This window comes from Canis lupus, chromosome 20 (assembly GCF_003254725.2).
Source record: "Canis lupus dingo isolate Sandy chromosome 20, ASM325472v2, whole genome shotgun sequence".
Taxonomy (NCBI): domain Eukaryota; kingdom Metazoa; phylum Chordata; class Mammalia; order Carnivora; family Canidae; genus Canis; species Canis lupus.
Window position 1 is genome coordinate 56,368,535 of NC_064262.1, and position 244,182 is coordinate 56,612,716.

Below are 244,182 nucleotides of genomic sequence, written 5' to 3' on the forward strand. Positions count from 1 at the left end.
CCTGTGCATCTGGAAGCATTTGGAGCCCACCAGGCCGATTCTCTGATTTGCTTCCAGCTGGGGCATTGGCGGCGGGGGAGGTGGGGGGGGTGGGGGATGGGGGGGTGAGAGGGAACCTGGTCACAATGCGCATCGCGGCAGGGGTCCCGCCAGCTGGGACATTACAGAAGAAGCAGGGGGTGGGAGCAGAGGGTCGGGGTAGGAGGCTTCCAGCAGGTCACCGGGCCCTCCGTCTCCCAGGCCCGGCCAGGCTGTAGCTGGCTGTCACCTCCCTCTGTACGGATGGACACACTATGGACGCGTGGGTGGCTTCTGCGTCCTGGCCGTTCTGAATCCTGCTGCCGGGAACATGGGTGTGCAGGTACCTGTTCGAGTCCCTGCACCCAGCTCTGTGGGGCCCACACCCCGAAGATGGACCAGCGGGTCAGACAGGCACCCATCTTTCACGCTCTGAGGAGCTGCCGACTGACTTCCACGGCGGCCGCCCTCTCTCACGTCCCCCCACCCGTGCACGACGCCAGCTCCGACCTCCACATCCTCGCCGACACCTGTCATTCTGTCCTTTCCTTTTTTTTTTTTAAGTAGTAACCACCTTGGTGCTGGTGAGGTGCATTGGTACTATTACATGACATTTTTCCCTTGTTATCAATCAGCTTTTTTTTAAAGATTTTATTTGAGAGAGAGAGAGGCCTCACCTCTGAGTGGGGGCAGGACAGAGGGAGAGGGAGAGAAAGAATTTAAAGCAGACTCTGCGCTGAGCGTGGAGCCTGATGAGGGCCTCGAGCTCACGACCCCAAGATCACGACCTGAGCCGAAATCAAGAGCTGGATGCTCAACCGACTGAGCCACCCAGGCGCTCCTCAGTCAGTTCTTTAAAAACAAAACAAACTTAAATAAATTGATTTTAACGGCAAATCTACATTGCTGCCTTAAAAAGGAATGCGGTTTGGGGACGCCTGGGGGGCCCAGCAGTTGAGCCTCTGCCTTCGGCTCAGGTCATGATCCTGGGGTCCCGGGATCGAGTCCCACACTATGCTCCCCGTAGGGAGCCTGCTTCTCCCTCTGCCCGTGTCTCTGCTTCTCTCTTTGTGTCTCTCGTGAATAAATAAAATTTTTTTAAAAGTGTGTGTAGGGCGAATCCCTGGATGGCTCAGTGGTTGAGCGTCTGCCTTTGGCCCAGGGGGTGATCCTGGAATCCCGGGATCGAGTCCCACATCGGGCTCCCTGCATGGAGCCTGCATCTCCCTCTGCCTGTGTCTCTGCCTCTCTCTCTTTCTCTCTGTCTCTGAATAAATAAGTAAAATCTAAAAAAAAAAAAAAAAAAAGGACTGTGGTTTATTAGATAGGTGACGAAAATCGTATTTGTTAGGAGGTTTAAACCAGACGCTGACGCTCTCTTGGGTTCAAAAGGGCGATTAGCAAACATTAGAGGCGTTAGAGACCCGTTAGCACTGGAGAGGCTTTCTCCCCGTGAAACTGCACGCCAGCTGGAAAGGGTGGGCCCTCCATCAACAACCCCCCTGCCCCCGAAAATCACAGTGGGCCCCCCACCCTCTGGGGAAACCCTATTTAGGGGATGGGGCTCTAACCCTAACAAAAGGTGGTGAGCGCTGTGTGGCCTCGGCGCCAGAGCTCTCTGGGCCCCAGCTCCACCGTCCATGAGATATGGGGAGGGGCAGGGGCTGCTCCGTGCAGTGGAGCTGGGAGGCTCACGTGGTGCGGCCCATGGGGAGTGGGGTGAGCCCCAGCCCCGAAATAACGGTGGCCAACAGACACGGAGCTTCCACACCCTCTACAAATTCACTTAAATCCTGAATCTTGCCCTCATTCCCACCCCTGGCTGAGCGGAAGCCCCCGGGGACTGACACTCCTGTGTCAAAGCCTCTTGCTCCCAAGCGTGCAGGAAGCGGCCCTGAGTGGCACCGCTGGCCCCCGCGTGTGCCCCGAGATCTCCCCCACCTCCGATGCAGGACCCTTCCCTACAGCAGCTGGAAGGAGGCACTTTGCAAACTGTAAGGAGACATCTCGGGGGAGCCGGAAGCCACCTCGGCCACAGTAGTGACCTTCTGGGGGGAGCAGCGCAGAGTCCGGAGACTGACGCTGAGGCCGAGTGAGGAGCCCCCGGCTGCCGTGGCATCAGCTAGCTACCGCCGCGGAACAGCTCACCGCACACTCGGCCCCGATCGCCGTCACCGCCCCGTGGTTTCCCCGGCCCCGTACCTCGAGCGCAGGGAGTCCCTGGGTTCTCTTCCGAGCCTCACCAAGCTGCCATCGAGGGGTTGGCCGGCGGCATTCAGGACGCAAGGTCCCCTTCCAAGCTCGCGTGGCAGCTGTCCCCATTGCCTCGCTCGGCTCCAGACGCTGCCCACCGCGACCCCCCCAGGCACACCCCCCCCCCCCCCCCCCCCCCCGCTCCGGGCAGCTCACCCAGGGCAGGGCTGTCTGCCTCGGGGCCAGCAGGAGACGCACCTGCTCCAGCCCGCTGAGAAGGGGTCTGGTCCCAGAAGGCGCACGCGCCCCTCCAGGCAGCCTGTCCAACATGCGGATCCCAATCCCGCTGGGCTCACGGGGGCGGGAGGGGGGTGCGGGGTGCTGGGACTCTGCATTCCCATCCAGCCTCCAGGTGAGGGGCAGCGGGGCTGCGGAGGTGTCGGCGGTGATCCCGACCAACCGGGCTTTCCACAGCAAAAGGCTCTGATTTCACGGGACGTGGGCATGCAGGGGGCTGAGCCCCAGGAGGACGAGTCAGAAACGGCTCCTTGACCTTCCTGGGTCCCTGACCACCCCTGCTTCCCCGCTGTCAACTTGCTGCTGGTGGGGGGATGCGGGTGGTGGTCAGCCTCACCCTGCCCCTTGGGCCCTGACGCCCCCAGGCCTCTCGCGGCTCTTCTAGCACATTCCAGAGAGCTGAGCCCACCCACCCCCCATGAGGGCCTAGTGGTTGGCGATGTGTCCCCAGCCATCCCAAACGCCTCCCGATGTACAGCTGACCCACCTCACCTGCCCTCCCTCTGCCAGGCAAAGAGCTTCACACTTGCCTTCCCGAGGGAACCCCGACCTTTCCTGGAAATTGTCCCAGGTCCCCGATCCTGCCATTTGACCCCAGGAACGGAAAATGATTCCTCACGGGGCCGAGCTCTCCACGCTCCCTCTCAAGAAACTCCCGCGGCCCAAGCAAGCCTGGGAAGAGGGGCCTCCCCTCCCCTCCCCTCCCCTGGGGGGCCTCAGCCCCAGGGACCCCGGTATGGACACCTGCCCTGTAGGGCCAGCGAACTCTCCCGCCACCAACCCCTGGGGGTGTTTGAGGCTGAGAACAAGGGGAGTCCCCTACGGGCCGAGTGCTCCATGCTGGACCTGGGAGTCGCCAACAGGTTGTGGGTTTTTTTTTGTTTGTTTTGTTTTTGTCTTTTCCCCAACTAAGAATGAAAGAGACGGATAATTGTCTTTTCAGAATTCCTGCCACTCGCCATCAGAGCCACGTGGCTTACGTACCGCAGGATCCTGTGTGCGTGAAGTGTCCGGGTCAGCAAATCCACAGAAAGTGGATCCCGGTGGCCACTAGGGACCGGAGAAAGGTGTGGGGGGGATGGGTGGGGCGTGACCGTCTGTCTCTTGGGGTGATGGAATATTCTGGAATGAGGGGTGATGGACGTACCACAAACCGCTGAAACGTGCGCTTTAAAAGGGCGGATTTTATGGTAAGCGAAGATCTCAACGAAGCTGTTTCGTTTTAAATTAAAAAAACAAACCCCTAAATGCCAGCTCTGTCTCCTGTTTGCCGCTCGACCTCAAGGCAAGACAGTTGAATTTCCCTTCTGTCCTCTGAGAACTAGAACCACGCGTGGACGTACAATCCCAGCAGGTCCAGGAAGCAGGGAGGGGTGGGAAGCGCCCGATCCCAGGTGGGCAGACGGAGGGGCCCCTCCCACCACTGCCTAGTCTCGAGGGGGACACGGCGGGGGGGTGACCCCAGATGCCACCTGGTCCATGTCACCGGGCTCCACGCCCTGGAAGGACACGGCATCTGGGCTTTCACTTGGTTCTGAGGTAGCCCTGCCCCCGCCCCCCCGGATGCACCAGGGTGCCCAGGCTGGGGCCAGTCTACAGGAGCCTGCCCAGGACCCCGAAACGCGTCCAGGTCCTAAGAGGCCAAGACGGGGGCCATTCCAGGGTCAAGGAGGCTCAAGAGACAGGACCCCAGGGGGCTGCAGGCGTGACCTGGAACATTCCTTCCTACATCCAACTCTGGTCTGTAACTTGCCACGAATCGGCGTCCGCTTCTGGAGCCGGGGAGTGTTCTGTGAGGGGGGCCGGCGGCGCCAAGCATTTTAGGAAACGCACTCGGACGGGTTTAGGGGTGAAGGGGGCAGGGACAGGCAGGGAGACGGAGAAGGGAACGAAGCAGGTGCGCAACGTGCGCGTCCCCAGAGCGCGCGAAGGGTTTAGCGGGTGCTTGCTGTCCATATTCCCGAAATCATGTCCCAGTAAAAAGTTAGGACACAGAAAGCAAATGTTTGTTGAAGCGCCGGGCGGAGACCCCGTCCGTCCCTGGAGACCCGCCCGGGGCTGCGAGCCTCTCTCCCGGCCTCCCTGAGGACACTGGTCCTGGGCAGGTGCCCGGCGTGGACCGAGGGCCACCGGGGAACACATTTCTGCAGCCCCCTGGGGGCCACGTGTCCTCTAGCGCCCCCACCACCCTCTTGGGGTGGCCAAACTCCAGAGCGTCTCTCAGAGGCCAGGGCTGTGCCTTCTTGCCCAACGACCAGGGTCCACTCTGTCGCTGGCGGTGGCCAGTTCCTCCCTGGTGAGAGGAAAACCAGACGTTGGCGGGGGCTCGCGGGCTGTTCCTGGACGGAGCTGCGTGGGCTTGGGAGGGCACAGGGTCCCTACTGCTCTGTCCTGGCAGGTGATACATAACCAGGTGGGGGGGCTTGTGCCAATAAAACTTTATTTACAAGCACAGGCAGCGGGCTGGGCCAGGCCAGGGGCCGCCGGCGTGCTGACCTCCGGGTAAACGCGCTCCCCCTGGGGCCGGGGTGTGCGATGCTGGAAGTTGGGCAGAGCCGTGTGCCGTCGGCAGAGCACGCTCCAGGATGGGGGGCGGAAGGGCGCGTGCACGGGCAAGGACTGTGAAAGGAAGCTGACGCGGGACAAGGACAGCACGATGCTGTCTACGGAAGACGCTCATGCCAGACACAAAAGTCCTGAACGCCGTCCGCATCTTCCTAGGGATGTGTGTAAAAATGCTTTTATTTTTTAAATGTATTTTAAGTCATCTCTACACCCGACATGGGACTCAAACCCACAACCCCGAGATTAAGACTGAGCTCCTCCGACTGAGCCAGCCAGGCACCCCATTTTTTTTAAATTTTTTTATTTATGATAGTCACACACAGAGAGAGAGAGAGAGAGAGAGGCAGAGACACAGGCAGAGGGAGAAGCAGGCTCCATGCACCGGGAGCCCGATGCGGGATTCGATCCCAGATCTCCAGGATCGCGCCCTGGGCCAAAGGCAGGCGCTAAACCACTGTGCCACCCAGGGATCCCCCATTTCTTTTTTAAAGATTTTACTTATTTATTCATGAGAGACACAGAGAGAGAGAGACAGACAGACACAGGCAGAGGGAGAAGCAGGCTCCGCACAGGGAGCTTGAGGCAGGACTTGATCCCAGGACCCCGGGGTCACGGCCTGCGTGGAAGGCAGATGCTCAGCCACCGAGTCAGGTGCCGCTAAAAATGTATTTTAAAGAATAAAAAAAGGGGCGTTTGAGGAGCTCAGTTGGTTAGGCCTCTGAGTCTTGATCTCAGCTCAGGTCTTGATCTCAGGGTCATGGGTTCAAGCCCCATGTTGGAACCTACTGAAAAAAAAAAAAAAAAGAACAAAGGATAGAGACAGGGAACAAATGTCTCCGGGGAGAGGAGAAGGTGGATTGGAAGGAGACTCACTCGTGCTTTGTTGCCCCGAAGCACAGACCCCTGGGCGGAGGTCCAAGCACAACCCTGGGGGTCCAGGCTCCAGGGCCTCTGGCCTTCGCCCAGATGTCTGCTGCCGCTGCCCAGGGCTAAGGACACTAAAGATGAAGCTCACCGGCGCCCGGGAAGCACACGGAGCCAAACCATCTTCCTAACTGACCTCCAGGAGCTAGTGACCTTTCCAAATGCCACGTCAGGCCACACCCTGTCCTTGGTTCCCCATCACGTTGAGAGTCAGATGCAGACGTCCTGCCCATTCCCCAGGGGCCCCTTCTCCTGCTCCCCCCACGGCTCGCCCGCTCCTCACACTAGGCACAATCCTGCCCCGGGGCCTTTGCACGCGCCGTGCTCAATGCCTGCACCACCATCCCTAACTTCCACACAGCTGAATCCTCATCCCAATTTCACTCAAAAGCCCCCTTTAGGGAGTCTCACGGTCCATTCTCCATCTGTTGTCATTCCCTGTCTTCCCCTGCTGAAAATGAGCCCCAGGATGGCCGGGACAGTGGACCCCCCCACCATGTGTCCCCAGGCCCAGCCCGGCACCCGGTGCCCACCCTTGCCCCATTCCCCACCCCGGTGCAGGGTTGGCCTCACAGGTGTGCACAGGACGCTGCACACTTCACACACCAGCTGCTTGCGGCTTGCCTGCCACACCAGCAAAGAGCTGTTTTTTTTGTTTTTTTTTTTAAGGTTTTATTTATTTATGCATGAGAGACGCAGAGACACAGGCAGAGGAAGAAGCAGGCTCTCCATGGGGAGCCTGATGCGGGACTCGATCCCGGGACTCCAGGATCATGCCCTGAGCCAAAGGCAGATGCTCAACCACTGGGCCACCCGGGCGCCCCAAAGAGCTGTTTAGAGGGAATCCCCGGGCGGCTCAGCGGTCTAGTGCCTGCCTTCAGCTCAGGGCGTGACCCCGGGGTCCCGGGATTGAATCCCCTATCGGGCTCCCCGCAGGGAGCCTGCTTCTCCCTCTGTGTCTCTGTCTCTCTCTCTGTGTATCTCGTGAATAAATAAATAAAATCTTTTAAAAAAAAAAAAAAGCCATTTAGAGAGAAAGGCAGCCGACCCTCGAACGCAGGTTTGAACCGCGGGGCCCACTTGCACGCAGACCTTTTACAGGGCAGCCCTGTGATCTATTTTCTGTCTCCGACTGTAATTTTAGCAACTGGTTCTCTCGCTTTACTTCAGGAACACGGCACGAAATACACAGAACGTGGTAACACGGCCCGTCGACTCTCGTGTCACCGCCCTGGCTTCTGGGCAGCAGTGGGCTCTGGGAAGTCGAAAGATCCACGAGGGTTTCCCCCGGGGGGGGAGAACACATGCACCTACATGCACCCGTACGGTAAGGCTCAACCGTACCAAGACTTACACCCAAACCCTATCCTCAAGACGAGCGGCCGCAAACGCCCACGGGCGCTGAGACACGGGATGAAAGACCCCAGCTGTGGCTCCTGGTGGCTCGTTTTCCTGGTTTCAGGCTACAGAACTTTCTGCGTAAAAAGGAAGCTTCTGCATGTTAATCCGAGCTGTCAGGCTGGAGTCCCCACCCACCCCCTGAAACATGGGGAGTTCTCACCTGGTCGGGGCAGGGGCTGCCTTCTAGCCCTGGGGGTGAGAGGGCAGCATGGAAGGGGCCGGCCTGAGAAGAGGTGGCTGCGACCCTGGGACACCCGAGCTGTGGCCGCTGCAGGCCCAGCCCACGCACCTCTCTAGGCCCCAGCTCTGGGTCCAGCCCATCCCTCCACCCGGACCCCTCCCACCCTCTCCTCCCGGCAGCGGCCACTGGGGGCGCCTGTGAGCACCCCAGCAGGTGGACGATCTTTCCAAACCGCAGGCACCCCGAGACCACGTGCGGTCACCCCCCCACACTGTACCCAGAACACAAGCTCCTGAGGACAGACCTTCCCTTTGTTCTCACTGAACGTCACAGAGCAGGGCACACGGCCGCTGTTCGCAGACGGGCGGAGCTGGGTGGACGGAGGGCCACGCCCCAGACCGGGCTCCCTGGATCCACCTGCTGCACCCCCATCCTGGGTGGAATGTGCCCCCCCTCAAATCCACATCCCCCGGGACCTCAGCATGTGACCCGATCTGGATGGAGGGTCCATGCAGATGTGATGGGTCAAGATGACATTGTAGGGCACGCAGGGGACAGGGGGGCCCCCCACCCCACATGGGGTCCTCAAACAGCAGGAGATGCAGAGAGAACCCGTCATGTCACGGGAACAGGGATGCAGAGGCTGGAGCCCGACGTCTATGAGCCGCGAGAGCCCGGGGAGGAACCCCATGGCCACCGGCCGCCCACGCCCTGACCCTTGGACTCCTGGCCTCGGAGCTGCCTGAAGGCGCCCAGCGTGTGGCGCATCTGCCCCGGGAAACGCACGCCCCACGGTCCCCCCCTCCCCGATGAGGAGCTGGCTTGCACCCCACCTGGCAGCTGGGGAGCAAGAGGGCGAGACCACGGGGCACGGCGGGGGCACGAAGGCCAGCCCCCCGAGGAGTGGGTACGCTCAAATCCTGAGCCCCAGCGCCCCCCGACAGGACACGCGACGCTCATCATTCAATATGGCTTTATTTTCTGATCGTCCAAGTGCGTCCCACAACCAGCCTGAGCCCTGAACAGTCGGCAGTCCTGACATCCTGCCCCCGGGAAGAGGACACCCACTCGGCGCCTGGGCCAACGCCGGTGCCCGCGTCCTGGCCCCCACAGGTGGCCGGGCTGGCTGGGCTTCGGTAAACAGTCTCTGGGGGAAGACTGGCTGCGGGGGGGGGGGGGGGTGAGGGGGACAGGAGAGCCTGTGGCCCCCATGCCTGCCCCGCCCTGGGAGGCTGGAACCGCAGCCCTGCGGAGGGGGGTGGGGGTCGGAAGGCAGGAGGCCCGAGGCGGAGTTAGAGACGCGGCCCCCAGGAGCCCATCCCCGTCCCCGCAGCAAGTGGCGAGCTGGCTTCTGAGGGGGGCTGGCTGGGGGCACACGGAAGGAGCTGGGGTCCCCCACACCTTATTAAGGCCTCCCTGGAAGCTGAGGCGGGCACCCAGAGCCCTCTCCCTCATGACGACCCTGCCCTTAGCACAGAACACCTAATTGATTATATTGCTAATGAATCTGTACGCCTGGGTCTCCCTGAGATCAATCTCAGCAGCGCTAGACGCGTCCTCCGCACCCCCTCCCCTACAAGAGCCTCATCTTTGGGGTTCGGGCCTGGCCCGTCCTCCCCACGTCCCAGGTCCCTGGGAGGGCAGCCCCATGGGGGCCGCGGCCACGTCCTCTCCAGCAAATGCTCTCCCTGGACCCCCAGCCTGGACACCCTCCTAGGACACGGGGTCACCAGCTGCCCCAGCACACACCTCCTTTCTACAGATGAGGAAACCGAGGCCCAGAGAGCCTGAGGTCAGGGAAGGGGTGGGGGCGGAGTAGGGACCTCCTCTCTCCTCCACGGCTGCCTCCTGCCCCTGGGGCTCCGAAGGCACCCAGGTTCCTGGGGGGCAGGCCCAAGCTCCCCGGGGCACGTGGGTGGGGGCAGACGGTAAGAAACACACATGAAGGTCAATGGCACAGGGAGCTGGGCCGGGAGGCCGCCGGGTCTTCAGGGCACCAGTGTCCACGGGGGCTCAAGGGAGACGCATTCCAAGGCCCCACCCTGAGGCAGCTCCCTGCAGCCCGGGCCAGGGTGGGGGACACAGGGAGGGGTCGGGACCTGGGGACCTAGAGGCCAGTGCTGCCCTTCTTCAGACCAGAGGGGGAGCATCTGAGTCACCCGAGAGTGGTCTGGCCGGTGTGGTGGGAGGACCCAGGGCTGGCAAAGGAGGCCCCTTGCCCCTTGGGCTGCAGTTCATCGGTCTGTCGGTCGGTCGGTCGGTCGGTCGTGGGCCAGAGGAGGGACGCTGAGGCGGTGCTGGGCACGTCTCCTCTGTTGTCCACAGCGGGCGAGCCCTGAGGGCTGCGGGGCCACCTCTGGGGCTGGGGGCTCCTCTGCAGACGCGTCCCCAAGTCTGTGGCCTGGCCCCTGGGGACCTCCACCAAACGCTCCTCCGAGGGAGTTCAAAGGACAAAACAGAGAAAGAATCCCCCAAGTCCTCAAGAGCAACACAGAAAAGCTCTGTAATTCAGGGTTTCGGCCTCTGAGCCGGGGGCGGAGCCCTGCCCTCCTGCGTGGAGGAGTGGGGAGTGGCGGCAGGCAGGGGCTCGCGGCGTGGGCGAGGGGCCCCCTCACTGCGTCTTGGCCTTCACGAGCAGTCTCTGAACTGTTTTGTACAGGAGGTCGAAGTGCTGCAGGCAGCGGGAGGGCTCGAGTGAGGCCGCGGGCAAAGCCACCCCGAGGAAGGCCGGGCCCGCTGTGGGGCCACCGCTCCCAGGCAGCGAGCGTGGGGGCCGAGGGCTCACCTGGCCAGGTCGCCCCTCCCACAGGGGGGCCTGGCCTCCCACCCGCACCTCCCTCCCCCCTGCTCACCTGGACTGCCGTATAGGCCATCCCGAGGTAGGCGCCGATGCACACGGCCAGAAGCAGGTCGAAGATGGCAGGCTTGACCCTGAGGGCGGTAGGCAGGGTCAGGGCACGGCGTGGCCACCAGCCCGCCTCACCTCACCACCCCCAGATGTCCCCAGATGACACGGGACCATGCGCCCCGGGCCGTGACCCAGGGGCGCCATGGCTGCCGGTCCAGGGTGGCTCACCTGTAGGCGTTCATCACCTGCTTCAGCTGGTCATAGAAGACAAACTCGGGGTCCCTGGGGAGAGAGCGCTTTCACCCACAGCCCGGCCGCCTCCCACGGCCCCCGCACACCAGCCCACCCGGAGGCCCCGCCAGCCCAGGAGGGGGAGGGCGTGCGAGCACGAGGCTGCCAATGACCCTCCTGGGGAAGGACTAGCCTCTATTCTGGGGTCTCTGCTGCTTTTCTGGGTGTCAATCATATTCTTGAAAAACAAAGGGGGGGGGCGCTCGGGTGGCTCAGTGGTTTAGGGCCGCCTTCAGCCCAGGGCGTGATCCTGGAAACTTGGGATCGAGTCCCACATCGGGCTCCCTGCATGGAGCCTGCTTCTCCCTCTGCCTGTGTCTCTGCCTCTTTCTCTCTCATGAATAAGTAAAAATCTAAAAAATAAAAAAAAAGAACGAGGGAGCAGCACCTGTGGCTGTCGGTTGGGTGTCTGACTCTTGGTTTTGGCTCAGGTCATGATCTCGGTGGTGAGACAGCCCTGCGCTGAGCCCAGCTGGAGTCGGCCTGAGAGTCGCCCTCCCCTCCCCCACTGCACCGAGCTCTCTCTCGCTCTCAAATAGGATTTTATGTACTTACTGAGAAAGTGAGACTGTGTGAGCACAAGGTCGGGGGGGGGGGGCAGAGGGAGAAGCAGATTCCCCACTGAGCAGGGAGCCTGACATGGGACCATGACCTGAGCCGCGGATAGACGCCTCACGACAGAGCCCCCAGGGGCCCCGATAAATACGATCTTTAAATAAAAACAAAGTAGGGTGACTCTGTGGAGAGTCTCTCGGTCTGGAGAGCACAGAGGGAAGGCGATCATGGTCTGGGAACCGGAGGCCCGGAGAGCACAGAGGGAAGGCGATCATGGTCTGGGAACCGGAAGCCCTGGCTCCACAGCCTTGGGTCCACTCTGGGCCTCAGTTACCTCTTCTGTCCAAGAGCCCGGACTCTTGCACACACCGTGAGTGGGCAAAGGCCGAGAGCCAGCGAGGGGCACCATGCGGTGTGGGGGCATCTCCTACCGGGGGACAGTGGCAGGTGCCCTTCCTCGCAAGGCCAAGTGGGGAGCCCTGAAGCACGGAATGGAAAAAAGACAAAACCCAGGTGGCCCATGGTGGGGAGGAGCATCCTGAGGGCAGGTGGGGGACCCCGGGCACAAGCCGCCTGACACCCAGAGCACGAAAGAACCAGAAGGCGGGTGGGGGAATAGGGCTGCACAATAAAACATAGAACATCGGTTATGTGCGATTTTCAGACAAAAAAGAAATGGCTTCTGGTATAAGTATGTCCCAAACGTCCTGTGAGATATACTTACACCAAAAAAAAAAAAAAAAAAAAAAACCCATTTATGTGAAATTCACGTTTAACAGAATCCCTGTACTTTCTATCGATTGTTTTATTTCTGGTCCACTGCTTTACGTGCTCAACCTCGCACCCAGGGTGGGAGGCTCCAGACGAGCCCGCTCAGCGGCGAGCCACGGGCGACGGGTGCAGGCGAGGCGGCTCACCGTTTGTCGGCCTTGATGTGGTGCTGCTTCACCTCCTTCAGGTAGCGGCTCAGGTAGTGCTCCAGCGTGCTGAGCAGCGTGCCGTCCTTGTCCACCAGCTGGGCGGCCCGCGGCTGGTTGGTGAGCCAGTCCATCACTGAGTCCAGCTGCTCCTGCTGGATCTGCTGCGGGGGCGCGGCTATGGTCAGGGGACACCCCCCGCCAGTGCCCCCCCCCCGCCCCTCTGCCCCCGCCGTTACCATCTGCTCCGTGAAGACCGGCATGTCCGGGGGGGTTCCCTGCGGAGAGAGGAGGGACGCACCCTGAGTCTGACCCGCGGGCGGGGGGTGCCGGGGGCCAGCGGGCGTGGCGGGGGCCTCACCTTCTCGGTCAGGTTGTAGATGACCCGGGTCAGGGCCTCCGCGATGAGCCTGGTGTTGCGGGTCAGAGTTTTAGAGTCAACCCGGGACCTTAGGGCAGGAGTTGAAGAAAACATACTCAGGTGTCTGGAACGGGCGTCCGTTTAAATCACCCGAAAAAGCCCAAGCGTATTTCCCACAATAATGAAAACCAGCAAAGCCACAGCGGCCTCAGGGCCTCAGGGCGGGCGCCTGCCCAGCGCCTGCCGGAAGGGCTGCACAGCTCTGGGCCCACTCATCGCCAGGGACGTGGGCGTGGTGGAGCCAAGGTGGTGCCCAGTGGGTGAATGGCGCTCCCCACGGTCGCTCCCGCCTGGAACCTGGGAACGGGCCTGGTTTGGAGGCAGGGCCTCCACGGAAGAGGCGGGTACAGGTGAGGTCGCGCTGGAGGAGCACAGCCCTTCGTCTGACGCCCCCACAGGAAGGGGAGACGTGCACACGCACAGGGGGACGATCCGGCCCCAGGGGCAAAGACCGGGGGACTGCAGGCCAAGGGACCCCAAGTACTGCCAGTGACACAGACCCGTGAAAGGAGCGCAGTGCAAACCAGCGCCGACGACTGCTGACTGGGCGGCTGTGTGGTGCCGGGCCTCCCGGGAGGGCGGAGGGAGTGCACTCCTTGCTCCAGCTCCCTAGGCCCTAGAACACCCTTCTCCTGGCTCATACCCCTTGGCTCTGGCACCACCTCCTCCAGGAAGCTTCCCTGATGTCCCAGGAACGGTCAACACCTCTGCCCGCACCTGCTCATAAAACCCCGGCCCCATGCAGGGCTGACCCACCACTGGGAGACACAGACGGGAAGCAAAGTCCTATAGTGGCAGAAACCAGAGGTGCCCAGGGTCTTGACGAGAGATAATGTGAGGAAGGAAGGTAGGGAAGGCTCCCTGAGGAGGTACGAGACAGGACACCACTGTCCAGGCCTCCGCACAGCCGTGCAAAGGCCCCGGGGGAGGAGCGGCGGCATCTGAGCCACAGGGCAGACCGAGGTGCCCCGCATCTGGGGGGGCACATGTGGGGTCTGGACCTCACACCGGGAGGCCAAGGGCCCCCAAGCCACTCACTCAACCCTCACGTAGGGGGGTCTCTGTAATCCGACCCCAGCTCCCCCCTCACCAGGTTCAGGCTGGCCACCCTCCTCCGTCCCATTCCTCGAGTCGCCATCACCCGCACCTGAGGTCCACTCCCCCCGGCGTCTGCGTCTACGCCCGGGCCCGAAGGCTTGCACAGGGCAGCTGTGGGTGGAGGGGAGGCCCCGGGGCCGCGGCTGTGCCCACCTCACATCCATGATGCTGCTGCGCTGGCCGTCGCGATGGCTCTCCAGGTGGGACAGGGTGAAAGCAGGCAGCCGGCGGATGGCGAAGCGTTCGTGCTCCCAGGCCAGGATGTCCTCCGCCAGGTTGATCTTCTTGTGCACCATGGAGAACCGCACCTCCGGGAACTGGTGGGCGGCCACCTGCGAGCAGTGGCGCCATCAGGGTGGTGCTCCTGCCCTTGGTCCTGGCCATTTCCGTCCACGGATATCCACAGGGGGTCTTGACAGCTGGGAGGATCCCAGGTCCCTGCCCGAACCTCCCTTGCCCTGAGGGGCCCCACTCCCTGGCCCCGGGTCAGGAGAGCACCTACCGCCTCCAGCTCCCGCAGGAAGGCGTGCTGCAGTGTCCCCTCGCGGGGTGGCTTGGACACATGCAGGTGCAGGCTGTCCCCCCGGCCCACGGTGTCCAGGCACAGGACGAAGGCCACGTTGTCCTGGAGCAGGCTGGAATCTGCGGGGCGGCCGAGCTGGTTGGGAGGGGCAGGAAGGGCCGCGGCCCCAGCCCCAGGTCACACAGGGCCACTCACCTGTGTGGTCCAAGTTGTCTTCCAGCCAGCGCTTGGTGCCCTGGTAGTTGAACTTACCTCCTCCAGAGGCAAAGAAGAGAAGGTTGTACCTGGTGTGGGGGAAGTGGGGTATGAGTGCTGCAGGTGAGTGACCAGGACCCCGACAAGGAGGTGGTCTCCCCATAAGTACTGAACCCTGAGCAGCCTTCCGAGCAGGGTCTCCCTGTCCTGGCAAAGCAGACTCCCTGGGGGTGTCCAGGGCGCTGTGGGGGGCTGAGCAGCATCCCTGGCTCCAGGACACCCCCAGCTGTGATGACAGCAGACATCCCCAGAAAGGATGCCGGAAAAAAAATAAAAAAAAATAAAAAAAAAAAAAAAAAGAAAGGATGCCGGGCCCTGGGGTGCAGGATCTGGGTGGGGCTCAGCTGGTACACCCACACCCTGGTACACAGGGGGTACAGGCCTGGTACACAGGGGGCCCTCGATTCAGACGCGGTCATTCCTGGGGTGCATGAGCCCCTGTACCCAGCGGCTCCACCCTCCCAGCAGCCCCTCCCGCCCGGCTGTCGCGTACGCAGCGTGGGTGCGCTTGTAGGTGTAGAGCCTGGAGAAGAGGCGGGCGAGCTCCAGCAGCACGGAGATGCCGCTCCCGTTCGAGTCCGCACCGTGCGACAACCACTGTGGGCAGGAGGGAGACAAGGCCAGCGATCAGCCCCAGGTCCCACAGTGGACCTCGCTGCCCCTACCGCGGGGCCTGCGGCTGCTAACAGCCCCCACCTGCCTGCGGACACCGCTCTGCTCTAACCCCAGAATGATGGCGCTCCGGGTTTGCAGGGCCGAGCCCCCGGGACACGGAGCCCAGCACACTCTCCTTGCTCCCCAACACTCTGCCCCGTGCCCGCGGGAGCCTCCGTGCAGAATGCAGAGCCCAGAGCCCTGGGCGGCCGCCTTGGTATGGTCCCCAGGATCGCTGCCCGCCCATGCTGCTGGGAGTGGGGTCGGCACAGGTTCCCTCCGGCTGTGAAAGCCCCCAACTCCTCTGGATCCTATCATCTAAAGCGACATCCCGGGATCCCTGGGTGGCGCAGCGGTTTAGCGCCTGCCTTTGACCCAGGGCGTGATCCTGGAGACCTGGGATCGAGTCCCATGTCGGGCTCCCGCTGCGTGGAGCCTGCTTCTCCCTCTGCCTGTGTCTCTGCCTCTCTCTCTCTCTCTCTCTGTGCCTATCATAAATAAATGAAAATTAAAAAAAAAATAAAAAGAAAAAAAAATAAAGCGACATCCCCGATAGCATGATGGGATCTTGGGAAGTAAAAAAAAAAACTGAATTCTATGATGGGGCTTGGGACCCTCCCACGGTCACAATCCACACACTGACATGTCATGTATTGACATTTAGAATTCAGGGAGAGGGCAGCCCAGGTGGCCCAGCGGTTTAGCGCCACCTTCGGCCCAGGGTGTGATCCTGGAGACCCGGGATCGAGTCCCAGGTGGGGCTCTCTGCAGGGAGCCTGCTTCTCCCTCTGCCTCTCTCTCTCTCTGTCTCTCATGAATAAATAAAATAAAATCTTTCAAGAAACTTTTTTAAAAAATAAAACAATTCAGAGAGAGATGGCCCCACGATGCTCAGGGAGGGAACCGGACACAGGAGGCCACGCAGTGAGTCCACATGTGTGACACGTCCAGGACAAGCTTGTCCACAGACGGGGAGGGGGCTCAGGGAGGTGACTGCTGACAGGGACACGGCTTCTGAGATGGAATGTTCTGGAAGTAGATGACCACGGTGGCACAACTCTGTGGATGTCCTACAACGCACTAAAATACACGCTCTAGGAAAACAACTCAAATGTTATGTCAATTCCATCTTAAAAATAAATAAAAATGGATAAAAGCTCCACAGCAGGGGTTGGAGATTAGGAGGATCCCAAGAGGCTCCTGGTTAGCTGAAGGGGCAGACTGATGAGCAGGCCGGGCACTCCGAGGTGACCACTGAGGCCCTGCCTGCTAGGCCGGGTGGGGCCTGGAACAGCTGCCCGCCATCGGTCGCACAGGACCTCCAACCAGGCTGCCACTGGCCACCTCTCTGGTTCAGCTGATTCGTCTTTCAAAGCAAAACATGCCTGATGAAGACACGGGCACTGTTCACGTACTGGCGTGAGCCCTGACTTCACTGTGCCAGGGGCTCTGAGAGCACGGCCCTGGGGAGGCCTGGGGCCCAGCAAACACTCCTGGCCCTCCTCGGCGTCTGAACTGGACTCTGGGCTCCTGCCTCCCTCGTGGGTGGAGGACTTGGGTCCCTGAACCATCTGTGCAGACAAGGGGTTCGTGCTGAGCACCTGCTGCCCTCCTGAGCCTGGGGTCCCGGCCGAGCCGGGCAGAGGGCCCCACGAGACCGACCCCCGCGGAGAAGCTGGGCGCGGGTCTCTCCTAGGCCCCGAGACCACACCTGTGTGCATACTCACGGCTCGTGTTGGGGGAACTGAGCATGTCCTGTGGGTCACCCGGGAGAGGACCCTGGTGTCCCCGCCCCACCCCTGCACCTGGGGACCCTGACACAGACCTAATCCTGATCCCTGGCCCGGGCACCTGTCAGCCGTGGGGGCTAGGCCACAAGACCCGCCTCAGGTTAGCCCATTTCTGCTTCGTGACGACACCCACCCCCTAAGGTCCTCCTGGGCCCTGAGAGGGTGGGTGCTGCTGCTCTGACCCCCGCCCCGAGCTAGCCCGGAGCAGAGCGGGGGTGGGGGGTGCCCGTGCCCCTCCCCCAAAGAGCACGCATACATACGGGGGCTACTCCGAAGGCATCGTAGTGGGCCACAATGACAATGGTCGGGAGGTCTTCTCCACCCAGCCCCGTCAGCCGCCCCTGCAGAGAGACGGTCTGTGAAGCGCACACTGGCTGGACCCCAGCGGCCAGAAACAGCCCCGGCCTCCCCCACGCGGCGGGGCAGCATTTCCGGCTCGGCCGCCTCGTCACAGACAACATGTGAATGAGAGCCTGTGGCCACGTGCCAATAAAACTTTATTTACAGAAGAAAGTCAAGGGGGCCACGGCGCGCCGACCCCCCCACCCCGAGACCCAGCCCATCCTCGACGGCGGAGCCCCCAGCCCTGGCGGGCCGGCGGGAGAGCTCTGCTGACGAGGACAAGCAGCCGGTACCGACCGCGGCCACGGGCCAGGTCCCGGCGCCCACACCCGGGCTGCCACCTTGGCCACGTGAACTGGCCCTCGCTGAAGTCACATGGGTGACAGACGAGAACGGCCCTCCGTCAGCAAATGCCTCAGCGTCCACTCCTGCCGTCCGAGTGCCAGTCCCGAGGTGCACCGGGGTCAGACGGCACGGCGCGGGGCCCCTGCCAGCTCACGGCCGGGCCCGTCTTCCTGATTCTCCCGAGCAGAGGGCGAGCCCCGGGAAGGCCTCGGCCGTGTCGGAGTGAAGCTCTCCGCCGTGTCGGAGTGAAGCTCTCCTGGCGGCCGCCCACGGCAAGCCACCCGAGACCCAGGGCCACAGCCCGGGTGGGACTCCTGGCCCGAGACCGTGGGCATGCTGCCGACCCTAGAGGCCCAGGCCTCCTTCCCCGACCGACAGGCCAATGCTGGCACCACAGGGTCGGGAGAGCGGGGGGAGGGGGCACCCCGTGTCCACACAGACAACGGGTGGCAGAGGGCTCGAGGCAGGGTGGAGGATTCTGGGAGCAAAGGCCAGGGCAGCCAGGCTGAAACAGACCTCCTGGTGCTGGGAGGGACCCCCCGACCCCAGCTGCTCCTCACCCACAGCAAACCCGACCAGCAGCTGCTCAGCCCGACCTTCGGGAGCCTGACGAAGGCTCTGGCTCCTGGGAGCTTTCTCTGCCCAAACGGCCACGATCCTCCACAGTTTTAAGGAAACTCCTTGATCTGTAACCTCCCTGATCACTCAGACAAGGCAGGGGCCTCCCCACATCCTGAATCGGCCCGTCCAGCCCTGCTGACGTCACCGGCCCGTCCAGTCCCGCTGGCTACCCCGCCGGCCCATCCGGCCCCGCTGACCACGTCGCTGGCCCGTCCAGTCCCATTGGCCACCCTGCTGGGCCACCCAGCACCCCCTGCCCTGCGTCCTCCACCCAGAGCCCCTCCCCGCTGTGTCCACCTGCCTGTTTGCTGCCCTCATGCCTCTCCCCAACCCTAAGTGAGTTCCTCAAGGAAGGAAATGCATCTCGCTTGCTGCTCCCTAACAGCGGGGCTCCGGACGGGTGGACTCACTCAGTTCTGGAGTGTCGCTCCACCCGAGTCCCACCCGTGCCCAAGGGCCGACACCACGGGCTGGCCAGTAGCCCTGCCCCGTCTGGTGGAAGCCATGGGGACCTGGGGGGACCAGCAGGCTCAGGGACGAGTGCTCGCTAGGTGCCCACTGGGCACTGGGCTCCTGCCTGGCTCTGGGGACCTCACAGGAGGCGCAACAAACACGGTCTCAGTGCCTCTGACACTCAGGATGATGGGAAAGGACCCGAGGACACGCGGCTCCTAAATGAGTCAGGTGGGACGATTGCTCAAGAGAAAGTGCAGCCCGGACGGGTCTGGTGTGGCAGCGCGGGGCTGCAGCTCCTGGTAAAACCAATCTGTGGCTTTTCAGGCCCGAAACCGGATGCGTCCAAGGCCTTGCCTGGAGGGCACCCCCCGCACTAATTTGGGGCACACCAGGCGCTGCTGGCTGGCTGGGCTGCCACCAAGCACTTAGCCCCTGGCCGGGGCCTCTGTGAGGGTCTCAGGGCGAACTCTTCACTGGGGCGGGGGACACGACACCAGAGAAGACACTCCCGGCCCCGTGTCCACACAAGTGCTGGGGCCTTTTGTCCAAGCCCCACACGTCTGCCGGGGTGGGGGGGGGCTGACCCTCGACCAGGGGGAGGAGGGCAGCAGAGCCGGGGTCTCCTCTGGCCCAGACCCCTGCCTTCACCACCACCGTAGGTGATGACAGGCTGAACTCTCTCGCGTTTGGCTTGTTGTTTTAATCGGCTACTTCCACGTCCAGAGCTTGACGCCCTCCCATTTCAGCTAAGCTCTGAAAACAGGGGGTGTGTGGCCCCAAAAAGTTCTGAGGACTTCTAGGAATGCAGCACTAGAAGGACTATTATATGATGAAGAGGAGCACCCACTGTGGGAGAGAGAGCTCTCTGTGAGGCAAGGACAGCCAGTGCAAAGGCCCTGAGGCAGGATGAGGAGGCTCCATGTGCGGCCAGGGATGGTGACAGAAAGTGGGAGATCTGACTCGATTTCCCTATCAGAAGGTCCCTCCAGGGGGGAGTGGGTGGGGGGAGCTCAGGGAGCCCGAGTGCCCCCTGTCCCGAGTCTCAGTGTGGCACACAGGGCCGGGCACTCACCTCCACACTGGTGATGAGCCAGTCGCTCACGGCCTTGCTCTGGACCCCGCTGGTGACCATCTGGAAGCCGTTGGCAGTGGCGGTGTGGAGCAGCACTGAGAACGGGTAGGGCAGGGTCAGCCCAAGCCCTGGGGACTCCTGGACCCAGGCCGGCATCCCCGTGGCTCCAAGGCCCCAGAAGGCAGGGGTCCGGGCTAAGCCAAGCCGTATGCAGAAGCGCCCCGTGAGCTCCAGCATGATGTGGTGACGGCGCAGGAAAGAGCCTGGGTCCAGAGCGGGCTGCTGACCCCACTGCCCGGCAGGGGTGACACGCGCCCCCGTGCCAGCTCCAAGCGCCGGCTTCCCGTTACACCCGCCACTTCCACGGGGGAGAACGGAAGGCCAGGCGGGTCCGTTCTGTGGCGTTCCTTCGACTACTTTAGCTAGCTCACTCTCCACAGCCCCCGGCCCTGCCCCAAGCTCATGGACGGGACGTCCCTGGCCTGTCCCTGGCCCACGGTGCAGAAGAAACGTGTCCTCCTGCCCCAACGACGCCGCTGCCCTGCCCCGATGGGCCCAAGCGCGATGCTGACACTGAGAGTGTCGTCAGCAGGTGAACAGACGCCCCCGTTTTCCTTAAACCATCCAGAGGCACCTGGGAAATCCCTCCCTCCAAATTAGCAGCTCTCGAGCTTCTGTTTTCACAGGAGTCAGCGGTGGGGTGGGGGCTGCAAAATGCAGAGTCCTGGCCTCCAGCCCCGAGGCTGCAGCACAGCAGGTGTGAGACAGGGCCCTGGAAAGGGCTGGGTGAGGCCACAGCCTCAACGGGAAGGACCCCACGAGCCTACCTTCGGCAGCAGAGGCAGAGCCCTGGGCGGCGGACGCGGCCTGCGTCTGCTCATAGATGGAGAGCAGGGCCTCGTCCTCCACGGCGAAGTACACGGGGACGACGGTCTCCATGGCCAGCATCTCGGGCTCGGTCTCCATGAATTGCTGCAAAGAAACACACACTGAGGGGGCTTCCAGGGTGGGGTGGGGGCCCAGAGGCTGTCCCGGGAACGCAGGCACGCCAACTCTGGGGCTGGCTAACAAGGCTAGACTCACGCCAGAAAAAAGGATGGGGCGGGGGCCAGGGTACAACAGGATGAGGACGGAGGAATGGGTGAGGGTGGCAATGCCCACGGGGCCCCCAGGGGTACCCATCGGGGGGAAAGCAGGTTGGGAGAACGGGCGAGGGAGCCGGTCAGGTCTGGGGTCACCGGGGACTGGTCCCAGCCCCACTGGCCATCACGCCCTCAGCTGCGAGTGGGCGACAGATGCTGGCACCCTAGGCTGATGGCAGGCACCCACCCACGGGTACCAGGTGCCCGGCACCGAGCACTCGCCTCCACCACCCCCCCACCTGCTCCCCGTCTGCAGATGCATCTTCATCCGAGGGGTCTCACGGGATCCTACCAAGCTGGTTCATCCAAGCAGAGCCCCCTCTCCACACTGAGTACGTGGGGCAGGTCACTCTAAGCAGCATCCCCAGCCCCCCCTGCTGGCGGCCAGGAGCTCCCCAGTCCTCCTGAGCACAGCTGAGCCCAGACACGGCCCAGAGTCCCTCGGGGAGGGAGGAGGCGACAATGAAGCAAACATCCCGCCTTCTGAAGGGCAGAGGGCACACGGGCGTGAAGCAACGTGCCCCAGGTCACCTAGCTGACTCCAAACCCAGTGCTCTTTCTTCTGTGGAAGCTCCTGGACCCGGGTCTGTGCGGAAGAAGGAGGCTGGACACTCACCCGGATGACATCCTGGGGCACGGCGGCCATGGCCCGCGGCAGGATGATGACCACGGCGCCGGCCGACTGCCGCAAGGCCTTCTGGTACTGCTCGTAGGAGAAGTCCAGTAGCCGCATGAGCACGCAGCGCCGGCTCAGCACGTCAGCATCGATGGTGCGGGCCTCTGTGTTGAGCACTGCGTTCCGGGTGCCTGCAGGGGGCAGGGAGGGCGTCCCTCAGTCGGGCGCCGGGACCCCCCACCTGGAGACCACCGACTCGGGAGCCCTCAGGGTCCTGTCACTGGGCCACGGGCATCATGGACGCAGTGCCCGCTCCAACCCGCGGAGTCACAATCCCCACCCCGGGCGCCGTGGGGGGACTGAGTGGCGTTCCCGGCCCCCACCCGCTCCGTGCCGCCAGGAGCTGGACGGTCTCCCACCGTGACAACCACAGACGTCCCAGACGTGGCCCAGTGTCTCCCGGGACAGGATCGCCGGGGGGGGGGGGGGGAGGGCGGGAGGAGCCCCTGCTCTAAACCCAAGGGCCACCTCCCACCTCTTCTGAGAGCTGAAAAAAGCTCCAGAAAATCAGGGAGAGCGCTAGAGCCGGAGTTTCCAGGAAACTGAACCTGCCCCCTCCCCAAGGAGAAGGAGTGGCTCAGAACCAGGGCGCGCACACAGCTTTTCTAAGGCCGGGGCGGGCGGGGGGGGGTCTCCCCCAGACAGAGCACCCGTGCACTGATGCCCGGAGAGCACTGCCGGAGAAAACCCGCCACAAGAAGCCACGCGGACGTCAAACGCAGGAACGTGGAGGAGCGCGGACATCCTGGGACTTCGCACAGGCCCTCAGCACGTGCAGACCCCCCCCCCCCCCGTCTGTGCCCCGTGCGCTGCGGGAACGGACTCAGGCAGCTCCCACGGTCGCGGCACTCGACGGGGATGCTGCCAGAAATCCCAACTTTTACACCAAATCACCCAAACGGCAAAGGTAAGCGACGATTCCAGAACCTTTCAAAAGCCGCAGGCCAACCCAGGATGCGCTAAATAAGCAAACCACGTTGTGTGTCGGGACTGGACGTGGCCCCCGGGGCTTCTAGTTTGGGACACAGCGACCGTGACTCAGAAGAGGACACACAGACGTGGGCCGGCTTCCCTCTGTCCTGGAGGTCAAGGTCGCAGGGGGACACGACGGCCGTCCAGGCGCAGGGGGACCGCCACCAGGCCACGGGGCCAGCCCAGCCCCCAGGGACGTGGTCTGGGAAAGCAGGCAGGTGGGAGAGGGCTTGCTTCCAGGGGAGCGCTCCGTGGGGCTGGTCAGGGAGGCGGACGGCGTCCCAGCTGCGACGGGGAAGACCATCTCGGGAGCGGGGGCCTGTGACCACGGAGCAAGGGTGGGCCACGTGCCCAGGCCTGGAGGGGGTGCCCCCCGCCTCCACCCCAACCCTCCAGGGGCCTTTTCTCTGGTTCAGGCCCTGCTGTGGGAGCCCCCGGACAGCCAAGCGGGGAGAGGGCAGCAGGACCTTCAGCGCGTCCTTGAAGCTCTCCAGGGCCGGGGAGGCCCCTCCCCCTGCCCCACCTGTCCTGTGCTCAGCCTCCCAGAGGCCCTCAGATTCAGCTGCGTGTGGAGACACAGGGCCACCCGTGGAACCTACTGTGTGCGTCTTCTGGCCTGGAGCCCCTGCAGGGCAGGACTCAGAGGGAGGAAGCCAGAGAAAGGGAGGCGGAGAGCAGAGCTGGGTGGACGCGGGCCCCCCACCAGCTCCCCCAGGCCCTGAGGGTCCCAAGGGCAAAGGCCCCCTCTTTGCTGAGCTGGCGCGGCTGCCCTCACCCCTCAGTCTAGGCAGGAAGAGGTCAGGCCTGGCAGGTGCCACGAAGGTGGGCGCAGGACACCTGGACAGAAGTCACGGCTTCTGGAAACAGACCCAGACCTGAGCAGGGCTCGCCAATGGCTCTGTCGGGGGCCAAAAGGTCACCCCTCTCGCCCTGCTGGCCGCACCAGTTCTGTCTCAACTGCTCAGCTCCGTCCCAGGCAGGCACGCCAACCAGAGGGAGTGGCTGCGCGCCAGTAAACTTTATCCACAACACTGGGTGGAGGAGATGGCACGGACGCTGGGGTGCCGACGCCCCCACCTCCTAGGGGCTCGGGTCAGCCCAGGGCATGCGGGGAGCGAGCGCGGTGGAGGCCAGCCGTGCCCTCGGGAGGGCCAGAGTCTGCCTGGCAGGGGGGTGAGGTCACACCCCGCGGCCTTGTACCTGGTGGATCACCCTGACAGCAAGAGCACACGCCTTTCCTTCCCAGCAGCCAGCCCGCGTTTCTCAAGAGGAGCGAACAGGAAGTTAGGAAAGAAGAGAAACCCAGAGCAAGGGTTGCCGCAGGAGGCGGGGAGCCTGCGGGCTCGGAGGGGGTGCTTGAGACACTGGGGAGGGCGCCATGGGCGGTGAGCCAGCAGGGCAGCTCTCAAGGACCCGGGGTCCCTCCAGGGTCCCTCCGCCAGGGGCCGCACCTCCCAGCACCGCGCAGACGTCCCCCCACCAGCACTGCGCGCCCTCCAGCTTCCCCGCCGCTGAACGTGGCCTGCTGGGCCTGGCACGGGGGCCAGGAGGCGAGTGAGCCGCACAGGGGGGCCTCATGCGGGCACCTGGAGCCGGGCCTCCGCCTCCTCCTGCCGCACACAAGCAGCACTTGGCTGGGGCAGGCGGCGCCCCCCCCAGGCCCCCGAGCTCACCCCCGGAGCCCAAGGTCTTCCCGGACGCCCGGCGTGAGGCACAGAGCATCTGGGCTTCTTGCTGGGAGCGGCAGAGACGGGGGGGCGGGGCATGGAGACCCAGACTGGGGGGAACCCAGGCCTTCGGGGCGATGCGCTCTGGGAAGGGAGGGGAGTGGAAAAGGCAGCACAGAAACCCACTCGGATCTGGAGAAGCAGCTTATCTCACATTCGGGGCCCCAGGCCTCCGGGAGTCAGATTCCACCAGGAAACCAACAGAAGCTCTGGGCTGGGGCTCGGTTCGGTACATGGACAAACCCTCGAAATTCCCTTCCTGCCTTGCCCGAGCCCCGTCTCGAGCCGTCTCGGGGGCGCAGGGGCCACCTGTGGCTGCGGCTCCCATCCTGGCACACGGCACACACCCTCGTCCCAGACCGGCCCAGACCGTGTGGGTAAGGACCCCTCCCCAGCAGAGTGTGAAGCACGCCACAGAGAACGTGCCACGGCCTGGGGGCTCCCGGTCCTCCCTCCCTGCACCCCCCACCCAGAGCCTGGGGCCTTGGGTTGAAGAGCATCGCTCAGCCCACCTGCCCCGGGTGTGCCCCCTGGCACCGTGGACATGCAGGGCCAGTGCTACTCTGTGCGGGGCTGCCTGGCACCCCCGCCCACCCCCTACTCGATGCCAGGACCTCTGTACCTGTGACAACCATGAAGTCATCACCCAACGACCCCGGGTTGACAACCACTAAACAGCATCCGCCTAACTCTGGGATGAGAAGGGATGCGAAGGGGAGTCTGGACAGGACTCCATGGAGGCTGGGACCGCCCCCCGCCCCCCCCCCAGGGCTGGGGATCCATGGGGTCAGGCTGGGCCTGAGGTGTTCAGACAGGAGGGGCCGGTCCACGAGCAGGTGGGCTCAGAGCCGAGAAGAACCAGGACTGCGGAGGGAGCCCCGCTCTGGAGAGGACAGACTTTGACCCGTAGGGACCTAAGGCAGCGAGCTGAGAGAAAAACCAGAGCCTGGAAGGTTCTGGAAGGCCAGAGACAGCTGTAATGAGGCAGAGACGAGGGAATCTAGGCTTGGGGCTGGGGTCAGGACCCCGGGAGGAGAAGGAGCAGGACGGGGGAGCGAGAGCTGAGCGGGGTGCAGGCCCAGCAGGTCAGGGAGGGCACTGAGCGGGGTCAGAGACATCCAGGACTCCTGGACGGAGGGCGCGAGTGGGGCGGGGAGGCCGAGCCCCGCGCAGGGGTGTGCACCAGAGGGAGGGACCACGCTCCCGGGCAAGGGACCCCAGGAGCCCCCGGCACCGGGACTGAAGCCGCGGGGCCCGTGCTCAGAGCTCCTGAGCCCCGAGGGGAGCAGGACCCCGGCTCCGGGGCGCCCCCGAGGTCAGGACCGGCTGGAACTGCCCCTGGGGGGGGGGGCTCTGGGCGCGGGGGCGGGGGGCGCGGCCCGGGGAGGATGGGCACCGCGGGGGCGGCCGGGGACGCGCCGGGAAGCGGGCGGAGGGGAGCGGGCGGCCGCGGGTTCCGGGCCGGCCGGGCTCGGGGCTCGGGGGCCGGGGCCGGGCGACGCACCGTAGGGCTGGCCCTGCAGGTCGTACTGCTGCATGCGGTACACGGTGAACTCGTGCGCCGCGTCGGCGGCGGGCAGCGGCGGCGCCACGAGCAGCAGCACGGCGGGCAGGAAGACGATGAAGCCGAGCGGCAGGCACGACGCCTTCAGCATGTTCTCCAGCACCTCGCCCGCTTCCTCCAGCATCCTGGCCGGCGGCGGGGCCGCGCGGGGCGGCGGCGGGGACGGGACGGCGGCGGCGGCGGCTCCCGCGGACTCACCTCGGCATGGGTAGCCGCCGGGGTCCTGCGGGCGCCGCGCCGGGCAGCCCGCGCCCGCTCCGGGGTCCTGCGGGCACCGCCGCGGGCCGCCCCGCTCGCCGCGCAGCCTCCGGGGAGTTGTAGTCCTCCTGGCGCGCGCGCGGAGCCTCCTGGGAGTGGTAGGCCGGCTCCGTTACATCGCAATACGGGACGCTGTGATGGACTGTTCGGCTAGGCCTGCTGATGAGGCGTCACCTGACACGCGAGTCAGAAACATACGGAGACTCGAAAGCAACTAATTGCAGCGGAACTTTCTCAAACGCTATCTGTGTGGCGGGAGGAGGCGGGGAGGCGAGAGGCGGGGGCAGGACGTGACCTTGCGACCCGGAAGGAAGTTGGGATGAGAGCCGAGAAGGCGGGGGAAGCGGGGGGGCAGCGAGATTGCAGCGGCGCGCAATCTCCTGGGAATTGTAGTCCTCCTACGCGGGCACAAGGTCTCATGGGAGTTGTAGTCTTCGTGGACGGAGTCTGAAAAAAAATCACTTAAAACTGCCAAGGGTCGTAGATGTTAAACTCCGCGAGGGAAAAGACTTCTGCCTGCTTCGTGCGTTGATGTATCCCCAGAACCTAGTGCGAGGCTTGGCGCACGGTGGGTGGGTTATACCATTTTTGAATGAATGAAAGAATAATAAAGAAATGATAGAAGTTTCTTAAAGGGATGGCGCAATGGGTTGTGGGACTTGTAGTCTGGAGCCTGGAGTTCGTGAAGGGGGTGGTGATGCGGAATAAATATATACTTAAGGCTTATTCGTATTTGGGGCATACTCATAGTTTGAAACAATTTTTTATTTTTCGTTGTTCATCAAAAATGCAAATTTAACTGGGTGTCCCAAGGTTGTATTTTAGAATGTGGCGACCCTAAGAAGGCACTGTGTCCCAGCCAGGGGTCATACCCACTCCTACAGATGGGAAGGCTGAGGCCAGGGGTGCAGAGCAGGAAAGCTACCCCCCCGCCCCCCGAGCTGACGTCCAGGCTCCCATAGGGCCGCCTCCCTTCTGTCCCAGGTGCGAGGTGGCGCAGACTCACAGCATTTTGGATTCAAGTCCCAGCGCCTCCCCTTCCTGGCTGGGTGACCTTGGGCAGACTGCTTCACCTCTGGGAGCCTCAGTTTTCTCAGCTGCCCGATATGATGGTAATAATCCAACACCCTTTCCCCACCCCCCAGGGGTAAGAATCCAATAGAATGATCCCCGTGAACCGGCTCAGAAAGAGCCAGGCCCACATTCAGTGCTCAGGGCCTGTGGGTAGGGAGAGAACGCACCCAGCTCTGCTGCATCTGCTCCCCCTTCCCCCTCCAGGGGTAACATCGTCCTGAGATACCGTGTGGTGGTCTGTCTCCCCCACAGAGCAGGACCTCTACGGGGGCTGGCAGCGGGTTGCTTAGGGGTGCAAGCCCTGTGCCCAGAAGAGAGCCCGACACTCGGTGGTTCAGTGAATGAATGAGTGAGATGCATGAGAAGCGAGCCCCCAGTGCCCCCACCCCCACCCCGCCAGGTCCTGTCCGCCGCCGCTGCCAGGGAGCCGCCGGGCCTGAGGATCAGGGCTGGCCTAGCAGGGCAGGGGAGAGGACCAGAGCTCATCCTGGCCCTGGTGCTCTTCATCCCCAATTCCTCCGTCTGTCCCCGTTCTTCCAGGTCGGGCTGTGAACGCACGAGAGTCACACACGCTCACCCAGAGACAGCCCGAGAGCGCGGCCAGAACTTGGCTCAGGTAACAAGGTGAGGACCCCAGAGCTGCCCGAGCCGCCTCCTCCCCTGAGCCAGGGTTTCCGTCTGGAGAGTGGAGAGATTCAGCTGAGCCCCACCCGGCGGGGGCCAAGCAGCCACCTGCATGCCCCTGAGCCCAGGAAGCCCGGCTCTGCCCCTTCCCAGCTGCGGGACCTGACCTCTCTGGTCCTCAATGTCCCCGTCTGTAAAAGGGAGTTAACGGTGGGACCTTCCTCCCAGAGGATTTCTGAGGAATCGATACGTTAATAGAAAGGTGGGGATAGCAGGGCCAGGCACCGAGGACCATATAAGGTTTTGTTGCTGTTGTTATTCACTTAAGAACGTATGCATGTGGTTCGGGAGGCTCTGGCCCCCCCCCCCCCCCCCCCCCCCCCGTCCACACGCCGGGGGCCGGGCTGTCCATACCCTGCTTTTACAGACGAGGAAGCCCGTGGTGTGCGGCACAGCTGCAAGGGTGGCGGGTTCCAGACGCTCCCCCATCCAAGCGCCTAAGTCAGGGTTGCTGGGACAGCTGCGCTGCTGTCAGGGAGGAGGGCTGGCGGCGGGTGGGTGGTTAGAAAAAGGTTCCGGAGGCTCCGAGGAAGGCACGCTGTTGCGTCCACTCCTCCCAGAGCTCCAGTCACTGTAGTGACCCGGACACTGCCCCAGCCCCCTCCCTCATGGAGCTCACGGCCCAGGCAAGAGACGCATGAGCATCCAGAAGTGGTCACAGCTGCCATCCATGTGGGACACGCAGGCGGCAGGACACGAGGGGAAACTGAAGGGAGGAGAAGAAATCAGGGGAGACGCCCTGGAGGAGGTGGTGCCAGAGCCGAGACCTGAATGATGGGCAGAGAGAAGGCAGGTGAGGACTGGGCGTGGGCACGGGCCAGAGGCAGAGAAGAGGCCACTATGGTGCAAGCTCAATCGCGTCCCCCAAAGGTCACATGTCGAAGTCCCCAGATGGGACAAGATTTGGAGGCAGGGTCTTTACAGAGGTGATCGAGCTGAAAACGAGGTGTTTAGGGTGGGCCTGGCATCCTTCTAGAAAGGGGTGGCTTGGGCCCGGAGACCCCGGAGAGCAGAGAGCGGGACACTCGCACAGGCCGAGGGGCGCCCCTGCCGGAATCCAGGAGAGCGCGGGGTCAGGCTCTGCCCCTGTCGGCTCCACGGATGTGCGGCCTCCAGAACCACCAGAGAGCAGAGAGCGGATTCCTGCGAAGCTGCCCCCGACGCAGCCCGGCAGCACACCAAGGCACCGGGAGGGCGACTTTTAAGATTTCATTTCATTTTCATTAATTGTAAGCAGCCGCGCATGGCCAGCGGCCACAGGACCGGGCAGCGCGGCTTCCCGTCGCGGCGGCGCCCCTGGTCGTGCACACAGCTGTCCCGTGCCCAAGCGGCGGCCAGGGTGCTGCCCCCCCACCCTGCAGCCTCAGAACTTGGCGAGACGGTGGCAGGAAGCCCGGCCGGCACTGTCATGCCTGGAAGGAGGGAGAGGACTTTCTCCCAGCTGGACGTGGGCACGCGTGGAGGGCGCGTCACCCCTGGGCCGTCCAGCACGGGTGCCACAAGGGCCACGGAGGACGGTTTCAACGCAAACCAACTCCAAGTTCACTTCTAGGATCTCACCGGCCACATGTCAAGTGCGCCACCGCCGCCGGGGCTCCCAAAACAGGTGGCAGGTTCCCACGGTCGCCAGGAGTTTCGTCAGACGCGTTGGACACCACGTGCCGCGGTGAGCGCAGGCTGTGCGCCCACGGCCCCGGGGTGCGGGTCCGTCCCTCATTGGCCCATTTTACAGGAGGCGAGGGCAAGGCACTTGGTGCTAGAGGGGCCGGGAGGGGAGCGGGCCGGATTCCCTGTAGCCGGGAGGCCGAGGCAGCTGCGCCCCGCTGGCCCCCAGGCGGGACCCCGAGGGGCACAGAGGCCCGAGGCGGGGAAGAGGCCGCGAGGCGGCCAAGACGAGAGATGGGGTAGGGAAAGGGGAAGTGAGCGAGGGGGCGGGGGCCAGCAGGCAGCCCCTCCGGCCCTCACCCCCGTGTGCACACACGCGCACCCTCGCTCTGCCGCTGCCCCTCACCCCGCGCCCCCGTCCACACAGACCCGCCGCCCTCCCCGGCCGGGGCGCACGTGCCCGCCGCCGCCAGCGACCCGCGGCCCCGTCGCCCCGGTGCTCACAGGTGAATAAGAGCGACGCTGGGACAAACTGTCGTTAACTTCCGTGTTGCCAGGGTGTCAACCCCCACCGCCGCCCGCCCCTCGCAGCCTGGCGGCCCCCCCCGCCGGAATTCAGGGAGGAGCTGGGGGTCCCCAGCATCGTGCAGGAGCTGGGGGTCTACACAGCAAGCCCGCTCACCCCCACTCCAGGCCCCTCCCCGTTCCAGTGAGCAACCGCCGCCTCCAGGGAGACCGCGGGACACCTGCTTGGCACCGGCGGGCCCAGGCGCTGTGAGGAGGACCCTGGGGCCGCGGGACACACGCCCAGCTCGCCGCCGGCTCCCCGCCTCTCCCTCAGAGCCCCACGCTCCCCGCGCGCTCCCGGCTCCCGCGGCCCGAGGCCTGCACGGCGGGGGGCGAGGGGGGACAGGACAGCCGGGTCGGCCCCCGCAGTGGCTCAGACGCTCCGCACGCTGGAGATGCTGGTCAGGGGCTCTCGCATCCGGAAGCTGAGCGACCGGGAGCCCCGAAAGCTGTCCCTCGGCCTCAGCGAGCTGTCCGTGGTGGAGGACTGGGCCTCGGTGACCTGGGCCAGGCAGTCCCGGGGCCCCCGCAGCCCCAGCCGCAGACACCCGCAGCAGAGGAAGCCCAGCACGGCCTGGCACACCTCGCGGCTGCGGAAGGAGTAGATGAGGGGGTTCACGGCCGAGTTGAGCACGGCCAGCGCCAGGATCCAGTCCATGCCGCGCAGGTACTCCTGCGCCCAGTCCGTGGAGCTGAACACGTCGGCCAGCAGCAGGCCGAAGAGCGGGCCCCAGCACACGACGAAGGCCAGCAGGATCATGAGCACCGTCTTGAGCAGCCGGCGGGCCTTGCGGCGGGCGGGGGCCCGGGGGGCCTTCTGGCCGTTGGCGCGCACCACGCGGAAGATGGCCCCGTAGAGCGCCATGATGGCGGCCAGGATGCAGGCGAAGACCCCCACGCAGAAGAGGATGTAGGCCTTGGAGTAGAGCGGCAGCAGGCTGGAGCAGCGCGGGAAGGCGCACACGCAGTTCCAGCCGAGCAGCGGCAGCAGGCCCAGCAGCGCCGCCAGCAGCCAGCACAGCCCGATGAAGCCGTACACCCGGCCGCGCTTGCTCGCCCCGCTCTCGGCCACCGGCCGCACCATGGTGGCGAAGCGCTCGCCGGCGGTGAAGAGCAGGCTGAAGGTGGAGGCGGCCAGCGCCATGAAGAGCAGGCCCTCGCGCAGGAACCACTGGGCGGGCGCCAGGTGGAAGGTGCGCGCGCCCGACAGCAGCACGTTGGCCAGGTAGGCCACGCCGGTGAGCAGGTCGCTCAGCGTGATGTTGACCAGGCAGTAGTACACCCAGCGCCGCGAGCGCATGCGGGTCGCGATGGCCACCAGCACCAGCAGGTTCTCCAGCACCACCAGGCAGCTGGCGGCCACGAAGACGCCGCGCAGCACCCCCAGGCTCCCCTCGTCGGGCCCGGCGCGCCCCGCCAGCCGGCCCGAGTGGTTGTAGTGCAGCACGATGAGGCGGCTGTGCCCGCTGGCCGCCAGCTGCTGGCAGGACTCGGGGGCCGCCGCCGGGGGCCCCGTGCCGTTCATGGCGGTCCCCTGGGGCAGACTGAGGCCCGGGGTGGCTCGCCCGGGGCAGGGTGGAGCCGCCCGCCGGCCGGCCTCGGTTTCCTGTTGTTTCAAATTTCCTGTTATGTTCAAGGTACCCCCAAGCCGGGGGTGAGGCCGGGGACGGGGAGGGGCATCCCAACGGTCGGCCCCCACCCAGGCTCCCGAGGGCCCTGCGGTCGCCCCCTGCGGCCAGACCCGGTCTCCGTCCCCTCGTGGTCCTAGAAAGCCCGGGGAGGCGGGAGGCGTGGGGGCCCAGGGAGGAGGGGAACCGGGCCTCTCCGCGCCGCTCCCCGTGCTTCCCCGGGCCCCCACGGGCCACCCGCTCCGGACCCGGCTGTTCTCTCAGAGGCTCCGAGCCTGCCCAGCACACAGTAGGTGCTTAATAAGCGTGCCTAGTGACGGCACACACGTGAGCGCCCCCAGATACCCCAGTGAAGGCGTAGATGCAACCCATCTTATTCCCACGGCGCACCTGCAGCACGCCCGTGCACAGAAGGGGAGGTTGAGGCCCGGAGACGGGGTCCGGCTGCCTCCAGTGGGAGGGCAACACCCACTCGAGGACCCATGCAGGTCCCCTTCCTGGGGTTGCCCAACCTGCCCCCGAGCTGGCCCTGCCAGGAGCCTCCCGGACGGCCCCCGAGGCAGCCTCTCACCCCTGGAGGGAGAGGGGCTCATGGGAAAAGTGGGAACTCACCCCCCCATGCCCATCCTGGCCCACTCAGGTCTACACAGCCTGGGGTGCAGGTGGGGGAGGGGTGTGAGTAGAGCCCGTCCTGGGGAGTCTGGCTGCAGGAGGCACGGGTTCCCCTGAAGGGATCCAGCAGCCCTGTAAGGGCCGGGCCAGTCGGGAGACGGGGGCCACCAGGCAGCACCCCTCCCTTTGTTCACCGTTCAGCCCTGGGAGCCGCGTGGTCACAGGGAGCCACAGATAGAGGTGCTGCCGGCGGAGGCTGTAGCCTCTTGTCCCTGGAGGTGACCGAGCACAAGCAGCCCCAACAGCAAGTTCTGGGAACAAGTGCTGCCCAGGCAGTGGGGGTGTGACAGGCAGGGGCCGAGCAGCCCGGTCTTCCTCAGGGACCATCCTCCACAGCTGAGAACTGAGCTTCGGTCAGCAACCATCCCACTTAGACACATTCACAGAGGACACACTGTGTGTCCTGAGGCTGAGCCTGGACCCTAAAATGGTACTTGAGTCCAGACTGAGCCCTGATCCCAAGCTGAGCTCTGATCTTGGCTCTGACCCCAGGCTGAGCCCTGATCCCAGACTGAGTTCTGATCCTAGAATGAGCCCTGCTCCTGGACTGAGCCTTGATCCCAGACTGAGCCCTGATCCTAGACTGAGCCCTGATCCCAGACTGAACTCTGATCCTAGACTGAGCCCCAATCCCAGACTGAGCTCCGATCCTAGGCTGAGCTCCAATCCTGGACTGAGCCCTGATCCCAGACTGAGCCCTGATCCTGGACTGAGCCCTGATCCCAAACTGAGCTCTGATCCTGGACTGAGCCCTGATCTCAGACTGAGCTCTGATCCCAGACTGAGCCCTGATCCCAGACTGAGCTCTGATCCCAGACTGAGCTCTGATCCTAGACTGAGCTCTGATCTTGGCTCTGATCCCAGGTTGAGCCCTGACCCTGGACTGAGCCCTGATCCCAGGCTTAGCCCTGATCCCAAGCTAAATTCTGATCCCAGACTGAGCCCTAATCCTGGCCCTGATGCTAGACTGATCCCTGATCCTTGCTGAACCTTGACCTCGGCTGAGTATGTGATTATAGGTTGGCCACAACCCTGACCTTGACCCTGGCTGAGACCTGGCCCTGGACTGGACCCTGACCCCAAGCTGAGCCCCAATTCTAGTTGAGCCCAACCCCTGCCTAATCCCCAGTCCAGTTGCATCCCTGACTCTAGGCTCAGAGAGCAAATTCAGGACTAAAGTAAATGTAATGAGAGCACAGGTTGGACTAGCAAGGCCCAGCCATCCAACAATGACCTCCTGCCATGAATTACCTGCTGCCTGGTGGAAGGCCCTATGTTCATTATACTTCATTTAATCTCACGATTATCCCCATGCTACAAAAGAGCAATCTCCCTTCTGGAAACCTGCCCAAAGACACAGCTCTGACCGTGTGCAAGTATGAATGCAAAAGGTTATTCATTGTTGTTTGTAAACGCAAAATATCAGAAGCAGCCCAAATGTCTGCACACAGGGGAGGAGCCATGCCAGGAGCATCGTAGCATGGAGTGCCACATGGCCATGAGCAAGAGTGGACTGGAGCCACCTCCAGGTTGTATTGCTTAAGTGGGGAAAAAATACAAAAGTGTATAGATAGTAGGCTACTTTCTGCAAAACAAGGAAGGAGGAATAAAACATACACATAGATGCTTGTTTTTGCAAAATATTTTGTTTTTGCAAAATATTTTGTTTTTGCAAAATAAACCAGGAACCAGTGAGATTGGTTCCCTCCGGGGGGTGGGTAGAGTTGGAATGGAAGGAGGCAGGAGGGGATGACAACCTCTGAACATTTCTGTTTGTGTAGTTTTTAAACTCTATGATTTCTATTCTGCAATAAAATTAAATCAACAAGTGCGCGGAGCAGAAAGCTTGAGAATGGATCGTGAACTGAAAAAGGATGAACCAGACTGTATTTCAGATGGAAATCATAACCACCTGAGAAATAGAGGAAAACGAGCCCATGCAACTTTTGGACATGCACTTGTTCTAAAGACAAAAGGAACTACCAAAAAAAAAAAAATGTGAACCTGTTTAGTAGATTTGTTTTCAGGAGTGGAGGAGGTGTAGTGATTCTGAAAGTCTCATGTGTGTTACGGGACTGAGCAAAGTAGCAAGTGTACTGATGTTACTAAGAGCCAGGTCTTCACCGGGGAGGAAATACGATGTCAATATGGAATGGGAGGACATACCCCTCAACCCCATGGGGATGGAATAGGATGGAAAGTGTCAGGGTGGACCCATGATTATTTGTTTGTTTGTTTGTTTGTTGTTTGTTTATGAGAGATACACAGAGAGGCAGAGACACAGGCAGAGGGAGAGGCAGGCTCCCTGTGGGGAGCCTGATGCTGGACTTGATCCCAGGACCTGAGCCGAAGGCAGATGCTCAACTGATGAGCAACCCAGGTGTCCTTGGGCCCATGATTTAAACAAAAACCTATTTGTAACTCCGTCTGCTGAGACAAGCCAGGAGCCACAAGTGCATCTATCTAACACCCAGATCTCGGCTCCTAAATCCCACCTTCAGGGCTCGTGGGAGAAACGGCTGATCCAGGAATGAGGCACGGAGAGTGTCTGATGGGCCGGGAACATCTGATGTGCCAAAAAGTAAGGAAGGGCCCCGAGAAGGACAGGGGCCAGCCTGACGGGGCAGCTGTTGGCCAAGCCTGGGGCAGGGTGAGCAGCAATACTGAGTGACCTTAAAATTGGACAGACGGGGGGGGGGCACCAGGAGGGCTCAGCAGTTGAGTGTCTGCCTTCAGCTCAGGGCGTGACCCCTGGGTCCTGGGATCGAGTCTCGCATCAGGCCCCCCACAGGGAGCCTGCTTCTCCCTCAGCCTGTGTCTCTGCTTCTCTCTCTGTGTCTCTCAAGAATAAATAAAATCTTTAAAATATATTATTCTACCAATGTTAGCTTTCCTGAATTTGACCATCGTCTGTTGCTTATGTTGCTACCAGAAGGTGTTTATTTCTAGGAAACGCATGCTGTTTTAGAATAAAGGTTCATGATGTCTCCAAGTCACTCTCAAAATATTTAGAAAAATTAAGAAAAGGGGGAAGAATATTTTCTATGATATATATTATGTACTTCTAGATTATGTTTATAGGCAGATACAAAGCAAAAGGTCAGCCATGGGCAGATCCAGCTCTGGAATCTAGATCTTTTCTGCAAAGGGCCAAATGGTAAATATTTTCAGCTCTGCGGGCCAGTCTCTGTGACAATTACTCAACTCTGCTGTTTCAGCGGGAGCTGCCTGGGCCAATATGTACATGATTGGTGGCGAGCCCAGAAAACTTCCTTTGCAAAACACGGGCTTAGCGCAGGTAGTTTGTTGACCTCTGACCTAGATGAAGGTACACGGGAGTTCACTGTAGTCGTTTTGCAACTTCTTTCCTAACTCTGTGGTCGGACTGTGGTCCCTAAATGTCACAAAAGCAGCAGGGCTCCTGGGAGGAATGACGGCGTCGGGGTCCGGGGCTGGGAGCGGGCCGGAGGAGCCCACAGCGTCCCTCTGTCTGTGCCAGGCCCTGAAGTCCTGAGGCCGGTGGGGCGTGTCAGGAGGCCTGAGGAGCCTGCCTGCAGAGGCCCGGCCACGTGGGCACAACAAGAGAGTAACGCCTGCTACAGAAACACGTCGACGAGTATTTCTTAACATCCACTAGTTCTCGGAGACACGAAAGTAATGAGTGTTTGGTTCTCTTTTGCGGATGATGGGGAACTGAGTCATTGTTCCGAAAACTGCGAAACCAGAGGCACGGAGCAGAGGAGCAGGCCTGTACCCTGTCTCTCCGGCACGGCCTCTATGTCTAGGTAACCAATAATTGGAGGGGGAGAGGGTTTTTGTTTGGTTTTTTTATCATGCTAAGCTTTTAAAAATTATTTTTAATTGTGGTAAAATCATAGAGCATAATATTCACCATCTTAACCGTCTCTAAGTGCACAGCTCAGGGCGTGGTGCATACTCACCCCGCCACACACAGCCCCCCACCCCGCCACCGTCTCCAGAACCTTCCATCTCCCCACATGGAGACCCCGTCCCCAGGAAGCACTGACCCCCCGCCCCCTACCCCACCCCTGGCTCCCGCCACCTCCTATCTCTGTGGATGGGCCTCCTCTGGGGACCTCCTGGGAGTGGGGTCCTGTGGGAGGTGTCCTTCTGGGTTTGGGTCTCCTCCCTGAGCCCAGTGTCCTCAGGGTCCACCCACACGGGGACAGGTGGTGGGGTTCCTTTCCAGAGGGGCTCTGGAGCAGAAAGAGGGCATTAAGGGAACACTGGACAATGTGGAACGAAGTCTCCCGGCTAGTTCATACGGGCATAGCGGACACCCAACTCCTGGCTTCGCTAACCTGGCCTGTAGCAGTCACCTGAGATGTGACATCGGGCAAGCCGGCCGGCCGCTGTCTAGAAACTCTGCACTTACTTCCGCAGCTTTTCTGTAAATCTGAAATTACTATTAAAAAAACAGTTTATAGGGGTGCCTGGGTGGCTCAGGTCATGATCCCCGGGTCCTGGGATCAAGTCCTGAATCAGGCTCCCCGCAGGGAGCCTACTTCTCCCTCTGCCTGTGTCTCTGCTTCTCTCTCTGTATCTCTCATGAATAAATAAAATCTTTAAATAGTTTTCAGGGGATCCTGGGTGGCTTGGCGGTTTAGCACCTGCCTTTGGCCCAGAGCGCGATCCTGGAGTCCTGGGATCGAGTCCCACGTCGGGCTCCCGGTGTGGAGCCTGCTTCTCCCTCCTCCTGTGTCTCTGCCTCTCTCTCTATGTCTATCATAAATAAATAAATAAATAAATAAATAAATAAATAAATAAATAAATAAATAAATCTTTAAAAAAATAGTTTTCAAAAGAGTTGGGTGACTCTTTAGCAGGTGACCGAGGCCCACAGTGGTGGCAGGTTGACTGTGTGTGCTCTTGATATGATGAGGTGGAAATGGCCCTTTGCCTCTGTGGCCCTCTGCCCTAAAACCTGTAACTGGAGCCTAAGCATGAGGAACACCCTAGGCAAACCTCACCAAGGGACTTTCCACAAAACACCTGTAAGGAGATATGGATGGGAAAGTCCTCACCCCTGGTCTGTGCGAATGTGATCTTCTTTGGAAACAGGGTGTTCGCAGATGTGATCAAGCAAAGATGAGGCCATTAGGGTGGGTCCCCATGCAGTATGACTGGTGCCCCCATAAGGGAGGGGAATGTGGACACAGACACAGACACACATAAGAAGGGGTCATGTGGAGATGGGGCCGAGGGGCACCCGGAGCCCCCGAAGCTCGAGAGGCAGGAAGGACCCTGCGCTGGAGCCTCCAGAGGGAGCATGCCCTGCCACACCTTGACTCCCACCCCCCAGAACTGAGACAGAGTCACCCGGTGTGTGGTACTTTGTTTTAGCAGCTGGGGGAAATGAATGCAATCCCTGCCCGACTGCTTCAAACTGCCGGGATCATCGGGGACACCTGGGGGGCTCAGCCGTTGAGCGCCTGCCTTAGGCTCAGGTCGTGATCCCAGTCCTGGGATTGAGTCCTGCATCCGGTGCTTGCAAGGAGCCTACTTCTCCCTCTGCCTGTGTCTGCCTCTCTGTCTGTGTCTCTCATGAATAAATAAATAAAATCTTAAAAAAAAACTGTCAGGATCATCAAAAAAACAAGGGAAGTCAGGAGCTTCTATCTATCCACTAGATTGGATGCTCCCCAATTCATGAATTGCTGGGGGGGGGGGGGGAGAAGCCAGTAAATTCTTTAAAATTCCAAATGTGAGGAAAGTCTGAGAAACTGCCACAGCCCAGCAGCACCTAAGGTGACATGACGGCCTAATGTCCTGTGGTGTCCTGACTGATGTCCTGGACAGGAAAAGGCCACTAGGGAAAAATAGAGGAAATCTGGATAAAGAACAGACTTCCGTTCATCACGGAACATGTCAGTCTTCGTCCATCAATTATCCACAAAAAAAGAAAAAAAAAGGACTATCTTAATGGAAGATGTTAATAGTAGGGAAACTGGGTACGGTTTCATACGGCAACTCTGTACTAGCGTCACAATTTTTCTGTAAATAGGACCATTCTGGAAAATAAAGCGTATATTTTTAAAAGTAAAATAAAACAAAAAGTGTTGAAGGGATCAGTGTCTTGGCTCTGCCCTCCCGCAGCCGGGGCCGCGGTCACACGCCTGCGTTCCCCTGCACCTGTTCCCTCACCTGAAGACCGAGGCGGGCTGGCTTGAGGGCCGTGGAGCCATCGCCATCTGCAGCTCCACCTTCACCCCCGGTGAGGGGTGGCTCCTGGAATTTGGGGTGAATAGCATGGGCCTCACACGGCTCTGAGGACACGCCCTGCACAGGTGAGCGGACAACACGAATGTCCCCCCTCCTTCTCTGTTCTGCTACAGCGACCTGGGACCGGTGACCTGAGAAGAGGCTGCGCAGTGAGACACGGGACGCCCCTCAGATCACAGGGCTCCAGACCGTCATGTCTTTAATGTTCTGCAAGGGGCCCCACAGACGGGGAGGGAATAAATACAGAAGGGTTGTAAGATGCAGTGCGCCCGGCCCCCAGCCTGGGAAGCGGGGGAAATGCCTGTGGGCCTCAGTTTCCCTCGTCTGTAAACAGGTGAGAACACGCAGGGTTTTGCAGGTCTCTCTTCCCGCCCGGGCTTCCCCGACCTCAGGCTGGCGGTGGCGCCTCCGGCCCGCTAGGGGGCGCCAGAGTCCGGTCCCTCGGGCTGCAGGACCACGCCCCCCGCCCCGGGGCGGCGCACCCCGACCGCGGGGTGGGATGGGGGGAGGTCACGGCCTCTGCCCCGGAGAGCACCCAGCACTGCCCAGGGCGGGCCGAGTCCCCTCCCCTCTCCTCACCCCTCCACCCCGCCGTCCGCAGTGGCCCTGGTGCTCCCCTTCTGAGGAGGTCAACGGGGTCAAGGGAGGGCGAGCCCAGGGGCTGTCCCGGGGCGCGCACTACGGAGGGGGCGGCGTCCGGCCTCCAAGCCCCGACTCCCTCGGCCCTTCCGCCGCCTGGACGTGTGGCTGAGCGCAAGGGGCGGCGGGGCTCCCCGGGCCCGTCCGCCCGCAGGTCCCACTGCCACAAGCGGGTCTGAGCCCCGGGGGCAGCGCGGCCTGGGTCACAGCAGGTTGATCTCGTCCAGGTAGCGGGCCAGGACCGAGTCCCGCACGTCCTTGAAGACCTTGCGGATGTTCTGCGTGTCCGTGGCGCACGTGTAGTGGCTGAAGAGGCGCCGGGAGCGCGGGCCCTTCCTGCCCCCGTCAGCACCGTCCACGCAGCTGGCGTACATGCCCGTGTACATGTCCAGGATGAACCTCTTGGCTGCCTCCGCGTCCTGCCTCGGGCCTGGGGGGACAGGGGGGGACGGTCAGGGCACGCGGCCCGTGGGGCAGGCGGAGACTCTCCCTCCTGGGCCAGGAGGGGCCTTGGAGCCCCTGCTCCAGACGTGGCCACCCCCGGGGCTGCAGCGGCCGCAGGGATCACGCACCGCGGTGCCGGGGGCGCCATCTTGGGCCTTCCTAGAGGGCCACGTGACCGCCAGGTCCAGCCAATGGGAGCCTCAAGAAAGAGCTCTGCTGGTCACGTGACCTGGACTGGACCAATAAGACTTGGCTCTGAGACTTTGGGCAGAACTACGTCAAAGAAAGAAACTCTCTTGGCTGGGCTTCCAACTGACGGGATGGGGACTTGGAGCTGCAGAGAAAGATCTCGCTGAGAGGTGCAGATGGGTAAACTGAGGCCAAGGGAAGGGGAGGGATGGCCACCCTGGTGAGGCAGTGGACACGCTCAGTCTCTATTTCTGTGTCGGTATCTCCGTCCCTCTGTCTGTCTCTGGAGCCCAAGACCCGACTCTGCTGCTACTGGCGGGGTTGCCTTATGATGTCCATGTAACTGCCATGAGCCTCAGTTTGCTCATTTGCAAAAAGGGGATCCTGACAGCCCCAAGCCTCCCAGAGTTGTGAGGACTCGGTGCAATCATGTAGAGGGCTCTGGGCTCAATAATCAGAATGTTATTATCATTCTTCCAGAAAGGCAGGGTACTCAGTAGGTAAGGCTGGTGGTGGCTCCTGATCCAGGCAGCCTGGGTTTGAAGCCTGCCTCTGCCACTCACTGGCAGTGTGGCCTTTGACAAGTGATTGCACCTCCCCGTGCCTCGGTTTCCCCATCTATAGTGGTGAGAAAAAAGAATTCTACTCCACAGGACTTTTTAGTGAGGATTAGACTAGTCCATACACTAGGGTGCCTCCAACGGTGTTAGATGCGTGAGCTGTCGTTATAATCACAGATATTATTTAGTATAGAAGAGGAAAGGACCAAGAGCCAGAAGTTGGCAGAGTACTCTAGCCTGTGGCTGGGAGAAAAAGATGAGTCACGAAGGCCCTTTGATGTGAAGGAAAACAGTCCCTCAAAACTGCCCACTTTATCCCCATCCCCAAATCTCCAGGCCATGCCCCCATCCCCAAGGCTGCTCAGCTGGGGAGGGAGTCAGGGCTGTCCCCCATGATGGAACAAGTTCACATCTGTCTCCCAGGCCCCCAAGTCTTCTGGATCAGATTGGCTGAGATGGCTTCACATGGGCTCTGAGACCTGACAGGGCCAAGGGTCATGCTCATGGTGATGTCACCAAGCTACCGTGGTTGTTGTGTATGGGAGTGAATAGCTCCCCCCCAAATTTATGTCCACCCAGAACCTCAGAGTATGACCTTATTTGGAAATAGGGTCTTTGCAGATGTAATTAGTTGGCTTGAATTGAGGTCATACTGGACTCGGGTGGGCCCGGTAGCCAACGACTGGAGTCCTTATAAGAAGAGGAAAGACACAAACACACACACAGAAGGCCATGTGACAACTGAGGCAGGTCGGAGAGATGTATCTATAAGCCAAGGGACCCCAACCAGAGGCTAGGGGAGATGCTAGGAGTCAGAGCCTCCAGAAGGACCAATCCTGCCAACATCTTGATTTCGGATTTCTGGCTTCCTTAATTGAGGGGAACACCCTTTGCTTGTTTTCTGCCCCCTTGTTTATGGCCCCAGGAAATAAAGTCAGCTGTCTCCAGGAGGGCTGCCATCACCCCCTCGCTGTAGTTGGGAGGCATTTGGCCATGAAGAGGGGAGTCTGCTTGCCTCCTCCTGACTGAGCTGCCCTGAGCAACCTGCCTGACCAGTAGAGTGAGGCATCTGTAACCACCCGCAACTTCTGAGGCTCCCCCCATCCCAGGGGTGAAGTCTGGCTACCCCAAAACAGCCATGAGGTGAGGAAGCCCAAGCCTCGTGAAGGGGCCGTGGATTAGGAGACACCAGATGGAGCCAGGGAGGGGTGCAGGGGGAGAGTAGGAGGGAGTGAGGAGCAGGAGAGAGGGAGGAGGGGGAGGCGGGAGGGAGAGGGAGAGAGGTGCAGAGGGATCAGACCCACAGTGGAAGAAGCCACCTTGGAGGTGCATCTCCATCCGGCCACCTTAGCTGATGCCACACACATGGAACATGAACTTACCCGCCTCCACCCTTCCCAAGTTCCTGCCCCACAAAAACGTGAGCAAAGTCGAATGGAGGCCTCAAGCCCAAGCGTCAGGGGCAGTGTGTCGCTCAGCTGGGATACGTGCACCAGCCCCTCCCAGTGGCCCTCCAGGGAAGTGCGAGCCAGTACACCCCTTCCTGGGACCCACCAGACCCCCACCTCCCCTCTCCATCTTGACCCCGTGTCCTGCTGTCCAGACGGCCAGGCCCTGTGCCCCTCGGGCTGCTGGTGCTGAGGGCTCGCTCCCAAACCTGCTCCTGCCACTGTGCACCTGCCCAGACACGATGCAAACCTATTGCTACAACCCACTGCATGAAAGGAGGTCACCGTGTCTAGGAAAACAGAGCTGCGTGCCTTGGAAGGACTTGTCCAAAGGTCAGGCACTGGTTTCCTTTCTAATCTGCTATCTTAGATATAGATAAGGTGACTGCGAAAGAGTCGAAAAAGAAGTCTCAAAAATCTAGGAAGATTCTGGAAATAGCTGTTGACGCCTTCCAAGTGTGGCTGATGACAATGAACCCTACAGCGGACCCACATGCAACAGATCTACACCTGCCTGTCCAGGGCCCCCTGCTCGCAGCCACGGCATCGGGAATGATGGCGCCTGTACCTTCCCCCCACGCTGCAGAGGGGGACACGGAGACTCGCAGCTTGGGTCTGGAACTCGGGTCTGTCCCATCCCATCTGAAACTCCACTGGCTCTGGCTGGGCTAGGGTCCAGGCCAGCATCTCTCTTGGGAGGTGCTTTTGGGAGGTGAAGGCTACAGAAAGTTCTAGAACCACTCACCCTGGAAACTGGGGAAGTAGGTAGCCAGGTGGGAAGTGGGGATCTTCTCCTCCAGGATGTCAGTTTTGTTGAGGAAGAGGATGACAGACGTGCTTTTGAACCAGGGCAGTTCCAGGATGGTGCCAAATAGGGCCAGGCTCTCCTTCATTCGGTTCTAGGTCGAGGGGAACGGGCAGGTCATTGATCCAACAGCCAGCTTGGCCCAGACAGGAGCCCTCCCCCACGTCTCCACATTGGGCTGTCAGCCTAACGTCCAGGGGCTCGGGGCCCCCGATTCCCAGCCGGGTCAGAGGGGGTGCGCCCGTGCTTTGGCGCAGCCTGTACTGGTTTGACTAGTGCCCCCCACAAATTCATGTCCCTCTGGAACTTCAGAATGGAACCTTATCTGGAGATAGGGTCTTTGAAGATGTAAAGAGGTAAGAAGAGGTCATGCTAGATAGATTGCCACCTCCACTGCCAGGGGTCCCTTCCAAAGAGGGGACATTTGGTGGGAATCTCTGGGTGGCCCAGCAGTGTAGCGCCGCCTTTGGCCCAGGGCGTGATCCTGGAGACCCAGGATCGAGTCCCACGTCGGGCTCCCTACATGGAGCCTGCTTCTCCCTCTGCCTGTGTTTCTGCCTCTCTTTCTGTGTGTGTCTCTCATGAATAAATAAAATCTTTAAAAAAAAAAAAAGAGGGGACATTTGGACACAGATACACGGGGGTAAGGCCAGGTGACCACAGAGGCAGAGATGGAGCGACGAGTGTACAGGCCAAGGGGCCCCGAAGCAAGGGGAGCTGGGGACAGAGTCTCCCTCACGACTCGGGAGGAAGGAGCCTGGCTGATCCGGGGCGCGTGGCCTCCAGCGCTGGGAGAGGGGGTGTCTCTGTGGCTCCTGCCCCCAGGCTGTCGTCCTTTATCACGACAGCCCCCAGCAAACTAGGACATCGCATGCGGCTGCATTCGAGCAACATCTGTGGCGGCATGACCTCAAACTCATTGTTTCATTTGGTCTGAAAGTCAAAATCATAGCATCTGACCCCTGGACCCTCAGACTGTGCGTGTAAAGCTTCACACCCTAAAAGTGCAAAGGCCTGAAGTGATCTGGGTCTTAATCGGGAGAAGAGTTCACAAAAGAGCGATGTGCGGCCTTTCCGAATAAAAGCAGGCCACTGTCCCCGGGGCATGACCCATTTTCCCGGGCCAGCTGCACTGTGCTTCCTGGGGGCCCTGTCTTGGGGGCTTGAGTGTCCCTTAGAGAGAGAGTCCAGGGTCCTGGCCACACACTGCTCGTGGATCTGGGTCTGGGGACTCAGTGCTCTGGCCACGGAAGGGTGAGAGTGGAGCTGAAAGCCACGCCAGACACACACGGGCCCGCTCAACAGTGGCAGTGGGTTCCCTGCTCAGCCGCGGCCCAGGCCAGGAGGAGGCGGCGCCCCTGTCCCCGCGGTGGCCCTCACCTCCTGGTTATTCTCCTCCAGACACTGGTCGTATTCACTCAGCGAGGCCAGGTAGATGAGGGCAATCACGTTCTCGAAGCAGTGGATCCACTTCTTGCGTTCTGACTTCTGGCCCCCGACGTCCACGATCCTGCCAATTCGGGAATCACCCCGTCAGACCTAGCCAGGGCCCCTGGCCATGGCACCCCAGACCCCGGGCACTCTGGGGCATGTCGAGATCAATATATAATCAATGCCAGCCTCTGGGCCAATGCCTCTGCTGTGTTACCGCATTTCACCCCTTGAGGCAGGTGTTACTGTTCGGCCCATGAAGAAACTGAGGCACGGGAGGGGAGACCTTGGCAAGCCTCTGGACTGGGCTGCCTGATTTGCACCCCGCGGAGGACAGCAGGTCAGACACACCTGGGGCCTGCCTGGTTCTGGCCCAGTGACCTGGGGCAAACTGCAGAACATGTCCAGAACTCAGTTTCCCCACCTGCGGCAACATGCGCATTGTTCTGACCAGCCGACACCATCCCCTCTGTGTGTGGCCCAGGGCGAGGGCCCAGCCTCCACCACACACCGCAACAAAAGCCCGAGCCCTCACGTCTTCCTGTTCTCTCTAAGAAATGTGGGTCAGTGATAACAAGGCTTGCATCATCTCCCCGGGGATGGGACTGCTACCCAGGCAGCCTGACAGGAAATGCCAGGAGCCCCAGAGCAAGAAGAGACTTGCCCCTTTGTACGGATGGGAAACCAAGGCTGGTGCCCTGTGGCTCCCGATCCCTGAGCCCCACCCCGCTGGTGCCTCTTCAGACTCCCTGAAACCCCAGAGCAGAACGGGGTGGGCAGTAGCTGACAGCGGGGCTCTGGAGACTGAGACAGATGTGGGGAGGCTCCTTGCCAGCCTCCCTTCTCCTAGTCCCAGCTTCCTCTGAGCCCTCGCTCCCTGGATTAGGCCTAAGAACACACTCAAGGCTCCCACCTGAAAATCAGTGCCTTAGCCCAGCCTTTCCTGTGAGCTTCTCCAACCTCTACCTTCATTCCTAAACTTTGATCAATTCATCCATCTATCTGCCCATCCACCCTTCCATCCACCACCCACCCACCTATCCATTCATCACACATGTATCCATCCGTCCATCCACCCACCCATCCATCTACCTGCCCATCTACTCACCCATCCACCCATCTCTCTGTCCATCCATCTACCCACCCACCTACCCCCCCATGCATCCATCCATTCACCGGCCCGTCCACACACCCTCCATACATACACCCATCCCTCCATCCATTTGTTCATCCTTCCGTCTACCCAGTCATCCTCTCACATTCACCAACTTCCCCTCTGATCTTGAGCTGATCATCACTGGGAAAGCAGGAGAATCAAACTCACCCCCTAGCCTTGGGGGGCTCTCCATCAGGGGAGACTGATGGCAAACAGAAAATTATGAACCATCCTCATCAGGAAAAGGCCAGAGGAGCATGTTTGGGGGGTCAATCCAGTGAAGCATGGGACACAGTAGGGTGAAGTGAACACACCCGTGTTGCACCCTGCACCCTCCACAGCTCCCTGCCATCAGCTCACAGACACAGAGCTCGCGGAGGTCACCGATGACCCTCTCATCACCAACCCCAGAAGTCACTGCTCTCAGTGAACTCTTCCCGACCTCGCCTTAGCCTTTGACGCTGGCCCTAATTCTGCATGGACGACCCCTCACTGCGCTGGCCACTCACACCTCTGCCTTCCAGCTCAGGCCTCTGTGTGTCCAGCTACCTCTGAGATGCCCCGGACCCCAAAGACTGCAGTGCCCCAAACGACTTCATTGTCTAATCAAATACCTCCACGCTGCCGCCGCCACTGTGGCCCAACGTGTACCCCGTCCCCTTGATTCTCAGATCCTTACACGCATCTAGTCTTGCCCATTCTACACCAAAACGATTTTTGCACCATCCCCATGACCACTGCCATGGCCCCTACCCTTCCTGCCTGGATCGTGACTCTTGCCTCCTCCTGAGTCTCCTGACCCCCAGCCTCACGCCCTCAAGGGGGTCACCCTCTGAGCTTCCCCAGCCCTGAGCCCATCCCTCTGGACTATCACTGACCACACAGTCTCTGTCTCCTGCCCAGCAGCCCTTCGAGAGTCCTCCTAGTGAACGTCTACTCATCCTTCAATGCCCTAATATCGATGTCCTCTCTATAGACCTGCACCCCTGGAGCTCTGATTGCCCCCCTTCGAGGGGACTGAAGGTGCCTAGATCTAGCTCTGCCCCCTGTGGCCTGGAAGCCCCTTGAGGACTGTGACTAGGAAACTCCTACTCACCCTTCAGGGCCTCAGGGCCTTTGCCCCTCCTATAGGAAGCTTCCCCCCCGCCCTGCCCCCCAGGCTGTGAGCTCACCGCAGGTTGGTCTTCTGCACGGAGAAGCAGTACTCATTGATGCCAGTGGTAGGCATGCGGCTCCGGAGCACGTCCTGTGCTGTGGGCACATAGCCCTCCTCGGTGATACGCTCCAGGTGGGACAGGTAGCTGTGGAGTGAGGAGCCCTGAGGCCCGGTCTTACAGCCTTAGTTTGTTTCTCAGACCCCACCCCAAAGCCCAATGAGGTGCCTGCTTGGGGAAGGGAGCTCCCGGGGAGGGCCCAGGATCTGTGGGTCTGCAGGTGGCCCGGAAACATCACCCTGAGGCTGTGGGAGCATCGAGGAGAAGCGGTTTCACCCTCGGAGCAGTGTGACCTCAAGGACAGTGTCGCTGGGGAGGGGTGTCACCTTCAGGGAGCTGTCACCCCAGGGGTGGTGCTGTCCCAAGAAAAGTGATGGCCTGGGAGTAGGCTCCCAGCTGCCAAATCAGCCTAGATGCGCAGCATCGTACTCAGGACGGCGTCACTGTGTGATGACGACCAGCATCACCCCCGGAATGATGTCACTGTTGGAATAGCGTCGCCCCAAGAGCTGCGTCCCCGCAGGAATGACATCATCACCCTGGAGCAAGACCATCTACAGCCAGCCCACCCCACAGCGTGTCCCACCGTGGCAGCCAACCAGCCTGGGCACCATCCTCCTGGGAGTTCATCCCTGGGGGCGTCTCCGCTGTGCCCCGCACCCCGCACCCGCTGCCCGCGGACCCCAGACTCACTACACGGCCGAGTCAAGCAGGTGGAACTCCCGGCGGCGCTCGTAGCAGGCCCGGATGCCGGCGTCCCTCCACAGCCACTGCATGGCCACGGCATAGCGCTTCTCGAAAGTGGTCACCTTATAGGGGTCCTGGCTCATGACCAGACTGGCGTGGTGCTGGGGAGGGACGGACGGGTGAGTCAGGGCAGCCTGTGGAGTGGGCACCCTGCGCACAGCCCTGCGAGCCGCCGCCTGTCTCCGCGCCCGCCGCCCGCTGCCCTTCCTGCTCCCGCCCTCTGCTCTGCTCCTTCCTTCACCGACGTGATTGTCCACAGATGGAGGGCAGAAGGGCAGCAGAGGACACATGTGCAGGGACGACAGTTCTGGTTCTTTGATGCATACGGGGCAGGTCGCCGCAGGTGTCCCCATTAGAGACTTAGTGCCATGACCCAGGTGGCCGGGTCTCTCGGGGAGGTAGAGGCACGTGCGGCTTCAGCCGCCCACCCAGTGGCCCCTCCTGTGTCCTCTTCCTCGCAGCAACCTCTGCTCCTCTGTCCTCCTTTCTTTCCAGCAGGAACACCTCACTGCTGCTCAGACTCCTGGGTTGGCCTGTGCACAGGCACGTGTGTGCACCGCTGTGTGCGTGCATGCGGGTATGTGTGCAGGTGGGCTTGCATACGCCTGTGAATCTGTGCGTGTATGTGCGTGCGCACATCTGGGCACATGCATGTGTGCTTATGTGGACTTGTGTGTCCCTCCGAGGCTGGGAGTGTGACGAAGATGTCCCAGAGCTCTAATTCACGCTGCATTGAGGTCCTCCCCGGTGCCATACAACAGGGAGAGGGAACGAAAGGTGTCAGGTTTGGAAACGAATACATTACACTGTTATTCACAGGTAACACGACTACATGTAGAAGATCCAAAATCGTCTAGAGATGAGCTATCAGAAGAACATATAACTTAGCAAGGTCCCCGCATGCAAGATCCATAAATAAAAATCAAACGGGTGGCCATATATTCACCACTGACCATGCAAATTTTTAAAAATTTAAATCCCATTTATGGTAGCACCAAAATATATCAAATACCTAGGGATAAAAGAAAAATACCTAGGGATAAATCCAGCAACAGACGTGAAAGCTCTCTACACTGAAATGTAGAAAACATCACTAAGGAAAGATTTTAAGGATCTAAATAATTGGAGGGCTATGCCATGTTCATGGATTGAAAGAGCATCTTTTTCCGCTGCCCATTCTGCCCAAAGCAATCCACAGATTCCACGCAATTCTACCAAAACCCCAGAAAGGTGTGAAGGTGTGTGTGTGTGTGTGTAAACACTGACAAGATAATTCTAAACTATGTAGAAATGCACAAGGGCCCAGAGTAGCCAAGACAATTCTGGAGAAGAATAAAGTGGCAGGATTTCCACTGGCAGGCTCGAAGCCTAGATACCAGGAAGCTACACTCATCACCATGAAGCGATATTCACTCAAAGACGGATAAATTGGTCAATGGAACAGAACAGGGAGGATTAGCGGATCCAGGCACATTTGAACACCCGATTTATCACCAAGACGAGACCTTGATACTGTGAGAAAAGCGTAAGTGGCGCTGGTACAACTGAATATCTGCCCACAGGATGCGGGTGGGGAAGGAAAGAGAAACATAATCCCTGCCTCACACCGTACACAAAAATCAATTCCGGGTGGAATGTAAGTCTAAATACGAAACAATAAAAGACAGCGATGGGGGCACCTGAGGGGCTTAGTGGTTGAGCGTCTGCCTTCGGCTCAGGGTGTGACCCCGGGGTCCTGGGATCAAGTCCCACATCAGGCTCCCTGCGTGGGGCCTGCTTCTCCCTCTGCCTGTGTCTCTGCCTCTCTCTGTGTCTCTCAGGAATAGGTAAATAAAATCTTAATAAATAAATAAATAAATAAAAGATGGCAGCAGAGAGTTTCATCATGACTTTGAGGTGGAAAACCATCTCTTGGGCAGCCCCGGTGGCTCAGCGGTTTAGTGCTGCCTTCAGCCTAGGGCATGATCCTGAAGACCTGGGATCGAGTCCCATGTCAGGCTCCTTGCATGGAGCCTGCTTCTCCCTCTGCCTGTGTCTCTGCCCCTCTCTCTCTGTGTCTCTCATGAATGAATAAATAAATAAAATTTATTATGCCACAGATCTGTAAGAAGAAGAAGAAACAAAAAGGGAAGTACTTCTTTTTTGATGGGCAAAGGCCAAAACCAAAAACAAAAATGGGCAGAAGATGTGAACAGTCACCTCGCCAAATGGAACATCCGAGTTCCCAACAAACATATGGAAAGGTGTGCAACCTCCCCATTAATCAGGGCGGTGCGAATCACAACCACAGTAAAAACACTACCAAGAACCCTCCAGAACGGCTACACCAAGGTGACGGCGCCATGTGCAGGTGAGGACGTGCGGCAGGTGGAAGTCTTCGCGCGTGCGTGTGCGCTGCTGGCGGGAGCGTGGACTGGTACAACTGCTCGGAGACAGTTTGGTGTCTCCCCCTAATCTTTTTTTTTAAGATTTATTTTTATTTATTTATGATAGAGAGAGAGAGCGGCAGAGACACAGGCAGAGGGAGAAGCAGGCTCCATGCCGGGAGCCTGACGCGGGACTTGATCCCGGGACTCCAGGATCGCGCCCTGGGCCAAAGGCAGGCGCAAAACCGCTGAGCCACCCAGGGATCCCATCTCCCCCTAACCTAATCCACTTTATGATCCGCATCCACCTCTACGCGAACACCCAACGGAAATGCAAAGGCTTTCACAAACGGCTCATGGCGGAGACGAACGAACCGCCACTTCGCCTCCAAACACGGAAGGGCCACAGATCAACCATGCAGTGCCACAGGCCACACGTGGCAGAAAATTCCGTGTCATTCCATGTAGGGGAAGTTCAAAAACTAGGCAACGTGCTGATGGGAGATGGGCTAGTGGTTAGGCCTGGGCCGGAGGGTGGTAGTGATTTCGGGAAGGGGCCTCATGTTCTGCTTCTTGTCTCCAGGCAGTGGTTACCCACGTGTTTGCTCTGTGATGATTCACCGAGCCCGCCGCCTGGCTTCTTTGGCTCGCGTGTTATGTCCCAACAAAAAAAAAACAAAAAAACAAAAAAACTACGTTACTTTGTAAGGAAAGGCGGTGTAACGGAAGGTGGTGACAGGGCCAGCAGGTGCTTATCTTGAGTCTTCCACTTGGGGACTGTGAATATCAAGCTAAGTGTCCCCTCTCCTCTTGCTTCTCGTCTGGGAGGTGGGAATGACGGCCCCCAGCCGGAGGGGTTTCCTGGGGGTTAAAGTCATCCCATCCACTGATGCTCACCGCCCCCTACCCCCATCAGGCCCCTGCCAAGAGCTTTCGGCTCCTTTAATTTATCGCGTTCTCACCACAAGCCCCGTGAGGATCTCCTGAAGCCCGGGACCGGCCCAGATTCAAACTCAGAAGCCTCCTGATCTGAGAAAGGTGATGTTAGCTGACGCCTGTCACAACGGCTATTATAAAACCCAAAGAAAAGACGAGCGGTGTGGACAAACTGGAACGCCTGCGCCCCGGCGGCCGTGGGAAACAGCCCGGAGCTTCCTCCAAAACCCTGAAACCCGTCTGCCCTGGGGTCCAGCGAGTGCTTCTGGGGGTCTGACCCGCAGGCCAGAGATGAGGATCTTGGAGAGGTCCTGGCGGCCCGCGGCCCTGCGCGTCGCCGGACGGATGGCGCGAGCACAAGTCGTGGAAGAGGACGGGATTCTGCTCGGTAACGGCGCGCGTGGCCCCGCAGACGTCGTGGTAACAAATAAGCGAGGCACGGACGGTCCCGCTTCCACGCGACATCGAGAAAAGGCAAACCCACAGCCGCGGAGAGCAGAGTGGGGCTGGCGGAGGGGACTCGGGGGCCGCCGGCAGGGCATGATGTCGTAGTTACGCAGGATGAGCGCGTTGCACAGGCCACCGGACCGGCCACCGAGACGGTTACAGAGGCAGATGGCCAGAGCGTTCCCGAGTAAACTTCCCTGGAAGGTGATGTGCCGGCCGCCGCATGGCTGCCCCCCCACCCCAGGGCAGGACTGTGTCAGAGTCGGCAGTGTGGATGTTTCCACAGCCAAACGGGGTGGCTCAAGACTCCCCCCCGGGAGCTGGGGCCCAGGGAGAGGTGACGGAGCCCACAGGTCCACGGGGACACATGGAGGGACACCAAGCTGCCTGGACGCACAGAACACCCCCAGGAAACTCCTGGGCTGTACAAACAAGCCCTGGGGACCCCAAATACGGCCCGGCCCCAGGTGCTGCCTGCAGGGTCTGAGGGGACATGGTCCTGACCTGGGAGGATCTGAGGGGGCAAGTGCTGGACTTTGGGGTCTGAGGACGCACATCCTGCCCCTGGGGGCCCTAGTGGACACAGCCGGGGTTTGGGGTCCGAAGGGACACGTCCCACCCTGAAGCCCAAGGCCCCACCCAGCTTGGAGCCCAGGAGGGGAGGCCCCAGGATGCTCACGCTGCTCTCAGGCCTGCTGAAGGGGATCTGCAGCCGCTCCATGGCCTCGATCATGGCCCGCATGGAGACGAAGATGTTCTGGTAGACGAGGGGCCGGAAGCCTTTGCGGTCCTCCTCCGAGTAGCCCGCCCCGTGGATGATCCGCATCTGCTTGATGAACGTGCTCTTGCCGCTCTCGCCAGGCCCTGGAGAGGCACACCACCAGCTCAGCCCCGGGGTCCCCCCCCAACCCCCAGGGCTCAAACCCTGGCTCGGCCAGGGCCGCACTCTGCAACCCTGGGCGAGTGCCTTCACCTTCTGGGCCTCAGTTTCCCCAGCTGTAAGATGTGGTTCGCAACAGACCCTGCCCGCTGGCTCTACCTGATGGTAAAGGAGTTCACTGTCAGGTGCTCCCAGGAGGGGTCAGCAAACCATGGCCCAAGGGGCCATCCAGCTGGTCACCTGTTCCTGCACGGCCAGCAAGTTTACAGTTTGTAGGATGGCTTTTATGTCTCTAAGACTGGTGGTTTTTTACATTTTATTTATTTATTCATGAGACACAGAGAGAGGCAGAGACACAGGCAGAGGAAGAAGCAGGCTCCCTGGGGGGAGCCCGATGCGAGACTTGATCCTGGGACCCCGGGGTCACACCCTGAGCCAAAGGCAGATGCTCAACCACTGAGCCACCCAGTCACCCCGCGTCTCTAACACTTTTTATGGTTGTGGTTTTCACATTTTCAAACGATTGAAAGGAATAAAAAAAAACTATTTTGTCACATGTTGAAATGATACAAAATTCATATTTCGGTGTCTATAAATAAAGTTTTATTGGCACACAGTCACCTCCACATGTGTACGAATTGTCTACGGCTGTTTCCTCACCACAACAGCAGAGTCGAGCAGCCAGACAGAGACCATCTGGGCCCCAGGGCTGAAAATATTTACTATCTGCTTGTACAGGAAGAGTTACAGCATGCCTGCAGCGCTCGCGCTCTCGTCAGGAGTAGTAGCATTGACTGTAGTTAGAACTGCTGTTATTATTATTTGCTCTAATACTTTCAAGTAGAGAAACTTTTACAAAGGAGAGACGATAGGATAAATAGTGTTTAGCTGAATGTCAGGGGCGGCTTCTCCGTGGAGGTGACTTGTGGAGTTGAGATCCAAAGGCTGGGAAGGTTGGAGGAAGGGCACATCATGCAGAGGGCACAGCCCGTGCAAGGGTCCTGGGGCAGAAGCAGGCCTGGCGTGTTGGAGGAGCAGCGAGGAGGCCTGTATGGCTGGAGCAGAGTGGGTGAGGGAGAGAGAGGGAGGACAGGGAGGACAGGGAGGGGACGGGGCAGGTGCGTAGGGCCTCGGGGAGCGCGGAGAGGACTTGGACTTTTATTCCCGAGAGGAAGGAGCCCTGGAGAGTGGGAGGGGGGGAGTGGAACACCTGCCCCGCGTCCTCATAGGTGTCCTCGGGTAGCTGCTGTAGTGAAGACAGACTGTGGTGCGCGTGGGCCGGAGCACGAGGGCCGGGGTGGAGGTCTAGCTCAGTGGGGGCTGGACCCAGGTGGAGAGAAAGGGCCATTCGAGAGAATCTGGGAGGCGACTCCACAAGTGGGGACCAGTGGACACGATTTATGGGGCTAAGTACAAGACGAGGCCCTCCTGAGCCCGGGGCGCTGCGGGCCTGCCCAGGTCCCCCTCCCTGCCCCAGAAGCTGCCCCTGGACTTGCCTCAGTCACACCTGGATTTTCGACACTGGGTGTTCCGGCCTTGGGGCTGGAAGCCCAAAGCCGAGGCTGAGCCCCGCAGCCTCCCTCTCTGGTGCCTCCGTCTTCCCTCCTGGCTCCTCCAGCACCTCCCCGCCCCGCGCTGCCGGGCTCCTCCTGGGGGCCCTGGCATGGGGTCCTTCCAGGGAGAGGCTGGCGGGCTGGGAGGAGGAACAGGGAAGCAGCAGCAAAGGAAGGGGTGGCCTGGCTGGAGCCCAGAAAGAGGAAACGGGGCAGAGGGGGCAGAGGGAGGTGGAGGGTGGGGAGTGTGGGCAGCGGGGAGACGAGCAGGTGCCGTCTTGCATCACCCCCCACCCCGGGCTCCCTGGCCCTACACATCCGAGGGCAACAAGGGCAGGCCGGGGGGACACCGGGTCTTCGTTAGGTCCGCTAGACCTCGAGCTCTAGCCCCGAGGGACATTAGGGGGAAACGGGGCGAGCGTTCGGGCTGCGGGTCAGGGGTGCGAGCCAGGAACTCCTCACCTGCTCTCGGCTCCGTCCTGGGGCGCCCCGCTTCGTGGTGGGCTCAAACCCACCAAGTATTTAGGGGCAAAAGGTGTCAGGTCTGCAACGTACTTGCAAACCGTTCAGGGAAACGACGAGAATGTGTGTGTTAACTATAGGACTACAGAGCGCGCAAGTTGTAGCTGTCGTTACGCACCGTGTCACCGTGTCAATTGTGAATATAGACACCTGCTCGTCTGGCGGGGCGGGGGGCGGAGGAAGAGTGGAGAAGGGGGAGAAACCTCCCGGCGTCAGGTGCGCGTGAGACGCGGAGTGGGATCCGGAGCAGAGAAAGGGCCGCGTAAACCAGCCCCACCCGGGGCCCGAGCGGTGTCCGCGTGCATCTCTCAGCGGTGACAAACGTGTGCGTTACTCGAGATGCAAACGCGAGGGGAGACCGTTCAGGAGCAGCGGCCACCTTTGCCACTTTCCTGTCCTTCTAGAATCGTTCCAACATAACAAGTTGCTCCAGGACGCCCCACGCCACGGGTCCACAGCCTGAAACTCTGCAATGTGAAGCCGCGTGTGCCCCACATTGCGGAATGTCTCAGGTTACGGGAGGGACGCCTCCGGCCCAGCGAATGTCCCCGCCGCGATCACGTGAACATCAGGTGTCGAGGCACAGCTCTCCGGCCCCCGGGGCTCCCCCGAGCCCAACACGCACCGTCTTCCAGAGCCTCACCTGACGGACCGACGGCTCCTGGCTCACTCTTCATGTGGGGAAACTGAGTCCCAGACTGGCTGATGGGATCGCCGTGGGCCGTGCAGCTGGCAAGCGGCCGAGCTGGGACTCAGACCTCGTTCTGCCTGAGGCCAGAACTCGTGGGTGTTAAGGACGACACCAGAAAGTTCCCCATAACAGTAATCCCGACGAGCATGACTTAACTCTTGGCGTCCGCCGGGCCCGGGGCCACGATACTCCGCGCCTGTCCTCGGTCAGTCCGCACAGACATGCCCTCTGGTTCACCAGGAGACACCGAGGACCAGAGAGGTGAGGCGGTTTTCCCAGGGGCACACAGCTAGCGGGGAAGCAGGAGCCCCCCCCGCCGGTGGGGCGTCACCAGGGCATCAGACAACGTCCGTCTGCGGACACTCGGAAGCCGGGCAGCTGCCGGGGGGCTGCCGGGGGTGGGGGTGCACTCAGGCCAGCCCCGGGGACCGCACCCTCTGACCTCCGGGCCTCGGGGCTCCCCCGGGAGTGTGAAGGGCAGTCAGAGGCCTCACAGGGCAACAGTTCCCCTGATTTTCTTCTCTTCTTTTTCGTGAAAGGGTAAAAAAAAATCCCAGTCCCGGGGTGCCTGGGTCACTCAGTGGGTTGAGCATCATGATCCCGGGGTCCTGGGATCGAGCCCCGCGTCAGGCACCCTGCTCAGGGGGGAGTCTGCTTCTCCCTCCCCCCCCCACTTGTGTTCTCTCTCTCTCTCTCAAATAAATAAAATAAAAATAAATCCCAGTCACCCCCACAATATGGATTGTGTGCCTCACGCATGGGTCACAACCTGATGTCTGAGGGTGGACCCCGCCCCCCCCCCGCCTGAGGCCACCAAGGGCTGTGGACCGTCTCCAGCCCCAGGCTCTGGGTCCCCTGCGGGAACGTGACCCGCCCCCCCGGGGCTGGGGGCTGCGGGGAGAGCTCTTCCCACCGGCCGGGGCCAGAAGGGAAGTGACTGCTTCCTTCTGGGGATGGATGAGGAACTGGAACCTCACAGATGCCAGGAGGGGCCGTGCCAACCCCGAGCATCACGAGACACCCGTGCGGCTCCTTCCCTGGAGGATGCAGCCCAGGCACCTCGGACACTCCAAGAACTCAGCCTCGGGGGGCACAGGTTGCTGGCCCGAGGGGCTGGGGGGGCAGGCGGCTCAGCTTCATGCCAGCTGTGGGGTCGGACAGGCTGGCGACCCCAGACCAATCCCATGGTCCATCCCCTCCCTGGATCTCAGTTTCCCCATCTGTCCTTGGGGAGCCGGGGCTTTCCTCTCTGGGGGCACACGCACACAGAGGTCAAATACACGGACTCTCGAGCCAGAATCCCGGGTTCTGATCCTGGCCGTGCGACCCTGGGCCGATGGCCTCGCCTCACTGGGCCACGGTGTCCCCATCAGGGGACGGGCGCTAGTGGACAGAGCTGGCTCCTTTAACGGCTTCCCTCAGATGCTCCTCGCTCCCCAACACACCAAGGGCTTCCTGTTGGGGACAGATGCCGGCCCGACCCTGCTTCCTCAAAAAGATCAGCCACCTCCAGGAAAAAATAACTTTTGGATTCAATTCCTGTTTTCGAGAGGGGAGAGTGGTGTGGAGGCCGCCCTCAGGGCTGGGGGGCTGGGGGAGGCTGTCAAGACCACAGTCCACGGCGCCGTCCACGGGGCCGGTCAGTGCTTGGGGCCGTGGACAAACCCCCCCACCACAGCAGGAGAAGGGGGCTCCCGATGGGGGCCTGGCCGGGGTGCAGGGGACCGAGTGGGTGGGCCAGGGGACGCGGAGCGGCTCCAGGGGAGGGCACCCCCGAAACAGGATGCTCATCCATTGCCTTGTTGGTGTATAAGTTTGCTCTGGGCCTCTGCTCTGTGTCACGCCCCCGCACTCCCGGGCCGATGCTCTGGACCCAGCAACCAGGGAGAGAGACACGGTCCCCACCTTTGTGCTGTTTGCTGTGCAGCTGGAGACACAGAAAATGAAGAACAAATAAACAAATCTGAGAGGGTGTCGGTGAGTGAGTGCACTGAAGAAAGATCAAGGGCATCAAGTGGAGGAACGAGGACTGGCTGCCCTCGTAGCCAGCGAGGCCGGGAAGACTCCTCCGAGGGGGCGACACACGAGCCTATGCTGTCTCGAGGGACGCTGACAGCTCCCAGCAGGAGAACAGCAAGTGCAAAGGCCCTGCGGTTTGGACATATGTACTTGAGGTGTGCAAGGGAAGATCGCCAACATTGATAACCCCTGAGCCTGATGGATGGGGAAAAAGCTAGCAGACGGAATGGAATGAGGGGTGCAGGGGGCGGGGGACACCACTCCAAATGCTCCAGGCCTGAAAAAGATGACGGCACGGGGGCTGCGGTGTACAACTGCATGCCCAGCCCTCTGACAGCTTCGAAAAATGGGCGCGTTCTTTGAAAGGCACCAACAGCCAAAACTCATTCAAGAAGAAATAACCCGGGACGCCTGGGTGGCTCAGCGGTGACCATCTGCCTCCGGCTCAGGGCGTGACCCCGGGGCCCGGGCTCCCCGCATGGAGCCTGCTTCTCCCTCTGCCTGTGTCTCTGCCTCTCTCTGTGTGTCTCTCATGAATAAATAAATAGAAATCTTAAAAAAAAAAAGCCCAACTAGCCCTCATTAACAGTATTATTAAAAAGCAGCCAATAAAACATCGTATATCATACGTATTATTAACCTAATAGCCTAACGAGTCTGAAGAAATCAGACACACCTATTAAAGTCATTAAATTCTTAATTAAAACCTTCCCGGCTCTGACAGCCTTCATTGATGACTTCACCACCGTCTAAGGAAAACAAAATACTCCCCGAAAAGCAGAGAAGCCAGGTGGCCACTGAAGGACTGTGGGGAAGCAGCAGGAGTCGGGGTGTGAGAGGCCGCGTGCCGGGGTCTGGGCCCCCCTGGGCCCCCCTGGGCCCCCCGGGCTGGCTTCCTTGGAAAACTAAATCACATAAACCTGAATTACATAAAAGGCTCGAGTCAGAAGGGCTCAGACGTGACCCTGGGGTTCCGGGCTCCCCCCGCCTCCTGCCGGGTCCTCAGCCCCCCTCAAACCAGGAAAAACGAGGCCACCACACAGACGGCCGGCCTCCTGGCCCGGGGCCCGCAGACGCACCTCGGGGACACCGGGCCGCTTCCCCAGTGACCCCCGCCCGGGGTTCAGGACATCCCACGTCCCACGCAGAGTGAGGCGGCGGCGGATGGGGGGGGGCGGGGGGGGGACACACGTGCGGGACGCGGCCTGCAGCTTCCGAGGCCACGGCCTCGAGCCCCACAGTCTGCCGGCCCCGCCGCTCCTCCCTCCCGCCCTGTTTTCTTCTCTTGCTTGCTTTTCTTGCTTCAGGAAATTATTTTATCTGCTCTTTGGTTTATGGGCTAACGTCTGAGCATCGCGGCACGACGTGGTCCCCGGGGGCCCGGACACTGCCCGTGTCCTTGGCCGCTGGGCCCCAGGAGTTACCCAATACATCGTGGGTATGAATGGATGAATGGAGCCGTCAGTCAGTCAATCAACTGGCCGGTCGGCCCGAGCCCACTGGCAACGCCCTGCCCCGGGACGAGCGGGCTCGAGCCCTCCCCGCGGCGGGGCCCTTGCGGCGGGCAGGGGAGAGGGCGGGAGGGCACCCCGCACCCACAGTCCCGGCGAGGCCCGGGAGCCGCAGCCCGGAGCCGGAGCCGGTAGGGCGGGCTGGGCCTGCCGCCCCCGGGGCCACCTCCGCTGGCACATGCCCCGCGAGGCGGCTGGTCGGCCCGGGCCGCGGGCCACCCCTTGGGACCAGACCTGGGGCTCTCTGCGCCTTAGTCTTCTCGCCCAGAAGTGGGTCTCCAGCTCTCCCGGCCCCGCCAGGGGTGAGCACCCCCACCCCCGTCCTGGCCCGGGCCCCGGTGCCCCGCCGCCCTGCCCGCCCCACTCACCCAGCAGCAACAGTTTCAGCTCCCCGCGATCCCGCTTCTTCTGCTCCAGGAGGATCCTGTTGATCTCCTGGTCGATCCGGGCCGCCGCCTTCTCATCGTCCGTCAGGCAGCAGGGGCAGCAGCGCCGGGTCAGCGAGCGGGCCATGGTGGGGGCCTCAGCGGGCACGAGGCGGCATGGCCCCGGCCCCGGGAGGGCACCCCGGCCGGCCCTGGGGAGGGCTCCTGGCGCCGGCGCGCAGGGGCTGGCCGGGGGGTGCTTTCCTTGGGGGGTCACCCCAGGGACCCCTGACGTCCCAGCCTCGGGCACCGGGGGCCCAGCTCTACGAGGCCTGAGTGCCCGGCTCAGGAGGGTGGGGGGCAGAGGAGGAGCCTGAGAAGGTGTGGAGGCTCAGGGCTCCCCGCCCATCTGCAGACCTGCCCGGCCCTGCCAAACTGGTTGAGGGTGGGTGCCCCCGGGGAGGGCGGGCTGCCGGCGAGGAAAGGCCCCGACCACAGTCAGCGTCCGTCCCCGTCCCCGTCCCCGCAGCGCCCGCTGGGCCCTCCTTCCTCATTCTGGAGAAGGGGTGGACTCCATCCTCCCGGCCTCTGACGCCGCCTCCAGGGTGGCCCCAGGCCCACCCCTTCTTCCCCTCCCCGGAACCAGTTAGGAGAGGTGATCAGAATGCCAATCTTTGATCTTTCTCAAAAAAACCCTGAAGGCTGGGGGGCGGGGCGTGGGAATGGGGGGGCTCCCGTGTATGGGAGTTCTTCTTACCCCCCAGCTGCAGATGAGCAAACTGAGGCCGAGAGCCAGGAAATGACGTGCCCGGGCGGCCCCAGATGAGTGTTTGGCGGAAGGGCAGGATGGGCTGGGGAGCCCGCAGGCCCGGGCTCTAGGCGCTGACCAGGCCGCCTGGGAGCGGCCGTCCTTCTCCGCAGACGTTTACTGGGGGCCTACTGTGTGCCAGACCCGGTTCTAGCACGAGAGGGAGCAAAACGACAAAATCCCTGGCCTCCCCGCCCAACACTCTAGATAGAGGGACAGATAAATACGTTTTGTTTTTTTTTTTCAGTGTTTAAAGCACCTTTAATCGCAAGATAAATACGTTTTTAAAAAATAGTGAAGCCTGTCGGATGGTGATACATTCTGAGTCCAATAATAATAATAATAATAATAATAATAATAATAATAAAATAGAGCAGGAGGTAGGAGGTGCTGGGGTGCTCGAGTTGGGGGCGTTACACAGGGGGTCAAGAAGGTCACGCTGACCAGATGACGTGAGGCACCAAGAGGAGGAGGGGGGCAGGCAGCCTGGGCACAGGGGTCCCAGGGAGAGCTCAGGGTCTCTCCCGACAGCCTGCGGGGCCACCTGAGCCTGCGCCCTGTACCCCCAGGCCCTAGAAGTAGGACCGTGACACGGGAGGTGAGTACACGGCCGCTTCCTGGATGGACACTCACAGCAAAAGGGGAGGTCTTGGGTGGCCTCCAGTCCAGCAGATCTTTGCCCTTTGAGAGGTTCTAGAACACTCTGGAAAGTTCTAGAAACCCTACCCCCACGCCCACCCAGCCCCGGAACTACACATAACTCGGGAGGTCCGGATACCTCTCAGATGGCAGCGGGGCGAGGCTCAGGGAGGGTGAGTGAGGAGCCCGGGATCACACAGCAGCGCGGGCAGCCCTCCCCGCCCACCCCCTGCGCGGCCGGAGGTTGCGCGGTTGTCTTGGCCGTTGATTCATAACGCTCGGCAGATGGGAAGTTCCAGAGAGGCCCCCGCTGGGTCCCCGGGGCCTGGTAGGGGCCGCCCCGCTCTCCTGCCCCCCGGCCCCCCGCCCCCCTGGCCTCCCGCCCCTGCATGGCCATGGCCCAGAGGAGAGGTGCTCCCCGAGGCCGCGGCCCGGCCACTTCCCGGTCTTGGGGCAAAGGACCAAAGGCAGAAATAGGTCTGAGGCGGGGCGGGCGGGGGGGCGGGTAGGGGGGCGGCGGGGGGGCGGGCTGCAGAACAGAAACAACCAGCTTGGCAAAACCGGGAGGCCCAGCTGAGTCACAGACGCCGATGCCAGTGCCGAGCGCAGGACACGGAGGAGGGGACACCGCAGCGGGACCGGTGGGGGCCACGGCCTAACGTCCTCCGTGGCTCCCACTGGCCTCAGGGCAAAGCCCCGGCTGCTCCCTCGGCCCCCCCAGCGGCGGCCTCGGGCACCCTGAGCGTCCCCAGCTTCAAAATAAATCTTCCTTCCGGTCCCTTAACCGGCGAGCTGCTTCCTTCCCCGTGCCAGGCGCCGTTCGGGACATCTGTCACGTTTTAGTGCACGGGGAATACCAGGGCGAGCTTGTGCGCGTGTTTTTAAGACACGCGCACACACACAACACATAAAACATGAATATATAACCTAATAAATTCTTGTGAAACCCACGGCCACGTGATCCGCATCCAGGAGAAGCCGAAGCACGTCGTCAGCCCCGGGAGGGGACCCAGATGCGCCTCGCTTCTGCCCCACGGTCCCCGCTGCTGCGACCCCGCCGTCTTCCTGTGCCCGCGGGTAGTTTTTGGTCGGAAGATTGATCTCATCCTTCATTTCTCAGGTTTACGCGGTGCTGTATTCATCATCGGGGCCCTAGGAGCTGGGGCTTTTTAAAGATTTTATTTATTTATTCATGAGAGACCCAGAGAGAGGCAGAGACACAGGCGCAGGGAGAAGCAGGCTCCCCGCGGGGAGCCCGATGCGGGACTCGATCCCGGGGCCCCCGGGTCATGCTCTGAGCCCAAGGCAGACGCTCAACCGCGGAGCCACCCGAGTGCCCCAGTTCTACGAGTTTGGACAAAAGTGCAGAGTCATGGAAATTACCACCCGTGCAGTTGCCAGAAAAACTCCCGCCAGGTACTCCTGGGTCGTCAGGTCCTCGTCCCGTACCCAGTCCCTGGAAACCGCCAATCTTCGTCGCGATGATTTTTCCCACGTTTCTCAGGAGGTCATGTCAACGGCTTCCTACCATTACGTAGCTTCTCGGGTGGGCCTCTTCCACTTAGCAGCAGAGCTCCGTGCCCGCAAGCGGGGTGTTCTGGGCGCGGAGCACCGCCCAGCGGGGTTCACGATCACCCACAGACATCCGCGGCTGTTCCCCGCGCAGGGTGCTCGAGAAGAGGGCTGCTGCGAACGCGCGTGGGCATCTCCCCGGGACAAATCCCTAAGCGCTGGGGTTGCAGGGCCAGGGTCTGTAAGACACCGCTAACCGGGTCACCAAGCAGCTGCACCATTTGGCAGGCCCAGCGGCGACGGATGAGACACCCAGGTGCGCGGCGTCCCCTTCGACGCTTGCCGTTGCCCGTGTTTTTCGTTTCAGCCGATCTAAGCTCGTGCGTGGTGACATCCCATCATGGACCTAATGTGCGTCCCCTGGGAAGGAGCTGGTCACCGAATCTGCCATCGCGTTTAGTGCCTTGTGTCCTGTGTTCTCTTTCCTGCGTTTGGAAAATCCTCGGACAGTCGGGATACAAGTCCTTTATGGGGTGCGGGTTCGCGGATAGTCCCTCCCAGGCCAGATGGTGGCTTTTCATCCCTTCACCGGGCCTTTTGAGGAGCACACGTTTTAAATTTCGATGATGTTCGGGACGCCTGGGTGGCTCAGCAGTGGAGCGTCTGCCTTGGGCTCAGGGCGTGACCCCGGGGTCATGGGATCGAGTCCTGCTCCCTGCATCCCCACGGGGAGCCTGCTTCTCCCTCTGCCCTTGTCTCTGCCTCTCTCTGTGTCTCTCAGGAATTCATAAATAAAATCTTTTTTAAAAAATTTCAAAGACGGGGATCCCTGGGTGGCGCAGTGGTTAGCGCCTGCCTTTGGCCCAGGGCGCGATCCTGGAGACCTGGGATCGAATCCCACGTCAGGCTCCCGGTGCATGGAGCCTGCTTCTCCCTCTGCCTGTGTCTCTGCCTCTCTCTCTCTCTCTCTCTGTGACTATCATAAATAAATAAAAATTAAAAAAAAAATTAAAAAAAAAAATTTCAAAGACGTTCAATGTACCCATGTTGTTTTTTAACTCCGAGGACCGTGCCTTCCGCGTCCTATCACAGCTCTTCGCCCAACCCGAGGCCGTCAGGATGCTCCCTGGGCTTCTCTTCTGCGACTTTTACCGCTTTGCACGTCACGCTTAGATCTGTGGTCCACGTGCTGGCTTTGTGTGGAGCAAGGAGCTCTTCCTCTTCTCCTCCCTCCCTGTCCTCCCCATCCTCCCCTTCCCCTTCGTCTCCTCCTCCCTCTTCTGCACACCGATGCCGACTTGTTCTGGCACCAAAGCTCCTGTCCCCGGATTTCTGCGAGTCTGGGGTCGATGGTCCGGTTCAGATGTGTCCCCGAGGCTACTCCACTTGCTCGCCAGGCGGATCATTGAGTGGGGCGGGCTGACGGCCGGTGGCGGCGGCCACATGGACGCGCCCCCTCCCACCCCCCCACCCCCCTTCCCGGCCCTTGGCTCTGTGCATTTCCTGCTCGTGAGAACCGTCGCGTCCTTGGCTGAGTCGTCGACGCTCTCCCGGGAAGTCGCCCCTCGCTGCAACTCGCTGCTCGGCTTTTCTTTACAGGCTCGCAACGGAATCGGGCAAACCTCCACGTCTCGGTTCATTTTAGCCACTTCTGAACCTGACATAGAATTGCTCAAGGTGACCTCTGGTGGCGAGTCTGGTTTCCACCTATTGCGCTGCAATTGGTTTGGGACACACGTGGTGCTGCAGCCCGCGGCGGGAAGTCGTTAGTCCTCGCTGCTGCTTCGGCCGAATATCCCACCGTCTGTTCGCCCATTCTTTGGTTTTTCTGATCAGTATTTCATATTTATTATTATTATTTTTAAAGATTTTACTTATTTATTCATGAGAGACACACAGAGAGAGAGGCGGAGACACAGGCAGTGGGAGACGCAGGCTCCATGCAGGGAGCCCAATGCGGGACTCGATCCCGGGACTCCAGGATCATGCTCTGGGCCGCCCCCCCGCTAAACTGCTGAGCCACCCAGGGATCCCCAACTTATTATTTTTTAATTTTTTTTTAAATTTTTATTTATTTGTGATAGTCACAGAGAGAGAGAGAGAGAATGAGGCAGAGACACAGGCAGAGGGAGAAGCAGGCTCCATGCACCGGGAGCCCGACGTGGGATTCGATCCCGGGTCTCCAGGATCGCGCCCTGGGCCAAAGGCAGGCGCCAAACCGCTGCGCCACCCAGGGATCCCCCAACTTATTATTTTTAATTGACATATAATTTTGCATTCATTTCAGGTGTCCGACATAAGGCCCCGATATTTGGGTATCTTGTGAAATGATCCCCACAGCGGGTCCACTTACCATCCGCAGCCACACGTAGTCACGCCGCGTCTTCCTGCGATGAAAACTCCTACGATCTGCGCTCAGCGGCTTTCAGGTGGGCTGACTGCCCCGTTGCGTGGGCATCTGGTTAAATCGCATCTCGGGGCTGCCCGATACCCGGCACACGCCGCCCGGTGACCCCCTGGACCACTGTCTGTGGACAAATGCCTGAGTGTGGAAGTGCTAGGGAGACGGTGCTTCCCAGACACGACCTTCTGCCCAAGCGCAAGCGCCCGATTACGCTCCGTCGAGCTCCGGCGAGTTTTCAGGGGCACTACTCCCTCCCGGTCGCCTTTATTCCTAAACAACCTCGTGCTCCTTGCTGCTCCTCTGGTATTAAAAACGCCCTTTCTGGGCAGCCCGGGTTGAGCGTCTGCCTTCGGCCCAGGGCGTGACCCCAGGGTCCCGGGATCCAGTCCCACGTCGGGCTCCCTGCGTGGAGCCTGCTTCTCCCTCTGCCTGTGTCTCTGCCTCTGTCTGTGTCTCTCGTGAGTAAATAAACAAAATCTTTTTAAAAACAAAAACGCCCTTTCTTCTCGGGGAGCCTGGGTGGCTCAGTTGGTTGGGCGCCCGACTGTTGGTTTCGGCTCAGGTCGTGACCTCGGGGTCCTAGGGTTGAGCCCCACGTCAGACTCTGCACTCGGAGGGGTCTGCTTGGGTTTCTCTCTCTCTCCCTCGGACCCGCCCTCCACTCAAGCTCTCTCTCTGTCTCTCAAATAAATACATCTTTTTTTTTTTTCAAATAAGTACATCTTTTTAAACGTGCTCTGCGGCCCAGCGCACTGCGCTCAGCAGCCAAGGGCTGTCCGTGCACAGGTCAGCAGGGCGGGCTGCGGGTCTCGGACCCCGCTCTGCGGCTGTTCCGCCCTGAAATCCTCCTGCTGTTAACAAAAGCCCTGTGTTCCCCTCAGTCCCCACCTGCGTCTAGCTGCGCTGCGGTCAGGGCAGGGGACTGGCCACTCTGTGCCTCGGTTTCCCTATTAGAGCGAAATGAGGGGCCCTCCCCCCCCTGCAAGAGGCAGGTTAGAGCTGTGGGGGGGACGGGGGGCAGGCCCAAGGGCGCAGGAGCGGCACCTGCCCACCTGCTGGACAGACAGACGCCGGGCCAGGACGTCCAGGGGTCGGGCAGCCTGGCTGGGCCTCCTGCCCCCTCCCGTCCTCCCTGCAGCGGCCCCCAGAGGGCGCCCATGAGCACCCGAGCCGGGTGGGCCACCTGTGCCCACTGCCCTCCTGGCCTCCTGTGCCCCGCAGTCCTCTGGGCCCTGTCCCCTCCCGCGCCCCCACCCCCCGCTCCACCCGTCGCTCACTCGGCTCCAGCCACACCGGCCCCCTTGGCTGTTCCCCGCAGGACCTTTGCACAGGCGGTGACCTCTGCCTGGAATGCCCTCCCCTCATGTCCCTCTCATGACCCGTCCTGCCTTCCTGCTCTACTTTTCTTCAGAGATTAAGTCCTGGTGGTAACCGGCCGCCTCCGCTGCCATGTCCACAGCACCTGGCACCACGGGCCTTCGGGGAATATCCTGCTGATGAGTGAATAGAACCAGAGGATGTGCACACGGAAACCCTGTGCACGGCTGGTGGGGTGTGAAATGTGGACGTCGTGGTTCTTCATGAAGTTAAGTACAGGGCACCTGGGGGGCTCAGCGGTTGAGCGTCTGCCTTTGGCTCGGGTCATGACCCCGGGGTCCAGGGATCGAGTCCCAGATCGGGCTCCCCCCGGGGGCCTGCTTCCCCCTCTGCCTTTTGTCTGCCTCTCTATTTCTCGTGAATAAATAACAAAACAAAATCTTAAAAAGTCAAATCAGAACTGCCCCATGATCCAGGAAGGCAGGGCCTCAGATATTTGCACACCCATGCTCACTTCAGCATGACTCGCGCTAGCGAAGAGGTAGAAACGACGCCAGTGCCCACTGAGGCATGAACAATACAGCAAAAAGTGGTTCATCCGTAAACTGATTATTCAGCCCTAGGAAGGGGCCTGACACCTGCCCCCCGCAGACGTACCCCGAGGACACCGTGCTGGGAGGGGACCCAGACCCGGAAGGACACCTCCCGCAGGACCCCACTCCCAGGAGGTCCCCAGAGGAGGCCCGTCCACAGAGACAGGAGGTGGTGGGAGCTGGGGGGGCGGTGGTCAGTGCTTCCTGGGGACAGGGTCTCCCTGTGGGGAGATGGAAGGTTCTGGAGACGGTGGGGGGGTGCGGGGCGGGGTGAGCGTGCTCCACACCCTGAGCTGTGCGCCTGCAGGGGGTTATGATGGTGAATTCTATGTTATGTGTGCTTACCATTTTTTAAAACGGAAAAAAAAGCCGAAGAAGACTGCAGCGACAGCCAACCTCCCCAGTTTACAGAAATAAATACAGAAATGTCCAGAAGCTGGGCTCCTCCATCCCCGCCCCCACGTGGGAGGCTCTGCTCGCTGCTCCAGCCCCGCGGTGCAGACTCCAGGACCTGAGGTCGGGGCCAGGAAGAGCCCAGCACAGGGCAGGGGCCCGGGTCAGAGCCGGGCGGGGGGACAGGGGGCCCCCCCGGGGCAACTCAGACCCCAGGGCGGCCCCGGGCGAGCCCCGCGGGTGGTGGGCGCCCCCGCACCGCCCACCCCCACCCACCGCGCCCAGCAGGAGGAAATAAGCCAGAGGGGGCCACAGCGTTTAGGAACAAAATTTATTCCAATTTAAAACAGAATTCATTTCAGGAGAAAGATATGAAAAGTCCGCTTCCGTCAGCTACCTCTGGATTAAGGGGTCAGGGCCCCGCCACGCTGAGCGAAGCCTGCCGCCCGCCCGCCGAACCGCGGCCTCGGCCCGGGAGCTGGGCGCCGAGCTGGCGCCTGTCCCCCAGCGCGCACAACAATACATGCATCTCAAATGACAAAAGGTTTAAAAACAGTATTTTTATATAATATTCTTCTTTAAAATAGGTTAAGGTTTCAACCGTCTGAAATCAGGACTGTGTAATGTACAAGTATCACCAGAGGCCGAGGCGGAGGCCGAGGCCGGCGCCCCCCGCACCGCCGCTCGGGCGCTGGTTCGGGACCTCTGGGGGGCCGGGGGCCCCGGCGGCGGCTCTGCCTCTGCTGGGGGCCTGACACAGTGGGAGGGGGACAGAGATCCCCAGGGAGGACGAGAGAAACCAACCTCACACAACGGGCGAGGGGCCCCGGCCCCCCAGGCTCCCGGCACTGGCACAGGACGGGTCTCGGGCCCCCTGGGGCGCACACCACCGTCCCCGCCCTCGGGTCCGGGGCCCTTGGGGTCCCAGATGTTGGGGGGGCGGTGGCGCTCCAGCCAGGCTTTGGCTGTGAGGTGCTTGGCACACTTCTCCCTCTGGAAAGAATACTTCAGGCGCCCAGGCCCGCATGCTCCTGTCACCGCCCCCCAGGCCCAAAGACATGGAGATGCCCACCTGCGAGGACCCCAAGTTCCCTGGGCAGGCCCGCCGCCAGCAGCACCATCTGCTCTGGCACGGAGGGTGCGCCCGGAGGCTGCGGCACATGCCCTCTCGTGTAGACACTTGGCACAAGGGCCCTTTGGGTAGAGACCCCAAGGGGAAACTGGCACAGAAAGCTGCCCCCCCCACCATTCTGCCCCCACAGAGGGCTGATGGCCAGGAATGTAGCCGCCCCACCCCAGAGAGGCTCCCTGTGGTGGCCACAAAACCCCTCCCGGCTCGGGCCCCCCTCAGCAGCAGGGCCTGTGCGTCAGGAGAGCGGAGGGAGGCGGCCGGACACACGGGACCGGCATCCGGGTGGATCCCGACTTGTTTCCACTGTGTTGCCGGCCCAAACACGCAGCGGCCGACGGCGACCACGCAGCGTCCAGATGTGGTGGGCGGGTCCAAGGCATCACTGGCAGTTCATTCCCGCTACGTTGTGCAAATCAAAACAAAACAAAACAAACCCACAGAAAAACACTGTAGTGCTCAGTCCACATCAGATGAAAACGCCACTGCCCCCAATAAGCAGCCCCCGCTTGTTCCCACCCCCACAGCCCCTCAGAAGGAGGGGTCCAGGCAAGGCCCGTGGCTCTGGCTCAGTGCGCGGCCGTGGCCGTGGCCAGGCCTGGAAGCCACCCGGGGACGCGGTGCCCGCTCCCGCCGGCCCTCCGTGGCTCTGGGCAAAGTGCGCTTCGTGCTGCGTGCTCACCTCCCAGGGCGGGGAGGGGGGGACACAACAGGGAGTTTGGGGGCAGAAGGGATAGGAGTGGGAGTGAGGCCTTGCGCCTGGGGCCATGCCTGGTACCACCACAGCGGGCGACTCCCCTCTCCGCCTCTCGGGGACACACCTGAGAATATTCTGAAAACGTCCCCACCCCACTCCCACAATTTTCAAATTGGTTTCCAAACAGAACAAATTAAAAGCGACTCCCAATCCCAGAGGCCCTGCTCGTGGCTCCCCGGGTGTAGCAGGCACCCTCGGCCCCTCGGGGGTGTCTGGGCAGCAGCCTGCGGGAGGCAGGGGAGCCCCCAGGCCCAGGGAGCCCACACACTGTGTTTTGTTTCCTCACCAAAAAAAAAGAAAAAAAAAAGGTTAGGCACTTCCCAGGGCGGGCAGCGGGGGGCGCCACCCACCCCCACTTCTTGGAGTCCGGGACATCAATAACTTAGGGAGCGAGCGGGAGGAGAGGTCACAGTCCCCAGCCTCGGCCAGGAGCGCAGGAGGGGGCCGGCGGGTGGCTCTGTCCCCGCTGAGCGCCGGGGGGGGGGGGCCGCCGGCCCGGGCACGGGGCCTGCAGTGGGGGCGCGGTGCGCTCATGTGTCTCGTCTCTGCTGCTCTTGTTTCCTTCTTTTCCTTCTTTTTCTTTTTTTCCTTTTTTTTTTTTTAATAGAAAAAAGCGAGCCACAAGTCAAGGCCAGGAAAAGGCGGCCTCGCCGCTGACACAGGTGAGAAGGTGCACGAGGTGTATAGAAAGAAAGACGTACGTCCCCTGATAACTGTGAAATAAAAACCATTTGTTAAAAATATGAAAACAAAATCAACTCGTCTGCGGGCAGAGCCGGGCGGGTGGGGCGGGCAGAGCCGCGGCGGGCTCGGCACCGGAGGCAGGCCCCCGCCCGGCGGCGGTCCCTGTTCCTGGGCGCGGCGGCGGCGGCCGGGTCAGACCAGGTTGTACTCCTTCAGGTTGAGCTGCAGGATGGTGTCCTTGACGGCCGCGAACACGAAGCGGATGTTCTCCGTGTCGGTGGCGCACGTGAAGTGCGAGTAGATGATCTTGTCGCTGTCGGGGTTCAGGTCCACAAACATCTTCAGGATGAACTCCCGGGCGGCCTGGGCGTCCCGCTGCGGCCCTGGGGAGGCGGAGGCAGCGGCGGGTGAGCAAGGCCGGCCTGCACCTGCCGAGCAAGCGCACCCCCGAGCATGGACACACGCCCCCCCCCACCCCCAGTGTGCACAGACACCTGCCGTGCACACACTGACACTCGCCAGGTGCAGACGACGTCCACGGAGGGTGGGCCCGGTGCTGGCCAAGCAGAGGCAGCTCCTCCTGCCGCCCCCCGAGCAAGCCCCAGGCTGACACCACCGGCCTGGAGGTGAGCTGGGGGTCTCCCGAGGCGGCAGCTCGGCCGGCATCAGGCAGCCTCCACCCTGGGCCCTGTTCCCCTTGTGGCCCCTCTGCCTCTCTGCCAGTTGCAGCCCACATCAGACACCCCCACCACCTCCAAACTGCGCCGACCTTCCTGCCCGGCCCCATCTCATCCCATTGTGTTACCACATCCCCCCAAACACCACCACTGAATGTACACAGGTGCCCACACGCACGTGCACACAGCCTTATGCTCCCCTGTGCACACCACACATGGGCACAGCTGCTGTCTCCCGGGGCCTCAGCCAGGTCCTCGATGCTCCTCTACCAGCTGGCACCGAGCTGCCAGGGAGGCAGTGGCCAGGCCCAGACTGCCCCAGGGTCCTGTGTCCCGAGAGACAGCAGCTCTGGCTGGTGCTCACATGGGAGGGGGGCCAGAAAGGAGGTGAGGATGGTCAGCGCTCAGCCTTCTGTAGAGCTCAAGCTAAGTGAGGAGCAGAAGAGGGTCCCGGCTCACCCACTCATTCCCAGGGCCTCGCTCCTCCCCACTCAGGCTGTAGGCAAACAGGGGGCCAGGTCTGGGGGGCAGTGTCTCCGTGCATCCCCCCTGGGGCTGTGCACACACCACCAGGCATCCCCTCCCTGAGAGGACACCCCCCCTTGGGACACAAGGGCCTCTCCGTTGGTCAAAGGCTGGGGGACCGTGAAGCCATCAGCGCTCCAGGAAGCTCCCCGGCCTACACTAAGTGTGCCTCCATCAGGGCGTGCGTGAAACGCCCTCCTCACCCCAGCCGCCAAATCACAAAGACATGGAGGCCCAGGAAGCATGAGGGATGTGCTGGAGGCGCCTGGCCCTCCCCACCAGGACACGGGTGCAGAGGGGCAGGGACCCCACTCTCTGCTCTAGCCTCCCCACCCATCCCTCCATCCTGGCTCACCATCGAACTCGGGGAAGTAGTCCACCAGGTGGGAGTGCAGAATCTTATCCTCCAGCAGGTCTTTCTTGTTGAGGAAGAGGATAACCGAGGAGTTCTGGAACCAGGGGTAGGTGATGATGGTCCGGAAGAGGGCTTTGCTCTCCTCCATGCGGTTCTGTGGGAAGAAGGAGGTGGGAGGATGGAGGATGGAAGATGGAAGGGGGGGTCCCCCCAGGGCCCCAACCCACACAGCATCAGGAGGACCCAGAGGTGCAGGGTGGGAAGAACACAGAGAAAGGTGCCTCACCTCGTTGTCCGACTCCACCAGCACTTGGTCATATTCACTTAGGGCTACAAGGAACATGATGGACGTCACATTCTCAAAGCAGTGGATCCACTTCCTCCGCTCTGACCTCTGTCCTCCCACATCCACCATCCTACAGGAAACAGGAACCCCATAGGGCTCAGCACCAGGGTCCCTCCGATAAAACCCTTCCACCAGCATGGCCCAGAGACCTGCCAGGGCCCCCAACACTCATTGGAGCCAGGGGAGCCCGTCCCTCACATCGGTCAGAGCCAGGAGAACACGATACACACACTGGTGGTGCTGCATCTGCACCTGCCCCTGAAGGAGACATCACGACTATGGGGGTCCCAGAACCCAAGCACTTGTAGGGAGCATGGGACCTAAGACCAATCCTTGGACCTCCTATCTCACATCTGGAGACCCACCCTCTCATTTGGGCAACGTGCACAAATGCCCACCAGAGTGCTGTCTGGAACACAGGAAACTGCCTCGGTATCTGCCACAGGGAGACCAAGATATATTGAGGACATCCACGCAGTGGACACGCCTCGGCATTGCAAGGGGGCGGCTCGGAGAGTGACACGCTTCCCCTGTTGCCAGGAGCAACAGCAAGTAGCACAGTTTCCTGTCCTGCACAAGAAGCACGTGCAACATAACAGAACTAACAACAGGCTCCCAGGCACAAGGAGGTAGCTGGTGGAAGGGAGCAGCAGGGTGGAAGGGAGCAGGGGGGTGGAAGGGAGCAATAGGGTAGAAGGGAGCAGCCAGTAGAAGGGAGCAGCTGGTGGAAGGAGAGAAGGAGAGCAGCTGGTAGAAGGGGAACAGCCAGTGGAAGGGAGCAGAAGGGTGGAAGGGAGCTGGTGGAAGGGAGCAGCTGGTGGAAAGGGAGCAGCTGGTGGAGGGGAGCAGCTGGTGGAAAGGGAGCAGCTGGTGGAGGGGAGCAGCTGGTGGAGGGGAGCAGCAGTGTGGAAGGGAGCAGCCGGTAGAAGGGGAGCAGCTGGTGCAAGGGGAGCAACCGGTGGAAGGGAGCAGCTGGTGCAAGGGGAGCAGCCAGCAGAAAGGAGCAGCCAGTGCAAGGGGAGCAGCCAATGGAAGGGAGCAGCCAGCGGAAAGGAGCAGCCAGTGGAAGGGGAGCAGCTGGTGGAAGGGAGCAGCTGGTGGACTCAGCACAGGGGTTTGCCACTGGCTACCTGTGAATTCCCTCAGTTTTCTATGATGAACAAAGATGTCATCATTTAAAAGGATGACGAGCAGGCAAGGACAGTGGCCCTTAGGCCCCGAGAGGGCAGGGGTCCCGCGGCTGGGCCCCTCCGGGGCTGCAGGGTCAGGGGACTAACACTCAGGGTATTCCTAGGCACCGCCAACAGAAATGGGGCCGCCTGGCGGAGCTTTCAGAGGAGACTCCAGGAAGCACAGGTGGGTGGGAGACGTGCCAGGATGACACTGAAGGGACAGGAGGGTGGTGACAGCAGGGTGGTGACTGGCCAAGGGCCCCGTGCGAGGCTGCTAGGCCCAGAGCGACAGCTGTGGCCCGTCTGGGGAATGCCATCGGGGCCGACGGGACCTGGGGCCACTGCCCTTCCGGAGCATGAGGCCTCCCCAGTATGGAGTGGGTCTCCACACAAGGTTCCCCGGAACCGGGCCCGTCTCGTCACACACTGGGACAGTCAGGGGCCAGGCCACAAGCTCAGTGCCAGCGCCCCAGGCTGCCCCCATGGGTGCACAGCCGCCCCGGAGGGGCACCGCTAAGGAAGGGGTGGGCTGGCAGAGAAACGGCAGTGGCAGGCAGGGGCCCGCGACAGAGCAGAGTGCAGACCGGGGAGGAGGCACCGGGGAGGTGGGGACAGGTTTCCAGGCAGAGGACATGGCAGAGAGAGGTTGTGGCGCAGTCAGGGTGAGGCCACGAGACACCCTGCAGAGGGGGCTGGGGGGCGCTGGAATCCAGAGGCTACAGCCCCATCAGGGGTCCCATTAAAAAAGAAAGAAAACTAACACCTTGAACCCTCACGGGGAAAATGTGCCATCAGACTGCGCAGGGTGGAGGCCACCAGCCGCCGAGGGCTCCCGACAGAGCCTGGGGGGCGAGAGAGCGCGCAGAGGGCAGGGAGGGGGGAGGGCTGGCGGCGCCCCCGCTCTCTCCTCGGGGGGTCCCTTGCCAAAGGTCTCGGGCCAAAGAGCACCCCAAAGCACACCTAGTGGTCCCCTCGGGTGCTCCTCAGAGCTGGCGCTCCGAGGCCGAGGAGCAGAAGGCCACAGCCAGTGACAACTGCCACAGCTGACTAGGTCTTTGGGACGCCCGCCCTGGGTGGCATCACCTCCTTCCCCAGCGTGAGCCTACGCAAGAGGAGTGGAGGGCATCACCACAGGGTGGGGACGGCGCGGGGGGGCTCCCAGCGGCAGACAGCCCCCCCACCCCCCGGCCCGGCCCTCGGAGCGCTGGGCTGAGCAGTGTCTTCCAAGCTCAGTGCATCCAGAACCTGCAGACGTGACCTGCCTCGGGAGCAGAGTCGCTGTAGATGTCATCAGTTAGGATGAGGCCATGCCAGAGCGGGATGGCCCTATCCCGTCACCAGTGTCCTTACAACGAGAGGACGTCTGGACATGGACACACGAGGGACAGGCCACGTGACCACGGAGGCAGAGATGGGGCGACGCGTCTACAAGCCGAGGGATGCCCAGGATGGCCGAGGACCCCCGGGAGCCCGGAGGCACAGGGGACAGCGCCTCCTCCCAGCCCTGCCCACAGCGATCCTCGGCCGCCCGCCTCTGGAGCCGGGAGAGAAATCAGGCCCGTGGTTTGAAAGCGCCCACGAGCAGTCCTCTGTCGCGGCAGCCCCAGGAGACACACGCTCGCCCTTGCCGCTTGGCAGCTCTAGGTACACCGTGACCTCGCGGAGCGGCGGGCCGTTCCTCAAGGATGGCACCACATCTACTCCGGCCGCACAACTGGGAGGACTGGGCCCCCAGGGAGAACCCCCCCCATTCTGCCAACGTGCCACCAGCCACCGCGGGCCCCAGCACCGGAGCCCGGGAACCATCTGTCACCCGGCTCTCGGCACAGGTCCCCAGGGCCGTCAGGACCTCTCCGCCGCCCCACAGCCCACCCAGCTCTGGCCGCACCTCCAGACCACCTACCCCATCTACACGGGCACCCTCCCTCCTCCACGGCCCTGTCACAGAGGCCCCCCGAGGAGGCCCTCCCCGCCAGGCCAGCTCCATCACCGCCCGTACCACTACTGGGACGTGGCTCACCCCGAAACTCGGTGGCAGTTATTTATAAGCCTTCTCCCATCCTGGGTTGGAAGCTTCCCGAGAGCAAAGACTGGGACCGGGTGAACCACTGCTGTCCTCACAGCAGGCGCAAAGGTGCTGGGGTGTGAACGGCCCCCACTACAGCGCATGGAGCCGCCCCCGGGGCGCCAGGGCACAGGTACCTGAAGATGATGTTCTCCAGGTCGAAAGGGTACTCGATGATGCCAGTGGTGGGCACTCGGACCCGCAGCACATCCTGCTGGGTGGGCAGGTAGCCCGAGGTGGCGATGCGGTCCACGTCGGCCAGGTAGCTGCAATACAGCAGGGACAGGGCTGCTCAGGTCAGCATGCAAGGCAGGGAGGGGACAGCCCGGCCACCACGGTCCCCCTATGCAGCCAGAACAGGCCTGGCACCGTGCGTCAGCAACAGGGGCACAGCGGCTCCAAAGACTCGGGACGAGGCGGACCTGAGATGGGACAGAGGCCTCCTCGCCCCTGACCGGGCTCTCAGGGCACAGGGAGCCACAGGACAGATGTCAGGTCGGCGCTGGGGGCCTCGCTCCTAGAGCTGCCCCAGAACGCCTGCTGCGGCGGGAGGAAGGGGACTGGCCAGGCCCCAAACAAACCGTCTCATTTTAGCGCAGGGGCAGAGTCCACGGCAGGTGCTCCACGGCCCTCCGGCCCGGCCAGGCGCCTGCCGTGAGCATCTCCCGCCACTCCAGCCATCTGTCCCGAGCAGCGAGCCAGCATCGGCCTGTGCGCCCGAGAGCCCCCGCGCCACAGCCCCCGTGCGACAGCCCCATGCAGCCTGGCTGGGGCCCGAGGGGCAGGCGCCCTACTCACTACTTAGCGGAGTCCGAGAGCTGATATTCCCGCCTCCGGTCGTAGCACTCCTGAATGCCAGGGTCGTCCCACAGGGTCTTGATGGCGTGGACATACCGGTGCTCGAAGGTCGTCACCTTCTCCACATCTACCTCGCGGATGAGGAGCGCGTTGGCCTGGAGCCGGGCAGGGAGAACATGGGCTCGTCAGGGGCTGGGCCCCCGGGGTGCCTGATGGGGTGGGGACCACTGACCCCGTCAGGCACGAGCTCAAGTCAAGAAGGAGCCCAGTGAGCAACAGTGGCCGTCCCTCGGGGCGGGGTCCCCCGAGCAAAGCCTGAGAATCGGGCAGCTCCGGGGCTAGGCCCTGCCCGGTGCAATGGGCCCCAGTGTTGGGGTGCTGCTCTGGGGGGCCAGGAGGTGGGACCGGAAGCAAAAACGAGCAGCAGGCTCTTTAAAAAATGGCCCAGGGGGCAGCCCCGGGGGGCTCAGCATTTAGCGGTGCCTTCAGCCCAGGGCGCAATCCTGGAGACCCGGATGGAGTCCCGCATCGGGCTCCCGGCATGGAGCCAGCTTCTCCCTCTGCCTGTGTCTCTGCCCCTCTTTCTGTAGCTCTCATGAATAAATTTTTTTTAAAAAATTTAAAAAGGGGCCCAGGGCTGGACCCAAAAGAGAACACACAGAGCAATGGAACACACACCCCGGCCAGATGCTCCCCGTCCCCATCTCACCGACGAGGCGAGGGCGTCACCTCAGAAGCCTGCGTGGTCTGCACCCCCTTCCCGGCACAGGGCTCCTAAAACCCCAGTGATCTCTGAGGGAGAGTGGGCGGGGGGGCAGGACACCAGCCAGAGGCAGCCCCCAGGGGAGGGGGCGGGAGGGGCTGCAGGTGAACTGTCACCAGCGGCGTGATGGAGCCCCTGAGACCCCGTGACCCACGGGGCCTGGAGACCCGCTGGCTCCTCGGGAACCAGGCCCTGGGCGATGCTCCAGACACACACACACACACACACACACACACACACGGGGCACACGACTCTGGAGCCTCTGCATTTCTCCTCCAGCCGCTCTGTGTGCCCGCACCAGCCACCAGCTGAGGGACTGGGGAGGACACACCCACCTAAATGGGGACCGAGGGAGCCCTACTCTGGGCTCTGAGAGCCAGCAGGCTCCTCGTGGGCTGGGGAGCCGCCTCCGAGTGGTGCTCTCCTCCCCCCACAGCCGTGGCCTGCAGCCCTCGGCGGCCCCTTTGTCTTCCCCTCCGTCTGCCCTAGAGAAGCAGACAGCAGCCCCGGAAAACCCCACTGCCGATGCGTGAGGATCACGGATCCGTGAGCTGCTTCTACAAAAGCCCAGACTGTAGTATTTCCAGGGTTGCGGCCCATCCCTGCCGCTGTAGCAAGGACGATACGTGGGTAGGCGCAACACGTACCAATAAAACTCTATTTACAAAAGCGGGCACAGTTGGCGACCGTTGTTCTAGGTGCTGACGGACATCGATGGTCCAAACGCCGGCCCAGCTAGACCACGTGGGCTGGATGCTGGGGAGGGCCTCCGTGGAGCAGACCGTACAAACCCAGACTCAGAGGACAAGGGGCTCCAGCAGGCCCCCGACCCAAGGCCGGGCCATGCTGGGGTCCCTGATCATCTGAGAACCGGGGTAAAGGGGGGCAGGTGCCAATCGGAGACGCAGCAGCATCTGGCCGACTGACCTTGTTAAGCCTCAGAGCAACCGGATGCACTTAAACCACACTGCATAAACATGGACTCCTGTGCCTTGTGCTAGCCCAGGGCAAACTTCCGGGGTTCAATAAGAACCCCCAATACTTCTACAAAAGGAAAGCCAAGGGAGGCCATCATTGAGAGCCCACTGGTGCATGGGTGGGGGCTGCTGCAGCAAGGGTGAGCCAGCAGTTCCTTCCAAGGGCAGACCTCAAGCCACCCTGTGACCCCCTCCACCCCCCGGTCACCTGGGAACACAGCCTGGAGAGTGACAACAGGTGCACACAGAACCTGCTCATGAAGGTTACAGCAGCATGACTCACATGCACCAAACACTGGAAACACCCCAGGTGGCCATCAGTAGATGAGTGGACACACATTGTGTCCCTCAACCATGGGCACATCCCCCAGCTGCAAACAAGGGCGAGGCGCCCACTCGCCACCCTAGGGATGGACCCTGAGCCCATGACGCTCAGGGAGGGAACCAGACACAAGAGGCCCCACGGGGTGTGAGTCCACGTGTGTGACACATCCAGGACGGGCTGCTGCATGGACGGGGAGGGAGCTCGGGGGACCGGGATGTGTGTGTGGGGGGGTGACGGCTGAGGGGACGGGGTTGCCTTTTAAGTGATGAGAATGTCCCCAGACTAAACACTGGTGGTGGCTGCACAGCTGCGTGTGTCAGAAAGCACTGAACTGCACGCTTTAAGGGGAGACCTGCCCGGCGAGTGAATTTGGTCTCAATAAGCCATCACTAAAGAAAAAGGAAGGGAAGCGCCCCACCCCCGAGCTCCCCCAGAGCATCGGATGCGGTGTGTGTGGGGCCTGCGGGGCCTGCGGGATGCTGGGCCGACCGAGGGCCGAGAGCTCGCACTGCGCACCCTGGGCCAGCTTCCGCCGTAGGACAGGGTGCTGGGGGCGCTGGGGGCCACCCCGCGGGAGGGCTGAGGCATGGCAGGACACACCAGGGTGCAGGGGCTGGAGGTGGCGGGTCCTGACCTGACAGGGAGGGGAGCCAGGCCATGCTGCGTCCCCTGCACCTGCTGCCACGGCAGCCGCCCCCCGACGGCACCCAGGCCTCACCTTGTTCTGCTCGTACTTGTACAGGATCTTTAGCGTCTCCATGGCGCGGATCATGGCCTGCATGGCGGTGAAGATGTTCTGGTACACGAGCTTGGTGAAGCCCCGCTTGTCCTCCTCCGAGTAGCCCGCGCCATGGATGATCCGCATCTGCTTGATGAACGTGCTCTTGCCGCTCTCGCCAGTACCTGCAGAGCAGGGCGCGTGAGCACAAGGCGGGGCCCAGGCCTGTGGCCCCAACGCCGAGGGTCATGGGGTGGGTGGGAGGGGTCAGAGCCCAAGAACTCAGCCGTCAGACAGGGTGTGGGACACAGCTGGCCAGCGGGCGGCCACTCTGCGAGGGGCGTCCCCTGTGTTACCTGGGTCATGCGCCCAGGCATACGACCCTCTACAGGATGGGAAACTGAGGCTCAGCGTGGGGAGCTGTGGGGTCTGCAGGGCACCTGGCACCAAGCCTGAAGCAGGCGGGAACCCTGAGCATCCTGTCTAGTCACACAGCAGGTGAGCGGCCCCTACGCGCACCAAGTAGCCCCGAGGCTGGCGAGAGGCCCAGACCGTGAGCCTCCGCCGGGTGCCGCTGCCTCTGTGACCACTCAGGCGGACCACCTACAGCTCCTCTAGGCCCCACACGGCGCACCCCACACACGGCACCAGCCCCGTAGGACCTTCCCACGCCCACTGGGGACACCAAACCTAACTTGACGTCTCTGTGAACCCCCAAACCACACTCCTCTCCTGGGGGACCCGCCAGGCCCAATCGTCCTCTGGGGCAAGGGTTTGGTTTCTGAACGGCGGCCAGAGTGGTCTGAGGACGGAATCTGTCCCCACAATGATCCCCAAAAGCTCCTTCCCCAGTAGCAGTGAACTCGTAAACCCCCACTCAGCATCACGCCACCTGCTGAGCACTCCACACTCAGCCAAAGTGACCGCAGCACCTGGACCAGTCCAAGCCCCGTGGCCCACGCCCACGCAGACGGCCCCCAGGTCCCCCTCAGCCCAGGCGTCCACTGCCGTCACCCCGGCCCACTGCCCTGGCGCACATGACATGACACCTACGCGTCTCCCTTCCCCTCCGCAAGCGCTGAGGGGATGCGGGGCTCAGCGGGCTCTCCCAGGGCAGCATGCTGACCCCCACCTCAGCCTCGAGGGATCCAAAGGATCAGAGAGTCACCTGGAAGGCCATCCAGACAGGGCCACGGGGCCGCTGCGCCCTCATCCCCGCTCCAGCCCGCTCGGCCCGATGCGGCCCCGGGTCCCCTCGGGCGACAGCCTCTCCCGCCCGGCGCAGGGGCCAAGCAGCGGGCCTGCCTCCTCCGCTGGCTCAGCCCCCACACACGGCCAGCAGCTGGGGAGGGGATGCCCGCAAACCTCGCCTCACCCCGCAAAGGCTGGAGACCATCCCCTCCCAGGAGCACAGGCTGGACTCGGCCACTCGCCTCCAGCCAAGAGTAGGGCAGAGGATGGGGTGTCACCTCTGAGACCAGGTCATGAGGGGCACAGCGGGTCGCTCCGCACTGGCGGAGGGGGACGGCAGGGGACACCGCCATGCCGGGAGGACACTCAAGAGCGCTGGGGAGAGGCCGAGGCAGGAACGGGCTCCTCCAGCCTCGGCTGACATGTGCTCCGCAGCCTCGCGAGGACCCCGAGCTGCACGGCCAGACTCCTGACCCCGCGGGGTGACAGCCTGTCGCATGAGGCCACATCGTGGGGCGACGTCACTACACGGCGAGAGAGCCTCCAAGTGTAAGAGTGCACTGCCCCCAGCGGCCGCCTGGTGCCCCCCCAGACTGAAGCCCCGGAGCCTCCTCCCGGGGCCCAGAACCCCCAGCCCTGCCCCTGCGGCTCCACCACCGGGTCCCCCCAAGTCCATGCACTGGCTGAGCGGCGTCCCCAGGCAGATGCCGCCCACTCACACCCGCAACGTGGCCTGTGCTCCAGAAAGCTCCAGCGCCCCACAGGCGGGCACCCTTCCCACGCTCGGAGCCACGACTGCAGCCCGAGTGGGGAGCCTCCCTGCCGGGGTTTACGGCTGGCCTCCTGGATGGACCGGGGCCTCGAGACGTGTCCACGCTGTCCCGCAGTCCGGAGGCCCTCAGCCGCATCCGAGGGGCTGACCACACTCGAGGAGACCCGAGCCACAACCCCACGTCACGAAGCAGGGGCCTTGGCTGCAGCACCCTTCTGGTACTTTTGCCAACTGCCGCGGATCCTTCCGGATGAATAAAATAACTGTGGGTCCATCTTCAAGGAAGGCGGTTACCTTCACGCCGGCCCCCGTCCTTCCAATTTCAAACAACTCCCCTCTGCCACAAACGTGACAAGAGGCCACCTGCTCCCTGCGACCGACACCCGGAGAGCTCCGGGGCCAGGAGAGTGTGCGAGGCCGTGTACACGAGCCCACGCAGCCCGGCGGGATCCACGCTGCTCCCTCACCGCAATTTCTGATGTGGTTTCCCCTGACCAGGGTCAGCCCCTCGGTGCTGCTGACACCAGGCGGAGGCACTCTCTGGGGGTGGACCCAGTGAAAATCATGCCAGGGCAGAAAGGGACCCGCCCCATGCCAGCTTTTTAAAAACGAACTCAAGGCAGCTGGGTAGCGCGGCCGGTCACTCTTGGCTTCAGCTGGAGGGATCGAGCCCCGCGCCGGGCTCTGAGCTCAGCGTGCCATCAGCTTGAGATTCTCTCTCCGTCTCCCCTTGCCCCTCCCTGTCCCCATCATGTGTGCACACTCTCCCCCTAAGATAAATAAATCTTTAAAAAAAATAATGAAGGCAAAAGAGACCCGGCCCCCCGAACCCTGGTCCCCCGGAGCTCTCCAGAGGCCGTGCAGACATCAGCATGACACACGGCCGCGAGGCCCAGGAGGGGATGGGGGGCATGTCTGTGAGGGGACCCCTTGAGGCTGGGCCAGGGAGCAGCCTCACGTTTGGCAAGACGCTGGGCCATGGCTCAGGGCATTCCCCTAAAACCAAAGCCTAAAATGTGGGTTCAGCCCCTGGAGATGTCAGGGAGTCCTGAACCCAGGGCATGGCCGAGGTCCCTTGGGTCCCTACCAAACCCCACTAATGCCCCCTCACAGCCGAGGAGCCACAGCCAAGACCGCAGCCCGGGCTGAGCTCCAGAAGAAGCAAAACCCGCACAACGAGGCACCGTAATGTGGTGATGGACGTGCTAACTAACCTAACTGCGCCCATCGCTTCATGCACATCGGTGATCAGATCATCAGGCTGGACCCCCTTGACCTTACACACCATCGGGCAGCCCTGGTGGCTCAGCGGTTTGGCGCCGCCTTCAGCCCAGGCCATGACCCCGGGGTCCTGGGATCGAGTCCCACGTCAGGCTCCCTGCATGGAGCCTGCTTCTCCCTCTGCCTGTGTCTCTGCCTCTCTCTGTGTCTCTCATGAGTAAATAAATAAAATCTTAAAAAAAAAAAAAAAAAAAAAAACTTACACACTATCAACATCAATCATGTGTTAACAAGGGCCCCCGGGGGGATCAGTCAGTGAAGTGTCTGCCTTCAGCTCAGGTCGTGACCCCAGGGTCCTGGGATCAAGTCCTGCATCGGGCTCCCTGCTCTGCAAGGGGTCTGCATACCGCCCCCAGCCTCTGCCGTTTCCCCTGCTTATAGTCTCTGTCTCTCTCTCTCTCTCAAATGATTAAAAAAATCAATAAAGCCAAGGAGGAGTAGCAAAAAGGAACCACATGGCCCGCTGTCTGGTGTGCCTGGGAAATGGGGCGATCAGTGGCCTCCCCTCCCAGGGCCACCAGCACTTTGCCAGGAAGGACAGAGAAAGGCAGGTGTGGAGGCGGCGGGTGCAGGGAGGTGAGGCTGTCGGAGCAAAGTACGCGTGTCTCCCGTGGTGTCTGCACTGGGCCAACGTCGAGAGCGGGAAGCCCGGGGGCCAGGTGCAGAGACGTCACGGGCCCTCTGCCCTGGCACACGCCAGGCCCACTGCCCAGGAGGCGCCGGGCCACCACAGCGCCCGGGGGGAGGCAGGCAGGGCGACCAGGCTCGGGGCAAGGCCGAGCTGCCCAGAGCAACCCAGGTTAGTTTTCCAGATGCCCTTCCTGGGCCAGCTGAGCCGCTGCCATGTCTGTCGCCCGGGAGCTGGGACTCGGGCCCGTGACACAATTCCTGGCCCCGGGAAGCGCTACACACTTGACCCGATGTGCACCTGCCCAGAAGTGCCTTGGGGGCAAGGCCCGCCTGGACCTGTTGGCTGGTCCTCAGCCTCCCACGGGCCCTCTCCTGCCGACCCGCTCAGGCCCTGGGCCCGGTCTCCAGCCTCCAGCGCAGCCTCAACCCTCAGCCACGCTCCCCCTAAAGGGGGCTGGTCTCACAGGCCTTGGCTGCAAAGCCTTTGACGGCTGCCACCGGGAGAGCAGGAGGCCTGCCTCGCTGCACCCACAGAGCCGCCCCAGCACCTGCCAGCCATGCAGGTGCAGCTGCCCTGGCCCCAGGAGCTCAGGTGCCTGCCGGAGCGAAGACCAACGTCCCCTCCAACGCCCACAGGTGACTTCCAGGGCAGCTTCCCCCAGATGTCCCTCGGGCGCAGGCAGACGCTGACAGCAGTGGCCGGGCCACGGTGCGGAGCGCTCCTCAGCACTGGGAAGAACCCCTGGCAGACGCGCAGCAGCCCGACAGGGCCCAGGGGACCATGCCCAGCGGGAAAACCCAGTGCATGGCACGCAGAGGCCTGGGGGACACGGGGTGGGGGTCGGGGCCGGGGGGCGTGGAGAGAAGGCTGGCAGGAGGGTCCCTGCGGTGAGTAATGAAATCACACCACCTCCCCAGCGGGAAGCGAGCGACTTCAGGTCCCAGCCGTGGGAGGCCTCAGGTCCACGTCCGGGGGTCCCCTGGCCGGCCCACTGCTCGTCCTCTCAAGGAGCCACCCCAGCACAACTGGAGCTTCCTTCAGAGAGACTCAATTTCCTGGCTTCCAGGCAGTGCCCTACTCATTCCTCCCTTGTTCCGTGGGGTCTGCTCTTCCCCGTGCGTGCACGCTGCGCGGGGCTCAGCCCCCAGCCCCCAGCCCCCGCCCCCGCACAGGCCGCTCACAGAAGGCACCACACGAGGCTTTTATGAATGAACAGGATGAACTGGGCTCCGACCCAACATGCTGGCCCCGTCAAGCAGCCCCCATGGTCCTCCCATCCCCAGGCTGGGCAGGGGGCTCTACTGCTTGTTACTCCAAGAGCGGGGAGCCCCGGGGGAGCAGCCCCACGGGGTCAGATGAGGCAGGCTCCCTCTGGGCGTGTTCTCTCATGTCACCAGCAGGAGGGCTGAGTCCACCCTATGTCCAGCTGAGCCTCGGAAGAGGGGGAAAGCAGAAGCCCGAGGGGGAGGACGACCTGCTGTTCCGCCCTCCCTGGGGGCTGAGATCCAGGAGGGGTGCGGGGGGAAGGGGCTCCAGGGCAGGAAGGATGGGGCTTGTCTCGTGGCCCCAGGACTCCAGGTCGGCCACTGAGTCCTGGGCGCCAGGAGCAGGCAGGCGGGCTGCCCATGACCGGGGGTGACGGCAGTGAAGCCAGGAACCCCCAGCAACCCCCGGGCCCGGGACTCCTGGAAACCCAACAGGGACCTCGCATGTGTGGACACGTCTGAAATCGAAGATGGACAATGACCTCGCCCCCGGGATGGAGAAAATGTAAAATGGCACCACACACCCCTACTCACTCATTCATTCGGTGACAACTATCACCACAGCCTCTGGGGAGGTGTCAGAGAGCACAGAGGGTTGGGGGCTCCACGGCTTCGGCGGGCGCTCCCGCGCTGCCAAGGGAGGCAAGCCCGATGCCCGAGCGGTCAGCGGGCCCCCGAGGGGCAGGCACGGACCACCCGCCGCTGCGCCACAACGCCCAGTCACCTGAGGCCCAAAGGCGGGACTGGCCGTCCCTGGGGACTAAGGGGGTATCCTTCAGTCACACTGCTGTCCCCAGCGTGCTGAGTCTCACCGTAGGCCCTCCCGGGGCACCCTGATAGTCAGGACGCCGTGAGCCCGGTCCCGCCCGGGCAGCTCACTGACCCGTCCTCCACGGAGGCGCGGATGAGTGGACAGAGGCCGCCAGGGCCTCAGGGGCCCCAGGTGCCTCCGCGGACACTCCTGCCCCAAGGGCCTCGGGAGCAGCCCAAGCCCCCCCCCCGCCCCCCCCACGGAGCCCCAGCCCCGGGCCAGCCAGCACGAGGGCGGGAAGAGGGCAGTTCCCGCCGGACCCTCCTCCAGGGTGTTTACGCTGCGCCCCGTGCACCCAGCACCACCAGCTGCTGGCAGGGAAGGTGACGGGGCGCGAGCGAGGCTCCCCCACCTCTGAGGTCCAAGCTCCGGAGAGCCGTGCCTGTGAGCCAGGGGCACGGGGACCCGCCGACGGGGCGGCCGGTGTGGTCGGATACAGACAATGCTGATGGTGCCCCCCGACCCCCGCTTCACATCGCCCCCCCCACCTGACCCTCACAATCATCCTAGGAGACCTCCGTGATTATTTCCACTTCACAGAAGAGAAAACCCAGACTCGGGGAGGTCAGACAGGGACAGAAACCCCACTCCAGCACTTTCCAGCTCAGTCCTGGTGGGGACGTGCACCCCCCAGGGCTGTCGCAGCTGCGTTCACACCCGACTTTGTGCAAAGCATCCAGGAGGGAAAGTAAGTGACGAGACAAAACAGCTCCTCTGCCTGCTGAGTGCCCGCCGTGTGCCAAGGGCCTTCATGGCATCCTCACGCTTAATCCTACAAAGTGTTTTGGGCCCCAGGGCCCCATCCCACTGGTTGGACGAGGATGTGAGGATGGGAGACACGGCCTCACCCCAAAACGAGCATCAGCTCCACGGGGAGCCCTCAGAGCAAGGCCCCCATGCCCACTGGCAGGAGGGCCTCACGAGAAAGGCAACCGTGAGCTGTCCCCTGGAGTCCCCGTCCACTCACAGAGCAGAGGGCAACATGCGTGGTGGCAACATTCTCATTTCTGAGGCTGGCAGCTCTGCCTCATGGGCCAGGGTGGTGGGGACCCAAAGGTGGGGAACAAGGAGACCGCAGGGCGGGTGAGCGGCCACACGCGGGACCAGGATGACTGCCCTGATGGCGGGCAGAGGACAGATACAGTGGGCACCCAGGAAGACAGAGAGGCTCGGGGCCCCGGGAACTGGGGACACCTGTGAGTGGTGGCACACACTGCCCAAACTGGCACGCCTGAGGCCTGGGATCCCAGTTCCATGGGCCCCCAGGTGAGCCCGGGTAGCGCCCCTCATCTCCCCTGCTGTCAGGGGGTCCGGGGGACCCCAGGCGAGCCAGCCACTGAGCCGGCTGTCCTCAGGTAACAGGCCCGCACTGCCGGCCCAGACAGCAGCACCCGGCAGGGCACCAGAGATGGGACCGCTCCTCCCGACTGCGTCCAGCTCCGTCCACCCCGCCCACCCGGGCTGAACTTTGCACCCAGCGCCATCTGGGACGCAGAGGGACAAACACCCCCGCCCCCGCCCCGAGTTCTCGTTTGAGCTCCGTCTGGCTTCGCTGCACGCCACTCCGCCACTCCACACCCGGTGCCACAGGCAGCGATGCCTGTGGCCGTGCTCCCGGGGCTGCACGGAGCAGGGCTCCACCACAAAAATATGAAAGTGAAACCTTTTGTGGTTAAATATCTAAGGCAGAACACTTCCTCACGTCCCACCGCAGCGACCAGCCGACCAGCAGGGAGGGAGCAGAGCCTGGACGCTCTGCCATCATCTGTGCGGATGGGCGTTCAGAGGCGGGCCCGGGCCCAGCCCCAGCCCCAGCCCCGGCACGGGGACACCTGGCGGCCACGCTCCAGGGCCCCACGGTTAGGGGGAGACAGAGCCTCGTCCAGGCACTGGGTCCTCCCGCTATGCGCAGGGAAACAGGGAGAGGGAGGGCTCAGAGCAGTTCTGGGCTCCCGCAGCTCGCCCAAGGGCCGCGCCCAGAGAAAGCAGACCCTTTCAGCAAAAGGAAATTTAAGGGGCATAAGGCACCTCCTGGGGTGGGTCAGGGGTAACCCAGGGGCGCACGAGAGCCCACCCACAGGTGCTCCCGCTGTCCTGGGCTGCAGGGGACGCAGCGTGACGACTCTGCCAGGAGCCAGTGGCCACGCTCCACTCTTCACCTCAAAGCACTGGGAGGCGCGCCCTTCCCACCAGGGCCACCACACCCCAGGCCAGATTCCGGGCCTTTTCACTGCCCTTTGGGGGCCGGCACAGCCGACAGGAAGCCTGTGGAACTGACCGCCCTGCTTTATTTAGAATCCCAGAGCCGCGCGGGCCCGGCCAGGCCAGCACGCTGCACCTCCAGCAAGCAGGGTTCCCAGGAAAGACCTGGACTTTCAAACAGGAAACCTGCCCTGAGGAATAGACAAGGGGCCTCCTCCATGGTTTTCTACCAAGTGACAGGCACACGACAGCAAAGGACTTGTCCAGAAGATCATGGGAGGCAGAGGCCAGCGGGACCTGCCTGGGACCCCCGCCCCAAGAGCTCCGAACTGGGTCTGCAGCCCCCTGACCTCGGGGTTCTGTTCCAGCAAACGGGAGAACCATAGCGCGTCCTCGGGACGGCAGAGCCCGGGACTGGCAGGAAGCGTGGGCCACACAGCCGTGCCCTCTACCCCGTGCCCCAGCAGACAAGACGTTAATGAGAACACGGCCTGGAGCAACAGTGCCCACGGGGCCGGAGGCCGGCGCTCCCCACGTCCACGCGCACGTCGGGGACCGGGTGCACACACAGGGCTCTCCGCCGCACACACGAGAACACCCGCTTCGTAGGCAGTCGTGGAACAGTGGACAAGGCCACTCATGCTGACTACACCCCAGCTCTACCCGTGCACCCGCCGCCGCTGCCGTGTACTGCCCGGGGCACTGGGCGGGGGCAGGTCCCCAACGGCCGATAATGGGCCGATTCTGCCTCCAGGGCACACCAGGCAGTATCTGTGGCCGTCCATGGCGGTCATGACTGGGGGCGCTCCTGGCATCGAGTGGGTCGGGCCAGGGATGCTCCTCAGCCTAACCCAGCATGTGCCCTGCACCCCCACCGAGCAGGGACAGCTGTCCTCCCACCAGACCTTCACTTTGGACCTGCGAGCTCACTCCTTCCTCGTTTTCCTATCTGCCCCCCCATACTGAGAACTTAACGACCCCCTGAAACAGGTGCATGATGCCCCGTGGGGCAGGCGGGGGGCCGGGTGCCTCTCTAGGGTCACACAGGGCGGTGACGGTGTGGGACTGCAGACAGGTACTCCTGCTGCCGACACCCTCGCCCACAGGCAGGCACCAGACACATTCAGCAGGTGGCCCTGCTGGGTCTCCCAACCCAGGGAGACTGCAGACGCACACCAAGGCTGCAGAACCTCAGCTGCTGCCCTGCCTCCTTGAACCCCATCGTCAATCCAAACCTTGGGTGTTCAGGATGGGTGGCGGGGGCCCCTGAGGGGTCACGCAGCCCCCAGGCAAAGGCCGGCCAGCAACGTCGTTAACGTGACAATAACTTCTAAAGTCCCCCTCCCGTTATAAAGTCTGCGGCACACTGCAAAACCAGCCAGTGCCGCGCTGCCCCCCCAGACGCCCCTCAGAACCCACTGCAAGTCTCCCCCAAGCGCAAAGGTCGCTCCCTGCCTGTCTTTTCTGCAAAGTTGGCCTATTTGATACTGTCTTCAACAAACCAAAACGTGTTAGTAAAACAAACAGGGCCCCGTAGGGCCACTGCAGGCAGGAGAAGCAATGCATGCCCACCAAGACCTGGGGCCTCCCCCGGGGCCACCGACGGGGCTCCTGCACCTGCAGACCCGGCTCCCCTAAACCGTCCGCCGCCCTTGGAGCGCGCCCCTCCGTGACAGCGCCTCCGCCCGCCCTGGGCCCATCCAAGCTGCCTCCGCGGAAGGCGTTCCAACCTCCCCTGCAGTGCGGGAATGAAGCAGAGCCCAGGAGCCGGGCAGGGCAAGGGTTTCTGTTTTGTAAACGACCTTCCTGCCTTTGGCGGCGGAGTCCTTCAACAGGCCTCCCCTGGGTGACAGCACTTTGCCAACAGCTGGGCAGCCCGGCTCCTTACAACAGGTGTGCCCTGGGGGAGATGGAGACCCGGACGGACGCGGACATTATCTTCTCCAGGACGCGGCTCCCCCGCGGAGGCAAGAGGAGAGAATTGGCGGAGGGGGGTGAGCTGAGCTGAGCTGAGCCGAGCGGAGCCGAGCCGGGAGGACCTGCGAACGCTCCTGCAGGGCCTCCACCCTGGCCTGCGCCTAAAACAGAAACCCTGAGGGCAGGAAAAGGCTGTCTCCGCCCGCGGGCGTGCACCCCATCCCGGAGGGAACCGGGTGGCGGAGGGGGGCACAGACCCTGCACGTAGGAGGGACGGGGCTCCACCTGCCGGAGCTGGGAAGGCCCAAGACAAGACCCGGGAGGTGAGGGGCACGGAGGGCCGGCCCTCGACAGATGCGGGCAGCGAGGGGCGTCCGGGCGGCAGCGCGGGGCCGGGGGGCAGGGGCTCCGCGGCCGAGGAGGGTGCAGGGGCGCCCCCCGCCAGGCCCGAGCACCCGCAGGGGCGGCCGCCGAGACCCCGGAAGCCGCGCGCGGGCAGCGCCGACCCGGACGGCACCGGCGGGGGCGCGGGGCGGGCACGGAGGCCCGGCGGGCCCGGCCGCACTCACCGAGCAGCAGCAGCTTGAGCTCGCGCCGGGCGTCGCGCTTGTCCCGCCGCAGCTGCTTCTCGATCTCGGCGTTGATCCGCTTGGACTCCTTCACCTCATCGCTGAGGCAGCACGCCATCATGGACTCCAGAGTCATCGTCCCGGCCCCGGCCGCCCGCCGGCCGCCCCCGCCGCCGCCGCCGCCGCCGCCGCCGCCGCCGCCCCCCTGCCCGGCCCTGGCCCTGGCCCCGGAGCCGCCCCGGCCGCGCCCGCCTGGCCCTCGGCGTTCGGCCCCCCGGGGCCGGCCGGTGCGCCTCGGCCGCCTGCGAGCGCCGGTCCCCGCTCGGCCGCGCACTCCCGCCCAGCCGCCCTGCGCCCGCGCCGCCGCCGCCGCCGCCAACCGCAGCCGCCGCGACCAAGCGACAGCGGTGCGCAACCTAACCCGCGCCGGGACCGCGCCGACGGGCGGGCGGCGCGGCCAATGGGAGGAGGCGGCGGCCCGCGCGCCCGCTGAGGGGGCGGGACTAGCGGCGGCGCTGGGCGGGGCGACGCGCGGGCGGGGCGGGGCCTGTGGCGGCGGGCGCGCCCGCGGGTTAGGTTGCGCCGACGTGGGAAGGGGGACGCGCAGCCGGGAGCCGGGCGGGGCCGCCCGGGATTGTGGGAATGTGGCGGACTCGGCCTGCAGGCTCGGCCCCGCTCGGCCCCGCTCGGCCCCGCTCGGCCCCGCTCGGCTCCGCTCGGCCCGGCTCGGCCCGGCTCGGCCCCCCGCGAGAGGTGCGGACCCCGCCGCTGCAGCCGCGGCGCTGGCGAGGCTGGGGGAGCTCGGCGCCCCGCCACACAGTGGGGCATCGGCCCTCGCGGTCTCCCGGGAGGCAATGCCAGGCCGGAAACGAATCTTCCTGTCATCCGTTAAGCATTAAGGGAACGCCTCCTGTATACCGGGCCGGAGTCCAGCGCTGATGCAGCGCCTGCTCTGTGCCAAGCAGGAAACCTGCTATAAACCAGGCGTGAGCCGGCACCGGGCAGCGCCTGCTGTATGCCGGCCACGTACAGGGCGTTCGTGCAGGGCTGCTATCTGCCAGGATACGTGCTCCATCTGCGTTCGGAGCAGGCATTCATGGAGAGCCTACTGTAAGCCAGGCATTAATGCAGCACCTGCGGGACACCAGATGCGGCCCAGGCACCAGAGCAGCACCTACCTCCCCCCCGAGGCACAGACCAAGCATTAAGGCCATACCTGCTGCATACCAGACAGGGCAAAAGCATTATGGAGTGCCTACTGTAAACCATGCATGGGCCAAGCAAGCATTAGTGCAGTGCCTGCTGTATTCCAGGCAGGCAACAAGCATTCATGAGGCACCGCACTTTCTTTTTTTTACTTATATTTATTTTTTCATGAGAGACACAGAGAGAGAGAGAGAGACAGGCAGAGGGAGAAGCAGGCTCCATGCAGGGAGCCCCACGTGGGACTCGATCCCGGGTCTCCAGGGTCACACCCTGGGCCGAAGGTGGCGCTAAACCGCTGAGCCACCGGGGCTGCCCGAGGCACCTTACTTTATACCAAGGACTGCTTTAAGCCCTTGAAAACAACCCTACTACCCGGTTCATTTTATTGAGACGCAGCCAAGCCCTTCCACTTGCACGTGGAGCTGGGCTGCTTTACCCCGCACCCGCCCAGCTGTGCCATTCCGACAACCCTAAGATAGTGACCATCCAGCCTCTTACAGAAAGAGACCCAGAACAAGGTTCGAGCGCAGAGAGGGTGCTCAGTGTGTTGTGAATGATGGAAAAAGAATAAAAGAGCCTGAAGTGTTCCTAAAGCAGGAAACCCATTTTACAGACAAGGAAACTGAGGCTTGGTGAGGCACAGTTTCCCGCTATGGCACCTCTCCCAGCCCTGACCCGGTGGGACCCCTGCACCTCCTCGCCCCATCCGGCCGTGCCCAGATCCCATCACACACCTTCCGAGCTGAACCTTGACATGCTGTTCTTACCTATCTTGAGATATGAGGTGAGGGGAGGGTCAAAGTCTCTTTTTATTAGTTGATTGGGTGTGTGGGAAGATTTGCTCCTCAGAGCTCTCATCTCTGGGGCTTCCATCCACCCCTCAGCGGGACACACAGCCAGGGGCTCTCCTCCCCGACCCCCCGCCCCAAACAGATGGAAGCTCCAGGTATCCTTTGCCTTCCATAGTGACCACCAGACCTGAGAGCTCCAGGAGGGCAGCGACTGAACGTGGTTCGGTCCCGGGGGCTCTCCTCTTCCCCTCTCCAGCGACACTCCCGCGTGCCAGGTGCTAGATGGATGGTGACACGGAATCACTCACCCAGTGTGCAAGTTCCACGTGTGCAGGGAACTTTGTCCACCTCGCTCTCTGTGATATCCCCAGCTCTAAAACGGCACCTGGCAAACAGTGGGTGCTCCTCCGTGTTTACGAAACCCACGAAACCAGCTGTTTTGCACGCTGCTTCCCTTTCTCTGGACGAGAAGAAATCACTGTACTGTCTTCTGTTCTGTGCTCCTGCCCCTTGGTCCTGCAGCCTGCTCCTCATGCAGGGCTCAAGCCTGAGCAAGGGAGCTCCCTTTTGCTGCTCACTCTGGTGCAGCCTGTAGGCCGGCGACTTACCTCCTCTGGGCCTGTTTCCCCATCTGCAAGGCGGGCATAAGATTAGTTCTTCTTCAGAGAGCTGTCGTGATAGCCAGGGAGGACATTGCTCGTGAAGTACATAGTAGAGGGGCGCCTGGGGGGCTCACTGGGGTCATGATCTCAGGGTCCTGGGATGGATCCCTGAGTCGGGCTCCCTGCTCCTCGGGGAGTGCGCTTCTCCCTCTCCCTCTGCTGCTCCCTGCCCCTCGCCTCCCCCACCCGCTCATGCTCCCTGTGTTTCTCAAATAAGTAAAAATTTTTTTTAAAAAAATTACATAGTAGAAGCTTCATATTTGCCTCGATATAGAAATACTAAGGGGTGGTGGCAGATGACCTCTAGAATGACACCCAGAGAGACCTGCCTCCTGGTGTCCAGCCAGGATGTGAGTTGAATTTAGGGACTTACTTCTGATACATAGACTATGGGAGACGTGACTTCAAAGATGTGGCGATAGAATAGTTCTGGATTCCCAAAGGAGCAGGAGCAGCCACACAGGGTAGGGTAGAGGCTCCCGCCGGCCCCAAGAAAGGAGCCACAGTGGAAGTGCTCCTCTGGCCCCGGGGGGTGGGGGGCACCTGCAGATGAAGCCATGCTGACAATGCGGCCCTGGTGTCATGAGCCAGAACCAGCCAGCTCAATGTTCTGAGCCTCAGACACCGGGTGGGGGAATGACTGTTCCTTGTCCTCAAGCATCGGGTGTGGGGGTGACTTGCTGTGGAGACACTGGTGATTAGCGCACACAGCCAAGAGAAACGAAGACCCTCGGCCGCAGAACACAGAACACCTGTCCACAAAACCTCGCAGCTACTTCGCTCACAATATCCCCAAAGTGGGGATCCCTGGGTGGCTCAGCAGTTGAGCAGACGTCTGCCTTCGGCTCAAGGCATGACCCTGGGGTCCTGGGATCGAGTCCCGCATGGGGCTCCCTGCAGGGAGCCTGCTTCTCCCCCTGCCTGTGTCTCTGCCGCTCTCTGTGTCTCTCGTGAATAAATAAATCAAATCTTACAAAAAAAAAATCCCCAAAGTGGAAGTGGCCCGAAGGTCCACAGACAGGTGAGTGGATAAACAGACTGTGGCTCACATCCGCTGAAACATTCTTCAGCCATAAACAGGGGGAAAACACACACACCAGCGTGAGTGAATCTCAGGTGCCCTCTGCTGAGGGTAAAGTCAAAGAAGCCAGACATGAAAGAGGATGTCCTGTGTGATTCCATTTATATAAAATTAGGTAAAATTCTGGGAAATGCCAACTACGGAAACCCACAGTAGCTAAAAACAGGCTTCTGATTGCCCAGGGACGGGGGTGGGGACAGGCTGGGGCACGAGGGAACTTTCTGGGTGATGCACGTGTTTTTCACCACTTTGATCGTGCCTACGAGGGCGGAGGGAGGGAGGACCTATGACAAAACTTCACTAATTGGGTATTTTACACACGGGCGTTTTGTCGCATGTCAGTCAAACTTTCATAAAGCTGCAAAACCAAGAAACATTTGAAGCGGTGGTGCTTGTAAAGGATACAGTGGGTGCTTAATAGATGCTTCCATGTTTCAAAGGACCCCGAGGCAGGAGCAGCCAGGGTTGGGACTGCAGCCCCGGGCAGGGAGGAGGGTCCCTGTGCCCCGCCCCGCCCCGCCGCAGCTCTGCCCCAGACCCCGGGGGCGAGGGAGCGAGGGGAGCTGCAGGGAGCGGGTCCACGGGGTGTTGCCTCCTTCTCATCCATGTGTCACGTGCCTCCCACGGGCCAGGAGCCCCGCGAGGACCCGGAAGGCCCGGATGGGTAAGATAGGGAAACTGAGGTCCATGAGAGATGGCGGGTGAACCGGCCCCAGGGGCCTGGGCAGGTGCCAAACCCTGACTTTGGCTTCCGCACCGAGACGCCCCAGAGGCCTGGAGAGACAAAGTCCGCGGCGGCCACACCTCGAGGCTGGGAGCCCTGTCTTCCTGGCTCCCTGCAGCCTCCGGGCCTCCTCTGTCCTTGGGAGTTGGCCTCCCCTGCCTTGAGGAGTTCGATTTTATGAGGGGTCCAGAGGCTGGGGAGCAGGACAAAGGTAAGGGGGCCCAGGCTGGGGCAGACAGATTGGAGGGGCCCCCCGGGTCAGGGTGCCAGCCCGGGGATTGGACGGCAGGTATCACAGCACCCAAGGACCCAACCTTCTCCGGGGCTCGGTGCTGACTTTCCATTAAAGAAATCACCGGTATCACGTGGACACCTGGCGTCGGAGGAACCAGAGGGAGGCCTGCACCCTCGTCCTACCCTGTGTCCCCCCGCACTGTCCCAAACCTGTGATCACGGACACCGTTGGCTTTTTCCTCTTTTTTTCTTTCTTTTCAAAGACGGTGCGATCCAAGAGGATGAGGGGCCCTGGGTCTGGAATTTGTTCCCAGCACCCACCCCTGGGTCTGGTCGATAGTAGGCACCCAGCTCCACAAATACGGGTTTGCACTCTTTAACAAAGAAAGACATACAGAGGGCCCATGAGCACTCGGGGACCATGAGATGCCACCTGCCAGCGTGGCTAAGACGAAAAAGTCTCACTGTACCAAGTGCTGACAGGAATAGGGGACAACTGGACCTCTCGGCTGCGGGTGGCTGGAAAGGCTGGTGGGGCTGGAAAGGTTAAACACTTACCCACCCAGGGATCTAACCACTTTGTTCCTAGGTCTCTCTACCCAACAGAAACAAAAACATTTGTCCATACGAAGATTTGCACGAGGACCGTCAGGGCAGCCCCACTTTAGGGGCCTTTTTTTTTTTAAGATTTTATTTATTTATTCATGAGAGACACAGAGAGCGAGGCAGAGACCCAGGCAGAAGAAGAAGCAGGCTTCCCGCGGGGAGCCTCATGTGGGACTCGATCCCGGAACCCGGGATCACACCCTGAGCTGAAGGCAGATGCCCGACCACTGAGCCCCCCAGGCGCCCCATGAAGTGGCCTTCTCATCCCGCACACTCCCCGCAGGCTGTGTGACTGTCAAGGAGTAGCTGTCCCTCTCTGAGCCTCCGCTGCTGCTTCTTCCTTTAACACGGGGGGGTGGGGCGTGATGATAAGAATTGCCACGTACCGACAAACACACGTGAAAAGATGCCCTGCCCGCAGTAGATGCTCAATAAATGCTGGTTGTGTGATTCAAAAAAAAAAAAGATACCCAACATCGTGAGTTATCAGGGAAAGGCAAATCAAAATGCAGTGAGATGCCATCCACACCCACGGGAGAGCTAGCACACGAAAGGCAGAGATGGTAGCGAGTGCTGACGAGGATGTGGAGAAACTGAGTCCTTGCGCAGCCGCCGGTGGGAATGGGAAACGGCGAAGCCGCTGGGGGCAACCATGGGGTCGTGGTGCAGAAAGGTAAAGGTACAGGTTCCCCCCGCCGGCCACTCCAGTCCTAGGCATTCACGCAAAAGAATCCAAAACAGTTGTACAAACAGAATCGTGTTCACACGTGTTCCCTGTAATGTTACTCACAACAGCCAAGAGATAGGGACACCCGAGGCGCCATCGAAGGATGAGCGTATAAATTCTACGGGTCCCCCACGCGTGGACACGGCCCTCGGCCAACAGCCCCGAGGCGTCCACACACGCTGCCCTGGGACTGGTAGGCCGCTCATGGGGGCCAGGGAATGGGGGCGTGACGGTTGATAGGGATGGGTTTCTTTTTCAGATGATAGAATATTCTAGAATTAGTGGTCATGGCAGCACAACATAGTAAATATACTAAAAACCACTGAGTTGTACATTTAAAATGGTGAATTTTAGGGGCACCTGAGTGGCTCAGTGGTTGAGCATCTGCCTTCAGCTCAGGGCATGACCCCGGGGTCCCGGGATCGAGTCCCACATCGGGGTCCCCACAGGGAGCCTGCTTCTCCCTCTGCCTGTGTCCCTGCCACTCTCTCTGCATCTCTCATGAATAAATAAATCAATAATCTTAAAAATAAAATAGAATAAAAAGTTATGTGTAGATTTTTCACTGTGTGTGGGGTCAGCCTCTCTAACCCCCTCATTGTTCAAGACTCAACTGCATATTGATGTTAGGAGTACCTGCTAAAGAAAAAAAATAAGCACAGTAGGGGACTTCCGGAGGGAGTGGGACTTGAGATACAGGGATTAGGGAAGGATTCTCTGAGGAAGCGAGCAAGGCACAAGCGTGTCTCTGAGAAGAGCATTCCAGCTAGCAGAGAGAGCCAGAGCAAAGGCCCTGGGGCAGGACAGAGCCTGGCGTGCTTGGAGGAACGGTGCGGGGGCCCTTGTGGCTGGAGCGGACTGCAAGGAGGGGAGGGAAGAGAGGGGAAGGGGCAGGTCCTGCAGGGTCTTGGGGGGCCTCCAGGAGGACTTGGCTTTTACCCAGGGAAGTGGGAGCCCTGGAGGGCTGTGGGCAGAGGAGGGCGGGACTCGGGTGATCACGGGCGCCCTCTGGTGGCCGCTGCTCTGGGGAGGCCAGGGGGGCGGAGCGTGGGACAGGACAGTGGCCACCGCGTGGCAGGGGCGGGTGAAGATGAGGCTGGACCAGGTGGAGGCTGGGGACTGGCAGGAAGCGGACTCCTCAGGAATGGCCCACGGGCCACAGCCCAGCTCCTTGACCTCGAGCCATCACCCTGAGACAGGGACTCAATCTTTCCCCATTTCCTTTTTTTCTAAGACAGATCTAACCCGTACCTACCTCGGGAGGTTTAATTCACACAAAGGACTTAAAACGAGGCCTGGTCCACAGTGCACAGGCTACGAGTGTTGGTTTCTGTTACAACAACAACAATAATAATAGCGATTGTCCCCACTCATTACGCCAGGTACAGCCGGCCACTCAGGACCTGCTTCACGCTGACCCCTCCTCCCTCAGTCCGCCTCCTGGGGAACCTTCCGGGCCCGCTCCCCAGTGGATTCCCCGAGGACAGAAACCGGAGCTTTGTCATCTTCGTGTCCCCAGCTCTCCGCTCAGGGCCAGGTCTCAGGAAGGAGGCCCTGAAGGAAGGGATGAGGCTCCTGACTCTTCCAAGCACAGCCCTGCCCCCCCAGGCCCCCACCTGCGTCCCTTCTCAGTCCCCGGATCCCTCCATGCAAACTTCCTCCCTAGTTCAGAGGCTGCGCAAGGACCCAGCCTAGCAAACTCCTACTCAACCTTCAAACCCTCAGCTCCAAGGCGTGGCAGGAACCTCATCCTCTCCCCACAGGCTCCCCAAGCCTCGGACCCTCTGTCCACCTCAGCCCTGCACAACCAGCCGGGCTCCCGAGCGTGTTACCACCCCAGCGTCCCCAGAAGCTCCCCTCCTAGCCCCGTTCCTCTCAGCGAGACTGAGCTTGCTGCAGTCCCTGCAAACCCTCGGCGCAGCCTCAGATGCCATGCCACCTGCCGGGAACATCCTCCTCACCCTCTCTGCTTTGCAGTTTCCCATACCTCCTTTCCGACACCTTCTCCAGGAAGCCTTCCCTGTCTACCCCCTACACACAGAACCCACCTCCCACTCCTGAGGATCCCAGCCCCAAGTCCCGCCCTCTGCTCCAGCCCCTACCCTGCAGGGCTTGGAGCACCTGTGACTGGCCCCCTCCCTCAGACGACGGGTTTCTCAACAGCTGGAAGTGGTGAACTTCTAGTTAACCTTCAAAACCCCAGCTTAAATGTACCCACCTCTGCATAATCGCTGCCAGTCTCCTTCTGACAGCTGCCTCACTCCTTCCCTGGGGTTTCTCCCCTCTTCTACCTCTTCGAGTTGAAAGCACCCATGCCTAGTTCTGTCTTCTCCAAACGGCCAGGTCTCAGGATGCGCCCACCATGCGGCTGCTCACAGAAAGGGGCATCTAAATGGGAAGGGAGGGGATCCCTGGGTGGCACAGCGGTTTAGCGCCTGCCTTTGGCCCAGGGCGCGATCCTGGAGACCCGGGATCGAATCCCACGTCGGGCTCCCGGCGCATGAAGCCTGCTTCTCCCTCTCCCTCTGCCTATGTCTCTGCCTATGTCTCTGCCTCTCTCTCTCTCTCTCTGTGACTATCATAAATAAATAAAAAAAATTTTTTAAAAATGTCCTTCATTTAAAAAAAAATGGGAAGGGAATGAGGAAGGGGGGAAGGAAGGAAAGAAGGGGAGGGGGAGGAAGGGGGGGAGGAAGGAGGGGAGGAAGGGGGGGAGGGAGGGAGGGGAGGGAGGAAGGAGGGAAGGAGGAAGGGAAGAAGGAAAGGGGGGAGGAAGGGAGAAAGGAGGGAGAGAGGAAGGGAGGGGGGAGGGAGGAAGGGAGGGGGGAGGGAGGAGTGCCTGATTGAGGTCTTGCATTTTACAAATTCCAGCTGTACTGAGACCTCAAACAAGTAACTGAGCCAAGACTTTGTCTTAAAAAAGGGGAGGGGGGACCTGGGTGGCTCAGCAGTTGAACACCTCCCTTCAGCTCAGGTTGTGACCCCGGGGTGCCAGGATCGAGTCCCACCTCGGGCTCCTCGCAGGGAGCCTGCTTCTCCCTCTGCCTGTGTGTGTCTCTCATGAATAAACAAATAAAATTTAAAAAAAGAGAGAGATAGAGGATGCATCCAGGCTCCTTCTGTAGGAGGGTGGGACGTAGAGCCCAACATCCGGGGCTGAGTGTGCTCAGGGCACCGGGGTGTCTCTCCCGAGGCCCTGATGCCAAGCCACCCGGAGGTGAACCGTCTTACCCCATACCCCGAACTCGCGAACTCACTGCTCATGCACCCTGGGCCGCAGCCCTAAAATCACTATGCGGGGGCTTTCTCAGTCACTAGCGGACACGCGCAGCGGGCGGAAGCGTGAGCCCCAGGTGCACGTGCCCAGCCGACGTGGAGAAAGGCAACGCTCCCGCCTTGTGCTTTCCAGCGTCCCTTCCAAGCTGTCTCGAGTGCCACAAGGTTTGCATGTTTGTGCTTTTTGTGGCGTTGCTTTGCTGGGTGCAACGGACCCCAAGCACCCAGTGCCGGCTGGTGTTCCTAAGCTCCAGGAGCCAGGGACCTGTCTGAGCGGGAAAGGGCTGCGCTGGGACAAGCTTCATTGGTGGCGGACGCCTGCGCTGGGGGCCGCGGGTTCAAGACCTACAACCTACATTACATGCGGGGGCTTTGAGGATGTTATGTATTTATTCCTGAGAGACCCAGAGAGAGGCGGAGACTCAGGCAGAGGGAGAAGCAGGCTCCCTGCGGGGAGCCCGGTGCGGGACTCGATCCCAGGACCTCAGGGTCACGCCCTGAGCAGAAGGCAAGGAGGGAAACTGAGGCAGAGTTGGGCGCGGCCCAGCATCCTTCCCAGCCAGCTGGCCTGCACGGAAGCTCTGCAGGGCGTGCCTGCAAAGGCTCTCGGTCCCGAGCTTTCTTTGAAACTCTTCCCTTAGGACTCCCTTATCTGTGTCCAGCCATAAAGTCACTAAGTTCCGCAGGGGCGGGCGGGGGCGCACACAGATAAGAGCCACGTGGGCGGGGAGACCCCGGTGCCTCCCGGGAGCACACCCCACTGGCAACCCTGCCGCATGGACCCCTGCTGACCCCCTCACCCCCACCCCCACCCCATAGCAAGGCCTCAAGGGGCCCCAGCAGGGTGCGCGCAGGCGGCCTGGGGTGCCCCTGGATTTAGCAAATAAAATCACTCAGCGCCCCTCGAACGGCAACTTCAGATAAATGTTGTGTCGTGTCAGGATATCCTTGCTCATTTACCTGGGCGTCCCCTAGTCCATCTGGCAGCCAGAAGCCCAGGCAAAGTCCTTGCCCGGCCTGCACCCCACCCCGGCCCCTCCCTCCAGCCCAGCCCTGTCCTGCGCAGCTGTTTGCCCCACCCCAGCAGGTTTGGGCTTTCTCTTTGTTATATTTTTTTTTCTTAACACTTTTAAGTTGTAGGAAAGTGGACATAACCTAAAACTTACCACTTTAACCGTGTCTGAGCGCACAGCTCAGGGCACAGAGCACCCTCACCCCGCCACGCACCCACCTCCATCACCGTCTCCAGAACCTTCCATCTCCCCACACTGAGACCCCGTCCCCAGGAAGCACTGACCCTTTGCCCCCTGCCCCAGCCCCGCTCCCACCACCTCCTCTCTGTGGACGGGCCTCCTCTGGGGACCCCCTGGGAGTGGGGTCCTGCGGGAGGCGTCCTTCTGAGTCTGGGTCCCCTCCCTGAGCCCCGGTGTCCTTGGGTCCGTCCACGTGGGGGCAGGTGTCGGGGTCCCTTCCTTTCCAAGGCTGGCTCGGATTCCAGGTGTGCACAGGCCGCGCTGTGCATGTCCTTCATCCGCAGGATGGACACTTGGGTGTTTCCACCTCCTGGCTGCTGTGACTCAGGCTGCTGTGAACACAGGTGTGCAAATAGGTCTCAAGTCCCTGTTCTCAGTTCTTGTGGGTAGATAGATACGTGGAGTCTATCGGGGTCAGATGGTCACTCCGTGTTTAATCTTTGGAGGAACCAGCAGACTGTCTTCCTCAGCCGCGTGGTTTTCCATTCCCACCACCCACCGACACTTGTTCCTTTCTAAGTATGACGATAATGATGATGATGATTTTTATTATTATTATCATCATCCCTCTAGCGTCCTAGTGGGTATGAGGGGGAATCTCACTGCGGTTTTGGTTTGCCTTTCCCTGGCGGTGAGCATCCTTCCCGTGCTTCTTGGACATGAGGAGATCTCTGTGGAGAAGAGCTCCTCGTCCCGGGGTTAGCTGGGTCAGTCTGGCTTTTGCTCTTGAACCTCACGTATGTGCCGTGGGGCTGCCACGCGCCTTCGCGTCTGGCTTCCTCTGCTCCGCGTCATGCGTGCAGCAGCCGCCGAGCATCCTCCACGCGGTGACCCACCGCCGTGGCCTCTCCTGTCGCCGGAGGGCTTCAGGGGCTGGGCTCCGGGTTCGGGTCCCCCCCACACACACCGTACACTGAACCATCGTTTTGGTCAATCTGTCGGTCACGGGATCAGGGTAGTAAGCCAGGACCCACATATTTCTTTGAAATGACATAGGTAAATAAATTTTTTTAAAAAGATTTAAAAAAGGGATCCCTGGGTGGTGCAGCGGTTTGGCGCCTGCCTTTGGCCCAGGGCACGATCCTGGAGACCCAGGATCGAATCCCTTGTCTGGCTCCCGGTTCATGGAGCCTGCTTCTCCCTCTGCCTGTGTCTCTGCCTCTCTCTCTCTCTCTGTGACTATCATAAATAAATTAAAAAAAGAAAAAGAAAAAAGAAATGACATAGAATAGGGATTCCCGGGTGGCTCAGTGGTTGAGCGTCTGCCTTCGGCCCAGGGTGTGACCTCGGGGTCCTGGCATCGAGTCCCGTGTCGGGCCCCCAGCATGGAGCCTGCTTCTCCCTCCTCCTGGGTCTCTGCCTCTCTCTCTCTCTCTCTCATAAATAAATAAATATAAAAAAAAAAGAAAAGAAATGAAATGAAATGACATAGAATAGAAACCAGCACCGCGCCTCGTGCTTTGCCAGGGCAAGAGGCCCCTTGTGCAAGTTTACCGGGGTCACGGGTGCTGCAAACATGCGCCCTGAGCCAGTGCACGTAGGTAAAGGGACACACGTTTGTCACTGGGTGGACATGTCTGTCGCCCTGGGAAAGGGCTTGAAGGCTCCCCGCTGCTTCTTTCTTCATAACTTAACCCTGGTGCGTGTGAGGAGTAGATTCACGAGGACGGTGGTTCTCAGCTGAGGGTGATTCTGCCAAGAGACATCGAGGCTGGAGGCCTCCAGACGACTCTGATTCTGCCCCCAGGGGACGCTGGGCCACGTCTGGGAACATAGGGGGTCGTCAGGCCTGGGTGCTCCTGGCATAGGGGTTGGGGGAGGCTGCTCAGCCCCCCCGCCACAGCGCCCACCCAGAGAACGTCCAAGGGCACAGGGAAGGACCCTGGGCCAGGCCCCACGGTGGCTGTGCCAAGTCCATCCCAGAGCCCGGACCTGGGTGTGCAAGCCCGGGAGGCTGGCCGTGCTCTGCGGCGGCCTGGGGCTCCCGTCCCTGTGACACGCCGCCCCCGTGTGGACGGTCATGGAACGCGCTCTGACTGCCTGACCTCCGGGAGGGTCCCCACCTCTTTCATCCGAGATTGGAATATTCTAGCCCCGGGCTGTGGGGCGAGCCCTCGAGATAGGACCAGGGCAACTGAGGCACTGAATTTTTAATTTCTTGTCATTGCAATTCATTTACACCAAAGCTCTAAGAGCCACGAGTGCCCTGCAGTGACCCAAGTGGACAGCCCAGTGTGCACAGGCACGCTCATCTGTGGGCGGGGGGGCCTGAGACAGAGTGTGTGATGGAGGCCGTTGTGTCCCCAGGTTGGCAGACACGTGTGTATTTAGGACGGTGTTTTGGTTTTTTTTTTTTAATTTTATTTATTTATTCATGAGAGACACACAGAGAGAGGCAGAGGGAGAGGCAGAGGGAGAAGCAGGCTCCATGCAGGGAGCCCGATGGGGACTCGATCCCGGGACCCCGGGGTCACACCCTGAGCCCAAGGCAGACGCTCAACCACTGAGCCACCCAGGCGTCCCAATCAGGCCTTAATTGCCTTCCATCCCACAACTTTCTGGAACTTGTGCGGCTCCCGTTCCACAGAGAAGAAGACATAGGCCCATCGCTCGGCAAGTAGAACACCCTGGGGCTGGGTCGGAAGAGCGAGCAGCTTTTGATCTCGAGGTTGTGCATTCGAACTCCACGTTAGGTGCAGAGATGACTTAAAAATAAAATCTTTTAAAAGAAAAGGAAGAGGGCAGCCCAGGGGCCCAGCGGTTTAGCGCCGCCTGCAGCCCAGGGTGTGATCCTGGGGTCCTGGGTTCAAGTCCCGCATTGGGCTCCCAGCATGGAGCCTGCTTCTCCCTCTGCCTGTGTCTCTGCCTCTCTCTCTCATAAATAAATAAATAAAATATTTTTTTAGAGATTTAATTTTTTTATCACGTGTTTTCTGCATCAATTGAGGTAAGCAATGTAGGTTTTTGTTTTGTTTTTTTTAATTTATTTATGATAGTCACAGAGAGAGAGAGAGAGAGAGAGGCAGAGACACAGGCAGAGGGAGAAGCAGGCTCCATGCACCGGGAGCCCGACGTGGGATTCGATCCCGGGTCTCCAGGATCGCGCCCTGGGCCAAAGGCAGGCACTAAACTGCTGCGCCACCCAGGGATCCCAATAAAATATTTTTTAAAAATAGAAAAGGAAGAAAAAACAATGCCAGAGTGAGGATTTCAACCCACATCAGTCTATTAACTGTGATGCCAAGCTGCCTCGCTAGAGCGGTCTGCTGGGTCCTGGGGAAGGTCAGGGCGGGCTGGGGCGAGGCGGGGGCGATGGGGCTGAGAAGGGCACGGGGCAGACTGGAGTGGGAACCTCCCCTCCGTCGGTTCCTTGCTGTGTGACCTCACAGAGGCGTCCTGCCCTCTCTGAGCCTCTGGGTCTCCTCTACTGCAACCGCATCTTCCTGGGGCTATTCTGGGGAGGACATTCGATGACCTGCCGTCTGACTTTGCTTGGGCGCCCGGTGCGGGCTCTCGGTCTGGGTGACGCCAGTCGCCTTCTCACTGGGGGCTCACATGCAGGGGTCCCTCATCCCCTTCCCAGGGCACTAATCCCCTCTCCGGGGACGGGGGCCCAGCCTCATGCCCTCACCTAACCCGCAGCACCTAAGGTCCAACCTCCAAATACGGACCCCGCTGGGGGTCAGGGCTTCCACGGAAGCCAATGGCGGGGGACATGATTCTTCACGCAGCCACTCGTGCAAATGGTGGTGCAGGCGGGGTGGCTGGGGCCCAAATCCTGGCTCTTCTCTGCACCCGCCGTGTGCTCCTGGGCCCGGGGCTCAAATCCTCTGTGCTTCTGGGTCTCGGTTTCCTCAGCTGTAAAACAGGAGAGGACGTTGTGCCCACCCCAAGCGCTGGGAACAGCAGTGGGGACGTGCGGGAGCTTGGTGGGCCTTGGCCACTCCCGACGCAGGGGGCGTTTGTGTTGTTTGGGGGGCCTCTGGGCCACGGGTCCTGCACCGCGGGAGATGCACCGTCGTCTCCTCCACCAGAGGGATGAGAAAGACGCCCAGAGAGGGACAGACCCTCACCCAGAGCCGCACAGCCCGCCAGTCACCGAGGCGCAGCTGGCACGTGGCCCTTAGGGCCTCTGGAGGGCACGGCAGGTGGGCGGCCACACCTCCTGCTCCCTGCTCCCCAGAGACAAGCCCCCCGCCCCCCGCAGCAGCCTGCTAATCGTGGTGCCTAATTACCCTACAGCCCCAGGGAAATGCCCAGACACCTTTCTAAGGCCCTGAAGCACCCCAACAGCAGCTCAAGGCCCTGCCAACGCCTGGCTCCCCAGGGTGCGGCCACAAGCTCCCGGGGAAGAGCAAGTGCACGAAAACACAGCCCGGCATGGTCACGCGCAGCCTGGCTGGTGGCAGCAGGTGTAGAGGCTTGGGGGGGGGGGGCTCCTCCCATCCCCCAAGGCTGGGAGGCCGCCGGCCAGGCCACACTCTCCCTGAGCCTCTACTGCGTGCATCTGCAAAGTGGGTTAGCAGGCAGTGAAAGAGCATGCGCAGAAGACGAGGGCGGCTCCCCGCGGGTGGGGCGCCCCACGCCACCCTGTCCCACCCCATCGTCATGACTGTCACCTGCTGCCCCCCCATCTGTCGCCAGGCTGGGAAGCAGGAGCTGCTCTGCTGCAGGTTCCACCGTGGGACAGCCGAAGCGGAGGGGCCCACGGCGCCCAGTGAGGCCGGGAGAAGTCGGGGCACCCACGGGGCTGGGGGAACAAAGGGGGTGGCTGCGGTGGAAGGTGGCGTGGTGGTTCCTCAAACGCTGGCCCACGGAGCGGCCCTGTGACCCGGCAAGTCCTCTCCCGGTGTCGGAGAAGAGGAACATGTGTCCCACGACGCGTGTTCACAGCAGAGGATTCACAGCAGCCTCCACGTGTCCATCCACGGATGGACGGATGTGCACGAGGCATCCGCCATGCACCGGAAGGTCTCTGGGCCGCGAGCAGGAGTGAGGAGCCCACACGCTACCCCAGGGTCAGACCCCGAGTCCCCGACGCTCAGGGAGGGAGCCAGACACAGGAGGCCCCATGGGGTGTGAGTCCGCGAGTGTGACACGTCCAGGATGGGCTCCTCCATGGATGGGGAGGGGGCTCAGAGGGGCCGGGGGCTGGGGAGGGGAAGAGGAGGTGACTACTCTGGGGGAAAGAGATTCTTTGAAGGTGATGGAATGTTCTGGAATTAGTGGTGATGGTTGCACAACTCAGTGAATGTACTGACAACCAGAAGGAAGGGACCCCGAGGACACCAGGCTCAGGGAGGGGACCCAGACCCAGAAGGACGCCTCCCGCAGGACCCCACTCTCAGGAGGTCCCCAGAGGAGGCCCATCCACAGAGACAGAGAGGAGGTGGTGGGAGCCAGGGGTGGGCGGGGGTGGGGGTCAGTGCTACCTGGGGACCGGGTCTCCATGTGGGGAGATAGAAGGTTCTGGAGACGGTGGTGGGGGTGGGTGTGTTTCGGTGCCCTGAGCTGTGCACCTAGAGACCGTCGGGGGGCGCCTAGCCAGCTCAGTTGGTAAAACATGTGACTCTTGATCTCAGGGTTGGGAGTTAGGACCCCATCTGAGCATAGAATAAAGATTACTTTTAAAAAATAGTTGAGCCCACCTCGGGCTCCCCGCAGGGAGCCTGCTTCTCCCTCTGCGTGTGTCTCTGCCTCTCTCTGTGTCTCCCAGGAATAAATAAGTAAAATCTTTAAATTAATTAATGAATTAAAATCTTTCAAAAAAATTTTAATGGTTGAAATGGTAAATTTCTGCTCATCCAATCATCTGTTCGTGGATAGTTGTTTCTACTTCGGGCCATTGTAAATAATTCTGCTATCAACACGGGTATATGAGGGTCTGCTGAGTCCCCACTTTCAAATCCCTGGGGGCAACACCCAGGAGTGGACTCGCCGGGTCAGACGGTGACTCCGTGTTTAAGTTTGTAAGGAACCGCAGGACCGTCTCCCCCAAGGCCGCCACCCCCCCCCCCGCCCCGTCACCTCCCCCCCACCTCCTGGGCCGCGCACCAGGGCTCCAAGGTCTCCATGTCCTCAGCAACACAGGGTGTTTCCTTTTTTTTTTTTTTTTAAATCACAACCACCCTGGTGGGCATGGAGTGGCGTCTCACGGAGGTTTGACACCTGCCCCGACGGCCAGGAGGTGCGCCCTCTCGGCCATCTGTATGTCGTCTTTGCAGGAGCGCCTGTCCAGGTCCTCTGCCCATTCCTGCCTTGGCTGGTTTGTTCGCTGTTGCTGTTTCTATATTCGGGACAACGGAGTCTTGTCGGGATTTGCAACGATTGTCTCCCATTCTGGGAGTTGTCTTTTCATTCTCTTGCTGGCGTCCTCTGATTGATGCACAAAACTTTTTAATTCTCATGAAGTCCTGTGTATCTGATTTTCCCCTCCTTGACTCTTTTTTTTTTTTTTTTTTTTTTAAAGTAGGCCCCAGGCCCAGCACAGAGCCCAACGCGGGGGCCTGAACTCACGACCCTGCGATGGAGACCCTGAGGAGATCGGCAGTCGGACGTCTAAACGACTGAGCCACTGAGGCGCCCCTCCTCCTGGACGTTTCTGAGGACATTGCACAGAGTTCTCAAGGGGCTTGCAAGTGTCCCCAGCCCCATCTCCCAGGCTGGCGGCCCTGCCACCCCATCCGCACCCACTGCTGCCCACACTAAATCTCCATCAACCCCAGGCCCTTCCCGTCCACGTCCACGCCAGGCCTTCGCCGGGCCCAGCTCCTCTCTGCTCTCGGGGCACTGTTCCTGCCCAACCCACACGTCTGCCAGGCAGCGCCCAGCGCTCATGAGAGTGGAGGGGCCCGGGAAAGTGTCTCCATCTCCTCCAGCATCAGAGGCAAACAGTGAGTACAACGATCATGAATATAGCCTCACGCACCCCCCGGATTACACCTGCGTGTACATACCAATCCATCAGGAAACGGCATCTTCGGGGCGCCTGGGGGCCTCAGCAGTTGAGCGTCTGCCTTCAGCTCAGGGCATGATCCCAGGGTGCTGGGATCGAGTCCCACATTAGGTTCCTTGTAGGGCCTGCCTATGTCTCTGCCTCTTCTATGTCTCTCAGGAATAAATAAATAAAATATTAAAAAAAAAAAAAAAAAGGAAACAGTATCTTCAATGGTTTTCGTGGAAGCCCAGACCCACAGAAGTTATGGTGCCACCCTGCGTCCTACTCTCCTGGAAGCAGCCCGACTGAGGTTTGGAAGCGAAGTGGGACCGTGCTGCCCTCTTGTGATGCCCAAAAACCTTCCATGGCTCCCCAGTGGTGTCCAAATGAAGGCTGAGCCCCTGGGTGGCCGTTTCCTCCCCGCCTTACCCGCCCCAGCCCCACCCTCTGCCTCCGGGCCTTGGCACCGACCACTGGTCACCTAGGTAACCCCCCACATCCTTCACTGGGGGAAGCCCTCCCCACCAGCCTCCGGCCCTCAGCCAAGGTCAGTTCCATTGTTATAAACCTGCCTGGAAAGAAGCTCCCCTCCCTCCTCTCAATTTGCCATTTGGCTCTCGTTAGAGCAGCCAGGAGCCCCCAGGCCGCGCAGCTGACACGGGGCTGGGGCGCTCTGGGGAGCCCCCGGGGCTGAGCGGCCTCTCTGGCCCCGCCCATGCCCACGCTGGAGCACCGTCCTGCTGTGACAGCCACAGATGTCCCCACACGCTGCCCAACGTCCCCTGGAGGCAGAATTGCCCTGGGGGGAATGATCCGATAAGTGCCTGCCTCCACCTCCCTCGCCCAGCGGGGTGCCAGGCCCTAGTCCGCCCCTGGGGGCTCGGGCTGGCACACAAGGCGGGCACCACGTGCGGCACCTACTGGTCCTTCTCCAGGACAAGCCCCGTAGAACTATACCGGGGGTGCGTTGTGCCCCCCAGATTCCGACGGAGAGGTCCTGCCCCCAGCGGGGTTGCATCTGGAGATGGGGCTTGTAGGGGGTAGTGAAGGTCACCGGGTGGGGCCCCAATCCTGTGACCCGATAGCACTGGTGGCAGCGGCGGCCTGGCCACGTGTGCACACCCGTGGAGGAGAGGCCGTGAGCATGCGGCCCCAGGCGGCGGAGTCCGGGCCCAGCCAGGGACAGACTGAGGCAGACCTCATCCGCCGCCGCCACCACCACCGGCATCTGGATCTTGGACCTTCCGGCCTGGGAACTGTGAGAAGTGAGTGCTTATTGTTTATTAGGGCCCCGCTGGGGTGCTTTGCTTTGGGAGGCCCTGGGACTGCTTTGCTGGGTGGCCTCGTCCTGAGAAAGGTGATCTTCACAGCGAGCCTGGTCAACTGAGCACCTACTGTGTGTGACAAGCTCTGTGCAGGGAATAAAAAAGCCTGAATCCCTGCCTCGTGCAGCTGACGTGCAGCTGACGTTATTCTAGTGGAGACAATAAACACACACAGGAAAATATAAAGACAGAGATGTTCCTTTAAGGTAGAGAAAGGGAACAAATGGATATCGGGCTAGTTTAGGGAGGCCCAAGGTAGCCTATGGGAGGAAGTGATGTCACCTGAGCCGAGACCTGCAGGAAGTGAGGGATGGGCCAGGTGATTTCCACAGGAAGCGCCTCCCAGGCTGCAGGCACAGCCCATGCAAAGGCCCTGGGGCAGGACTGGGCCTGGTGTGTTGGAGGAACAGCGAGGGGGCCCCTTGTGGCTGGAGCAGGGTGAGCAAGGGGGACAGATAGAGGAGGGGGTACAGAGAGGGGACTGGGTGGTGGTGTGGGGCCTTGGGGACCACGAGGAGGACTTTGGGTCTCACTGAAAGAACATGAGGGTGCTCTCTTCAACAGCACATATGCTGAAATTGGAACGATACAGAAGAGATTCACATGGTCTCTGCACAAGGAAGTCACACAAATTCATGAAATGTTCCATGTTTTTAAAAATGTAAGCCAAAAATTACAGATTTCTTCATTTTTCACTAAACAGGCAATTGAAACGCATGGTATAATGAAATGGACAGAACAACTATTCTATTTATTTAGTTTCCCATCTATGAGAATCTCACGATAAAGTCATAGCTATTGAGGCACCCGGGGGGCTCGGCAGTTGAGCGCCTGCCTTCGGCCCAGGGTGTGACCCTGGGGTCCCGGGATCAAGTCCCGCATCGGGCTCCCCGTAGGGAGCCTGCTTCTCCCTCCGCCTGTGGCTCTGCCTCTCTCTGTGTCTCTCATAAATATATAAATAAAATCTTAAAAAAAAAAAAAAAACTTGATGCCTGAAGAAAGTGCCTCACTCAAAAGTGCACTTACCCTAGTCCCGGCCCTGCCAGAATTAAATAGAGAAGTCACAATGAGGCCTCGTTGAGAAGGTGACCTTTAAGCCAAGCCTGGAAAGAAAGGAAAGAATTAGTCAAGATGGCATTTGGCGGATGCCTATTGGAGCAGAAGTAGCCCATGCAAAGGCCCTGGGGCGTGGACCAGGGCCTGGTGTGTCGGAGGAACAGTAAGGAGGCCCCATTGGCTGTAGCAGAGGGAGCAAGGGTGAGGGAAGAGGAGGGGAGGACAGGGAGGGGATGGCGAGCTCCAGCAGGGCCTCGGGGGCCCCAGGGAGGACCTGGGCTTTCACCTCAGGGAGGGCTGTGGCCCCAGGAAAGACAGGATTTAAGTCAACTTTTTAAAGCCCATTGGCTCTGCAAGCGGAGGGATTTTCAGCCGCCCCCGTCAGCGCCATAAACCTCCTCCTAGAATCCCACCTGACACTGAGTAGGTGCGGCAGGTATTCCCCGCGGGAGGGCATGAGCCGCGGCTCCCTTCTGGGGCGGGCCGGGGGTGTGAGGGCCAGGGTAGGACTCTCACACCGCCCCAGAGGCTCAGACCCGGAGCCGGACCGCTGTGCCCCCACCCGCCGCTCGGCTGGGTGGTCACCCGTCTCCTCCCCAACCTGTGATTAAGGCCGGCAGCGCATCCATCACGCCCAGGCGGTGCCGGGCTCTGCCCACGGGGCCCCGCGCATCCGTAAGCAGCAGCCTGCCAGGTGCTCTGGTCTCAGAGGCCACGTCCACGAGCCAGGTCCCTGCCCCCACCTGCTCCCGTGTGCAGCCCTGAGATACCTGGGCAAGCGGGCAGCAGAGACCCCAGGATGTGGCCTAGAGTCGGGGACGGTGGGAGCCGAGGGGTGCGCAGTGGCACCTCCCCACCGCGAGATCCTCGAAAGCCCCACCACCCACCCCAATTAATTATAGAGTCGGGACTGTTGGTCTGGGACTGCGGCCTGCTCCCCGCCTGGCCCCCCACCCTCCGCTCCTGCCAGGGGCCCAGCCCAGGCCGACCCTGTCCACCCCACCTCCCAGCCTCCCACCTTGCCTTTCTCCATTCCGACAACCAGGCTTCTACCTGGCCGACTCTCTGTGCTTAGAGCTTCTCAGCTGGGGACGATTCGCGCCCCCCCCCCCCACCCGGGACACTCGGCGGAGTCTGCACACGCTGCTGCTTGTCAAGCCTGGGCAGGGAGTGCTCCTGGCACCGAGCAGGCGGGGGGGCTGGAGATGCTGCTCGAGCTCCCCACGGTGCCCGGGGCGGGCCCTCGCAGGGAATGAGCCAGGCCAGAACGGTCAAGAGCGCAGAGGCTGACGGAGAGACGCTGCTCTGAAACCTCCCAAGGCTCCCCGGTGCCCTCCGTGTAAAATGCCAACCTCTCCGTCTGGAACTCAGGGGCCTGCTTCCTCAGGCCTCCCGGCCACCTCCGGTCTATCCCACCGTGTCTGCCTTCATGCCCCACCTGGAGGGGCAGTGTCACATCGTGGGGCAAGGCCCAACTACCTGACTTTACACCCGGGCCCTGCCACCTTCAAGCTGTGTGATTTTGGCCAGGTCACTTCGCCTCATGGTGCCTTGATGTCCTCATCTTCAAACGGCTCTATTACCTAAGGCTAAAATCCTTAAAGCAGAGCCTGGCATGTGGTAAAAACACACACAGCTCGGTTGCTTGATTTTATTCACGCACACAATGCTGGGCCTCTGTGCCCGCTGAAGGGCCCGGCCCTGACCCCACTGGACGGCGGGGGCTCCTGAGTCCAGCTCCGCCCCTGCCCACCAAGCCTGGGGTCTGCTAAAAATGAGAGTGCGTGGCCCCAAATGCCTGAATACTGGGAACTGCCTCCCTAGCTCAGGCTCAGACGCGGGTGGCTTCCCAGGTGAAAGAGCGTCTGGCGTGCGGCTCCTGCTGTCCCAAAGGACCGGGCACTAGAAGGACAGGCCCTGCTCTCGGTCTAATGCTCTGTTGTCAACATCTTGAAATTCCTAAATTCCTACCAATTTTCAACTAGAGATCCTGCGTTTTCATTTTTCCTTGCCCCAAAATTCTATAGCCCATCTACATCGGGGACTCTGATATGATTTGTGGGGACTGTGTGTTCCGGAACCCGATAGGAACATTGAAGAACCTTCCAAAAATGGGTTCCTTTTTTTCTTATACCATGGGGACAAGGGGGACTCACATTATCCTTACTCATCTCTGGCCCCATCAGATAGTGTCTTTATGTAACACACTAATATTCTGCTCATCACGAATTCTTTTGGGATGGATTTTTATTTGTAAAGAACATTAAAGTAGTATTTATCTTGAAGGAATTTTTTTTTGGGGGGGGAGGAGGGGAGGGCAGAGGAAGCCTTAAATTTTGCTTATTTATCTCATATTCGTCTGGCCTTCCATCTGCCCAGGAAAGGTGTCTGGGGTCCTAAGTCTCCGTTTTGCAGACGGGGAAAACCCAAGGCCCAGAGAAGTCACAGATATCCGGAGAGGCAAGCGGCATAGTCGATAATGACAGCGATGGTGGTGGTAATTAAGAGACTGTATTTAGCACTTGCCGGGCTAACCAGGCATTAGTTCACCAACTTCTTTGGGGCCTGTTATCCACATGGCAGCAAGAGTGATCCTATCAGAATCCCAGTTGGCCGGGCTTTCGGTGGGGGGGGGGCGGGGGTGTCGCGGCCTCCTGCCTCGAGAGCCTCCCTTGGAGTAAAACCCCCCACCGCTCCCAAGGCCCTGCACCATCTGTCATGCCGCCGGCCCGGCTACAGAATTCACATGGCCCAGTGCAGAACAAAATTGTGGGACCCCGGGGCAGCCCCTGTGGCGCAGCGGTTTAGCGCCGCCTGCAGCCCGGGGTGTGATCTTAGAGTCCCGGGATGGAGTCCGACGATGTCGGGCTCCCTGCATGGAGCCTGCTTCTCCCTCTGCCTGTGACTCTGCCTCTCTCTCTCTCTCTCTCTCTCTGAATAAATAAAAAATAAAATCTTAAAAAAAAAATTGTGGGACCCCTTGTTGGAAAACTATTAGGAATTTCCAGACCAGCGCAGCAGGCCATGAACCCGCACAGGCCCTTCAGAGCGCAGGCCTCCAGTGGGAACCAAGGTGTGAAGCTGCTGGCCCTGCCTCCCTGCGCCGTCCCCAGTGCTAGGCTGGGCCTGCCTCAGGGCCCTTGCACTTGCTACTCCTGCCTCCCCCCACCCCCCCTCCAGGGCTGTCTCTCACTTTCAGGTCCTCTGCGGTTGAGGAGGCCTCTCTGACCTTCCTCTGTTTCAAATCGCACTTTCCTGGCCCTCCCCGCTGGCTCATTTGCCCCCTAGCTGGGGGTTCGGTCTGTCTCCTGCCATCTCCACCAGGCCGGGATTTTGCACACACGCGCGCGCACACACACGCGCGCGCGCGCACACCCCGCCCCCACCCCCAGGTCCCGAGCGGGCCCGCACACAGTAGGCGCGGTGCGCGGGTGGGGGCGGCGGGGTCAGCGCGGCCTCCCCGCAGAGCAGCCGGCCCGCGGGCCAAGGTTACGGAGCGCGTCCCTGGCACGCGTCCAGGTCGCGCCATGACGGAGCCGGCGGTGTAGACGGGGGCGGCGGGCCCTCCTCGCCGCGCGGGGACACCGAGGCCCGCGGCCGGCCGCCCCCCGCCGGGAGGGGCCGCGGCGGGGCGGGGCGGGGCGCGCCGAGCCCAAGGTCACCGCGCCGGCCGGCGGGAGGCGGGCTGGGTGGGGATCCGCAGGCCTCCCCGGGCGCGCGCCCCCCTCGGCGGCGCGCACGGGGCCCGGGAAGCAGCAGCGGCGGCGGCGGCGGCGGCAGCAGGTGGAGCCGGAGCCTCCGCGAGCCGAGGCCGCGGCCAGTGCCGGCGCCGCCGCCATTAGACAATAGGAGCGGCGGCCGGGCGTGCGGGGAGGCGGGCGGCGGGGAGGGGCGGGGAGGGGCGCCGGGCGCGCAGGAAGCGGGGCCCGGGGCGCGCCGGGGCCGGGCGCGCGGGGAGGGGGCGCAGGAAGCGGGCGAGGCCGGGCGCGGGAGGCGGCGGCGGCGGCCCCGGGAGCTGCCGATCGGCGCCGGGACAAAGGCGCGGCCGCCCGGCGCCCCGAGCCGCCCGAGCCGCCCGAGCCGGGGCGCACAACCGGGGCGCAGCCCGCGCCCCCCGCCGCGACTGACATGATGTTTCCACAAAGCAGGCATTCGGTAAGCGGGGCCCGACGGCCCGGCGCCCCCCCCACCCCGGTCGGGGCCCCGCATCCCCGCGCCCGCGCCCCCCCAGGTCCCCTGCCGGCCGCCCCCCCCCAGGTCGGGCCCCGCGCGCCTCCCCAGGTCGGCGCCTGGCACCCGGGGTCCCGGCCTGGCCGTCGCCCTCCCCGCTCCCGGCCGGGCCGCCCCCCCATCCCCAGCTCCCTGCTCGGCGCCTCCCCCGACTCCGGCGCGGGGCCCAGCGCGGCTCCCCCGCCCCCACCGCCCGGGCTCCCCGGCCCCCGCAGGTCCCGGCCGCTCCCCCCGCCCGGCCCGGATCCCCCCTAGTTCCCAGGCCCGGTCCCCTCCGGCTCCCGGCCCGGATTCCTCCTCCCCCCGGCCCCCGGGGCAGGCCCCCCCCCCCCGCGCCCCAGCCAGGCCGGGCCTCGGGCGGCCTTGGCCTCGGGCCTGGGGCACCCCGGGAGCCCCGCCGGGCCCCGCGAGCTCCGGGGCTGGTCTGGAGGCCTGGGATGAGGGGGGATCCGAGGCGCACCCCTCCCGGAAGAACGCGGCCGGGCAGGAGGGTGCTGGGAATCTGGGGCGGACGCCCCCCCGGGTGATTTCGGGCGCCGGGAGAGGCCCCCTCCCCAAGGGGACTTTTCGGGGAGGCCGGGCACCCCCACCAACTTGGGGAGGGGGCCTCCAGGACGCCGGCCCCCCTCCCGCAGAGGCGGTTGGGGCCCTCGGATTGCACCTCCCTCCGGCGCTTCCGAGGGGCGGTAGAGGGCGCGCGCCGCCCCCCGCCGAGGGCGGACCTGCTAACGCACCCCCACAGCCTGGGGGTGGCGGGGAGCGCGGCGGCCCCGGGCGCACCCACCCCTTCGCCTTCCCCCGGGAGAGGCGGGGGCAGGAAGCGAGGGCGGGGGCCGCGCCAGGGGCTGTAAACACGGGCCCGGGAAGTGGGGCAAGGGGGGGGCGCTGCAGCTGCGCCTGCCCCGGGGGTCACCCCGCCCCGCGGGGCCCTGACCCGGCCGCCCCCTCCCCGCAGGGCTCCTCTCACCTACCCCAACAACTCAAATTCACCACCTCGGACTCCTGCGACCGCATCAAAGACGAGTTTCAGCTGCTGCAGGCTCAGTACCACAGGTGAGCTGGGGGCCAGAGGCCCGGGCGGTTGGGGGGGGAGGCCCCCCAGGCCTGGGGGGGGGGTTACTGCTTTATACACCTATTTGAAGAAATGGAGGCCGAGAGCGTCCTGGTACGGGGTAGGCCCTGTCCTGAGCACTTTCCGGATATTAAACTCGTAGACTTCAAGACAACCCATTTCACTGGTAAGAAGCCTGAGGCACAGAAAGTTAAGTTATTTGTCCAGACACTGGGGCTGTGTGGCTTCAGAGGGCCTCTCCCCACCCCCACCCCAATCCCCCCGCGTGGATAAAAGACCTCCCAAGGAGCCTGGTGGAGGATGGACCCCCCACCCCGGAAAGAAAACATTCCGCAGCCTGTCCTGTCTCTTCTCTGCTTAGTTTTGGGGAATGAGTTCCTGGCTCCCAACAAGACTCTCCAAGGAGGCTCTTCCCCCAGAATTTAACGTTCTGGCGCCGTAAAGGGCTTGCGCAGTGCAGCATGGAGGGGTTGGACCGGTGCTGTCTTTGTCTCATGCTTTAAGAACGTCAAGCCCAGAGAGGGCAGAGATTTCCTGAGGATGCACAGCACTGAGACCAGGCCGAGATGTGCCCGTAATCTCTGGGTTGGGGAACGCAGATTCTCAAGGCTGTTGGGGGGCGGGGGCTTTGCCTGGGAATCGGGCCGGAGTCCTCGGTCACGGTCGCAGACCCCAGCGGCTCTCTAGGCCTGTTGGCCTGCGCAGACAGGTTCCAAGACAGATTCTGGGTTTTAAGAAAGAAAAACAGCGAGATCCAGATCTGTAGATAGATTTTTAAAAAAAATCTCACCTTTCAAGGCGACTTTCCTCACTCCCCATGTGCTAGATGCTGAACCGATGTCCTCTTGTAGCATTTCCCCGCTGTGGGCCTCTTAACTGTGCCCATTTCTCAGACAAGGAAACTGAGGCACTGGCAGTTGAAGGCAGGCCCCAGGAACTTTGTTTGTGGTCCCTGATGTGAAGCATTTAGGGCCTGGGCTGGGCAGGCCTGGGTTCTCGGAGCCCCTCCAGAGCGCCCCCACTTCGTAGTGAGCCCTGGGGCCTGACAACCCCAGAGCCGGGGGTCAGAGGGCCGTCACAGGGCTGTGTGTCCTCAGCTAAACCCGACACCCTCTCTGAACCTTGGGGTCTGCACCCGGTGGACCTGGGTTTCTCTCTGGACTGTGAGGGGTCCTCCCATGGGGTGGGTACACACAGGAGTTGCCAGACCCTCAAACAGGGCCAGAAATTCAGAGTTTGGCGTGAAATTGCCTGATTGTTTTTTTTTCCCCCCAATGGTATCCACAAATAGCGTTTTTTAAGGAAAGGGGGAGAAAAAACACGTGGGGCCCATAGCCACATGCACAGTGGCAGACCCGTCGTAAGCACTTTGGTGAAGCGAAGATGCCAGGCCCCTGGGATGACTGACCAGAAGGTCAAGCATGTATCAGGTGCTTCCTGTATACCAGGCGCTGTTCTAGAAGCTTCTCTGGTCTTCATCCACTTCCTTTTCTCAGCACCCCCACCCTGGGAGGTCAGTCCCTACAGATGCAGAGACAAGGCCCAGAGAGGTAGAGGGGTTTGCCTAGAGCCACACAGCAGCGAGGTGGCGGGCCTGAACCCTGAAGCCACCGCATGTAGCTGGGGTCTGCGCCCGGGGCTTTCTAGGTCTCTCTCTGCCCTCCCCCTTGGGGCGGGGGGGGTGCTTTGGGAGGTGCCCAGAGCCCGTCCCTGCGGCGGGGGCCTGAGAGAGGCCAGCGGCTTGCCATCTGTTACCCAACAGTGGACTCTTCCCCGCTGGTGAAATCAAGGCCGGGCCCCCTCGGATACCCCTCGGTGAGCTGGGCCCAGGGCCCCGCCAGCCCGCCCTCCGCCCTCCGCCCTCCGCCCTCTCCAGCCGCTGTGGCTTCTGGTCCTTCGTCCCCGGCTGGACAGTTTTCCCCAGTGGCTCCGACTGTGGCCTCTGAAGCCAGCTTTCCGGGGCTGTGTGACCTTGAGCGAGTTACTCAACCTCTCTGGGCATCCGTTGCATCATCTGTGAAATGAGGATGACGCTCGTATCACTGATCTCATCAAGCGTCTGGAGTGCAGAGAAGTTTCTCGGAGTCCCTGGCTGACCCGGCGTGTTTGCTCGACTCTGCTTATCTGTGTTATTCCCCGTTACTCTCTCCGCCACCAGAGCCACAAGGCTGATTGCAGGATCCCCGGTTTACACTTAGAGAGCCTGAGGGCACACACGTCCCCTCCCCTCCCCGCGCCATCTTCACAGAGGGGGACACGGCCTTCTCCCTGCACAACAGGGGGCTCAGTCCACCCCCACCCCCCCATCTTGTTCTTTTCCAGCCTGAAGCTCGAATGTGACAAGCTGGCCAGCGAGAAGTCCGAGATGCAGCGTCATTATGTGATGGTAAGTAAGCTGGCCCTGGGCGGCGGGCAGGGCAGGGGGGCGCGGGGTGACCCTGGACCCTCCTCCACCCGCCCTGGCAGCTGCCTGCACCCGGCCACCTCCTTGGGATGGACGAGGATCGGGGTCCGCGCTCCATTCAGCCGGCCCCAGGGCCTGGCCCAGGCCGCCTCGCTGGCCTGGCCGCCCGCCCAGCCAGTGGCCCAGGTGCCAAACCACCGGGTTGCAGCCCGGGCCTGCCAGGTCCCCCGGCTGTCCTTGGCAGCAGAGGAGGCCGCTGCCGTGGAAGCCAAAGCCAGGAACTGACTGGGGGAGCGGCCGGATCCCTCCCTGCCCCCACAGGCCGGGCAGTTAACCCCTCCCTGCCTGAGCTTCAGCAGGAGGGGGGGGGCAGCCGCCGCGGGCAGGAAGCTGACATCCTGGGAGGGGGAGGGAAGGGGTGACACTACATTCTTTGCCTGACATTTGAGATCCTGCCTGGATCCATCCCCGCCAGGTGGCAGTCCCTACATCTAAAAGCCCCCCTCCTTGGCCCAGCCCAGAGCCCAGCTCTCCCAGGCTTGGCTGGGCACTGACCCTCCTGGCCCTGGAGGGATAGGGAGGGGGCGAGAGAGAGCTATGGGGGACTGGGGGATTCCCCAGGGGGGGCTCACTGCCCCAAGCGGGGGCACTGCAGCTCGGGTCTTGAAGAATGAGTAGGAGCTTGCTGGACAGAGAAGAAGAAACCACGGAAAGTCCTGGGGATGAACTTGGCTGCCCCTGCCCCACCCCCAGGGATGATGGGGAGCCATGAGGGGGTTTAGAGGAGGGGAGGAGGCAGGGTCAGATCTGGGGCGTGAGGGGGGTGCTGCTGACCCCAGAGCCAGACCCAGCAGGCTTTGTTTATCCTGGTTATTTATACCCAGGAAGGCCAACTTCCCTGGAGTCTGGGGCCACCCGCAGACAAGACACATAAAGATAAAAGATTAGGCGCCCTGGAATGTATGTGTGCTGGAGAGGGGGCTGGATAATTACTCCAGAAGCCAGGGGAGCCCGGCCAGGCTGGGGCCAGGCTGGGGCCAGGCTGGGGCCCTGACGCTTCCCCAGCTCCCCGCAAGTGGCCCCATGAGGGGCCAAGACCCTGCTCCCGCATGCGCGCCCCACCTGCCCTCGTCCTCCCACACTGTGCGTCCCATCCTTGGCCCACCCCATTTCTCTCTCTGTCTCCCCACCACGCAGTACTACGAGATGTCCTACGGCTTGAACATCGAGATGCACAAGCAGGTAGGCCACCACCCCAGGCAGGTGGGCCCGCCCCTTGGTGACCCCCAGGTCTACCCCCCTATCCTGTTACCTTCCACACCCCTCTCCCTGTTCTTTCTCCGGCCTCCCCCAAACTACCACCCCCACCCGGCTGACTCCTGTGGGAGGGGGTGACACGCCAGCACACTGAGAACCCCCAGACTGCCCCTCGCCCTCCGGCCCCCTGAGGTCGGCCAATATCAGGGATGTCCTAAGAACTGTGCTGTGGGCCACCCTCTCCCCCATGCTGGGTGGCATCTTCCCAGGGCCACCCAGTCCCCGAGCCTGGACTCCCGGTTGGCCCCAGAGCCCACCTTTGCCTCCGACTGGGTGCCCATAGGCTTGAGGTGCTGATGCGACCCGGGGCCCAGTTGGGCTCCTCTCAGCCGGAACCCCGCCAGCTACTGGGGCTGGTCTGCACCTGCCCCTGCCGCCTCCCCGCCGCCTCCCCTGCACTGAAGCCTCTGTGTGTTGCAGGCCGAGATCGTCAAGAGGCTGAATGGGATTTGTGCCCAGGTCCTACCCTACCTTTCCCAAGAGGTGAGTGGCACCCCCGGGGCTGAAGGGAGGAGGAGGTGGTTGGGCCATGAACTTGCCCGGGCCTCCCCCCACCCCGACCCCCGCCCACGGCCCTCTGGGGCAGCAGCTGCTGGGTGCCCAGGGCACACGCCTCCCCTCTCTGGACCTCCCAGACACAGAAGATCCGCAGATCGGAGGAACCCCAGGGGCACAGGGCAGTACAGGGAGGGGCCTCACCCTGCTGTGGAATTCCCAGCCTGAGTGAGTCATTTCGTGGGTGAAGACGTCAGATATGCCAAAGGCTGCACCAAGGATCTTTTTTTTCCCTTTCTTGCTTCTGCCTTTTTCCCTTCTGAGATCTGTGTGCCAGGCCCCTGGGGGCCGCCTCAGGCCAGAAACCAGGGGCCGCATGTTCGGGGAGGGCACTTGCACACACACGTGCACACAGAGGCAGGCGTGCACGGGCTCAACACAGATAGATGAGGCTCGCACGCGCACCTGCAGACACAGGTCTGCACGCACATGAACGCAGGGACGCGTGGACACGCACCCCGGGGAACCACGCACTGAGCTCTTGCTTTGGCTTTTTGTTTTTTGTTTTTTAAGATTTTATTTATTTATTCCTGAGAGACACAGGCAGAGAGAAAAGCAGGCTCCCTGCGGGGAGCCCAATGTGGGACTCGACCCTGGGACCCCAGGGTCACCACCTGAGCCAATGGCAGATGCTCAACCATTGAGCCAACCAGGCATCCCGGCTTTTTGGGGTTTTAAGACCGTTGGTGTGAGGCCCATTCCATCACCGGAGCCATTCCTGCCCTCTGCCAGGCTTCCTGTCCATAATTTATCATTTCCTCTTGGATTCCTGACCATGTCTTGGGGCCCTTTGGGTAACCTGCTTGCCCAGAGACAATTCCAGAAGGATACTATGAAAACCCTAGAGAAGGGGGTTCTTGGGGCTCTGATAGACCTAGACTTGTGCTTTCCTTTCATGACAGGAACTTCTTGGTAGGCAAGGCAAAAAGGGAAACTGGCAGGAGAAACAGACTTTCAGGGAGTGCTCGGGTGTGGGAGGGATTGCCCTGAACCCAGAATCCACTGGGCCTTCCCCAGTTGTGCAAGGAGAGGATCTTGGATTAGCAGATCTCAGAGGCACAGGCTGCAGGCTCTTAGGATCAGGTCTTCTCTGTATGGTTGGCCAGGTTGTGCACTGTTCATTGACTCCTTTGCACATGGCATTGAATAGGTCATGGTCCGGGGTTTCTCTCAGACTCCCCTAATGGCATTTTCTTCAGTATCTGGCACCAATCCCCTTGGGTCTTCTTGAATCTGTCATTTGTCCCCATTTTCCAGAGGAAGAGACTGGGGCTTGGTGAACAGAAGCGGCTGGAGGGAGGGGTTTTTCGGGGGCAGGGAGGGTGGCTCCTCGTGGGCTCTGTGCCCCAAACCTGCACAGAGATCGGGGCACAGCACCTGGCTCCTCTGTCTCTACCCCATCCCCCTTCCAGCACCAGCAGCAGGTCTTGGGAGCCATCGAGAGGGCTAAGCAGGTCACCGCTCCCGAGCTGAACTCCATCATCCGAGTACGTCTGGGCTTTGGGTGGCCTTGGGTGGGCCTTGGGTGGGCAGGGGCCCCAGGCAGCTAATGCTTCCCTCCGTCTGCCCTGCAGCAGCAGCTCCAAGCCCATCAGCTGTCCCAGCTGCAGGCCCTGGCCCTGCCCCTGACCCCACTGCCCGTGGGGCTGCAGCCACCCTCGCTGCCCGCCGTCAGTGCCGGCACCGGCCTCCTCTCGCTGTCTGCGCTGGGCTCCCAGGCCCATCTCTCCAAGGAAGACAAGAACGGGCACGACGGTGACACCCACCAGGAGGATGACGGCGAGAAGTCGGATTAGCGGGTGGCGGGGTGGGGAGGGTGGGGGGGCGAGGGGACACAGACATGGAGAGAGGAACATTTAGCGCAAGACACAGTGTAGCTCGGGATTGGCTGAACTCGGTAGTATTTATGGTAGCCGCCTGCTGGGGTCCTAGCCCTGCCTGTGTGCCACCCCTAGCTTCTCACACCCCCGGCTCCAGCCTCCCTCCTCCTCCTCCCTCTCCCCTCCTCCCCGCCCCCCCTGCAGCCGGAGTGGGCCAATACCTGCCCATTCCACCCGGGAGGTAAGCTGAGGCCTGGAGGCGCACAGGGGAGGCCAGGCCCGAAGACAGCAGAGCCTCCAGAAGCCCAGCACCCCCGCACCTCCCCGCCTGCGCCCGCCGGGCCCCTCAGGGCGCGCCCCCAGCCTCCCACCCTGGCACTGCATGCAAACACCACGCTAGCTGCCCCTTCCCGCCCTGGGCACCCCGCGTCCCTCCCCCCTCACTCCCCTCCTCCGCAAGGCTAGTTCCAGAGCCCACGCCCACCGCTCCTCTCCCCTGCAGGAGAGGGGGCGGAGAGAGGGAGCCTAGCCAGGCGCAGGGGTGGGGGCGGGCGGGCGTCCCAGAATTCCCTTTCTCCCCTTCCCCAATAAAGATGAGGGTACTCAAGTTGTCTTGGTTTTTATTTTATTTTTTTCCTTTTTCCAGTACACTAGCTTGTCTTTTAAGAAAAGGGATATTTAAAAAAAAAAAAGAAAAAAAGGACAGAAAAATGTTTTAAAAAAACAAGCAACACCCACACCTGTGTCTGTATATAGCCTTTTAGACTTGTCAGCTTTTGTTGTGTAGAGTCGTTTGATCGCTGCGGAGAGAAGGGAGACTGCTGTACCGAGGGTGGGCTTAGCTGTGCCTTTCAAATAAAGATGTGAGAAGGTTGGTTGCCTTGTTCCTGCCTCTGTGTTGTGGGCTGCCGCGGTGCCCCCCTTCCCAGGGGAGGAGGGGGCTTCCCTCGTGTCTGAGCTCCCTCCTCCTGACGGGCCGGATCCGGAGAGTCCCCGTGGGGGTGGGGGGTCCGGCCTGTCCCTGTAGTCTGTCTCCTGAACTGATGCCCAGACCGGAGGGGCAGCTGGAGGCTCTGGGTCACACAGCCCGGCCCAGGGGCCTGAAGCGGAGCTGACCCGGCTTCCCATCCCCAGGCCAGAGGGCTCCTCGGTGCCATTCTTTTCCCTTAGACACCAGACTTTGAGCCCGCAGGACCCACGCCCACTGCATCCCCACGCTGCCCATTTGGCCAGATCAGAGAACACACAGCGCCCCCCCCCCAGCTGAACCAGACCCTCCGAGGACCTGTCCAAGGCGTCCCTGCCACGCCCCAGCTGGACCACCCAGGGGAACCCCAAGGAAGGCTATCAAGAGGCCTCCGGCTGCCCCCCCAGGGAACGGGGCAAGGCTGAGGATGAGGCAGGGCGGGCAGTGTAGATTGCAGACCCTAAGGGACCCGGGCACCCAAGGGACTTCTGGACTCCGAGAAACTCCCACCTGCCCCAATCCAGTGGGTTCCCAGGTTGGACCAAGGGCACAGGGAGGGGGGTTGGGGTGGACTGCTTACCTCTGGGGAAGTGGCTCAGGTCCCCGAGGAAAGAGAGGCCGAGGGGGGGCGCCTGACCCGGTGGTCCCACCAGCCGCCTGCTGTGCCCCAGCAGTCCACCACCGCAGCCGGAGCCCCTCCAGAAATGCCAGCGTGCTGGGGTCCCTCCCTGCCTACCAGTCATCCTTGTGCCAAAAGCCCAAACTCGCCCAGGACCCTGGGAGAGCGTAAACCTTTTGCAGCGCCAGTTGTCACAGCTACTTGGAAGGCTACCTGGGCCCCACCTCGCGATTCCCCTGCTCCTGGATCTGTGTCCCGGCAGACTGGCCACCACCGCCGGGCCACTGCCCCCACAAAGACACGAACGAGGGCGTTCAGAGCTGCTGTCCCCAGTCACCGCTTCCCCGGACTGGAAACCACAGCAGAACAGACGAGCCGTGACCTAATCGTGCCTGGAACACGATGCAGCCGCGAAGAAGAGTGAGGCCCGGCTCCGCCGACACCGCCCACCGCATCTCGCGCACCCTTTAACAAGGCAAGCCGGGTACAAACGCGTAAATACCGAACGTCCCATTTCTACCAAGAACTAAGTCAAGGGATCCCTGGGTAGCTCAGCGGTGGAGTGTCTGCCTTCGGCCCTGGGATCGAGTCCCACATCGGGCCCCCCGCAGGGAGCCTGCTTCTCCCTCTGCCTGTGTCTCTGCCTCTCTCTGTGTGTCTCTCATGAATAAATAAAATATTAAAAAAAAAAAAGAACAAAGTCAAGCCCAGGTGACCTACAGTGGCAGGTGTCATGGGGTTACCCTTGGCAGGGGGGGGCCACAGGGGGACTTCTAACGGGGCTGCCCATGTTTCATTTCTTAACTGGGGGGGGGGGCTCAGGACACGGGTGTGTGCGCTTTGCAATCATCAACTTGTTCGCTTACAACCTGTGCACTCTTTTGTGTGTTACAATTCACGATTTTAAAAAAATCCTGAAAAATAGGTTTTGGGGGCCTCCATGGCAGCTGGTCCTGCTACCGAGACTCCCAGTTATCCCTCTTCAGCAGGCTGCAGCCAGACTGCAGCATCTTGCTGTTCCTTTGCCTAGAGGCCTTTGCACATGCTGTTCCCTCTGTCTGGAACCCTGTTCTTTTTTCCCCCTCCTCCCCAGGGTTGTAATCCTCCGAGACTTCCAGATGTCCCTTTTGTCCCCTGACCCTCCCCTAAAGCAGGACTCTGGGGTCCCTCCACCTGGGTCCCGCACAGACAACATATTAATATGTCACATGATGGTTCCAGGAAGCCGGTTGGTCTCCAGCCTCGATTTAAATCCCGGCTCTTGCTCTCACGGCTGGAGAGTGTAGACGAGCAGCTCCACCCCCGTGGATCCTGGATTCCCCATCTGTAAAATGGGTAGGATCTCAGAACAAACCTCGTTATGAAGATCGTATTATTTAATCGGTGGAAATGCTTACGGCTCTGGGCACATTCATTCATTCATCTATTGAGACCTCTGAGCTCCCCAGGACACAGAAGATATAAATCCCTGCCCTCTGGCTGGAAAAGACAGATAACCAGGAAAATAGAGAGTGTGTCAGCACGTGTGTGTGGATAGGGAGTGAGGCCCAGCCGGGATGGAGGGTTGGTGGCAGGATTTTTCTTTCTTTCTTTTTTTTTTTTCTTAATTGGCTCATAGGAGCAACTTAATAAATGTTAGCACATTTATTGAGGGCCCACCTGGGTTGCCACCGCCTCAGACCCTAACGGGAGATTTGAGGCAAGTGAGGTCACTTGTCTGATGTCACTTTCTGGGAAATCGGTGGGAGAATTAGCAGGGAGCCTGCGAGGGCCCGAGCTGTCAGCTGATGCTGTGATTCCTGATGCTGCTGGCAGATGAAGGGCGCCGTGGGAGGGGGGTCACGACCCGACACCCCCAAACCAGGGGGCTCCTCCGGAGACCGGGCGCCCTGCGCAGCCACGGGGGTGGGCTCTGCGCCCTCGGGGTCTCCCCCTGGGGCTCGGCCCCCCAGTCCCGCTGCAGGGCTGGTTCCCCCCACCTGGGGAGGGCCCAGGAGCCCCTCCGGCGGGGCGGGGTGCCGGGGCGGCCCCGGGGTGGCGACCGCGGCCGCGGAGCCGGGCGGGCGCAGGGACGGCCTCCGGAGCCCCCTCCCCGCCGCGGCCTCCCGCGCTTAACGACCGCGCCGCCGGCGACCTCGGCTAATTGATCCGCTAATGGGCCCCCGCGCCGCGGCCGCGCCTAATGAGGCGGGAGGAGGGGGCGGGGGCGGCGGGAGGGCGCAGGGGGGCCCCGGAGAGCCGCGCGGAGAGGGGGAGGGGGCGGCGGGAGGGGAGGGGGAGGGGGAGCGCGAGGAGGAAGCCCAGGGGGTGGCAGGAGGGGGGACGAGGGCGGAGATGGAGGGAGAGGGGCGGGCGGAGCGCGAGGGGGCACCGCGGGGAGGGGGCGGGAGCGGAGGGGGAGGGGCGATGCCCCAGGGGGTGCCGCCCCCCATCTGACCACCCGACCCCCTCTCAGACAGCATCCCTGCAGGGGAGGCCCCTGCGCCCTCTCCCAAGGCCCCCCCTTCCCCTACCGCTCCCCTTTCATGCAGAGGCTTCTCAGCTGGGGGATCTGCGAGCATCAGGGGTGTGCGCCCCCCTCCACTCTGCACCTCGATTTCCTGTCCCTACAATGGTCCTAATGTCCTCCGTGTTGGAGAATCCCGGCTGCCCCTGTCCCCCTAGGCCCCTCCGTACCTCCGGGGACTCCTAGGTCTGAGAGCCCCCAGCCCCAGAGAGCCAGCCCTCCTCCCCCGGGGGGGAGCTGGAACTCCGGGCCTGACCCAGGAGGTGGCCACCTCCAGCAGGGCCGGGTACACCCGCGGTTCAGTCTTGGGGGGGAAACAGAAAGAGGCCCTGCTGCCAGGGCTGGTGGAGCCTGGGACCTGGAAATGATGTCACGGGCCCATTCTGCAGACAGCAAAACTGCAGCACGTTGTCGGGGCCACAGAACGAGGCAGGTGGGTCCCCTGGGCTGCGCTAAAGGGGCTCGCAGCCCCACAAAGAGGCACCGGAAATAATCAGGAAGGCCAAGCAAGTCACAGGGGTGACAAATCATCAACAGCCACGATGTGAACATCTGTCACGGCCCCAGCCTTGGCCAAGGGTTTGGACTAGTCTAATTCATTAAAAATATAATATTATATTCATTTTTTTATATTCATTTTTATTATTATGTTTATTCATTTTTACCCCCAGCATGGGGCTCCAACCCCCTCCCCCCAGAGGTCAAGAGTCACGTGCTCTTTGGACTGTGCCAGCCAGGCGCCTCATCTCTGTTACTTCTTGAAAATACCTGTGAAGGGAGGACCATTTTGCAGATAAAGAAACTGAGGCTCAGGACAGGTAGTGACTTGCCCAAGAGCTTCACAGCCGAGAACCTGGATCCTGAGGCAGGGAGGTCCCATCCATAGGGTCCAGGATCCTCGCCATTGTGTCTAAGAGAAAGAGAGAGCTTCTGGGAGCCAGTGCTGGGGAGGGGGGCCTTCAAGGATGGGGTGGCCAGCAGGTCAGGGGCCAGCAGGAGGGGCTGGGCTGAGGAGGGTGGGAAGGCGGTGAGGTTGCTCCTTGAGGCACCCCCCCTTCCCGTGGAGGCCTCCATCCCAACAGTTCTTGGCCTCTTCCCCGTGCCTGGGGGGGTGAGCAACCCTGATGCCACCTCGGGGCCTTTGCCTCCGCCTGGAACATGCTGTCCCCAGAGCTGGGCACTCGCTGCCATCACCGCCATCAACACCCCCTCTCCCGCTTTATCTTCGCGGCATCAATCACTGCTCACAACTTAAGTCCACAGATATTCCCTTGTTCTCCTTCTTCCCCTCACTCTGAGCTCCCTCCCGGACAAAAGGGATGGGGTCTGAGGCGGTGGTGGCCGAGGCCCCAGGCTGAGAGGGTGCCGGGCACGCAGTAGGCGGGCAGGGGAGGCTCCGGGAGCCTCGGGCAGCGGCAGAGGAGGTGGCCCGGAGCCAGCCCCCGGGAGCCCGGCAGGTGTTGGTGCAGAGGAGGGGCTCGGGGGCGCCTGGCCTTCCCATTTAGATGCTTCCCGACTTTGGGAGCTGCAGGAGGGGCCCATGCGCCCAACCCGCCCTGCCCGCCAGGGACACCTCCCCCCCAGGGTCCCTCCCAGTATCCTAGCATTTCCCTGTGTCTCCACCCTTGGCTCTGGATGTCCCAGAGTCTCTCTCTTTCTCTCTCTCTCTGCAGCCCCGCCCCCCACCGTCCTTAGAGGTCTTTCTAGATCTCTCCTCCCTCTCTATCTCTCCCTCCTACTCTCCCCGTGTGCCCCCCCACCCCGCTCTGTGCCCCCTCCCTGCCATCGGAGCCTCCCCTTGCAGTGCCCCCACCCTCCATCCCCCTCCACCTCCCCGCACAGGCCTCTCCCACCCACCCGGGCCCCTGGGCCAAGTTGCTGGGCGCCAGCCAGGCCTGGAAGCCGGCCCCTCCCCCGCCCTTGACCCTCCGCCCCCTCCCACCCCCTCTCTCCCCGCCTCCGCCCCTTCCTCCTCCACCCCCTTCGCCCTCCTCCTCCTCCCCCTTCTCCCCATCCCCAGCCCTGCCTCCTCTCCACACCCCCCTCCCCTTCACCCCTCCTCTTTCCCGGCCTGGGGGAGAGGCGGGGCCGCTCCCGGTGCCCTGCTGGGCCTGATCGGGCCTGTTGGGTAAGGGCTGACCCGCCCCCGCGGGGAATGGTGGGTTTCCCCGCCCTGGCGGCGGGTGGCCTGGCACTTGGTCTGCCCACCTGGGCGGCGGGGAGGGGGTGGCCCGGGCCCTGAACAGGGCTAGCCCACCACAAGCACCAGGGCTGTGTGACCTTGGGCAGGTCCTTAGGCGTCTCTAGACTTGGCCGCCTCCACTCCACGCTCCCAAGCCAGATGGACTGGCCGCAGGCATTTATTGGACGCCTGCTGTGTACTGGGCTCTGGGGTGGGTGCCCAGGGACCCAGGACAGAGTGCTTCTTGACCCTCATGGAGCCCACAGCATCCAGGGAAGACAGATAACAAATAAACTAGCAAATAAGATAATTTCAGAGAACAGTCAAAGGCTACAAAGAGAAATCCAACAGGGGCAGGAGACAGAGAATGACAAGGGGCCTCTCTCCGTGGAGGTGACATCTGAGCTAAGACCTGGATGACAGGAGCCTTCCAGGGAAGATGGCTAAGGGGAGGGGGGCGCTGCAGGCAGAAGCCCAGACAGAGGCAGCACCGCCTGTTCTGGGCAGGTTCTCACCCCCGGCTTTGCAGGCCTGTTGTGAGCATCAAAGGCAAGGTGGGGGGAATGGGAGGAGGGAATAAGGGGGGGCAGCACTCAGGGCAGCGGGAGGGAGCATTGTCAGGGCAGCTCAGCCCCTTTGTTGGATGAGCAGACTAAGGCCCAGAGTGAGAGGTCTCACAGCAAACCAGAGGCCAATGGGGCCACATTGTGTGTGGGGTCTTTTCCACACACATCTATGCCCCACCCCCTGGGGACGCTGAATCGGGGGTCCAGCAAGGAGCACCCCAAGAGTAGGGATGGAGGCAGGGTTCACAGGGATCCGGCAAGTGGCAGCCACAGCGTAGAGGTGAGGCCCAGACTCAGGGTGGAGGGGGTGTGCGTGGTATGGGGTCTGGGATACGGGCAATGACCAAGGGCTCCCCAAATCGAGGCTCCCTTCCTGTGCCTGCTCCTGCCGGCCGGGCTCTCCCCTGCACACACCGGCACAGTAGTGATGGGCAAAGCCGGTTTGCCTGAGCCTCTGTTGGATTCTGTGATGATAGGAGGAAGTTCCTACCTCTCCTTTCACAGAATCACGGGGACACCGCAGCAAGGTAGGATCTGAACCCAGGCCTTCAAGGGAAGTGTGACCTCAGGTGGCCCCTGATCCCCGCAAGCTAGGTTAGCAAAGGGCAGGCAGTCAGGGGCTCCGGGGCCCTGCCCCAAATCCTGGGTGACCCGGGACGGGCTCTGTCCCTCCCTAGGCTTGCCGCTTTATCCTCCCAACAAATACATGGAGCAGGCTCTGTGTCGGGCCTGGGCAGACCGTAAAATCCTCAGTAAGTGCTCAGAGATGAGTGTTCATAAAATGAGGGCGGCTGACCAAGTAGGAGGGTTGAGGGCCCCCCTAAGCCGGCTGGCCGGAGCAGGCCTCACTAGCATGTGATGCTCCATCCAAGACTGGAAGGGGAGAAGAGTCAGCCGTGGTCCAGGCAAAGGAAACAGCCTATACAAAGGTCCAGGGGGCAGGACCTTGCCTGGTATGTTAGAGGAACAACCAAGAGGCCTGAGAGGGGAGGGAGGGAGAGGGAGAAGGAGATGAGGACAAGGAGAGGACAGGGGTTGGATCATGTAGACAAAGGGGGTAGTTTGGATTTCATTCTGAGGGTGATGCGGACCTCTGGAAGATTCTTGAGCAGAGGAAAGGATGGGGTCTGATCATATGCGTATATAGACAGATAAATAGTTTTTTAAGTAAATATCCATGTCCAACTTGGGGCTTGAACTCAAGACCCGGAGATTAAGAGTCGCATGCTCTACGGACTGAGCCATTTTATTTTATTATTATTATTTTTAAAGATTTTATTTATTTTTAGAGACAGAGAAGCAGAGACACAGGCAGAGGGAGAAGCAGGCCCCATGCAGGGAGATGTGGGACTCCATCCCGGGTCTCCAGGATCAGGCCCTGGGCTAAAGGTGGCGCTAAACCACTGAGCCACGGGGCTGCCCCGGACTGAGCCATTTTAATGGGTACACGGGTGGGGGGAAGGGAGGGTGCATACAGAGACCGGTGTGAAGCGGGAGGCCAGGGAGAGAAGGCCTTTGGGCCACAATGGCCGAACAGTGGCTTCCCAACATGGACCATTTACTAGGAGTTATTTTAAAATACCTGATTGGCCTTCACCTCCTGGAAGATTCTGTCCTCAACCTCAGTTTCCAGGTGGGGAGCCCCGTGGAGCAGAGCAGAGGCCATCCAGGACTCCCTGTGGCCCCTTCTTTTTTCTTTTGCACCTGCAGGGGCCGGTATTGGGAGCCTTCAGCCAATCCTAGTGCCTCCTTCCTGCCCAGTCCCTGACTCCCACCGTCAGAGCCCATCGCACCTTTGCAGGCCCTAGTGAAAGTAGTAGCTGGGGCCTTTCACCCCATGGGGCCTGACCATGTCCCCCCCCCACCTCACAGCGTGGGCCTGGCCAGAGGTGCGCCCTGCAAGGTGAGGCGTCAGAGCCCATGACTCCTCAATCCCAGGGGAAGACTTAACACTGTCCCAGCTTTCCTCTATGCGGCAGCTCCTATGCACTCTGCAGAACCCCAGCTTCGACACCCCCTCTGACATCTAGGAAGCCTTCCCAACTTCCCAAGCAGGGACCTTGCTCCAGCTCCGTCTCTGCTCCCACCGACAGTCCAGTCCCGGTCCCTGCACCTCAGCCCTGACTACAGGGGGCTGAGAGGGTCTTCTGGTCTCCCCCTTGCTGTCCCAAACTTGGGAGCCCCTCCCTGAATCCCTAGCCTGGCTGCTCACCCGGGGGACAGCAGAGAGCACTGGTTTCTCCAACAAGTCGCTTCCAACCATCTCACTGTACAAGTGAGTAAACTGAGGCCCAGAGAGAGGCCCGCGAGCGTCTTAAGGTCACGGTGGGGGGCGCCAGAAGCCCGGGCAGGGCTCCCACGTTCCCAGGTGGAGGGCGACGTGTGAGTGACTCTTCTGGGGGGGCTCAGCGCCAACCTTGGCAGGAACAGAGGCTCAGAGGTCACCTGAGAGCCCTGGCCGGCAGGAGGGGACAGGCTTGGCTGGTGGCCCAGCAGCTCGGCTGGGGGCGGGGGGGCGGGGGGGCGGGAGGCAGAGGTTGGCGAAGTCGGAAGCCAAAGGCTTGGCCTCCCCGAGGGAGCCGCTTTCCCGGCCCGGGTCGGATCAATGGGCTGTAATTATACCGCGCCGGGCCCGGAGCCGGCGGGGAGGGAGCGGGAGCTGGCAGGAGCGAGGCGGCGGGCGGGGGAGCGCGGCCCGAGAGGGACCCACGTTACTTTGATTGACAGCCCTGGCGGGCGCCGCGCAACGCCTTCTGGGGATCGTAGTCTTTCCGAGAGGCCCGCTCCCGCCTCCTCTCGCGTTTGCGCTCGGGGAAACCGAGGCACGGGACTCCCGCACCTCCCTCGCCTCCGCCTCCCCGTCGGCTTATCCCTCCCCCCATCTGGCCTGGGGACAAAAACTGACGCGGGCTAGCGAGCCTCCAGCCCCGGGCGACAGTCTCGGCTCTTCCCGGGGGTGGGGGGGGGGGGTGGGAAGGGTCCTTCTACCTTAGTTTACCCATCTGTGAAATAGGGCGAGAGGCGCCCCGTGGGGCGCCAGCTGGCCGGGCTTGTGCAGGGCAGGGTGTTGGGCGAGGGGCTCTGGCATTTGAGGAGGGGCCCGCCGGGCTGGGGGTGGCTCGCTACCCCGGGTTTCGGAGCCTGACGGCACCGGATCGCCCACCCCCAGCCCCGGCATCACCGAGGCCCGGCGTCCACGAGGCTCTCCGCGTCTGGCGGGCGGGGGGGAGCCACACGCTCCTACCCCGCTGGCAGCCCTCTGATTGGCCCAGCCCGTCCCAGTGCCTCCTGCCATTGGCTGCGGGGTCCTCGATCGCCATTGGCCGGAGCCCATTGTGACGTCACGGACCCATGTGGGAGCGCCGCGAGGCGATTGGCTGGCGCGCGCAGCCAACCACCGCGGAGAGAGGAATTTCCACAGTAGCCGAGGCGGAGAGGCTGATTTAAGGTGGTCCGAGCAATCCGGGGTCCCAGCGCTGCTTCTCGGCTTTTTCCTTTAAAAAAAATAAAAAATAAAAAACCCACCTCATAAAAACCCAGGCAGGGACTGGGGCTGAGCCGTTCCGTACGGCGGGAGGAGGGGGATCAGAAGCGAAGTCCCTTCCCCCATTTTGCAGCTTCTTGCCCGGTTCTGCAGGTGGGGCGTGCAGCCCCGGCGGGCGGGCGGGGGGGGGAGGGGGGGCGAGTTCGCGGGGCGCAGGCTTCTGGGGTAACGAGAGGGTCGTGCTAGACTGTCCAGCCCGGAACCCACCGCGGCGATCCTTGCCCGGCCCGGCCTGCTGCCCCTGCCGCGTGTGCATTTCAGCGTGGTGCGGTGGGTCCCCCATCTCACTGCTCCCAGCTGAGCCCCCCCAAATTCTCAAAGCTGCCCCCAAAGCAGAGCTCACAGCAAACGGTCTCCTCCCTCCTGGCGAATCACGTACACCATCCTGTGTGTGTGTGTGTGTGTGTGTGTGTGTGTGTGTGGTCTTGTGGCTTCTGGGCAATCCACAAATCTGTATTTACCCTCCCCTGCGGGGTGTGCCTGGTAGAAACGTCTAAAGCCTGTTGCCTCAAGGTCCCCTCCTCCAGGAAGCCTCTCTGGCTTCACCAGGCAGAGGCCCTGTCCGTCTGGTCTGCAGGCGCTCACTCCATCAGTGACCCAGGAGTCAGTGCCTAACTCTGTCCACCCCCCACTTCCCTATCCTGGGCCAGGCGTCTCTAGGAGCCCGAGGGCCTTCCAGCATGAGGGTGGGTTGTAGAATAAATACCCACCTGAACAGCCTGTGCTCACTGTGTGGAGGGGGAAGGTACCTTCCGGAGGAGAGGATGCCTGCAGGAGATGCTTTGGGGCTGGGCCTTGAAAAAATGGATTTTCTCCAGGCAGAGAAGGAGCAGTAGCGAATTCCAGGAAGAGGTAACCACACAAGCAAAAGCCCGGAGGTGGGAGAGAACACAGAGTAGGTAATGGGACTGGCGTGGGCTGGAGCAGAGAGAGTAGGTGAAGGGGTGGAGGGAGGTGAAGCCAGGCCGGGCCAGGTGCTGCAGGACATCTGAGGCTAGCCAGAGGATCTGGGGTTTGTCCTGAGTAAGTTTGCCATAGGAAGCCATGGGAAGGGTTTTGTTTGTTTGTTTTTTAAAGTTTTTATTTATTTATTAATGAGAGACACACAGAGAGGCAGAGACACAGGCAGAGGGAGAAGCAGGCTCCCTGTGGGAGCCTGATGTGGGACTTGATCCCAGGACCCTGGGGTCACAGCCTGAGCCGAAGGCAGATGCCCAACTGCTGAGCCACCCAGGTGCCCCCATGGGAAGCTTTTATGTGGGAGGGCCAGGCCCAAAAATGATGGCGAGAGTTAAAGCCTGCTGGGGCTGGAGCTCAGAGAGGGGAGGATGAAGAGCTGGCTCAGGCCGGAGGGGGCGCTCTGCGGATAGGGAGCAAGATTGAGGGGGCAGGTGCAGGGGAGGGAAGGGGCTAGGCCTAAGCCAATGCTCTGTCTTGGGAGAGCAGGACCAGGGCCCAGGTCTGGGGGAAGGTGCTACACCTAGTGACCCCGGGAACATCCCGGGGAGGCATGGCGCTTCCTGGAAAGGTTTTGGAATTAGGACTTCACGGACCCCCACCCCAGAACCGGGGATTCCTGGCGTTGTAGAAAGGTGGAACTCCGTTCTTAGCCCTTCCCAGCAGGAGTGTGGCCAGTGACTTCCGGCTTGAGCTGATCAGCTGTTTCTTCTCCCCAGCTCCTCTGCCTATCCGTTTATTGAGCACTTGCTGTGTGCCAGGCTCTGCAAGAAACGGCTCTGTCCCCACACGGCCTAGTGAGGGAGACAAATGCCGAATTGAACAACCCGCAGGGAAATGTGGTGTTGGCGAAACAAAACACACTCTGGCGGGACCTCGAAGGAGGGAGGACGGGATACAGGATTTGGGAATAACCAGGTGGGATGAGTGAATGACCGTAGAAATGGGTGGCCTGGAGGGGGCTTTCTTAGGTGACCTCTGAGCTGAGACTTGAATGACCCAAAGCAAGGGAACAGCATTTCAGGCAGAGGGAACAATAAATGCAAAAGCCCTGAGGCAGGCCCCTATCTGGTCGGTTAGGAAAAGAGTGGAGAGGCCAGAGTGTCGGAAGCAGAGGGGATGAGGGTGAAGATGAAGGCAGTTGGGTCCAGGGAGGGAAGGGCAGAGACGGGGTTTGTGCAGGGCTTTGTGGGAAAAGAGAAGAGTTTGGATTTTATTTTGATGACAATAGGGAGCCATTGAACACTAGTACACACACACACACACACACACACACACACACACATCTCTGTCCTCAGGATCTCTTTCTCCCCTGCGCTCCCATCCTGGGTAGGTCGCATGTCTCTCAGGCACCCCAGATAAGTAGGTTCCCTCTTGTCTCCACCACTGCTCCCCAAAGTCTTTCTCTGTACACACAAATAGTTCCCCAATCGCCAAGCTGTGATTGTGCCTTGTCCGCAGAGCTCGGAGAGGGCCAGAATCGCTTCCCCTTCGGTCACCCTCGTATTCCTGGCACCTGGAAGGATACCTGGCCCCTGATAGATGCTCAATAAATTATCTGTTGGCTGGAAGGCGGTGCTGCTCAGCTCGGGAGGGCTTCGTCTACTTTGGCTCCCCCGCCTCCAACACAGGGGCAGGCATCACCGCGAGGCAGGGGTTTCTCTCTATTTTGTGTCCGCTGCGCCTCGGTGCCTAGAGCTGTGTCTGGTCCGCAGGAGGTGCTCCAGGCATGCTTGTTGACCGACTTAACAAACTTTGAGGTTTTTCCTACCAAGATGGGAGCAAGGAGGTGCGATGTCCCAGGTGAGTGTGGGGGATGCTCCCAGGCTGGCTGCGGTCTGTGCCCCCAGTGGAGCGCCTGCCCCCAGCGACCCCGGTCTGGTGGCAGGGATTCGGCTGCCCTTCTCAGGGCCTGCTCTGCCCTCTAGGAGCTCGCAGTCTGCTGCTGGTGGCAAGGGGAGACCGAGTCCCAGCTGCGGGAGTTTGCTCGTGCAGGGCCAGGCTGGGGGCTGTTCAGGCCCCATCTCCTTAAAGGACAGCTCCAGGCTCTGCCGTTTTACAGATGCGAATACTGAGGCCGGAGGGGGCGAGCGGGGTCTGCCCTCCTCGGTGCAGGTTGCCGGCCTCCTCCAGAACCTGTCTCAGCCCTCTCCCTCGGGAGGGCCCCTTCACCCCAACCGCCCCCTCCCCAGCACGCTGCCCCCCACAGCACCCCCCCGCCCCCCGCCGAGGTGTGTCTGGCTTCCCTGCACGTCTCTCCTCCGGGGAGGGAGCGGGCGGCGTCGGCGGGGCACTGGGCGCGGGCCTCAGTTTCCCCACGGGGCCCGGCCGGGGGCGGGGCGGGGGCGGGGTCCCGGGGCGCGGGCCCGAGGCGCGGGGGCGCGGCGGGCGGGCGGGTGGGCGGGACGGGGGGCGGCGGCGCCACCTTAAGGCGGCTCTGCCCGCGGCTCCCGGCCGAGCCCCGCCGGAGGGAGGCGGCTCCGCGCGGGGCCCGCCGCCCGCGCCTCCGCCGACACCGGGCCGCGGCTCGCGCGACCTTCGCGCCCGCCCCGCGCCCGCGCCCCCGCCCCGCCCCCGCCCCGCGCGCTCGGGGGGGCGCGGGCGCTCCGGGTCCCGGCCCCGCGCCGCCGCGCCCCTCCTGCTGCCTCCGGGCGCCCCCGGCCCCGCCGCCGCCCCCCCGGGATCGTCGGGCTCCGGCGGCGCGGGGGCCTCCGCATCGCCAGGATGTACCCCCAGGGGAGGCACCCGGTGAGTGGGGGCCCGGGCCGCGCGGGGGCGGGGGGCGCGGGCGCCCGGAGCTCAGACCCCGCCGCGCCCCCGCCCGCAGACCCCGCTCCAGTCCGGCCAGCCCTTCAAGTTCTCGATCTTGGAGATCTGCGACCGCATCAAAGAGGAATTCCAGTTTCTTCAGGCTCAGTACCACAGGTGAGGGGGGCGGGGGCGCCGCGCCCCGGGGGAGCCGGGAGCTCACCTGGGAGCTCACCTGGGAGCTCACCTGGGAGCCCCCCGGGGGGGGGGACGGGCCCGCTGGGGGCCCCCGGGCGCAGCCAGGCGGGGGCGGGGCCTCCAGGGTGCCGGGAGGAGGGAGCCCCCCCTGCAGGGCCGAGGGAGGGCTTCCAGGTGGAAGCGCAGGTGAGGTGGCCGGGGACGCTCAGCACTGGGGCGCTTGGAGCCTGAGAAGGGGCGGGAAGGGACTGGACGGGAGGTGGGGCGGCGAGCAGGAAGTGGGGACAGGGGACGGAGCCAAAGCCATCACTTTGGAAACTGGCCCAGACCGGGTATCTCTGCGTCCTGTGCCGGGTGGGGCGCGGTGGGAGTAGAGGCAGGGCGCAGAGTGGGATCCCCATGCTCCTCTCCTTCCCAGCCTCAAGCTGGAGTGTGAGAAGCTGGCCAGTGAGAAGACAGAAATGCAACGACATTATGTCATGGTGAGGGGCTTCGGGTGCCAGGAGCTGCGGGCAGTGGGGAGGGGGCTCCGCTGTGACTGAAAGCGCTGGGGGTTTGACTCCCCGCTCACCCTGCCCCTCCGGGCCTCATTTTCCGTCTTGTAAAGGGGGCTGGTTGGGATTCCTGGCCATCCTACAAATAATGAGGCAAGGATGTCCCCTCTCCTGATGGGCATCTCTGAGGGGCCGGGGTCTCTGGGCACCTCCTCCTGCCACCCTCCCTGCTTGCTCCTCTGGTCTTCCCCTCTGGGCTTGGGGGGAGGCTCTGTGCCCTGCTGTGATTCCCCCAGCCTGGGGGCTCCCCGGAAGCCCCAGCATCACCCAGCTCAAGGCTGGGCACCAACTGGCACAGTAGACATTCCCAACTGGCTCTTCCTTTGCAGTATTATGAGATGTCCTACGGGCTCAACATCGAAATGCATAAACAGGTAACTGTTGGGGCTCGGGGTGTTCAGGAAGAAGGGTGAGGGTCTGGAAGCTGTGAGAGAGACCCAGCGCTCAGGCAGTCCGGGTCTTATCCTGAAATCTCTGGGACCAGGGGGCCAGATTTCAGCCTCACAGAAGGAAAACAGTTCTGAACTTCTGGAGACAGGGTCCAGCAGAGAGGCGAGAAGTGGGCAGGAGCCAGGTGTCCCTGTCAAGGAGGGCTTGTGGCAGAGGCTGCAGCCAGGTCGGGCAGGCAGTGGAGGTGACTTCTGGCCCAGGGAGGTCCCTTTCAGGCCAGAGAGTCTCATGTTTGGAGGATGGATCCTGATGATCTGAGCTGGACCCCAAGCTGCTGTTGATGCTTTAAAGGATGTAAGATTGGCCCTAGTGCCCTGAGGGTCCGAGACTCTCATCAGCTTCTGAGTGTGATGCAAGGTTCTCAGACCAGAAGGGTCTCAAATTGACTCCAGTTGTTCAAGATTAACCCCGAGACGGGGTGCCCAGGTGGCTCAGTCGGTTAAGCATCCGACTCTTGATCTCAGCTCAGGTCTTGATCTCAGAGGCGTGAGTGCAAGCCCCATCTGTGTTGGGTTCCACGCTGGGTACCAAGCCTACTTAAAAAAAGAAAAAAAAATTAACCCCAAGGACCTGACACGGACCTCAAGGTTCTCTGATAGATGAGGGACCCCAAAAGATTGTGAGGTTGATGGGGTCTTAGGTTCTGTCCCTGAGACTATCAGAACAGGGTAGGGGTGGGGGGGGTGGAGCCTAAAACAACATTCCTTCCGGGTGGGTGGGAAGAGGAGGGGGAGTGGGCTAAGAGTGTGGGCTGCCTCAGGGTGCCCGCCCTGGTGTGCTTTTCTGGGTATGCGTGGGCTCTGCTGGCTCTGGTGTGGGCCGCGGCGGGCGGGGGCTGACCTGGCTGGAGTAGGGCGTGGTCCTGGGGGTTCATGAAATAGACCATCTTAGGGGGTGGGAGGGGGCAGGCAGGTGCTAGGGCCCGGCCCCCACCCTTCCAGTGGGAACTCAAGCCCTGCCCAGATGCACGAGGCACACAGCACCCCTCTAACCCCGGCAGAGGCGAAGCATAGCCTGACCCTGCACACACCTGGATATGCCATACCTGCCCCTCTCCCCCTGCCCCCATGCAGCTTTCCCTCTGTTCAGCCTCTCGGGGCTCCCCTGGCTCAGATCCTGTCCCCGAAGACACCTGCTTGTAAAACCACAGCCTCCCCTCCACTCCCTGTACTTCTGCGCCCAAACGTGTGGGTTTCCCCACATACCAGCCGATTCTCCAGCTACGACACCAGCAGATGTCCTGAGATTCAGCTTGATTCTGACACTCTGCCTGGAATTAGCTCAGACCTCACAGGTGCGGGGCTCGGCCCCACCAGGCTGCCCCTGTTGCAGATGCCAAGCAAAAGTCTGGGTCTCTGGCCCAAGCGTCTGACCGTTCAGCTATATATAAGTTGAGGGTTCCCGTAATCCCCACCTCAGGTTCAATAATTTGCCCAAACAGTCCCCAGAACTCAGGGAAACAGTTGGCTTGTTAGATTACCCGCTTATCCTATAGGATCGGATTCAGGAACAGCCAGATGGAAGAGAGGTGCGGGGCGAGGCATGGGGCGGGGGCGCAGAGCTTCCATGCCCTGCCCGGGTGCGCCACCCTCCCAGCACCTCCATACGGTCACCCACCTGGTCACCCACCCGAGGCTCCCCACCAACTCCGTCAGGATTTTTAGGGAGGTTTCATTGCACAGACCCAATTGGTTACATCATCGCCGTTGCTGATTAACTCGACCTCCATCCCTCTAACATACTCAGGTGTTGAGAACAGCAAGATGCTCCCCGCCCCCATCACTGGGAAATTCTGAGAGTTTTAGGGGCTCCTCTGTACCAGGATGTGGGACAAAGACAAGATATATGTTTCTTTTTATTAGCCCAACACCACAAAGCCCTTCCCCCTGAGCGTGGTGCACTGGGATCTCGGCCTGGCAGTGGCCCAGGTCGCAGAGGGAGCCTGTGCCCCCCAGACACGGCCTGGGATGGCCACTGCTTTGTTTGCGATGACCCCACAGCCCCTCAGTGCCCATCTGAGTTGGGCGTCTGGGTGGCTGCTTCCTGGGAATCTGTTGATTGTGTCTGTATCCGTCCCGGCCTTCCGGCTCCCGGCGGCCCTGGGCATCAGCTCTGCAGGCCGCGTCCTCCGCAGCCTGCCTTCCGCCCCCGAGCCTTGCCTCTCTGGCTTCAGCGTCGCCCCCTTTGCACCTGCTGGTGACGGCCCCTTACCTCCCGGGCTTTGCCAAGGCTTATTATGTCTGGAGTGAGGGTCCCCCCCCAAGCCTCCTCCCTATTGTTTCCTGCCAGGCCGAGATTGTGAAGCGCCTCAGTGGTATCTGTGCTCAGATTATCCCCTTCCTGACCCAGGAGGTGAGTGGGCCTGTGGGGGCAGACGGGGAGCTGGATGACTGGGAGAGGGGGGACTGGTTCCGCCGGGGGGCCGGGGAGGGGGGACCGGGCAGGGGCTTCAGGGATGGACGGAGGTGGAGGCTGAGGGCGAGGAGTGGGGGCTCCGGCCCGGCCACCAGGCCGCCTGGGTCCGAGTCCTGGCTCTGTGCCCTTGGCTGCTTGCCTTGTCTGTGCCTTTGTGGTCATGTTTAGACAAGCTGATACACGCCAGGGCGATACTGGGTGCTAAGCAAGCACCCAGGAAGAGTTAGCCCTATGTGTGCTCAGTGCAGCTGGCTAGTCACGAAAGGGCAAATACCGTCCAGCTCCATTCCCGGGAGGTCCCTAGAGGAGTCTCGTCGTGCACAGAGACAGAGACGAGATGGTGGTGGGAGCCAGGGGCTGAGGGAGGAGATGGGGAGTCTCCGTGTGGGGAGATGGAAGGTTCTAGAGATGGAATGTGGGGGTGGGTGCACGACGATGTGAGTGTGCTTCGTGCCGCTGAGCTGTGCACTTAGAGACTGTTAAGATGGTGACTCGTAGGTATCTGTAACCACAATAATAATTTTAAAAAGGTAGAACCGGGGCAGATGACATAATAAGCAGTGTGAGCACCTCACTGAAACTTAAAAAAAAAGCGGGGTGGGGTGCCTGGGTGGCTCAGGTAGCAGTTAGGCGTCTGCTTTCGGCTTGGGTCATGATGCCAGGGTCCTGCGATCAAGCGCCACATCAGGCTCCCGGCTCAGTGGAGTGTCTGCTTCTCCTCCCTCTAAATATTTTTTCTTTTTAAGATTTTTTTTATTTATTCATGAGGGACACACACACACACACACACACACACACAGAGACAGAGAGAGAGAAAGAGGCAGAGACACAGGCAGAGGGAGAAGCAGGCTCCATGCAAGGAGCTCGACGTCGGACTTGATCCCGGGACTCCAGGATCACGTCCTGGGCCAAAGGCAGACGCTCTACCGCTGAGCCACCAGGGATCCTCCTCCCTCTAAATATTTAAATAAAATCTTTAAAAGGAAAAAAAAAAGTTAGCCCTTGTAAGAATTCTCCAAGGGCCTGCCAGCCTGAGGACCTTTGCAGCAGCTGTCCCTGCTTCCTTTCTGGAGCATTCCATCCACAAGAGACACCAGGGCAGGTCCCCCTGCAGGGTGGGTAGATGGAGCCCCCCCCCCGTTGTGACAGCGAACAAAAACAGGGGTAGATGCTCACCTCGGATGGGACCCCACCAAATCTGAGATTTTCTGGAAGCTCGGGAAGGAGGGATATCCTGGCTGGCGTGAGACTGTAGAGATGGTGTCTGGAGCAGAGGGTGGGGACCGAGTGGCCGCGGTGACAAGAGCAACACGGGAAGAAAGATGGTAAACGGACTAGGAAGTGAACAGCAACACACACAGGTGCCCCAGCAAGTCCATTCTAGCCCAGGGGTCAGGGGATGGTGTGGTCGGGGTCCACACCCCACCCTCTGCCTGCTTTATAAATAAGGTTTTATGGGGACACCGGCAAGCCCGTTCAGGCACATGGTCTGCATGGCAGGACACGGAGAGAGAAGGTGCCACAGAGAACTGAAAATATTTACTCTGCGACCCTTTACAGAAAAAGTGGGCCAACCCTCGGCCTAGACATGCTTACACGCGGGTGTGTGGATCCACAGCCGTGTGCGGTCACACACGTACATTCATCTATGTTTCTATTTGAACGTATTACATTATGTTTCTACTTAAATTTGTATTAAATGAGATTAAGTGAAACGGTTCCTTCGTCACTTGCACGGGCCGCATCTCAAGTGCTCAGTAGCCACCTGCGGCCTGTGGCTTTCCGACAGTGGGGACAGAGGACGTGTCGTCATTGCTTGAGGCAAGGAGAGGCAGGAAGAAGGTGGCAGGGCAGAGACCCTCGGGCTACTAGGGACAACAATTTCTACTTTGTGACCTGCTGCTGTTTCCCCCCCGCCCCAGGGAGCGCTGGGGACAAGGATGGGGGGGAGCTGGGGCCTCGGAGGACACTCCGGGGGTGGATGGGGGCTGCCAGCAGACAGGGAGCCTGAGCACCCCCTCCCGGTACCCCCGCCTCCCAGCATCAACAACAGGTGCTACAGGCCGTGGAGCGGGCCAAGCAGGTGACCGTGGGGGAGCTGAACAGCCTCATCGGGGTGAGTCCTCCCCACCCCTACCCTGTCCCGGGGAGACCCCACCCCCGGTCCTGGGCCCCCTGGAGGTGCTAAGGCTGGGGGTTCCAGGTGGGCGGCTGGAGGGGGCTCTGGCCTCCCCGGAGCCTCGGGGCGCCCCCCTCTGCCCACACCCGGTGCCGGTCTCTGCTGCCTCTCAGGCCAGGGGCACTGCTGGGCTGCGGCCCGGCCCTGGCCCACCCGTCCTCTCTCCAGCAGCAGCAGCTCCAGCCGCTGTCCCACCATGCCCCCCCTGTACCCCTCACCCCTCGCCCTGCTGGCCTGGTGGGCAGCAGTGCCACGGGGCTGCTGGCCCTGTCCGGAGCTCTGGCCGCGCAGGCTCAGCTGGCTGCGGCCGCCAAGGAAGACCGGGCAGGTGGGGAGGCCGAGGGACCCAGAGGTGAGTGGGTCCCAAGGGTGGCGTTGGGCAGGGGATCCCGGGTGCGGAGGGGGAGTGGCAGGCCAGGCTGTCCAGAGCACCAGACTCCCTGAAGCGCCAGGGAGCGAGTGACCGGGCCCGCCGGGCTTGGGGTCAGCTTTCCTCCCAGCCGCTGTGTGTTCTTGGGCGAGCTACTGCCCGTCTCTGGACACCTGTCTGAATGTTCAGGGGAGGACGCGGGTGTAGGAAAGAGGAGGGAGGTTCTGAGCTGGGAAGGGGGCCCTATAAACTCCAGAGGGGCGCGCCCCTGGCACCACGAGCTACGGAACCCTCACCTTGTCTCCCCTCTCTCTTCGCCTCCCCTGCATCCTGCCAGTGGACAGAGCCCCAAGCAGGGTAAGTTGCAGGGCACCCAGGAACTCGGGTGACATTCGCTTTGTACTCGCGGGTGGCTGGAGCCGGGGGTTCTGAGCTGATGGGGTCCTCAGAGCAAGACCCCGGGCAGCTCCTGGAGCCTTTTGCTGTGGGAGGTGCCCCTAAGGCTAGACTTCTTTTTATCAAAAGTTTGCCACCTTGAGCTTCTTTCTGCAATTGAATAAGTGAACGTGCAAGGAGTAGCCTCCACCCCCCCTTCCGTTCATCAACCGTCCGTCATCCAGCTGATGTTATCTATCAGAGCTGCTCCGTAGCCCTGTGTGTAATTTTTATTATTTCTAAATTGTTTTTCTTTTTTAAAAGATTTTATCTGGGATCCCTGGGTGGCGCAGCGGTTTGGCGCCTGCCTTTGGCCCAGGGCGCGATCCTGGAGACCCGGGATCAAATCCCACGTCGGGCTCCCGGTGCATGGAGCCTGCTTCTCCCTCTGCCTGTGTCTCTGCGCCTCTCTCTCTCTCTCTCTCTCTGTGTGTGTAACTATCATAAATAAATAAAAATTAAAAAAAATGTTAAAAAAAATCCTAAAAAAAAAAAAAAGATTTTATCTATGTATTCACGAGAGACACAGAGAGAGGCAGAGACACAGGCAGTGGGAGAAGCAGGCTCCCTGCGGGGAGCCCGATGTGGGACTCGATCCTAGGACCCCAGGGTCATACAGATGGGGAGACTGAGTGCCAGGGAAGGAGCCGACTGCCTGAGGCCCACAGGCAGGTTGATGCTGCGGGAGGGGGATGCAGCTGACCCAGGCTTTGACCTTCGAAGGCCAGACCGTTGGCGCCTGTGGGCTGGCTTTGAGTCCTGTCTCAGCCCCTCCTTCACGGCACAGCCCTGCCTTCCCTTGGGCTCAGTTTCCCTGTCTGTATAATGGGATTAACCATCACCTCCCCCCACAAGCTTGCTGTGGGGGGTCAAGAACTGAGCATTGACTCTGCCCTCGGAAGGTCCCATTTCCCAGACGGGAAACTTGAGGCCCAGATCCCAATAACAGTGTTGGGGACCCTCGGGCTTGGCTGTGCCAGGATAGGGTCTGGGGCCTCGGGGCTCTGACCCTCTGTCCCATCTGGCCCTGTCTCTCTGCAGAGCGCATCCCCCTCACCCCCTGAGAGTGTGGTGGAAGAGGAGCGGCCCGGTGGCCCGGCCGGCAGCGGGAAGCAGCGCGCTGAGGACAAAGATCTGTCGGGACCTTATGTAAGTGGGGGGCAAGCAGAAGACTGGGGCAGGCCCCCAGCCCTGCTGTTCAGAGCCGACCAGAGCCGAGCTCTGGCCGTGACTCTCTCACTCCAGGGCCTTCCATAGCTCCCCTTTGCCCACGGAGCACAGGGCAATCAGAAGACCCCTGCGGGCCGGGCCCAGCTCTAGTTGCTCTTGTGTCTGAAGCCCCTGGACCAGGCAGCGGGTGCCCCCCCTCCTGGATTTTGTTCCGGCCCGTGCAGCCCTCTGTGACTCCCCTTCCCCTGCCCCTCTAGGAGGCCCAGAATGCTCTGTCCTGCAGGAGGCTGGCCCTGGCCCCCCGCCCCCTCCAGGGCCGGGACCCCTCCCTCACTGTATGAGCCCCGCACCTGTAGTCTCTACCTCTGGCCCCCCCACCTCAGTGGAGGCTGGGGCTGTACCTGCGGGGGGAGCACTTGTCACATCCGCAGGGCCAGCCTCACCCTGGTCCCGCTTGCCTGGCAGCCCCAGAGCCCGCAGGTCCTCCTCTGTTTCTCACAGATGCCTTTGCTCTTTAAGAATCGGAATAGTTTGTTCTATACACGTCAGCAACTCCTTTGGTTTTTAAAGAAGATAATTGGGGGTCGGTGGGGGGGTCAGAGAAGCCCCTCCTGCTGGGAAGACGTGGGCTTCAGGCTGTACCTTCGGTCTTCCTGGCCTTTCTGCTTGACACGGGGCAGCCCTGGACAACGCTGTTTCCCCCAAGGGCCGTGGGGGAGCCGCACAAAGAAGGAGAACTGATGTAGGGGCAGGCGTCAGGAGAAAATTCCTCTCGGGCAAGCTCGGAGGGCTGCCTGGAGGGGGCAAGCTGAAGGCCAGGAGCCTGAGGAAGGGCCAAGGCTATGGTTCTCCCCACACTGCACAGAGCGGGGAAACTGAGACCCGGGGAGGGCCCCACAGCACGTCGTGGGCATGCAGCTCCACCCCCCTCACTTTTCTCCATAAGGGACTCCTGCCCCCTCCCCAACGCCCCCCTGGACCTGAGCAAATGGCAGCCTTTTTTCCGAACCAAGTACAGGGGCCTCTGGAGCCTCCAGAGACCTGATCAGACCGGGACTGGCCCTGTGTCCGCCCCCACTCCTGGGGATGAATAAGGGGATGTGGAGGCAGGGGCACGGCCACAGTAAGCTCTCTCCCTCTCCTCTGTGTCCCCCCCCCAGGAGAGTGACGAAGACAAGAGTGACTACAACCTGGTGGTGGACGAGGTGAGTCGGGGTCCAGCCTCTGACTGCAGGGCCCAGAGGTCTGGGCACAGCGAGTGGCAGGTTTGGCAGAGTGTTGGGCGTGGAGGGAAGGGGGCGTCCTGGCCTCCTCTCGGTTCAGGGTGGCTGGGATGAGGGGACAGCCCGGGACAACCTCCCCTCCATAGCACAGGCCCTGAGAACCCTGGGGGGCGGGCAGTGGCTTCAAGCGCTCTCGCTGTGTGATGGGGTGCTGTGCCCCCTCCCTGGCCTCACTGGCCCCCCAGTCAGGGGGGGACACCAAAAGCAAGCCCTGACGTAGACGTTGCCATGTGTGCTTATGGTGCAGGTACCCTCAATCCCATCAGATGGGGTGGATTGCAGGGGCCCAGCCTGGAGGGTGGGACGGGGTCTGGGGGGGTACAGGAATGGGCTCGCCCTCTTTACCCGCTTCCTCTCCACTTAACCTCACCTTCTCAAACCCAGGACCAGCCGTCGGAGCCCCCCAGCCCTGCCAGCACCCCGTGTGGAAAGGCCCCCATCTGCGTCCCTGCCCGTCGGGACCTCGTGGACAGTCCGGCCTCCTTGGCCTCGAGCCTCGGCTCGCCACTCCCCCGAGCCAAGGAGCTTGTCCTGGTAAGGAGTGGGGGAGGCCTGGAAACTCACTTCGTGCATCCTGGGGACCTGGAAACAGATGCTGACACCTGAGATGTGGAGGGGGGCGGAAACCGGCCCGGCCTGGGTGTCCAGAGGCTTGTCCTTCGTGGTTATTTGTCACCCTCCTAAAATCCGCCTCGACTTTGCCCAAGTACTTCTCCGGAGCGGACTGGCTCCGTCGGGCCTAAACACACACCAAATACATACACGTTCTCCATCTTCTGGGGAGACGGTTGCTTGCTTAAGTAGGGAGCCCCGGAAATAAGCCCAGTGACCATAGAATCCGGGCCCAGGGCTGACTCCCGCCCTGCAAGTGTTCCGGCCCCTGAGAGGCGCTGGAGGCGCAGCAGCCCCACCTGAGGTCCGGGCAGGAGGATTACTATGGGAACAACTTTCTCCGCGTAGGAAGCGCCCTGGCACCCACGCGGGGCTCCATCTGTCCCGCCCCCTCCCCCAAATCTTCCCGAGGCCCAGCCCGGCACTTACCCACTTACCGGGAGAGGGAGAGGGAGAGGGAGAGGCGGAGAGGGAGAGGCGCCGGTTTCTAGGCCTCCCCTCCCAGCAGGTTGCTATGGCGACGCAGAGGCTGGGGCTCACGTGGCATCTTCTGTGACCTCCTCCACTCCAGGAGGCCGAGGGGGAGGGGCGCCCGCGGCCTCCCTGTCCACGTGGTCCCCACCCACGGCCCTCGTGGGCGCCTGGGCTTGGGGCAGCGAGGTGGGCTTGGGGAGGCGAGGATGGGCGCGAGGTCGGCAAGGTTCCTGGCGGTCGGGGACCCTCAGCAGGAGGACAGGGCGAGGAGCTCCTCCCCAGGTCCGCTTCCCCCCTGCTCAGGTGTCCCCCCCTCCCTGAGAGACACTGCTCCCCAGAAGCAGGGCGGGCGGGCCCCTACTGGGTGCCAGTCCCTCGTCCTGGGTCCCTGTCCTCCTCCCCCGGTGCGGGTCCTCTGTCCTGGGTCCCCGTCCTCCATCCAGGAGCACACCCTGTGCTCTCCCGCCCCACACCCTGCCCCCTTCTGTCGCAGTGTGCCCTCTCCCTGCAGGTGTGCCCCTTGCTCAAGGCCAGTCTACACCCGCACTAGTGACCCTGTAACCCCTAGCCGTGTAACGCACTGCATGCCTTATCATACGCGTGCACGGTTCTGGCAGCAGGTGTGAGTGCCCCTCCCTGCGCCCGCTGTACCCCTGTGGGCGGGTGCTGTGCCCCTTCCTGCCCAGGCGCCCGCCTGCCGCTCCCAGTGTGCGGACCCTCGCGTGTCCCTGACACGGCAGAGGGGCACTAGCGGGGCGCTCCGTGGCACGCAGGCACATCCCGTGAGCCCCAGCCTAGCTCGAATACACCTGCTCCTTCCTCCCACCTGGTTTCTCACCAGAGTGTGGGCAGCAAGGTGCGGGGCACAGGGGTGTTCAGTCCTGACCTTTCTCCCCAGAACGACCTTCCTGCCAGCACCCCCGCCCCCAAGTCCTGCGACTCCTCCCCGCCCCAGGATGCGTCCACCCCCGGGCCCAGCTCAGCCAGTCACCTCCGCCAGCTTGCTGCCAAGCCAGCGCCTTGCACCGACAGTGTTGGTGAGCGTGGGCTGGGGCCCGCCAGACCAGGTCTCTTCTCTGGGGGGTTCTAGAAGATGCTAGGGGTGGGGGAGGAGGGAGGCCAGAATCTGGCCCTGGCCTGGCCTTGGCCCTTTCCGGGACTCGGAGCCCAGTGCTGCCTCACTCTGGACCTCGGTCTCCTCAGGGTCTTGGCTTGACAGGTGGGGAGGCCGAGGCCCAGAGAGGCACTGGTTTACTCACGAGCTTTGGCCCTAGTGCACGGGCCGAGAGGCCTTGGGGTCAGACGGCCTGGGGTTTGAGGCCAGCCTCGGGTACTCATCAGCCCCGACTCTGGGCGAGCGACTCAAACTTCCTGAGCCTCAGATTCCCCATCGTTGACGTGGGGGTGACGGTGTTTTCCGTTTCTGTCCTGTGGCCTGGCCCTGGCTGGTTCTGGGGCCCCAGAAAGAATCAGCCCTGGGACCTGCCCTTGAGGAGCTCCCAGGCGTGTGTGACCCGGGCTAGCATAGACAGAGGGAAGCAAAATGGGCGGGGGTGGGGGTGGGGAAGCCTGATGATGTTGCTGGACATCGGCCCAGGGTTTTGAAGGGTGAGTAGGAGCTCAGCAACTGAGGAAGGAAAGCCAGAGGGAAAGATTCTCAAACATCTGGAAATATGACACAGTGTGGTGGAGCCTGGACCAGGGCACAGCCACCCCCAGTGAGCGGTCAAGGCCGTGGAAGGCCGGGTCTGGGTCCAGGGGGGTCTGAAGACCTGTCTTTGTCCCTTCGTACTCAGCCCTGAGGAGCCCCCTGACACTGTCCAGTCCGTTCACCACATCCTTCAGCCTGAGCTCCCACAGCGCCCTTAACGGGGACCTCTCTGTGCCCAGCTCCTACGTCAGCCTCCACCTGTCCCCCCAGGTCAGCGGCTCTGTAGTGTATGGACGGTCCCCCATGGTGAGTGCTCGGTGTGGGGGCACCAGGTGCTATCGGCAGGATGCGGGGGGCAGGGGGCCGGGAGGAGAAACCAATCACATAAGGAGAGACAAGGAAATAGGGAAAAGGACGGGAACCCCTGCTTGGCAAGTACATATGCATGTGGGAGGGTGATCCGAGGGTCCCAGGGGCCCACAAGCTGAATACAAAGAAACAACAGTGAGTGTGCTGCACTGTTGGGAGCAGAGAGCCCCCGCCCCAGGGCTGAGGGTCCCCTTCAGACCCCTGGCAGAGGGCGTGCCATTGCTAGTCCTGTTTTCAGGGACTAATGATTCCAGCAGACTGCGGACGAAGGACTAGGCCGGGGAGAGGACGAGAAGTGGGGTCTCAGGAGGAGTGGGAGGAATGGGGCATGAGACCTGTGAGCTGGGGCGCAGGGGGCAGACCCCTGTGGGCCCCAGAGGACAGTATGGGGACAGATGGCCGAAGTGGACCAGGATGCCTCCAGAGGGAAGAAAATGCCGTTGTTGGGGACATCCCGGCCCCCAGGCTGGGTGGCACCTGGGAGGGATGTTGTAGAACGGAGCTCAGCAAGTATTTTCCGCAAGAGGCCAGACAGTAAATAGTTTTGACTTTGGAGACCGGGTTGTCTGTGTCACAGGTCGCAGCTACTCGCTTCTGCCTTCACAGCTCAGAGCCTCCACAGACAACATATAAATGAGTGGGTGTGGCTGTGTGCTAATAAAACTTTATTTACAAAAAGAAGCAGGGGGCCAGAGGTTGCCAACTCTGGGGTTCTAGGTTCCCTGGGCAGGGAGACTTTGGCGGGAGCCTCTGCTCTCCTATCTGCAGTATGGGTGGAGGACAGGGCTCCTCCTGGGGAGGGGCTGGTGAACCGGTGAGGGATCCTCTGATAAACAGAAACACGGCAGGTAGCCTGGGGGAGGGCAGAGGTGGCCTTCAGTCCCCTGCCCTGTGACGCCCCCTCTGGCATTTTGGCAGATGGCATTTGAGTGTCACCCGCATCTCCGAGGGTCGTCCATCTCCTCCTCCCTGCCCACTATCCCTGGCGGAAAGCCGTGAGTATTGGCTCGGGGCTCCCGGCCTCCTGTCAGGTGCTTACCTTGTGGGGCGGGGGGCTGGGGTTCCCGGCTGCCTTTCCAGAAGGTCTCTTTGAGGGGCTCTGGAGAGAGGGGTTATGTAACAAGCAAGATGTAGACCATTGCTTTTCAATGGAGGGGCGCCGGGAGGGGGGTTTTGCCTTCCCCACCCCCACCCCAGGACGTTTGGCCTGTCTGGTGATATTTTGGGTTGCCACGCCCACATCCGGCCTCCAGTGGGTTGGGGCCAGCCATCCTGCTGCAGGCCCTGCAGCGCACAGACTGGCCCCGGCCCCAAGTACCCAGGAACTTCCTGCCGTGGCGGAACGTTCTGTACCTACAGCTGTCCAGGCTGATTGCCATCAGCCACCTGTGGCTTTGGCCACTGAGGAACCGGAGTTGTAAATGTATTTAGGCTGAACTGGCCGCCCGTGGCTGGTGGCACCCCTGGGCCCCGTTCTCGGGAGCTCTCCAGGCATCTCCCAGGGCTCGCGCACCGGGCACCGGGCTAGGCCTTTAGCACCACGCTGTTGGGTCGCCTGTGATCACGGGGTTCCTTCCCCGAGGGCGTGGGGGCACCCGGGGCGGGGGGGACGACGGTGCCACCTCCAGGGCCGACCCTCCCCGCGGTCACGGTCCTCCTCCTGTCCAGGGCCTACTCCTTCCACGTATCTGCCGACGGGCAGATGCAGCCGGTGCCCTTCCCCTCGGACGCGCTGGTGGGCGCGGGCATCCCACGGCACGCGCGGCAGCTGCACACGCTGGCGCACGGCGAGGTGGTCTGCGCGGTCACCATCAGCGGCTCCACGCAGCACGTGTACACGGGCGGCAAGGGCTGCGTCAAAGTGTGGGACGTGGGGCAGCCGGGCGCCAAGACCCCCGTGGCGCAGCTGGACTGCCTGGTGAGGGCGGGGCCCGCCGCCGGGCGGGCCGGGGCGGGGCTTGTTCGGTGAGGGGCGGGGCCTGGTCGGCAGGGTGGAGCTCTGGGGCCGTGGGGGCGGGGCCTGTCCGGCAAGGCGGGGCTCACAGCCTATGGAGTCTGGGCCTCGTGCCTTGGGGGCGGGGTTTGCCCGGTGGGGCGGGGCTTGGAGAGTATGGGCGGGGCTTGTCCGGCAGGGCGTGGCTCGCAGCCTATGGAGACTGGACCTGGCGCCCTGGGGGCGGGGTTTGTCAGGCGGGGCGGGGCTTGTCTGGCGGGGGCGGGGCTCGCAGCCTACGGTGATCTGATCGGCGCTCTGGGGGCGCTCGGAGGCCAGGGCGGGAGGGCCAGCCCCACGCCCTCGCTTCTCTTCTGTCCCAGAACCGGGACAACTACATTCGCTCCTGCAAGCTGCTGCCGGATGGCCGAAGCCTGATCGTGGGCGGCGAGGCCAGCACCCTGTCCATCTGGGACCTGGCGGCGCCCACCCCGCGCATCAAGGCCGAGCTGACCTCCTCCGCCCCCGCCTGCTACGCCCTGGCGGTCAGCCCCGACGCCAAGGTCTGCTTTTCCTGCTGCAGCGACGGCAACATCGTGGTCTGGGACCTGCAAAACCAGACCATGGTCAGGTGGGTGGTCCTGACCCCTCTGCTTGGGTGCCGGGGGTGGCCTGGGAGGGCACTGGAGCAGAAGCAGCTCCGGAGTGACGCCCAGGCCCTTCTCCCCGCAGGCAGTTCCAGGGCCACACCGACGGCGCCAGCTGCATCGACATCTCCGACTACGGCACTCGGCTCTGGACCGGGGGCCTGGACAACACTGTGCGCTGCTGGGACCTGCGGGAGGGCCGCCAGCTGCAGCAGCACGACTTCAGCTCCCAGGTGCTGCAGCGGGTCTGCTGGGAGGGCCGTAGAAGTTTCTGGAACCCGGAGGCCCCTCCTCTCCACCCAAGGCACTCACTTCCAGAGGCCGAGTGGTTCAAATACCTGATGTCTGTCCATCTGTTTGTCCTTAAGACAAATCCACAGGCCTTTCCCCTTAATTCTCCCAGGACAGCTACAGGGAAGCACAGAGGAGCTGATTCCTAGGAAGCTGTGAGCCCACTAAGACCCTCAGATTGTTTTCCCAGATGCTTGTGCCACACCACCCCCTTATTCCTTTGTTCCTCCTCCCCCCGGCCTTCGATCTCCTGACCCTCCTGAGAGCTCCTGACCACCCCCTACCCCCCACCGCCTTCACCCCCCTCTGGGACTCAGCATAGGGGAGCCACTGATCTGGAGAGACAGGCAAAGGTCGACACAGGAGTTGCACAGAGGTCTGTCGAGGGCGCTGTGGGAGTCTGGGCTGAAGGATGCAGTGACAGGGCTGGACAGAATCGGGGGGTTCCTCAGGGCTGGGCACAGTCACCCAGGTCCTCTCTCCCACTGCCTCGGGACAGGGTGGGAGCTCCGTGGCCTGACATCTAAGACCCCCAAACTCTGGTCTCACACACACCATGCCCGGCCACACCTCTAGAGTGCTCCACTTACTGTGCCCTCCAGCTGACACGCTTTCCCCTTCCTTTCACCAATTGGTGAGCTCCTGCTCATCCTTCAGAACCCACCTCCGTTTTGCCCTCTTCCTGGAAGCCTGGGGGTAGCTGATTCCCAAACCCTTTTCTGTTCTACCTTCCCTTCTCTTTAGCTTAAAAGTCTCTTTGATAAGGAAGGCAGGGTGCAGGTGGATGTGGTAGCCGGTCCCTTGCCCCCGAGACTTAGATGGGTTGTTCTCTGGGGACCCTGTGGTGAGTATCTCCCATCCCGCTGGGCCACCTGTCTTTATTATACAGGGACGTTTCTGTGCGACCAGGAGAGAACACGTAAAACCTTCTTGTCTCCTCTCTGCTGTCAACTTAGGGTTCTTTCCACATGTGTCCCGTCAGTGAGATTGTGAGAAGTTTAGGGCAGAGCAAGGCCTCATTCTGCTCTGGGCCTGCTCTGGCTAGGGCATGGGGTGATGAGGCCCCCAAGCCCCTGCAGATCCAAATAAAAGGTGTTGGCAAGTGGGGCGCGTTCCGAGCTGGGAGTCCGAGGACCTGATCCTTCACGGCTGCGTGACCTTGAGCGAGCGGGGGGCCTCAGCTTGCCTTCCACCATCTGCTCAAGGGGGGCGGCTGTCCTCGGCCGGCTTCACGCCCGCCCACCCGCCTCCCAGAGCTGTTGTGCGTTCGGAGCGGATAATGGATGTGAGGCCCCAGGGTTCCGTGTAATTCTGATTAATATTAATGATTTGACATGCAGTTGCCTGCTGTGTTCCAGGCCCTGGGCCAGCTGCCTCTCCATGCGGGGCTGCGGCGGGAGGGCGCCGGACCTCCCCCCTCCGCCCCCTCTGGGCATCCTCCAATATCGGAAGCGGGTTCTGATGCCCCCTGTTCCCTCTGCACCCCCAGATCTTCTCTCTGGGCCACTGCCCCAACCAGGACTGGCTGGCGGTGGGTATGGAGAGCAGCAACGTGGAGGTCCTACACGTCCGCAAGCCAGAGAAGTATCAGTTGCACCTTCACGAGAGCTGTGTGCTCGCCCTCAAATTCGCCTCCTGCGGTGGGTGCTCGGGCTGGGCGGGGCACTGGGGCGCTGGGGCGGGCTCTGCCAACACACAGCACAGCACCAGCAACCCACACGGCAGGACACAGGACGCCCTGGTGGGATTTGAATTTTAGCAGATCACTCGTTAGTGTGAGGTTTTCCCAAGTATTGCACGGGACACACTTACACGGAAAGGCCACTGCTGTGTAAATGCCTACGTGTTCAGGAGATATACTTACACTAAAAATCACTTGGCTTATTTTTAGTGTAAGTGTATCCCAAGCACGTAGACTACAAAGAATAAATGACGATGCTCGAGGCGCCTCTGTACTAAAAGTGATTTGTGATTTTCCCGAGACTCGAATGTAACTGGACATCCCAGATTTTATCCGGCAGCCCTCTCCTGGGGGCTCCCCCTTCTCGAAGCCAGACCGAGCCCCTTGGGGGTGCCCCCCTCGTGAGAGCAGGGGTGTCCGAGAGAAAGGGAGAGGCCGGCCCTGGGTTGTCTTTGCTTCCTCCCTCCTGGAACTCCCCCGGCCCTCCCCTCCCCAGGGCGCTGGTTCGTGAGCACCGGGAAGGACAACCTGCTAAACGCCTGGAGGACGCCGTACGGAGCCAGCATTTTCCAGGTACTCGGCAGTCTGCAGCCCCCAGGGCAGGGCAGGGCAGGGTGTCCCAGGAGCCCCCAGGTGGTTGGTGGGTACACCATGTCCCCCAAGTCCCCCCACCCCAGCCAGGAAGCTGCAAAAGCAGGGTCTGCAAACTGGCCACACGCCACATCTGCATGCACCCTGGGTTCTTTTTTTGTGTGTTCTTAACTTTTAAAATACGTATAAAATTCACCATTGTAACCAACTCTAAGTGCGCAGCTCAGGGCACGAAGCACACTCACCCCGCCCTGCACCCACCCCCACCACCACCTCCAGAACCATCTCCCCACACGGACCCCCCCACCGCCCTGGCTCCCACCACCTCCTCTCTGTCTCTGTGGACAGGCCTCCTCTGGGGACCTCCTGGGAGTGGGGTCCTGAGGGAGGTGTCCGTCTGGGTCTGGGTCCCCTCCCTGAGCCTGGTGTCCTCGGGGTCTGTCCACGTGGGGGCAGGTGTTGGGCCCCTTCCTTCCTGGGGCTGGGTCGTGTCCTGGGTGTGGACAGGCCTCCTCTGGGGACCTCCTGGGAGTATGGTCCTGCAGGAGGTGTCCTTCTGGGTCTGGGTCCCCTCCCTGAGCCTGGTGTCCTCAGGGTCCGTCCATGTGGGGGCAGGGGTCGGGGCCCCTTCCTCCCCGGGGCTGGGTGGGATTCTAGAGTATAGATGGGCTGCATGGTGCTTATCCACTCACCATTTGACGGGCACCTGGTTTGCTTCCACGTTTGGGCGACTGTGAATCATGCTGCCGTGGGCACGTTTTCATGTCTGGGGCAGCTGTCTTGGAGTGGAATTGCTGACAACTGCGTAACCTCTGGACAAACTCTCCACACCCTCCCAGCAGTGCACATGGGTTCAGAGTCTCTGCATCCTCACTGACACTTGTTATTGTGTCCTTTTTGTTTGTAGCCATCCTAGTGCGTGTGGGGCGATTTTTTTTTTTTTTTTTTTTACATTTGTAAAGGGCAGTACAGCAGAGGGAGAATGCTGTGACGCAGATTATTTTGGCCTCTGGACTTGTTGGCTAGAGACGTATTTGGACCTTTGGCAGAGCCTGAAAACTCATCGTTGGGCCCTTTATGGGTGTAGGTCGTCGTGGTGAGCCTTAGCGAGCCACCCTCGCTGTGCCGTGTGGCCTCGTGCCTGGCGCACACGCTCTGAGCGTCCTTCGAGAGGGCAGGGCCTCAGATCTCCTTGGTGTCAAGAGAACAGGGGTCCTACCCTTCCCAGGAGCGCCGTCACCTGTCCTGAGGCCCAGTTTCAGTGGATGGTCCCCCTGGAACAATGTGTCACCTTGCTTCTCCTGTCATCGCCCCCCGCCCTGGCAGAGTCCCAACCCCCCTGCCGGCTGCCCCATCCCGCGTCCCATCCTGGCCCCAGCCTCGACTGCAGGGTGGAGACAGCAGGGTCCCTGGGTGAAACAAGGCTCATTCTTGGGGGCAGGGACCCCCCCACCCCCACAGGCACCTGCCTCTTCCCACCTGCCCCGCCTCACCTCCCCCTTCTCTCCCTCCCCTCATCCCTGTCCCTAGTCCAAGGAATCCTCCTCCGTGCTGAGCTGTGACATCTCCGGGAATAACAAGTACATCGTGACAGGCTCGGGTGACAAGAAGGCCACCGTGTACGAGGTGGTCTACTGAGACCCCCCCCCATGCCTGCAGCCCTGGCCTGGCTCCTGGGGGAGGGGCGTCCCGGACAGAGACCCCGACGGCCCCCCTCTGCTCCTACCTTCCAGTGCTACGTCCCGTCCACACTCTGGCTGCCTCCCTCCAACCTGCCCTCGCTGGACCCACGGGGGGCTGGATGGGCAGGTGGACTTTGGGGAAATAAATGTATTTATCACAACTGCCTTTCTGTCCTGGGCTGGAGGATGGGGGTCGGTGGGGTGGGGAAATCGCTTTCCCCGGGCTGTGACCGGGGGCAGGCTGGGTGGGAGACAGGTGTGCTGTGGGGCCGCACAGTGCAAGTGATGCCCAGGACAGGGGGCCGGCCCCCACGATCTGCACGCCATCTGGGAGACGGCAGGGCTCCAGGACGGTGGAGATTCGCCGTCGCGTGGCAGAGGAGGGAGTCCCACGGCGCAGCAGCGGAGGGAGTCCCACGCGGCCTTGCGTGCTCGGGCCCAGGGCTGCCGTGCGCCTCACTCCCGGCCCAGGGGACAGGATCATCCCAGGGCACCGCCCGCGTACACAGGGGACTTACTGCATGCAGCACGTGACTCTTTGGGGTGCTTCCCTCCGACCCCCACAGGTGATGCTGAGAGGCTGGTGCACGAGGACGCCTGGCCCACCCCCAGGTGCTAGTAAGCAAGCAGTCCCAGAGGAGGTGACGGTACAGCGTAAACCGAGAGCTAACGAGAAGCAGCCGCTGCACCCGAGTGTGCAGGTCCAGAGGGAACCGTGTGTGCACAGGCTCCGAGGGAAGGAGCTCGGCCGGGTGGAAACCAGGCCGGCGGGGTCTGCAGCCCAGGCTGCAGCAGAGGGAAGCCTATGGACTGTGGGCCAGCCCGGGGCGGGGCTGGCCTCAGGTCTAGGTTCTGGAAGCTCCTGTGGAGGGAGCTTCCTGTGGGAGGGCCGTGGTGAAGCAGGAACGCTGCTGGGGACCTCCTGGGTGGAGATGGCGGGGTTCCTGGGGGAAGTCCAGTCACACTCCGGGGAGTTTCGGAGAGGAGAGTTTCTCTGGGCAAGGAGAGCAGACCTGTTGGCACCATCGGGACGCTTATCCCGGAGGCCAGGGCCACCAAAGGCTGTGAGAGCCCCCGGGAGAGGGGGGGAGGAGAAGCCAGCCGGCGAGCGACTGCTGTCAACTACGCTCTCCCCACTCACTCGATGCCAGGCACGCTCCCCCCCCCACCAAAGTCACAATGACGGCTCCCGCCCACAGATGTTGCCATGTGCCCCCCCGGGGTTAGGTCTACCCCAAGGTGAGATGCACCCACCTACTGCAGCGGGGCTCTCGGGAGGGTGGAGGACCCGAGAGCTGGAACCTCTCTGGGTTGGGAACCGGCTCTGGGTGGGAACCCCCTCTGGGAGGGGTGAGGGGGGGGGGATCAGCTCAGCGGGACAGGAAGGAGTGGTCCATACCCACCCCTACTCCCAACAGCAGGGAGGTCAGTGGCTTTGAAGGGGGTGCTCAGGGAATGCGGACTCGAGGCTGGGAGACCCAGCTGGCCAAGTCCTTCCAGACCTCTCTAGACGGCAGGGCCTGGCAAGGGCTGCACGACAGACCCCTCTGCGTTTTCCAGTTGCTTTATTACAGGCGACAAAGATTGCCGGCCCAGTCGTGCAAAGGGAAAGACACCCGGCCCACCCACCACGACGCCTCCACCTTGTTAGGGGAAAAAGACAAAAGAAAAAGAAAGGAAAAAAGGATCCAGGGTGCAGACGCCAGCACCAGGGCCCTCAGTAGGTGAGCTGGTACACCGAGGCGTGGGCTTTGGACCCCGTGACAATCAGGCGGTTGTTGGGGGACACATCGCAGCACAGGATGGAAGTGGCCTCGGGCACCTGGGAAGGCGGGAGGCCAGGATGCGCTGAGGGGGCTCCCCGCCCCAACCCCCGCCCCAACCTCCCCATCAGTTCACGCCTGGGCCCCCCGCCCCGGGGCCTTTGCTTAAGGACCCTGCGCTCAGCACAGGAGCCGAGCATGGCCCTCGTGGCCCCTGCCATACCTGGAACACCAGGGTCCCCGCGGGCATGCCATAGATGCCGAGCAGGTCGTCGGTGCCAACGCTCACCCACCACTGGCCTGGAAGCGGGGGAGGGGACACCTGGCAGCTGAGGGCAGGGCCCCACCCCCCTCACGGCCTGGGGGGAGCATCGCTGGGTGGCTTCTGCTGATGAGGGGCGCTGGGGGTGGGGGGGCCAGGAGGACTCCCCCGCCCGCTCCTGGCCGCTCACCGAGCGGGGAGAACTTGAGACCCAGGATGATGCCGTCCTTACACCCCACCATGTGCTTCTGGCCGCCTCGGGTGGGCTGCAGCCACTGCTGGCCGTTGGCTGTGCCCACCAGCACCCAGTCCTCCTGGGGGCTGGGGGACAGGCTCATGATCTGGGGAGCGGGCGGCAGGGAAGAGGCCCGTCAGGTCCTGGACCGGGAGGTGGACAGGGGCACAGGGACCCTGCGTGGGGGCGGACCGCCTGCCAGCTTCCTGGCTTCCGAGGCCCGACAGGCAACTTTGTACCTCTCAGGCTCAGTCTGCCCATCTGCAAAGTGGTTTGGTGCTCTCTACCTAAGGGATTATTAGCTATGCACGCCCGAAACAGTATGGAAGTGTCCCATGTCATTGGGGGCCCCGGGCAGCTGGGGGGTGGGGTGGGGTGGGGTGGGGATGACATTTCTCACGACCCTAAGACTCCCAACACCAGAGACCTGGGGTCCCACTACCCCATTCCTGCAACATCCTCCACCTGCTTTAGTGCACGGCCCATCCCAGCTGCATACCTGAGACTCAAACTGGTATTCGAGGGGCTCTCTGGTGGTCCTCAGGTCCCAGCACCGCAGACAGGTGTCCAGACCCCCCGTCCAGATGTTCTGCTCTTTGACAGCAATGCTCTTGGCTCCAGGCGGGTGGCCCGGCAGGTCCCTGGCCAGAAGGGGTGTCAGGAGGGCATCAGGGCTCAGAATGAGCCGTGGGAATACCACGTGCTCCATCACACCCAGGTGACAGATGGGGAAACACTGGCCCATAAGAGCCACTACTGGGCTTGGAAAAAACCCCGCCAGAACCTGAAGTCTGGCCTTCAGCTCCCTGGGATGCAAACGTAAGCAGGCAGGGGCTTTCAGGATGAGCCCGCCCGCCCCGGGCCTCACCTGACAACGCTCTGGTCCCGCAGGTCCCAGATCCTGACCGTGCCGTCAGTGAAGCCGGCGAAGGCCAGGCTGTCCCTGGGGCTGGAGGCCAGGGCCTGGCAGGTGAGCCCCACGCAGGGCAGCTCCCGGCTCACGTGCAGGGAGGGCGCGGTCAGGTCCCACACGCTCACGCTGGCCAGGTTGTGGCCACCCGTCAGCAGGGTCGTGCTGTCTGAGGACAGCAGGCAGGTGCGCAGGTAGGCCCGGCGGGTCTGCGGAGGCCGAGGGCGGAGGCCGGTGAACTTCCTCCGCCACGGGAGCCCCTCCTGCTCCCACGAGCCAGCCCCTCCCTCACCTGAACACCCAGGTGGCTCTCAGGACACCTGTCCTCCAGCCCCTGGCCCACCAGGCTCCACACTTTGACGCCGCCCCGGCCGCAGGTGAAGGCGTGGCGCATGAAGCTGCTGACGGCCGTGGCCAGCACCGGCTCCCCGTGCCGGAGCGTCCGCATCTTCTGGGCTCGGTGGGGGAGGGCTGACTTCTTGGACTGCCAGGGCAAGGCGTCCGGTCTCCTCCACGTGTCCTCGAAGTCCTCAGGGTCCCAGAGTCTTGGGAGGGGAGGCCGTGGGGTCACCAGCTTACCTGTGAGCCTCTCTGCCCGGAGGGGGCACCCCCTGAGCCTGAAGAGCTTCATCTTTCAGATTTGGGGTTCCTTCTCAGGCCTTGTTTCCCCGACTACACTGGGCTTCCCCCAGGGGGCACCCATGCCCCTTCAAGTACTCTCCCTTCCATATAACCAAACATCACTCCCACTGGGAACGCGTTGCCTCATCCTAGCAAACTCCTACTGATCCGGCAAAATCCTAACCGTCATGCCCCTTCCCTCCAGGAAGCCTCCCTGTCCTTGTCGGGGCTCCCCCAGCCTCAGACCACAAGGTTGGGACTTCCACATGCAGCTCTAACACCCTCTTTCCACGGGAGTTCTTTCCCCAGATCCCTGGGACCCAGAGCCGGTTATGTGGGGAGGGACAGCCTGAGTGCAGCTGGAGCAGCACGTTTCTACCCAGACCCCTGAGCTCTGGGGACAAAGCACTGTCCACGGTGGTGGGGAAGGAGGAGACACCCGCACATTCAGTGGGATGGGGGTAGAGGAGAGGGGACAGCACGGAGACTCACATGGGCTTCAGGAATGGACAGGCTCTCCCAGCAGGCTCCTGTGGGGTCCAGGGTCCGCTGAGCCACGCCAGCTCCCCGCGCCCCTGTCCTCAGCCCTTGGGGAGCCTGCCACGTGGGATGGGGCCTCACCTGGGCCACGCGGGAGAACACGCCCTCAGCTCCGGTGCCCGGCTCTGCGCTCCCTTCCTGGGAGCCCTCGGGGGAGCTAGGGGGGGCTGGGGGAGGCCGTGGGGGGGCTGGCAGCTGGGCAGAGACGAGGAGGGGTGAGTGGCAGGCGTGGGGTCCCCGGGGCCGGCTGCCCCCGGCGCCCCCCACGCTGGGATTACCCAGAGGGTCTTCAGTACGCAGTTCCAGTCCTGGGGGGTGTGGCCCTGGGTCCTGACTCTCCTGCCACGGGCATTGGGGGCGATCAGTTCCGACCAAATGACCTGCTCTGGGTCAGTTGTGGACCCAGAAGGCCTTGCGGAGGCCGACGTCGCGTAGACGAGACGCGTGAACAGGCCCCAAGTCCTGTGCGGGCGGAGCTGCAGGCTCGGGGCACAGTCCCGGGTCCTCTAAGGGCGTCCAGGGCTCCAGACGGGAGCCGTGGACCCGGATCCCAGCAGCCGGGAGCCCCCCCTCCGGGGACTGCGGGGTCACTCACCGGGCCCAGCGCTGGTTCTGTCCCTGTGCCAATGGAGGGGAAGCCGGTAGGAGGTTCAGTGGTGCTGCCCCCCATGCAGCCCCAGGCCGCCCCAGGCCCCCACCCCCCGGGGACACTCACGCCGGTGCCGTGGCTGGTCCCCCTCCTCGTGGGTCCCTGCAAAGACCTGCCACAGCTGCTCGGTCAGAACATCCTGCCAGAAGCGGGGTTCGGAGTCCCAGGAGGGCCGCCTGGGCCAGTGCGGTGACCCTGTGGCCGTGGCATCTGACAAGCGCGACCGAGGGGTCCCGGAGGATGGAGCAGCGGGGGCCCCGGGGCGCGGGGAAGCCTTAGGGCTCGCCGGCCCCCAGGAGCCCCGCTTGGCCTGCACACCCGAGGGGCCCTGGCTCACCTGGCGGCACAAGCACACATTGGTGAGGGCTGGGAGGACGTGCCCCGTGCTCCCAGCCGGTCCCCTCCCTCCCGAGGGCCCAGGCACCCACCTCCCCCGGCTGGAAGCCCGGAGGCCCGCTCCAGATCTCCATGGTCCGCAGGAAGCTTTCTGCCTAGGGGAGGGGGGGTGACACACGACACAGCCCAGCTAGGCCTTCCTTGGGCGGGGACGGCCTGGGCACAGATCTCATCCTGCACGTGAAATGGGGACACGCTGCCTGCCTTGAGCATGTTTTGGGTGGATTCGTGAGAACACGGAGCCCTGCCCCCTACACAGAGCACGAAGCAACTTCCTGGCACCCAGGACTCAGCAGCTAACCCGAACCCTAACCTCTGGTCATCACAGAGGGGTACCGAGTCCGTCAGGTCTGGGTTCCTGTTCCAGCTGGTTTTCTTAGGTTGCTTGAAAACTAAAGCCTCAGGGACACCTGGGGGGCCCAGTGGTTGAGCGTCTGCCTTGGGCTCAGGGCGTGATCCTGGGGATCCCGGATCGAGTCCTGCATCGGGCTCCCTGCAGGGAGCCTGCTTCTCCCTCTGCGTGTGTCTCTGCCTCTCTCTGTCTCTCACGAATAAATAAAATCTTAAAAAAAAAAAAAAAAGAAAAAAAAAGGTAAAGCCTCCACACCACCCTGCTTACAATGGCTTCGAGGAGCCAATTCCATTTGCGCGTCTGTCCCTCTGACAGGCGAACTAGCCAGGTGTTGGAAGGATACGAAGAAACCAGTGATTACCTCTTAGGGAGGGGGGTGGGCAACGGGACAAGAGGGGGCCCTGTGAAGGGTCATGTAACGTCACTCTGTGCTTAAGCATCAGGCCACGGGACTACCAGGAATTCCAAATTTAAGTGAACAGGTTCCCTGGGCCTGAAAGGGGCTGCGGGATCCAGGTTCCCTCCTCCCACTACCAGCAGGCACCCATCTGCCTGTCCTTTTAGGATACAGGCTCCCTCCTCTGCCACAGCTACAAGCTGTGCCCGGAGCCCCTCCTGCCCTGCACGGCAGCTACCAGCCACAGAAAGTTAAGTCCCACTAAATTTGGAGGCGGGGGGGGGGGCGCCCAGTGGCTCAGCCTGTGAAGTGTCTGCCTTCAGCTCAGGTCATGACCCCCAGGGTCCTGGGATGGAGCCCCAAGTCGGGCTCCCTGCTCAGCGGGGACTCTGCTTCTCCCTCTCCCTCTGCTCATGCTCTTTCTCAAATAAATAAGAAAGAAAATCTTAAATAAGATAAAAACGCAGTTTCTCCAGCCCCACTCAAGTGCTCAACAGCCACGTCGGGCTGGTGGCTACGGATGTGGGTGGCCCAGGTACCCAGAGGAGGGGTCCCTGGCAGGTACCCGGCGAGGCTGGAGCCTCTTGGCCAGTGCTCCTAAGAATTCAGAACGGGGACACCCATCTCCTTGGCCTGATAAAGAGCTCCCTGGGAACGTGCGTGTGCAGCTATATTTAGCGATCCCCGAGCGTCCTGGCCCTGACGGATGCAGTAGCTGCTGGCTTCACGCGGCTGCCGAGCCCCTGAAACGTGGCTGGGGCCACTTGTTTACGGTCAACTTCAGTTTAAACAACCACACGTGCCCCGTGGCTACCGGAGAAGCCAGCGCAGGTCTGGTCTTGGTCTACGGCACCCCAAAAAAGCGACGTCCCTGGGCCTCGTCGATGCACGCCCCTCCGTGGCAGACTCCTAGTGGCTCCCCACACTTGCCTGGCCCCGGGCGAACTCCCCGATCCTGGGAAAACATGTGCTTCACCAGAGAGAATGACTAGGGCGACGCGGTCGGTCCTGTCTCACGGCAGCTCCCGGCATTCCCAGTTTGCAGACGAGAAAACAGAGGCCCCGGGAAGCAAAGCCAATTTCCCAAGTCGGGAGGAATGGGGGGGAGGGGGGCCGGGCGGCGTCAACCTGCTTCCAGGGGCAGCCTGGTCTGGCGCGGGCAGGCGGGCAGGCGGGCAGGCGGGCAGGACGGCGAGGGAGGGGCCGGGCAGGCAGCAGGAGCAGGGACCCCTCTCTGAGCCCCCGTCCCCGTCCCCGGCTGGGCTGGTCCCCGGCTGCCTCTGGCGGGCGGTGATGGTTCCCCAGCTGGGCCTCCCTCCCGCCGCACAGGCCCAGGGGAGCCTTCCCCAGCTCGCCCTGGCTCGTTAATGCGCAATTTACTGGCACTTGAATGCACTCAGCGTGAAAAGCGCTGCTCCCCCCTGCCGGCTAGGCCCTCCCCGGGGAGCAGGGGGGGCTGCGGGGACACAGGGGCCTCTCTGGGCTCCTGGCTTCAACAGCAGCTACTTGGGGTCCTGTCCCCTCACATCCTGACGCTCAGCAAGTGCTGTCGGGATCATCCACATCCTGATCCCTTACTGCCAAAGCCTCTCAGCGCCCAGCAGCTCACCCATCCTCCAGGGGCCATGAGCCCGAGTCAGGTGCCCCCCCTTGCCCACAGCCCTGTGGGGCTCCCATGATGCTCCTGAGCACCTGCCCTGTCCCCTCCTTGTCTTCCTCTCCTCACGCTGCTCCGGCCACAGGGCCTCCTCTGTTCTCCAACACACTGGGCGGCAGTGGCGCTGTCTTACCCCAGGACCTTTGCATGGGCCGCGCCCTCTATTACCACTCCTCCCATCCCAGACCTCTCTGGTAGTCTTCAAGTTTGCTCAGATGTCACCTCCTCAGCAAGACTTTCCCACCCCTGCCCCTTCCCTCGAGTCCCCCTAGGGCCGCTATAATCCGTCCTGCACCTTGTCCAGCCCTCACCATCTGACACTCCTGTTTACCAAGCTCCCGCCACCCCAAGGGCAGAAGTTTGTCTGTGTCCTTCTCTGCAATTTCCCTGGCGCCTACAATAGCACTTGGCAAGAAGGTGATGGATAAATATCTGTTGAATGAATAACCGTGTTCTGGTTGCTTCCTGCCCCCCCGGCCCCTGTCACTCTGGATCCGTCCCTCCCTGCTCCCCACACTGCCCACCCCAGGCCCTGCTAAGTTGCAGACACGGTCCTGGCCTCCTGCCAGTCACATCTGGCACAGGCGGAAAGTCCTGCCAGCACCCAGGAGACAGGGGCCAGGTGGCGGGAGGGCGGGCGGGAGTGGAGGACGTGCTTCAGCTTGGGCCGGCGCCCTGTGCGGGGAGCTGGGCCCACCCCCGCCCCCGCTCACGTGTGATCCAGGCCCTCGAGAACTCGCAGACACACGGAAGACCGTAATCCGGGTGTGCCTGGCACGGAACAGGCCCTTCAGAGCGGAAGCAGCTGACCTGCAACGTGCTGGGAAGGCCCCTGGCCTCATGGGAGCCACGCAGGGACCGGGGAAGCAGGCCAGGAGGGAAGAGCCTCGAGGATGAGGATGGACGGATGGACAGAAATGCACGGGGAAGGGGAAGGGGAAGGGGAAGGGGAAGGGGAAGGGGAAGGGGAAGGGGAAGGGGAAGGGGAAGGGGAAGGGGAAGGGGAAGGGGAAGGGGAAGGGGAAGGGGAAGGGGAAGGGGAAGGGGAAGGGGAAGGGGAAGGGGAAGGGGTGTGTGCGCGTGCATGTGCACGTGCGCATGGCAGGGAGAGATCCATCCACCGATCCCGATCCCCGCGCCCTCTCTGCCCACAGCCCGCCAGGGCTCCCACCTCTTTTGTGGAAAACCCCAGACATTCCCTGCAGTCCTGACAACTGTCACCGCGCTCCTCGCCCCCCCTCCCCCCACCTTTCAGGGAGGACCAGCCATACCTCCAGCTCCTGGTTACTCACCTGCCGGTGATGTTCCTGGAGATCCTGCCGCACCTTCTGGAGCTGCAAGGAACAGCAAGGATTGCACCCGGAGGTGGCTGTCGCAAGTGGACGAGAGCAAGGAGTCGAATGGCGAGCATGCTTCTCCCTAACTGTGCGTACTCCGCAAAGCTGCTCTACCTCTCTGGTCACTACACTCATCAAAAAGGAGGTGACCTACCACATGGAGTGGAAGCGAATCAAGGAGACCCTCAGATTTCATTCTCCACGTGAAGTACAAAGACCCCACAGCCACAAGGCCCTGCACACCTGCTCCCCGCCCCTCCCCTCCACCTTCTGCTCCAGCCACACTGGCCTCCTTGCCCATTCCTCCAACAGACCAAGGCCAGTCCTGCCCCAGGGCCTTTGCACAGGCTGTGCGCCTCTGCTCGGAATCCCCTTCCCCACTCTCTCTGGGATGGCAGGACCTCCTTATCTTCCACATCTCCCTGTGAACACCACTTCTTCCAAGAAGCCCTTCCTGACTAGCTTAGCTCAGTATCTGTATCACTCCATCCCATTATCTTCTGTCTCCTTTATAGTGGTTACGATTTGTGATCTGCTTTCTTATCTCTCTCCTCGCCCTGGGGGTGCCCTGTCCAAGGAGCTAGCCACTAGTCAAGTGTGGCTATTTAAATTTAATCAAGTTAAAAATTCAGTTCCTGGGGCACCTGGGGAGCTTAGTCAGTTAAGCATCTGCCTTTGGCTCAGGTCATGATCTCAGGGTCTGGCTTCTCCCTCTCACCTCTGCTTGTGCTCTCTTTCCCTTGCTCTTTCTCGAATAAATAAGTAAAATCTTAAAAAAAAAAAAAAAGTCAGTCTTTACAAGTTCTCAACAGCCACAAGCAGCCAGTGGGTGTCATATTGGGTACTGTTGGTATAGAACATTCCCATCGTTGAGGAAGGTTCTAGAAGACCAGCACCACACCAGCGCATATACTCCTCATGAGCAGGGGCTCCCGTTACCTATCCCTCAATGATGAGTGGCCAAAGAAGCCCTTCCTTTAAATATGGAATGTCTAACTTTGGCAGCGAGGTGTGCACACATGAGGAAAAACGCTCCTGGAGAAGCTGGCCTGCACGGGTGACCTTGCTCGCCCCAAGGAAGCAGAAGCAAGTGGAGGAGACCGTGTCCCCAAGCCCGGCTCCTGGGGGCTGCCCGGGGTGGCTCACCGTGTGGTACATGCTGTCCACCTGCGCTGCCAGGTGAGGGGATAACCTGTGGGGGGGGGGGGGAAGCAACCGAAGAAGAGCCCTCAAGACCCCTCCGCAGAACTAGAGCCAGAACCTGCCCCACCCAGGCCTGGCCCCTGCGCACCCCCCTCCAAGGAGCCACCCCAAGGCGGCATCAGAGATGCCGTTTCCCTGCAATGTTTTTAAACCTATAATCGGTGCAAAAAAATTCATGCTAAACAACACAAGGACAACCAGAAAATTCAAATGAAGGCCCGGATTGGTAATGGTGCTTCTTTCCTTTTGCTTCAGGCTCCAATAAGGCTCTTTGTTACCAAGTTCTGTCATTTGGACCAAGGGCTGCTGGGCCACCCAGAGACCAGGTGGGAGTCTCTCCCCCTCCACGTGGGCCCCTGAGAGCCACTCTCACCTGGGGAACTGCTCTCGGAGCTGACCCAGGACACTGTGGTAGTTCAGTTCAGGAGCCTGGGAAGGTCAGAGGAGGCTGTATAGATGAACCCCCGCCTCCCGCTCTCCCACCCTCAGGCCACATTTCCAATCAGCCCCCCAGAGGGTGGGCTGGGACCCGCCTAAAACCTGCAGGGAGGGGCACCTGGGGGGCTCAGTCAGGAGAGCATCGTGATCTCGGGATCCAGCCCCACGTGGGCTCCCTGCTCAGCGGGGAGTCAGCTTCTCTCTCTGCCCCTCCTCCCACTTGTGCTCTCTGCTCTCTTTCAAATAAATAAAATCGTAAAAAGCAAAAACCCAAACCTGAAGGGAATTTGCTTTCTCTGGTTACTTAAGTCCCCATGGAGTTTCTCCCGTTTTGCCTCTTGGCCTAAAGTCTCAAATACAGACTCTCTGGAGAGCCCTCGAGAGAGAAAGGTCGCCCACCCCGGCCTCAACTACTGTAAAGGGTCCTCTCTGGAGGAGGAGGGGCTTCTGTTCCTAAAGTATTAACCAGAGACGACGTAGGCATGTGTTTGATCACCTGCGTGATGAGAAGCAGGTTCAATTTAAAAAGAAAGTGGCCTGGCACCTGTCAGCAGGTATGATGGGCCAGCGGCCCCAGCCAAAGGCCTGGCCACCCGCCCGTGTCCCTCCCTCAGGAGCAGGAGAGTGAGGTCTGAGCTGAGCCCCCTTCCCTCGCAGTTAATATTCTCCTCACCAAAGTTCCTGGGGGCCTCCTCATCCTTGGAGGGTGCTGCTGGCGGCTGAGACGGTCCCAAGACGTCATCTTCGGGCAGTAGCCAAAGGACTTTAGCCTGGAACTCCCAAGGAGAGATGGCAGGTCCCTGAGGGCAGAAGGCCGGGCAGCCAGGGGCAGAACCGACCCCACCCCACCCCTGGCCTCCCCTGCAGGCCCCAGGCCTGGATCCCAAGCCCCCTCCCTGATTTCCGGCCCCCCACTGCATGCCCTATACCCTTTGTTCATTTGTCAAACTCTGCTGCCTCCACCAGCCCCAACTCATAGGAGCGTCATTCCAGGAGGTGGACGTTGACGGTGCCAAACACTTACACTCCCTGCCAGGAGCTGTCACCGCTGGGGACCCCGGGGAAGGACGCTAAAACTCAGCCTCAGTGTTGAGACAACTTCCCAGAGCCTGGGTAAACATCATTGGGAAAGGGTTTTGAGGGATGAGTAAGAGTCGGCCAGGTGAACTAGGAGGGATTTCTCAGACAGGAGGAAAGAGACCTCTCTCCACCCCAGGCACTCCTCCGGCCCTAAGCCCCTTCTTTGCTTGGCTTCTGGCCCTCAGCGGCGTCCGGGCCTCCTCCCCGGGCCCGAGGGCGCGGAGGTCCTCCCGGAGGCCCGCCCGCCTACTCCCCCCTCCCCCGCCAGGATAGAGGCCCAGTACCCCGGGACGAAACTGCGGGGGGTCAACCAAGTTCAGGCCCGGAGAGAACGCCCCTCCGCGTCTCCCCTCCTCCCGGGGCCCTTTGACCCGGCCCGCCCCGCCCCGGCCCCGCCCCCGCCCGCCCCGGCCCCGCCCCGGCCCCGCCCCGCCCGCCGCCACCTGCACCACGAGGACGATCAATGAAGGAGCAGCCGCTGCACGTGGGCTCGGACTCCGCGGGCGGCCGCTGCAGGCTCTGGCCAATCGCGAGGCCGCCTGCCCACGTGGGCCGCGGCCGCTCGCGCTGATTGGTCGGCTCCCCCCAGCCGCCGGCCCGGCTGTCAATCAGCGCTCCCGGCGCCTCGGCTTAACCCTTGCGCTACAGCTGTGGGGAAGGGCGGCGTGCAGAGCCGCGGGCGGTTTGGGGTCCCGGCGGGGGCGAGGATATTTAAGGAGGGCGTGGGGCTTGGGGTCACAGGGCGCAACCCCGGAAGGGGCTGGGCGGTGTGAGGTTGCATTGTTTGGTGAAAAGCCTGATCAGTTTTGGCGACGCCCCGGAGTGGTTTAGGGTGAGAGGTGGTGCTGGGAGAGGGGACCCGAATCCTTCCCCTTCATCCCAATTCCCGGATAGGGGCTGATAACATTTTCCTCGATATGAATGACGGGCAGTGCAAGCGAAGCTTCAAGCCCCCTTAATGGGGAAAACAGCTCCCCTTCATCCAGCACCCAGTCCTGGGCTCTGAATTTTTGTCGTGAATTTTTCCCAACTGTTCCCCAAGCCCAGGATCTGAGAACCAAAAGCAGGGGCTGCAGAGGCCTTGAAACTGGTACTTTTCCAGCTTCAAGGCCAGGGTAGGAAGGGGTGGTGGTGGGCATTCCAGGCCTGGGATGATAGAAAGATAAGGGATGAGGGCAGTAGGGGGGTGTCCAGGGATTCTAGAGTTCTCTGGCCCGGTTTGCAATGCTTACTGGAGGTGTGCTGTGGTCCTGCCCACCCCAGGACCTTTGCACTAACCATTTCCTCCTCCACGGGGACTAGTCTCCCCCTGACAGTCATGACCGTGCTCCCTCCTTGAGCAGTCTACCCCGAGGTCACCACCTCCCCAGGTCTCCCCTCACATCTCTTTTAAAAATGAACTTCCAACACCACCCCCACCCTCCCTTTATTTCATTTTTCTCCAAACGTGGTTTGAGTTGGCACTAATCTCGTGGTAATCTCAGTGGCTGTAAGTCCTGCTGTGTTCAAAATTCAGGTAACTGCTGATGGGATTCTCAGACATTCTCGCACGGGCCACGGGGCGCCCGCCTGCCCCTGCCCGGGTGGGTATGCTGGCTTGGGATCCAGGGGAGTGTGAGAACACTCCGCTGGCCCCTCTTCTGTGCTTTGTCTGGGGTAGGGGCACCCTGGGGTTCAGATCTCGGGATGCACAGTCCCCCCTGGAGGTTGTAATGTAAACACACAACTTGGGTTTTGTGGCTGGCGTATGGAGGGGAAGTGAGGGCTGCCATGTGTGAGCCGCAAAAAAGGTTTTCGCCCATGATCCCTCCACTGGCCCTTAATTGAAGTGTATTTTATTTATGGGCCAGCCTGCTAATTGCCTCCTTCTGTGCACTTGGCTCTCCTCCTCTCGCGGTTGCTGGGCACACCAGTTTATCCGAGGCTGTCTGTCTCACACGGGATCCACTGGGTACCTGTGGCTATTTAAATTAAAACAAATTAAAATTAAATAGAATTAAAAACTCAGTTCCTTAGGCTCACTGTCCCCATGTCAATCGCTCAGTAGCCACACAAGGCTGGGGATGACCATCCACCCCAGGGCAGTGAGAATCTTGAACATTCCCAGCCTGGCTGAAAGTTCCAGGGGACGGCACAGATCTGAGGCCTGTGAAGAGGAAATATCCCTAGGTCCACATCGAGGTCAGAGAGGTCAGAAGCGTCACCCCCCTGGAGGTTGTTTTACTTTCTTCTGCTGAAGCCCCACCTGCAGGTGGGGTGGCAGCTGGGTCGGCTGGCCTGCGCTCACCCCTTCCTGCCTCCCACTGGCCCCCACGTAACCCGGGCTGGCCCCCAGGGATGCAGCCTGCCTCGAGCCCTCTGGAAGAGCCGAGAGCACAGTAGAGAGGAGGGCAGGCAGCAAAGATGTGCTTCTTGGCTTTTGAGTTGTTGCGGTCGGTAGACTTGGAAGCCCAAGGTCTGGAAGAAAGATTGACAGAGAAGGGGTTTGCATTTCCAAAGCTCTGCAATTCCTGGCTTGCCCTGGCTGACCCAGGCTCCCAGAGGCTCAGGGTTACTGGGGTTGGGCGTAGGCCCAGACGGAAGGCTCGAGGGAAAGCCCAGGCTGCAGAGGGGGGCTATGGAGTGACCACAGGGAGGTGGTGGCAGGTTCCGGTCCCCCCCAGGACATCCCAGTGGCCCCTGTGGGCAAGTGACTATAGCCAAGTAACCCAAGGTAAAGGAGCAGCTGCAGAGCCCCCGCAGGTAGAAGGAAGGACCCTGGTGTCCGGTCAACAGATGAATAATCAAGAGGCGGAAGGACAGACATCCTCCAAAGACGGTGGCCGGTGGCCGGGCTGGGTGAGACTCAGGGGCAGGATGCCTCTGGGCTGCCACACTCTCCGATGCCACAGGAATGCCCTTGAACTTGGACCTAGCCCCAGGAAAAGTGAATTGATTGAATTACCCAGAATTGATTGAAGTTTGCCTTCTGCCATCTGGTGGATGCAGGCTCGAATTCACTTCCGGGGCTGCTGCAGCCAATGACCGCGAACCTGGTGGCTTCGAACAACAGCCGTCTACTCTGTTCTGTTCTGGCGTCTGAAATCCAGGTGTCAGCGGGGCTGTGCACCCTCGGGAGGCTCTCAGGGAGGATCCCCCCGTCCTTCCTGTTTCCGCGGTGGCCACTGATCCTTGGTGTCCCTAGGCCAGTAGACACATCCCTCCAATCTTTGTGTCTGTCCTCACATGGGGTTCTCCCTCCTCGTGACTGTGTCCAAATTCTCCTCTTCTTTTTATTCATTTAAGATTTCATTTTTTTATTTATTCATGAAACACACAGAGAGAGGCAGAGGGAGAAGCAGGCCCCCTGCGGGGAACCCGATGCAGGACTCGATCCCAGGACCCCGGGATCATGTCCTGAGCCGAAGGCAGATGCTCAACCGCTAAGCCACCCAGACACCCCCAAATTTCTCTCTTCTTCTTTTTTTTTTTTTTAATTTCTCTCTTAAAGGACACCAGTCGTGGGATCTAGGGCCGCCCTGCTCCAATGATATCATCTTAACTAATCACACCTGAAATCATTCCCAGCTATTGGGAGGTTAGGACTCAAAGGGATTGTTTTGAAGGGCATCATTCTACTCCCCACGGGCTCAAAGGGGGCGTTAAGTAGCTATAACCCACCATGAATCCAGAAAGGTTAACTGACCCCTCCGGGGCCATGGAACTAGGAAGGGGTGAGGCCCGGACTTGAACCCTGGCTCAAGGGGGAAGTATCCTCGTAACTCTGACACCATAAGGCCTACATCTCAATTAGGCTCCTGCCATTGAACTGCCCACGTAGCGGCTTTAGGCTGAACCACCCATGGCCCCGAGCTTGGGGCAAGGTGCATCCATTCCAGGAGTGGATTTCGGGATCTCCGGGACCTGGTTCTCACTTCTAAAGAAATCCAGGTGCATGAGCTAGCTACTGCTTCATAACAAATTGTCCCCGGAGTTAGTGACTTCAACGAGAAGCGTTTGTCATCTCATGCAGGTTCTGGTGCTCAGGAATCTGGGGGCGGCTTTGCCGGAGCACGTCTGGGGGGCTGATGAGCAGCTTCTCTCCCCCCCTTCCCAGCAAACATGCTCTGCCATCCAGAAGTTCATTAAAAAATCTCAACGAGGGGATCCCTGGGTGGCGCAGCGGTTTAGCGCCTGCCTTTGGCCCAGGGCGCGATCCTGGAGACCTGGGATCGAGTCCCACATTGGGCTCCCGGTGCATGGAGCCTGCTTCTCCCTCTGCCTATGTCTCTGCCTCTCTCTCTCTCTCTGACTATCATAAATAAATAAAAATTAAAAAAAAAATCTCAGCGAGGTCCTGTCACTGTCTCCCTTGTCCCTGGGCCGACTCACCACCCGGTGCTTTGTTGTTCTAAGTTCCTCTGTCGTGTGTGCACGTAGCCAGAAGGACAGCTGGGTGGGTGACACCTGCATCCACCCATGGGCCTCTTTCGTGTTTATTTTCCCCAGATGTCTGTGTCCTATTTGTAGGGTCCCAAGTGGCTTCGCCCTCCCTGGGACCCGGCACAGTTCTGACACGCTTCCCTCTCCGTGCGGTGGGACACGCTGTGGTCCCAGGTCATCATCTGCCCACCCCCCAGCCGTAGACCTTGTCACATGCATCCCAAAGTATACATTCATCCCAATTTACACTTCACCCCAAAAGGAGCCTTCCTGTGGGACTTGGGGAAGACCCGGGACGTGGAGGAGGGCCTGGTACCAGTGCTTCTGTTACGGAGAGACTCGCCCATCCAGCTGGCTGGTCTGCATTTAGGACCAAGAGTGACCACGGTGGGTTCACGGGGGCACTGGGCGGCTGCAGGCTTCCAGCAGGTTCCCAGGTGGCCCACGAATCCCGTGAGACCCCCAGGCAGGGAGAGGCTGCAGACCCCTCCTGAGGGTCGGGCAACTGCCTCCCGGGTGGGAGGAGGGGAGGGTGGATCTCCAGGAGACCCACCCGGGCCTGGCGGGGGTTGAACTTGTGGTCTCTGGCGCCCCGTGCTGGCCAAACGTCTTGTGACAGCGCGGTCGCAGGCCTCCCCACCGGGTCCCCACCGGGTCCCCACCGGGTCCCCACCGGGTTCAAGCTCCGCTGTTGCAGGGTCTTCAGTAAACTTGTACGGTTGCACGACCGTCACCGCGGCCACCTCGGAAGCGTCCTCCCTCCCATCCCTAGCTTTCTCGCTGGGAGGAAGTATCGCCTTTTCTGGAAACATTATATAAATGTGCTTATAAATATGTGTCTGTTTGTGTCTGGCTTCGTTCACCGAACGTGATTTTTTAAGATGCATCCATGTGGGGTTTCTTGCATTTGCTGCCGACGAGTGTTTCCTTGTGTGTCCGGGCCTGGTTTGTTTCTCCAGGGCCCGCGGTGGGTGTTTGGTTGTTTCCAGCTTGGGTGGCCACGTGCGGCCGCTGTGAGCACCCACGAACAGGTGTGTGTGTGTGTGTGTGTGTGTGTGTGTGCGCGCGCGCGCGCGCGTGCGCGCGGCAATTTGCGCTCATCTCTCTCACGTGGAAGCCTCTGCGTTGAACCGGGAGGAGGTACGGTGCGATCACGGGTCTAATTTTCCCGGAGCTTCCAGGCCTTTCCCCGGAGCGGCGGGGGCACCGGCTCGCTCTCCCACCAGCTCTGTGTGGGGCCCCGGCTGCTCCCTCATACTCGCGGTGGGAAAGCTTCTAAATGGGGGGATTCCCGGTGGCAGGAACTTCTCCCTTCTCCGAAGGGTCCTCGGAGCCTGCATGGCAGCCCCAGAGTCACATGGAGTCACATGGGTCTGGGATGGCCAAGCGCTGAGGTGCTGGGTGGGGACCTGTCCCTCCAGTCTGTCTCTCTGTTTATCCATCTTTCTTTCTTTCTTTTTTTTTTTTTTTTAAAGATTTTATTTATTTATTCATGAGAGACACACACAGAGGCAGAGACACAGGCAGAGGGAGAAGCAGGCTCCCTATGGGGAGCCTGATGTGGGACTCGATCCCAGGACCCCGGGGTCACGCCCTGAGCCAAAGGCAGGTGCTCAACCGCTGAGCCCCCCAGGTGCTCCCCAGGCAACGGTTCTCAAACTGGTAGGGACCCGAATCCCTGGATGGGGGGTTGTTGAATCACAGATCACTGCGGCCCGACACAGCAGGTCTGCGGAGGGGCCCAAGCAGCTCCCGGGTGGCGCAGATGCAGCCGGTGCGGAGACCCTGGAGAAGCTTCTCTCCACGGCTTGGCAGTGGGGGCGCAGGGCTCAGATCCATCACTCCAAACCCCGTCTCCCCGTCCGCTTCCCTTTGTGACCGTCCTGCTGGGCTCATGGACCCCGGGCACTGCCGTTACCACGACCTGTAAATACCGCTGTCGTTTGAGCCCTGCGGTCCACGTGGCCATCGAAATGTGCTCGCGGAACCCAGTACCTGGGTGTCTAATTTTCTTTGAATTAAATTAATTAAAATGTGAATTTATAAAATGAGCTTTGGTTAGGGCGACTAAAGCATCCCGGTGTGCCTGGCAGGACGTGCGGGGCTAAAACCCGGCCGGTGCCGGGCTCACGGGGACGAGGTGGTCACCACAAACGTATAGGAAAATGTTTCTTTTTGGGACAATTTGGGTATGCAAATCTAATTGTCTGACGGTTGATTTCACGAAATCTAAATGCAGATCAAAGATTTGCAATGACAATTAAGTGTCTGAGTTGAGTGTGTAATGCACTTGGGATTTCGAAGACTTTGTACCAAAAAGAAAAAGGGTAAAATGCTCATGAATATTTTTCATACTGATTGCATTTGAAAGGATACTATTTCAGACAAATTGGGTTAAATATACTGTTAAAGTTAATTTTACTTTTTCTTCTTTTTTAAAAGACGTGTCTAGGAAAAAAAATTTTTTTAAATATTTTATTTATTCATTTTAGGGATCAAGGGAGAGAGAGAGAGGGAGAGCCTGAGCAGGGGGAGGAACAGCGGGGGGGAGCAGAGGGAGGAGCAGAGGGAGGAGCAGCGGGAGGAGCAGAGGGAGAGGCACAAGCAGACCGGTGCTGAGCACAGAGCCCACGCGGAGCTCGATCCCAGAACCCTGAGATCACGACCTGAGCTGAAATCAAGAGCCGGACACTGAACTGACTGCACCACCCAGGCACCCCTAGAAAATTTTAAGTTGCATATGTAGCTCACAACGTCTTTTCCTTGGATGGTGGTGTTTGCAGCCTCCTCCTCCTCTGTTTTGCTCATGATTTTGTTTAGTAAGAAACTTACTGAGCTATATTCCCATAGCGACCAACCTATTTAGTGTAGAATTCAGTATTTTTTTTAGTATATTCACACGGTTGTGCAACCATTGCATTATCTAATTCCAGAACATTCCATTACCCTAGAAAGCAACCCCATCCCCATCAGCAGTCACCCCCATCCCAGCCCCCAGCCCCCACGGGCCCCCTTCCTGTCTGTGGACAAGCCCGTCCTGGACGTGTCACACACGTGGACTCACACCTGTGGGGCCTCCTGTGTCGTGGGCTCGGAGTCCATCCCTGGGGCGGCATGTGTGGGCCCCTCGCTCCTGTTGCCAGCCTAGTGATGCTCCCATGGGTGGTGGACATGCTGTGTGTGTCTGTTCACCACTTGGCGGACACTCGGGGTGTTCATTTTAGCATTTAGTTGCCTTTTTCTTTCTTTTTCCCTCTCCTTACAATATATCCTTTAATTTATTTTATTTTATTTATTTTTATTTTTTTTAAGATTTTATTTATGTATACCAGAGAGAGAAAGAGAGGCAGAGACACAGGCAGCGGGAGAAGCAAGCTCCATGCTGGGAGCCTGATGTGGGACTCGATCCTGGGACTTCAGGATCACACCCTGGGCCAAAGGCAGGTGCCAAACCGCTGAGCCACCCAAGGATCCCCTATCCTTTTTTTTTTTTAGACTTTATTTTATTTTTTATTCATGAGAGACAGAGAGAGGCAGAGACACAGGCAGAGGGAGAGGCAGGCTCCCTGCGGGGACCCCGATGTGGGACCTGATCCCGGGACCCCAGGTCATGCCCTGAGCCAGAGGCAGACGCTCCACCGCTGAGCCACCCAGGTGCCCTCTCCTTACAATATATTCTTTTTTTTTTTAATTTTTATTTATTTATGATAGTCACACAGAGAGAGAGAGAAGCAGAGACACAGGCAGAGGGAGAAGCAGGCTCCATGCACCGGGAGCCCGACGTGGGATTCGATCCTGGGTCTCCAGGATCACGTCCCGGGCCAAAGGCAGGCGCTAAACCGCTGCGCCACCCAGGGATCCCGTATTCTTAATAAGCAGCTGGACAATCCTTTAAACATTGAGTGGAATCCTGTCCTCCCCTGCCCAATCTCCTCCCAAGGCTCTCACTCCCATTCAGAGCTGAATGGCCCTGCAGGGTCTTTACCACCCTTCTGATTAATCCCGATGACAGGCCCTTCACTCCAGCCACACAGATCTTCCTGCTCTTCCTCACCGGCTACCACAGGACCTTTGCACGGGCTGTCTGCCCATCTGGAACACTCTTCTCCTTGACAGCTCTGACTCACTTCCTCTAATACTTCCGATCGTAGCTCAGTGTCACCTCCTCGGGGTGGCCTCTCCCGACCTCCACCTACATTTTTTTATTTATTTTTTTTTTAATTTTTATTTATTTATAATAGTTACAGAGAGAGAGAGAGGCAGAGACACAGGCAGAGGGAGAAGCAGGCTCCATGCACCAGAAGCCCGATGTGGGATTCGATCCTGGATCTCCAGGATCACGCCCTGGGCCAAAGGCAGGCGCCAAACCACTGCGCCACCCAGGGATCCCCAACCTCCACCTACATTAAACCACACACTACGTCTGCCCAGGGCGCCTTCTATTCTCCTTATCTTGTTTTCTTTTATTTTCACACCCATTTCACCAGTGGACCACAGTATATTAATTTGGAAACTAGGAGGCAAGAATCATTGGAAGCCGTTATGGTGGATGCTTCTTGCCTGAAGCAGCTTTTGCTCTTGCTTTGTACCCCGATCGCTTCCCCGCGTTTGCCAGTGGGCCCTTGGTATTCAGCTGTAAGTGACAGCCTTCCCTTTTCCCCCGCGAGTCTATTTACTCTTGGTGTGGATGCACAGTCCCATTTTTTTTAATGGCTTATAATGCATCATTCTCCTTAATTATTTTGATGGTCCCATTGTCTAAGACTTGGCCCCCTTTCAAGCTGGCTTCTGTGCTTTTGTGACATGCCCCATCATTCTTTTGAGTGCCTCCTGGCTTTCAGGCAGAACTGGATGGTCCAGGCTCTTGTTCCTCTCCTGTCCCCAGCCCTGGGATCATCTTTGTAAATAGGCAGATTTCTGAGCTTCAGCCCAGCAGGTGTGGGAGCGGAAATTAAGGATTCTTGGGACAGTGAGCATCTTTTTAAATAGCTTCCTGGTGGGGTGGGGTGGCCTGAGAGCTAGGAGGGAGGTGGGGGTGTGAATACACAAGGGTATTAGAGGAGGTCCTGGGGATGTCACAAGTGTTCTGTATCTTGGCCGTGGCTACATGAAGCCACCCCAAGTGAAAGGGACCCTCTGCCTGAGATGGATGGACTGTATCAATGTCATACCCTGCTTGTGACCTTCAACTCTACTTTTGCAAAATGTTATCAGTAGAGAAAAAGTGAACACATGTGGACGGGATCTCTCTGTACCAGTTCAGGTGAATGGGCATTCTCTCAAAAATTTCAGTTAAAAAAGAGACATACTTGGGTAGCCTGGGTGGCTCAGTGGTTTAGCGCCGCCTTCAGCCCAGGGTGTGATCCTGGAGACCTGGGATCGAGTCCCACATCAGGCTCCCTGCGTGGAGCCTGCTTCTCCCTCAGCCTGTGTCCCTGCCTCTGTGTGTGTGTGTGTGTGTGTGTCTCTCATTAATAAATAAATAAAATATTTTTAAAAATAAAAAATAAAAAAGAGACATACGAACAGGAACATAGGAAAACAGCATCACAGCAGATGTGCCAATACATGAGGCCGAATGGAAGAATCTGGGGGCTGCAGCTTTCAAGCATTGACCTTGTAGAGCTACATGAATGATTTTCCCTGTTAGCGCCGAATCAAATCATTTTTACAGAAATGATTTGAGGATAAAATTCAGGATGAAAAGCAAAAAGGAATGCTTCCGGGTGACTCAGGGAAATGGCTTCACTTGGGACCCTCTGTTTTCTTTTCTTTTCTTTTTTTAAAGTTTACTTATTTGACAAAGAGAAAGAGAGAGAGAGCATGAGGGGGGGGGCGGGCAGGGAGATCAGGGGGAGAGGGAGAAACAGGCCCCCCACTGAGCAGAGAGCCCGACGCAGGGCTCGATCCCAGGGCTCAGGGCTCATGACCTGAGCCGAAGGCAGACGCTGAACCCACTGAGCCACCCAGGCGCCCCTGGGACCCTGTGTTTTCAACTGCAAATAAGCCACTCTCAAATTCCTGGAAGGAATAATGTTACCAGTTATATTCTTGAAAAACGGCAATAAAACCAGAGATACAGGGGAAAGAATAAAGGGAAATGGTTGCAAACAGTTAGAATTGGTCATTTGTTATTCTTTGATCATTTGCTGGCTATCTGCATATTTATTTTTATTATTTTTTTTTTGGCTATCTGCATATTTGATAGTACAAACTAGAAAACTGTTTTTGGGTAACTTTTTATTTTGATATCATTTGAAACTTCTGCATGAATAGTATGAAGAATTCATGTATGTGCGTGTATGTCTGCATGTGTGTCTGTGTGTGCACACGTGTTCGTGTCTCTGTGTGCACGTGTCCGTGCATATTTGTACATGTGTGTATATACACATATACAAATTATGGGTGTTCCTCCTTTTAACCCTGAGTGTAAATTACATTCTGCACCCCTTTATCTTGAGATACTGCAGTGAACTAGGTTTTGATAGTAAGGGGCGCCCTCTTGCGGTCACACTTTTTCTCCACTGAAAGAATTCCTTCTACATTCTAGAAACAATGACTATCCGTATATGTTTCGCAAATATTTTCTCCTTGTTGTCGCTTCTTCCTTGTTTGCTTCAAAGTGGCTTTCAAAGAGCAAATACTTAAAATTTTAATGACCCACTTGATCTTTTCGTTGTGTGTGTTTGTCACATTTTGCATACTATCTAAGAAATATTTGCCTGGCCTGAGGTCACCAAGATTTTTTTTTTTTAAGATTTTGTTTATTTATTCATGAAAGACACAGAGAGAGGCAGAGACATAGGCGGTGAGAGAAGCAGGCTCCGTGCAGGGAGCCTCATGTGGGACTTGATCCCAGGTCTCCAAGATCACACCCTGTGCCAAAGGCAGGCACCAAACCGCTGAGCCACCCAGATATCCATCACCAGGATTTTTTTATCCTGTGTTTTCTTCGAGATGTTTATGGAGTTTCGGCTTCTACACTCAGGTCTACGATTGGCTCAGAACTGATTTGCGTACGCTATACTATGATGAACTCACTGTTTCTGCATACACAGGCATGTTCTTAAAAGGAAGGCCTGTAAGAATTTTCAATTCGCCTGGGCCTGTTGATTTAATGCAGTTGTAACCAGCTGTCCCAGCACATCCCAGTCACCATGCATAGCACATCGGAACATCTGCAGCTGCCTGAGATGGGAGCTCCCAGTCAGGAGCTGCCCAGAGTCCCCAGGCCTGTCCCAGCCCCTCCTCAGGCACCCTGGACCAGCCCCCCACCCCCACCAGAAGCATCCAGCTGGAACCTGGAAGAGGCTGGGGCTGCTCCAGAGGAGGGGGGGGGGGAAGTGTGGGGAGCCGGGTAGGGGCTTGCCTGGGAGTGATGGGACTCAAACAGCTGTGCAGGGCCTGGGAGGGGGGGGAGCGCAGCAGAGGGGACAGGCTTGCAGTCACTCTGCTGTCCACACTGGGATGTATTACATTTATTATATATGCCATTTATTAATATAGTTAATACTTTTGTCCCTCCCAGCTGCAATCTAAGAAGGATGAGGGCAAGGCTTTTTGCGTTCATTTACTGCCATGAGCCCCGGTGCAGAGGACAGAGTCTGGGATACAAGAGATGCCTAATGAGTAGGTGTTGGAGGAGTCCACAGGCATTTTTCCGGTCTACCCAGTGCAACAAAATAATCACAAACGTGAAAATGTGAACTAGGCCGCCATCCTGTGGTCAGGACAGGATACCACGCTCATCAGGAAGAAAAACCGCCTGTAGGGAAATGCACAAACCCTGACCCCATTTCTGGAAGAAGTAAAAGACATTCCAGGGAGAAACATCCCAATGGCGTGAATATCTTTTCACAGGAGTGTGCAGGCACGCGGAAAGCGTGCAAGAAGCATTTACTACCAACGTCAACGGGGCGCTCAGGCCGCGCTCGGTGGCCACGCCCCCGGCCGCACCCCGGGGCCTCGTCCTGCCTCTAGCCACGCCCCCGGGGGAGTGTCCAGTCTTAACCACGCCCCTAGCGCCATCTGGCTTCAGTCAAGCCCTAAGGGGGCGGACCCGGAGGCTGGACCCAATCGCGTTCCAGAGGGCGGGAGGATTAGCGCTCCTCTGCTCGCCGATTGGAGGACGCGGCCCGCCCCTCCCACCACGGAGGCTCCACCAATCCCGAGGCCGAGGCTTGTTTCCTTTTTCCGCTCCCGGCAGCCCCGGAACCGGAAGCGAGGGCGCCGATCCGGCCGGCGGCTGCGGCTGCGGTGGCACCTGCGTCGGGACGCTCGCCTTTCCTAGTGGACGTTTCTGTGTCCTCCGCGGAGTCCGACCCTGCGTCTGCTCGACAGCCAGGGCTGGGTCAGCGGGCGGGGTCGTCCAGCCCGGGTGGTGGTCCCTGGGCGCGGGGGCGCGGGCCGAGCCCAGGCTGGGGGAAGGGCGCGTGTGGGTGCGGCGTCAATGCGGCCTGTGTTCCGGGGCCGCGCGCAGGGGGCGGGGCCTGCTGGACCCGGGGCCCGTCTCCTTGGCAACCGCAAAGAGATGCAGGTGGTTGCGACCGGGAGCCCCTTCCCGGAGCCTCCGCGCCTGCTGGGAAATGCGGCCCGATTCTCGAGCGTCCGGGGGAATCAGATCGTCCAGGCACAAGAGGGATGTTCCTTCTTAACTGAAGGGACACGGTTTTCAGCAAGTTGGGAAAGGGGGGCGGGGGGGACTCCGACCTGGGTGGTTGTGACACCGGCGCTGCAGCGCGTTCTTGGAGGAAATATTTCTTGCTGATTCTGCAGTTGTTTTTTTTTTTTTTAATTTTTATTTATTTATGATAGTCACACAGAGAGAGGGAGAGAGAGGTAGAGACACAGGCAGAGGGAGAAGCAGGCTCCATGCACCGGGAGCCCGACGTGGGATTCGATCCCGGGTCTCCAGGATCGTGCCCTGGGCCAAAGGCAGGTGCCAAACCGCTGCGCCACCCAGGGATCCCTGCAGTTGGTTTTACCGACTCTGCCCTCCCGGCCCCTGAATGTCAGAGCAGGGACTTACTGTCTCAGCTGATTCTTCCTGTCGCTCCTGCCTGCCGTGCTGAGTGCGCCATCGTACTCGCCTGGGCGCCAGCCTCCGGCTCCCGTCCTGGCCCCAAGCCTTAATTGGTTCTCAGATGGTAACACGCAGTTTGCCAAGCTCTTCAGAGCCTCTGAGTCCACGTCTGTAAAAATTGAAGTACAGCGGGACCTGCACTAGGCAGGTAACAAGTGCCGAGAAATGTCAGTTGTTAATGTCCACTCATCATGGTCATCCTCATTCCAGTCTCTCTCTCTCTCTTTTTTTATTTTTATGATAGTCACAGAGAGAGAGAGAGAGAGGCAGGCTCCCTGCAGGGAGCCCCGTGTGGGACTCGATCCCAGGACCCCAGGGTCACGCCCTGGGCCGAAGGCAGATGCTCAACCACTGAGCCCCCAGGTGCTCCTAGCATGTACATTTTTAAATTTTATTCATTCATTTATATTTTATTTATTTATTCAAGAGAGGCACAGAGAGAGAGGCAGAGACACAGGCAGAGGGAGAAGCAGGCTCCATGCAGGGAGCCCAACGTGGGACTTGATCCCGGGACTCCAGGATCACGCCCTGGGCCAAAGGCGGCTCTCAACCACTGAGCTCCCCTGGCCTGCCCACGTGTACATTTTATTTTATTTTATTTTATTTTATTTTATTTTTTTTTCCACGTGTACATTTTAAATTGCAATGCAAACTGCCCGATTGTCCTCGGAGCAGCCTGCAGGGCCTGATAAGAGCTGATTTTACCCAACGTTGGCCAGTACTTGAAAATCTTGAGTTCATGGTCACCTGGAAGTGTTGACTCGGTTGTCATTTGTGCGACTGTTAAAATTATTCACTGAAGCTCCTGTGTCTTGAAGCTGCTTTCTATGGCACGCTTCCTCGGCCGGGTGTTGCAAAACTCACTTTTTGAGATTTGATTCTTCTGTTATTTTTAAACACACTTATTTTTTCCAGTTATTTATCAGAATTAATTCTTGCAATTCTCTTTGTTCCCTGCAACCTGTGATTTTTGTGGTGCTGCTTTCAGCAGCAAATGCTGTCCCATGTGGTAGCCCCATGAGGCAGTTTCAAAAAATTTTATTTTTATTTAAAGAGTTTAGCGTATGTTGTTTTCAAACAGCTTTACTGAAATATAAAGTGTAAAAATCTAGGGCTTTTAGCACCCACAGAATTGCACAACCATTGCCACAATTTTAGAATATTTTTGTCGCTTCCAAAAGAAATTCTACCCTTTAGCTACCACCACCCTGTTTCCGTATCCCCTCACCCCCACTCATAAATTTTCCATCTAGAGATTTCCCTCTTTGGGATATTTCATATATAGAGAGTCATACAATATGTCGTCTTTTGTGACTGGCTTCTTTCATAAAGTTTTCAAGGTTCATCCACATTGTCAGTGCTTTATTTCTTTTTAAGACTGGATGATCAAAAAAAAAAAAAAAAAAAAGACTGGATGATCTGGGCAGCCCGGGTGGCTCAGCGGTTTAGCGCCGCCTTCAGTCCAGGGCGTGATCCTGGAGACCCGGGATTGAGTCCCACATCAGGCTCCCTGGAGCCTGCTTCTCTGCCTGTGTTGTGTCTCTGTCTCTCTGTCTCTCATAAATAAATAAAATTAAAAAAAAAAAAAGACTGGATGATCTTCCAGGGCGTGGATGGGCCACATTTTGTTCATATCCTCACCTGTCGGTGGACATTTGGGTTGCTTCCACCTTTGGGCCATTGTGTGTGATGCTCCTGTAAACATTTGTGTACAAGGATCTGTTCGAGGGCAGCCCTGGTGGCTCAGTGGTTTAGCGCCACCTTCAACCAAGGGCCTGGTCCTGAAGACCAGGGATCAAGTCCCGCGTTGGGCTCCCTGCATGGAGCCTGCTTCTCCCTCTGCCTGTGTCTCTGCCTCTCTCTCTCTGTGTCTATCATGAATAATTAAAAAAAAAAAAAAAAAAGGATCTGTTCGAAACTGTTTTCAGTTCTTTCCTTAGATACTGTTAAAGAGACAGCAGGACCGAAATGGAGTCACTTGTGCCAAGCCCATGCCACCAAACGGAGCCGTGACACCTAACTTAACTGCAGTTCAGCCTCTCCCAGGAATCGCAGCCAGGCAGCTGGGAGTCTCCCGGTTGGGTGATCTGCCTGATGGCTCATTTTTGTCCCACAAGGGTGACCTTGCCTGAAACCAGTCTGCTCTACTAATAACTTCTGTGTTCTCCCTCTGTCTATGAAAACCTCTCATTTTGTACAGCTCTCTGGAGCTCTTTTCTATTCGCTAAGAGCACATGCTGATTCATTAAATACCGCCAATAAGATCTTTAAAACTTAGATATATATATATTTTTAAGAATACCTAGGAGTAGGGATGCCTCGGTGGCTCAGTGGTGGAGCATCTGCCTTCAGGGCCGGGATCCAGGCCCTCCGGGAGCCTGCTTCTCCATCTGCTTATGTCTCTGCCTTTCTCTCTGTGTCTCTCATGAATAAATAAATAAAATCTTTATTTATTTATTTATTTATTTATTTATTTTTTATTTTATGATAGTCACAGAGAAAGAGAGAGAGGCAGAGACATAGGCAGAGGGAGAAGCAGGCTCCATGCACCGGAAGCCCGACGTGGGATTCGATCCTGGGTCTCCAGGATCGTGCCCTGGGCCAAAGGCAGGCGCCAAACCGCTGCGCCACCCAGGGATCCCCAATAAAATCTTTTTTTTACGTTAATTGCAGAAATGTGTATATGAAATGATTCCACTTTCATTTAAAAAATAATTAAAAGACCATAAGGAAAAATTCTAAAGGCTGTTCACCTAACACCCAAGAGACCAAGCCCTAGGCCACGCCCAGAAGAGGAGCCTGGCCCCCGCGGACACGCCCACAGAGCCTTTCTAGCCACGCCCACGGCCGTCTCATTCCCTGGATACGCCTTAGTCGCCCCGTTGGGCCCTAAAGCCCAAGGCATTTCTGGTGGGCGGGGACTAGGGTGTCTCCGCCCGGTGATTGGAGGACTCGGCTCGCCCCGCCCGGCTCTGAGGTTCCGCCTATCCCGGCCCCCGGAAGCCTCGTCCCTTCCGGCTCCAGAGCCGGAAGCGGAAGCGTTTGGGTGCGACCGCGAGTGGCTTCGCGCGCGGCCCCGGGGCTCTGCGGGGGGCGGTCGAAGGGCTGGGCGCGTGGTTTTGGCGGCGGGTCCGGGTGCGACCCCGCGGAGGGGGCTCCGGAGGCCCGTGGGCCGCGGGGACTCGGGACCCGCTCCGCGCCACGCTCCCTTCGGAGGGCGCCGGGAGGTGCTGCGGCGCTGGCCCCGGACTTCGCAGGATTAGAGACCGGCGGGGGCCGGAGGGGGCGGCGGGAGGGGCGGGGAGGTCGGGCTGTGTCCGGCCCGCCCGGGAGGAGCTGGCGGGGGGCCCGGGGCCACCGTGTTCGTGCTTGCCCGGGGGCGGGGGACAGGGTGGGGGCCTGAGCGAACGGCCGAACCCCGGGTCACGCCTCGGTCAGGACGGCGCAGAGGCGGAAGGACGGGCCGCACCCCGGGGCCGGGAGGGCCGAGGCGGGGCGGCGAGGACCTGGGCTTAGGGACCTGGCGGATGGGCGTCTAACCGCGCCGCTGCCCCCTGCCAGCCCACCTGCCCGCCGGGGCAGACGGGGGCTCCTTGTGAGCATGGACGCTCTTTTTTTTTTTTTTTTTTTTAAGATTTTATTTATTTATTCATGAGAGACCCAGAGAGAAAGACAGGCAGAGAGACACAGGCTCCACGCAGGGAGCCCGACGTGGGACTCGATCCCGGGTCTCCAGGGTCACGCCCTGGGCTGCAGGCGGCGCTAAACCGCTGGGCCACCCGGGGCTGCCCGAGCGCAACAGGTGCAGCCAGCCTCGGACCCGGATGGATCAGGACCAACGCGGATCGCTCCGTAACCGCTTCCTGGAGGGCAGGCTGCTGGGCTCCCAGCTGGGATCACCGCATCCCTCCGCGCGGGTGTGGGCGGGGGCCGCTGCTCCGCCAGTCGCAGCCTCACTTCCGTAGGTGAGCTGGGCCATCGCAGGGTTATCCCAGCCCCGGACAGCACCCAGTCCGGAGCCCAGGAGCCAAGCCCGGCTGTCCCAGGCCTTCCTCAGTGTTCCCAGAGCTAAGCCTAAACCCTGTGACAGGTCTTTTCTAGCAGCCTCTTGCAGCGACGCCCCATGGTTTGCTATGTCGTGTGTGCTCCCCCGAGGCCCGTGTGCACAGCCGCAGGTGTGTGCGTGTGTGTGTGTGCACGGGGTGGGGGGAAGCACTGACCCGGGCTAATACAGAAGCGCCTCCTGCAGTTTGCGCACCCGGTGGACGTATCTGTGCAGCTGGGATTTTATTGTCATCCTGCAGAAGGGCGCAGAGCAAATCCCGACAAACGGCAAAGGCTCATTATTCTCGGTAGCCAATTTCCATCGCAAAATTTGTTTGTGCAGAAGCCAGTTTAGTTCTTGAATCCTGCGTTCGGAGCCTTTAAACCATTCCCTTCCACCTGCATTTGTATTTCTTGTTTGGTGTGAAGTCAGTCAAAGGAAAGCTCAGAGACTAATACAACATCATTCGCTGTATTTGCCACTCGGATTTAATGAAATGTAACTGTGGTGGTCTCGATGCATGGGAATGTGAAGTTTGGGGACACTTGGGTGGCTCAGTGGTTGAGAGCATCCGCCTTTGGCTCAGGGCGTGACCCTGGGGTCCTGGGATCGAGTCCTGCATCGGGCTCCCTGCATGGAGCCTGCTTCTCCCCCTGCCTGTGTCTCTACCTCTCTCTGTGTGTCTCTCATGAGTAAATAAAGATTTTTTAAAAATCTTGTTTTGTAAAAAAAAGAATGTAAAGTTTGAAGCTCTCTCTGAAACCCCTTCCAGCCTCCCCAGAGGTATGCAGTGTTATGCTAGTGTATTTTTCCAGTTCACATGTCCTCATCCTTCAACAGTGTATGGGGTTTTGGTGTGGTTTTGGAGAACTTACCTAAATGCAAATGGTATTGTCCTTCATATAGGTATCTTCTAAATTTTTTTTTTTATTTTTTTAAATTTATTTTTTTAAGATTTTTTTTTTAAATTCATTTGAGATAGAGAACAAATGGGGGGACAGGCAGAGGGACAAGCAGACTCCCTGCTGAGCAGGGAGCCTGGTGTGGGGCTCAAGCCCAGGACCCTGGGATTATGACCTGAGCCGAAGGCAGGTGCTTAACCATCTGTGCCACCCAGGTGCCCCAGCTATCTCTTTAAAAAAAAAAAAAAAAAAGATTTTATTTATTTGAGAGACAGAACGAGCACAAGGAGTGGGAGCAGCAGAAGGAGAGGGAGAAGCAGACTCCCTGCTTAGCAGGAAGCGTGACATAGAATTCCATCCCAGGACCCTGGGATCACGACCTGAGCCAAAGGCAGACGCTTTAATGACAGAGCCACCCAGGTGCCCCATTTATCTATTTTAAAAAAATGAACCAGTCATTAAAATTTTATTGTTAATTATCTGACGACATGGGAAAATGTTGGATTGTTTAAGATTTTATTTTTAAGTACTACAACCATTACATTTTTAAGTAAGAACACCCAACACGGGGCTCAAACTCACAACCCCAAGATCAAGAGTTGCCTGCTCCACTGACTGAGCCAGCGAGCTGCCCCGAAGGTGTATCGTTAAATAAAAATATTACAAAGCAGTACTCCCAATCTTTTTCTATGTTTTTGGAGAGAGAGCGAGCATGTGTGAAAGCAGGGCGAGGGGGTGGAGGGCAGGCAGAGGGAGACAAGAGCCTCAGGAGGTTCCACGCTGAGCGCAGAGCCCGACGTGGGACTTGATCTCACAACCCTGATGTCATGACCTGAGCAGATAATCCAGAGTCGGACGTTTAACTGACTGAGCCACCCAGACACCCCAATACAATCTTAACTGTGTTTAAATTTTTGTTTAAATTAATAGACTTAATTTTTTATTTTTAAAAAAATTTTGTTTTTGAGAGAGACAGAGGCCGAGGGAGAAGCAGGCTCCACGCGGGGAGCCCGATGCAGGACTCGATCCTGGGACCCCGGGGTCACGCCCTGGGCCGAAGGCAGACGCTCAACCGCCGAGCCCCACAGGTGTCCCTAGACTTAATTTTTTCGAGTGGCTTTAGTTTTGTAGAAACTTAGAGCAGAAAGTATGGGTTCCCACGGGCCCTAGGCTGCGCCTCCTCCGAAGCATCCTGCCCTCCTGGAGCCTTCGTCGTCGCGGGGGGACCTGGTGTCCACAGACTATTAACTACAGCCCGTGGCTGACAGGAGGGTCGCCGCGCTGCCTTCTGTGGCTTCGGGCGGGTGTGGGGTGACGCGTGCCCACCACCACCGTGTCACTGCCCTCAGCTGCCCCCGGCCCCCTCCCACCCGGCCATGCATCCCTGCCTCCCCGCTGAGCCCCCATAGCCACTGATCTTTGTGCTGTCCCCACGGTTTTCTCCTCTTCCAGAATTGTCGTAGACTCGGAATCACGCGTCGGGGACCTTTCCCGACTGGCTGCTTGCACGCCGGCTGCGCTCAGGTCCCTTCCTTTCCAGGGCTGATGAGGTCCCCGGGTGACTGTCGCACAGTTCTGCTGCCCGCTTGCCCGGGAGGGACACCAGGACTGTTTGGGGTTTGGGCGACTTTGCACCAAGCGGCCGGGCACGTCCCCCCGGGGTTTCTGTGTGGCCGTGCCTTCGAGTCCAGGTAAACCCCCAGGAGTCGAGTGGTCCCGTGAGAGGCCTTTCATCAGTTTCGTAGCGAGTCACCAAAGTGAGTCCGGGGTGACCGCCAGCCTCGTGTCCCCGCCGGCCTGGACGGGGAGCTCCTGCTGCACTTGGGGACCGGCGCCCTGGTGTGGGGCATTGTCGCAGGCCTGTGTTGGTAGCTCGTCGTTGCTTTAATTCACGTGTCCCAGATGACCTAGGAGGTGGGGCATTAGCCCATGTCCTGCTTCGTGTCCCCGCATCTTTGAGGAGGGGTCTCTTGGGTCCTCTGCCCGTTTCCGATGGCCTCCCCGGCTTCCTTGGTGTTGAGATTTAAGGATCCTCTGTGACCAGTGCGCGTCCCTTATCAAGGTGACCGTGTCGCCAGCATATTGGGCAGCCTCCTGCCTGCCGTCCCCCTCAGCAGGGCCCATCCCACACACCCGGACGCTGTGATCTGTGTGGGGTCTGGCCGGTCAGTGCTGTCTGTCGTGGGTCGTGGGGGGTGCCGGGGGCCGGTGGGACGAACGTGCTCCAGGCTATGGCCCCATCCTATGTCACTAAGGGCTTTCCAAGGGGCGACCGGGTGGCTCCGCGGTCGAGCATCTGTCTTCGGCCCAGGGCGTGACCCCGGGGTCCCGGGATCGGGTCCCACGTCGGGTCCCCGCAGGGAGCCTGCTGCTCCCTCTGTCTGTGGCTCAGCCTCGCTCTGTGTCTCATGAATAAATAAGTAAAATATTTAAAAAAGAAAGAGATGAGGGCAGCCCAGGTGGCTCAGCAGTTTAGCGCCGCCTTCAGTGCAGGACCTGACCCCGGGGTCCCGGGATCGAGTCCCACGTCGGGCTCCCTGCATGGAGCCTGCTTCTCCCTCTGCCTGTGTTGCTGCCTCTCTCTCTGTGTCTCATGAATGGATGAATAAAATCTTTAAAAAAAAAGAGATGAGGGTAGCCTGGGCCCCGGGCGTGTGCGCGGAGGGGTGGCCCAGCTGCAGGGGGTGGGGTCTCCAGAAAACCAGCCCCGGCCGCGCCGAGCTCCGTGGGGCCTGCAGAGCCCGCCGGCCAGCACCTGGGGCCCGCTGTTCTGATGGCCCAAGCTGACTAATTACACTGATTATGAAAGCTTAATGAGCTCACTGGTGCCCGCCTGACGCCCGTGACCTCCCGGGGGCTCCGCGGCGCTGCCCTATCAGTAACGGGCTGTGCTGTGTCTTCAAGGTTAAGGGCGCTCCCCTTTCGCCTCCTTCCCTGGGATGGGGACGATCTGAGGTCGGGGTGCTGGACGGGTGGTTGCGGGGGTTCATGGTTCAGACAGGACGCCTAGGGGCTGGGGGCGCCGGCGAGCATCCTGGCTTGGCTCCTGGTCGGCCCAGGAGCGACCTGGCTGCTGACCCCGCCAGGTGGGCACCCCGAGTGGCTCCTGGTCCTGGCGGCGTTGGGCCGCGGGCACTGGCCGGCGCGATGGTGGCTGCTTCCTGGCCGCACCAGAGGCTGGTGACGCCAAGGCCCCGGTGCCCAGCCGGCCGGTGTCTGATGGGGAGTGGGTTCTCCCGGGGGGGCAATCCCGGAACCCCATTCATGAGTTCATTGGGCGCCCGGCCTAGGCGGCAGCCAGAGAGTTAATCTGCAAAGCGGCCGTGCAGGCGTGAGTGTGGCAAGGCCGCAGCTCTGGGGTCGGCGTGTGGCGGCCTCCAGGATGGCGGGGTCCTGGGTGCTCGGCCCCCCTCTCCCACCTGCCCCCAGGGCCGGGGCACCTGTGCATCCCCACGAGGGGAACGCCGGGGAGGGAGGGACGGTGGCTGCTTTCTCAGGAGCTGGCCAATTCCTCTTTCCTCCAAAGGACCCCTGCACCCCCGCACCCCCGCACCCCGAGGCCGAGACCAAGGTGCCTCCTTCCCAGGCCTGGAGCCGGGCAGCCGGCGGGGCCTGGGCTGCACCTTCCCTCCGGTGCCTGAGCCCCACAGCAGGTGGAAGCTGCTCTGCAGGTGCTCGTTCCCGCCCGCTTGCTGCACCCGGCCCGTGGGGGAGCGTTTCCTCCGTGGGGCCCGGTCTCACGTCCCTGAGACCGTGACCTGACCTGAGACCGAGTTGCACACAACCCACTGAGCCACGCAGGCGCCCCAGAGCAGCCTTTAAGCCATGAGTGGCTGTGGGAGGACTGGGTGCTCCCCGAGGACTCCCCCCTGGCGGAGGGCGTGGCCGGAGCCCCCCCGAATCTCTCTGCGGGGTGAAGTGGGGACCCGGGAGCCCTTACCTGCCCCACCCAGCCGCGTGTGTCCGCACCAGCACCCCCGGCCCTGAGGACCACCAGGGCCCCCCTGGGGCAGGCTCGCCCCGTGACAGCAGCTGCCACCACTCTTTCGGGTGCGGCTGGTGGGGAGCTCATTGGTCGGCACGGGGCCCTGTCCTCCGGGGAGCGCGGAGCCCTGCGGCCGAGGCCGTGGGCGCCTCTCGGCTGCGACTGGGGGTGCCGGCCCATGAGGACCGTCAGCTGGGTCCCTACAGGCGCGACCCCCTCCCTGCTGCTCCTAAGTCAGACCTGCCAACACCTGCACCCCAGGGTCTGTGGTTTCGGCCCCAGTTTTGGGAAGGGTTTGGGATTCCTTGCTGGGTCCCCCCACGTCTCCCTGCAGGATAGGGGTGTCAGCCCCTGGACCTCCCGGGGTCTCCTGGGGAGGAACTCTCCGTGGCACCCGGGCAGCTGCGTGCACTCAGCGGGCTCTCTGCTGTCTGGACTTACGAGGACACCTGTCCTGTTGGATCTGGGCCTCCCCCTAACCTCCCTTTGTCACCTCCCTAAAGGCCCATCTCCAAATACCCCCACGCTGGGGTCGGGACTGAACGAAGGAATGTCGGGGGACCCCATCCAGTGCCCACAGGGACCTTGGGAAGAAGACACCTGCAGCGCAGGAGCTCAGCTTCACGTGGGGTCTGCACAGGTGGCTTCCCATGTGGGTTACCCCCGTTTCTTCTTCTGAGGTTCAGCCTCATTTATTGTAAAATAATCCTTCCCCAACTATCTACCACCTGTGTCATTTGTGGGTGACGGCAGCAAACCCCCGGGGGTGCCCGCCCACGCTGCTCTCTGCCCCCCGGGGTCGGGGGGCTCCCCGCATCTGCCGAACCCGGGTCCAGGCTTGAAAACACCTCCGGGGGGCTTCGGGCTCCTACTCGCCTTCATCCAATGATTTCTTCTTCTCCTCTTCCTCTCATTAATGTTTTAAAATTGAGGTGTAGGGATCCCTGGGTGGCGCAGCAGTTTAGCGCCTGCCTTTGGCCCAGGGCGTGATCCTGGAGACCCAGGATCGAATCCCACATCGGGCTCCCGGTGCATGGAGCCTGCCTCTCCCTCTGCCTATGTCTCTGCCTCTCTCTCTCTCTCTCTCTGTATTATTTATCATAAATAACTAAAAAAATTAAAAAAAAATAAATAAAATTGAGGTGTAATTTGGATACTGTTAAACTCCTCATTGTCAAGCATCCAACTCAGGCATTTCCCGTCTAGTCTGAGTTTATCAGGATTGTAAGCTCTGGGGAGCATCTACTTATTATGTACATCATTTTCTTTTCTTTTTTTTTTTTTTTTTCATTTTTTTTTCATTTTCTTTTTTTAAAAAAAATATTTAAATTCAATTTGCCAACATATAACACCCAGTGCTCATCCCAACTGTACATCATTTTCACAAAAGTTTCACAGGCAGCAGTATGCAAACTTGAAATAATTTTACAAAACAGAAATAACGTGACAGTCCCAAGTGGTAAAATGAGTCTAATCCAGGCACCTGTTCCAACGTGGGGGAGGACGTCCTCCCTGTGGGCAAACCCGGAGTCCTGTGTGGCTCCAGGAGGTCCCTGCTCCGGGCGGCAGGAGAGCGGGAGAGGGGATCCTGCAGGAGCTCGGGGAGAGAATGAGGCCAGGGCTTTGGGCGGAGACGGGGCAGGTGAGGACACGGGCTTAGCTGGTGACGTGTTTGCCAAAGTAGCACAACTTCCAACCTGTTTTGAAACTGTGTAATTATCTCAAACTATTTGGAACTGAATTATCAGTAACACAGCCTGTAAGGTTGCAAATTCAGCGACCATGAATTCGGATAAGAATCCTAACTCACTTAATAGTTCAAATGAAGGAATGACTTGTGATTTCTGAACTTTTTATCCCTTCAAACAGCTCATGGGATCCTTTTTTAAAGTTTTTAAAAATATTTTATTCATGAGAGACACAGAGAAGAGGCAGAGACACAGGCAGAGGGAGAAGCAGGATCCCTGCGGGGACCCTGATGTGGGACTCGATCCCGGGATCCTGGGGTCACGCCCTGAGCCGAAGGCAGATGCTCAACCACCGAGCCACCTGGGCATCCCTAAAAAGCTCATGGGATCCTGATGAGCCTGTTCCCCAAAGGCCAGAGCCCCGGAAGAGGCTCCCCCTCCCGCTGGGTCTTGCACAGGCAGACGAGGAGCATGTCTGTCCGGGAAGGAGAGAAGGAGGCGCAGTGAGGAGCCCCACGTCTCGGGAAGCCTGTGGCTCAGGTGTCATCGGCTGCCGCCCCGGGACATTGTCGCTGTCCCGTCTGCACGGGGTGTGCAGGGCCCCCCAGGGTTCGCCACGAGTCTAGATGCAGCAGGTGCATCCCAGGGCCTCCTACCTGGAGGGTGGCGACACGGGGGCCCCCCCAGCTAGGGAGAGGCCGGAGGTGGCTTTTCAGGGACGAAATGTGCAGGTTGTTGGGTGCGATGCGGTCCTCCTGGGCTGGGCGCTGTGCACGCCGCTCTCCCCAGCGTGGCTGTTTGCAGTAGAAGCGATCGGTCTTTCCCAGTATTGAAGTTTGTCTCCTTTTGTCCCCTGAGGGTCAGAGGAGGCCGGGGCCGTGCATCGGACGCCCTGTGACATCTCGGTGGTGGGCGTGTGGGGGCTCCAGAGGATGAGATTTACCACTGCAGGGAATTTTAGTGTTCTCTTTTAGATGACACACCTGTGGTAGGAGCTGGGCGGCCAGATTCACTAACTCTGCAGTGGACATCGTTTCCCACGGTGGTCCTTTTAACTGAAGGAGCAGATCCCCATCTAGCTCCTTAATAAATATAGATTTATTTATTTATTTATTTATTTAAAAGATTTTATTTATTTATTCATGAGAGACACACACACACACAGAGGCAGAGACACCGGCAGAGGGTAGAAGCAGGCTCCCTGCAGGGAGCCTGATGTGGGACTGGATGTGATGTGGGACTTGATCCTGGGTCTCCAGGATCACGCCCTGGGCTGAAGGCAGGCGCTAAACCGCTGAGCCACCCAGGGACCCCGAGAATACATTAAAAAAAAAAAGAAGGGCGGGGTACACAGGAGGCCGAATGGGGCAGAGGGAGGAGGAGAGGAAGAGGCCGCAGGAGGTGGAGTCTGAGCAGCAGGTGGCTGCCACCCAGCATGTCTGGTGACAAAGATTAGGGAAAGGAAAGAGCCTTAGGAGCCATTTGGACACCTTTCAATGGTTTGTTGGCTACAATTATTTATTTATTTTTGGCCATAGTTATTTTATTTTCATTTTCGAAAAATTTTTATTCATGAGAGACACAGAGAGAGAAGCAGAGACACAGGCAGAGGGAGAAGCAGGCCCTCTGTGGGGAGCCCGATGCGGGACTCGATCCCAGAACCCCGGGGTCACACCCTGAGCCGGGAGCAGACGCTCAACTGCTGAGCTCCCCAGGCATCCCAGGGCACAGTTATTTTAGAAATAGTATTTTGCAAAGAGCCAAAATTAGGATCCTAAAAATGTCTGGAAGCCTCAGGTACCAGTTGAAGTGGGCATCCCTTCAGTCTTCGATGTTTGTTTGTTTGTTGCTGTTATTTTTGCAACCACAACTTTCTCATTTCACTTCAAGTACACAACAAATTGGGGCAGATGGGAAGTTCTGCAAAGGGCCACTGAGGTTCTCCGTCTCTCCTGGTTCCGTCCACCCAATTAGACGCACACCTGCGGAGGGAGCCCAGGTTTTACACACGAGAAAGAAGGAGTGCTGCCCACAAAGCACTTGGGTGACCGAGATCCCATTTCCTAGAGGTTTTTCTCTAGAGGAAAAAGGGAAGTGTCCCCCTCCTAGAGCACCAGGAGTCAACCCAAAAGCCAGCGCGTCTCATCAGGCACCGCTCGGAGAGGAAAGGAGCTGGAACCAAAGCCCGGGGAGTCGTCTCAGAGGACGAGCCCTTCACACGGGTCCCCAGCTGACCCTGCAGAGAGCACACCGGGAGCAGGGCTCTGACCCCAGGACAGGACTAAGCCTCAGCTCAGGGTGGGGGGGAGAGCGGGGGGCCCTGGGAGGACCCGCACCTGTTTGCTCAGCAGCTGGGAGTGGTTGGGGTCTTCTCTGGGCCCGTGTGTGATCACCAAGTCACGGGTTTGTCATTAGAAATAAAACTTTAGGGGATCCCTGGGCGGCTCAGTGGTTTAGCGCCTGCCTTTGGCCCAGAGCGCGATCCTGGAGTCCTGGGATCGAGTCCCACATCGGGGTCTCTGCATGGGGCCTGCTTCTCCCTCTGCCTGTGTCTCTGCCTCTCTGTGCATCTGCCATGAATAAATAAATAAAATCCTAAAAAAAAAAGGAAACCTAAAAAAAGAAGTAAAACTTTATGTCAGTTGTTTTGCAGGAAAACTGGGTTTATGTGGGAATAAATCATTGTAACAGGGAAGCTGGGAACCACAGCCAAACCACAGGCAAGTCTGGAGAAGGAAGGGAGGGCCACTCTTCTATAGAGCAGAGGATGTGGGCGGGGCTGCGCTAACAGAGACATCCATTGGAGCAAAGTGGGGGGAGGCGCCACCGTGGTGGCTTCTGATTGGCTGGGCTGTAACCATCTCTCATTGGCTGGGCTGTGACCATCTCTCATTGGCTGGGCTGTGACCGTCTCTCATTGGCTGGGCTGTTGCTGGGGCAATGAAGTCCCCTGCTAAAGTAGTGTGGCCCCCAGGATGCTGGGCCTCCCCCTGGTTCTGCCTTGAGGACCAGGGAGGACTAGGGTAGGGACAAGGGATTCTCATCCTGGCATTTTATTTTATTTTATTTTATTTTATTTTATTTTATTTATTTTATATTATTTTATTTATTTTATTATTTTATTATATTTATTTTACTTTATTTTATTTTGAATTATGACAGAAATCTTTATTAAAATGTGTCCTTCAGTAATATGTTAGCATACATACAATATACACACATACATCTGTACACTCTTTGACACATCTCACGGATTGCCACCATCAACTTAACCAATAAATTAAAACTAAAAAAAGGAGGGAGGGGTTGGGGAGTAGGACTAAGGGCAAAAATCTCCATGTTTTATCTGGTAAGAAACTGCAAATTTCTCAGAATTTCCCTGGGGAAAACCTGTGACCAGAGAATCTTTGAAATAAAATACATAAGTCCCCGCCTCCCCAGAAAAGGATTCCAAAAGATGCAGTTACAAGTGTGCTTCTCAGAACAGGAGCATTCATTCCACTTCATACTCTGGCTTCTGCACCTTCTAGCTTCAAGATAGTCTTCCCCTCGGCTGGGGCAGAGAGGTTCATATGGGCACTTGGGCTCGGTGCACCTGGGCCGGCCTCTATTTTAAATAAGGCTTTATTTTATTAATTTTTGCTTCCTTTTTATGGCTGATTAACATTCTACGGTATGAATGGACACGTTTGTTTATTCATTAGTTGATGGTCGTTTGGGTTGTTTGGACCTTTGGGCTGTCGGGAATCGTGCCGCTATGAACGTACATGAACAAGTTTTTTTTGTTTTTTTTTTTTTTTTAACTAAAACAGTTGACAATTTTATTTTCTTTCTTTTTTTTTAAAGTTTATTTATTTATTTTTAAATTTTTATTTATTTATGATAGTCACAGAGAGAGAGAGAGAGAGGCAGAGACACAGGCAGAGGGAGAAGCAGGCTCCAAGCACCGAGAGCCCGACGTGGGATTCGATCCCGGGTCTCCAGGATCGTGCCCCAGGCCAAAGGCAGGCGCCAAACCGCTGTGCCACCCAGGGATCCCGACAATTTTATTTTCACATTTCACAATACAAATGAAAATTGCCCTCCCTTTTTTTTGTTCCACTACTCCCCTGCAAAAACTATTCTTTCTTTGATAGGAAGGGGAAGCAAGTCTTCCTTGTCATGCTGTTAGAAAACACCCAGAGTCACAGCACCGTGATCTCCTGGTGAAGTAGAACAAGTAATATAAAATGAATATAAAGAGGTTCCTGTCTCTCCTTATCTGTCTGGTCGAGTCATTCCTGGCCGAGTGGGCACCATCATGGGACGGGCAGGAGGTCTCATCATTGGGGGCCCAGGCATCATTGGCATGTGGCCTCCCATAGGTGGCCTCATTCCAGGAGCAGGTCCCACTGGCATCATCCCAGGAGGAGGAGAGCCCATCATTGGCATCATGGGAGGGCTCCCCATATGGGGGGCTGGCATCATACCAAGGCGAGGAGGACCCGGGAGACTGGGGGGAGGTGGGATCATTGCCCCTGCAGGAGGAGGAGCCCAGAATGGAGTAGGAGGTACCTTTCCTGGTTGAGATGCAGCGGTTGTTTTGTGGATCAGGCTCTGAGCCTGCTCTCCCATCCATTTCTGACAGCAGTCTTCCACATTCTCTGTGTTTCCTACCACTGCAGTGTCTTTCTCACAGATGGAGAGTCATGGGTGAGGTATGTGTCACACTAGTCACAATAAAACTTAGGCATGTTGCTCTGCAGGCCGTTGGCCACTCTGTCCCGCGCCGCCCGGAAATGACGACATGAACAAGTTTTTGTGCAGAAATGTTTTCCTTCCTCCTGGGTCCTGGCTTGTGATTCTGGTGGGCGTATATCTGGGGGTGGAATTGCTGGGTCATGTGGTAACCCCATGTCTGACCTTCTGTGGAGCTGCAGAACTGTGTCCCAAGGGGTTGCACCATTTATACATTCACAGCAGCCGTATACAAAGTGCTCCAACTTCTCCCTGTCCTGGTCAGCACTGTTATCATCAGTCTTTCTTTTCTTTTTCTTTTTTTTTTTTTTTTTATCCTCAGTCTTTTTGATCATCCCTGTTGCAGTGGGTGTGAAGCAGCGTGTTGTTATAATTTTATATTTCCCTAATGAATAATGGTGTTGAGCATTTCTTCATCTGCTTATTAGCAATGTGTATGTCTTCTTAGGAGAAATACCTATTAAAATGTGTTGCCCATTTTTCATTTTTTTGATCTTTTTATTTTATTTTTTAAATGGAAAAAGGAAAAATACTTATTTTAGAGAGAGTGATAGAACGAGCAGAGGGAGAAGCAGAAGGAGAGAAGCTCAAGCAGGAGCCCCCCTGAGTGGGGAGCCTGATATGGGGCTCAATCCCAGGACCCTGAGATCATGATCTGAGTTGAAACCAAGAGTTGGACAGTCAACTTACTGAGCCATCCAGACACCCCTGTTTTGGTCTTTTCATTTTTGTTTATTTTAAACGATTTTATTTATTTGAGGGAGAGAGAGAGTATACACGCAGGGGGAGCAGCAGAGGGAGAGGGAGAAGCAGGCCCCCTGCTGAGCAGGGAGCCTGATGTGGGGCTCGATCTTAGGATCCTGGGATTTTATGTTTTGGTCTTTTTTATTGTTAAGTATTGTATCTTTTTTCTACGACATTAAATATATATATTTTTTGTCCACTTTATTTTGGAGTGGAGGAAACAACTTAAACTCAAAGAGCCAGGGGCTCCTGGCCGGTTCAGTCAGCGGAACATGTGTCTCTTGATCTCAGGGTCATGAGTTTGAAGCCCACATTGTGCGCAGACTTTGCTTAGAAAAAAAAAAAATCAAGAAGCCAACTTCTAAACAGGATATTCTGGGAGAGAAGATGTTGGGTGGCATGCAAATGTTAAGACTCACAAAGGGGTGAATCTTGTCCTTTGCTGTTGGAGAAGTCGGTACCCAAAGTTAGGGAAGAAGCAAAGGAGCAGGAGAGAAATGTAGGAGAAATGGCTTTTGTTCAAGACCTTTTGTGTCTCAGGAGAAAAGTCCATGCAAAGTATGAATTGGGGGAAAAGGACACAAACTTTTTCTGGCAAAGGCCAGTTGGCAACTCTTTCTGGCCTGCTGCCGTGTGTCCTCTGGGCAGCTACTTGGCTCTGCCACTGCCCCTGAAATCAGAGCAGGCGGCCCTGGGGAAGGGCCTGGCAAAACTTCCACCCATGGAGGCAGTGGGTTGGATTTGGCCTGCGTGCCATCTTTTGTCAGCTCCATAAACCTAACTCAAACGTTGCTTTCTGGAACATTCCCACAAGTAAACCGTTCCTCAGTCTGCAGGAGTGTTTGGAAGAGAAGTCAGGAGGAAACGGTGATCCGACAGCCACCTGGGACAGGCCTGCGGGTGATGGAGCCCCCTGGAAGCCCAGCGCCGGGGAGCCTCGCTCCAGAGCGCAGGCGGGGTTCAAGGCCCGGGGCGTCCCCACGAACAGCCGGGTGGAGACCCGCAGCCACCGGTCCTCTCCTGTTAGCAGGTGCGCTGGGGGCCCCAGCAACGAGAGCTGGGGTCACCGCACACCCCTTGGGACAAGGGTGCGCATTGGCAGAGGCCACAGCCCCTCTGTGTGACCCCGAGGGTCACCTCCGGTGACCTGGGGTCCCTCTGGGCGCAAGGGGATGCAGGGGGCACCCCCCCTGGGAGCCCCCCCCCAGTGGAGGTGGATCCTGGGGTCCCCAGCCTGCTGGCACCTTGCTGCTGGCCTGGGTCACCGGTGCTCCCCTCACCAGCCAGTGCGAATGGTGTGATTCGGGGCCTGTGCTGAGAAGGAGAATTCTGCGTCCTCACAGGTGTGCCCCCGGCTGCAGAGCAGACGCCCTCGCGGCCACCCGCTGCGTCCTTCCAAGCCGAGCCGCCCTTGCGCTCAGGGCAGCGGGGCCTCCGGGAACAAAGCGCCGCCCCGCCTCTCCTTGCATCTGATGGCTGCGGCGCCCCACTTCCTGGGAGACGACCTGCGGGTCCCCCCTACCCGGGTTCCCCCCCCCCGCCCCAGCTCCCTGGCCTCTTACTGCACCTGGGCTGCAGGCAGCCCCAAGCAGGCCGGAGGGTCCCAGGCACAGGCTGCACCCGGCCCGGGCCTGCACCTGCAGTAGCTCCCGGGCCCGCTGCCCGATGACCTCACCTTTGCACCTCCACGTGTGGGGAAAAGAAGTGTGTGCTGGCTGACGCCATTGATTATTATTATTTTTTTTTAGATTTTATTTCAGAGAGAGAGAGCACAAGCATGAGCAGTGGGGTGGGCAGAGGGAGGGAGAAGCAGACTCCTGGCTGAGCAGGGAGCCCCATGCAGGGCTGGGCCCCAGGAACCCAGGACCCCAGGACCCCAGGGCCCAGGATCTTGACCTGAACCAAAGGCAGATGCTTAACCAACTGAGCCACCCAGGTGTCCCTTAAAATCACTTTTTAAAAAAATCGGACGTTGCAGTAGTACAGAGAGGCCTCCTGTCCCCTGTCCATCACCCCAGGCGGTGACCTGGGACACAGCTTTAGCGCCATATCAAAACCGGGAGAGCGACGTTGCTACGAACCCCAAGGCCTCGTTCAGATTTCAGCAGCTTTACCTGCACGTGTGTGTGCGCGCGTGTGTGTAGAGTTCTGTGCCATTTTACCTCACGTGTGGGTCTGTGCAGCCGCCAGCCACATCAGGACACACAGCCGCTCATCCCCCCAGAGGTCCCTCCTGAAGCTCCTGTTTTAAGGACGCCGCAACCCCTGATGCATTGAGTTCGGATGAGGACTGAGTGTCCTGCATCTTTGTATGTGGGCTGGCTGGTTCCTTTCCTCTCTGTGTGGTGACAGTGTTTTCCACCTTAAAAAACTTATTTTTAAATGATTTTTATTATTTTTAGGGGGGAGGAGCTGCAGAGGGAGAGGGAGACAATTCAAAGCAGGCTCCATCCTTGGCGTGGAGCCCCAAGCGGGGTTCAATTCCGTGACCCCGAGATCATGATCTGAGCAGAAATCAAGAGTCGGAGGCTCAAGGGACTGAGCCACCCAGGCGGCCCTGCTTTCCACTTTATTTATTAAAATTTTTTTATTTATTTATGATAGTCATATCAGAGAGAGAGAGAGAGAGAGAGACAGGCAGAGACAGAAGCAGGCTCCATGCACCGGGAGCCCGACATGGGATTCGATCCCGGGTCTCCAGGATCGCGCCCCGGGCCAAAGGCAGGCGCTAAACCGCTGCGCCACCCAGGGATCCCTGCTTTCCACTTTAATGCCGGGTCCTGCTCCACTCTCCCTGGGCTGAGGGCACGAGGGTGACCAGTAGTCTCATGCGTGTGTGGACAGAGTTGGCTGGTCCAAAGCAATAAAGGGCATCGTGCCCCTCTCCATGTGAGACACCATCTGTTCTAATAGCCTCCCCTTGACCCATTGGGGACCCTCACCCCAAGGTTACGGGGACAACCAACACTTGGCATCCAACAATGGGCAGATGAGACTCAAAGCCATTAATTCGTCATGTAGACTCACAGCCTGGGGGAGCAGACACCATAGGCCACTTGGGGGACGCACTGGGGGACAGAGTGAACCACGGGGGCTGCGGGAGGAAGGCTTTGAGTGACACGGTGGTGGCGCTGGTTCCTGGAGTGGGATGAGATTGGCTTGTGTGAATGATTCCAAGGCTTGGGGGTGGGGGACAAGCAGGAGCTGTGCCCGGTCCCTCGGGGAGGGGGCTTTGGGCTGGGGGGCTTTGTTGGTGGGAACAGCGTTGGGGCCTGGGCTCCTGTTCGAGGCCGAGTGGCGTTCCCATGAGTGGTGGCCACGTTGTGCGTGTCCCCTTATTGAGCTTCAGCTTGTGACTTGCGCTGTGATGATCAGTGACGAACAGCATCTATTTGAAGATCCTTTCCAGCTCCTGTGGGTGTGTACCTATGGATGGGGTCCCTGGGTCACAGGGTCATGTTACCTCTGACTGCTTGAGGAACCACCCGACATTCTCACCAGCCGGCAGCCGTCCCAACTTCTCCACGTCCTCACCCATGTATCTTCATGCCTTTTTATTTTCTGTCTTCTGATGCTTGGACATATAGGGCCTCCTGACTCTGGAGGCACAGCCCATCAAGGGTCACCAATTCCAAGGGCAGGAAACAGCTTGCCCACTCTGCCCACCTTTTTTTTTTTTTTTTTAAGATTTTATTTATTTATTCATGAGAGACATGCAGAGAGAGAGGCAGAGACATAGGCAGAGGGAGAAATAGGCTCCCTGCGGGGAGCCCGATGTGGGACTCGATCCCAGGACCCCAGGGTCATGCCCTGAGCTGAAGGCAGACGCTTAACCACTGAGCCCCCCAGGGGCCCCGAGATTGATTAAAAAAATCTATAGGGGGATCCCTGGGTGGTTCAGCAGTCTAGCACCTGCCTGTGGCCCAGGGCATGATCCTGGAGACCCTGGATCAAGTCTCACATTGGGCTCCCCACAGGGAGCCTGCTTCTCCTCTGTCTGTGTCTCTGACTCTCTCTCTCTTAGTGTCTCTCATGAATAAATGAGTAAAATCTTAAAAAAAAATTATATAAGCTGTATGCCTCACATCAGGCCTGGATTCATGACCCCAAATCAAGAGTCTCATGCTCTACCAATGGAGCCAGCAGGAGCCCTGTTTCGTTTTTTTAAAAGCACGGTCTGGATTACTTACATATTCTTCTTCTTGGGCTGCCGTCACAGGACTCCACAGGCTGGGGGGCTGAAACAGCACATTTATGTCCTCGCCGTCCCAAAGGCTGGAGGTCTGGGGTCAAGGTGTTGGCAGGATTGTTGCTTCAGAGGCCGCTCTCCTTGGTGTGTGGACGGCTGTCTTCTCCCTGGGTGCTCACTGGGCCGTCCCTCTGAGTGTGAGTGTTCTAATCTCTTCTTTTCTTTTCTTTTTTTTCTTTTTTAAATTTATTTTTATTTTTTATTTATTTATGATAGTCACAGAGAGAGAGAGAGAGAGAGAGAGAGAGAGAGAGGCAGAGACACAGGCAGAGGGAGAAGCAGGCTCCATGTACCGGGAGCCCGACGTGGGATTCGATCCCAGGTCTCCAGGATCGCGCCCTGGGCCAAAGGCAGATGCTAAACCACTGCGCCACCCAGGGATCCCCTCTTCTTTTCTTTTCTAAAGATTTTATTTATTTTATTTTAGAGAGGGAGATAGTGAGACAGAGCACGAGTGGGGGGCAGGGAGAGGGAGAAGCGGACTCGATCCCAGGACCCTGAGATCCTGATCTGAGCCGAAGGCAGATGCTGAACCGACTGGGCGACCCAGGTGCCCCTCTAATCTCTTCTTAGAAGGACACGGGTCAGATGGGCGTAGGGCTCTTCTGTGACTTCATTGTACCTTCATTATCTTTAAAGACCTCGTCTCCAAGTACGGTCACCTTCTGAGGTCCTGGAGGTCAGGACTTTCACAAATAAATAGAAGGTGAGGGGATCCCTGGGTGGCGCAGCGGTTTGATGCCTGCCTTTGGCCCAGGGTGCGATCCTGGAGTCCCGGGATCGAGCCCCACATCAGGCTCCCGGCATGGAGCCTGCTTCTCCCTCCTTCTGTGTCTCTGCCTCTCTCTCTCTCTCTCTCTCTCTCTCTCTCTCTATGTCTATCATAAATAAATAAATCTTAAAAAAATAAATAAATAGAAGGTGAGACACAACTCATTTCCATAACACTATACTAATACTAAAGTTTATAGATCCGCACACCCCCAAAATAAAATCAGTTTTGGTGTGTAATACAACATAAAACAAGAAGCCATGCAACATATGGCTTGTGTTGGATCTTGGTTAGGACAACCATCTACAAAGAACATTTTGGGGATAATTGAAGTAAATATAGACACAGACTAGATATAAAGGAATGATAATTTTGATAATGGTGAAAATGAAGGGTTCTCTATGTAGATTTTTTTTGTCTAAAATAACACATTAGAAGTATTTATTTTGTATTTTTAAATTTATTATTAAAATTTTTTTAAGGGGATCCCTGGGTTGCTCAGTGGTTTAGCGCCTGCCTTTGGCCCAGGGCGCGATCCTGGAGACCCGGGATCGAATCCCACGTCGGGCTCCCGGCATGGAGCCTGCTTCTCCCTCCTCCTGTGTCTCTGCCTCTCTCTCTCTTGCTCTATGTCTATCATGAATAAATAAATAAATAAATCTTTAAAAATTTTTTAAAGTAATCTCTACACCCCACGTGGAGCTCAAACTCACAATCCCAAGATCAAGAGTCCCATGCCCGACTGAGCCAGTCCCAACGCACTGGAAGTATTAAGGGATGCTATATTGTCTTCGGTTTTGACTTTAAAACAATTCAATGTAAGTAATAAATATGCAGAGTCAGCTCTGCTGGAGCACTTGCTTTGCGAACACCAGATGGGTCACGAGATAATTAATATGTTAGGGAGTAATTTGAGCAAAATCGCAACTCCACATCTGTTCGCCTGTGGTTTCATCCACAAGAAACACTAGGGGATGGTGGGAACCCCACTCGGTCGACCAGAGCCTTGTAAGAAAACACAGATATACACCCTACAAAAGCGGCTTATCAGTGTAATTCCAGGAATACCCATTTTCTGAAATTTTAGAAGAGACAGAATTAAACCAAACATTTAGTTACAAATAATAGCTGGTAAAGTGATGAAGAGCAAGACATAATTCAGGGTGGTGATCACCTCCAGAGGCCAGAGGTGACGAGTCAGGAGAGGGGGGCACCCCAAGAGATGAACAGCCTGTTCATGAATGTGGGTGCCTGGGTTTAGTCGCCTTTATTGTTTATTCCTTAAATGTCACATAGGTTTTTTTTTTTTTTAACTTAAAATTACTAAACTTAGCATGAGGGGGCACCTGGTTGGCTCAGGGGTTGAGCTCTGCCCTCAGCTCAGGGTGTGGCCCCAGGGTCCTGGGAGCAAGTACCCCTGCTTCTCCCTCTGCCTGTGTCTCTGCCTCTCTCTGTGTCTCTCATGAATAAATCAATAAAATCTTAAAAAATTAAAAAAATAAACTTAGCATGAAACATTCAGTGCATTTCCCCCCCGAATACTATGTGCTTCACAATACAAATTTAAAGACTTTTTAAAGCATGAACTGTACAGTTTTCAAATATTTATTTTCCCACGTGATGTGAGCATCTCCCAGTTGTTTTGAATTCAATTAGCCAACATACAGAACATCATTAGTTTCAGATGTAGAGTTCAGTAATTCATCAGCTGCATATGATACCCAGGGCTCATCACATCACGTGCCCTCCTTAATGCCTAGTTTTTAAAAAAAATATTTTATTTATTTGAGAGAGAGAGAGAGAGGGAGCACAAGCTGGGGGAAGAGCAGAGGGGAGAGGGAGAAGCAGACTCCCCCACGGGGCAGGGAGCCCAACATGGGGCTCGATCCCAGGACCCTGAGATCATGACCTGAGCCAAAAGCAGAATGTCAACAGACTGAGCCACCCAGACACCCCAGCTTTGATTTTACGCTGAGTTTGGAAGAGGTTCTCACGACTTTTATGGCGGGATCCTTTGAAATTTACTGTGTATAGGTGTAAGGCCAAATCAGATCAGACGAAGAGCTTTCATTCTCCCTGTTGAAAATAAGGAAACACATTTCTCTCTCCATTTTCTTTTCTTTTAAATTTTTATTTATTTATGATAGAGAGAGAGAGAGGCAGAGACATAGGCAGAGGGAGAAGCAAGCTCCATGCACTGGGAGCCCGACATGGGATTCGATCCCGGGTCTCCAGGATCGCGCCCTGGGCCAAAAGCAGGCGCTAAACCGCTGCGCCACCCAGGGATCCCCTCCATTTTCTTTTCTTTTCTTTTTTTAAGAGCATTTTCTTTAGAGAACTTGTGTTTATAAACCCTTTCTCTGTCCTTTGAAATGTTATATAAACCTCTATAAAAGCTAAGGAAGGCTGCCTGCTTTACCACCAGGAGTCTTTGTTGGGAGCTATCACTTCGAGATGCATCGGTTCCAAAACTACCTACTGCCATAAAGGTAAGAGAAGTTTGTTCTTTTTCTTTGCAGAAAGCCAATTATAACTAATACGGATGGCCACCCAGTTACTGGGTGGATGGAGGATACACGATTGTTGATTTTTGTCATGTGAGGACTGGTTAACACTCATCTTGAGAACAGGTATGTCACCACTGGCCTTGCTTGGCCGTGTAAGTGGGAGAGATGTCTTTCTGTCTTTACAGTCTCTTAGAGGATTGCCTGTGACGCATGTCACATTCTGGTTTAGTGCTGATTCAGAAATTGTTTTCTCCTAGCTTTGTGAGGGGTTTTCTGGGTTGGCAGGAGGTTTTGTTTTCAATCATATTGCCCCAACAGAAAGCAATATTTGAGTAGCAGAAGTTTGGAAATAAGCCCAGCGTATAAGTAGAGAGAACTGGTTCATGAACTTCTATCATTTTACATCCCCTTAGGAAGATTATGAAAGTCACCAATTAAAGTGAGAAGCTGTAGGATTTATTTTTAATTGAACCAAAAAAGCAAATTGTATTGCAATGTGTACACCTTGTTACTTTTTTAGAACATAGGAAATAAAACAACACAGGTAGGTGAACTTGTTCCTTTTTACACAAACACTGAGCAGATGTACAGGAAAGCAGTTGCTGAAGGACATGCTACCTAAGACTGACTAAAGTCTTAGATTTCTAAATCTCAGGCTGAATTTTTTTATACATGACACTCATTATTAATGCATACAAAGAAAAGATTTTTAGGTAGTTATAATTCAAAAGTGATTTATTTTTTAAAGATTTTGTTTATTTATTTGAGAGAGCCTGAGAGCCAGAGAGATTGCAGAGGGAGAGGGAGAAGCAGACTTGCCACTGAGCAGAAAGTATGATGTGGGGCTCAATCCCAGGACCCTGGAATCATGAACTGAGTCAAAGGCAGAGGCTTAATGGACTGAACCCCCCGGGGGGGCCCTCAAAAGTAATTTTTTTTAAAGTAATTTATTTTTAATTGAAAGTCACTTTTCTGAATAGGAAACCATTCTCAAATATATTCTTCTTGTTAAAGAAGAAACAACAAAAACAATACACACACACAAGAAACAACACGTCCCAAATGGAGTCACTTGTGCTAAGTCACACATCAGCACATGGAGACTTGACACCTAACCTAATTGTGGATTTGGCCTCTGTGAGGAATGTGAACTTCACCAGTCAGCCTGTGATTGCCTGGTCAGCACCAGTGGGATAACCTGCTGGGTAGACCCCCCTTTCCTCAAAGGAAGGTGACCTTGCCTGAAACAATCCAGTCATTGCTAGAAACTTCCTTTTCCCATCCCCTTCTGCCTCTAAAAATGGCTGTCTCCGTTTTACCATTCCCAATCAGGGTGCAGAGCTCCTTGGAGCTCCTTTCCATCTGCTAAGATGCGATGTCGCCTGATTCATGAATCATTAAATAAAGCCAATTACAAATTCAAATTTACTGAGATGAATTTTGTTAGCTCCCCCAAACACTTATTTTTATGAAAGTAAGACCTTTTTTGAAAAACAGAGAAAATTAATTTTTATAATTATGTTTGTGAGTAAAATGGTCAGTAGCTACTGGAGGTTATGCTTCTCTATCCAAAACTGGAGGAGGGTGGGGGAGAGATTTTTGAAATGAGCAGTCATATTAAATGCTGCTCCTGGTGGATTGAGAGTTTTAGGTCCAACATAAATTTATTTCAGCTTTTATTGCTTTTAAATCAGTTAAAATAGGAATTCAATTGCTTTCAGGATATCACAGCCTTTTATATTACAAAATTCTCTAGAGATACACTCAGAAACATCTAAAAACATTTCCTTGTAGGGTGTGAAGGAAGATTGAAAATGAAGGCATCTCTAAAAGAGTCACTCAAAAGAAAGTCGGAAGGACATTGAGGAAGCAAGGTTTATGCACATCTCCTGTTTCAATTTTCAGAACACCATGAACTTTTGACTTTTGTCTTTTGCAGTGGGACCACCTCCTGGAACACATCTTCCTACTGGGGACTGAAATAGAGATAATGTAATGCCTGTTAGCGCAATAGCCAATCACGGATTAGACAGTCAGTTCAAACTCTGCCAGCACCAATCATAATTCTTTCAAAACAACTTATGTAACTGTGTATTTTTCGCCTTTATAAGCTTGCACTCCTTGCTAGCAATTTGGAGCACACTGGATTTTGACTCTGTGCCTCCCAGATCCTAATGCCTAAGATCCCAAATAAAAGCTTTTGTAGTCTTGCGGCCTTGACTGTGAAGAGGACAGTGCACATCTGAGGATTCTTTTTTTAATTTAATTTTATTATTATTATTTTTTAACATCTGAGGATTCTAACACTTCACACTGCAGCTGTGCTGAGTGGGGGTCCTACAACTGGCTGCAGAGCTAGGGTCCCACTTCCGGGGACAGGGTGGGGGTGGGGGGAGGGGGGTGGATAGGAAGGTGGTGGTAGTGGTGCAAAATCCCCAAGGTTGGGGCGAGGTTGCTAACCTCAAGCCCCAGAGGTGGGAACAACGGGAGCGAGGTCAGGGCCTCCAGCTGTGTAAGGTCACAGGTCAAAACCCACTGACCTCTCCCAGCACGCAGTGACGTCATTGTTGAGGATCTTTGTTCTTAAACAAAAGGCACAGATACGCCCTGACCTTGCCCCCACGCTAACCCTTGACCCTAGGGCTCATCAGCCACTCCGGTATGTCTGCTTCGGTCCAAGCTCTCAGCAAGGGGAGCTCCGCGGGGAAACTGAGTCAGGACTTCACGGTCGGGGAGTCAGACGCAGGTGGCCGGAGATCCGAGCGCTGGGAGCCGGATCTGCTCGAGCCCAGGCCAGTCGGCCACGTGTGTCCGGACGGCTTGTCACTCAGCACGCAGGGGGCGGAGCCTTGGGGATTGTCCAATCAGGGGCGGCAGGGGCGGGGCCGAGGCGCGGAAGCCCACGGTGGTTAACCGCACGCCCGCGCTCCGGGGGCGGTGCCCGGAAGACGAGCCAATCAGACGCAGAGGCTCGGAGCGCCGTCCAATCAGGGCGCAGAGGCCCGGAGCGCCGTCCAATCAGGGCGGGGAAGGGCGCGCTCCAGCCGCGTGTCCATCGCTCCGCTGCCGCCCCGGCGCCCGTGCGCACCTGCCTCGCGCGGCCGCGGGTGTCCCGTCCTCCTCGGTCTCGGCGGCCCGGGTCGCAGGGACAGCCCCGAGCGGGACGCGAGATGGTGAGTGCGCGGGTTCGGGAAGGGGCTGCTGGAAACCGGCCGGGACCTGCTGGAGGAGGCGGTCCCGCCCCGGGGTGGGGGGTCTTGACCCGATCTGTGCCCTCGGCTGCGGGTGGGATCGCAGCGCCCTGTCCCCCCCCCCCCGGGGCCGCGCCGGGTCCTCCCCTGGGTGGGGATCCCAGAGACGGTGGGGGGACCCCGGGGCAGGCGGGCAGGGGCTCCGGGCCCCGGGGGGGCGGCGGAGGGGGGCCCCTCCCTCCCCCTGACACAGTCCCATCCGTACGTGGTTAAGGACACCTTGTTCCTGCTAGAAAACAAAATCCAGCTGAGTAATGGGCTCTATTCAGTGATTCACGAGCCGGGCAGCGTGCCATCTCGCGGGCAGGAAGGAGCTCGGAGGAGCTGCACAAAATGAAAGACTTTCACAGGCACCAGGAGTGGGAGCAGGAGACTGTGAGACAGAAAGTGGGCCGGTTGTGACAGGTCCCCTTCCGTCCCCGCGGCAGGGGTGGCTGGGGTCTAGCAGCCGCAGGACCTGGGCGCTCCTGACCAGCTCACTCCCGACGGGCTGGTGTCACATTCCATTTCTGGGAGAGGCCGAAACTGCAGTCAGGCGAATTCTGGGTTTGGTGACAAGGAGCCTGGTACGCAGGAGTCCATTTTGGGTCGGCTGTCTCCGTTTTTGCCATTCCCAGGACTGCTGCTCGGGCCCCAGGCTCCCGGCACCTCCGGTCCAGCAGAAACAGGGCTTTTCCTCAGGAGGAGCAGTGACAGAAAGGAGGTTTGGCAGGAGTGGCCTCCCTGTGCTCCGAGCTTCCTTTGCTCAGGTGGGCAGTGGCGCGTTCTGCATCCGAGCACCTGCTCCAACCGGGTGGCGATGGGGAGACAAAGTCGGGGCCGTGGGGAGGCCAGAGGCCTGGGGGAGTCGGTGACCAAGAGAGGCAAGCAGAGGAGCCGGCGCGGATCTGGGGGTCGGGGTGCGGCCCTGGTGGGGACGGGCCGCCTCCCTGGGGGTCGTGCCTCGGCCGGGGCCGGGCCCTCTCTGCAGCCTGCTGTTGTCCAGGCCCACGGGCCGCTCGCCTGCTGTGTGCCCAGCAGCACAGGCTCGGGGGGGGACCCGCAGGCCCCCCGCCCCCGGTGGCAGCCTGGTCCCCGTCCAGCTGCCTCCCGGGCCAGCCTGGGCCTCAGCAGGTGGAGGTGGAGCGTGACCGACCCCTTCCTGCCTCCCCTCTTCCCCTCGGGGTGGAGGGCGGAGGGCGTCAGGTCTGCCCTCCTCCTGCTGACTGTGTGGCTCTGGGGCTTCTCCAGGGGATGTGCCCGGGGCGTGGGGGGCAGGTGTCCCGGTACTGACACTGTCCCTGTGCACGAGGGTCGGGCACGTGCAGGGGTCCGCACCTTCATGCCGGGCGGGTGGACTCATGGATGAAAGGATTCCTCCAAATCCTAGTGAGTGTTCACACGGGGACAGCGCTGGGACACTGGGCGATCCTGTCTCCCTCCGGTTAATTGCTGAAGGTCGGATGGAGATCGTGGACGTTCTGTGAACTGAACGTGGTCAGTTCTGACCTATGATTTGTTACCACGACGGTAAAGTCAACAACTAACTGTTTTCTGTAAAGGATAAACATTTCCCATTTATTTAAACCATCAGCGTACCCCGAGCCTCCCTCCCTGCTCCTTTGAGCCCGGGGTGGGGGAGTGGGGAGTGGGGGAAGTGGGGGACAGCGATTCTGCACCTTGTGCTTCACGCCGTGGGTCAGCGGCTTGGTCCTGGTGCAGGGACGCAGGTGCTGGAGGCAGGTGCTCCCAGGGCTGCGGACAGGCTGCCCCTGGGGCCGGGGGGTCGTGCTCCCCTGCAGCGTGGGGTGATCTGGGGCTGCCCTGGGACTGTCCTGGGGCTGCTCCCTCCCGGCTGGTCCTGGCATCAGCCACAGAGTTGGTGGAGTCAGGGGGGATCTGTGCAAACTGGGGCCGTCTGTGAAGGTCAGGCTGAGGGGGCCCCCTGGGCTCAAGCGCCGTGGGAAGGGCTGATGAGCACGAGCCTCTAAGGGTCAGCACCTAAGTCTGAGGGTTTCCTCCCTGGTGAGAATTGGGGTCCTGGAGGAGGGGCCGTTTCCACACTGAGGGGGGGCGGAGTGCATGGAGCTGCAGAACCGTTCCCCGGGGGCTCAGGGTCCCCTCCCCCTTCCCTGGCAGCAGCCACCCTGGCCAGTGTCAGCGGAGAGAGCTGGCCCCCGTGATGGGACAGGCCTTGACCCCCACCCTGGGGTTTCTGGTGCTGTGTGGGCGCAGCCGGGGCTGACCTGTGCTGGCTCCCACTTGCTGCTGCTCCTGCTGCCCAGTGAGCCCAGTGTGGGTGATACGACTTTTGTCATGTGGCCACATTTGCAGGACTCGGCTCTTTGAATTCTCGTGTGTTAGCATCTACCCGTGTGCTGCCCCCAAGGTGACCCGTGTCCTGCCCCTTCCTGATGGCTGCTGGACACGTGTCCACCACCAGGCAGTGTCACCTGACTGTGCCCTGTTGAAGATGCCGGTGAATGTCGGCAGTGTCCCTGCGGACGTCATGGCTGCTGTGTGGTTGCTCAGCCCTGGTCTGTGTCGCTGGGCAGGTGCCCTGGACTCGGGTCACCCCGTGAGCTCTTCCCTCCTGGGCCTCATGGGCCCGAGGTCCCAAGTCCATGCTTTGGGGTTGTCAGCATGCTGCGTCGGTCTTGTTTGGTCTCTGGGTGTAAACCTGTATGAATTATTTACACCTGCAGAAAATTGCATATCGTAGATCAAGGGAAGTTAAAATTTATAGAGAAACACGGATGTGATGTGTGAATCTCACGTGGGCCGATGCCTGGCCCTCGGGCACTGCGGGTTATGCAGCTTCATCTCCAGCTGGAGGGCGGGACGCGGGATCCCCTTGGGGTCCTCCGTGGGCTCCTCTGATCCCCACTAGGGCGGAGCATCCTCACGGGTGGGGTTCCGCCTCCTGTGGAAGAGTTTCTTTTCTTTTTTTTTTTTTTTTTAATTTTTATTTATTTATGATAGTCACAGAGAGAGAGAGAGAGAGAGGCAGAGACATAGTCAGAGGGAGAAGCAGGCTCCATGCACTGGGAGCCCGATGTGGGATTCGATCCCGGGTCTCCAGGATCATGCCCTGGGCCAAAGGCAGGCGCCAAACCGCTGCGCCACCCAGGGATCCCTCTCCACGTGTTTAATACACTTGGCCTTCCCTGTGTCTTCCTGTGTTGATCACCCTTCTTTTGTTCCCTGAGAGAACCCTTCCATGGCTCAGGCATAAACACACCTGCTGGAACCTCCTCCTTGTGTGTTCTGCTTGTTTCCACGACAGTGAAATAAATCCCCAGGATCGGTTGTTGCCCGTAAAGTTGCCAAGGGAGAGGACCCCCTGTTTCCCTGTAGACAGCCAGTCCTCCCGGCCCCTGAGTCCAAGCGTCACCCTCTCTGCCCCTGCCCCGGAGCACCTGCTGTGCGTAGATCCACTTGCCAGAATCAGCGCAGGGGGAGGTGTCCGTGCTTTCCGCTGTTTTCCATCAGGGTATCTGTCCATCCTTCACTGTTACTGCCAACCTTCCAATCACTGGTAACTTTAAAATGAAAACTGTTGGTTATTTTACCATCAAAACCAAATTTGTTCTAGAATAGCAGAGAATTGCCATTGTGGAGTGTGAGGTCACAAAACCAGAGGCAATTTCTGGAAGGGGGGGAAGGCTCTTTTACAGGGGAAAGGAGGAGCCAGGGTGGCTGTGGAAACACAAAGGTCTTGGAGGAAACCGACAGGTGGAAGCCCAGGGGCTCCTCAGTGGCTGGATGGTGGTGGGCGGTGGAGGGAGGTGGAGGCTGGCTCCCTCCCGCTGGGGCAGTGGAGTCCCAGGGAGAGTAGTGTGGACCTGCAGGGTGCTGGGCTTCCTGCGGGGCCCCCCAGTGAGGGCCAGGGCAGGGCAGGAGGGCCCCCCCGCTGGCCTCCCACTCCACCCCAGAGAACTTTGTGTGAAGTTCTTCATTTCCTTCATTGGACCAACATCTTTCCTTGGAGCATCTCTGAGGGAGAGGCAGGTCTGCGGTACTGGTGGGCTTGTCCCTCAGCGCCAGGAAGGCCCTCTCCTGGTCGTCATGTCTTCTGTTGCAGGGAACGTGCAGAGCCGTGGAAGCCAGGTAAGGCCGCACCTGGGTAACAAGGAAGGACCGGAGGGAGAGACTCGCGGGCACCTGCCCTCCCTCCGTGTTCGCCAGGAGCGTGAGATGCAGAGCCCCTACACGTTAGGTGCATCGTTTCACAAATTCACAGGCAACAAAATACGAGACCAGAGGAACAGAATTCCGGATCGTGTGGCCGTTCTAGTCCAGGACCCCCGGCCTGAAGGCAGCCAGTGGAAATGTTGACTGGCACCTGTTCCAACGTGGGGGAGGACGTCCTCCCTGTGGGCAAACCCGGAGTCCTGTGTGGCTCCTGGAGGTCCCTGCTCCGGGCGGCAGGAGAGCGGGAGAGGGGATCCTGCAGGAGCTCGGGGAGAGAATGAGGCCAGGGCTTTGGGCGGAGACGGGGCAGGTGAGGACACGGGCTTAGCTGGTGACGTGTTTGCCAAAGTAGCACAACTTCCAACCTGTTTTGAAACTATTTTTCTTGGAAGAACTGTTTGGAACCAAATTCATGTTACCCAGTAAGACAGCCTGTAAGGTTGTGTGTTGAGACACCGTGAGTTTGGGTACAAAGGCAGCGTCGGCTAGTAGCTCAGGTGAGGGAAGACTGTGATCTCAGAGCCCTCTGACACTTGAGAAAAGGCAAGGGAACGATCACTTTGTCCTGGGATCCCGATGAGCCTGTTCCCGAAAGGCCAGGGCCCCGGAAGAGGCTCCCCCTCCCGCTGGGTCTTGCACAGGCAGACGAGGAGCGTGTCTGTCCGGGAAGGAGAGAAGGAGGCGCAGTGAGGAGCAGCCCAGGCCGGGGCCCCACGTCTCAGGAAGCCTGTGGCTCAGGTGTCATCTGCTGCCGCCCCGGGATGTCGTCGCTGTCCCGTCTGCACAGGGTGTGCAGGGCCCCCCAGGGTTCGCCGCGAGTCTAGATGCAGCAGGTGCATCCCAGGGCCTCCTCCCTGGAGGGTGGAGACACGGGGGCCCGCCCAGCTAGGGAGAGGCCGGAGGTGGCTTTTCAGGACGAAATGTGCAGGTTGGTGGGTGCGATGCGGTCCTCCCGGGCCGGGCGCTGTGCACGCCGCTCTCCCCAGCGTGGCTGTTTGCAGTAGAAGCGATCGGTCTTTCCCAGTATTGAAGTTTGTCTCCTTTTGTCCCCTGAGGGTCAGAGGAGGCCGGGGCCGTGCATCGGATGGCCTGTGACATCTCGGTGGTGGGCGTGTGGGGGTCCTGGGGGGCGGGGGGTGTAGATGTAGAGGGACCTACAGCAGGGCTGTCAGACGTGGTCTATGTGTGTGTAGGGGGGTGGGGAGTGTGTGTGTCTCTATGGAGCGTGTCAGTTGAGTATCAGCAGTGCCGTGAGAGCTTCCCTCAGCCCGGGGGTTGTGGATGGTTCGCGAAGTGATGGTGTAAGCCCGGCCAAATGGAATGGACCTGTTGAATCACCTGGCTGGTGACATGGGTGCTCTGGTCACCCTGAGGGGTGAGAGCTGCTCGCCAGGCGGGCACCATCTCAGAGAATTGCAGCCGCAGGACAGGCCCTGGACTGTCTACACGAAGGCTTCTGTCCCGTGAGAAGACACACAAATGGTGACCACAGTGTCCTGTCCACACAAGAGGTGGGACCCCGTTTATGTAGACGGCTGGGACCGGGAGCTGGGCACTCTGTGGCCTCGTTAACATTTCTGCACTAGTACTGTTACTGAACACGGCCGGGGGAAAAAAGAAAAAGAACACGGCTGGGTTGTTCCGGTGGGTGGGTTCACGCACATCCTGCGATGAGTGGAGGGAACTCTGGGATCTCTGGTGGGGCAGGATTGTTAATTTGGTCCAAAACACACTTCTTCACTGGGCTGCGGAGGACTAGATTGCAATACTCTTTGCCTCTATCTGGAGCCGGTTGTTGGGTATCTCTTATCAATTTTGTAAAATATCATTTGGGGAAAACATCCCTTTGGATGAAGACAGGTGTCTGCCTGTGGTTTCCTAGGGCAGGGTTTCAGTTTTTTTGGTGGGGGGGGGTAACATGTGAGCGTGGGGGCGTGGGGAGGGGCTGTGGAGAGGGAGACAGAGAATTGTGAGTGAGCTCCATGCTCAGCACAGATCCTGACCTGGGGCTCGAGCTCATGACCCTGAAGTCATGACCTGAGCTGAAACCAGTAGTTGGGATGGTCAACCCACTGAGCCTCCCAGGCGCCCCTTCTTTTCTTTTTCTTTTTCTTTTTCTATTTTTAAACAATATTTTATTTATTTATTCATGAGAGATACAGAGAGAGAGGCAGAGACACAGGCCAAGGGAGTGGGAGCCCGATGCGGGACTCGATCCCAGGACCCGGGGATCACGCCCTGGGCCGAAGGCAGATGCCCAACCACTGAGCCACCCAGGGGTCCCATCCATTCTGTTCTTTTATTGAAGAAATATCAGCAAAACGTTTTTTTTTGGGCCTCCAGGTGGTCAAATCTGGAACCAGGAACCGTCCTCGTGCCAGAGGTCACTTAAAATAAGACATCTAATAAATTTGGGACAGAGGAGACATTTTTACGTGATCCCCACTGGAAGGGAGGGCACCTCATTGTCTCCATCACATTCAAGGTCGTGAGCTCCCCGACAGGCGTGACTCTCCGCTTGAACATTTGTAGTTTCACACGTGCCGAGGGACAAAGGCCAGAGTCGGGGCAGAGGACACAGCGTGTTGAGCCGAAGTAGCCAACGGAAAGCGCCGCTCGGTAACTTCCCGGGCCTTGCCGTCACGGGCCCAGCACACCATGTACCTTTTTCTTTCTTTCTTTCTTTCTTTCTTTCTTTCTTTCTTTCTTTCTTTCTTTCTTTCTTTCTTTCTTTCTTTCTTTCTTTTTTTTTTTGATTTTATTTATTTATTCATGATAGACATAGAGAGAGAGAGAGAGAGGCAGAGACACAGGCAGAGGGAGAAGCAGGCTCCATGCAGGGATCCCCACGTGGGACTCGACCCCGGGACCCCAGGATCGCACCCTGGGCCAAAGGCAGGTGCCAAACCGCTGAGCCACCCAGGGATCCCCCTGTGTACCCTTTTCAACTTTTATTTATTTCATTTCATCCTTGTCTTTCTGCGTGTGTGTGTGTGTGTGTGTGTGTGTGTGTGTGTAAGTGGTCCCTGAGCCCGTGCACGCCGACTGAGCCAGCCTGGGGCCCCCACCGTTTTCAGGTTTGAAATAGGAGCTACCCCTAGCCCAGGGATCCTGCGTCTGTGGGAGGCGCTTCCCGCGGGTCGTGCGGGGAGTGGGAGGTGAGCTGTGGGCCGTACGCGGTCCCGAGGGGTCTCACGCGGCCCCACTTGGGGCCTGTTCCCGGGTGAGACGCCCTGTGTACGGATCCTGAGGTTGAGAACAACCTGCAGGTTTTCTTTGGAGACTTGCTGGCCTGTGAGGGCAAACAGACGTAACAGGTGGATTCTGTGTTCCTGGGAAGGGGCCTGAGGGGGGCAGAGAAGAGCCTCATCCAGGTGTTACAGCAAAGTAGACCCTGCACGGACTTCCCATCCCAGGTGGCCTGTTACGACTCCGGAAATCAGGACGACTGTGCAGCCCTGGGCCTGAATATCCACGTGTAGTTCTGTTCTTTTTCTTTTTCTTTTCTTTTTTTTCTTTTTCTTTTTCTTTTCTTTTCTTTTCTTTTCTTTCTTTCTTTTCTTTTCTCTTTCTTCTTTCTTTTTTTTTTTTTTTAAAAACCAAGAACCAGCTCTTAGTTTCTTTTTTTTTTTTCTTTTTTTTAATTTTTATTTATTTATGATAGTCACACAGAGAGAGAGAGAGAGAGTCAGAGACACAGGCAGAGGGAGAAGCAGGCTCCATGCAGGGAGCCCGATGTGGGATTCGATCCCGGGTTTCCAGGATCACGCTCTGGGCCAAAGGCAAGCGCCAAACCGCTGCGCCACCCAGGGATCCCTCTCTTTCTTCTTTCTTTCCTCTTTCTTTCTTCCTTCCTTCCTTCCTTCCTTCCTTCCTTCCTTCCTTCCTTCCTTCCTCCTTTCCTTTCCTTTCCTTTCCTTTCCTTTCCTTTCCTTTCCTTTCCTTTCCTTTCCTTTCCTTTCCTTTCCTTTCCTTTCCTTTCCTTTCCTTTCCTTTCCTTTCCTTTCCTTTCCTTTCTTTCCTTTTTTTCTTAAGATTTTTGTTTATTTATCCATGAGAGACTGAGAGAGGCAGACACAGGCAGAGGGAGAAGCAGGCTCCCTACGGGGACGTGGGACTCAATCTCAGGACCCTGGGGTCACGCTCTGGGCTGAGGGCAGATGCGCCACCGCTGAGCCCCCCAGGGATCCCCAGTTCTGTTCCTTCCAAATGAAAGCAAAGCAAGCCGGCCGTCTTGCCAACTGGACCACGAGAAACGTGCTGCGTGGTTTCTTTACGTGGAAAGTTTGTTCCTTCGGTGGGAAGGGATGTCAGTAGCGTGTGGGAGTTGGGAAGAGCAGGGTGCCAGGCTTTGGGTTTTCTCACGGGTGGGGGGCGTTACAGGGTTGGTGCCCGTGTCATGGGACCAGAAGCCTCTGAGGCTTGTCATCTTCCTTTATGGGCTTGATGCCTTTGCGGCCTCTTTATTTCCGGGGAATTGATTAATTCCTGGCAGAGCTTTGAGGGATTATCCCGAGTGTTCATGGGACGCCGTGGATCCTGCCAATGTCAGGGGAGGACTTCCCCGGAGAGGGGGCGGGGGATCCCGTTGAGGCAGGCGGTGGGCGGCGGGACTCCATGGCCATCAGGGCTGGAGCAGATGAGAGTGTCCAAGGGGCCTTTCATCCCCCGTTAGGTATTTTCAGTCCCTTTTGTCCAGTTGTGCAGTGACCTTCCCCTCCTGGGAGAATGAAGCTCCCGCGTGACCCTTTGTGAGGAACGAGTGCGATGAGTGGATCGGGGTGCGGGGGCTCCGTGGGAACGGCGTCCCTGCCCGGGCCTGGACATCAGGACACGGACCTGCCGAGGTTCAGGGGGAGGCCGCGGTGGGAGCCCCCGGGGCAGGGGGTGGCCTCCAGCGGGGAGGTCCAGGCCGCCGGGGCCGCAGACCCGCTTCCCCGCCTGACAGGTTCCCCCACGCGGTCGGCGGGGGTTTGGGGGAGCCCGGCTGGGGGCGAGGGATCGGGCCTGGCCGGGGGCAGGGCGCCGGCGCCTGGGGGCCAAGCTGGTGACCGTCGTCTGGCAGATGTGCCTGCTCTCCGCAGCCCTAGTGGCAGCTGGAGGCGTCGGGCTCGAGGGGCCTCGGTTGGCAGACGCGGAGCGCCAGGGCCGCCTGGGGGTGTGAGCCCGTCGGCCGCGCAGCCGCCTAGGCCGTGGCTGCCCTCCCGGTCCCTCCGGGGCTTGGAAGTAAAAGAAGGAGCCGGAGCCCGTGACCCGGTGTGCGGAGGTTCCACTGGGGCGGAGAGACCCCGGGTCCCTGGGAGGCCCGACAAGCCGGAGGCGGCTGCCAGCCCCGCGGGCCCTTGGGCCGTTGGGGGGACGCCTGGGCTCTGGGTCCTCCCCGCGTCCGCAGGAGCCACTGTAGTTGCTCAGGGGCGATTTCCAGCCAGTGTTGTAGAGTCTTTCCAGAAGTTCGGGGTCTGTGTCCCTCCGGGGTCAGGGTCACCCCACGCGCGGCCGTCAGCCGGTGCCACTCGCTCGCAGAGCCCGGGAAGCCGTGGGCCAGCGGGGTCGGGGGCCTCGGGGGCTGCGGGGGCTTTAGGCCGTGGGTCTCTACGGGGGCCGGGGCTTAATGGGCTGAGGTGAGGAGGGAGCAGGCCGGGGCCAGAGGACGGTGGGGGGCCCAGCCCGGCAGGAGCCCCGAGGCCCGGCCCGTGGAGGCGACGCTTCAGAAGCCGTTTGTGCCCAGTCAGTGCTTTGCCTCAGTTAAGTTCCAAACAGGCTTTCGTGAGGCCCCCGGAGACGCCTGGACGTGTTTGCAAGTCTTGAGGTGCCGATTAAGAGGTGTGTCGCGTTCGGGGTTTCAGAGTCATGACTTCCTGACGTAGTTATCCATAAAGCAAGTTGGGGCACATCGAGATCGGACGTTCCCCATAAAGGCCGTTGTGACTCTGAAGTACTTTTATTTTATTTTATCTTATCTTATTTTATTTTATTTTAATTTTATATATATATATATATCCCCTAGTTGCTCAACCTTAACTGAGTCACCTGGATGCCCCTCTATGACTATTTTTTTAAATAGCTCTAATTGAGGTATGGACCACATACCATGAAGTTTTATCTGCTTAAAGTATAAAGTTCTGTGGTATTGATTGTATTTACAGAATTGTTCAGCCATCCTCACATTCTCATTTCTAAATATTTTATTAATTCCATAAAGAGAATCTGCATGTAGTGGTAGTCACGTGACATTCTAGTGCATCCGAGCCCTGGCTTCTAGACAATTGATTAGTCTTCCTCTCTTATTGATTTGCTTATTTTGTATATTCTGTATAAATGACATCTTACCATGTGTGGTCTTTGTGAAGCCTGTGAATGTTTTCAGGGTCCATTGGTTTTGTGTCCTGGATCAGTACTTCATTCTGCTCGTTGCTGAATAATATTCCATTGTATGAATATGCCTAAGAAATGAGTTGTTGGGGATCCCTGGGTGGCTCAGCGGTTTGGTGCCCGCCTTCGGCCCAGGGTGTGATCCTGGAGTCCCAGGATCGAGTCCCACGTTGGGCTCCTTGCATGGAGCCTGCTTCTCCTTCTGCCTGTGTCCCTGCCTCTCTCTCTCTCTCCCTCTCTGTCTCTCATGAATAAATGAATAAAATCTTAAAAAAAAAAAGGAGTTGTTACCCTTCAAAGTGAAACTGTTATTACCTTTGCCAGCAAAAATGGGTTCATTCTGGAATAGGTGAGAATTGCAACTCCAAAAAGCAGGCTACAGTGAAACCACAGACAAGCCAGAGAGAACTGAGGAGAGGAGGCTCTTTTATAGAGGAAACTGGGGATTGGGGAGGGGCCGTTGCAAACAAGAAGTCCATTGGCACAAACTGGGCTTGGAAGTGTTATTGCGTCTCATTGGCTGAGTTGTGATGGTCTCTCACTGCCTGGGCTGTTGCCATGTGGGAAAATAACCTTCCTCCTGTTGCCGTAGTAGAGTGGTATCCACTTGCAACTGCAAGGTCCTTCTCTTGCTGTTGGGTCTGCAGTTGACTGAGTGGTAGGGTGCGGGAGCCCCACCTGCTGGCCTCCTGACTCCATTCTTCTTCTTCTTCTTCTTCTTTTTTTTTGGTTTTATTTTAGAGAGAGCACAACTGGGGTAGGAGCAGAGGGAGAGAGAGAGAATCTCCCTGCTGAGCATTGAGCCCAATGCAGGGCTCAGTCTCACAACCCTGAGATCATGACCTGAGTCAAAATCAAGAGTCAGAAGCCCAGGCTTCTGACTGAGCCACCCAGGTGCCCCTCCTGACTCCATTCCCAACAAGGTTTTCCTATATTAGTTTTTACACATCTCCCTCTGATAAGGATCTTTTCTCAGGCTCCTGGGTGACTCAGATGGTTCAGGTCATAATCTCAGCGTCCTGGGATCAGTCATGTTGAGCTTCTGGCTCAGCGGGGAGTCTGCTTCTCCCTCTTCCTCCCCTCCCCCACCTTATGAGAGAGCTTATGCTCTCTCTCTCTGTCTCAAATGAATAAATAAAATCTTTTTTTTAAAATTTATTTATGATAGGCACACAGTGAGAGAGAGGCAGAGACCCAGGTGAGGGAGAAGCAGGCTCCATGTGGGGAGCCCAATGTGGGACTTGATCCCAGGACTCCAGGATCACACCCTGGGCTGAAGGCAGGCACTAAACCGCTGAGCCACCCAGGTGTCTCTGAATAAATAAAATCTTTAAAAAATTTCTCAAATGCATCACTGATTGATTACAAGTCGGTTTTCCATGTTTAGTGCTTTTGTTCCTTGGTGCCAGGAAAGACCTTTCCTGGTTGTGATGTCCCATGTCACAGGGAGAGTGCATAGCAGTTGGAAACCAGTTAAAGCCATAATTGAGTAACAAGAAAGATTAGAGGGGAGGAGTCTCAGGCATTGCTCATCTTTGGTCCCTATTTATCAAATTGGTAAGCGTTGGAGATTATCTCCTTGATGAATATATCATTTTTAAAACATTTTGACAGGCAACAATTATAAAAGCAAAAGTAACATGAAAATTGCAAATTGACGGCTCTAAACCAGGACCCTAGGTCTAAAAGTAGCCAATTGAATGTTGGCAGTTTTCAGACGTGGGGAAATTTTTTTATTCTGTTGATAAAAACCTGGAGTCATGTATTCCTCCTGGAATGTGCATAAATTAGAAACTGAGTCAGTAGCATATGGGTGTTAGGAAGAACAGGGTGCCAAGGGTTAACAATGGTAATGGTGCTCAGAGGTTCTAGACAAACCTCCATCTTTGGCCATTGGGTTTTCTCCCAGGTGAAAACAGACCATTACAGGGAGTAGTGCAGGGGATGGTGAGCCTCTGAGGCTTGTAATTTTCTATTATGAGCTTGATGCCATTAAGGGCTTCTTTATTTATAGGATATTGATTGATTCTGGGGAGACAGGTTGAGAGATCTATTTTATTTTTATTTTTATTTTTTAAATATTTATTTATTCATAAGAGACACAGAAAGAGAGAGAGGCAGAGACACAGGCAGAGGGAGAAGCAGGCTCCATGCAAGGAGCCCGACGCAGGACTTGATCCCAGGACTCCAGGATCACGCCCTGGGCTGAAGGCAGGTGCCAAACCACTGAGCCACCCAGGGACCCCTGAGAGATCTATTTTAATCGTGATGGGAGGCACACTGTGAATTTTGCCAACATCAGTTGAAGATTTTGCCCAGAAAGAGGATAGTGGGTGATCTAATGAAGACAAATGATCATGTCCCTAGACTCCACTATAATGTGTCAGAGATGGAGCAGATGAAAGATGTGGAAGGGTCATTTATTTCCTTTGGTTGTCTATTTTGACCACTGTTGTCCCCCTTTTTAGGGATTAGAATTATTTAGAATTAGAATTATTTCCCCTTTTTTAGGGCAAAGACACCTTTTTAAAAAGTGTCCGCCCAATTAAATGACTACAGGCATAGGAACTAAGTAGAAAATGGAGTAGCTCTCAAAGGATCTAGACAAAAGGGAGTGAGTTCAGAGACAGGAACCTGTTGAGGTTCGTTAGAGATCCCTGCTCTTTGTATTGTAGACCTCCTAGGTTGGGGCTGTATGCCTGTCAGCAAGGACACGGAGTGAGTCATTCCCAGGGTGGGGAGTGGTTTCTTTAAGCTGATTACAGGGGAAGACTGGGAAGGATCCCTGTGGTTCCCTGGAGCACCATCATTGGGAATGAGGAGGATGTTGGAAAGGCTGGCTGCAGGGATGCAGCTGTGGGAGCGCTTAGGTTGGTAGCAATCTTTTTTTCTAATGTCCTGATCCTCTGCAAAAATTCGAGAAACTAGTCAGGCTTTGTTTTTGTTTAGGAACCTCCATTTGCTAGAATTGAAAATTAAGAATTTTAGTGGTCTTGAGGCTCCTGGTTGGCTCAGTCAGTAGAGTGTGTAATTCTTGATATCAGGTTCGTGAGTTCAAGCCCCATGTGGGATGTGGAGTCTATTTTTAAAAATAAAATTAGTTGGGGATCCCTGGGTGACTCAGTGGTTTAGCGCCTGCTTTTGGTGCTAAAAATATTAAAAATAATATTTTTATTATTTAAAAGTAAATAAAATTAATTAAAAAAATTAACAGTCTTTTAGGTGACTCATTTAGGATATGTATGAGTGGTTTGGCAAATAAAATCTGCAGTGGACATATTTTCACATTCTGTCCTAGTCCTTTTAACTAAAAGAAAAAGATACGGGTTCTGCTCTTTAATAAACATAGACTTAAATGTTACCTAGGTGGATTCCATGTCTATAGGAAGACCAGAATTTTCTTTATTTTTAAAGATTATATATTCATGAGAGACACACAGAGAGAGGCAGAGACACAGGCAGAGGGAGAAGCAGGCTTCCCGTGGGGAGCTCAATGTGGGACTTGATCCCAGAACCCTGGGATCATGACCTGAGCCAAAGGCAGACACTTAACCACTGAGCCCAACCAGAATTTTCTTTAAAGGCAATTTGGAGTTGATTGTAATTGTCATGTAAAGATTGATCATCATAACCTAAAAAAAATAAATCTACTAGTTATTATACTAGCAAAAATGGGTTTATTTGGTAATAGTGGAGATTTGCAATTCTGTATGTAAAACCACAGGCAAGTCTGGAGAACAAAGGGAGGAACTCTTATAAAGGAGGAGAGAGGATATTGAGATGGGCTGTTCCTAACAAGACATCCACTGGAGCAAACTGGGGGTTCCATGTATAGTGTTTTCTCATAGGGTGGGCTGTGACTGTCTCCCATAGTCTAGCCTGTGACTGCCATTGGTTGAGCTGTGACTATCTTATTGGCTGGGCTGTTGCCAGGGAAGGAGGAAACCTTCCTTTCTCCTGCTGGGGCAGTATGTGTCCAAGGTTATCTCTTACTAATGAGTACGGTACAGGATGAGTGGTACTGGTGGGAGCTCCAGGTCTGGCCCCCTGATTCCATTTTACTTGTGTCTCTTTTATTTATTTTCAAAGACTTGGTGGGCTTTGGGCGGTTGGCCCTTGTTGGCTGTTATCAATCACGCTGCTTAGAGTATGTGTGAATTAGTTGTTTGTGCTCATCTTCACTGTCTTGGGTAGATTGATACCAGGGGTGGAATTGTTGTATTGTGTGGTAACAGTACATTCATCATTTCGAGGACGCACCAGGCTCTTCCAAAGTGGCTGCACCATTTTACATCTCCAGCAGCAGAAATGCACGAGAGTTCCCCCTTCCCTCACATCCTCACCAGCACTTACTTGTCCAGCTTTATAGCCATTGTAGTGGGTTTGGAGGGGTATCTCCTTGTGGTTTGATATGCATTTCCCTGATGACTAACATCTAGCGTCTTTTTCTGAAACTATTGGCCACTTCATGTCTTCTTTGCAAAAGTGCTCATATTCTTTGCCCATTATTTCATCACATTATTTTTCTTCGTATCATGTGTTTAATTTTTCTTCATTGTCGTATGAATTTTTAAGGCATATTTAAAATACAGGACTTATCAGATGTGTGATAAGCAAACCCCACTTAAAACCATGATTGAAGTAGAATTTGCCTTCCTATTAGGTGATATGGTTGGGATTTTTTTTTTCCATTAAGTATTGAGAACACAGTTTTTGTTTAAACAATGTCTGATTTTTTTTTGAAAAAAAATTTACTCTGTATTTCATGAGTGTGGGGTCATACCTTGTTGCTCTGAAGTTATGAATTAGCCTTATTTTCTTTCTCTGTTAAGGTCACAGTGACTCTGTTACCATCAATCCCCCAGGGGCTCTTTCTGGTGTCTTTCTCCTTGAATTCTGGGCACTAGGGTGTATACTTGAGAGGCCCTGCTGATTTCCAAGTTTCTTCAAGAACCAGAACTCCTGTTACACACCAGGAGTGTCAGGCCCCCTGGCCCTCCCTGGCTCCCCCTGGCTCCATGCCCAGAGTCCACCTAATCCAGGGAAAGGGTCGTGTCTGCCTGTGTTGGAATAGAGGGACGGCACCAGGCTCCTTGACCTTGTTGCCTTCCAGGGTGAGAGCAGCACTGGAATCCGTGTCCATGGCATCCTCACATTGGTTCTAGTTCTTGTAGCTGACAAGGCAGTAATCATCTTTGAGCAAGTCGAAGATGTATCTTCCGATTTCTGTGTTGTCTGAATGACGATTTCATTTTTCGTTCTTACTATACTGGTCTGCTCAGATCTGCTCTGTCTTGGTAAAAATAATATTTGGGTGTGTGTACGCCTGTATCGGCTGCTGTCATCACCCTCTGCTTTGGGTTCCCAGCCTGTCCCATCACTGAGTGCACTGCAGTGGATCCCCTTGCGTGTTGTCACTTCCCACACATGTGTGACTCGGGTCCTAGGAATGGAGTACAGTTCCCTGGCTGTCACCCCCCCCCCCCAATCATCCCACACACATGGGTGAGGATGGAGCATTACTGCAATTGAATCTGTGGGATGTTTCAGGACTCGGTGGTCTTTGAGGATGTGGCCGTGTACTTCACCCCAGAAGAGTGGGCTTTGCTGGATCGTGGTCAGAGGAGACTTTACAGAGATGTGATGCTGGAGACCTGCAGGAACCTGGCTGCAGTGGGTAAGGATGGCTCCATCCCTTCACTGGTCTTTTAGGATAAAATGTTTCTTATAAGTGTCCAGTATTATTGGGGCCAAGGAATGGGAATACATTGGGGAAGAGACAGACATGGTCCAAACCTTCATGGAACCTACCTCGAGTCACATACCTTTTCTGTGAAAACAGTTTCATGTAATAAATTTTTTTAAAGATTTTATCTATTATTCATGAGAGACAGAGAGAGAGAGAGAGAGAGGCAGAGACACAGAGAGAGAAGCAGGCGCCATGCAGGGAGCCTGATGTGGGACTCGATCCAGGACTCCAGGATCACGCCCTGGGCTGAAGGCAGGAGCCAAACCACTGAGCCACCCAGGGATCCCTCATGTAATAAATTGACTATTGCTCTGGATCAAAGTTAGACTGTCTAATTTTATCAGTGTGAGAATGGTCTCTGGTGTTGCTCTGGGGCAGTGAGTACTTCTTTGTGGAGGATACACTGAGGTTAATACCCATTTCTCATGGCAGTCATGCTGCAGTTAGTCTTGCACTTCATCATCTTCAGTGACCTTGAAGACCAAATTAACGGTCCATTTCCATATTGCTTGTTGCCCTTCAAATCCTCCCTCATGCTGAGCTGTTCTCCAGGGCAGGGCAGTAGGCACACACACCATCTGACCTCCTGGCGGCAGCTGGGGCAGCGCAGGCAGGCTTCACTGAGGGCCTCTGTGCCTTCATGACAGTCCAGGAACCCTTGATTGGACCAGGTTCTGGAGAAGGGAATGGCATTTGGATATGAGCATTAGAAACATGACTCAGTCCTTGTTGGAGAAGAGTGATGTCTGTCATTCACCTGGCTTCCCTGTTGGAACTTTCTTCTATCCTTGCCCATGTGGCAAGCCTTTTTGTATTCCTCTTAGAGGTGCCATGTGGATGTATGGATCTTGCCCAGTTCCTTCCTACTTTGCTTTTCTGATAATACTTCTTTCCACGTTAGTCTCCATATATTTTGAAGTATTTTTCAGCAGATAGGCTGCTTTTTCATATATTTCTCCTCTTATTGCCAAAGTCCCAAATCATTAGGGTCCTCAGAATTTTTCTTTGGTCACATGTTCATTCTTCCTGATGAACTTCATTTACATTTGGGATCAGTATGTGAATGGAAAGCCACATAGGGTCTGTTTTCTTACCTTTAAACATCAGACCATTCCCAAGAAATTCAATTATGGTACCAATTCTTGCAGATTGTTGCACTCAAGTTAAACCTTGTGGATCAAGAACTCAGCTGAATATTTTGGAGAGTGAACTATCCAGTGAAGAGAAAATAGTAAGATTTACAAGAAATGATTCCTGGGCTCTTTTTGGAGAAAACCAAGTGTTTCATAATATTGGAGATCAGTTCCAATCCCAGGAGAGGTGTCTGAGGTGAGTGCCTCTCCCATAGGAGAAAGGGGGATCTTGGCAAATTGTTAGACTAACTTGAAATTAAAAAATATAAACCTAGCGCTCAACATTTTTGTAGTCGGAATTACACAATACAAGATCTATATAAATGTGATGTACATATTGATCATTAGAAATATAATCCATTTCATAACATTTACCAGCAAAATCCACATGTCAGCAATGCTGACAGTCACAGTTATTATTGGGCCCTTATTTTGAGCATTTAGCTTCTTTTACATTGTAGCAGTGTAGATGGTGCCACAAACATGCCCATTCCTTGGAATTGCTCATTAGGTAGTCAAATAATCATTAATAAACATCAGTAGATCTTTAATTAAGGGATTGGTTATAATTATTTTTGCCTAACAGTGTGCCTTCCTTTTTTGAACAGAAGTCATTTGCTGGAGCGTGTCTGTGAGAGCAATGAAGGTAATCAAGGTGGAGACACTGTAAACCAGATTACAGGTCTTACTGTGCATGAGGATTGTCCTGCTGGAGAGAAATCCTGTGAATGTGCTAAGTGTAGAGAAGTCTTCAGAGATGGTTCTTTCCTTGAGAACCCACAAATATTTCACCCTGGACACAAGCCTAATCCCTGTGAGGAATGTGGGCCAACCTGTAGCGGCGTCTTGAGCCTTAGCACTCAGGTGGATGCAGATCTTGTGAGGAAACCTTATGAACATCAGGACATTGGGAGAGCACCTAAGAGATACTCAAATAGTCTGGGTAGTCAAAAATCTTTAGAGTGCGGGAAATGTGGAAAAACTTTCACTTGCCCGTCATCCTTTCAGGGTCATGTGCAAGGTCACTGTGAACAGAGAGTCCATGTGTGTGACGTGTGTGGGAAAACCTTTATGTATCAGTCCTATCTTACACGTCACATGAGAACCCACACTGGGGAGAGACCCTATGAATGTGTAGAGTGTGGGAAAGCCTACAGTTGCCTCTCATATTTTCGAGAACATGTGAAAACGCACAGTGGAGAGAAACTCTATGAATGTAAGCAGTGTGGGAAGACGTTCAAATATCCTGCGTCCCTGCAAGGACACATGATGACGCATACTGGAGAGAGACCTTATCTGTGTCAACAATGTGGGAAAGCCTTCAGTTGTCCCAAATACTTCAGAAGACATGTGAGAACACACAGTGGAGTGAAACCCTATGAATGTACGTTATGTGGGAAAGCCTACAGTTGTTCCTTATCCCTTCGGGAACATGTGGGAACGCACAGTGAAGAGAGACCCTATGAATGTAAGCAGTGTGGGAAGGCTTTCAGACATCCTCGATATTTTCAAAGACATGTGAGAATGCACACTGGAGTGAAACCCTATGAGTGTAAGGAGTGTGGGAAAGCCTATAGTAGTTCCACATCACTTCAGGAACACGTGAGGACACACACGGGGGAGAGGCCCTTTGAGTGTCAGCAGTGTGGGAAAGCCTTCACTCGTCACTCCTCCCTTCAAGGACACGTGAGAGCACACAGTTTGGAGAAACGTTATGAATGTACACAGTGTGGGAAAGCCTTCCGTTGGTCCTCATCCTTACAAAAACATGTGAGAACGCACAGTGAGGAGAAACCCTATGAATGTCAGCAGTGTGGCAAGGCCTTCTGGTATCCAGCCAATCTGAGAGCACATGTGAAGACGCACACTGAGGACAGACCCTATGAATGTCCGCACTGTGGAAAAGCCTTCAGTTGTCACTCCTCCCTTCAAGTACATGTGAGAAAACACAATGGGGTGAAACCATATGAATGTAAGGAGTGTGGGAAAGCCTTCTGGTATCCTGTAAACCTGCGAGCCCACGTGAGGACTCACACTGGGGAGAGACCCTATGAATGTCAGCAGTGTGGAAAAGCCTACAGGTGTCCTGCAAACCTGCGGGTACATGTGAGGACTCACACTGGGGAGCGACCCTATGAATGTCAGCAATGTGGGAAGGCCTTCAGGTATCCTGCAAACCTGCGAGCACATGTGAGGACTCACACTGGGGAGAGACCCTATGAATGTCAGCAGTGTGGAAAGGCCTTCCGGTATCCCACAAACCTGCGAGCACACGTGAGGACTCACACTGGGGAGAAACTCTGAATATGAGGACAGTGGGAAAGCCTTCATTCTTCCTTAAAATCTGTAAATCCAATCAGACACACTGGCAGGAAACCTTATGAATGTAAACAATGTTGGAAAACCTTCAGATATAGCACCTCAATTATTTTGTATATAAAAACTCAGGGCTGGACAGCAATCTGTATTTGTTATAAATATGGTTGTGCCTTATAAGTGCCTCGTCCATAACAAGGATCTCTACTGTATTTATTTCCACTGCATGTTTCTGATGAGAACACTGAGATAAAATATTCCCTTCCTGCCTTTTGTATGAAATATATTTTGTTATCTCACACATGAAAAAAAAAAATCTATGATTCTGTAAAACTTGTCTCTTTTCTATTACAATGTCTTTTGGACCCAGGAGTGATAAGTGATTTGTATACATATCTTGTCTTCTGTTGTGGATACTGGAATTTCCGACTCCATATCTACCTTTCATTTCAATCTTTATTATTGAAAGATGTATCTTCACATTTGCTCATCGCTGCTGTATACCACACCTGTGTTCCTTACAGAAATTAGTAAATGTGCAGGATGTTGTAAGAGGACAGTCTACTCTAATTATGTTCATATTTTGATTTCTGCTGATCACCCTTCACCTTGGTTGTTCATCAGTCAGGATGAGTTAAGAAGAGAAACCATGTGGCGTGAAGATGAAAGCTAGCATCTGGTTGGTTCTCCTGGATTTCATTGTGAGCATGGTGAGGCAGGAGACCCTATGTTGCAGAGTCGTCCTCTGTGTGGTTCTGAGATGAAGGCCCTGAGGAGAGAAACCTCGTGAAAGAGCCATGATTTTCCATTCTTCTATGCCAGCAGGAGACAGAACTGCATGGGGACCCAAATGGGCCTGGGTCATGGCATGTTTTCCTGACTTCTGGTCTGTCATCTGGAACAGCCATCAACCTAACATATGTTCGATGTTTCTGTTAGGTAGCGTATTCCAGAGACTTCTCCATGAGCTCTCCTGGGATGGACTGTCTTGGTTATCAGGCCCACACAGATCCTTATGTTGCCTTGTGGCTCTTCATGTCCACGAGGCCACCTCTTCAGCCTGTTAGGTGTAGGGATCCCTCTCATCCTGGCACCCCTTCATCTCCCATGCTTTTCCTAATACATGGTTTCTGTGGTAAACATCTTGTCCCTCTCAGGATAGATCTGTGTCCTGCCACCCTGCTGACAGATTTAATGCTGCACCCACAGATACAGGAAACCTCCTTCCCTCTTTGCACTGTAGAGAGGCTGCACTGACCCCATATTTCTTCCTTTTGGATGTTTCCATGATTGGAATAAGCACTTGTGAGTGTATTTGGCAGCTTGTGGGAACTTTCCCGTATGGCTGACTAGCTGACTTCTATGTAAGAGATAAGCTCTGTATGCTTCGTTTTTTTCTGTTGTTACATGTGGTTTCTCAGTGTTTAATTTTTTCATTCCTTATATGTGATTCAAAACAGTGGGATTTTTTTGGTGTGTGTGTGTGAGATGTAATCCTCCATATTACTTCTTAGAAAGCCTATTACCTGGGTTTTCAAATCTGTTACATCCTTCTAAGGGCCATCTCTTATGATTCGTTACCTGAGAAGGTATGTTAAAATGTTATGCAAGTGGAGTAATTAATTTTTGTAATTGTATTATTTTTTCCATATATATTCTGAATAGTACTAAATGCTGTTAATCTTAAAAATATGGCTGATGGTTCCTTTACCAGGAAAAACCAGGGTTTATCTGTTAATAGCAGTGAATTACAATTTAGTACAGAAATGCTACAATAAAAATAGCAGCATGTCTCGAGGAGAGAGGAGAGTACTGGTCTTTAATAGAAGAAAGGGGGAGTTGGGAGGGGCTGTTATAACAAATAGCCCACTGTAGTGAAGTGGGAGTTCAAGTGTAGTGTCCTTTCATTGCCTGAGCTGTGACAGTGTCATTGGCTAGGCTGTTACTGTTGGAGAAAAACTCACTTCCTCCTGGTGGATGGTAAAGCACTAGCTAAAGAAGCATTGAATTATAAGGTGTCTCTTCTTTCTTCTTTTTTTTTTTTAAAGATTTTATTTATTTATTCATGAGAGACACAGAGAGAGGCAGAGACACAGGCAGAGGGAGAAGCAGGCTCCATGCAGGGAGCCCGATGTAGGACTTGATCCTGGGACTCCAGGATCATGCCCTGGGCTGAAGGCAGGTGCTAAACCGCCAAGCCACCCAGGTGTCCCTGTCTCTTTCGAGTGTGGAGTTGACAATCGGTGCTAGGTCATGAGACCTTCCCCTGCCAGCCTACCCCCTCTATTTTGGTGTTATTCCCTTTATTTTCACATTTCCCACTTTTTCTCAAGACCATTCTTCAAAAGCATCACTGATCAAGAGTCAGTCTTTCCTATTTCAGTGGTTTTGTCCCTCAGCACCAGGGAGGCATTTCCTGGTTGTTGTGTCTCATGTTGGAGGGAAAGTGCATGCAGTGGAAACCAGTTAGGGCCACGTTTAAGAAACAGGAAAGGTTGGGCAGGAGAAACTTTCTAGTACTTCCTATCTGGTCCATATTTATCAAGATGATAAGCATTGAGGGGCACCTGGCTGGCTTAGTCAGTAGAGCATGCAACTCTCAACCTCCGGGTTGAGTTTGAGCCCCATGTTGGTTGTAGAGATGACTTTAAAATAAAATCTTGAAAAAAAAATCTTGATAAACATTGGAAATCATTTAAGTATTAGGTACATCATTTTCACAAAAGTTTGACAGGCAACAGTATAGAAACTGTAGAATAAATACACAAAATACAGAGGAGTTGGGAATGCTATGCATGTGAATATTATAAAGCAGGACCCTACGTCTGAAAGTAGTCAGCTGAAATATTTATTGCCACTTATTCAGACCTGGGGAGGAAAGGTTTTATCTATGAAAACAAACCCGGAGTCATGGATGCATCCTGGAAGCAGCATAGGAGTATGTTGTGAAAGCAGCACAGGAGTAGAATAGTGGAGGGGCGCCTGCCTGACTCAATGCGACTCTTGATCTCAGGGTTGTGGGATTGAGCCCCGTGTTGGGTGTACAGGTTTATTTTTAAATACGTTCTTAAAAAAAAAAAAGTGGATATTGCAAGAGCACACAGAATCAACTGAGTGGACTGGGGTAGATACAGTATGGTAAAAGAATGTGAAGCAGTGGCTGATAGAATTTTTGTAATATTGGCAAAATTTAAATACATTTTAAAATGATATTGTTATTCTAAAAAAAAGCCTGTTTAGAACCAAATATGATATCAAATACAGCCTAAAAAATTGAATTTTCAGAAACTGGATTGCATAAGAATCCAATATCAGTGAATATTTCAGATGAAAGACTTCTTTGAGGGGTACCTGGGTGGCTCAATCAGTTAAATCTCTGACTTTAAAACTCAGGTCATGATCTGGGGTCTTGAGATCAAGCCCCATGTCAGATTCCACCCTCAGTGGGGAGTCTGTCTCTCTCCCTTTACCTCTGCCCCTCCCCCTGCTCATGCTCTCTCTTTCTTCTTTTTTTAAAAAAATTTTTATTTATTTATGATAGTCACACACAGAGAGATAGAGAGGCAGAGACATAGGCAGGGGGAGAAGCAGGCTCCATGCACCGGGAGCCCAACGTGGGACTCGATCCCGGGTCTCCAGGATCGCGCCCTGGGCCAAAGGCAGGCGCCGAACCGCTGCGCCACCCAGGGATCCCTCTCTTTCTTTCAAATAAAAAAAATCTTAAAAGAAAAGAGAAAGACTTTTTAGAGTTTGGAACCTCTTAACACTTAGGAAAAAGCTAGTGAAAATTACCTTGTCATGGGATCATGATTAGGGTGCTTCTGAAAGGCCAGAACTTGAAGAAGAGACACCACCCCCCCCACGCCCTGCCGCTGGTGCAAGAGTTTGGGAAATGAGGACCAGGCATTTTCTTTCAATCAAAGAGAAGAAGTGACAAAAAGAACTCAGGCCTTGGCCAGACATTTCAGGAAGGCTGTGGCACAGATGTTATCTGCTGCCACTTGGGGGATCTTTACCAACTATTGATCTAAATGTTTGTCTTTTACTCTTGGCTAAGGTACATGGCCAAGTAAGGGTGTGTAACTCATCCTATTAGTTGGACGTCCAAGGGCAACACGTCGCTGCCTCAGTATCTTTAAAAGGACCTGCAATAGCACACCCAGCCGAATATTTACCACTTCCATCCTTTTAAAAAGACCTATGAGTAAACTGAAAAATCCTTATTGTTTAGAGGAGAGACATGTAAAATGCCATAGAGTTAAAATGTGACACGTCAGCATTAAGCGGTCATGAGGGGTTTTGTGTGGATCCAAGTGTGGTCTTGTTGCAAGGTCAGGTGCCCTAAATATTGGTCCTGAGCTTAAGCAAATATAAATTTTTGCCATTTATTTATTTTTGGAAGAGAGAGAGAGAGAGATGGGGGATGGGCAGAGGGAGAGGGAGACAGAGGATCCCATGGAGCCTGACCTGAGGCGCGATCTCCCAACCCTGAGATCATGACCTGAGTCAAGACCTAGAGTCGGACACTTAACTGACTGAGCCACCCAGGCGCCCCTGAACTTCATGTCCCTTTAAAGCCAAATGTTCTAACAGGTAGATGACATGTTCCATTGAAGGGAAGCAGAGAATGCAATTATCCCCATACTGTAACAAAGTAAAGATGCAGAGAACCCTCTGTCACCCAGAGCGGCTTTAGGGGTTTGTGAAAAGCAAGAAAGACTGTGTGGGTCTTGACCGTCCAGGGGTATGTCTGTGCTGCCAAGTGAAAGCAAAAGTTGACCACACTTACCAACTGGAATACTAAAGATGTGCTGCATGGATGGATTGCAATGACAAATTTGCTCTCCTTGGCGGTGGATGTCAGTAGCCGGGTTGGGGGGGGGCGGTTAGGAACCACAGCGTGTGGAGGGATGGAAAGGTTATTGCTGAGAGGTCTTAGACAACCATTGTCAGCCGTTGGGTTTTCTCACCAGGAAAACCGGGGTGTTGCAGGGAATAGATCCAGGGGATCATGAGACACTGAGGCTTTTAATCTTCTATCATGGGTTTGATGCCCTGAGGGTCTTCATTATTTATAGGGTATTGACTACTTCTGGGAAGAGGTTTTGAAGGACCTATCTGAATATTGGTGGAAGGTCACTGGATTCCGCCGGGATCAGTTGAGCATGTTGCCCATAAAGAGCATGGTAGCTGATCCAATAGGAACTAACCACCAGTGTTCCCAGACTCTGCTATCGTGCCATCAGAGACAGAGTGTACGAAAGAGGCCATGGGGTTATTTCCCCTGGTTGGCTATTTTGATCACTACTGCCAAATTCTAGAATTATTTGGCCATTTGGAAGAATTGAAATTCTGGGATTTTACATTTCTTAGAAGTCTTAGCCTAATACGTGAATAAGGGAGGAAGGAAGGAGAAGGGGATGAGTGTCTCTTGAAGGGTCTCAATGAAAGGAAGGCTCAGGGATGGGAATCTGTGGGGGTTCATGAGAGGCCCCACTCTGGGAGCTGGGTCAGCCCTTCCGGGTGGGCTGGGGGGGGTTGGGCACCAGGAGTGTAGCTCCAGGGTCACTGAGGGCAGAGATTTGCTCCCAGGGTGGAGAGTGGGTTCTCTGAGCCGCTTACAAGGGAGGACTGGGAAGAGCCGCTGTGGTTCCTTGGAACCTGCCATTGGGAATGAGGACATGGGAAAGGCCGGCTGGAGGGATGCAGGCAGCTGGAGTGCTTAACTTTGTAATGAGCTTTTTTCTAATATCCTGGATTTTTGCAATAATTGTAGAAAGTAGAGGTGGTCCCCATCCCCCATTTCATTTAGGGCTTTCATTTGCCATAAGTGACAATTGGGAATTTAATGGTCTTCCATGTAGGTGACTCATGTAGGATGTGAGGAACTTGTCTGTCAAATTGCCTAAATCTGGAGTGGACACACTTTCCCATTACACCCTGGTTTCTTTTGCCTAAAAGAGAAAGAGCTCTGCCCATGAATAAACAGAGCTACGGGCTTCCCTGGTGCATTCAGTAGCTAAAGTTCAATTAGATTTTTTTAAAAAATATTTTATTTATTTGACAGAGTATGCGAGCACACAAGCAAGGGGAGCAGCAGAGGGAGAGGGAGAAGCGGGCTCCCCACAGAGCAGGGAGCCTGATGCTGGGCTCGATGGCAGGACCCTGGAATCATGACCTGAGCCGAAGGCAGGTGCTTCACCGACTGAGGGTTCTGGGATCAATCCCTCTGTTGGACTCCATGTCGGGGAGTCTGCTGCTCTCTCTCCCTCTGCCCCTTCCCCCTGCTTGTGAGCTCTCTCTCAAATAAGTAAACAAAGTCTTGTAAATGGGATCGATTCCTTGATCTCCTTTTCTGCTGCTTCATTATTTGTGTACAGAAATGCAACAGATTTCTGTATTTTCATTTTATATCCTGTGACTTTGCTGAAGTCATGTATTAGTTCTGGCAGTTTTTTGGTGGAGTCTTCTGGGTTTTCTACAGAGTATCATGACATCTGCAAACGGTGAAAATTTGACTTCTTCCTTGCCGATTTTCCCCCTTGCTTTTGTTTCTTTTTGTTGTCTGATTGCTGAGAATAAGACTTCTCATACTGTTTTAAGTAGTAATGGTGACAGTGGCCATGCCTGTCTTGTTCCTGACCGTAGAGGAAAAGACTCTTCCTCTTTCCCCACCGAGGAGGGTATTACCTGTGGGTCTTTCATATTTGGCCTTTATGATGTTGAAGTATATTCCATCTATCCATACTTTGTTGAATGTTTTTATCGAGAAAAGATACTGTATTTTGTCAAATGCCTTTTCTGCATCTATTGAGAGGATCATATTGTCCTTACCCGTTTTCTTATTGATGTGATGTATCATGTTTAACGATTGGCAAATATTAAATCACCCTGGCAACCAGGAGCGAGTCCCTCTTGACCATGGTGAATAATCCTTTTAACGTACTGTCCAGTTCGACTTGTTAATATCTTGTTGAGAATTTTTGCTCCATGTTCATCAGAGATGTTGGCCTGTAATTCTCCTTTTCAGTGAGTCTTTGGTTTGGAATCGACTTGATGGCCTCATAGAATGACATTGGACATTTGCCTTCCATTTATGCTTTTTGGAATAGATTGAGAAGAATAGGCATTAAGTCTTTAAATGTTGGGTTGAATTTGCCTGTGAAGCCATCTGGCCCTGGACTTTCATTTGTTGGGAGACTTTTGATTAGTGATTCAATTTCTTTGCTAGTTACGGGTTTGTTCAGGTTGTCTATTTTTTCCTGTTTCAGTTTTGATAGTTTGGATGTTTCTAAGAATTTGTCCATTTCTTCCAGATTGCCCAGTTTGTTGGCGTATGATTTTTTCATAATATTCTCATGATTGTTCCTATTTCTGTGGTGTTGGCTGTGATCTCTCCTCTTGGATTCATGATTTTATTTATTTGGGTCCTTTCTCTTTTCTTTTTGGTAAGTCTGTCTAGGGGTTTGTCAACTTCATTAATTCTTTCAAAGAACTAGCTCTTAGTTTAATTGATTTGTTCTACCGGTTGGTTATTTTGTTGCCATATCGTTCATTTCTACTGTAATCATTGTTATTTCCCTTCTGTTAACTTTAGGCTTTATTTGCTGTTCTTTTTCTTGTTCCTTTAAGTGTAAGGTTAGGTTGTGTATTTGAGACTTTCCTTGCTTCCTGAGGTAGGCCTCTATTGCTATGTACTCCCTCTTAGGACCGCCTTTGCTGCATCCCAAAGGTTTTGGACTGTCGTGCTTTCATTTTCATGTATTTTTAAATTTCTTCTTTAATTTCCTGGCTAGCCCATTCATTCTTTAGTAGAATGTTCTTTAAGCTCTATGCATTTGTGGTCTTTCCAAATTTTTTCTTGTGGGTGATTTCCAGTTTCATGGCGTCATGGTTGGAAATTATACATGGTATGATCTCAGTCTTTCTGTGCTTGGTGAGACCTGATTTGTGACCCAGTGTGTGATCTGTTCTGGAGAATGTTCCGTGTGCTCTTGAGAAGAATGTGTATTCTCCTGCTTTAGGTTGAAATGTTCTGAATATATCTGTTAAGTGCATCTGGTCCAGTGTGTCATTCGAAGCCCTTGTTTCCTTGTTGATCTTCTGCTTAGGTGATCTGTCCATTGCTGTAAGTGAGGTGTTAAAGTTCTCTACTCTTATCGTAATGATAATTGATGAGTTCATTTATGTTTGTTATTATTTTACATATTTGGGTGCTCCCATGTTGGGGGCATAAATATTTACAATTGTTAGATCTCCTTACTGGCTAGATCCCTTATCCAGTGCCCTTAGAGCCCAGAGCTGAAGCTCTGCAGCACTGTAGGATCAGTAGACGTGGTGCATGTGAGGGGCTTGTGGGGGTCTCCCGGGGAGGGGCCTGCTGTGCTGATTCACAGGTAAGCTTACCCTGGTGGAGATGGACCCCCATGGCACTGGCAGTGGGGCTTGGGGTAAGCATCCCTGGCCTCTACTAAGGGCACCATGTTGCTTACCAAGCAGCAGATCCCTGCTGGTGGGGGAGGGGGTACTGGCATCACTCAGCTCTCTCAAGATGGGAGTGGAGAGTTTGCATCTGTCACTGTTCAGGAAGCCCTCACGGAAGGGCAGGCCATCACTGCCCTTGTGTCCCTGACACCTGTCGGATCCCGGCCTTCACTCTGTGTCTGATCTGCCCGCCAGGCACCACAGGACTCCTGCGTTTCAGCTCAGGTGTGCAGCTGGGTCTCTGAAGTCCAAATGTGAGGGACCCGCGTAGCGCGAACCCACGCTGATCCTCTGGGGGAGGGTCTCATGGTGGCCTGGCCGGTGCCAGTTTGTCACAGCAAAGCAGTCACAGGGCTGCATGGTGGTTTGGGGGTTATGGTAAAGCACAGCAAAAGGCTGGTGCCAAAGTTTGCCGCCCTCAGCTGGCATCCTGGTTTCTATGCTGGTGAACCGGGCAGCGTGTTGGTGCTGCCAGTTCTTTGGTCCCCAGAGAGGCCCTGCTGTCCCGCCCGAGGGCGCTCCAAGAAGGGGAGCTGTTTCTCCATGTGCAACCCAGGGGATCCTCGGGCCATGCTGTGTGCTCCTGGTCCTCCCTCCTTCCCCACCAGAACACCGTGGAGCCCACCAGGCTCGACCCCCGTGATGGCACAGACTTCTAAAACTCCAGAACTTGAGCTCCACTGCTTATAGAAGCCTGTGGTAGCCAGCCTCTCTCCTTTTCCCTCTCTGTGGTTGTGGGGAAGTTTTTCCTGTACAGTCCCCTGCATGCTAATTTCTCTCCCTCTGTCCTCTCTTTCTTGCACCTCTCTCTATGATCAGGGCTCCCTCTCTGCAGCACCCACGGTTCTTCTCTCCCCCAAATCACCTCCACATCTCCTACCTTGCACAATATGGCCATTTTTAAAAACCTGTACATGTGCCTTTGTTCTCTCAGTCCTCAGATCGATTTCTTGGGTGTTTAGAATGATTTGATATGTATCTCGCTGCGTTGGAGGGATGAGGCAAGTGTGGGGTCCTGCTACGCCTCCACCATCTTAACTCCAACAACCAAACTCCCTCCCCAAGTCGGGCTGTGCGAGGTGGAGGCTGTGGAGATCAGGAGAGGAAGGACGTTGAGATGCTGAACTTCAACAGCCTGGTCTCTGGCTCCCTTGGCTGCCCGCGTGAGCTGTAGCCCTGCCCCAACCCTACTCTTGTGTGGGGCCACGCCGGCTCAGGACCTCCCTCTTCACCAGGGCAGAGGGAAGAGGTGGCGACCAGGCCCCATTCAGTTTTGATATGTCTGTTTGGGGGAATAAGAAGTCCCCCATAATGGCCATGGATGTTTTAAGTTCTGGTGAAGTTAGTCCATTTAGTTAGAAATGCCTGTGAGGAGAGACCATGGTTTTTAAAACCAGAGGGCACCACAGAATGGGGACAGAAGGGATGCTCTCAAAGCGTTTTGATGAGTGAGATCCCCTTTCTTTGCTTCTTCTTTAGGACAAAAAGAGAAATTCCTAAAAACCACTTTCCTTTCCTTTTCCTTCAGCAGGAAAAGTTTGGTTCTACAAGGACTTTGTCCAAACGCCAGCACAGTTGTAGGCAGGAACAGTGAGTCCTCACAGGGTGGGACCCGAGGCCGGCACACTTCCAACTGGCACCATTTCTGACACCAAGTAAGCTTAGCCTTAAGTGTCAGTTTTTTTTTTTACCAGCAAAAATAGGTTTATTTGGCAAAGCAAGAATTGCAAATGAGGACATGCAAAAATTGGCAAATCCATGGGCAAATTCAGAGAACAAAGGAGAGGAACTCCCTTTCATAGGAAGGGGTGAGGAGATGGGAGAGGTTGTGGTGTAGGAAAGGTCCATGGGGCAAACTGGCAGCTAGAAGATGGTGGCTTCTCATTGGCCAGTCTGCGGCTCCCCCTCCTTCGCTGGCCTGTTGCTTGGCGGGAGCAAAGTTTTCTCACTGTGGCAGGAGCAGTAAAGCTGTGTCCACTTGTGCCCCTTCTGTTGGGTCTACAATAGGTTGGATGGGAAAGCAACCCTGCTGCCCCCCTGCCTTCATTTTCCTTTTGTATTTACACAAGACACACACCCGTTGACATTTTTTTCTCTCCGGTGTGATTTTCTTTCATTCCTTTACAGTGACACCTTTTATTCATAAAAACGACTTAGTGCATCCTAATGGTGAAACCCTTAATGTCGCTTATGCAATGGCCTCCGACAAACAACACTAGGAGTCGTGGTCTTTCCACTCAAGGAGTGTGGGAGGGGGGGCCCGACACACGCATCTTCCCTACTTGTTTGCCAACAGCTAGAACAAACCACCTTCATGTGAGTCTCAGCTGTGGGGAGGAGCATGGCTCGGCGGTCTGGGCACAAAGCAAACCTTGAGCAATTCCTAATTTCTAGAAATGCTGCTTTTCAATGTCTGTTGTCCAAATAGCTCTGACATGTTTCTATGAAAATCCAGGTCACAGCAAACACATCCCCATGCCTTACTTCCTCGTGTTAGTAATTCTGCTAAATAACCACAGGACATTTCTTCCCGGGATGGATGGGTGAGTGGTTGGCGGTGCTCCACCCACCAGTGTCCCCTTGTATTCTTTCCAGTGGAGGACAAACTGGCCGTGCCTTTCTCTTTGCCTCAGACCGCCCATGCTTCTGTTGATCTGCCCCCAGTTGACACAGGTCAGTCTCCGTGTCCATCAGAGGGCCCCCAGGGCTGCTTCTCCGGCCCTGGGCAGGGTGCAAGTAGGGTTGTCCTGTGGTGGAGCTGGCTGGGCTTCACACCTGAGGAGGTGTAAGGTGAGCAGTTCCTCTGGGACTCGGGGACAGAATGGTACGGGAATGTGGTGTGTGGATGCAGTAAAGATGCTTGTACTGTGTTCGCAGAGAGGGATGCTCCCATCTAATTAGTCCAGCCACTGTCAGGATGGGCCTTCCTCCCCACTGTCCTCAGTTCACCAGTATGACCAGAGATTGTGTGGACACCACACACCAATAAGGGCGGCATAGCCGCTCTGAGCTGGAACGGCATGGAAGGTGTGCGTCACAACCACGTTTCGATGTCACCACCAGTGAGACAGCCTCAGCACTCGACACTTTCCAGGGGACTCTCTATTCCATAGCAGAACCAGGCCGTCCAGTTTCCAACATTGCCTAGAAGTTATTAACCCTTCCACGTACCCCAGGGGAGTCGTCCTCTTCTGTGGCCTTCAAAACCTGAGTGAGAGGCTTAGCAGGGGTGTGCGCTGACGCTGGCCCGTAGCTGTGGAGCTGCACGTGGTCTGTGGACCTCAGCGGCTGCCAGTCACGGGTGGCCGAACCAGGGACACAGGAAGGCCCGGGAAACGGTGCGTTATGCTCAGGTCCTAGGGGACAGTCAGTGACCCCTCGGGTGACCAGGGGAGCACCCGGGGAGCGAGCAGGGGTGGGAGCGTGGGGAGCGGTGAGCATGAGGACATGGGGCGATGCCTGCGGTGCCGGCATCAGTGTGGGGTATAGCGGTTTGCTTTGAGCTGCGTGTGTGCACACGAGGGAGGCTCGCTACGTAGCACCCGACACGGAATATAGAGGCCGAGACAGAGGCTCACTTCGAATCATGGTCGCCCTGACTTGGTTCTCTCTTGCTCTGTGGCCTTTGGGACGTCACCTGCACCTGTGGGCCTCAGGGAGCTCCTACAAGCACGGAAGGACGGTGTCTCCGTCCCAGAGTCTGCCAGCAGCAGCGGGGCTCTACGTCCTGCTAGCTTCCTTCGTGGAGACCATTAACCCGGTGCGGGCTGTGGCTAAGCCATAGGTCAGAGTTCACAGAGTGACTGACAACCGCAGACGCGCCCCGGACGCTGGAGGCTGGCCCGGCGCCCACCGCTGGGCTGAGGCTTTCTCCTGGAGCAGAAACCGCAGCAGCCACCTGTGCTCATATGAGGCACTTCCTTGTCGCTGAGGAGTCGAGGCACGCGAAGCCCATGTCACGGTCATGTCCGTACGAGGCCAATCTGTAAAAACCAGCAAATGTTTCCTGCTTCCTGCTGATGCGCCCACGGCCTCCCTATTCCCAGCTTCAGCTGCACTGCATTCTTCCTGTTTCTAGAAAAGAGCTGCTAAGATAAGCTCTCCAACCCTAAAATTGCAGGTACCTCCTGACAGCATCGAATCCAGAGCAGAGGAGCACTTCGCACACGCTCAAGTCATCCATCACGTCTACATGCTACACATCAGAACATGTCCTCGTGCTGTCCATGTCACGATGTGTTCCTCCCACTGACAGCTCTGCAGTCCTCGTGACATGTTCATGTGATGCTCTAAGCAGCAGGCTCCTCTCTCTGACTACAGGTGTGGTCCTGGTGGTCTTTGGCTGCGGGGCATTGACCAAGTCATTTCTTATTCTTACTGATGTACTACAAGGCAATTATGACAAAAGTCTTAATATGTAAGAATTAAAAAATTGATTTCTAAGAAAAAAAATCCATAAAGTCCTATGCATGTGGTAGTAGGACTAAGAATGTATGAGAATATTGACAAGAATGATCTTTTTTAAAAAAAAAAGATTTTATTTATTTATTCATGAGAGACAGAGAGAGAGAGAGAGAGAGGCAGAGAACACAGGCTGAGGGAGAAGCAGGCTCCATGCAGGGAGCCCGATGCAGGACTCGATCCCTGGACCCCAGGATCACGCCCTGGGCTGAAGGCGGCGCTAAACCACTGAGCCACCCGGGCTGCCCAAGAATGGTCTTCAGTGAGCAATAGGCTGATTTGAGAACCCATAAGTACAGAGATTTTTTTTTTTAAATTTATGATAGGCACACAGTGAGAGAGAGAGAGAGGCAGAGACACAGGCAGAGGGAGAAGCAGGCTCCATGCACTGGGAGCCCGATGTGGGATTCGATGCTGGGTCTCCAGGATTGCGCCCTGGGCCAAAGGCAGGCGCTAAACCGCTGCGCCACCCAGGGATCCCTAGAGAGATATTTTGATATAGTCCTTCAGCCAGTGAAAAGTAAGAGACTGTCATTTGTTACAATGCATGTCATATTTAAGTATAATTCAGAAGACTTTCCTGGGAAACATGGGTAGCATCTTCTGCTTAAGTAAAATATCAGGGATATCAGTGGAAATAGGAAAGTGGAACAGTAACTTAATGATTTCAGGTAACACGGGAGGTTGATAGCAAAATTGATAAGATATACGCAGTACAGCCGTACACATCCTCTGGGTTCCGGATTGTCCCCCCAGATTTCATGCCCAATTGGAACCTCAGAATACAACCTCATCTAGAAGTAAGTTGTTTGGGATGTAATGAAGATGAGGCCATACCGGATTAGGGCAGGTCTTCGTCCAATGATGAGTATCCTTGTAAAACTGGAAAATTTGGGCACAGGGACCTTCCCTTCCAGCCTCCTCTACTCCGAGAAATTCAATGCCTCTCGTTTCCACCGTCCAGTGTGTGGCACTTTCTACTGGCAGCCCCAGGAGACGAATGCAGTTATCCAGGAGTGAGGGTGCCTGTGATACCCAAAGACAGCTGGAGGCCAGTGTGCCTGCAGCCCAGTGAGAGGGGGAGGAGGAACAGCAGAGGTGAGAGGACAGTCATGGGCTGGGTCGCATGTGCTGCACAGCAGAGATGACTGACTTTGGTGGCGGGTGGCCTGGACCATCAAGATGAGCTGATGAGGCAGCCGCACAGCATCCCTCTGTTACCATGACAACAGGCACTAGGATGGGGACGTTGGCCAAGGTTGTGATCACACTGGGTTGGTAGCAGTGGCAATGATGTGGAGGTTGAAGCCTAGATACAACTGATGTTGGAGCCATCGGAATTTCCTGGCTTGGAGGCGGGCTGAGAGAGCGTCAAGGAAACATTCGCAGGATGTCAGTATTTACACCAAACAGCTAAAGCGTGTTAACAGAATCCATCAATACTATAACCATGTTTTTCCTGGAACCTTGCAAGTCCCACTTCAGAATTATATAAATAACAACAGATGTTCCCTAACAGCCATGCTTTTCTAAACAATGAGGTGCAGCGACTTACCCTAAAATGATCGGTCATCAAGAACTTGTATGTTGGAAGCACAATGATGAAGGTCTGGAAGCATAAAAGTATATTCGCAGAGGAGTCTAAGGTCATCACTTAAAATAAAAACTTCCTTACCTTAACTTTCAAGGCCTTTCACATTAACCAATTATTTAGGGGTGTTTGTTATAGGAGAATCTCACTTCCAGACCTTGGAGACAGCTCTGCTGAGAACCCCCCAGCTCTGAAGACGCTGTCCTGGGTAAGCCAAGAGCGAAAAAAACACAGGGAGAAGTCTTCATGACCTTGCATTGAGTAAGGTTTCTTAAATGTGACCGGAAAATCACAACACAAGAAAAAGTAGGTGTATTAGGCTTCAGCAAGGTTAAAATCTTTTGTGCATCAAAGGTCACTATTAAGAGAATAAAAGGACACAGCAACACTGGGAGATCATATAGGTGAGTCACATATGTAAGATTTATTATCCAGGATACACAGTGAACCCTTATATCTGAATATCAAAACTCCACCTCGTTAATGAACAAAACATTCAATAGATTTTTTGTTTTAAGGTGACACACAAATGGCTCATAAGTACATGAAACGATCTTCAGGTTCAGGGGAAATGTAAGTCAAAACCAGGATGAGATACCACTTCCCACTCACTAGGGTCGCTAGAGTCCAGGATGTGGGAAATAAGTATCGGTGAGGATGTGGGGCAATAGGAACCCCTGTGCGTGGCTGGTGGGAACGGAAACTGAGGCAGCTGATGGGGGAAAGTTTGCTTGTTTCTCAGAAGGTTAAACACAGAATGACGGGGTTACCTGGGTCTTCCAGTGCTACCTCAACTGACTCACACACCCAGACAGGGCGCGGGAATGCTGGTGCGACCCCGTTCAAGATCCGCAGAAGAGGGAGCCGGCCCTGGGCCCCCAGGGCGTGGACGCGAGCAGAGGGCCGCTCACGCAGGGCGGAGGCTTATCGGGGCACACGAGGGGGTGAGGCGGGACACATGCTGCGTCCTGAATGAGTCTTGGAAATACACTACGTGAACCACCCAGACGCACAAGGCCATGTAGTGTGAGTCCTTAGATATACAGAAGAGGGACACCCGGGCTCAGCGGTGGAGCGTCTGCCTTGGGCTCAGGGCGTGACCCCGGGGTCCTGGGTTCGAGTCCCGCCTCGGGCTCCCTGCGTGGAGCCTGCTCCTCCCTCTGCCTGGGTCTCCGCCTCTCTGTCTCTCATGAATAAATAAATAAAATCTTAGGGATCCCTGGGTGGCGCAGCGGTTTAGCGCCTGCCTTTGGCCCAGGGCGCGATCCTGGAGACCCGGTATCGAATCCCACATCGGGCTCCCGGTGCATGGAGCCTGCTTCTCCCTCTGCCTGTGTCTCTGCCTCTCTCGCTCTCTCTGTGTGACTATCATAAATAAATAAAAATTAAAATAAATAAATAAATAAATAAATAAATAAATAAATAAATAAATAAATAAATAAAATCTTAAACACCATCCAATCAGGTCGCAGGGCCCACTTTATCGTCCAATCGGAGCGCGGAGGCCTGTAGCGCGGTGCAATTAGCTCATCGTGCAGAAACCGTCCAGTCCGGCCCCGGGGCGGATTCCAACCTCGAGGTCGAGGCTCACCTGCCCGGCGCTGCCCCAGGTGTGGGGTGTGCGGGGCGTCCACCTGTCCCGGCTGCCAGTGGCCGCGGCCGGGTCTCGCAGACCCCGGGGTCCCGTCCGGAGCCTCGGCCCTTGGTCGTGGGGTGGGGTCCCGACGCCCTGTTCCCGCCCCGCGTGCCAGTGTCCCTGTGACCCCCCACCCAGGCCCTGGCTGCCGGAAGCTGGCGGGGCCCACCTCCCGCGGGGGCTGTGAAGTCGGGGAATTGGGGTCGGGGGACCCGTGGTGACCCGGGGGTTGACCTCGCTCAGAGCTTGGCCGAGGACACTTGATTGCAGAGAAGGCCCAGGGGCCGAGACCCCCCGGCGTGTCCAGGGACACACAGCCTGGGCTTTGCTCCTTGGGTGACGGGGGCGGGAAGCCCGTGTCGGGAGGGCTCGTGGCCCAGTCCCAGGGCCTGGCCGCCCAGCTCCGTGGGCCCGTGGGGAGGCCGGAGGCCTGGGGGAGTCGGTGACCCCACGGGTGCGGCGAGCAGAGGAGCCGGCGCGGATCTGGGGGTCGGGGCGCGGCCCTGGTGGGGACGGGCCGCCTCCCTGGGGGTCGTGCCTCGGCCGGGGCCGGGCCCTCTCTGCAGCCTGCTGTTGTCCAGGCCCACGGGCCGCTCGCCTGCTGTGTGCCCAGCAGCACAGGCTCGGGGGGACCTGCAGGCCCCCCGCCCCCGGTGGCAGCCTGGTCCCCGTCCAGCTGCCTCCCGGGCCAGCCTGGGCTTCAGCAGGTGGAGGTGGAGCGTGACCGACCCCTTCCTGCCTCCCCTCTTCCCCTCGGGGTGGAGGGCGGAGGGCGTCAGGTCTGCCCTCCTCCTGCTGACTGTGTGGCTCTGGGGCTTCTCCAGGGAACGTGCCCGGGGCGTGGGGGGCAGGTGTCCCGGTCCTGACACTGTCCCTGTGCACGAGGGTCGGGCGCGTGTGGGGGTCCCCGCCTTCGCAGGTGGCCCCAGGGCTCGCAGGCCCCGCCTCCGCCTGGTCCGGAGCAGTGCAGGGCCCGCTGCAGAGGGGCCGGGGGTCCTCGGCCTGACGCAGTCTCCCCCTTACCAGGGACAGGTCTGGCTTGTCATAGTGGAGGCCCAGCCTGTGGCAGTTTCCTGCCGTGTGCCCACCTGTGCTTTGTGTACCTACCCTGGACAGGCGTCCTCTGGCGTCCTCAGGTGTGCAGGCACTTTCTCCTGGAGGCTGGTTTCCCTTTTCAGTCTCTCTATTCAGTGCCACTGAGTGGACTCCTCTGAATTTTAAGAGCATCGTGATTGTCGCTGCTTTCCTTGGTAACCTGCTCTTTTCCACTTTACATTGGAAAACCCTGTAACACCAAGCCCTAGAACAGTTGTGTTTACCTCCTTCTGAACGTGTTCTACTTGTAAAATCTACATAAATTGGTTCTTCTGCATGAAGTTGGTATGAAGGACCTTCTGCACCCCCGTAGATAAGGTCTGGCAGCCCCTTCTGGGTTCAGGTGTCCAGCATTTCCACCCTGGGCACTGCCTGCTGTCGCCGAGCCTGTGCTTCAGGAGCAGCGGAGCTGTCTCAGGGCTTCCCTTCGTCCCCTGACCCCTGCCTCTGCTGTTTCACACTGTCCCAATTCTCTTGTGATTTACATACCTTGATTAAAAAAAATTATTTATTTATTCATGAGAGACACAGAGAGAGGCAGAGACAGGCAGAGAGAGAAGCAGGCTCCCTGCAGGGAGCCTGACGTGGGACTTGATCCTGGAGTCCCATGATCAACCACTGAGCCACCCAGGCGTCCCCGTGCCTTGATGTGTTTTAGGGAGAGTCTCTTCCCCCTTGTTTTGTTTTGTAGAAAACTTGGCTGTTCATAGACCCTGCCTTCAATTTCAGTTTTTTGAAGCAGTTTTTCATAAATTCAAAACTAACAAACAGCCAGATGTAGAAGTACATAGGGGGAAGGTCCTGAGCACAGAGAGCCTCAGTCCCTGTGGAGTTGGGGTGCATCATCCTCCTGGTGTGGATCAGATCACCTAGCTGGAGGCTTTCTGCACCCCATACTATTGGGATTTTAGAGGCGTCCTCACCTAGGCATAGTCAGTGACTAACTATGATCCTAGACCCTCTCCTGAGATGGAGTGGTAGGGTGTGGGGCTGAAAAGTCTAAGCTTGCGGTCATGGCCTTATCTTTCTGGTGACCGGCCCCCACCCACGAGCCACCTAGAGTCACCTTATTCAGCACAAAAGATCCTCCTGGTGCTCTTATGACTTTATAATTTACAAAGACTTCAGGAGCTCAATGTTAACAACTGGGTGCAGAGACCAATATATATATTTTCTCTTACCTCACAGACATACTTTAGGACTTAAAAAAGGTGTAATAAGTTGAAAAGTTGTTAAAATTAGTTACATATATTCTAGAATAGACTCTAAAATTTATTACTTTTTAGTTTTAATCACCTGGTAGTCATCACAGGTGCCTCCTTAACCCCCATCCCGTATTTCCCCCAACCTCCCCCACCTCCCCTCTAGTAACCATCTGTTTGTTCTCTATGGTTAAAAGTCTGTTCTTGGTTTGTCTCTCTCTCTCCCCCCCACCTTTTGTTGGTCTTGTTTCTTGAATTCCACATGAGTGAGATCATATGGTATTTGTCTTTCTCTGACTGATCTCACTAAGCATAATAGCTTCTAGCTCATCCATGTTGTTGCAAATGGCAAGATTTCATTCCTTTTGATGGAAAATATTCCATTACACACGCACACGCGCACATATCTTCTTTATCCATTCATCAGTGGCTGGCCACTTGGGCTGTTTCTATATCTTGGCTATTGAAAATAATTCGGCAATAAATATTGGGTACATGTATCGCTTTGATTTAGTGTTTTTGTATTTTTGGGGTAAATACCTAGTAGTGCAGTTGCTGGATCATAGGGTAGCTCTATTTTTAACTTTTTGAGAAAACTCCATACTGTTTTCCAGAGTAGGTATGCAAGTTTGCATTCCCACCAACAGGGCAAGAGGGCTCCCCTTTCTCCACATCCTCGCCAACACCTGTGAGGTGATATCCCATTTTGATTTGCACTTCCCTGATGATGAGGGATGTTGAGCCTCTTTTCAGGTGTCTGTGGGCCATCTGTATGTCTTCTCTGGAGAAATGTTTGTTCATGTCTTCTATGTTTTTTTTAAAAGATTTTATTTATTTATTCATGAGACAGAGGGGCGGGCAGAGACACAGGCAGAGGGAGAAGCAGGCTCCATGCAGGAAGCCCAATGCAGGACTCGATCTCAGGACCCGGGGACCATGCCCTGGGCCAAAGACAGAAACTCAACTGCTGAGCCACCCAGGCATCCCTCTGTCTTCTATTTTTTACTTAATTTAGTTTAATTTAATTTATGTATTTAGAGACAGAGAGGGTGAGTGGGGGTGGAGATGGGCACAGGGGGAGGGAGAGGGAATCTTAACCAGGCTCCTTGCACAAAGGTGATGTGGGGCTCAATCTCATGACCCTGAGAACATGACTTGAGCTGAAATCAAGACTCAGATGATTAACTGACTGAGCCACCCAGGTGCCCCTGCTCATTTTTTAATTAGATTTTTTTAATTGGATTTTTTTTGGGTGTAGTGTGTTATACATTCTTTTTTTATTTTTATTTATTTTATTT

At 58.4% G+C, this 244,182-nt stretch overlaps 8 protein-coding genes, 4 long non-coding RNA genes, 1 other non-coding gene and 1 pseudogene across 25 annotated transcripts; 5 read left to right on the plus strand and 9 right to left on the minus strand.

The window, feature by feature from the left end:
- Window positions 1-8,535: 8,535 nt before the first annotated feature.
- On the minus strand, window positions 8,536-26,093 carry NCLN (nicalin). 2 transcript variants are annotated; one of them, XM_025456886.3, is made up of 15 exons: window positions 25,789-26,093; window positions 21,526-21,716; window positions 20,595-20,739; window positions 19,768-19,862; window positions 17,192-17,272; window positions 14,981-15,084; window positions 14,428-14,516; window positions 14,212-14,351; window positions 13,863-14,041; window positions 12,552-12,639; window positions 12,430-12,468; window positions 12,191-12,351; window positions 10,656-10,709; window positions 10,432-10,510; window positions 8,536-10,250 (listed from the first exon to the last, which is right to left on the minus strand). In XM_025456886.3, the coding sequence occupies exons 1-15, from the start codon at window positions 25,970-25,972 to the stop codon at window positions 10,191-10,193; spliced, it is 1,689 nt and encodes a 562-aa protein (XP_025312671.1). In that variant the 5' UTR covers window positions 25,973-26,093; the 3' UTR covers window positions 8,536-10,190. The 2 variants fall into 2 exon arrangements, with proteins under 2 accessions (XP_025312671.1, XP_025312670.1); XM_025456885.3 differs by having other exon boundaries at window positions 12,191-12,354.
- A 4,173-nt stretch (window positions 26,094-30,266) lies between these two features.
- Window positions 30,267-31,619, minus strand: S1PR4 (sphingosine-1-phosphate receptor 4). Its single transcript, XM_025456887.3, has one exon. The coding sequence runs from the start codon at window positions 31,559-31,561 to the stop codon at window positions 30,410-30,412; it is 1,152 nt and encodes a 383-aa protein (XP_025312672.1). The 5' UTR covers window positions 31,562-31,619; the 3' UTR covers window positions 30,267-30,409.
- A 7,133-nt stretch (window positions 31,620-38,752) lies between these two features.
- On the minus strand, window positions 38,753-59,178 carry GNA15 (G protein subunit alpha 15). Its single transcript, XM_025456883.3, has 7 exons — window positions 58,506-59,178; window positions 51,641-51,825; window positions 47,159-47,313; window positions 46,424-46,552; window positions 44,045-44,174; window positions 42,605-42,758; window positions 38,753-39,648 (listed from the first exon to the last, which is right to left on the minus strand). The coding sequence occupies exons 1-7, from the start codon at window positions 58,648-58,650 to the stop codon at window positions 39,422-39,424; spliced, it is 1,125 nt and encodes a 374-aa protein (XP_025312668.1). The 5' UTR covers window positions 58,651-59,178; the 3' UTR covers window positions 38,753-39,421.
- A 7,307-nt stretch (window positions 59,179-66,485) lies between these two features.
- On the minus strand, window positions 66,486-88,291 carry GNA11 (G protein subunit alpha 11). The gene is made up of 7 exons (XM_025456884.3): window positions 88,099-88,291; window positions 77,460-77,644; window positions 74,677-74,831; window positions 74,016-74,144; window positions 70,582-70,711; window positions 70,296-70,449; window positions 66,486-69,121 (listed from the first exon to the last, which is right to left on the minus strand). Exons 1-7 carry the CDS (start codon window positions 88,232-88,234, stop codon window positions 68,931-68,933), a joined length of 1,080 nt encoding a protein of 359 aa, XP_025312669.1. The 5' UTR covers window positions 88,235-88,291; the 3' UTR covers window positions 66,486-68,930.
- Window positions 88,292-101,619: 13,328 nt separating this feature from the next.
- On the minus strand, window positions 101,620-107,930 carry LOC112666257 (uncharacterized). The gene is made up of 2 exons (XR_004807402.2): window positions 105,615-107,930; window positions 101,620-102,516 (listed from the first exon to the last, which is right to left on the minus strand). It is a non-coding gene; the product is annotated as an uncharacterized LOC112666257 (long non-coding RNA).
- On the plus strand, window positions 107,469-107,575 carry LOC112667003 (U6 spliceosomal RNA). Its single transcript, XR_003140999.2, has one exon. It is a non-coding gene; the product is annotated as a U6 spliceosomal RNA (small nuclear RNA).
- Window positions 107,931-111,944: 4,014 nt separating the features above from the next.
- TLE5 (TLE family member 5, transcriptional modulator) lies at window positions 111,945-120,249 on the plus strand. 2 transcript variants are annotated; one of them, XM_025456882.3, is made up of 7 exons: window positions 111,945-112,131; window positions 113,162-113,259; window positions 115,601-115,664; window positions 116,880-116,924; window positions 117,420-117,482; window positions 118,967-119,041; window positions 119,132-120,249. In XM_025456882.3, exons 1-7 carry the CDS (start codon window positions 112,105-112,107, stop codon window positions 119,348-119,350), a joined length of 591 nt encoding a protein of 196 aa, XP_025312667.1. In that variant the 5' UTR covers window positions 111,945-112,104; the 3' UTR covers window positions 119,351-120,249. The 2 variants fall into 2 exon arrangements, with proteins under 2 accessions (XP_025312667.1, XP_025312666.1); XM_025456881.3 differs by having other exon boundaries at window positions 111,953-112,131; window positions 119,129-120,249.
- Window positions 120,250-124,115: 3,866 nt separating this feature from the next.
- On the minus strand, window positions 124,116-129,701 carry LOC125753089 (uncharacterized). 3 transcript variants are annotated; one of them, XR_007404093.1, is made up of 4 exons: window positions 129,203-129,701; window positions 128,427-128,630; window positions 127,797-127,918; window positions 124,116-124,234 (listed from the first exon to the last, which is right to left on the minus strand). It is a non-coding gene; the product is annotated as an uncharacterized LOC125753089 (long non-coding RNA). The 3 variants fall into 3 exon arrangements; XR_007404092.1 differs by having other exon boundaries at window positions 124,122-124,376; XR_007404091.1 differs by lacking the exon at window positions 124,116-124,234 and having other exon boundaries at window positions 127,511-127,918; window positions 129,203-129,698.
- A 1,517-nt stretch (window positions 129,702-131,218) lies between these two features.
- Window positions 131,219-132,923, plus strand: LOC112666256 (uncharacterized). The gene is made up of 3 exons (XR_004807403.2): window positions 131,219-131,633; window positions 132,431-132,518; window positions 132,644-132,923. It is a non-coding gene; the product is annotated as an uncharacterized LOC112666256 (long non-coding RNA).
- Window positions 132,924-133,328: 405 nt separating this feature from the next.
- TLE2 (TLE family member 2, transcriptional corepressor) lies at window positions 133,329-152,609 on the plus strand. 6 transcript variants are annotated; one of them, XM_025456875.3, is made up of 20 exons: window positions 133,329-133,463; window positions 133,543-133,640; window positions 134,080-134,143; window positions 134,545-134,589; window positions 136,955-137,017; window positions 139,122-139,196; window positions 139,428-139,611; window positions 139,967-139,986; window positions 141,106-141,213; window positions 142,395-142,439; window positions 142,902-143,051; window positions 144,502-144,640; window positions 145,400-145,560; window positions 146,542-146,618; window positions 147,292-147,541; window positions 147,940-148,187; window positions 148,289-148,436; window positions 149,984-150,134; window positions 150,672-150,748; window positions 151,729-152,609. In XM_025456875.3, exons 1-20 carry the CDS (start codon window positions 133,440-133,442, stop codon window positions 151,864-151,866), a joined length of 2,265 nt encoding a protein of 754 aa, XP_025312660.1. In that variant the 5' UTR covers window positions 133,329-133,439; the 3' UTR covers window positions 151,867-152,609. The 6 variants fall into 6 exon arrangements, with proteins under 6 accessions (XP_025312660.1, XP_025312662.1, XP_025312664.1 ...); XM_025456877.3 differs by having other exon boundaries at window positions 152,297-152,609; XM_025456879.3 differs by having other exon boundaries at window positions 145,400-145,524.
- Window positions 141,569-143,749, minus strand: LOC112666255 (uncharacterized). Of its 2 annotated transcripts, none has more exons than XR_003140789.3 (3): window positions 143,567-143,749; window positions 143,082-143,256; window positions 141,569-142,042 (listed from the first exon to the last, which is right to left on the minus strand). It is a non-coding gene; the product is annotated as an uncharacterized LOC112666255 (long non-coding RNA). The 2 variants fall into 2 exon arrangements; XR_003140788.3 differs by having other exon boundaries at window positions 143,559-143,749.
- Window positions 152,610-153,996: 1,387 nt separating the features above from the next.
- TLE6 (TLE family member 6, subcortical maternal complex member) lies at window positions 153,997-164,681 on the minus strand. Its single transcript, XM_049097952.1, is given in 18 exon segments — window positions 153,997-154,270; window positions 154,435-154,511; window positions 154,664-154,814; window positions 155,208-155,349; window positions 155,577-155,827; window positions 155,911-156,163; window positions 156,732-156,769; window positions 156,861-156,974; window positions 157,058-157,216; window positions 157,219-157,397; window positions 157,495-157,765; window positions 157,857-157,919; window positions 161,523-161,564; window positions 162,714-162,759; window positions 163,144-163,199; window positions 163,882-163,978; window positions 164,233-164,317; window positions 164,573-164,681. Coding segments are annotated over 16 exon segments (2,016 nt in total). The 5' UTR covers window positions 163,951-163,978; window positions 164,233-164,317; window positions 164,573-164,681; the 3' UTR covers window positions 153,997-154,165.
- A 27,863-nt stretch (window positions 164,682-192,544) lies between these two features.
- On the minus strand, window positions 192,545-193,207 carry LOC112666920 (U1 small nuclear ribonucleoprotein C-like; annotated as a pseudogene).
- An 11,068-nt stretch (window positions 193,208-204,275) lies between these two features.
- LOC112666249 (zinc finger protein 77-like) lies at window positions 204,276-226,215 on the plus strand. Of its 3 annotated transcripts, XM_025456869.3 has the most exons (5): window positions 204,276-204,594; window positions 205,290-205,421; window positions 220,768-220,894; window positions 222,115-222,295; window positions 222,708-226,215. In XM_025456869.3, the coding sequence occupies exons 1-5, from the start codon at window positions 204,592-204,594 to the stop codon at window positions 224,401-224,403; spliced, it is 2,139 nt and encodes a 712-aa protein (XP_025312654.1). In that variant the 5' UTR covers window positions 204,276-204,591; the 3' UTR covers window positions 224,404-226,215. The 3 variants fall into 3 exon arrangements, with proteins under 3 accessions (XP_025312654.1, XP_025312655.1, XP_025312656.1); XM_025456870.3 differs by lacking the exon at window positions 205,290-205,421 and having other exon boundaries at window positions 204,278-204,594; XM_025456871.3 differs by lacking the exons at window positions 204,276-204,594; window positions 205,290-205,421 and adding an exon at window positions 214,505-214,668.
- Window positions 226,216-244,182: the final 17,967 nt, after the last annotated feature.

Excerpts from the sequence above, each read along its gene's own strand:
- NCLN (XM_025456885.3), bottom strand. The coding sequence starts at position 25,972 with ATGCTGGAGGAAGCGGGCGAGGTGCTGGAGAACATGCTGAAGGCGTCG. Across the intron at positions 12,640-13,862 it reads AGCAGCATCATGGATGTGAG|GTCCCGGGTTGACTCTAAAA; the intron begins GTGGGCACAGCC and ends TCCTGCCCTAAG. Across the intron at positions 12,355-12,429 it reads CGGTCTTCACGGAGCAGATG|CAGATCCAGCAGGAGCAGCT; the intron begins GTAACGGCGGGG and ends GCGCCCCCGCAG.
- GNA15 (XM_025456883.3), bottom strand. The coding sequence starts at position 58,650 with ATGGCCCGCTCGCTGACCCGGCGCTGCTGCCCCTGCTGCCTGACGGAC. Across the intron at positions 46,553-47,158 it reads CTGCTTGACTCGGCCGTGTA|CTACCTGTCCCACCTGGAGC; the intron begins GTGAGTCTGGGG and ends CTCACTCCACAG. Across the intron at positions 39,649-42,604 it reads CTACTTCCCCAGTTTCCAGG|GCCCGAGGCAGGACGCGGAG; the intron begins GTGAGTGGTTCT and ends CTGTCCCCCCAG.
- TLE2 (XM_025456875.3), top strand. The coding sequence starts at position 133,440 with ATGTACCCCCAGGGGAGGCACCCG. Across the intron at positions 144,641-145,399 it reads GCCTTGCACCGACAGTGTTG|CCCTGAGGAGCCCCCTGACA; the intron begins GTGAGCGTGGGC and ends CTTCGTACTCAG. Across the intron at positions 146,619-147,291 it reads ACTATCCCTGGCGGAAAGCC|GGCCTACTCCTTCCACGTAT; the intron begins GTGAGTATTGGC and ends CCTCCTGTCCAG.
- GNA11 (XM_025456884.3), bottom strand. The coding sequence starts at position 88,234 with ATGACTCTGGAGTCCATGATGGCGTGCTGCCTCAGCGATGAGGTGAAG. Across the intron at positions 74,145-74,676 it reads CTCTCGGACTCCGCTAAGTA|CTACCTGGCCGACGTGGACC; the intron begins GTGAGTAGGGCG and ends GCTGTATTGCAG. Across the intron at positions 70,712-74,015 it reads CTGGAGAACATCATCTTCAG|GATGGTGGATGTGGGAGGAC; the intron begins GTACCTGTGCCC and ends TGTTTCCTGTAG.
- LOC112666249 (XM_025456869.3), top strand. Across the intron at positions 205,422-220,767 it reads TCCGAGCTTCCTTTGCTCAG|GACTCGGTGGTCTTTGAGGA; the intron begins GTGGGCAGTGGC and ends GGGATGTTTCAG. Across the intron at positions 220,895-222,114 it reads CAGGAACCTGGCTGCAGTGG|ATTGTTGCACTCAAGTTAAA; the intron begins GTAAGGATGGCT and ends CAATTCTTGCAG.
- TLE5 (XM_025456881.3), top strand. The coding sequence starts at position 112,105 with ATGATGTTTCCACAAAGCAGGCATTCG. Across the intron at positions 112,132-113,161 it reads TTCCACAAAGCAGGCATTCG|GGCTCCTCTCACCTACCCCA; the intron begins GTAAGCGGGGCC and ends CCCTCCCCGCAG. Across the intron at positions 115,665-116,879 it reads TGCAGCGTCATTATGTGATG|TACTACGAGATGTCCTACGG; the intron begins GTAAGTAAGCTG and ends CCCACCACGCAG.
- S1PR4 (XM_025456887.3), bottom strand. The coding sequence starts at position 31,561 with ATGAACGGCACGGGGCCCCCGGCGGCGGCCCCCGAGTCCTGCCAGCAG.